This window comes from Denticeps clupeoides, chromosome 6, assembly GCF_900700375.1.
Source record: "Denticeps clupeoides chromosome 6, fDenClu1.1, whole genome shotgun sequence".
Lineage (NCBI taxonomy): Eukaryota > Metazoa > Chordata > Actinopteri > Clupeiformes > Denticipitidae > Denticeps > Denticeps clupeoides.
This window is the reverse complement of record NC_041712.1, coordinates 2,054,425-2,302,762: the sequence shown is the minus strand read 5'-3', so window position 1 is coordinate 2,302,762 and position 248,338 is coordinate 2,054,425. Positions and strand designations below refer to the sequence as shown.

The window sequence follows — 248,338 nt, the reverse complement described above, 5'->3', positions numbered from 1 at the left end:
AGACCAGAATCGCTAGAGTTCGGGGACGCACTCGCAGACATGTTTAGGGCAGGGGAACGAGTCATCGCACAGGGAGTGGGCACTGGAGTAGCTGCGGAGGATGACCGGAGGTGCGTGGCCTGTGGGGGGAATTGGAGGCGAGGGGATGAGGCTGGGGTGGACTGGGGCAGAAGAGAACAGGAAGCTGGCTTGAGGATGGTCCGGGAGTATGGGGGGGTACGAGAGAGCCTTGCAGAGGTGAAAGACGTGGAACTTTGGTGCTTATGCGTGGGATGGCCACCTGGGACTCCACAGGTTGATGCGTCTTCAGGCGCTTGGCTGTGCAGTTGAGGGCCCAATAGACTTGGGACAAGACTTTAGCGATCATGGTTGGGGTGGTAGTAGCCTAGTGGGTAACACACTCGCCTATGAACCAGAAGACCCAGGTTCAAATCCCACTTACTACCATTGTGTCCCTGAGCATGACACTTAACCCTAAATTTCTCCAGGGGGACTGTCCCCTGTAACTACTGATTGTAAGTTGCTCTGGATAAGGGCGTCTGATAAATGCCGTAAATGTAAATGGTTGTGGGAAACCAGATGGGTTTGAGGCCAGTGACCACCTTGAAGGGAGAATGCCCCGTGGCGAGGAACAGTGTTGGTTTCTGGGTGAGCTCTGCCAAGAGGAGGTGTTTGGACCAGGAGGTGGTTCAGGTCGAGCAGTAGCATCGGAGGTGAACAGCACAAAGTGCACACAGTGAAATTTGTCCTCTGCATTTAACCCATCACCCTGAGTGAGCAGTGTGCAGCCATGACAGGCACAGTGCTCCAATCTGTAAATACAATTGTGCCAACCCAGAAGCCAACTTAGAAAATTGAAGATGTGTTAGTAATCTAATTTTATTAAAAGAAAGGCTTAAGCTTGAATTTGAAGACTTGATTTAGTGAATCTATTGTTCAAATATCTAGTGGATGTTCATTCCACCATCTAGGAGCCAAGAGGGAGAACAGTTTAGATTAATGCTTTCCTAGAGATGGTGGTACCAGTCAAGCAGTGCTGGTGTATCAGAGAGATCAAGGTGCAGAGCAAGACGTGATGAGAGATCTAAGGTAGGAGGGTGCGGACCAGCATATATGAGGGGGCAGACAGAAATGTGAAGAGGGCACACAGTGGCAACAGAGGCAAGAAATGTGTGGGGTGGGGTGCTCTGGATAATTTGGCTGCACTTTGTCAGGCCTCTAACCTAAGACCTTACCGACTTTGTTGTCCCATCTGAAGGCTGAGCTTTTGCTCATTTTGCTCTTAGCACACAACCCCCAGACCATTATGAGGTGGCAATTCCTCAGTGGGAAAAGTAAAATAGAAAACACCAAAAAAATTAAAAACACGACATTTACCTTAATTGGATAACTAATCATATGTCCACAAAAATAAAGGGAACACTTGAACTGAAGGGAACTTAGGTCAATCACACTTTTGTGAAATCAAACTGTCCACTTAGGAAGCAACACTGACGATCAATTTCACATGCTGTTGTGCCAGTCGAATCGACAAGAGGTGGAAATTATAGGCAATTAGCAAATCATCCCCAGTAACTGAGTTTTTCTGCAGGTGGTGACCACAGACAACTTCTCAGTTCCTATGCTTTCTGGCTGATGTTTTAAGTGCTTTCACTCTCACATTTACATTTCACATTTACAGCATTTACCAGATGCCCTTATCCAGAGCAACTTACAATCAGAAGTTACAGGGACAGTCCCACGGAGCAACTTAGGGTTAAGTGTCTTGCTCAGGGACACAATGGTAGTAAGTGGGATTTGAACCTGGGTCTTCTGGTTCATAGGCGAGTGTGTTACCCACTAGGCTACTACCACCCGCTGTAGTGGAAGCATGAGACTGAGTCTTCAACCAACACAAGTGGCTCAGGATGGCACATCAATGCTTACAGCCCAACACTGTGCAGCAGTGACATGGAACACCAAGATTGGCAAATTCGCCACTGGTGCCCTGTGCTCTTCACAGATGAAAGCAGGTTAACACTGAGCACATGTGACAAATGTGACAGAGCCTGGAGACACTGTGGAGAATGTTCTGCTGCCTGCAACATCAGTAATGGTGTGGGGTGCCAGTTCTTTGGAGGGGGGTTGCACAGCCCTCCATGTGATCAACAGAGGTAGCCATTAGGTACCAAGATGAGATCCTAGGACCCCTAGTGAAACAATATGGAGGTGCAGTTGTCCTTGGATTTCTCATAATGCAAGACAATGCTAGACCTCATGTGACTGGAGTGTGTCAGCATTGATGCTATGGACTGGCCTGCCCATTCCCCAGACCTAAATGACTTGCTCCATCCACCAATGCCCACTCTCTTGTCAATCCTGAAGAGGCTTGGAATTCAGGGCTCAGCATGGCAGTGGTTTGCTTCCTACCTTGATTAGCGATCTTACCAAGTGACTTGGAAAGGATCCACCTCTACCTCACGTAGATTCTCCACTTGTGTCCCTCAAGGCTCGGTGCTAGGTCCTCTTTTTTTCTCTCTTTACATGAGATCACTTGGTGAGGTCATTTCCTCACATGGTTTATCCTACAACACACAACTCCTCTTCTCCTTTCCTCCCTCTGATCTACATGCTGCTTCCAAAATCTCTGCATGTCTAACCGACATCTCGTCTTGAATGGCAGGCCATCACCTCCAACTCAATCCCACCAAAACTGAACTAATATTAAATCCATTCTTCACCACATCAGGATCTTGCTATTTACATGGACAACTCACAGCTCTCTACTTCCACAACAGCCCGCAACCTTGGCGTAACAACAGACAACCAACTCTCCTTCTCGACTCACAACAGCAACCTTTCCCGCTCATGTAGATTCCTTCTCTACAATTATCTGTCAACCCACTTCACCTCGTATTCCCAGAGCCTCCAGTACTGCTCGCCTGGTCCCTCCATCACGAAAAAAAGGAAACATTCATCTAGACTCTTCTCCGTCTTGGCCCCTCGGTGGTGGAATGAACTTCCCCTCGAGGTCAGAACAGCTCAGTCACTGAGCACCTTCAAACAACAGCTCAAGACCTTCCTCTTTAAAGAATATTTAGATTCACTTGTAACTTTCTTATTGTCGAACTTGTGTACAGAATCTATAACAGAGTGAATAAAAAGATTGTATTCATAGTTGGTCCTAGTGAACCGGAATTGATCTCTTCATCGATGGTAACTTGAAAGCACGTTGTAAGTCGCTCTGGATAAGGGCGTCTGCCAAATGCTGTAAATGTAAACGCCACAATGTACCACAGACTGTCCAGGAGTTGGCACTTGCTTTAGTCCAGGTCTGGGAAGAGATTCCTCAGGAGACCCTCCGCTACCTCCTCAGCAGCATGCCCAGACGTTGTAGGGAGGCCAGTGGTGGAGTGGAGGCCGGGGCAGTGGTGGCCTAGCGGTTAAGGAAGCGGCCCCGTAATCAGAAGGTTGCCGGTTCGAATCCCGATCCGCCAAGGTGCCACTGAGCAAATCACCGTCCCCACACACTGCTCCCCGGGCGCCGGTCATGGCTGCCCACTGCTCACTCAGGGTGATGGGTTAAATGCAGAGGACAAATTTCACTGTGTGCACTGTGTGCTGTGCTGCTGTGTATCACATGTGACAATCACTTCACTTTAAAAATATACACTCTAAAAAATGCTGGGTTGTTTTTTCAACCCAAATGCTGGGTTGAGTCTGTTGTTGGGTTGATTTAACCCAATTTGGGTTGAAAATCGGTCTTGATCTGTAACCCAGCGGTGCTGGGTTGGGAACGCGGACCTGAAAGAGAGCATGCACGTCACGTCAACTACCTGGGACATCAGCGAGAGAAGCCGCCATTGTCTTTGCTCCGTCTTTAGTTTCTGAGAGGCGAAAAAATAAGTTTCTGAAGGGCAAAAAAATTATTTTATGAGAGAAAGCCGCGGGGTTAGGAGACGGGCGGGAAAAATATTTTTATGGGGCAAAAGCTGCGGGTAGAAGGACAGAGGAGAAATTTTGAAGTTTTCTGCAAGCTTCACTGCTTAATATCTTGCTAGCTAACACTTGCTATGCTAACAATGCTTAATATCTTGCGACTGCATTGGAGCCACCAATTTGTGTGTACTCACTCACATGGAGATCGGTAAGCTTTATTTTGCATATACACTGTGAAAGGGGGTTTTGGGGTTTAATGTTGTATTTTAGAAGTATACCTTTCTGTCTACATTTGTCTGTTTGTCTCAAGTTTGGACTTTTTTCAAAGGAGTTTTGCTTGCTGCAATGAGAACCATTTTGTGGATGAACAAGGTGAGTTGTTTTCTCTATTCAAATTAGAAACTGCTGGAACATTTGTAGTTTGAAACATGTATTTAATTATGAGGTCATCTTAAGGGAACAGTGAGCATTTGATACTTGCAGCAATGTGTAATTCAAATTATTTCAATGTAGGTTTGAAAAAGTAAACACCCACTTTCAACATATGCCAGTTTTTTTTTTTTGCACTACTAGTTTTGTTTAAAGCCACTTTAAAATGCTTTGGAAATGCAAGTACTATCTGCGAGAAAAGCACAGTTTTTTAAATATTACAGGCTAAAACATGGAACTTATGCAAGAAGGAACTAAGCCATTTCCTTGCTTGCATCAGGAATCACATTTGTTCTTAGACAAGAGGAGGTTGTAAAGGATGAGCCTGACATCAACCAGATGATCCAACGCTGGCCAGCGCTTTTCACTGAAAACCAGGTACACACGCATGTATACAAATATACTTAAGTAATATGTTTATTTGCACATTTTCCTATTGTGGGGTAGTAATGATGGGAACCATGTATGATTGTGGCAACATAACATGATTGGTGGGAGTGTCACTTAAAGGATCTATCTACCCGTCAGATTTTCCCTTTTTTCTGAATTCTTGGTCTTTGGGGAAAGGGAGGCTCAAGCCAGAATCATGGCATCAAGACCAGACATACATTGGACACGCAGGAAACCTGATTAGAAGATGACAAGTAGGATTCTCTGTTTCTGACCTGAATTCAAAATAACCGAGCTCAGAGTACAACTCTCTTACATCAAGTTTACAGAGCTTCGGGAGCAGGGCTTAAAATAGAACAGATAGCATAAAACAACACATGCACCACAGATGAGCAACAAGCAATGGAGAAATTGAGGGAGCTTATATAAGTAGGGTAATTGAAGAAAAAGCTATCCAGGACCGTGACAGTGGAAATATGCACAGTGATGTACCATAGTAAAATATTTAACCTTTTTATACTGAGATATGTAGAAAATTATTAAGATCAGCCATCTCAGATCATCTCTAAGATTTTCTGGAAATTCCAAGATACTGAAACATTAGGAAAAATAAAATGCTTTTATTTTCCCAATTTGAAGGCAAATGTTTTTGACTGCATCAGCATTCACAATACCTGTGCCATATGTAATGAAAGTGCACAAAATTCAAAATTTTGTTGCTTCCTAATTGCTCCATGTGACGCCACTTGACAAAATCTACTTGGAGAAGCAAATTCCAAAATCAGAGCTGGAAATGGAACACATTAGACAGCTAATGTAGAAAACCCAGATACAAATATTAAAACAGCAGTTAAAGGTGAGTAGTCACACAAGTTGATGGATTGTTAAATGTCTTTCAGCACAAAATACTGAAATTATGTATTGCCTAATCACTTAAAGGAAAGAACAAAGACTTGTTTTGATTTTATTTATTTGACACTAGTTATTAAACTAGAAATTATTAAAACATTGTGTTTGACAGCTTGTCCATCTGTTGCATTGACAGGATTCTCAGTGTTATCAGGGTATATAGGAAAATAATAGCAAATATCTACTAGAGCTGACCAATCAGTAGACAGCACATGCATCACAAAATGCTCAAAGAATGCTCTGCTGGTGCATCGTTCAGTACCAGTAAAAACAGGAGCTTTCACATGGAGACAAATGTTAATTTGTTTTGTCTTGTGTGCGGGGCCAATATATATGTAGCCAAAAACATACCATAACAAGTACAAGGATCTTGACACAGAAGCACCAGAAAGTAGAGTAGATGAAAAGAAGTTTGGTTTCACAACAGACTATGTTCACAAAGCCATATCACAAAGTGAGCCTGCGTTGTGCACACAACAAAATGTGTCCTCTGCTTTGGTGAGCAATGTGCAGCCATGAAAGGTGCACAGAAAGCAGTGTGTGGGGATTGTACTTTGATTTAGGTGCAATCTTAGTAGCCTGTGAAGCTCTTTTAATGCAACGCAATCTCCGTTTAAAGCATCCTTGTGCTCAACAACACTCTCACTTGTGTTAGTGAGAGGATCACTGAAATTATCTTAGCATGTCCTTTTGTGGCAGGGCTGAAATGTGGTAGAATTTATTAAACATTTTATCAATTTATTTGTTTGTTTGTTTGTTTGTTTATTTGAGGGGGGGGAGCATGGAGGGATTTTGCAGTTCATCTGATCAGCCTTCATAATATTCTGGAGTATATGCAACTTGCCATAAAAAAACAGAAACAGAAAACTTTGTGAAAACCAGTATTTGTGTCATTCTCAAAACCTTTGGCCATGACTGTAGTGACACTGAAGTTAAAGTAAAGTAAATACTCTTAGCTTAGGTGCTGCAGTTTCCACGTTACATCTCTGACACCGTACCCCAGCTCCGTACCCCAGATGGTCAAATAATGTTTATTGTTTGCCAGCACATATCTGTGTTAGCAACTATTTTCCTTGATATTACGTCCTGGTCTAGGACAGTAATGTTAACGAATAGGAATAGGAAAGAGGGAGGGAAATGGTATGAATGTCTTTAATCATTTTAATAAACAAAACAAAAATACATTTAAGCCATGACACGAAAAAAAAACAAAAGCAATCAGGCCATGAAGAACCGCAAGCTAGACAGCTGCTGATGTTAACAGGGCAGGGCGTCTGTCTTGCATTTCCCCCCCTTCTCGTTCCTTCCTCCTGAGCGAATCCATATCATCTATCACCCCGATCACTTGATTGGAACACAAATCGGCGTCCGGCAAAGGAGCCCGTTCCGGACCGTATCCTGACACAAAGCTTGCTGCTTCCATGTTTTATTATGGCAATTTGCATATTCACCAGAATATTATGAAAAGTGATCAGATGAATTGCAAAGTCCGTCTTTGCCATGATAAAAAAAGAATCCCAAAATAACCTAGAATTTGGGCTGTCTCGTAAAAATTGGAACCAATTTTTCATCCACTGTCATGATCCGGACCGGCAGGGGTGACTCCGGATCCGGACTCCAGACCGGAGTTTCATGTTCGTCCTGTGTAATGTTCCCTGATCGTGTTCACCTGCTGTCTATTTATATAATTGTATAAAACTATCCTGCTCGTGTCTGTTCGCCGTCGGGTCATTGCGTGTTAATGTTCCCTTGTCTCGTGTATTTTGTATTAAACCCCTGTCCTGTGAAATCGTGCGAATGCGTCCTCCTTCATCACCATGTCCAGCCCCCCGTGACATCCACGTAACTGCAGTTGGAATCTAAGCGTGTTAGTAAATTACAAACTGTTTATTCCTTTAACTTCTATTGTGCCATGCTTGTGTCTATGTGCCACATGCAGTTTGGTGCAGGAACACTATATTGTCAGGGATCAGTGCCCTCTAGATCCACTCTTCAGAGTGATTCTTGTACTCTAACAATTATGCTTATGCTTTGCCAAGTAATTGGAAAAAAAAAACATACTTTGTAACAGCCTCTTGATTACAGATGAGCTCATATCATATGGAATCGTGGATGCTCTCCAGCCCCAAAGTGCCCAGCCGTGCATCTGTCATATCTGAGTACCTTTCCTGATATAATTTTAACACTAGAAAACAGTCTTTGTTCGGTTGTTCCAAAAATGTATTGTTTCTTTTTGGTGAAATCTAAATAACCTCCATTATTCTAGAGCTAGTCCCAAGAAGCGGAGACACACTGTAATCAGTAGTATAGTGGTAAAAAATGGATAAACTAGGCTACATGGATAAACCTTTACACAGTCAAATGTGGATGTACTACCTAACATCTATGCAGCACTGCAAAACTAAATAATATTAATATTATTAGCAGTAATATTTGATTCATTAGACCAGCTTACCAGTCATGCTGATTTATTTTTCTGCATAGAGGGAACGGACCTGCAGCTTAATTTAATGAATTGTGTGGGATGTTGTTGTAGCTTGATTTTTCGTACAAAAACACCTTTTGAATTTTACAAATTGTGAGTAAATGTGCAAAAACCAGATAAGCACATACAACTTGATTAACTGTATATGAGTGCCAGATATTTCTGTGTTAGTTTGGTTTGCGCCAGTCCCTTGTCAAGCAAAAACATCCTAATAAAAATGCATCTATAAGTAGAAATAGCTGCTACAAATAGCGTCTTTTGTACAGCTTAAGACTGACCAGAAGACCACCTGGGTCTAGGTCAATCATAGCTGTTGGACATGTGAATGGAGGCATCAGGCAGCAAAGTATATATTGAAGTCAACCTGTCAAACTCGCAGAGATAGACACCTTTCTGCACTCCATGAATTTAATGCTTGCCGCCCCACAGAAGAATCTTAACAGAGTCATCCAGTTGAATGCTGTATCTTGACTGGCCAGGTCAACGCAGCAATGTGCTACTGAAGGTGGTGACGGTATATCTGGGACATGACCCACATTCCCTAACTACTTATGCTGTCTTAGATGATGGGTCTGAGAAGGTCATCTTAATTGCCCACACAAGATCACTTCTTTAGAACCCGTCAGATTAGGGCCACCAGAGGGTCAAGCTGTGGTATAGAGATGTCTGGGCTGGATGTTGCAAGGACCTACCAAACTGCTAAAACATTGTTTAAGCTCCCAGCAGTGCCGGTTTTCAGCCTTTAAATCACCTGTTGCAGAACTGTATGAGCATGTAGGAAAATTGTGGCAGGTGGACATACTCCCTTACCAGAATGAGAAGGAATTTGTTCACTTGCCAAGCGATCGTGAAGCGATGGCATTGTTGGAAAGTAAGACTGAGAGAGTGGACATTGGTGGTTTTCTCAGATATGCCACGCCCTCGCTAAAGAAAGATTCTGTTTTCTAACTGAAGGCACCAAGGTGAATTTATCAGTCTATGCTTATTATAAACAACAAAGCACAAGAAAAATGTGGCACTCATGATCACACATTTACATTTACATTTACATTTACAGCATTTATTAGACGCCCTTATCCACAGCGACTTACAATAAGTAGTGACAGGGACAGTCACCCTGGAGCAACTTAGGGTTAAGTGTCTTGCTCAGGGATACAATGGTAGTAAGTGGGATTTGAACCTGGGTCTTCTGGTTCATAGGCGAGTGTGTTACCAGCTAGGCTACTACCACTCATCACACGTAGTAGGGATTGAACAAATTTCACTTATGATCTCTGTCTTTAGGGAGTGGAAGGATCAGACATGCAGTCAACACACAATGGATACCTGGAAGCCCAACGCATCACCCCTCCTCTACCCTACAAAGACCTAGAGTGATTGGACTGGACAACCATCCAACACGCCGCTAGGCACCATAATTCTGTCCTGCAGTCTTCCACTCACCAACAAAGGTCATGCCTACTGACACCAGCCACACCATAGCACACAAATTAATGCACCATAAGTACAAACCTGATAAATATTAGGACACAAATTGTCAATAAAAAAGGAATGCAATGATGTGAAAAGTTCAAATTTCAATTTTTTTTTCAGATTACAACATAGATGGCATATCAAATGTTTAAACTAAGAACAATGATCATTTTAAGGGAAAATAAGTTGATTTCAAATTTCATGGCATCAACACATCTCTAGTTTAAGAATAACAGTCTGCAAACATCTGGGGACTGAGGAGACAGGTTACTCAAGTTTAGGAATCAGAATGTTGTCCCATTCTTGTCTATTACAGACTTCTAGTTGCTCAACTGTCTTAGGTCTTCTTTTTTGTATCTTCCTCTTTATAATGAGCCGAATATTTTCTATGTGTGAAAGATCTGGACTGCAGGTTTGCCATTTCAGTACCCGGATCCTCCTTCTACTCAGGTATGATGTGGTATGTTGTCTGGCATTGTCATGTTGGTGTCACAGTACCAGCGTGGGACCAGAACGTGAGCACGTGTTCTAAGAAACAATTTGACGCAAGGAGGCAAGTAAGTTTCCTAACAGATTTTGTCATTCGCATTTTAGGTTGAATTTGGGAAGGGACAGAATGAGAGGGAAGAGTGGAGAGGTGAGGAAATTATCAGGATAATTCTCACGGGTTTGAGCTGGAGTGTCAGGATTGGCGTCAGCTGGAAGACCTCACCTGTGGGATACGCAGGGACTATTGCTGTGGGGGACAGAACCACTTTAGCACCAGCTGTCCCAACCACAACCGTCGGAAAACGCCCCCCACTCACCCGAGGTTCGGAGCCCCCTGGTGAGCACCAAATCCTTCCCCTGCTCTACCACCTGCTGCTTGATTTCCATTACCATCTGCTGGAAGAAACCCAAACCCGGCCGACATCAGGGGCAAGCTCTGGTGAACTCTGGGGCGGCCGTGAATCTGATCGACATCAACCTGACCACTCGATTCCAGCTCCCGGTCACCCGATGTGATCCATCACATGTGGTCATGGGGCTGGATGGCAGCCCGTTTGGCTCGAATCAGATAATGTTTCAGACCAAGCCCCTACTCACCTGCCTCAAGCCCAACCATGTAAAAACTATAACATTCAACTTAACCACGACTCCCCATGACCCCATTGTGTTAGGTTAACCATGGCTGACCATCCAGGAGCCCCACATCTACTGGACCACAGGCACAGTCAAACAGTGGGGACGTCAATGTATCCCGACAGATCACACCCACGAGCCAGCTAGACCATGCCCACAAGGTAGACCATGCAGACGTATGCCCTCGCCCAATCCAGCCCCATGTCATCCATGTGCCCATGCATAACCATGACCAAGCCACACCCATCAAACAAAGTCACACCCCTGAAATACAACTGTGCCCTCATCTGCCACACCTCGTTCCCCAAACAGTGTCACCCCCTTCTTACCTGGGGGTCCCAGACTGTTACCATTACCTCACTTCGTTCTTCGATAAAGACAAGACAGCGGAGCTGCCCCCTCATAGACCCCACGATTTGTTGATTGACCTGCTCCCCAGCGCCTTACCACCACACCACTTCTGGGGACAACTGGGGGTGTCAGTCTGTCGTCTGGGTACCCCCCAATCCAATGGCCAGACTGAGAGGATCAACCAGGAGGTGGAGACGTACCTCCAATGCTACTGTTCTGCCCGACCCACCTTCTGGTCCCAACACCTGCTCTTGGTGCCTGGTTCCCAATGCTCAGCAGCCGACTCTGCCAACTCCACCAGGGCTGGTCCCAAGTCCACCGGGCCCTACACCGCATGGCTGTCCACATGAAGCAACAGGTGGACTGATGCCGCCGACCTGCCCTCATATACCACCCCGGAGACAGAGTTTGGGTTTCCACCCGAGGACTGCCCATATCGTCCAGCCCTCGAAAACTGGGACCCAAGATGGCCACCTGGCACGCCACTGGGTTGATGCGTCAGGTCACCCAAAAAGGTCCAATGAAGCATCAGTTAGACCCGGAGTAAAAACCTCATTTTAAGCGTGCAAGTTCAGTGAATGTAATCGCACAGAAACTGTGTCATCATAACACAATTCCTGGCTGCATAGGCCTGGCCAGTAAACAGTTCTTATAATTAAGCATTGTGCACCCAGCTTTCCTGTAATTTATTAGGCTTTGGCTGGGCCTTGCTAGTCTTATCTCATTTCTTCCCATACTTTCCAAGCCTTGGTTGGCCTTCGACCACATGGTCAGGTCATTCTGTCACGGGTGGGCTGGACATGGCGATGAAGGAGGACGCATTTGCACAATTTCACGCAACAGGGGTTTAATACAAACTACACGAGACAAGGGAACATTAACAAGCACAATGACCCGTCGGCGAACAGACACGAACAGGATAGTTTTATACAATATAAATATACACCAGGTGAACACAATCAGGGAACATTACACAGGACGAACATGAAACTCTGGTCTGAACTCCGGATCCGGAGTCACCCCTGCTGTTCCGGATCATGACAGATCTCGTTAAAAAGCCATATAAAGTTTAGACTGAACTCGAGTGGAGGGTCATGCTCTGTGCCTGCAATGGCCCACAACCATACACTGTGATTAAAAAATATACCATACAACCTTCTGATTACGGTTTCCTTACCCACTAGGCCATGTATTGTCTAATTGCTTCTGTAGTGTCTAAATGGTTAATATGCAAAATAATAACTCATATCACCTCTTGCTTATATGCATTATAAGGCTGGGGAGGGTGGTAGTGGCCTAGTGGGCCACTATACTCGCCTATGAACCAGAAGTCCCAGGTTCAAATCCCACTTACAAACATTGTGTTGCACCAGGGGGACTGTCCCTGTAACTACTGATTGTAAGTCGCTCTGGATAAGGGTATCTGATGAATGCTGTAAATGTAAATGCATTACATGGGGCAATTCCCTAATCCAGTGTGATTTACCTCATCTTCAACAAAGATTCATACTGTCTCCTGTATCTGTGTAATTCTTTTATGGTCCCATTGACCTTCACACACTCCCAGCAAGTTGATGATTTATAAAAAAAATGGTAATAATGTTGATCACTTGATTGATTTCTGGCCAATCCATTTAGTGGTTCTGTAGCCAGTCTTGGAAAACGGTGGTAACATGACACATCCCTGAGGAGCGCTGGTGCTTACAGTCCATGAGTGAAAACTTGAGCCAGCTGGTCAGCACAGGTCTTGAGGCAGGACTGGGAGACACTGTCTGGACCAGGTGCTTTCCTGGTCTCCTGTTTGTGGAAGAGCCATGCCTCACATCATCTTTGTGCATTCTGAGTAGAGTCAGAGATCCAGAGGCGTGAAGGACGTTGTTGTGGAGTTTTTTATTAAAAGATGAAACATTATTTCTGCTTTGCTCCGAACTACGTTTTGTGTTTGCTTTTAGCACAACTGATGAGAAAGGAGAGGCTGAAAAAAGGATAGGAGACAGAGAAACAGGACGATGGCAACAGCATCAAGAAATGTATGACTGCATTTTGCAAGAGAAGCAACAGGATGATGTCTTTTACAGAGTGTGGACAGCGCAATGGAGATTTGAAAAATGCCAATAAGGGGTTACTGTATCTTGAACTCGATGACACACTGCAGGAGGAAGTTCAAAAGGTCGACCACATGATATCGGAGCTTCTGCTTGAAGAATGCTCAGCAAATAACAGGTGCCTGGTCATCTGCTGTCATTTGATTTATTCTTTCAATTCTACTTCATAAATATAAAAAATAAAAAATACTAAAATATTATTGCACATAATCAACAAATCTATGAACCTGACAATCACAAGCTCACAGATTCAAACTCAGCTTACTATCGCTGTTTCCCTATGCAAGACACTTAACTCCAAGTGTCTCCAGGGTTACTGTCCCTGTATCTACTGATTGTAGGGTGCTCTACATAAGGACGTCTAAGAAATGCTGCAAATATGAAATCACATACAGTGACTTGTAACACAGCTGTACGAAATGAACTCATCCGTGTGCAGAAACAAATTACAGAAAATTCACAGATAAGTCACATGTCTGTGTTTCATGGGCTGTGAATCATTTCCTTGGGTATTGGACGTAGGTATATAAAAAACATTTTTTACATCTGGAATCTAAGGACACATAAAACAAAAGAACAAAATCAATCAACAGTTACTGTACCCTCTTATGAATGGACAATTATTCCAACATTGTTCCTCTCATTATGATATGTATTAACTGTAGTACCTCATGCATATCCCTATTGGAGTCACTGTGATGACTGTGGATACCTATAATGAAAGAAACATTTCAATAGATTAATTGATAAATAGATTAAGAATAAAAGATGAAATGTGCTTTTTAGATATTGGTGTTCTGTTCTTACTGGCATCCGTTATGAACCCAGGATTATCATTCCCTTTCCCAGGCACAGGACTCTTGTCACTCATCTCCCTGGCTCTCCTGGATACATGTCATTCAGCAGCAGTTGAGTTATGATTACAGTTTTACCAAATCACATATGAAAATGTTCCTACCTAATTTCCTCTTCATAGCTGGTCTCTGCAAAATGTGAAACCAATCAAATATCAAACCAAATATCAAACCAACAAATTCAGTGTGTGTTTGTCATGCCATACTTTTTTCTTTTCTTCTTCTACAACAAAAGATAATGAGGATGATGAGGAGTGCCAACAGAGCAGCTAAACTAAAAGAGACGGTGACTGCGATCAGCACAGTTTGGTCCCTACGCTGTGAACTTGCATCTGTAACAAAACAACATTTTGTTATTTTTCTCTGTAATAAAGGTCAGATGTGCCTTATTTTTAAGAAATCCGTAAAAAAGAAATTAGGAAATTCTCACCCACTGTTAAATAAGCCACGCTAATTTGCGGTGTGTAAAGGGCAGGAACTTTAACCAGGCACTCAACTGGACCGCTGTGGACTGCTGGTATTTTCAGAACACTGGTGGAGTTGAACACGTCTCCCACAGCCTCAACAGTGGTGTTTATGTTCTTGCTGTCTTCTGCTGCTCCATTAACTCTCCAGTGGAAGTCCGGCTCAGGAAACCACCCAGTGGCTGAACAGACAAATGTGGCCTCTTCACCTTGCCTCACTGTGACGTTGCCACCTGCAATGTCTACTGTCCCAACCTCTGGAAAAGAAGATCCAGTCTTATTGTATACCTGCATCAGTGTTTTGTCTGCCGAAGAATCATGATATTTCATATAGACTCACACTCTCCAGTATGCATGCAAGACCTGAACAGTATAGACTAGCCACACCAAATCTGAACACCTAGATGTGTCAAAGTAGACAGACTAATGGAGAGTTCCTCCTAGACGTGTACCAGAAGAAAAACGTACAAATGGCAGCAGGGTTCTCACAAGGACAGTAGATTATTGGCTCTGTTTTAGACCTGGTGCAAGGTGCAGCACTGCACGCTGAAGGCTTGTGCAACACAATTTTGAATCACAGCACATGTCGTATTCTAAATTGTTTTATGAGTTTGCGGGTGGGAGAGGGGGTGGACATGTAAATTAAGTTGTCTGAAATCAGTAATTCTGGTCTCATAACAATTTCAGGGAAGTTAAACCCAGAAATAAACCCAACCACTGGGGACATCCAGTGTAAAACTTTTGCCAGGTCAATGGTGCAGACAGCCAGAACAGCTGATGCGCTGTGGTGACCCCTAAAGGCAGCAGCCAAAAAGGAAGGTGGAAAGTGAAGCTAATACTCAACTCAGCTAAATTAAATATCCTTATTTGGCCATGACTGGAGTATGATATGATTAGTAGCAGATTTGTTTAGTAGTTGAAATGTATTCTTTCAAAAACTTTCAAGTTGGTGTCAAATGATTGTCATTGAAATTTACAGAATAGCACAGCACTCTGCATTTAGCCATCACCCTTGCTGAGCAGTGGGCAGCCATGAAGGGTGCCTGGGCAGCAGTGTGTGGGGACAGGACCTTGCTCAATGGGACCTCAGTGGGTCATTGGCAATTCGGAATTTGAACCCTCAACCTTCCAGTTATGAGTAACAAATAGTTAATACTAGTTATTAGGTAGATAAAAAATTGTAAATTGGTAATTACATGTCTTTTTGTTTTCTATTAGAAGACATTTGTTTCGCCATTTGCCTTGTGGAAATAGTCAATTGTCTTCTGGCAGAGAGAGTCCCATTTGAAAAGGAAGCTACACCCTTCTTAGTGAGGTACGGATTTCTGGGTCCAGACTTGATTTAAAAAAACCTTAAATGAACAGCAATATATTAATAAGTAATTTAGAATAGAGAGCAGATGATGAGCAGGCATTGCACTGCTTGAAGTGGTTTCAGACTTTTGTTTTTTTAGCCTTTTGCTTGATAATAGGGGACTGAAAAAGGTGTTTGCAGGATTATCCCAGCCTTAGACACCTTGAACTTCTTGAGCTGCCTAAATAATAAGAATCATTGTAAAATTGGCAGTGGCAGTGGCAATTTGTAACTGGAATGCTCAAATCCCAGTTAAGGTGCCACTGAAGTGTCCATGAGTGTCAGGTAGTGCCACGGTTCAATCATATAAAAATAATATAGGAGGAGAGACAGCACCCATGCTGGTGGACATTGGTTTAAGAGGTGGTTGTGGTGTTAATGTAAAAGGCAAGGATCCATTTGCACTTGACAGGCATAACTTAGCAGCTTCACTGTGATGAGGTTGTTAAATGCAGAACTAAAATGAATAAATTGAACTCTCCCCTCTAAATTAAGATGACAGAAGTTAAAGCCACTGGTCTATAATAGTTAATTACAGCGAGTAAATGAGAGAACAGATGGAGTGCAAGACATCTTTAATAGTAGAAAAAAACTATAAAGTGCATGAAAGGCAAAAATTACATTTAAAGAATGCATTTGTGTGGCATAATGATTTCCTTCAGCCAATCCAAATGCCAGGCCAGTACTAACTGTGATATGATACAGAACACTCCAGCAATATTATGATAAGAATAAGAGAAAAAAGTGACCTCCCTGCTACATTTTCTGAACAATATCTGAGAATCTATGCAATTCCTTGTATTATCTGATACTCTTGGCCACAGAAATCACAGAAAGCACTGATTAGCAGTTAAATAAATATGCAGCCAGAGCCAATCTGAAGAGAGGCATCCGAGAGGCTAAGACAGTGTACAACAGGAGGATAGAGGACCACCTGAGGAGCAACAACACTGGGCAGGGTGTCCAGTCAAGTGTCCCAGACAATCACTTCACTTCACTTTAATTAGCATATTACCAGCTACAAATCCTCAACTCCTCAGCCACCATGGGCAACACTTCTCTGGCAGAGGAGCTGAATGCCCTCAGGCGACATCAACAACAGCCACACTATAAGGGTGGAGGAGAAAGGTTGGAGCTGAGGAAGGTGAACCCAAGGAAGACTGCATGACCCAACTGTGTGTCTGGACGAGTGCTGAAAGACTGTGCAGATCAACTGACTCGAATCTTCAGCAGAATTTGACTTTCACCAAGTCATTGTTCATTGTTCCACTGCCAAAACAATCCACCCCAAACAGTCTGAATGACTACTGCCCAGTGGCACTCACACGTGTCATCATGAAGTGCTTTGAGAAACTGGTGCGGAGTCATATGCCTGCAGGCAGACCTGAATCCATAAAGCAAAGAGATCAGCTGAGGATGCTGTGGCTACAGCCCTCCATGGCCCTTACCCACCTGGAGCAGCGGGGGAGCTACGCTAAGCATGGCATTCAATACCATCCTCCCACAACGACTGGTATCCAAATTGGCAGATCTGGGACTTCCATCACGCACCTGCAGATGGTTACTGGACTTTATCAGGTCACTTCCAGAGGGTCAGGCTGGATTCCCATACCTCCACTGCTCTCAGCCTCAGCACAGGGATACCGCAGGGGGGCATGCTCAGCCTGCTCCTCTATACTCTATACACGAATGACTGTGTCCCCTCACACCACAGCAACAAGATCATCAAATTCTTGGATGACATGACAGTGGTTGGTCTCAGGGCAAAGAAGGTGAGCTGGCACACAGGGAGGAGGTTGAACGGTTGTTGAACGGAGTGGTGCAGACTCAACAACCTGATCCTAAACACCACAAAAATGCAGGAGCTTGTTGTTGACTACAGAAAAAATAAAGTGACATCACTGTGTTCAGGTTCCTGGGCATTGAGCAGGAGGATAACTTGACCTGGAGCACCAACACCAAGGAGCTGCTGAAGAAGGTGCATACTTTCTGGGAAGTCTCAGAAAAAAACAGCTCCCTGAGAATCTGCTTCTCGCCTTTTACCACAGTGCACTTATGTACGGACTGTGTGTGTAGTACAGCAGCTGCACTTCCTCAGAAAGGAAGGTCATTAGGTCAGTGGAGAAAACAATTGACTGCCCCTTCTCCACCCTGGAACAATGCCACGATGCCACGAAAATGCAATAGATATTTCACAGGACTCATTACAGCTTTTCAATCCAAACTACTATCCATAAATGTGCTATATCTCAATAAAATGTGCAACACCACCTCACTATGCGCAGTAATGTGCAATATCACAACGTACAATCAACTGTAAAATCCAGTGCAATTTGTATTTTTGTATAGTATTTGTAGTTAAATTATTTTTACCAGGGTAATTTGGATATATTATGTTTTTTTATTACTACTATTTTATTGGTTTGTTATTTCTATATGCCTCACATTGAGTCGACTGCACCTTAAATTTCATTGTTCCTTGAGAAGTGACAATGGCAATAAAGGTTCGTTTCATCTTATCTGAAAGACCAGATGAACATTAGACGTAAACAAATTCACATTGATTTCACATGGACCCACCTTGTATAGAGAGAGTGGCTGTTAACCTCTGTACATTCTGGACATCACATGTGACCTCGCCACTGTCTGTTCTGCTTGTGTTCTTAATGGTTAACGCCCACTTGTAGCTTTCATCTGTGGTGTAATTTGCTGCTGAGAACCTATCAACGTTCTCGAAGACACCGTGTTTGATGGATATGGTGAGGACGACTTCGCCATTGAGCAGCCAGGCCATAATCAACCAGTTTTCTGTGACACTGCAGTTAAATTGAGCATTTGAACCAAGCAAAACAGGATTGTTCAGAGGATCTAAGTGCACATCAGCCAGTGCTGATATGAAGACAACTGGATGGGGGAGATCAGCAAAAATTAATTGAGGTCAATTGTAAAAACACAAAAATGTCAGGTTATTTTTCGTAGTTCAAATTAAAGAACACTCACCTCCCAATATCCATAATAATTGAGTTATGAAAGTGAAATTCATGTTGCACCATATCCAAATTCTGATCATAAATCGAAACGCTTCATTTCTGGAATAACACACACACACACACACACAAAAGTAATCTAAAATTTAAGAGAAATTTATTGTCAATACAACAGTGTGTGTGGTGTGTGTGTATAGACACACACACACACAAGTATTGTAACCACACACAGGAATTTTCAACAGGAATTTTAAACTAAAACTAAGACTTAAATACAGTACAGACTACAAAATAAAATTGTAAAGCTTTCTGTACAATTCAGTTCCTAATTTTAATTTCTAATAAGTCAGCTTCATAGCTTCAATGTACCACACAAATAATAATTATTATTATTTTTATGTTAAGACCATCTGAATGGACTAGATTTGTATGTTTCACAATGATAATTTAGTTCTCAGTAGTAAGTCTTTGCGAGGACAGAGATACTAAAATCAAGCAAAATTACCTGCCAATTTGGTTACATTTTTTCCCACTTTTTATTGTTTACAATAATTTTGCATCTACTCAATCTACTCAAGTCAATGAGATTTGAACATTTTCAGTTTCATTTTCACAGTGTACCTTGTTTTACATAATGCATTTTATGTATTCATACTGTCATTTAGACGTTTTTCCAGTACAACACTGTAAAACATACAGTTCTGATAAACATTCATCCTAATTTGTAATAAAAAGCATATGGTGTAACACTGTAATAAGCCCTGCTGTAGTCATGCGTAACAGTTAAGCTAATCGATCTCTTACCAGTATGGCGTTTTACATTGTTCCTCTATTGTTACTATTGTTCCATAACATCTCTTTGGTCCTGGTTGAAACTGAACAAGAGAAACACAAACTCCACCCTCTCACTGCACAGGCAGACCAAAGTCCACCACAATGGAGTTCATCTTATCTGCAAATCGTGTGTGAGACGCTCTGACCCCGCCTTTGTACATTGGCTGGTATGCTTCAGGGCTATTGCTGGAGGCTGTGTAGTGCTGTTACTTGTGTCAACTAAGGTGGACTGTCTAGCACCAAGATTACTTCATGGGGCCATGGCCTCAAGACCCATCTGTCTGTATTAACATTTCATGACATTCATGTAATGTATTTTTCCATAGTACACGTGTGTAGTGTGTTCAAATACCATTCATTTAAACCAAAGTCAAAAACATATATATCTATTTAATTTGAGGGAATATACTGGTGACAGTGTATTTCTTGGTGCCGGTCCCAAGCCCAAGTCAATGGGAATGGTTGGGTCAAGACAGGCATCTGACAGAAAACATTTCTGTGTATATATAACAGATTAATGATTTTTTTTAGTAATGAACATGTTGGATGAAAGATCCTTGTTTGCCTTGCCAGGTTGAGGGACAGCTTTTACCGTCAAGCTGTCTGGCTCCTCAATACCACGCTGCTCACCAAGATCATCCACATCACCTCAAACACATCTGAAACCTTAAATCATCCACAGAACTCCACTATTTTTTGCAAGTACAAGTAATTTTAATCTCTAACCACCTGACACTGTGTTTCTGTATTATTATTATTGTTGTTATAATTATTATTATCATCATACTATCATATCACTATCTCAACTATTATTATTATATTATATTATATTCTTTATATGCTATCCATACACAGATATATTATTGTCACAGTGCCCAAACATGTCGAGGAAGGAGGACGCATACGCACAATGTCACAAGATTTATAACCCACGACAGGGAAAACATCACAAAACAATGACTCGAATACGAACAGAAATGAACAGGGAAGCTTTATACAGGCAGACACAGGTTAAAAACAACCAGGAATCATAGTAACACAGGACAAACATGAAACTCTGACACAACATTCACTGAGCAGCCCTGATCAGCAGCGTCCATCTGATGTGTTAGCAGTCTGATGGAGACAGAGAGCGAAGTGAGAAGATGGACTTTATGATGCTCTGTGGGAGGCCCATGGGTGTCAAAAGGACTGGAGCAACTGTTTCAAAGCAGCTGTGTGTTGTTACTCAATCTGTGCTTTTCATTAAAGATAAGACTTACTAAAGCATCTCCTTTTTTTTTTTTCAACAATTTGTTGTAAAATCTCAAAATATTTCTGACTGGGAACTTAAACCTCAACATTTTCTTTAGAGGGAAAATAACTTCTGAATGTGTCTTCGGTATATTACTCACTGTTAAATCATGAATTTGATTCCCTCCTCATGAGGTAATAAATACTCTTTCTAAAATGGAGGTTTCTACTGTCTCCAACTGAGGGCGCTGTTGTTGAGTGTTCATGTTTCAAAGCATGTACTTCTTCCTGTTTGGCTAGCCATAGGCTTTAAATAATTCATAGACAACAATCATTGAGAACGTGATAAGACATGCAAGATGCGGAGATGTTAAATAAATACAAACCTCTCATATTTTGCTACAACATCGCAGTCTAGTTAAATCATAATGTCATCCTTTATGTCCTGTTGTAAGAGATGTTCTATGTCAACACGATTTAGTACTCCACTGACTCTTACAAGCAACTGTCACAACATATGAGACATTCTCCACTGCCTCCATTGTACTCACTTTTAATTATAAGCGAGACAGCGCTCTCATTAACAAAGAGATAGAGCCGAGCACTGATTCATGAAGTAATTTTGAGGCCCTCGCTGGGCTAATCAATTATGTGAAGTTACACTGCAGTGACACCTTTCTGACATTTTCAACTGCATTGATCTAATGTTTATTAGAATGGGACACGTTTCCATAATTTCAGGCTAAATCAGGTCCGTTTATATACTCAGATCTGGATCTTATTTTATTAATCTGAACTGACCTGCTAGCCTGCTCGAACCACAGTTACACATCCATCCCTATTAAGATGAATTAAAGATGTTTTCACATCTTTGTGCTATTGTCCTAAATTCTCATCTCAAAGTGTTAGCAAGGAATTATAGCAGCAGTCCTCTAGCGCCACCGTGTGGCAAATATCCTGTATAGTCAGTCTGTATACAAAGCAGTTTTCAGATTATTAATGCATTTGGAGCATCATCTTGTTCAAGAACACTGTAAACTTGTGATTAAAACTTTATTTTAAAAATAAATTATTCAGAAGTAAATAGGAAACAAATTTTACCATGTAATTTTATTAAATAATATTTACATCCACTGCAAACATGTAACATAAGACACAATATTTTTATTATTAATTAGACACTTAATTACAAAACCACCAAGAAATAAATTATATAAAAAAAAACTAACTAAGAACATGCAAGAAAATTGGTACAACTTTATTACAAACTACAAGCCAGCATGTGATTCCAACTCCACCTAAAAAAAAAAAAAGTTGCAAAAACAAAAGGTTAACAGAAAAATGAACACAAACAATCAAACACTGATCATGTGTCAGTCATGTCAGCACTTTTTAATGAATGGCACACTCACACCAAACCTATACCATAAAAAATATATAATGCCCAAAAATAAACAACCACAAGATTCACATTTCTCTGAATATTCAAAATGTTCCTTTAAAAAAATTATGGTATTTCTACATGTCAATATCCCTGTTTTTATAGCAAGAATTTACTAACTGCATTTTCATTGGTTTACACAATATTCATTTCCAAGGGTAGCTCTCATGTGACAAACACTACTATCCTACAGGCATTAGCCCTAAATGTGTGTAAAGATGGAAACACGTGTACGTAGTCCCAGTCAATGTTATCAGGGCTTACCGACGACTCCAGATGGGAAAGCCACCATCCGCTCCAGAGGAGAAATCCACTTACTGGGCAGAACTGTCACTGGGTCAGCATAATACTTCCAAATTAGAGAGATCATCAGCACAGCCTGCAACATAAAGGGCACCAGGGTGATTCCTCTTGCAGAAATGACTTATCAGAATACCATTTAACAAAGTCCATCTAAAAAAAAAATACCAGTCATGCACAATCAATTAACTAAAACAAAAAAAAAAATGGTTTTCAATATTGTACAGTCTGTAGGAGCACACAACCACACAAAGGATAAAACCGTTAAACAAGACATCAATTGTGAGCTTATTACATTATTAACATTTACTCTGTAAAGGTATTGGGTGGATTATTAAAATATATTTTCATAAAGGTTATATTCAAAAATGACTGGTAAGGATATAGCGAATGTAGTGTTATTTGGATGTACATGAAAAGCATGAACTTTCACATTCCGTCAGTTACACTACCAGTGTATGTACTGTGTTACAGTATATACAGTATACAACATCATGTCTCCCCAAACAAGAAAACTTCAACTGCTAGTCACTTATATCTGCAATGTTGTCTTGCAATGAAAAAAGTTTCACTTTCGGGTACAGTTGATGGGATTTCTTCTTTGCGTTTGTTGTACAATGGCTAGACACACAATATAGATAGATATATACTTTATTAATCCCAGAGGAAAATTCACACACACAGTTGCTTAATTATTATACATTATGCTTTTTTTGCCATTTGTTCATTTGCTTCTTTAATAATATCAGGTTCACCTGCTTCACCTTCAAATACAAATCAATTAAATAAAAAACAAAATTCAGTCTTACCTGCAAAACGTAGTAGGTGATATTTACCACCCACTTCACTTTGGCCTGCTGTGCTGTTCTGGTTTTGACTAGAAAAAAATGATAAAAAAAAAATAATAAGTTACTGCTTTATTTTTTATTCAGGTGGTTTTATCTTTATCTGCTCAGTGATGTACTATATATTGTTACAGAAAGTTTCCATTGGTAATATTTTTTGGCGCAAATCTTGTTCGTGTTGTGGTGTCCAAAAAACATTCATCAGACGCCTTTATATTCAGCAGTGACAGGGACAGTCTCCCTGGGGACACCCTGGGGTTAAGTAAATGGGGTTTGAACCTCCACTAGACTACTGCCGCCCTGTAGCACCTCGCAACTTCTCACCATACGTCTTCAGCCTGTCCGTGGTCTTGCTGATCTTCCGCTCCAGCCTGGCGTATCTGGCGAACTCGTCCATCATGCTGATGGCGGAGAGCTGCTTCCGCATGTCCTGAACGGCCGCTCGCATCTCGGCTTCACAGTCCGCGTCGTTCTGGAAAACCTTCGCGAGCTTTAAAAGACAAGTTGGCGGCAGATTACTTCACAGCCACTCTCAGCGCCCTGCACATGATTCGGATGATCGCCTTTTTTTCATTTATATTGTCATGTGGCGGCTGGAAGGCGCGCTTATTAACACAGCCACACACGCGAGGGTTCTAAAGATAGAGGGACGGCGCCGAATAAAAGCGACGTTGCGGGCCACTCACGTGTGACGAGATGCTCGGCAGCAGCGTCTTCACGAGGTTGCACAACACGACAAATCCCAACACCAGCAGCCACACGCAGCCGGTCGCCATTTTCCCCGCGCTAACGTTAGCCTAGCCGCGCCGTGCCATTGTTACACGCCGGGAAAGGCTAATCCTTTCTAATCAAAATACACGAGCCGCCATTAGAACACAAGGACGGGCTGTGTAATATTTGGTTTGAATTTTATTTTATTTCTACGTGTTTGTAGGATGCCTACGTGCTTATTACAGTGTTTCCTCCATTTCAATATTTACAACGAAGACCGAGACATATGTTAAAAAACAAAAGAGTGATGGGCGTGTAAAAGCACCCCAAACGGCTCTTGCTATGATTTAAAAATGTGTCGCCGGATCCGGTGGCCAATGGGCGGCGTCGGGAGGCGGGATGCAGGCGGGCGGGCGGCCAATGGGCGGCGGCGGGAGACGGGCGGGCGGCCAATGGGCGGAGGCGGGAGGCGGGCGGCAGGCCGCCCGTCAGCGCGCTGCCATGGCGATTTGAACGGGGAAGGAGGGGGAGAATCCAATCCGGTTTGAGCTAGTTTTTGTTTCGGTGGGACATTAACGTCTTCCTATCCTGACACAGCCTACTGGGTGAATTTCTTACTGAACATTACAGTACAGCGAACCTGTTTTCGAAGCTTTCGCTCTCGGTTGTTTTCTCTCTGTCCGCAAAGAACTGCACGCGAGAACCATGCCTAAAAGGAGCAAAGTAAGTGGATTAAACGCTAAACGGGCCTTTAGATAATTGATTTAAAATTGAAGGAAAAACAGCGTGCGCGGGACCTTTTTTTGATCGTGCATCGAAATGTGAATGGCCGTCGTGCAGGAAAGTGCAGTTCAGCGTCGTCGTGCGGACATGTGCAGGCAGGACTTTTTCAGCTGCCCGTCTGTTTTGATTTGGGAAGTGGCGGCTTCGTGACGATCGGCGAGCCACGGCGCGCCAAAATCCCGACATTTCGGGGAAATATCGGCGGGCTTTGGCGCTGCGGTTGTTTTTGGACGCGCTCCTCCGAGATCAACATTTACGCGTCCAAACAAAGGGGGTGTAACTGCGCGCTCGGGATTAGGAACTCTTTCTGCAAAATGCCCCGCGTTCGTGCAGTGGAATAAAAGAAATAATTGAGAATAAATTTTTAAAAATAATAATAATTGTGTACGTAATGGTTTTTTTCACGACGTGCACGTAAATCCACGGTGTGGATTTGCGTTAGGACATCTTGCGCTATGGCTGCTCTTTGCCGTCTTCCCGATGACGACTGCGTGACGAATATAAATAATTCCGCGAGCTTATCCCCCCGTGGCGGCTCGGTGTGGGTGAAATGTGTCGCGTTAACGCCATTATAAGCCCCCGAGCCGACGCGCGCCTGCACGGCGACACTGGCGCGTTGTGGAATGGCGATGCGACGACACCACAGCGCCGCTGGTGTTGCTGGGGCTTCTGGCATATTCTCCCGATCCGCTGGCCATTAAAAGCGCGCTGCGCCGACGCCGGAGGTTCGAATAAATGGCGGGAATGCGTGGAAGAGGAGCGGGCGGGGCGGGGCTGTTTGTTCACGTGACGCATAATGGGAAATTTAAATACGCGTTTCAATTCTAGATTTTGCACATTAAATGTATTTGTGCGTGCACTGTTTAAATATATATTCACAATTCTCCCACTCTAGGCAAACAACGATACTGAAGTAAATGCAGTGAGTTGATTACATTTTATCAATAATAATAATATTAATTACTGTGGATGGTATTTGAGTGCCGAATTCTGATTTTTTTTTGTGTGTGTGTGTCTTTTTGTGATCCCAGCCCAAGAGACGGTCAGATAGATTGGTAAATGTAAGTTTCAGATTTTTTAACTAATTCAGTACAATTAGTAATCACAGGCATAAAATTCTGACTTAAAATTTCTCATATATTTACAGAAACCTGCTCCTCCAAAAGCGGAGCCCAAGGCAAAGGTAAAAATGTTGGAAATTAACTGTTTTCAATTATACATATGTACATATATGTGGCAATAAAACGTAATTGTATAATTTGCTGAATTTGGATGGTTTGCTTATTTGCAGAAGGCGCCTGCTAAAGCCAAGAAGACTAAGGAGCCAGAAAAGGCCAAGGCAGAGGAGAAGAAGGAAGAGGTCCTTGCTGAGAATGGCGAAGCCAAAGCTGATGAGGTGGGGAACAATCCACAGTCTGAGTGGTTTCATTTCATTAAAAGATGTGTAATAATCTTCTTCACTTATTACTTATTTCCAGGCGCCTGCTGCAGAAGATACCGACAAAGATGAGGCCAAATAACATCGCTCTGCGTCTTTAAACAGTACTCCCTGTACCTCTTTTCTTGTACAATTCAGGGGAATATTTTTATCAACTATTTTCTAAATACAGGTTTTTAGTAGTTTGACTGTAGAATACATTTTTTATGGGGGAAATGTTTTAAAAGGGATTTCATCACATCCCACGTTTTTACATCCACGGTTGTCATGGTCATTTAAAATTTCTTTATTTCATCGAGGGGGGTGGAGAGGGACAGGTTGCAGCATAAGACCTTGCTAGTCTGTTGTTTACAGTGAAAATCTGGAGACGAACATTCCGGTGGTGAAATGAGGGACGTCGTATACATCGAGTAATGTGAGGAGGGCGGGAGGGGGGTGTGGCTCACGGTTTATTGTTTATAATAGGGGGGGGGGGAGGCGGGGCAGATGAACTAGAATGTTTGTTCGTAAACTGTGTTCCTTGTTATTCCTTTGTTAATTCTTGTACTCATGCAGTTTGCTTAAATACTCTGCATACTTAATCTGTCTGATAGTGCTGAAATTATTTCCATTTGGCCTGTGCATTGCGTATATTGTTTTCTCTTTTTTTTTTTTTTTCTTTTTTTTTTTTTTCCTTTTTTTTGGTTCTGTGATAGCATTGCAATATTTGTATAGCTGCTGTGAAGAGGAATCCCAACGTTCTGTATGCAGTGTGTGTAATGGTACATGGATGATAAAAAAAATTTAATATCTATGTTCTTAGCAAAGCTAATGATTGCGTAACCGTAAGAAACGTACCGTTTGTTTTGCTTTAACTTTAAAGGAGATTTTTGGTCTGTTTCAATTTGGCTATTTGGGGAACGAATGCCACTGGGCAGCAGTGGCTTTGGCCATAAAACAGCCTGAATGAAATAGGCTTTTAGAGACATTCTTGGCATTTAAAGCTTGTCAAATTCACTTGAGCTGTTAAGCACCAGCAGTAGCAATATTCATGTCAGTTATAGGTATCAAAGTACAAATGTACAGTTTTTGTTTCTTGGTTTAGTAGATATGTCTCTGTAATAATTGATAAAAAAAAATACACCAATAAAAATGGTTTTAATGCTCTGTTATAATTATGTTGTGCATATTAAGGGCAAAGTTGCAAAACTTTTAATACATGGATTTGTCAGCATCCAATTAATATAGAATAATGTGCACAAATATAACAAAACACAATGTGACAAAATAGAACTGGTTTTATTTGTACTGGTCCTCATTCCTGCTCCTGGAGGTCTGACGTTCAAACGGTTTCAGTTAATATTAAGTTTAATTAGGTTCTGGTGGTCTCTAATTGCCTAATCATTTACATGGAGGCACTGTAACAGTTCTCTCTACCTTTATTATTACCTGTCAGTGATGAGCATCAATCATGCAAATATATAACTAGAAATTATTCAGAGCACATAACATTTGTTGCAGCCTTATTCCAAAATTGATTAAATGCATTTTTACTCAGATTTCTACCAACACAACCCCATAATGAAAAAAACTTTTCTTGAGGTTTGGCAAATTTATTAAAAAGTTTTTAAAATCAGAGAAATGTGCACTGTAGATCATGAATATGTGCTTACAATATTGAAATAAGGTTCTAAATGTCACATGTACAGAATAAAATGTGTAAATATATACAGAGTATGTGCAGAGTGAGAGTTAAAGTGACGTTATTGTCAGTTGTGATACACAGCACATGGTGCACAGGGAAATTTGTCCTCTGCATTTAACCCATCACCCTGAGTGAGCAGTGGGCAGCCATGACAGGCGCCCGGGGAGCAGTGTGTGGGGACAGTGCTTTGCTCAGTGGCACCTCGGCGGGCGGGATATTCTAACCGGCAACCTTCTGATTACAGGACTGCTTTCTTAACCACTAGGCCACGACTACCCCAGTTGGGTGCAAAAGCATTATGGAGAGCTGCACAAATAAATAATAAGAAATAATAATAATACTAGCAGCGCAGTGACTAGAAGAAATACACTGCCTGTCAAAAAACTACTCTTCTAGGTTTCTGCAATGTCACAAAATTGATTTTCATCCAGAGTTGCATGTATTTTTAAAGAGCTTGTTGCGATGATGCACCATTGTGCAGCAAATCCCAAAGACGCTCAGTGGGTTTCAGGTCTGGATTATGTAGTGGCTGGTCCATGTGTGAATTATGCTCCCTGAACCACTATTTCACTATTTGAATTCCTGCATTGCCATCTTGGGGTATGCCCGTGCCATCAGGGAAAAAGAAATTCACTAGTGGAATGACCTGGACGTTCAGTAGCCTCAGCTGTAGTCATCTGACCCCATAACATCGTGAACCTCGACCTGACTAACTGCAGAAACTCCAGATCACAGCACTGCCCCACAGGCGTGTATTATAGGAACTGATGCTATTACCCTGATGCACCATCACTCGGGAAAAGAGTGAATCTGAATCACATTTACATGGGTCCAATGTCCAATCTTTGTGCTCCCCAGTAATTCTCACTGGCCAGTGGCTTTCTTAAAGCTGCACAGTGGTATATTTATGGCATTTATCAGACGCCCTGATCCAGAGTGCCTTTCAATCAGTAGTTACAGAAACAGTCCCCCTGGAGACACTCAGGGTTAAATGTCTTGCTCAGGGACACAATGGTAGTAACTGGGGTTTGAACCTGGGACTTTGAGCTACTACCACCATAAATAGACACAATCCCTTGATTTGCTTTCACATTGTGAGTCTCCACAGTAGATCATCTGGTCTGGCTGTCCACAGCATTGATCTGGAAAGAGCTTTACGCCGATGTCCTTCCTGATGCAATCCATCTTAGACCCATTTAAAATTTTGACAGTCCTCAGAATCAGAACCTCCCACCAAGACCAAGCTAAATACACCTTAATATATATACATATAATATTTAATATTTATTACCCCCAAATTTTGAACAATAACAGGGATAGCCCCAAATAACAAAAACTGACAATGTCAGTTGTGGGTGTTTCCACCATTTGCCGCAATGACAACTTGACAGCGACGTCTCATGATGTTGTTCTGAGGCAATGCGTTCCACTCTTTCACAAGTGCTACATGCAGTTCTGCCAGGTCACGTGGGGGTGGGGTATGATAATCCCGTCTCTGCTTCAACTGGTACTAGACTTGTTCTATGGGGTTCAGGTCAGGGGACATTGATAGCCACACCATGTGAGGCACTCCAACATCCTGAAGTCGAGCTGTGACAATTATGCCATGATGTGGTGGAACATTATCAGCCATGAACAGAAAGTTGGGGGTGTGCAGGCAAAATTGGGGGATGATGATGGGTTATATGGTGTCTCTTGAGGTAAGAACGTGCAGTGACTGAGCCATGTACGATAACCAAATCTGTTTTGCGCTGACTAGTGATGCCTGCCCAGACTGTTGCACCTCCTCCACCAAAGCAAACCCCAGGGGGCCATGTTGACCTCAACGTAATGCTCACCTCTCCTTCTCACTGAGGACCACCATTTCTGTGCAAGGTGATCTGACACCCAACGGTAGACCACTGCTGCATTGTCAAGGTCACACGGTCTCATGCCCACTGCAAACATTCACAGTGGTGTCTTGGTGTCAGTGGAGTCACCTGCAACGGCTGTGGAGTCGGTTGCGAATGGTTTGCTGGAAACCTTAGTACCCCTCGCATCTCGTAACCATGTCTGCAGTTGCATAACGTTGTCTGGGTGCAGAGGTCCTTAGGTACTGGTCATCATTGCGGTCTGTCACTCATGGGGCTCCACTCCTGGGTATGTCATAAACTCTACCAGTAGTTCTGGGTCTCGATGAAAGTCTGCTGAGGACACTTTGAGACACACCAAGTTCCCGAGCAACATCTGACTGCCTGCCACAGCTGCTCGCCCATCATGTGTTCATGGACTTACTGACAATACCATCTTTTTATACCCACAGAATGTTGAAATTGATGCCACATTGAGAAAGGTTGTCTCTTGGTATTGGCCCCAATATAAGGTACACCTGAACACAATGAGACTATTACATGGAAAACACAAAATGTGTATCACCCCAATACAGTTGCCTCCCTATCCCAAAAATGTCTGAAGCGAAACAAACACCATCTGTATGACATCCACACAACGTCTCACACAATATCCCTAACTTATTGTGAGTAATGTATATATATAAAAAAAAAAAACACCACCACATGAGCAGGATTTCAGAAGAATGAAGTTTATTCATATGAAATATCTTCGATCCGTAAAGACAAATTGAGAAACTGGAACAGCTATGCACGGAGTAGAATTCCCATACAGGGCCCATTACGAGTCCTTCTCTGGAGCAGCTTCATCACCACCTTTTGTGTTTCGTGTGTAGATCACCTGCGCTCTGTGCTTCGACACCAACTTTATCATCCCTACAGAAACATGATGAACAGTGATGAGCATTCATATGCTGTGCTGTTTTAAGGAGCACTTGTCCTCCGTGGCATTACCTTTACTCAGCAGCTCAAGCAGCGCGGCTCTGGCCAGGGACCCTCGGACCTTCAGCCTTTCGGATACAACAGCCGGTGTGATGAGCTTGTAGTTGGGCACTTCTTTGTAAAGCTTGTCATATGTGGCCTTGTCGAAGAGGACCAAGTTGTTGAGTTTGTCCCTCACCTTCCCTTTGGACCACTTCTACTCCAAACAAACAAATTCAAGCAGGTTATGGTGAAGATATTACTTTTGTAAGAACTTTTTTTTAAATTGTTGTGTGTATTGGTTCTTATTCCTGACGTTAGAATATTTTCAGTCAATATTCACCTTAATTAGGTTCTGGTGTCCTCTAATTGCCTAATAATGTGCATTGAAGCACTGTAACAGTTCCCTCTACATTTATTATTACCGGTCAGTGCTACTAAATAGAAATTAAGCACAAAAAATTCAGTCAATCCAAGTATTCACAGCACATCACTTTTTGCAATTTTGTTATGTTGCAACCTTATTCCAAAATTGATTAAATGCATTTTTCCTCAAAATTAATTAATGCCAATTAGAGGAGTATTTTTTTTTTTTGCTCTTGCAAATTTCTGACACTGATGCACGCTTTGATGGAATTGCTTTTGTACCTTCTTCTTAGCTTTGCCCCCTGACTTGTTGACTGGATCTTTGTCCTTCTTGGCTTTGCCTGAGTCTTTCTTTTGCTTGCTGTCTTTGGGAGGCTGTATGAAATGTGATCACACAATCGTCAAATCATCATTTCACACCAACAGGCATTTATTGGCAACATTGTAAGCATTGACAGGACGTTCGCTATTTGCATTAGGAAATTAAAAAATATCAATATTGTGACGGAAGGGATTCTGTAGCAAGGTGGGAGGAAAAAATCGAAATCCCCCCACCCTTGACTATGGCAGCAATGTGCATTTGATGCGTTTGTTTTCAGAAAAGAACATTAAAAGCACTAAACCAAAAAATCCAGAGCATTAGCGTGTTGGAGTTTATATATTTACATATTTGACCGGGTCTGTGAGGTTTTGGCAGTTGCCTCACCAACCAACATGCTCTGCAGGGGAATTTGCGCCACTAGCACGCCGCCATGCAGGCAGACCGAGTGGACGAACACATCTGCGTGGCAACACTGGGAATTCAAGTCAGCGTTAGTTCGTTTTACACGTTTTGGATAATAAAAACCCTCACCATGATGCAGGCTCAGCGAGTAGCTAACCCTAGCTGTGAAGAAAGGAAGTATTTTTTCTTCGCCTGTGGGTTAAATGTTCCTGAGTCCGCGCAGCCTGTACCGCCCCCTCGCGGTCTGGATATTTACTAGCAAATGAATTAATGAATTAATACTGTGTTTAGAAGTAATACCATTATACACTATTACACACATGTCAGATGGGTGGTCTGAGTTTTTCAGAAACGGACAATCTACTGGGATTTATCATCCCTACAGAAACATGATGGACAGTGATGAGCATTCATATGCTATGCTTTTTTAAGGAGCACTTGTTCACAGCACATCACTTTTTCCAATGTTGCATCCTTATTCCAAAATTGATTAAATGCATTCTTCCTCAGAATTCTACACACAAAACCCCATGATGATAAAAAAGGCACATTTATTTAAAAATGTGAGATCATGTGCACTATATATCCTGAATATGTGCACACAATATAGAAATACACAGGGTGTTAGTAGTCTAGTGGGTAACACACTCGCCTATGAACCAGAAGACCCGGGTTCGAATCCCACTTACTACCATTGTGTCCCTGAGCAAGACACTTAACCCTAAGTTGCTCCAGGGAGACTGTCCCTGTTTGTAAGTCGCTCTGGATAAGGGCATCTGATAAATGCTGTAAATGTAATGTAAATGTAAATAAGGTGCTAAATGTCACATGTGTAAATATATACACCATGTGAGAGTGAGAGTTGGGTGCAAAAGCCTTATGGGGAACTAGACAAATAAATAGCAGAGCAGTGACTTGAAGAAATACACCCACAGATGAGTGGTCTGAGTATTTCAGAAACGGACAATCTACTGGGATTTTCAAAGACAGCCATCTGTGGGGTCACAAAAAATGGTCCAAAAAATCATGTGAGCAGAAATTGGGTGGATGAAAATGCATTGATGACAGAGTTCCGAGGAGAATGAGCAGACTGGTTCAAAATGAACAGCATTGAACAGTAGCTCAAATAAACACTCTTTACAACCAATATATAAAGAATAACTGAATGCTCAGAACCTGGAAGTAGACGGGGTACATTATCTAAGAACAGAAAATTGAGGCTACAAAAATCGGCTCAAAAAATTGGACAATAAAAGACTGGAACAAACATGTTGTCTGATCAGATGAGTCTCGATAACCTAAGTGAAAATAACGTTAAGGCTCGTGGTGTAATGGAGTTTGGGATATTTTCATGGCACACCTTTGGCACATTAGTACCAAGTGAGCACGAATATCTCAGCATTGTTGCTGACGATGTCCATCCCTTCATGACCATAGTGTACACATCTTCTGAAAGTGTGCCCATCTACTTCCAGCAGGATAATCACAACGCTTAAATCATCTCAACTAGGTTCTTGAATTCACCAAAGTCCAGTAAAGACCTCTAAATGGTCTTGCTCCGCAATACCTGAGTGAACTTTAAGTTCTTTATGAACCGCCACGCGGTCACTACTGGTACCAAAAGTACAGAAGGTCACAGCTGGGAGCAGATCCTTCTCCTATAGAGCTCCGCAGTTGTGGAACGGCTTGCCTGTCAGTGTCCGGGACTCAGACACAGTCTCAGTGTTTAAATCCAATCTGAAAACCTATCCTAGACCCTCATTTCACTTCACTTTGACGCAGTGTCAATTATAAAGTCCAGTTTATCACAGAGTCCCCCTGTTAGACACAGACAGTGTTAAATTCACCCTAGTTAGGCTGTCCTAGTTAGGGTACCGGGCCACTGTAGCACCAATATACCACTATAACCACATATTTCAGTATCGGTCATACAGTGCAACCGTCTGCCGCTGCTTCTGTTTTTTTTCACCGAGACACGGAACCAAGCACCCAGACCACTGGCAGACCCCAGTGAAGAGACCAGCAAATAAATCCTGGTTCCTGACAACTGCTTAACAAGGACATACCATGAAACAAACCAGAGGGTCACCACAGCCACCACCACCGTTACAACTACAGCTTCAGGGATCTTCAAGTGGACCAGTAACATCATTATGGACACGTAAACTAGACCACTGGACTACATCCTGGACTTCTCCAACCCTAAAACTGTAGGAGTTATTATTATATCATCCCCAACCCTGCACTGACACCATTTGCAGGCTCACTCTACCCTGGAAGGGGGTCCCTCTCTTTATCACTCCTTCCCAACGTTTCTTCCTTTCTTTTTTTTTTCTCTCTCCTAGAGTTTTTTTTGTGGAGTTTTTCCTTGTGTGCAGAAGGGTCAAGTGTGGGGGTGTCAACTGTAGGGCCTGTCAAAGCCCATTGAGACATACTGTATGTGATTTTGGGCTATATAAAAAATAAATGTTGTTGTTGTTTTCAAGTGGCCTCCATAGTCACAAGATCTCAAATAAACCTCAAATAAATCTCAATCCAATAGGGAGTAGGGAGTGGAGTACAGAAGTGGACTCGAAGGGTTGCATGTTCAAATCCCAAACCACCAAGGTGCCTTTGATCTGATCCCCAGAAATTGAAAGTTAAGTGATTGTCATTGTGATACACAGCACAGCAAAGATGGACAACAAAATGTGTCCTCTGCTTTAGTGAGAAGTGGGCAGCCATGTTTGTGGGCAGTTAGTGGGGATGGTACTGTGCTCAGTGGCACTTCAGTAGCACCTTGGCGGATCAGGATTCAAACCGGCAATGTTCTGATTATGGGTCTGCTTCCTTAACCACTAGGCCACCACTGGTGAGCTGACTGTCCAGCTGACTTTCATGGCTGCCCACTGATCACTGAGGGTGATGGATTAAATGCAGAGCGTACAGTGTGCTGTGCTCGCTGTGTATCACAATGACAGAATCTTTCACTTCACTCTTAGAGGACATGGGAGTCCAGGCAGGTACTATTACCTAATAAAGAGGCTGGTGATTGCCTGCTCTCTCACTGTGCCCCATTATGTCACCTGTTAATAAATATGAAATTTTTATTTCTTTCAAAACAAATGCTTCTCATTATCATGCATGACTGTTTCTGTTTTATATTGTTATATATTTAGATATTGAGGTGTGGCCTGATGTGTAAAAAAATAAATAAATCATGCGTTGGGTGGTAAATTGGGTACAAACAGTTTATGTGGGTGGAAAATACAGGTGCATGCATGGTTGCCAAATTGAATATTGTGCACCTTTGTTGCATCATTAATAAGCTGAAATACATGTACAAACAAAGAAGCACAAAACCACAAGCAGCAAATGCTGGTTAAAACTAATGGACAAACCAGCACAAATCATCTCTTGCAACTTGGCAATTCTGCTGCTATTCTTGATTCTTCCACACCACAGAAAAACTATTGATGAAAATATGATTCCATTCATTCATTTGAAGAAATATTTCTATTGGGCACTGCTTTTTTATTAGTTCCTAATTGAATCAAGTGCTTAAGCTGCAAAGTAACATAACCTACAGCAATACCAGTTGCACACTCAATAGCATTAATATCTTGTTTAAAATGAATATGTAAAAATACAGTGCTCCAAGGTGGAACACATTCATACATTTACACTGACAGTTTTTTCATTTAAGAATAAACTGTAGAAACAATATATTGGCTGAGAATGCTGAAAATGGGAAAATATAGAACTATTTAGAATATACATTGGTGCTCTTCAATATGTGTGGAAACCTATATACAATGAGCAATATATTTATTATAACTTGTTATACTGTCATCAAAAATCTGTGTATTCACATCTATAACAGGTGAGGTTTTGGTGAATATACTGTTTACTTACAGTACACACAACCTACAGTGCAAAGTACAGTTATTTAAACATTCCCATTGGCAAAGTATTCCAACAAACGTCTCTCCTGCATTTGTGCCTCCACTGAAGGCATTCTGTGCAACAGGCAATGTAGGTCTCACATACTCATGTGCTGCTGGGATACTCTAGATCCATGTGCATTACCTATACAGTGATTTAGTTATTTTATAGAAGAGAAAATAAATAAGGAACATGTTACCTTACAAAAAGTCTGTCAGAGAAATGAATTGTAATTCCTAATAATTTTGCAGGTGTAAGGTGATTAATGAAATAATGATGACTGTGACTGAGATGATGTTCGTAAGTGTGACTTCAGCTGCTCCTAGAAAGAGTCTTGAGGATGCTGTCAATCAGCACAATACAGGCAATGCTCTCTACATGGGCATTGTGATTTAGAGGTTCAGTCCATTTTCTTGGCCATACGGCCCATCCGTGTACGCATGTTGCGTATGAGGAAGAAGCACACAGTGGTCACAGCGCAGGTCACCTCGGCAACCCAGAAGGCCGTGTCCCAGTTGTAACGTTTGGCAACGGTGCTGAATGGAAGTCCAGCCAGGAAAGCGCCAACTGCAACAACCACAGAAAAATGGCGGTCCGCAGGGTTAACGTACTCCTCCATAAAAAGATGTAGTCAGGGAATTTACATTTACAGCATTTTTCAGGCGCTTATCCCGAGCACCTTACAAACAATTGTTACAGGGATGGTTCCCCTGGACACAATGGTAGTGAGTGGGGTTTGAACCTGGGACTTTGTGGACTTCTGGTTCATAGGCGAGGTTGTTACTCACTAGGCTACAAACTGTTGTAAATTGCACAGGCAGCAAACAAATAGATTCCAAATCTCAGTAAAATGACATTCTTATCTGCACTGTGTCCAAAGTGTTGCTAGGCATGATGCTACGATACATGCTTGGTTGTTAGTGTAATGGTTAGGTGTCCTCACCATTACATCACTAAATAAGATGAGAAAGAATTGCTTGATTCTTTCTTTGAAGTGTACTTCAAAAATCATAATGGGAAGTGCCTGATGATTGACAGCTCTCGTGCTCCGCTTTAAATCACAAACCATAAAGCCATTAACTTACCATTGGCCATCAAGGCTACAACAGCATGGGATGTACCACAGAAATTTGATGGGGCACTTTCACTAGCAATCACCCCAAACAGTGCAATTGGTCCATAGGAAGAGAATCCAAAAGCAGCTCCTAGAGTTAGAATCCAGATCTAGATTTTCAAACAAAACACAAACAAAATTTCAACCAAATCCCTCTAAATTCACACTAGATAACAATAAAGGGTTATGTCAAATAACCCAAAAGAATCATTTCTAGTTTTCAAGTGGGAAAAAGAGACCTCTTTTTCTGACAGTCCTGTGAGCTCAGAGACAGGATGGAGAGCAATCACCCAGAGAGGATCTTCCTAAAGATAAAAGTCCAGATATTGATGCTTTTCCAGACTCTCCTGTATTTAGAAGTATCCAGCATGGCAAACTTACTTTGGGTGACTCTGCAGTGATCGTCACCCTGAACAGATACATGGACACGTACATCCCAGCCATCATTGAAAGCAGCAGACCATGCCTAGGGTTTCCATAGATACCCAGCCCTCGCTGTGTTGAAAATGGGGGGAAAGAAATTTCAGGATCAAAAAGTAAAAATCCAGGCATGATTTAGCTTTTAAAAATATCATTTGAATAATAATCATAGTAGTCAACTGATCCTCCATTTACACAGAGCAGTGTTGGGCTAAATTACTTTTGGAATAAAGGGAGTCATCTTCTGTTGCAATCATTTCTGGGTGGTTTGAAATCACTTTTCGGATTTCAGTATCAAATTGAATATGAAGATTTTGTGTTTCTACAGCCCTGGTAAATCCACAAGTCACCCACCTGTGCAACAGCCTTGTCAGAAAAGTATCCAGCAGCCAGACTGCCTAGAAGTCCACCCACCTCCAGAGCACTCATATAAGAGCTTCCTGTATTCAAATACGCAATATTAGTTCATTCATACAGAAAAGACGTTATTAAAGGTCCCATGTCATGAAGAAAATTTCACTTTGTGAGATAATTTAACATTAATACAAGGTCCCGGAGCCTGTCTGTGGCTAGAAATGACGATAGGTGTAAATAGTGCGTTAGCCGTTCTGCTTCGCCGTTCAGAGAGATCGGATCTGGAATTTCTCCCCTCATGTCATCATAAGCGGAAAGGTTACCCCCCCGTTGGTTGTAATTCTGCATCACTAAGACCTATATAAAAATGTTAATGTCAGGGGACCTTTAAAGACAAGGTGCTTGAAATATGGACACTTTGCTCCATGAGAAACATTTACAATGAACAAAGAACCTTCTGACCATTAAATAAAAAACAACTTCCAGCTTGAGGCCTCACTGCAGCCTTTAAGGTGGAGGAGTCAGGCTTACCCATGAGTACTGACTGGCCCTTTTCCTGGATAAGGAAGAGCTGGCCCCAGTCAGTGCAGGCTATCTTCACCCCAAACACCACCAAGTAGCCCAAGGACAAAACCCACAGGTATGGAGACAGGAGGAACTCTTTGAGAGTGCTCTCATTATTGCTTGCACCTAAAGTAGGACAGGAGTAATTTTTTTTATTATTTTATAATTAATACCTATACATATGGTGCCTATTTGGTGGATAATGCATTTACCTTCTTTGGCCCCTTTGTCTTTCTTTGCACCAGGTTCAATGTTAGGAAGACCAACCTCACTGGGTTCGTTCTTCACAAACATGACACACAGGACACCAATGGCCACACAAATAATGCCAGACATAGCAAAAATAGTCCGCCAGCCATAGTACTGAAGCAGTATGGTTGTGACCAGGGGACCCAGTCCTCCAGCCAAATTCATGCTGCTGGACAGGATGGCCCACCACGTTCCAAACTGAGACGGCTCAAACCACTGAGGGAGGACAGAAGACATGTGAGTAATTATAGCGCTCAGCATACCAATGTGCAGTTCACAGCCTCTAGAAATCTCCAGGGAAGGGGGTTATGAACACGGTGTCCAGAACCTGGTCCTGAAGGACCACCTTCTAAACTGTTGATCTAGCTTTGGTGTTCCCTAATAATAGGTGTGGCAGGTAGTGGGCTACATTTGAACCACATTTGATTTGCAACATGAGTGAGTAAAAACATGAACAGGAAAAATAAAATTATTAATCCATATCATATTACCACTGTTAATATGATCGTAAACGAGCAGACTTCCTCTCCCTGTAGACCCAGTGTGGAATCACACAGCTGTACATAGCAGGGAAGTCATTTCACATCGGATGTAAGATTTATCAGGCAGAATATGTGAGCTTGCAATACTGGGTCCTGGCAGAGAGCTGACTGTTAACCAAGAAGGCAGGGCTATATGTGGGCAAGGGTTCGAATTTCGGTCTACGTCACTTTCTACTACGACGTCTACTGACAGGTGCTGGCCTAATGGCAAAGGGTGAAACATGTTGTCCCCACCACTGCAGAGAATGTGGACAAGATCAATGCCACACTGACTAGTCAGCAGATCCACAGACCCATATGCATCAAGTGAATTGGCCACCTTTCCATCATGTCCAACACGAAGGGGATCAGCTCTTTGTGTGACAGTACTTCTACTGTGCCATGTCACATATAATCCTTATGTGATAGTGGCCCTGTTGCCTCCGGATTATCATTGTCACTTTCTTGGCCCACATTTGGTAGGAACTAACAACTGCATTACAGAAACACTAAAAAAAAAAAAACACTGTTTTGTGGGGTAAATTTAGCTTTAATGACAAAAATGACAAGCCCTTTTCGGGGCACTTACCTTTCGAAGTACTTTTCCACATGGTGGCCACCCAAATCCCTGACCTAGCCCATTTAAAAACCAAAGTATAGTAAATACAGCAACTGAAGAGGACCAAGAGAAGAGGACGTTGATGCTTCCAACAATGAAGAGGCCAATGGAAAAGAGCCATCGAGCACTGATCTTGTCGGAGAGCACGCCACTGATAAACTTGCTGATGGCGTAAGCCAGCGTCTGGCTGCTGGTGATCAGCCCTGGTGAAACAAACCAGCAATTCCAATTCCACCATTAGTCCTGCACACTTCAAGCACACTCTGAGGTCACTAATAAAAATATATCTACGTATTAATATGAATTCACTGCGGCAACTTGAGCGGGCCGGTATGTTGCAGAGGGATTTATTGTTCTTACCCAGGTCTTCTTTGTCCAGCTCAATCTCATTCATCATTGAAGGCATGACAAAGGAAAAGGTCTTTCTGTTGAAGTAGTACATGGCGTAGCCCACAAACATGGACAGAAAAATTGTGGTGCGGTAGTAGCCATATCCCGTAGCCCCCATGGCGAAACGGTTTCAGCAGTAACTTCTTATGGGTAAACCTCAGGTTCTTCAGCTGTTCTTCAGTGCAGGTCCAACGTCTCCTGGCTGTCTTATATGCCGTGCATGCCTACTTTCTCACTGGGGTTCCAAATCCAGACCCAGCCTGGAAAAGAAATAGTCTTCAGTCTAGAATGATGCATTCTCCGTTGCAAGAAGACATTGTTACTTTATTAATGATTTAACGTGATATACATTTGGAGTATTAGGGAGCATGCGCAACCCATCAAGAACACTTGAGGACATTTTAGTCACATTTGGACTGGAGTATTATTAACAGTACGTCATAAGGTATAAAGTCAACATTTAAAGGCTCCTGATGACATTCGCGACAACTGTCGTCCTGTGATCTGAGGTAATGGAACATGTAAGCGGGCAGCAGACCTGTCAGACCGTCTGGACCTCCTCGCAGGAGCTCGAAATGAAAATGGTCCCCGCGGCCGGGTTCGGACGCGCCGCACAGGTTAAAATGGTGTCGCCGGGCTCCGAGACCCGCTCTGCGGCGAGCTAATTGGCAGATACTCGGACACACCTTGCCGCTGCGGCTGCGCCGCGAAGTCCCGGCGCGGCGGACCAGGAATTCCCTCCTCGCGCTGATCTCACATTGGACGCCCGCGTGTCACTCAGCCTGTGACGCAGGGGTGGGCGGGATCGGAGGCGGGGCCTTCTGACCCGTCCGCTTCTTACTCTCAGGTCGAGGTCACGATTGTTTTTTACGACTTCTTTTCTTACAACTCTGGCAATGGTGCAGGCAATTTTAAAAGAGATGGCCTTACACCGATTCATGTCATTTTACTCGTGGAAGCGTAAACGCGTCAGGAAAAGTCTTCTCCTCTGATACGAAAAATGTCTTTCACTGAATGCGTTCATCCATGATGCTGCATCAAGCAGGTCAAGGTTATTTCGAGGTAACAAAATTGCACGTCCTCTACGGACCTCCGTATTACAAAAAAAAATATTTTTAATGGTAAATAAATGAATACACAATGATTCCATAATAAAATAGTTCCAAAAATGTACATAATCATACCTACAGTGAAAGATTTACCTTATATAGCCTAAAGACCAATAAATATTATGAACATACTGTAAATATATAAAATGTATAGATCCTAAAAGTCACAGTGTCTGCCGATGTGCAATGACATAATCCCCATCTGCCAAGGTGCCACTGAGGTGCCACTGAGCAAAGCACTGTCCCCACTTCTGTCATGGCTGCCCACTGCTCATTAAGGGTGATGGTTGTGTGCACCATGTGCAGTGCTGTAGTGTATCATAATGACAATAACTTCACTTTCACTGAAGAGGGTGATTATTTGTGAAAGAGGCCTGCGTATAATTTCTGACACCAAATAAAGTGTCTATTCAGCACTTTCACACACTTAAATGCACAAATAAGATCTCCTCAGATTGGCTGGTTTACAGCCAGGAGCAGATGGGAATTCAATGCTGGGCTTCTCATCCATTCTTTTCCCTGATATTCCTGAAAACCAACATGGGGTATAAGAGGGTGAATATTAGTGCCACAGCATAAGAAAGGAAAGATGTTACAGCAATGTGAAATTTGGATTTGGTTGAGGAGACAATGATTGAGCCATCAAATATGGCCCAATTCTGTGACATCTTCAGTGCCCCAAACATCATGGTCATATTTGAAAGACACAGTCAAAACATCATCAATGGCATATGATACATTAAAATAGTTTCAATTTGCAAAGTGGTGACATTTTTGTTTGAGTCTTTGTGCTCCTCCCTCATGCTGTTCCGTCATCTCTCATAAAATGAAGTCTTTGTCTTTTCGCATGAGAGGCAGCATTCTTCCAAAGAGATGACCTCTCTTCTTTCCACAATGTTTGGCACTAGGGGTTCAATCAGACCCGACTGTAGGAGCTCAGTGGTTCTAATGAAGACTTCACAGGAGAATAGTTAACAGGGACAGGGCTCTGTATCATTTGTAAGTATGATTTAAGAATTTATTCCCCAAGCCAGTCTGGGCAAAGATGTTGTACTGTTTCTAAATATTTCAATAGTTTGAATAATTATATACAAGATGTGAGACGTTCACATAAAATCTACATTGCTTGAACTCACAATAAATTGGGGTTTTACAGATAAACATGACTTTTCACTGTGAAACTTGTCTATTGATTGTGCCAGACCCACATTATATGTGTTTGGTCCATGTTGCAGTACAGAGGAATGTGTTTTGTATTTGATGTGCCCTAGATGTCATTTTTGTTCTTATGCCTAAAAGTCACATACCGAACCTGTATCTTAAAGCAATAAGAAGCCAGATACTGACATCTTGAGTGTATTATAGACACTGAGAAACTGAGAATGGGACAAAATAGTGGGTTTTTATGACACTGTGACCATATCACAGGATGGAATGCTTTTTAAAAAATACTGAAAAATTATGTGCAGGATGAAAAATGTGTGAAGACTCAATTACAGCATTATTCAGCTAATCTTTTCTAGCCATCCACTCAGTCAGGCTTTACTGCACAGATTTTGCTTCCAGCACATCAGTTCTTCTAAACCTAATAATGACCTGCACTGACACTATAAGGCCCTATTTTTAGACCCAAGAACTGTGATATGTTTCCTGCAGGTAATGAGGGGGTCCAGACCAGAAGAGTCTTTGAGCAGACAAGATGGTGAGGCGACGTGACATCCTTACTATTGTTTTAGTAATATTGCCGTGGATGTTGCTCATCAGTATCTGGCATCAAAGGACTGTGACCCATTTACTTCCAAATCAAAAAGGTAATTCATTGTAATGTAGTCCTTAATAAACAGTGGTGGAAATGTTGAAGGGTTACTGTAAAAAAAAAAACTTTGCAAAGTTCTCAAATAATTTTATTATGGTCTAGTGTGATAAGATGATCCATTCGGTCTAAACCCAGGATTATGGTGTGAAACAAGTATCTTGTGATGTCAACATTGTGGATTTAACTTGTGAAAGGTTAAATCTATAATGTCATCCTATGCCATTATTTCTAAACTAGGAAGAACCTGTTATGTCACTGCGATTTCAGGTTAGGATAGAATGAGGAACTGTCTCTGGTGCTGATCTGTAGTGTTTGAACAGCTACAGGTGTAGTCTTTCAGGTTGCACTTCATGCTCAATTCTACTAAATTGTTTAAAAGCAATTTTGTCACTAAGGGATTCATTCCTCCTAATTTATTCCTCCTAATATTTTATCTTTGTAAGATGACAGGAGACATATTCTCCAAGAGTCAGTTTGTGGCTTCAAGCACATGGAAACTTTTTCTACTCAATATGTGAGCAGCCGTCATCTGCCGAGATCTGATGTGCTGCCAGTGATTTACATCATTACACCTACCTACACTCGACCCGTCCAAAAAGCCGAACTTACACGCCAAGTCAGCACTTTCCTCCACGTCCCTAACCTGCACTGGATATTGGTGGAGGACTCGCCGAAGAGGACAGCGCTGGTTTCAGAGCTGCTACTTAAGTCAGGCCTGAACTGCACTCACCTCAGCACAGAGACGCCACACAGCTACAAACCCCGCGGCCCGTCTAGAGACTCTCACATCCCCCGTGGCACCATGCAGAGAAACCTAGCCCTCAAATGGCTTAGAGAGACATTTCAGCAAAATAGCCAGCAGCAGGGTGTGGTCTACTTTGCGGATGACGACAACACTTACAGCCTGGAGCTGTTTGAGGAGGTGAGATGAGCTTCACTATGCATTTATTGTCCATCATCATGTATGCATGCACGGTATGACTGAAAGCTGATGTAGTTTGTTGTGTTCTCCTAGAAAAAAGCAAATGGGGAAAAAGAGGCAAGCTCAATGTTACTGGACCTCATTTATCTAACATCTAACATACGGCAGAAAAATGGGTGTATGATCATTTCCATGCCCATTTCATGATTTATCAAATTTCAACCTGTCCACGGCTCCTGTACCCACTTCCAGATCCTGTACACACTTTCTGTAAGTGCGAGACAATGCGACAGCAGAGGAAATCAAGCTGTTACAGACTTTATCGATTTATCAAATTGTGAGATTATAGGTCACGTAGTTAATTGCATTATTACAGACATGTGTGTAATTGTGTACAGCAGTCAAAGAAAATGTACACATCCAGGATAAATGAAATAATTATAGGGTTTAGACTGAATGTAGGTTAAACAATGAAAGAGAGCAACTTAAGAGCAATGAAAGTTATCTGGTGAAATAAAATTAAAATTGATCAAGTTTACATTGGTCCCTGTTCAATGAAGAAACACATTAAAATATAGTTAAAACTTTGAAGTAATGATGTTGTAATGATGTCAATTTCCATGTCAGAAAAATTCCTCTTCTTTGCCACCTTCCACTCTTTCATGTCGCAATGTTCTGGGGCGTGGCCATGTAAATTAAGCTAAATTTCAGATGTCGGATGCTATGCAAGAATTGGCACAAGTGCACCTGTTTCATGAATCACACATGACACTGTAAAATACACTTCTTTTGATAAAAGAGACCCAGTGTGTAGTTATGGTTTGTACCAAATGACAATGTTTTTACTGTTGCTGTAGATTGCAGATATTGCTTATTTTAAAAAACATATCATTTCTCCATAGATCCGGGCTACCCACAAAGTGTCAGTGTGGCCTGTGGCCTTTGTGGGAGGTCTGCGGTACGAGTCTCCTAAGATCAATGTCTTTGGCAAGGTGTATGGATGGAAAACAGTGTTTGACCCCCACCGCCCCTTTGCTATTGACATGGCTGGATTTGCCATTAATCTGCAGCTCATCCTTTCCAAGCCTCAGGCCTACTTCAGGTTCAGGGGTGTAAAAGGGGGGTATCAGGAGAGCAGTCTACTACGTGAGCTTGTCACCCTCCAAGACTTGGAGCCCAAGGCAGCTAACTGCACTAAGGTGAGATAAAAAGATTTTAACAACAACAAATAACCATATAATATTAAATACTGTTAATATAAATGGAATTTAAACATAATTTATAAAAAATGTCATAGTCCTATTCTTCTATACATGCTTTGCATATATCTTTTTCCTGCTTAAGTTGCAATTTACAGAATGCAACATGAGACTGGATTTGATAAATGGTTTAAAAAAAAAGGAAAACTGCAAAATGTTAATAATGCAAGTAATGCAAGTACTTTACCACAGCTGTTACTTTAGTACATGGTTGACCTTTCAAAACATTTTATTTATTAGCTGAAAACTGTTTTTTTTAGGTTCTTGTATGGCACACTAGGACGGAAAAGCCTGTATTGGTCAATGAAGGGAAGAAAGGATTCACTGACCCCAACATTGAGATATAATGTTTCTGACACTGGCAATATATCTTTAAAAAAGTGTGTGTGTGTGTGTGTGTGTGTGTATGTGTGTGTACAAAAGGGATGAACCGATTTAAATTTTCTTGGCGGATTCTGATTTCCAATGTGAGTGTGAAATTTTGACCGAAAAAGATTTTCTGTCAGAGAACAGCAAATACAAATCAGAATTTTCTTTAATACAAAATGTTATGTTCATAACAAAATATTAATAAAGACAAATAACTGAATAAATAAATGCACAACTAAACCCTCAAATACAACTGATGAGTAATTAGTTATTTTTAAAAAATAATAATCGTGGAGGTAATGACAAAAACCTGAGTGAGATTCGCTAGTCCTTCCATAAAGATGAATCGCTATAAAACACGCAAAAGAAACCCAGTTACTGTGTGAGACCATAGGGGAATAGGGGAAGTCAGCTCAGGTCTGAGGAAGAGAACCCTTTTAAGCCATATTACTCACATTCTTCCGTTAGCATGTTTCAACACTGCTCAAGACACATTTAAGCAAAAGTGAAAAAAAAAAAGTTCATTTAAGCTGTTTTCAATTTGTGTTTTTAACCTTTTTAACCCTTTGTGAACATTTTTTTTCTCTCACCACAAATGGGTGTATATATGACGAAGGCAGCAATTTTGAATGTCACATTACAACCAGAATTCCTTAAATTTGAATAAACAGAAAACAAAAATCACATGAGCCAATATTAAATTAACAGCAGAACATAGATAACATGACAGACGTGCCAACTGGGAAGTTATTCAGCTTTTCCACTAAATTAACTGATTTGGCACAGGCTCAAGTAATGGCTGAAAAGTAAAGACGTTTGAAAGAGAACATCTGGGAGAACATCTAGCAACTTATTAAGTCACTTGATATCAGGTCTGTAACATAATAAACTGGATGTCTTAGAGAGGCAGAGTCTCTCAGAAGAAAAACTAGCCAGATTCTCTCCAGTCTGTGAAAGAATATGTAAAAAGAGACATTTAAATTTGATGTTCCCCAACATGGAATTGCAAAAGCATTGCAATTCTCACCTCATCATCTACAGGGTATAACATCATCCAAAGATTCAGCAAAACTGTCGGGCCCTCAGACAACACAGTCATTGGCACGATCGCTAAATGTTTTCAGCTTGAATACTTTGGAAGAAACTATGAATGATGAAAGGTATATAAAAATGTCAAAAACATGTCAAAGATGACCACAAACTGTTCAGCAACAGTAACAGGCAAGAATTGGACAAAATATCCAACATCAAAGCTCCCGAAACTCATAACCTCGATGCTCAGAAATCTCCAGACTGTTTTAAAAAGGAGAATAGATGCTACAACCTATATTTTGAGACCTGTAGCGTGTAGATGACCCAGTGGATGTTGATTTTAGGGAGAAGATAATTTATTATTTTAGATATGCTTCAATACCGATTGTTTTTTACTATTGCAATTGTCTGTAGTGTCGAGCTGAAATTCCAAATTGTGTTCACCTGATGTTGTCTGTTTTTAAGTTGTCCTTTTGTATGTAGTCCTTACTGGGTCATTGTATGCTCATTTGCAGTATGTTGTCCTGTATGCCAATTTTTTCAAATAAAACAACAAAGCCATGTGTATGTGTCCCATGTCTCCTGTCTGCCACGCCCAATGCCGTTCCCTGTGACAGCAATGTATTTTGTCATTTACATTTAAGGCATATGGCAGACACCCTTATCCAAAGCGATGTACAACGTGCTTTCATGTTACCATCAATGAAGTGATCAATTCTGGTTCACTAGGACCCCCAACTATGAATACAATCTTTTTATTCACTCTGTTGTATTTTCTATACAGAAGTCAGACAATAAGAAGGTTACAAGTTAATCTAAATATTCTCTAAAGAGGAAGGTCTCGAGCTGCTGTTTGAAAATACTCAGTGACTGAGCTGTTCTGACCTCGAGGGGAAGTTCATTCCACCACCACTGAGGGGCCAAGACGGAGAAGAGTCTAGATGAATGTCTTCCTTTTACCTTCAGAGATGGAGGGAAGGACGGAATCTACATGAGCGGGACAATCATGCCATTTTTAAATTCAATAAAGAATGCAAAAAATTTAAATGACTGATTCATTAAAATTGGATACTCATCAATTAATTCACTTTGTTCATTCCCTACCATCAGTCGTAGTAAATGCACATTTACTTCTACAAATTTTCTATCAGCAACAGCTCTACAACATGTACCAATGGCATTCAAAAGATCCAGGGTTCTTCACATCCTAAAGAATCCTACTTTAGGTGCCCCAGACTAGTATCATCTCTGTCTACGTCTATATATCACAGAACAACCTCCAAGATCCTAATCAGCCAGGCTTCTGAGCATCATATTATAGAGGGACTGCCTTTTTTGGCTGTTAGTGAGAAGATACATGCTACCAGGTCAGTCTGCATCTTTCATGACCTTTCAGCAGCATTGGCCAGTCTATCAATCCCACGTTCTTCACAAATCTGATGAGTCTTGACATTCATGACTTTGTATAGCAGTACTAGAAGAATGGCTGTGTCAGCTGATGTGCATGGCATCCATATTTGTTCCATGTGGACAGTCCACTCTTCTCTTCTCCTTTTACACTGTCTGATTCAAGCCAGAATGTAAATCAAGAGCACAGGACAGAGTCAGTGACTGTGGTCTTCCAGGGGAAGCCTGTACTTCTTCAGGTGTTTACACCCTCTGCTGGGAAGAGATGTTGCTCTCCATCTTCAAGTCTTCAGCTATTAACTAGTCCCCTTTTCATCTTTTATTTGTATTTATGGTTGTATGAAAAGTCAGCGTATATAATAAGTGTATAATCCAGTTCTGACCAAGATTTTATGCCAGAATTTTTGCAGGGACAGAACCAATACAGTGGCAGTAGCTAATACAGAAAGCCTGGATTTCTCTTACACCACAGACATCATTATGTAATTGTTACACTTTCAGGCTCATGAACGAATGGACACTTTGCTGAATGCTTTGTGTAATGAAATTAATATATTAAAATGTCCCTCGGTAAAAACATTTAATATCTAACAACATTAACGCTCATGACAGGTCAAGTTGTAACATTTCTTTTGTGTTTAAAAGACAGAAATAGGCAGAAATATGAACAATGGGCACATTCTGTATTCCTGCATTCAGAAGGGACATGGACTGAACAAAGGACAGAGTATGAGTTCTGTGCTGCTGTTTAGAGAAATCTAACCAGTTAATGAATAATAGCATCAATGAATAATAATGTTCACCAAGAACATCAGACAAGGATTTTATTGAATGTCTACAGTCATTCCCAGATCAGGAGAGTCTTCAAACAGAACTTTCAAATCGGCTTCATGTTCCTCAAATACAAGTACCTGTGATAAAAAAAAAAACACATATATGAAGGGCATATGTGAGGAGTTGTGAACACCTCACACTACTCTGGGTAAAGTGATATGAGCCGACATCATGCAGCTTCATTAGACTGGAAATTATTTGTATTATTTCAAATATCGACATATTTTTTATATATATATATATATAAAAGCATGAAATGGGTATTCAAAAAAAATACAGCAATACATTCTGATGACACAAACAAGAGAGCGAATACTTCATTGATTCCACCGTTGAGGAAAGGCCCTGGAAGATAGAGTGCCTGCTGTGGTCCAATGTGCCAGTAGCGTCCAAGATTCTGTCCATTAATGAAGACCACACCTTTACTCCAACCCTATGAATATTTACATTTCATTTAAAATTAATTCTGTTCATGTTTTTTTACAGTGCTCCTTTGGTCATAATTGCTTGCATTCACTCACTGGCAGCTTCACATATGTATCACTTGGGTAGCCATCCACAAAGAGTCTTCCAAGGGAAAATCCTGGAAAGCTTGGTGCAAGGGGCAGTGCCTTCCATGGAGCACGGTACAATCTAAAGTGGTGGAAGTGTTACGGTAGAAAGAATGACATCACATTTTGATTATAAGCTGATTATACTGGTGTCTCTAGCCACTTTCTGCAACAATTTACTAGAAACATGCATTCATATTTTTTTCATATTACAAAGAAAATACTAACCTATCTATGAAAGCAGGGTTTAAATCCAGACTATAAATTGTGAAATCTCTCAAAGGTTTATTATTCAAGAAAATGTCCCTTATTAGGCCTGAAAACAGAAACAGCCATGAATACATTTTTATGACACTATTTCACAACTGTTTCCGTACTTAAAATGTATTAATCTACACTAAAGAACGGCACAACTCACATGAACCCTACTTGAGTGTACACTACCTTTACGTTGCAAGTCCAATGTTTTTCCATAATGTACTCGCCCACAGTTCTCTACAAGTAAACTCAGTGTTCTTTCCCCCTGAACAAATCAGAAAGATGTGACAGTGCAGCACATTAAGGCGCCAATTCATATATTGTAGTGTTAAAAATGTTAACTTCTAAATTTATTTTGGCAATACGCTTGGCAATATTTTGAATAATTGACCCATTAGCTCGCCATACTCCTTTGCCTCGTAAGCACCCTGTTTCAAAAAATTACCTTCCCATCAGGCACTGCTAACTCCTCAGTTTTAAACTGGAACACACCAATGAAACTTTTGTCCACAAACACCTGAAAAGTACACAGGCTAACAATGACAAGTTCAATTCTACTTTATTGTGCAAATGGGAAATAGCACTATAAGCTATTGTCTTCTTCATATATAGGTAACTTTGTTTTAGTTTAATCTTGATTTTCCTATGAACCTAATGTACTTTTAGACCTTTGTAAATACAACTTGCTCTTTTAATGCTCTTTTAGTGACACATGAGCCAGTCTCTCTTTACCTGTGAGTATAGTGTGTATTATTCAAGATTTAAAATTAACCTTCAAAATAAATATCCACCCAAAAATAAATAGATAATTGATTTTTATTTAGCTTATTTCACATTGTGTCATCCATCACAAGTCTGTGCTGAGAATACAGAGCAAGATGTAAATACCAAGGTCCATTCTCAGAGTTTTATACCAAAGTGATATTCTGGGAACAGAGTTGGCCTGAAAGACACACCATGTTACAAGTCAATAATATTGTAACCTTTTAAGGTAAAAATCTTACATACTGATGTTTAATGAAACTGCTTTCTGTTAAGATGTGCAGAGCAGTACTGTATATTCTTCAGTAACAGTATAGAATCTGGGAAAATACTTACTATTGCTCTGTCTCTTATGCTGTTTCCTGATTTTAGTGAACCTCCACTGGAAATCATGGTTTCATAAAGTGTGTATCCATACAATTGTCCATTCCCATTGTTTACTGGAAGATTCTCCATATTAACAGGTGTTTGTGATTTAAAAGGCTATAGTCAAAAAATAATATTTGAATGTGACAGGAAATTGAATCAGCCCCAAAATAATTTAAAAATCATTAATAACAACATTACTTGCCTTTTCTAAAAATGGCAAAGAATCCCACAGAGACAGATGTTGGTACATAATAGCTGCTTCGTATCCCTCTTTCCAGCGGATGACAGGCATTTCGGGGAGCTTTTCACCTCACAAAAAATTCAGGTTAGCAAAGATTTTTTTACATGTTTTAAATTAATTTATCTTTACATGCTTAAATTTAAATGGATTTAAATTAATTAAGCTAAAAACAATAACCTACTGTGGTAGCGACTGAAAAGGTCTCTAAGAAGGTGGTATTTTGGTGTATAATCACCATCTTCAGTTAATGGTGCATCATAATCTGATGATAAACAATGTATAATTCTGAACTCTATAACAATTTTACACTTTTTATATAAAAAAAATCATATTTAAGGTAAATAAAAAATGCTAAAAGCTTAATTGCAAGAATATGGCAGGGCAATATGCCTGAATATTATCCATACACATTAGGAGCCTAGAGGGTAGTAGCCTAGTGTGTAAGACACTCACCTATGAACCAGAAGGTTCAAATCCCATATATTACCATTGTGTTCTTGAGCAAGACAACTAATGATTGTAAGTTGGATAAGGGCGTCTGGTAAATGTTATAAATGTAAATACAAATTGATAACAATATTAAGTTCTGTGCAGGAACAATAGACATTGATTGTGTTTTAAAAGTGCATGTGTATGAATGTTTAGAAACTGACCATAACTTGTGATTATTGGCTTATATGATGGGGATTCCACAGCTCCACTGGTGAAGCCAAAGTTAGTTCCTCCATGGAACATGTAAAGGTTGATAGACATACCTTGTCTCAAAATCTCCCGCACTACAGCAACCATGTCTGTCAGATAAAGGATAAGCACATGTGGGAAAACTTACTGATTAGGGGTGTGTATTGGAAAGGATCTAACGATCTGATACATATCACGATACATGGGTCACGATATGATTATATCAAAATATATTGTAACACTGTACATATTGCAATATTGTACATTTCACTTAAAATGTAAAAACAGAGCTCAGAGTGGATCATATCACATTAATAATTCAGCCAAAACAACATAACTCAGAACTGAATTGAAAATAAGATATTTATGTGGCCTGTCATTATGTGATTGTCATTTGTGATACACAGCAGCACAGCACACGGTGCACACAGCATGAGAAATGCTAAAGGTTTCCGGTTCGAATCCTGAGCCACCAAGGTGCCACTGAGGTGCCACTGAGCAAAGCACCGTCCCCACACACTGCTCCCCGGGCGCCTGTCATGGCTGCCCACTGCTCACTCAGGGTGATGGGTTAAATGCAGAGTACAATTTCACTGTGTGCACTGTGTGCTGTGCTGCTGTGTATCACTTGTGACAATCACTTCACTTCAATTCAATTAAACAGGGCCACATCCCAGTATGCCCGTACCTCTACCTAACAGAGATCATTGCCGGAAGATGCAACTGTCAGGCAACCAAGGCAAGGATGCCAAACAGAAGATAACAGGACACAGGATTATGTGGGTCATATAACAGCAACCAACACAACAGCAGAGAAATGACAAGGACTGGAAACAAGGCTGGAGTTTATAAAGGCAGTGAATTAAGGTAATTAGATACACATGAGGCTAATCAGGCAGAAAAGCTGTGGTGTTATAGAACAATGGTCAGGGAAGAAGAACTAAACTCAAGATCCCCCAAGCGGTGGCGGCAAACACTGAGCAGCCAGCTGCAAGAAAACTCAGAGGTCCTTTCCCAGCACATGCAGCATGGAGGGATGTCTGAGAAATCACAGACAGGGAGGATGACTTCCTACATAGAACCTGAGAAGTCCAACGGGGAGGATGGCTTCCCCGTTCCTCTGCCCTTCATGTCTAAGATCCCAGGGTGCTGGGTCTACCAAGGTAAGAGCCTTCTCCCTTCCTCCTTCAGACATTGAAGCACCATATAGCACCACCCAAAAAATAACTTGGGTTGAGCACCAAGACTGGACAAGGGGCTATTTTTTGGTGTTTTTAAAGGCAGGAGGAACATCTGCCAGGAAGTTCTTGTTCCAATCAACATGCCTTTGTGATCTGTCCCACTCATTATTAGGCCATTCCATGGAGAAAAGAGAAACAAACAAAAAGGAGAAGGAGAGAACCTGGGATCCCCACCCAGCTCAACCTGTATGAATAAATTGCATGAGAGAAAAAAGAAAAAGCTCATTTAGCAGACCCTCTTTCCAGAGTGGTTTACAATCAGTAGTTACAGAGACAGTCCCCCCTGGAGACACTCAGGGTTAAGTGTCTTGCTCAGGGACACAATTTTATTAAGTGGGGTTTGAACCTGGGTCTTCTGGTTCACATAATAAAACTAATATAACAAAGACATATACAAACAAAAAGACAAGTATAAAAACTGCATAAGTAACAACCTCACACTGGGTCGAAGGCCTGGGAATAAAAGTTTTTTTTGTCGAGATTTGAATTGTGAGTGATGAGTTGGTAATGTGATTGTTGTACAGATAAAAGCCCCTGGTCTGCAAACCTAAGGCAACGGGCCGATATGTAAGGGTGCAGGAGTTCTGGGGTAGAGCCATTCAAAAAAAATAAAAGGATTTTATAGGATTTTTAATGAAAGCCAGTGAACTGAAGCCAATGTGATATGCTCTTGTCTGCTTATACCAGTTAAAAATCAAGCTGTGACATTTTGCACCAATTGAGGTATGGCTGATCCCAAAAAAAAGGGAACTGCAGTTGTCAAGGTGAGTAGTTATTTTCATGTGAGAGGACTGGGAAGACAGTGAGAGGTGATCCTACTCTCCCCTTGTCAAACGTGTTCTTTGTTTTATTTAAAGTAATTTATTTATGAAAAAATAAGATAAATAAGAAATACATACGAAACGATTGACAACTAATAAATCACAAACAAAACGGGAAAACAGAAGAAAAAAAACTGAGACAAGCAGCCAGACCCAACAAGTTACGTCAGCCTCTCAGGGGAAGCTTAGGGAAAACCCGAGGTGATGCGAACAGGAAAAGCAGGCGGGGAGGATGTCATGGTAAGAACAGCCCCAAAACAGAAACCGAGGCCCCTTTTATACTGGCTGTCCACAGCAGGTACAGATGGGCAAAATTGGCATCCTGCAACACAACACAACACACAGAACACCCCAAAACACCAGGACGTAACAGCCAAACAGCTCAAACCCTGGCAAGCCAGGTTTGTTCTGTTCTTCGAAAACTATGACTTCCACCTCTCCTACCGACCTGGCAGCAACAATAGGCTGATGCCCTCTCCAGTCAACATTCCCCCAACCTTGGCCTCCCTGTCTCATCATTGGACCCTTCCTCTAGTCCCTCGTGTCACACGTCCGCACCACTCAGGCCAACAACCCCAGTCTGTCCAACACACCACCAAAATGACTCTATGCCACCCACTTCTCATAGAGATGTTCTCTTATCATCCCATTCAGGCCACTCACGGAGACGCCAGACGCTCCATGGCCGGTGGTTGTCCATCGACGCCTACGTCTGGACTTTTGTGGAGGCATGTGCGGTATGTGCCACTACTCCTTCCATTCCCCGACGTCCATGTATCAACATTGTGGTGGACTTTGGGACAGGGCTGCTTGAGGGGAACGGTCAGCACACAATCCTGACACTTGTCGACCGTTTTTCCAAAGGCCATTCACCTAGTCTCCCAGGGTTCCCTCAGGACATTGTGTCAGACCATGGGCCACACTCCACCTCCATGATTGGAAAGCCTTTTGCCACTGGCTACCCCCCCTTTTCATCCTCGACCCCTCCCTCATCGCAGACTTGAGGGATGGGTGAGGTGTCAGGTGAGAGTGTCAGGTGAGAGACACTGACCAGTCCTTGCTAAGTCATTGAGTTCAACTCCTCAGAAGTTCATGTAAGCCTGATCCTACTGTCCCCTTGTTGAACATGTCCTTTGTTTGTTTCTTCCCTGTTTGTCTGTGTAATGTCTCTATGGGTACTAATGTTTTGACTGATTTGTGTTCATAGATCAATGCATAGATCAATGCCATTCTTCAATTAGGAGTGAATCACTTGCATCGCATATATTGTTGCATCGGCAACGCCATGCTTCTTCACTTACAGTAGTGATGTTAAACAAAGCTGTTTGGTGTGCAGCCATTTAGTGTGTCTTGCTCCAGTCTTCACTCATCTTCTTTTTCCTTCTCCCACAGGTAGTCATAGATCAAAGATGGAGGTAGTAGCCTATTGGGTAACACACTCGCCTACGAACCAGAAGACCCTGGTTTACTTACTACCACTTACTACCATTGTGTCCCTGAGCAAGACACTTAACCCTAAGTGTCTCACAAGGGGACTGTCCCTGTAAGTACTGATTATAAGTCAATCTGGATAAGGGCACCTGCTAAATGCAATAAATATTTTTGTTAAGTATACTGAGTGAGAATCAGCACCATTTATAGCAAAAACTTCATACACAGTGTAAATTATTCAGGTACAGCTACAGCATCACAGATTTTGCACAATGGCCACTATTATCAAACTGCTAGTGTAAAGTCAAAGGTACTACCAAGAACGGCTTGTTAGTTATCTGCATCTTGAAGACAATATACCCTTTACATTTTTATAAAAGTTTAAAGTGGGAGGAGCCTAATAAGTGATATTTTACCCTCTGGAGGGAAAACGTGGTGAAGGTCGCCCCACCCATCATACCAGCCAGTCCAATATTCCATCACCATTACTGGCTTTTTAGGCTGCAGATTGAAAGCGAAAAAGGAGTGTTTATTTTCAGTTGGTAATTCAGATTCATGAAGCATGTCTCAGAAATGCTGTTTACCTGCAGAAAATGTAACAGCATCATGTCTTCATTTTTCAGCTTTTGTAGATTAATTGTTCTGAGAGCTAAAAATAAAAAAAGGACAAACATGATTATTGTGAATTTTTATAATATTGAAATATCCACATTTTATGCCAAAACTGCATTTCAATGTACCTCCATTAACCCCACCATCCTTTAAACCCTCATGATTGTCCGACGTAAGCAATAACTCACTTATGCCTCTGGACAGCAGTGCCTGTGCAAGAAGATAGCAAGCTCTCCCTGGAGTCATAACACATATAACTCACTTTCTACTAAGTCACATTATTACAGAGGAAACCACAGTAGTTTTAACCAGGTAGTCTACCTGTTTAACAAAATCCATATAATTATTATCCACGGCATATGATCCATATTCATTTTCCAGTTGTACAGCAATGATGGGGCCACCTTTTTTAAACTGGATAACAAAAAGATTAGTTTAAGAGTTATGGTCATCGCTATAACATGGTCAGTGTGGCATTGATATAGTTAGTCAATAAAAATCTTACATAGATACATTTTTATACAACTATCAAAAATTAACAAGAGAATCAAGTCTAATCTTTGTGGTTTGTCAAATGAACTTTTCCAAGTTAAAACAAAATTCTCTTTACCTGTAACGGGACCATTTTTGGAACAAGCTTGTCATAAAATGTATTAACTGCATCAGTAAAGCCAGGGTAAGTTGTTCTCAGCTTCATGTTTTCATCACGCAGAAGCCAACTAAAGTGAAACCATGGAAAAAAAAACTGTTATATCCACATCCTACTGCTATGACAAGTTCATATCATTTGCTGTTCACATTATATGTGTATATATGTATATGTATCTGTAAAATAACCTGTATAATGTTTTATAACATGTATTACTGCAAGTGAACCTTGTTTTAAATAAGATGTGATGGGGCAGTGGGGGCCTAGCAGTTAAGGAATCGGCCCCAGTTTGAATCCCGTTCCACCAAGGTGCCACTGAGCAAAGTATAGTCCCCACACACTGCTCCCCGGGCGCCTGTCATGGCTGCCCACTGCTCACTCAGGAGGACACATTTAGTTGTGTGCACTGTGTGCTGTGCTGTGTATCACAATGACAATCAATTCATTTTCACTTTCATAAGACCATGACCTTTAAATGGTGGTGGTTTTAAATGTAACCAGAGGTCTTTCCCCCATTTTTCTTGGTTGCCATGACAACCCATGTTAGTAAATTAGATGCCCTGTGTTCTCACACATTTAAGATATCATATTTCCTTTAAGTTAATTGCATTTACTGAGCAATTCTTGCTCCAGTGAGATCCAGTGGGAGGCTTCTGTGAATGCATACAAACCTTGGCAAGCCTCCGAGGTCCAGTTCTGAACATACATATGGTCCAGGACGAAGAATCACCCATAGTCCCACATCAGCAGCCAGGTTGAGATAAGCTCTAGGCACCAAAAGAAAGATAAAAAAAAAACATTTTGAATTATTTTATGCCTGCTCTCAGGAAAAGACAATGGTAACTGCATACCTTGAGCAAAAGCTATATAAATTATTCGAGTTACAAATCCTGTTGTGGAGATGCTGTTGTTGTCTACCAAGGACATCTGTGCTCTATTCCCAAGGAACCCCAGGTAATGATCATGGCTGGCGAGAGCTAAAATTCCCAACAGGACATGAGACTAAAAAAGCTCCCAGGGACACAACAACAGCAGCAGGCAGTCAGTGATGTGTGCCAAGTGACTGGAAGTATATGGCTGCTTGAAGGTGGGCACTTACTCTAAATCCAACTGTTTGTGGAAATGAAAAACCCCTCTCTCGGGCTGATGCAGGCTCCATGGCACGTATCTGAAAGACACTTTGCGTCATCGTTCTGCACGGTCGTCACTCTGGATGGACGCTTTGAACTGGTCGCTCACTTACGTGGTGAGAGTGTTAATACCACAGGCTTTCATTTTCAACATGCGATCCTTCCAGTAGGCTTTAGGCACCCTGAAATAGTGGAGGGAGCCACCGATGATCCGGAATGGCTCTCCACTCAGGGTGAACTGAGAAGAGTTAACACTCAGTCCCTCCTTCCTACTGAGATTCCTTCCAGAAGGCAGGCTAAGAAACAACTCATTTTAACTTCAGAAAAACACCAATTAACTGCCACATCAATGCCATTTGGTCTTAGTCCATTAATTTTATTTTAAAGTATCAACATCTGCAGATGCTTCAGAAAAAGTAAAAAAAAAAAATGCATAGATTGTAACATGGATTGTAGCGAATATACAAAACAATATATGATTTTGTATATATACAACAAATATATGTTGTTTTGTAGACTGTGATTAATTAGAGGATTAAAAAGACATAATAACTAGAAATCAAATATACAATTTTACCCGATGTATCGGCAGAGGATAAAGCCGGCGATGAAAAGAAAAAGAACCGCATATCTTCTTCTGTGTGAAGCCCTTATTCTGAAAACAACCATTTGTTGTTATTCGTGTCTACACGGGAGTGAAAATGAAGGTGAATAATAAGACGTACCGCTGTGGTGAAGTGTTTCGGGGCAGCTCAAAGGTGTGGCTCATAATAAATGGTCCTGCCTCCTGCTGCACGTTTTAATTCCCGTTCAACAGGAAATTAGTGACATGTTGTATTTAGCATGTTTTTTAATATCACACTTCTGATAATGTTATGTCACCGTCCCAATAAACATTGAGTTAATGTTTTTACACCAGTCAAATGTCACCTTATTTATTTTACTGTTATCTTATTTGTATGAACTATAAAATTATGCAGTGTGAACATTTCCGACTTAATCGTGGCTTGAAACACTTCAAAGCGCAGTGAAATTGAAGATTTTGGAATACATTTCCCACAATCCTCCAGAATCTCAAGTTTGCGCGTGCGCATCACAGCGAGGCCCCTTTCTGGCAGTTTTGTTAGGAATAGGTTGACTTAAGGGCTTCATAAAAGAAGAGGCGATACGACAAATCTTTAGACAGCAGGCGCATGAGGTAAGATATTAGGAAGACCATTTATGCATACTCCCCGCGGACTCTTTTATTATTTTGGCCAGCTCACGTTAATCAGTTTTGGAGCTGGAGCCTTATTTTTCAGGCTACTTCGATAGCAGTTGTGGCAGCAGTTTTGCTTTGGGCTGCGTTAGCACGGACAGCCAACACCGCTTGTTGACAGACGGTTTCTGTGGCTGCATGGCTAACTACCACCGAGATCAGGCCAGGCAGGATGTCAGTGAGAATTATTGCCGCCGCAAAAGGCTGAACTGATGCATTGTTTATTAGCGTTAGCTGCCATCTCTTCTGTCTAGCCACTGTGGTGGAAATTCTGTGCTGGTGAGATTAGTTCCCATGACAGTAATTTAATATTATACTGTCACTAAGCATTGAGTTGCTTAACCAAATGCTATTTTATTGTAGTGTATTGTGGTAATAGTATTGCTTTTCAAGCAGTGAGGAGTTTGAATAGTGCTCGCTTGTCTGGCAGTCATGTTAATGATGCGGTACAGAAAGGACTGTCCATTACTTTCTTCTAAAGATTGGTCCTTCATTTGTTTAATTAAATCATGAAATTTATATTACTGTATTGCTGTCCTGGCACTTCTATTTTTATGGTAGGCATTTTCTTTACTTTATTTGTTCAGTTTCAACACAAATCAACAACATGATAAGCTGCAGATTTTAGATCTTTAACTCAATCAGATCACATTAAACAACTGAAGGTTTGAGAACCACAACTGTGGACATGTATTTTATTATAATTTTACTGTGGAACACTTATTTTATTCAAATATGATCATTGATGCCATTTCTCCATATGTGTCTGTATATACACAGTATGTATCAATCTGTCTTATGTTTTATAAAATGATACTCTTCTTCTGTTTAGGTTGCTGAGGTTTTTCCTCCCTACGATGAGCCCTCATATTTGCAGCACCCATTCTTTCTGCAGTTGATGAATCTGCAGCTGGCGTGGCGATGACGGACAGTGTCAGGGCCTTCCTGTGCAATGTTGCAACAGTTAGTAAAGCATTCTGCTCTAATTTTACTGACTTTACTGGAAGAATAGACTATATAGAGGTAGTTCCTTTATTTAGTCGGTGCATATTACAGGCAAATCACAGACTGTGCAAATGGAACAATACAAGTCTTCAATTTCATTCCTCATTTGCTGATGCTAATGTTGATGCTGGCTGGGTTTGCGCAGGGGATTAAGGATTCCATTGTGGGGATTGGCACGATCTCCAAGCTGGATGCCCGAATTCAGCAGAAAAGAGAAGAGCAAAGGAGGCGAAGAGCAAGTGGAGCCCTGGCACAGCGGCGGGCACAGAGCGAAGAGCGTAAACCAGAGACGTACATTATAATATATATATATTTTTTTCTGTTTATGTCGGAAGATACCCATGAAGAGAAGGGCTTTGATTTTTGTAAATGTGCTACTGTGTTCCCCTTCTAGTGAACCAAAATTAGCAAGTAGGATCTTCCAGTGTTGTGCATGGAATGGGGGTGTTTTTTGGGTAAGTTTTTAAGCAGGCATGCATGAACTGCATAGATTTAGGTTGTGCACTTTACTGAAAAATTTAGTTTTTATTCATTTGCTCTCTTTCCTCCCCCCTCAGCTTAGTATGTTGCTGTTCTACCGTGTGTTTATTCCAGTCCTAAGGACTCTGACGGGAAAGATCATAGGTATGCATATCAAGGGTCGTCTCGTCAACGGTCACACATAATTCTTGAAGGAGTTGATTACTGATTGAAATGTTTTCCTGTTAGGAGACCCAACACTGCATGGAAATGTGTGGCCTCGGCTGGAATGTATCTTGTCTTCTGTGTTTAGTGCATTATGGGTGCTTCCCCTATTTGTTCTCAGCAAGGTTGTCAATGCCATTTGGTTTCAGGTGGGTCGTCACTGCTTTTCCTTACACTTCCAATCTGTTCACAAGCGACTTAAAATGTTTTAGCTATGGAGAATTTGATGCTAAATGTAACCTTCTAATGTTGTACCCCTCATCCTTAGGACATTGCTGATCTTGCATTTGAAGTATCTGGACGAAAGGCTCAACCCTTTCCTAGCGTCAGTAAAATCATAGCTGACATGCTTTTCAACCTCATCCTCCAGGCTCTCTTCCTTATTCAAGTAAATAAATGTAAAATATATTTTTTTTTTTGTTCATATCCTTACAGTGTCCAATGTTTTGCTCAAAGGTTTATGCTTGTCTTTTCTGCAGGGAATGATAGTCAGTCTTTTTCCCATTTATGCCATTGGTCAGCTAGTTAGTCTTCTCCACATGTCTCTTCTCTATTCACTTTACTGCTTTGAATATCGTTGGTTCAACAATGGTAAGTTTATAGTTCTCTGACTCATTTATAGTTCTCTGACACATTCATTATTCTCAGTTTTCACTGTTTTTACATCAAAGGTATTGAAATGCATCAGCGGCTATCAAACATTGAGAGGAACTGGCCCTATTACTTTGGCTTTGGTCTACCCATGGCACTGCTGACTGCGCTGCCATCTTCATATATTATAAGGTAAAATGCACAACCTCTCCCATTATGTTGCAAGATGATATGTTGAGAGAGAACGTTTGGATTTGGAGGAAATTGCTTTGAATAACCTGAAGACACAGGAAGAGCTTCTCCGATTGACGGGACAAGTTGAAAGCAGGATGGTCTAATCAATAAAGGAGGAACAGGGGAAGTGGATACAGAAAATAGTAAAAGAAGGAGATGTGCTGCACGACATATATTCAGAAAGGTTCTGCTAAGCAACCCAGCAGAACTTCGTTTTCATTTTTAGGCACGCACCAGTTCAGCTTTCACATTTCTGATACCAAAACCTGGCGTTTTGGCTATTGACCGAGCCCCAGGACCAATGTGATATTGTCTTACTGTGGGGAGGAAACTGAGATTGCACTGCTATATTTAGGGAATTACAACTTAAATACTTTACTTAAGTTAAAAAAATCTTTGTCTGAACTCTATGATTCTTGTAGGGGTGCTTTTAAGTTGCTCATTCTGTTATTTTAAAACATTGGTGCTGCAGATATATCAAGTCACTGTGGATCATGTTTGTCTAGCAAGCGCAAAATAACTTAATTATGGATAACATTTTATTGGTAGCTCCCTCCATGCTGTGTTAGCTATCGCTTAACAAAACATGCCCTTAAACTTGTGGACTGCGTATGCATTATGGTGGCCGCTAGCGCAGTATGTGTGAGTATATAAGAATATTGGAAAAACCTATCATTTAATGTAGTAGATCAGTTTCATTTATCGCACACTGTTAAGCCAGAAATGTACTTTCTGTGAGCTGCGTATCCGTACACAGTTGTGTTGTGAATAATTGTGGTGATATACTTGCGTGTACTCTTCATCGATGGTAACTTGAAAGCACGTTGTAAGTCGCTCTGGATAAGGGCATCTGCCAAATGCCGTAAATGTAAATGTACTCCTTACCATCAGGGGTCTGTGTCGAGGCTGCAAACCAAATGAATGAATACCAATATATTGATGGTTTGGTGCATTTCTCACAACACTGCCCCTTTACAATTACACAGGTGTTAACAGGTATATATTACAGATACAGCAAGTATATTTTTGCCTTTACCGATATCCAATTATTTAAGTCATTATTTGACATATGTGATACAGATATTGGATTGCTATTCATTTCTGACTGGAAAACATTCTGTGCGAACTTAGTGAGGCTTGATGTGAAACTTGAAAATACTTTCTAAAGGATGTTTTTTTTTTTTTTCCCCCCTTATCTTAGTGGCTGCCTGTTCTCCATCCTTTTTCCCCTTTTCATCATTAGCGCCAATGAAGCCAAGACCCCTGTGAGACTATAGTGAGTTTCCACTATTTTCTTTATCAGTTTAGAATATTTTTTTGCATTGTGCTTTCATAAAAACTCTTTGTATTTAAATGTAAATTTAAAAGTATGCCTTCATTTTCTCCACAGCCACTTTCAGCTGCGCCTCTTCTCCTTCGTTGTTCTCATAAGCAACAAGCTGTTCCACAAGACTGTTCACCTCCAGTCCACTCTCACGTCCTCTACCTCCACTGAGAAAATGCCCTCTCCTCATGCGTCACCAGCTCGCCAACGCCCGCTGCCTTCCCAGTGACTTCCACCAGGGGATGAGAGCACAGCCTGTGGTTCAGACCAGTTGAGAGTGGCACCAGTTCTGTGGATGATGTCTGAGAGCTGCCCGAGCCAAGAATCACCAGTGAAAAGGGTTTCTTTTGCTTTTACTTTGGACCATGTGTCATTTTCGGTCCTTTTAATGTTTTTATGGAAAGACCAGGCACATTTTTAAGTGAATGCTACATGGGATGGATAGTCTGTGCCTCAAACACTCTCACACACATTAAAGGAACATTCACAAACACAGTTATCAGTCCTGTTATACTTTTAGAAAGTTTTCTGATTTTGTACTTTATAATGTGCCATTTGAGTGAGTTTTAAAAGTACAGCACATGAGTGACCTCTGCACATAATAGAACCTGACCTAGGGAATTAACCTGATCCGCTTCCACTTTTAGTGTTCCATGGATAACAATAACTGTATCTCACACACTTTGTCTCACATAATAGGAACCCTGAAGTGTCTTTGACTGACTTCCTAACTTGATTTGTTCTTGTGTTTAAAGCGCATAAGGATGGATGAAACATCCTCTTTAAGACATGCATTACATGTGTTTTTTGTTTGCAGCTGAACTGACAGCACTGATCACTTTGGCAATGTTGTTTTTGCCAAAGAAGGAAATATACTGGTTTACCTATTAGCCCCAATTATCCTCACATTTAAAAACATGATGCCACTGAACACATATCATTTTTTTTCATGTAACTGTGAAGCCTTCCCCCATGTAAAGGAATACAGTCTGTCTGAGCCTAAAGACCATGGTGAAGCACCCCTCATAAAATTATGAAATGTGCTCTAGAACAACTGTATGAGCAGGTAACAGTGCCAGTCAGGCTGGGTAAATATTCTTTAGGTCTTAAAATGCACATTTTGAATTTACTACCACTGGTCTGAAAAGAGGGGCGTAGAAAACGGAGATGCTCAGCTATGAGGTCAGCAATTAGTTTGGCCTGCTGATGGAGGTCAGGATCTCTTGTTTACCACAGAGCTCAGCACATGGGATTTCACAGAACTTCTGAGCAGGAACACGTGATGCACAGTGTAGGATTTTTTAACTCCTAGAGAAATCCTGCTCTGTGAAACACTGTAGAGCACCATCACATAGTCATTATTTTCCGCTGAATGAAGTGTAATATTTTTTGGGTGGTCTGTAATTATTTGAAGAAGTGATGTTCTACATAAGCAGACTGATATTTGTGATTGAGGTTTTGTAAAAGTATTATGTATTATTTCAATAAAACTTGTCTGTACATATGTTATTTTTTTAATTTTCCATTTTTTTCTGTTCTGGTTTTTATATCCATAACAATCATATATAGATTTTTTTTATTAATCCCATTGGGAAATGCACAATGATATTATAATATATTATACAGTAATATAATACTATATACAAATAATTATAATGTGACATTGCATCTGTGAATCAGATATCTTTTTCGCTACGGCCACCTTCGATTCGCTGATCTCCAAGCCATCAGTGGTCGACGGTGGTGATTTAAAGATCTACAGCGTTTGCGTAGCTCTACGCACCCCTGGATTCGCTAAGGACACGTCACTGCTGGAGCGCCAGGAGGAAGTTGACCGACCGGTTCACGAATTGATTGATTGGGTTTTCTCCAATAGGAGCGAGTCTAAATGCATTCGAGCAACGACTCAGCCAATCACTATAGTTCTCGCAGGGAGTGGGCTGGCATTGACAGTTCAGATGGTTCGACGTGGAAAAGTGAGTGTGAGTAACTAGGACCAAGGCGGGTGTGTGGCGGATGAAAGAAAGAAACTGGTAAATTTGCAAGTCATGAATTGTATTTTGCTAGTTGAAGTGTAAGGAACCGAACCATGAGTAAAAACCGCGCTGTGTAGTTGTTAGCGAGGGCGAAACCTAACGCGTTGCAGGTAGATCCGGTTTAGTGCACTAGCTCGCTAGCCTGCTAGCTGTATGCCAGAGTACCTCCATCTGTTCCTGTGTTTTGCACAATTAATTGGTTTGGTGCTTCCAGTTTGTTCTGTGATGCTTCTGTCATGTCGTGTTATTCAGCTGGTGAATGAGTGCGTTCGGTTTGATTGGGACACTCCGCATAGAACCTCGTGTTGGCACCTGAGTGACTGTAACCATATTAACATTTTCACGCTGCGTTATAATTATGTAGCAGCGTGTTGATGTCGTGGAGATCCAGAATGGAAAAGTAATCCATCCGCCGTGCTGGGTTTTTGTGCATGATTTATTGTCAATATTTCTGAGCGAGCGTCATAGGAGAAGATGCGTGAACTTCACCTCTGCTTGTGCCCTTCTTCTCCCTCCCTGCAGGGTTTAGGGGTCTGAGTCCTGCACCCACGTGAGAAGATGACAAAGTTGGGCTTCCTCCGGCTGTCCTACGAGAAGCAGGACACGCTTCTCAAGCTGCTGATCCTGTCGATGGCAGCGGTTCTCTGTATGTCTTTATTCTCATAAGCAAGAAATGTCGTCTCAATAAAATCTTGAGGGCGTAGCAATACTCTCTAATATTTTTGGAATCTATTTGTTTGGTGGTTCCGGTGCTTGAGCTAGAGTTTGAATATCATGACAATCATCCTAACCCGTATTTTCATTCATAATAATGAACTCTGAACCATTTCAGCATTCAAGTTCAATTAGAGTTTTTCTTTTCATTTCTAGCCTTCTCTACAAGACTGTTCTCTGTCTTGAGGTTTGAGAGTGTCATCCATGAGTTTGATCCGTAAGTTTATAATTTTTTTATTTTTACAAATGTAGCTACAGCTATTACTCCTTAAATCCCTTAATTAATTTTCACTTCAGGTACTTCAACTACCGCACAACTCGCTTCTTGGCGGAGGAGGGCTTCTACAAATTTCACAACTGGTTCGATGACCGGGCCTGGTATCCTCTGGGAAGAATCATTGGAGGGACCATTTATCCAGGTATACGTCTTGCTTTTTTCTGTTGGGATGTGAATCAGATAAGAAATGAAATGTGAACAGTTCATGCATTTACACTGACCTTCCAAGTTCTCCTCCTGTGCTGACATGCCCATCAAGTACACAAACAAAATGAAGGGAATGGAAGCACTGCTAATAACTTGACGTCATAAATGACTTTTTCTCATGAGTTGGTGATGTGGGATACCAATACCAAATGACAGATGCCTTATGGATTTTGCTTTCATATGTCACATCATGGGAGACTGGATGCAATTTATTGGCTTTTTGCAGGCAGTTGAGTGTATTTTGGTGTCTTCTTTCAGGCAGATAAAATCTGCTTGTTTTCTAACCTGTAGGCCTGATGATCACGTCTGCCGCCCTTTATCACATCCTGCACTTCTTTCACATCACCATTGACATTCGCAACGTCTGTGTTTTTCTGGCCCCCCTCTTCTCCTCCTTCACGGCCATTGTTACCTACCACCTCACCAAGGAGCTCAAGGTTGGCAGTATCACAAGACGAAATCAGCTTCTTACAGTTTGAAACGCATGGATAAGTGACTTTTCTATTTGCATTTCTGTATCGTCTCTATGTTCTATACTTTTCAGGATGCAGGGGCTGGACTTCTTGCTGCCTCAATGATCGCAGTTGTGCCAGGATACATCTCCAGATCTGTTGCAGGCTCTTATGATAACGAAGGTAAAATAATAAACATTAAGTTGAATATTCACCTGAATGCCATGTTAAATTGTCTGTTCTTCCTCCACAGGTATTGCGATATTCTGCATGTTGCTGACGTATTACATGTGGATCAAAGCAGTGAAAACAGGGTCCATTTACTGGTCCTCCATGTGTGCACTTGCTTACTTTTACATGGTGAGTAGGATGGCAGCTGCAGGATTTGATTATTTGCACGCATCTTCATTTTCTTCTTTTCTAATGGTTTATATATAAGATATATTTTTAGATTTTTTTATTTAAACTAATTGTTCTTTTTGTAGTGAACACATCACCTTATAATTGTCTAACTGTGTATATGAAAAATAGAAAATGTTGTTTAGCAGTGATTTAAAGGTCCCCTATTATGAATTCTTTTTTGCTTTTGTATATGTCTTAAAATTTGTGTCAGTGTTTTTCCAGGAAAACAAAATTATCCCACTGGAGTCTCGTGTGATGGAACTAAAAATACATTTGTGCTAATTTTTACATCCAGTCAACGAGCAACTGCAGAGCGTTGCATGTTTGGAAGCCATGATAGTCAGTGGAGCCTCTTTTTAGGGGAGGGGGTCGGAAATTCTCTGGGCGGACAAAGCATGAGAAAAGGGAGGTATCCTGATGACATAAGGGGCCAAATTCCAGATCTGATTGCCTGAGCTGCCGCTTTCTGAATGGGGAAGCAGAATGGCTAAAGCACTCTTTACACCTATTGCCATTTCTAGCCACTGCAGGACAATAGACAGGGTGGGGGAACTCGTATTAATGTTAAATAATCTCACAAAGTGAAATTTTCATAATAGGGAACTTTAAGAATGATCTTAGCTTATACTCCCATCTAGTGGACAACATTTATTATATTCCACAAACACAACCATGGCATTAATCATATGCCCTTATCCAGAGCGCCTTACAATCAGTAAGTAAGTAAAGCTATATATATATATAAACATTAGATTTTACTGGTCGCGCAAAAATATGTCACACCATCATTATGATATAATCAATACATAATGTACTACATTGATGCAGATTTGTCCACTTCTGCATCGCAATGCATTGATTACAATTACAAACACATCATTGGCAGCCCTCCACTAGGTCAGCAGGACATTTAGGATATACAGTATACATATATACGTTGATTATATCATAATGATGGTGTGACATATTTTCGCGCGACCAATAAAATCTAAGGTCTACTGTTAATTCTGCCCCTTCGCAATACACCCATGAAGTGGAAATGGAGGAAAAGCTGGTCTTATCAGTATCTGAGTGTGCAGAGATCTACAACACGACATTATTGTATAACGGGAGTTTTGGAAATCACACCTATTATTTGTGTTGAGACCCGTGGCAAGCGTGGCACGTTCAGTTCAACTCGCTGTTTTTAAATGTAATCTTTTTAGGTTCATACTGAAAGCGACTTTAACTTTGATCCAATGAGCAGAAGAACTGTAGCGTTCTGTCCGCACTCAGCTGACGCCACGCTGTCTGAACCAGGCGTTTTTGTGGTGTCGGGAGTGCGGACAGAGCAGAAAAACTGTCGCCGTTCATTGTAGCAAACCAAAGCATCCACACGAGACCATAACTCTTGTATTTGGAAACATCATGTGAACCACCAAGTGCAGAATCATCATGGTGTCCATTGCGACGCATCGATAATCGTAACCGAAAGGTTCACACCTCTAGGGAACAATCAGTCTTGGCAACATTAAGAGATAGATTATTGTTTTTTTACATGCCAATGACCAGTTCGTTGTGGTATATCACAAAATCTTAATAAATTAAGGGACTCTTCAAATAACCTGTCCTTTTTGCATCTATTTTACCCATGGGTCAATATTATTGCTTGGACATGCTAACATGATCTCAAATTGTGTTGTAGGTCTCGTCTTGGGGTGGGTACGTCTTTCTGATTAACCTCATCCCCCTGCACGTGCTGGTACTGATGCTCACTGGACGATTCTCCCATCGCATCTATGTGGCGTACTGCACCGTGTACTGCCTGGGTACCATCCTGTCCATGCAGATTTCTTTTGTGGGGTTCCAGGTGTGTTTGCATTTTACTGCGCTAGCACCCTCTTTTTGGATAGGCCTGTATGCTAAGATGCGCTGTGCATCTCTCCACAACAGCCCGTGCAGTCCTCTGAGCACATGGCAGCCTTTGGTGTGTTTGGTCTGTGCCAGATCCACGCCTTTGTAGATTACCTGCGCAGCAAGCTCAATGCCCAGCAGTTTGAGATCCTCTTTAAGAGTGTCATCTCTCTGGTTGGCCTCATCCTGCTCTCTGTGGGGACTGTGCTCATGCTGACTGGTAAGATCCATTTTATTTGGAGCTTGGACTGTGTGTTTTTAATGACCTGCAGTTTGAACAAACATGGCAGTCAAGGTAAAATGGTGTAAATATGCAACTGGATATTTTAAGATGGAAAATTTATCACAGGCTTGTTACACTCACATCACAGGCTTGTATGGTTATCGCATAAAGTCTTTGCTTTAACTCCTATTGTGTTTTAATGTCTTTAAATATTACCTTCAGGCAAAATCTCTCCCTGGACTGGCCGTTTCTATTCTTTGCTGGACCCGTCCTATGCCAAGAACAACATCCCCATCATCGCCTCCGTCTCTGAGCATCAGCCGACCACCTGGTCCTCCTACTACTTTGACCTTCAGCTGCTGGTGTTCATGTTTCCAGGTTCAAATTTTGCCTTGTTTTTAAAATAGATGTTTTGTGCCTCAGTAGTATGATTTACACATGTAACATGACTGGAGCACACATCAGATTTTCCCAAGCTAGTTTCAGTTGTCGTCTTGCACTAATTCAAGATACAGTGTACTTGTAGCATTAATTCTTAGTAAATTTTTTTGTCTGTTTGTGTTTTGCTGTTTCAGTGGGTCTATATTACTGCTTTAACAACCTTTCGGACGCGAGGATTTTCATCATCATGTATGGGGTCACTAGCATGTACTTCTCAGCAGTCATGGTAAATGCTGTCTATAATACACTGTCCCCATAGACATGTTTTATTTTCCTGAAAACTGTAAAATTCATTCAAAATCGTTGTGAATTGCTCCCCTCCCCCCATTATAAATGTTTTGGCTGCTTTATGTCATTATATTATATGTGTTATTTATTTATTTTAAAGGTCCGACTCATGCTGGTTCTGGCTCCAGTCATGTGCATCCTGTCTGGTATCGGTGTGTCCCAGGTTCTCACCACCTACATGAAAAACCTGGATGTCACACGTCCTGATAAGAAGTCAAAGAAACAGCAAGATTCTACATATCCCATCAAGAACGAGGTGAGGCGATCATGCAAGAGAGGACATCACAGTGGGCTTAAGCAAATTAGCGTCATTGTTAAACCTTTTCAATAATGTACATTTACATTTACATTTACAGCATTTATCAGACGCCCTTATCCAGAGCGACTTACAATCAGTAGTAGTTACAGGGACAGTCCCCCTGGAGCAATTTAGGGTTAAATGTCTTGCTCAGGGACACAATGGTAGTAAGTGGGATTCGAACCCGGGTCTTCTGGTTCATAGGCGAGTGTCTAACCCACTAGGCCACTAACCACCAATGTACTATCTCAAACATTTATATTGTTCTTTTGAAGTGGTCGTAGCTTATGATAATTCAATAGTAGTAACCTTGCCTATGAACCGGAAGACCCAGGTTCAAGACACTTAAGACGCTTAAACTTAAGTTGCTCCAGGGGAACTGTCCCAATGATATACGTATACATTTTTCAGATTGAAATATTTTACAATAATGAAGATATCTGTAGATAACCTGGGGTTGGTGTTGTAGTGGTATTGGAATGTAAAGGTGTCTGTGTGTGTTTGTAGGTTGCTAGTGGAATGATTCTGGTAATGGCGTTTTTCCTGATCACATACACGTTCCACTCCACTTGGGTTACCAGTGAGGCCTACTCCTCCCCCTCCATCGTCCTCTCAGCTCGTGGAGGAGATGGCAGTCGCATCATCTTCGATGATTTTAGGGAGGCATACTACTGGCTCCGTCACAATACCCCTGAGGTGCGCAAATTTTTGTTAGTGCTTTTCATTTCAGAACAAGGATGGAGTTAACACACATACCTCCCTGCTTTGTTCAGGATGCCAAAGTTATGTCCTGGTGGGATTATGGCTATCAGATCACTGCCATGGCGAACCGCACCATTCTGGTTGATAACAACACTTGGAACAATACGCACATATCCAGAGTAGGGCAGGTAAGAAGAGCCGTTTAGCCATTTATCATTTACTGAGGTGTGACTCAGATTTTTCTGTTCTTCTGAGTATTTATTCCCCTGCCACAGGCCATGGCTTCCAGTGAGGAGAAAGCATATGAAATAATGCGGGAGCTGGATGTCAGCTATGTCCTGGTGATCTTTGGTGGATTAACTGGCTACTCCTCAGATGGTACAACTCTTGTTTTGTCATTTTCTCTCTTATGAATATATTATTACAACTGCTAGTGTCACGCTTATAATGAACTTTTTTCTCACAGATATTAACAAATTTCTGTGGATGGTGCGCATTGGCGGCAGCACGGACACAGGAAAACACATTAAAGAGCATGACTACTACACCCCAACTGGTGAATTCCGTGTGGATCAGGAAGGTTCCCCTGTCCTGCTCAACTGCCTAATGTACAAGATGTGCTACTACCGTTTTGGCCAGGTCTACACAGAGGCCAGTGAGTAGACTCGTTTAACCATGGACTGTTTGGAGCCAGTATACAGGATCAGTGGATCCTTAAAAAGTCTTAAAGGCCTTACATATAATTTAAAATGACTAGTAATCATTAAATGGTGGTGGCCTAGCGGTTAAGGAAGTGACCCAGTAATCAGAAGGTTGCTGGTTTGAATCCCGATTCGCCAAGGTGCCACTGAGCAAAGCACTGTCCATACACACTGCTCCCTGGGCACCTGTCATGGCTGCCCACTGCTCACTAATGGTGATGGGTTAAAAGCAGAGGACACATTTCACCCCGTGCACCGTGTGCTGCTGTGTATCACAATGACAATCACTTCACTAAATCCAGAGTTAAATACTGCACACAAAATACATTTATTTACTTGCAACTTGGCAAATTTTTAATGTATGAGATGGGAATTTGCAGAACTGTCTATGGAGCTAGACTGTTAAATTCTGCACTCGGTGGTGGACGTGTTCTCCTTATATTAAAAAATTATCTGATATAACTGAATCAGGAATAGTCTGGTGAGGAGGGAAAGGTATGTTCCTAGATAATTCAAATGAGACAAGTATTTAACCTGTCAGTAATCCACCTGTCACGGCACGTTGCACACTTCAGGTTCACAAGTGCAGTGCAGTTCAACACAATCACAATGTCAGATCGTGCGATTACATAAACGCAAAATGATGCGATTTATATGAAGCTACAACATATTATGTCATTCTCTCAAAGTTTACCATCTGACTAAACTGAGATTGGCTGCTCAGTCTCACTTCAGCCATTCCTGCCATGTTCCGGACTGGAGTCGAAGGGAGCTTGGTAGCCTGGTAGAGCTGGCGATTAAGTTTATGGGATCTTTTTTTTTTTTTTTTTTATAGGCAAGCAAGTGCCATTTATCATATCACAATATTGATCTCAGTAATTGCAATATCACTTTTTTACATTTACATTTTTACATCCGAATCGTGCAGCCCTGAAATAAGAAACCAAAAATATCGCAGTCGCCCCCTAGTGGCTATAGTGAAGTGATTGTCACATGTGATACACAGCAGCACAGCATAGGCTTCACTTCACAACAATTTCTAAAGATCATTGAATAAAAACATTCTGAGATATCAGTATAGGGCACATTAAGTGTTAATTAGAGAAGTGTGACTATTTAGATGAGAAAATGAGCTGTTTATTCATTAGTACACATTGAGGAGGGCAGAGAGAATTAGAATGGCAAGAAGCCAGCAGCTAGATGGTCAATGCTCTGGTCTGGTTTGTGGAAGTTTTCTAAATTTTGGCTGATTTTCTTCACCCAGAGCGTCCACCTGGTTATGACAGAGTCCGCAATGCTGAGATCGGCAATAAGGACTTTGAGCTGGATGTGCTTGAAGAAGCTTACACAACAGAGCACTGGCTGGTCAGGATATACAAGGTAAAATATACCTGCATTTACCTGGACAGAGCTTCTTATAACAACTTTCATGAAGGTTTCTTGTAACATTTGTTTACATGTGAAAGTGACACGTTCCACTACCTAACAGGTCAAAGATTTGGACAACCGTGGCCTCTCTCGGACGTAAAGCCAAATGCACCAAATGTCCACCCGCCTTTTAGCACACAGCACTGAAAGCCTGGGATCTGAGAATGAGTGTGAATCCTTTTATACTTTGTTGTAATTGCAGTAAGAGATTTGTTTCCCCTGTTTTTCTATTTCATTTAAAATTGTGGTGTCTGGAAACGAAGTGTCAAACATCCCCTATAATGTAATTTGGTTTTTTTTTTTCAAGTGGCCAACCATACAGTTTGTCTATGGGCTTTGAAATGTAATATGGTGGTGAAATAAATGGAGAAATTTGGATAAAAAAATGTTGTTAAATTTTTTTTTGTAAAGAACCAATTGCTTAAAAATAGGAAACCTGAGGCTTTAATGATCAATGTGCATAATTACCAATAAGTCTTTATTTGTCTTTGTGTCCTGTAGTATTGTAGTTCTTGAGAACGATCTTGGTCTTGACACCAATTTTTCATGCTCTTGTCTTGGTCTCTGTCGTAGCGGTCTTGATGGGATTTGGGGAAAAAAGGAGAAGACAGCACATGCTCACAGAACAGTATCATTGTTTATTACGTGCCTACATTCAGAAGCAACCAGTCAGATACCTCTATTTAAAAAAAAAAAAAAACATTGTATACATTTTCTCAACAGACACTGCCAGCACTTCATAGTACACTCACATCATAGACATTGCATCATAGCGAAGTTGGCAGTAATTTACTTTAGCTTTACAGAGCACTAACAGTATATTTTCATCAGGCATCTGGAGAAGAAGCACCATGAAAGTAAGATAACCAACTATAAGATCACTGACAATTATTAATGAGTGTATCAACGGCTTCTCGTGGAAAAAGTTGTGAAAAGGTTTTAAGTTGTCATATGAATCAATGCGCCAAATATAGTTTGGTCCCTTTGAGAAGTACTGTCTCCTGTGAAATTTCTGTTTATACCTTTATGCAGACCCCTCAGAATCCAACTCCGCTAATATGATTCTAACTTTTTTTGCTTTAAGGCCATTTTCTCTGCACATTGTGAACATCCGTCTATAACCATGCATTTTCCTCAGGATGAAGTCATTAAGTTATTAAGTCTGTGTAGGCCTTCCGTCTGCTGAGTCTGTTATCTTTCAATATGTGCAGAAAATGAGTCTGACTGATTAGAATCCTGTGTCTATGTGCAAGAGCAGCAATAATTTCGCTGGATAACATTCCAAAATGAAACTAAAACTTGATTAGCTGAGTCCTCTCTATCACTCTATAAGTTTTTAAAGATGTAAATGAATTTAGAGTAAATTATTTTAAATAAGTTTGTGGTACTTAAGGGTCCTCCTTTAGGAGCTTTTCTTTGTTGAGTCAGAAACTGGAGATCAGTGAACCAGCACTGTCTTACTAAGGTTAATTTGATGAATTTGCTAGAAGCAAAAGTATTTAAGAGTGTCAGTGATCACTCTTAAATAAAAGGCAAGGGATCATTACATAGCCATATTCATAGCTTACCCTATGTAGATAAGATAGCATTACACAATTACATTATGATTTAATGAGTAATGACACTTTACAGCAAGGGCTTTTTTCTGTATTGCTGATCTGAGTAAAGTGCTGTCGATTCCTAGTCCCTTTTTGGTCTCTGTACCCTACGATCTTGGCAAAGTCTTGGTCTCAGTTTAGGTGGCCTTGACTACAACACTAGTGTCTGGTCACAAAACATTCAGACATGACAGCAGAGTACGCTTTCAATAATGAAAGATGGTGTTCACGTGGAATTGCCTACTTAACCGTGCTTTTTGTTTTGTTCTGTTTTACTTCCTTTAGCCATTATCTGTATGAAGAATGTATGCTTGTCCACAGATTAGTTTTATGGAATGGCTAAATTTATGATTCATTTAATTTTTGCTATTTAAATCATTGTTCATATGTTCCAATACAACAATCTCACAAATGGGCTAGTCACTTAACGTCAAGAAGAAGCTTCTCACAGTATTGTAGATATGTTCGTTTTAAATATGACTATAGGTAATTACGATAATCTTTCCTGTTTTGTACCAACAGTAAAACCTGATGTGTGGCAGAGTGTTATTTGGAGGCGCCACTGGGGGCGCCATGTAGCTGAGCACTGCACAGAACTGCAGCGTGCGCTTGTGCTGATGTTGCCAGTTCCTTGCGTTTTACGCTCAATTTCCACCTGTCTTCGTTTTCCTAAACTTGTGGCTATAAATAAATTGCTGTCACAATACACGGTTTTGCTATGTTTTTAAATTACCTTTCTCTGCATTCCACAAAGAATGCACGCATAACGGGCAGCTTTAATTTTGATTGTGTCTTCACAGTCCCGACCGCGTGTTTATTGTCCCCAGATCTGGCAGCCGTGACAGCTTGACGATCTCCAACAAGGGTCAAAGCCAAGCATGCCTGTCCTCGCTTACTTCTGCCACGGCATGGCACACTCCGAATGGAAAACAGGAACTTGTGAGACTTTGGCTGGCTAGAATGATCCTCCCTTTCTCTTATCCGTAAAGTCCAGCCGATGTCGACGTTGGCGTTTCTAGCCCACTAGCCGAGAAACAGCACCCCGAGCCGCACGCCTCAACTCGGCAATGTCAGCCTGTCGGAGGATCGCGGCTGGACTCCGGTCCCTGAGCAAGAGTCACATTTCTCCGCAAACAAGACGCTTCAGCGCAGGTGTGCCGCGGTGCAAAGACTTTTTCAAAGGTATGTTCCCTAAACCTAGAGCAGCTCGCAGACCCCTTATTTAGCGACTTTCATCCATAGTCTGGGAACGTCTCACCATATTTTACACGCTACCCAGCCAGCCCCGTTTTGTATGGTTTTCAGTTCATTCTAGACTGATGATGAGGTTTATACAACCCCTGCTTCCTCATCCTGTCAGTGCCTACACGCATTAGAGATGCATTAAACCATGCCCACTGTCAGGATTTTCGAGCAAGCATTCTTCCTGTTTTCAGAGCTGGACTCCCACCTGCGAGCTTTTCGGGAGAAAGCAGCTGCTGCCATGCCAGGCAGTGACTGGACCCCCTTCCATCTGACGCCAGGCCTGCCCCCAGAGAGGGCAGATATAGTGATTGTTGGAGGAGGCGTCATGGGCTGGTCGGTCGCATATTGGCTGAAGAGGAAGGAGCAGGTTCGGAACGCTGTCCGAGTGGTGGTCGTGGAGAAGGACCCGACTGTAAGCAGATGCTTTCCGGGAATTTTACATGGTGCTGATCAGCAGTGTTAATTGGTCAATTTTAGAAACAAAGTTTCAAACAAAGGCTGAGATAAAAATTCCATAAAGCACGTTAATGCAGTTTATCCTCTAATAGTGTTACATGAACGGATACCCAGTATGTTAGTATGGCCTTTGCGATAGATGAGGTTGGAATAGGCAGATTAATAGGTGGCGTAGCAGTTAAGGAAGTGGACCCATAATCATAAGTTCGTGGGTTCAAATCCCGAACTTCCAAGGTGCCACTGAGAATGGTACCGTCTCCACAGTAATTCCATAAAGCACTATAATGCAGTTTATCCTCTAATAGTGTTACATGAATGGATACCCCACACACTGCTCCCCGGGCGCCTTCAAGGCTGCCTACTGCTCACCAAGGGTGATGGGTTAAAAGCAGAGGATGCATTTCATTATGTGCACCATGTGCTGTGTTGCAGTCTTTCACAATGACTGACAGCAAGCAATCCACCCAACCTGAACTCAAACCTGGCATTCCACCCTTTTTGAATTTTGGAATTTGTGCATACGCTGGAAGTACCCAATCTTTGAAAGTGAAGTGATTGTCATTGTGATACAAGGCAAGCACAGCACATGGTGACACCACGAAATGTGCAGCCTTGAAATGCTGGCAACTTTGCTGAAGGGGAACTCAGTGGTACCATAGCGGCTCAGGATTCGAACCGGAAACCTTCCGATTACAGGTCTGCTTCCTTACCCTCTTGGCCACCATGCAGTGAACTATGAGTTGACTATGAGAACCACCACATGAGGAGCTACAAGGGAAATAAGTGTATGTTGATGTTGCGGAATGCCACACTTAAATGAGTTAAATGGCGCTGCATTTTTTACCAAATACCGTCCATCCCCGGATTTCAGGGAAGCAGATTTACATTTACGGCATTTACCAGACGCCCTTATCCAGAGTGACTTACAATCAGTATTTACAGGGACAGTCCCTTAGGGTTAAGTGTCCTGCTCAGGGACACAATGGTAGTAAGCAGGATTTGAACCTGGGTCTCCTGGTTCAAAGGCGAGTGTGTTACCCACTAGGCTACTACCACCCTAGCAGATCATTTGCAGGATTAATCCTGATGGACTCATTTTAATAGTCTGACATGGTTCTTTCCCAGTATTCCCAGGCCTCCACGGTGCTGTCAGCTGGGGGCATACGGCAGCAGTTCTCACTGCCCGAAAACATCCAGCTGTCGTTGGCCTCTGCTGACTTCCTGAAGAACATAAATGTAATGGCAATTTTCAAGCGCAGCGTTAGACGATGAACTTTTAAGATGATGCAGTGTGAATATAATCCCGGGACCTGCATTCTTTCAGGAGCACCTTAACGTGGTGAACGAGGATCCTGTGGATCTGCAGTTTAATCACTCAGGGTACCTTTTCACTGCAAGTGAAAACGCGGCGCACATTATGGAGGCGAATCATAAGACGCAGATGTAAGTAGAAGACATCTTCTTTTGTTTCCTTCAGTGAACTGACATTTGCTATTTTTAACATATGCTCTTGTGTTATTAGGTGTGTGGGGGCCAAAGTCATCCTCCTGTCCCCGGCGCAGATTAAAGAAAGGTTCCCGTGGATGAATACTGATGGAGTTGTGCTGGCCTCCTATGGTAGACACCTGTTCTTCTGTACTGCTGTATAATTATTAGTATACACCGTTTTTTCTACTGTAAAAAGCTCTTTATTTAAATGTTAGCATATGATTCACACAGCACCTTACTAAATTACTGTTTATATGTGTTTTGCATATAAAACCAGGGTTCCCATTGGTCACTTCAAGGACAGGGAATTTTGGAAATAGCATATAGTGTAGTAGCCAAGATCTGATGTGTATTTGTGCATCTGTGTTCCCAGTGAAGGTTTTTGTTTCTCCTGCTTTGAAAATCTAGAGCATGAAATAGACATATGGCCTTACACTTACTAACTTACCAAACATGCCAGACAAGTGTAAATTCCAAAATATTTGGCTAGAAAATTAAGAATTTAAGGACTGAATCACCCAAAGTGATGAAAAAAATATGCATGTAGAGGATGTCAGAGATGGACTTGCGGTTTTGGTTTGTTCCATTCAACATTGTCCATTTGTCCTTTACTCAACAATAATGATGTAAAAATGCAGTTTTAAAATCTATAGCCCTATTAAATGCCCTGTTATATTAGACATTTCTTTATACACAAGGTCATGGAAATTCAGAGGTTTTAAGTCCGATATAGAATGGGAACCCTGTAAACAGGTTAGCGCACGAATATTTTACTGAAGAGAGACTTTGAACGGCATTTTTCGGTGTATTGCTTTGTTTTAAGGGCTGGAGAACGAGGGCTGGTTTGACCCTTGGACACTTCTGAATGCATTAAGACGCAAGGCTATTTCAATGGGAGTTCACCAGTGCTTTGGAGAAGTCACAGGTGAGCACTCGCTTATGCTGCACATGTAGATGGCATAATGCACCTACTTTATTATTATTTGTTAATGACGAGCTATTGGCAGCGGTGGCCTAGCGGTTAAGGAAGCGGCCCCATAATCAGAAGGTTGCCAGTTCGAATCCCGATCTGCCGAGGTGCCACTGAGCAAAGCACCATCCCCACACACTGCTCCCCGGGCCCCTGTCATGGCTGACCACTGTTCACTCAGGGTGATGGGTTAAATGCAGAGGACAAATTTCAGTGTGTGCACCGTGTGCTGTGCTGCTGTGTATCACATGTACATTTACAGCATTTATCAGACGCCCTTATCCAGAGCGACTTACAATCAGTATTACAGGGACAGTCTCCCTGGAGCAATTTAGGGTTAAGTGTCTTGCTCAGGGACACAATGGTAGTAAGTGGAATTCGAACCCGGGTCTTCTGGTTCATAGGCGAGTGTATTACCCACTAGGCTACTACCACCCACATGTGACAATCTTTTCACTTAATTTAATTATTGCTTGACACAGTTAATAATCATATCATTTCACTGGTATTATTTAAGTGTTTAGCGGCTTTGAGCTTTACTTATCTGGCAGGGGAGACACAGTGATCAAGAGTTCAGCCATAGCACTGTGGCTGTGCTGACCCCTGCCAATTCTTGGTGTGGTGTGCCACTGGTGTGCCACTGGTGTGCCACTGGTGTGCCACTGGTGTGCCACTGGTGTGCCACTGGTGTGCCACTGGTGTGCCACTGAGCAAAGCACCGTCCCAACACACACAAGATCCCCCACCCTCAATATAATCAGAAGGAAGAAAACATTTGTCATTTAAGATCAAATATGCACCATCAGTGCAATAAATGGTAGGTCAAGCAATAAGCAAGAACTGTGTGTTTACATTTGCTGTGTTCTGTCCATCAGGTTTTAAATCCTCTTCTCATAAAGTGGAAACTGGAGACGGTGACCTGCTGAGGCTGAAAAGGATCACACATGTAAATGTAAGTGTATATATAATGTTTTATAAACAGATGGATATTAATTTGATATAAACATTTCATATTCTCTTTCATATACTAGGATGGTTCATCTTTTTAAGATCTGCATTCTGTAACTATTTCTTGTCTGTTATGTAACTAGGTGCAAATGCCCAACAGTCTGGAAAAGCAGCCTGTAGAGTGTGCCATAGTGGTCAACACCGCAGGAGCCAACTCTGGCAGAGTAGCTGAGATGATTGGCATTGGACATGGACCAAAAGACTCCATGCCTGGGATTCCTGTACCTGTAGAGCCCAGAAAAAGGTAATCGGTACCCTAACATAGTGACAGTTATACATCATGGGAGCAAATGTATGACATACACTCTGGAGAAAATAACGAATTTAACATTTTCTCATGTGAGGAATAAATTCCAATGCAAGTCTGTTCAGTCAGTCGTCTTGCGCTCGATCTCTGAGGTCATATGTAAAGCAAGAATAAATATTTAATAACTATAATTTGTTAATATTGCTTTTGTCACAGTATGTGCAGATGGTTTCCTTGGTACGTAGTTTTTTTTTCTTTTTCTGTAGGTACATTTACGTGGTACACTGCCCAGACGGGCCAGGGCTAGACTCCCCTTTCCTGATTGATTATTCAGGAGTTTACTTCCGGCGAGAGGGTCTCGGAGGGAACTACATCACAGGGATGTCTCCTGAGGAGGTGCAACTTCAGCGGGGTGATTGCTTTGGCAATTTGGCTTGTGTGCAGAAAATCTAATCCTGCTTTTGTTTGCAGAGTGAGGAGCCTGACATCAGCACCCTTGATGTCGATCATGACTTTTTCCACAATAATGTCTGGCCACGTTTGGCTCATAGAGTTCCTGCATTTGAAAGTTTAAAGGTCAGCCAATAAATCTAAGAAGATTTAATTTTTTTTTTTTCAATGACCAGGTGCAAAAAAACAAAAAGAATATATTGTACTGTTTTATTCACACGTACATCACTCTTTACCAAGTATGCTGTGCACAATGAGCGTGAGGTACATGTGTCTGTGTGAGATTGACCTTGAGTGGTGATGGCAGGGGTAGACTGATGAGTTCAGACTCTGATGCAGGGTGCAATAAAATCTTTAACATGTGTGAAACAATACATCGTTTATCAGGAATAATATACTCTGATGCAGCTCATTCCTAAGTTACTGCCTGAATTATGTTGCTTAGCAACACCACCACCATCTGGATCATAGATCAAGGAGATAAGTTTAGTCTTTATTATTACTTTCAGCCATAAATAAATATAAGCAGATCATGGTATAGTGCTCCCTGTTCCTTTTACTTTACCACAGTTAGGAATATGATTCAACCAATCAGATCTTAGAACAGTTTTATACGCCTAAAAACAACATGCCAGAAAGTGAGCCCACTGTATTGCCTTTTTTGTGTGGCAGGTTTCAAGTGCTTGGGCCGGCTACTATGACTACAATACATTTGACCAGAACGGCATCCTGGGAGCTCATCCCTTGGTCAACAACATGTACTTTGCTACAGGCTTCAGCGGCCACGGGCTGCAGCAGTCCCCAGCTGTGGGCCGTGCTGTGGCCGAGCTCATTCTAGATGGACGCTACACGACTCTGGACCTCAGTGCTTTGGACCTCAAACGCATCCTCTACCAGGAGCCCATGCTGGAGAGGAACATTGTGTAAGGACAGTTGGACAAGGGACAATAAAGACACTGAAGAGTGCAAAAAAAAAAAAATCACAGCAGTTTTTAATCTGTAAATACTGGGGGGGGGCATGATTCATCTAATCACAATATCTTAAGTCTGCCGCCATCACTGTTCCTGGAAAGGTGCAGGTGTAATAATGAATGAGCATAACTGAGGAATCATGCAAAAGAACTTTTATTTTTATGTAATTAAATAATTTTTGAAGCAGTACTTGATTAATTGCTTGTACTTTCATTCATTTCTTTGTTTTCTTGGTCAGCATATCCTTGATTGACACAGCTTTGTGTTTTTTGGCTGAAACAGTAAAAAAAATAAATAAAATGCTTACATCATTGCTTACATAATTTTCAGTGAAATCAATTTACTTGTCAACTGGACTAGAGCATAAAGTAATCTCTACATTACTAAAACTGCTCACTACATAAACTGCTTCACAGTGCTTTTCTAACTTCAGATCATGGTTTCCAATTATACAACTCAGGGTCAAGTCTCCATCTAGCAGAATTCTGTCTCCTGTCCCCCAACATAGTAACAGCATTTGAATAAAAACATGAATGTTGCAAACAATGAGGGTATCACAGGGCTAGCGCCTCAGCTGGCTGGTTGCAGTACTGCATTTAGCTCATTCAATGCCTTTCCATCTACACTCCATCTACACTTCCTTAACCGCTAGGCAGTGGTGGCCTAGCGGTTAAGGAAGCGGCCCCGTAATCAGAAGGTTGCCGGTTCGAATCCCAATCCGCCAAGGTGCCACTGAGCAAAAGCACCATCCCCCCACACTGCTCCCCAGGCGCCTGTCATGGCTGCCCACTGCTCACTCAGGGTTAAATGCAGAGGACAAATTTCACTGTGTGCACCGTGTGCTGTGCTGCTGTGTATCACATGTGACAATCACTTCACTTTAATTCAAACTGTTACTTTGCCCGATACCGGTGTCTCCAGAGATGGAGTTTTTTTTTATAGGTGAGAAGTGGTTATTATTATTTTTACACATTTTACCTTTTGAAGAGGGACCTCCTGTGTCAGGGGAGTGCATAGCATATGCTGCCTTCATCCTCAGAATGTTCTTCTTGCTGACTGCCTCATGCTCCACAATTGGACGTGGGTAATCCTTTCCCACAATGCACCCCGCTCTTTCCTGCACACTCCGTGGTGCTTTCCATGGTTCGTAGATATATTCTGCAGGAAATTTCTTAAGAATTGGCAAGTACTTCCTGAAATTGCAATTAAAAAAAGAAAATACTTATTTTGACAAGCAAGAAGTCCTGAATGTGTGTGAATGAATTTTTACTTTATGTAGTCTCCATTTTTGTCCGTCTTCTTGCCAAAGGCAACTGGTGAATATACCCTGAAGTACTGGTGAAAGAAGGCGCTTGCTGAGAGCCACTGCCAGTTCCCAGCATTCAGAGCCCAGTCAGCATCCAGCAGGAGTTCCTCAAACACCTGCATGCAAATTGTGGGCAATGCGCAGAACACAACAAATATGCATTTAGTGTCAAACAAAGGCAAAATCTGCATACATGCATCAATACAATTTTTTCTGTCTTCATTTTGGAATTCAGTAGTTCTACTGCAAAATGTCCTGGAAACATCGCTGTTTCTCAAATTGGAATTGTTGTAGTTACTGCACCGCCTCTGTAGATGAAGTGAATTTAAAGTGAATTTAAACCACTCTGGCATAAACGGTGACATTCGACCTCACCAACGCATGCATATGACAAACGCAAGTTCTCGCGGCTTCCACCGTAGGACATTTTAGCCCTAATTTTACTATTACAGAGAAACGTAAAAGTACAGATAACAGGAAGGACAAAACCTTTTGCCCCTCTTCCCAGCTGATCCACAAGTCCCCCCTGGTCAGAAAGCAGGCAACAGCATGTCTGGCCAAGTGGTGGATCCACCCCTCCTGTCTGAGTTGGGTCATGATTGCATCAATGAAGGGGAATCCTGTACGAGCCTGTATGCAGGATATCACACTTTTTATGTGATAAAAAGAGTATAAAATAAAAAGACATCCCATGTTGCACTCACCTCTCTCCATGCAGACAAGTATTCCAGGTTGCTGTCCCAGTCCACCCGCACACACACAGGATTACCCTCCATTCTGTCAAAGTTAGAGATTCCCCTGCCAGCAGTATAGAAGAACTCTCTCCACAGCAGCTGTCCATGTAGGGAGACAGGCGGCTGGCTGTGCTTCTTCTTCAGGGGAACAAAGTGGAAAACTATTTAATTTAAAGAAAAGAATCAAACTAATTGATAAGCAATATGCTTATTGATTTTTTTTACTTTTATAAAAAAAGAATTAAACTGAAGTCTAAGTTTGACAATCTCACAACTCATTTACTTTAAAAAAATTAATTGTTCTGTTTATATGGAGACAAATCTAACAAAATGTTAGTTAATTTACTTGCAAATCAAAATATTCCTAAAATTTGAATGGTTCAATACAAATCAATTTAAAGAAAAAGAAAGGGACACACCCCTTGATATATGCCGACCAGCCTCCACCAAAAGGTGCGGACAGACAGACAGCCGAACTTGAGATATGGACTGAGGACAGTGGTGCTGGGACTCAAGGCATTTGGTGACGTATTCGGTTTCTCGAAGCTGCAAACCCACCCCTACAGGAGAACAACAACAAAGGGGTCTGCATATTAGTTTTCTGTACAATGTGACAAAATGCCAGTTGTCACTTTTGAAAGCAGGAATACCATGGTGATACCGTTCTCTCCATGTATTTATCCAGCCGTCGCAGAGCCTCCTGCTCCCCTCCAGGATAGATCTCTGGACCGGCAAGCTGAGGGTCCTTCCCAAGTTCTTCAAGCGTGGGGATCCCATACTTCTCATTGTGCGTCTCTGTGCATTTTCCTAATTGAAGATAAAAAATAAATAAATTTAAAAAAAAAAGATGACCTGGACCATGTTCAGGTAAAGAACTTTCGTTCTTAGATCATGTTAAAATGATCTGATGCACTAAAGGATCAATGCACTAATTTTCCATAGTTATATGACTATTAATATTTAATGTATTCATTTAATAATTATATATATCCAAGGAGAACCTAATTTTGACCAGTCATATGAATCTTCAACCTCTCAACCAGAGTGAATTCTGATGCTATCACTGGTTCTGTTTAATGTCTCATTCATCTTAATTCGTACCATTCATTTCCTGTAGAGTTGGTGAAGGTAATGGTCTTTGGGGCGGCCCGATGGTTTTAACTACTGTCTGGAAGCGAACGTAGGTGAGTGGAGCCTTACCATTGTTCTCCTCTATAATCCTACAGAAATGAAAGAGCACAGACATGCAATCACGTCCCATTACAGTACTGAAGCATACATACGATTTTACATTTACAGCATTTACCAGAAGCCCTTATCCAGAACGACTTACAATCAGTAGTTACAGGGACAGTTCCCCTGGAGACCTTCAGGGTTAAGTGTCTTGCTCAGGCACACAATGATAGTAAGTGGGGTTTGAACCTGGGACTTCTGGTTTATAGATGAGTGTGTTACCCACTAGGCTGCTAACATTCAAACCATGAACAACTTCCAAAATCTAAAATGGCTGTATGCAAGCTTTTTCATATACTACTTCTCTTTTTTTTTTTGGTACTATTTTGCTGGTACTATTCATCCTGACCCATGGGATTCTTTTTCTCTTGTCTTAAACCAGATACAGGAACATTCCTTTGTCTTCCTTTAATACTTTTGATTTATGAGCAAATGCCATCGTTCCTTCTATACTGTGCATGTTTAATAAGAATTATTTTGTTCCTTATCAATCACTTACCTCTCAATATTATAGAGAGTGTGTGAAATCTTCTGGATTACTTCCACCCCATGTTCCTCTGCCAGCCTCAGTACCTCCTTGTCTCGCTGCTGACTGTAGGGCTCAGTGTCCGTCTCAAAAGTCAACCTTGTGACACTCCACTCTCGGAAAAGTTCAGGAAAAACATCGCTGGGCTTTCCCCTGACGACAAAAAGCCTGGATGGGGGAAGAGTCAGGTAACTCCATCATCCAGCAACCAAGCGGAAGTGTGCCGCCCACCCACGCCCCTCACCTGGAGTCCAGTTCCCTCAGACTGCGATCCAAGTCTTTCAACGCTCCGACCAGGAATCGCCAACGGTTGATGCCGACGTTGGCGGCGGCAGCAAACCACGGGTCGAGTATGAAGATGGGGTACAGGCGGCGACAGTCCCGCAGTGCCGCCAGCAGCGCCGGGTTGTCATGCAGCCTCAGGCCTTTCCGGAACCAGTGAATGCAGCTGTGGCTCATGTCCACAGTGTTGCCGGCACCTCACAATGGGGGAAACTAAATTATTTTGTTGACCTTTGACATTTTGTCCATGTCGGTCCTGTCCCTTGTAATTAAGGTTTTACATTTTAATGTACAGCACTTTGGTCAGCTCCTTTGTTGGTTTAATGAATATGGTATGGTATAACGTGCACAAGACTATAATTCCCCACCAATGCCCCATCTCCCTGATAGTTATTATATGGAAAATATATATTTTAATTTGGGTTAAAATACTGAAAATTCATGACTTTTTGATCATTTTGGGCTAAAGTTGATTAAGTGATTTATGAAAAAAAATCTGAAATCTGATGTATGAGTATTTTTTTTGTTCGTCTACATGTTTGGCAACGAAGGTCTCGAAAAGTGCCGGGAAAGGCATCATCACACTATAGATGTCGTATAAGAATAAAGAACTCCTGCCACAAGCTGTAACAGGGACAAAATGAACAAAACCTCCCGAGGAGGGCATAACGGTTAATAAGCCCATCACATTCTGTTTAACGAATACAACTAATACAACTACCTTGCAACCAATTTGCGCTGCCGTAACGCGCCGCTGTTTGTGACGCCCGACGCACTCGAACTACATAAACAGCGCGGGCGGGTGAAACTTAAGTAGTTGAGTGTAGTAATGTAGATATATAACTTACGAAGAGCGCAAAGCAGACTCGAAGCAACATTCGCGGTGACAACAACTGCACGTTTTGTAACGACATGGCGTTACGACACATGAAGGCGCTGCTCGCTACCCATCTATCCCTACGAGGCTCAAGAACTTTACTTGAGTTAAGAGAGACGACCCGTTCCACTTTCGCCTTTAGTCACATGGTAAGTACTAGCGCTCCTGATTGGCTAAAACGATTTAAAAGGAACACGTTATCAGCTCGGGACAACCTTCGGGAATAAACTTGATATAATAAAATAATAAAACATAATTCATTTTGGATTAATTTATCAAATAAAGTTAATCCAACATGAATATATGTTTAATTTTATATATCTTTGGAGATATTTTATAAATCTTTGTAGGGTGGTAGTAAAAATCTTTGTAGGGTGGTAGTAGCCTAGTGGTTAACACACTCGCCTATGAACCAGAAGACCCAGGTTCAAATCCCACTTACTACCATTGTGTCCCTGAGCAAGAAACTTAACCCTAAGTTGCTCCAGGTGGGGACTGTCCCTGTAACTACTGATTGTAAGTCGCTCTGGATAAGGGCGTCTGATAAATGCTGTAAATGTAAATGTAATTGTAAATGAGAAACGACAGCGTAAAATAATAAAATTAAAATTATTCATTTTGGATTAACTTTATTTTTATAAGTTATATATATTTATAATATGTGTTATAAATATAAATAAATGTTTTCAATATTTACGACCTAATATAGTCTGGATTTTTCAATACGTGAGTGAACACAGAGTCGTCTGGCTGCTGAGGTAAATCTTTGATGAAAATGGCGGACACAGGCAAGCGGGAAGTTTGCGAAGACGCGGACGAAACTTGCAAACCCACCGCTGCAAAGCTGCCGAAATGCGGTGCAGACAACCAGCCCGACTGCGATGGTGGAGGCGAGTGTGCAAACGTGCTCTCAGGGTTCGAAGTCAAGTCAGTGCTTAGAGATTCGGCGCGGGATAAAACCATCTTCATTCACGGAACGGTGAGAAATGTATCTCACCTCCTTCCTTGTTCGTTAAACCGATTCTATGTGTTTGGTTTGTATTTTACGACGATTCTTTATTTCAAATACACTGAAATACGTCTGCCAAATGCCGTAAATGTAAATGTAAATGAAACAGACGGTCACGTGACTGCATCTTCTCCGGTTTGGTGGACATCTGTTTCATCCCGCGTCACTGCCGATTTGGCATATAAATAAGTTTTCTTCTCGGCACAGTTATTTTATAAAATGTCTCCATGAAGAAGCCAGTCTCTTCTATCCAGTGCTGGGCAATTGACACTGTCCTGCTTTATCATCCACCAGGTGGAGGACCAGGAGGCTGTGGTCATTTTGGAGAAGACTCCCATGAGACAGGACAACCTGGCTGAGATATTCCAAGAGTCCAGGCTGAAGCTGCAGATGAAGAATGACATCTACAGCACTTACCAACTTCAGCCCCCAGCCCATTTAAATGGTGCGTAATGCAAAAATGGATTTATTTCGTCATTGAGAAACACAGCACAGCTGTGCCCTCTTTTAACCCATCAAAAAGGCACCATCCACACACACTGCTCCCTGGGCGTGGCACTTTCACACGGTGACTCCTTCTGCTTCTGGTGTCACCGTGTGAAAGTGAAGCGATTGTCATTGTGATACACAGCACACAGTGTACACAGTGAAATTTGTCCTCTGCATTTAACCCATCACCCTGAGTGAGCAGTGGGCAGCCATGACAGGCACCCAGGGAGCAGTGTGTGGGGACGGTGCTTTGCTCAGTGGCACCTCAGTAGCACCTTGGCAGATCGGGATTCGAACTGGCAACCTTCTGATTACGGGGCCGCTTCCTTAACTGCTAGGCCACCACTGCCCTACACTGTGTTGTGACAGTGTATCACACGTTGCTGCATGTGCTCATGATGGTTCTTTTTTTTTTTTTTTTTTTTTGGGGGGGGGGACTATCAGTCCCCAACCCTATTTCATATGAACAAAATCAGTGTGTAAAATCAGGATTTTACTGTTTTTATTTATATGCTTAAATGAGAACCGTTCAATTCTAGAAATCAAGACCACAGTGATCTGCCCTGCCACACAGAAGCATGTCAAGAAGTATTTGTCTCAGGAGATGCTCCTGGTGGAGGAAACAGGGGAGGACTACCTCTCCACCACCCTCCCCTATATTGAGAGCCAGAGCTTCAGTGTGCAGGTGTGAGTCTTGCGCAGCAGCCAGCTTTTAGATCGAGTCTCTAATTAAGTCGTTTTGTACCATCTAACCCCCCTTATAAAATACATTCAACAATGCTCTGCATTTCAGACATTACTGATATTGCTACCTTAACCATGGAGAATCTAAAGTGCCTAAACTCTGCTATGAACTTCAATCAAAAGTCTTTTTATTTGATTTCTATCTTTTCCACAGTGGGTTTACAACATATTAGAAAAGAAAGCCGAGGCCGACCGAATCGTCTTTGAGGATCCAGATCCAGATACTGGATTTGTTTTGCTACCTGATTTTAAATGGGACCAAAAGCAGGTAAGAGGCATCACGTGAATGGTGTTAGAATCCCATTGATGTTTTAACAGCAGGGAAAAACAGTTCATGTCATTTGACTTTTATAGCTGTATGACTTGTACCTGATTGCGATTGTTCACCGAAGAAACATCAAAAGCCTAAGAGATCTCACATCAGACCATCTTCCACTACTGAGAAATATTTCCAAGAAAGGAAAAGTGAGGATTTTTTTCTGATGAGAACATTTGTTGAATTGTGCGTGCAATTGAGATTTTTACTCCAGGATTTTGTGTTCTAACAGGAGAGCATCCAGAAGCAGTATGGCATGTCTGCATGCAAGCTCCGGGTGTACCTGCACTACCAGCCTTCCTACTACCACCTCCATGTCCATTTCACCTCTCTGAACTACGATGCCCCGGGCTGCGGTGTGGAGCGGGCCCATCTGCTCACTGATGTCATCATGAATCTGGAGGCGGACCCCCAGTATTACCAGAACCGCACCATCACCTACACCCTGCGTGCAGATGACAATCTCTTACTCCGATTCAGGGAGGCCGGGAGATGCTGAAGATTTTTTTTTTACTACTTAATCCATTATCTGTTCATGTTTGTGGACTGTTTTTAATAGTTACATTATGTGTAAGTTGTAGTTGTTGCCGTGTTTAATAAATTTTAACTGAAAGATAATGATTTGTTTTTTGAACTGATATTAATCACCGAGAGTTCTAGTCATATTGAGGAAGTAGCATCTAATGTTACGTCCCTGGACGTATGCTCTCACGTGTTCTGTGTGGCTGGCTGTGTTTTTGTGTCCTGTCTCTTTTAGGTTGACTTTGTGGGAGGAGTTGAAGCCTACCAGCTCCATCTACCATTGGTCACCTCCACCTAAATGAAGAGACTTCAGATGGTGTTTGGGGAGGTCCCCAGGTTCTGCTAGGCATTTACTCTTTTGGGAGGTCCCCAGGGTCCATGGAGATCTGCAAGGAGCTCCATTGGGGATCTCATTTGTGTGTGTTGTTGCTTTGTGTGATAGACCCCTTTGTTGTTAGCCTGTGCTAGCCTGTTAGCTTTATGTGCCCTTTTTGTTAACTTTTGTGCGTGTTTGAGTGATCCCGGCTGGAAAATCCCTTCCTTTAGGCTGTACTGATGTTGGTTAGCTTCTCACTGTAACTATAAGCACTGTTTGTATGCTTTGTTTGGTTGTGTGTGTAACGGCGGACATCCTCCTCTCCATACCCTTGTCGCGTTTCTTAGACCCCTAGATTTAGGAACGTGACACTATTTTCTGGCCAGCAGTGTAATATTTTAATGTTTTCTTGACTATATGAACTATATAGACAATAGTATTGGAACACAATTACTTAATTGTTGAATTTGGGCTTTTAAAACCAGCCAGCCACGCAGTCCACATTTAAAAATGGGAATCCGGTTGTGTCGTTCTGAAGAGATGCCTAGTAGAGCATGGGTTTCTAATCCTTCCAATAAGACGGTTCATGTGATATTTTTTTTTATTTTTTTTTTTCCCTGTTGGATCTTCCTCTGTACGTGGGTTGTGATTTCAAGTCACGGCTCGGATCTTGTGTATGTGGAGGTTGCCCGCTGTGCAGTCAGTGTGAGTTTCCTTCAGCTGTCCAAAGACATGGACACTAGATGAATTGGTAACTGAATCGTCCGTATGTGTGATTGTGTGAGTGAATAGTGTGTCTGTTATTGGTTGGCTGATGCCCCGTCCTGGGTGTGTCCCTGATGAGTGTCCCAATTATACTCAACTCTCAACCCTGAAAGTACCAAAACGGAATGTGTTTCAGTGGCCCTTGATTTTGGTGAAAAGCACACACCACTGGTTATGGACATTTACGACATAAGTTCAATACATCACAGCACTACCAGAGTTTAAACACCATTATAACTTATACACGTTTGGTAGAGGTACAGTAGATTGATTAGAAATATATTTATGAAGTTGCTTTTTTGACTTGGTTACAGTCCAAGTGGTTTCCCCCAAAAAACAGGGTTTAGCCTCTTGTCATTCCTTCACTTTATTCTAATGCAAATTGTAGGCCTGGTGTTTTGGGGGAAGGGAAAGGAGAGGTGGGAGGGTGAAAGAAGGAGAAGAAAGGGGAAGTGTGATTGAAGGCTTTCTTTGTGCAGGACAATACGCAGCCCCAGTTTTTATGAGGCTAAAACAAAATGGCAGGGGGCTTCATTGGTAACGTTATTCTCTTTGACTGATGGTCTTTAGCCAAGAGTGCGGCTGTGTGCTGAACTGACCACCAGACCCAAAGCGGTCCCCGTCTGAAAGTAGACGCACCCATTATGCTGGTGTGACTGGCTCTCCGCAGTGATGGGAATGCATTTACGTGAAGTGCGGTCTGGGTTCCACCAGTCTGACGAGTAGAAATGCTCTGGTTTTGTAACCACTGTTTAACGGTTTCTGTCTTTGTGTAGGCAGTGTAAACTGGGGCATGTGCCTAGGATTAGCATTTTTTTTTACTCCGGATTAAATCGTTTTGGGACTTTAATGGCAATTTATTCAGTGGACAACTGTGAGATTTGAACCAATCCTTTCTGCAGTTTGGGAGGACGGGAGAAGGTTGCAGGTATGTGAAGTGGATTTTGAGCTCTGGTGGTTGGGAGTCATCTATTCTTCCTGTTTTACGGGCCCTATCGTTAACCTCTTCTTTATGGGTGAATGTGTACCCATGTGTGAAATACTCTTTAAAAAAAAGCTAATTTCTAGCAAGATTTATTGATTTTACGGGAGTAGTGACCCAAGTTAAACTATTGTGTAGATGTTGCCAAATTTTTGAAATGAAAGTAAAACATGGTGCAATTTACATACTTAGCACAATAAAAAATCTAGTAATATGATTAAACTCTTTACAAACAGATTTTAACCTAGAATAATGACGATATTCTCTCTTTAAAACCTGATATTCAAAGGATTTGAAAAATAGGTCCTCAATAAATTTTAGACATCTTTCTACTATTGTATTGAGCAGGTAAAAGAGGGCTGAACAACAACAACAAAAAATAATATTACACACATGAAGTAGAATGAAATATCATTTGGGAGGAAAAGCACTGTGTGAACAGGTTGGATTTTGAAGTCTGTTTGAAGAGAGAAAATGCGCTGGTCTTGGAGGAGCATGGAGTGAGATCACTATGGAGTGAGATCATGCAAGGCCTCATATGTAAGCATGAGGACTGTTATTCGTTGCGTGATGTCATAGCAGGACGTTCAACAAGCTATGATGGTCAAGAAACAGGAAATTAGTGCATGTACTCATGTTTCTGCAACTTGGCCACTGACCATGCCACTGGTTGTATGGTGCATTTTACAGGACAGAACTGAATCAAACATACCACCAAGGTTACAAACTCTTTTATCAGTGGTTCTTTTATAAGATTTAGCATGGCATAGCTGATAGAGTAGATTAATAATACCTCAGTATTGTTGACAAGATTGGCAGACGTTGTACAGGCTGTGTATTTTATTTGAAATATTTTTTTTTACTTTTCTAGCCGAAGGATGTTCCAGTTCATCCAGAAGCACAGCCACAGTCACTTAGCAGAGCACAGAAGCAAAAGAACCCGACTGGTGACAAAGGATGGTCACTGCAATATTAAGTTTGGCAACATCAGTTACTACAATCATGCTTTCCTTATGGACTTTTGGACAACCTTTGTGGAGATCCGCTGGCGTTTTGTTTTAAGCTACTTTGCAATTGCCTTCATTGGAAGCTGGTTCATCTTTGGCCTTCTGTGGTATTCCATAGCAAAGAGCAATGGAGACCTGTTGGGACAGAGTCAGAAAGATGGACACATCAAGTGCATCGAAAACGTTCATGGGCTTACAACTGCCTTTCTCTACTCTCTCGAGACACAGACTACGATTGGATATGGTGGGCGTGCCCTCACGGGGCACTGTGCAAGTACATTGGTGCTGATTATCATTCAGTCCCTCATAGGGGCCATTATAAACTGCTTCATGTGTGGCCTCATACTGGCCAAAATATCGCTGCCCAAGAAGAGGGCCAAAACCGTGATGTTCAGTGACACCGCAGCCATCTGCCTGAAGAAAGGCACACTCTGTTTGCTTATACGGGTGGCCAATCTGAGAAAAACTCTGCTCATTGGCACCCAAATCTATGGCAAGCTGCTGAGGACCACTGTAACCCAAGAAGGAGAGACCATTATTTTGGACCAGGTCAACATTGATTTTGCTGTGGACGCTGGAAAGGACAATCTCTTCTTTGTTTGCCCACTGATGCTGTACCACACCACGCTAGGGCAGTGGTGGCCTAGCGGTTAAGGAAGCGGCCCCGTAATCAGAAGGTTGCCGGTTCGAATCCCGATCCGCCAAGCTACCACTGAGGTGCCACTGAGCAAAGCACCGTCCCCACACACTGCTCCCCGGGCGCCGGTCATGGCTGCCCACTGCTCACTCAGGGTGATGGGTTAAATGCAGAGGACAAATTTCACTGTGTGCACCGTGTGCTGTGCTGCTGTGTATCACATGTGACAATCACTTCACTTTATTATTATTATTATTATTATTACATTATTGACAAGTCCAGTCCCTTTTTTGAAATGGCGGCAGACACGCTTCTTCAGCAGGACTTCGAGTTGGTGGTCTTCCTGGATGGTACGGCAGAGTCCACAAGCTCCACCTTTCAGGTGAGAACCTCCTACACCCCTCAGGAGATCCAATGGGGCTACAGCTTCCTGCCTGTCATCTCACGCACCAAGGAGGGCAGGTACCATGTTGACTTTTCCAAATTTTCCAAGACAGTGCAAGTGTCTGCGCCGCACTGTGCCCATTGCTTCCACAGCGATAGCGGGCACAAGCACAGCCAGGAGATACAGGAGAAACAAGGCATTGATAACCCCGGATTCGAAGTGATTGACATTGATGACGTCACAGCAATGTGAGCAAGAAAGTGTCTGGACGATGCAGTGGTCTGCAGTCTGCATTGTTTTCCATAAAGATATGTTTCACTCCTGGATGCACTGTAGCACAAAATGCTAAGCCAGTTACATAACCAAATGGGTGGCTGATGGGTAAAGCAATCACACTTTTTCTTTAAAAAGCAAAGCATGCTTTTTCTCTTCGAGAAAGAAAAACTAAAAGTTTCACTGCACTAACAATGCAAGGATACCAGGCCTTGTCCTTTCAATGCCACGGAGAGAAATGAACAGAAGAGGCTGTTTCGTGATGCTGTAATAGGCAGTTATTTTTCTTTTTAAAACTGCATTGGCGCCTTTGAAGGACCTTTAGCATTTCAGAAAGGTGAAAAAACACACAGTTGGCAACCGAGAGAGGATTATGTTTTAAGACTGTCTTAATGAAATATTTAGGGACTTTAAATTCCTTAAATTCTTTAAACCTTATTTAATCTGATTTTGTGTTTTAAACCTGGAACACAAAAGTAAAACTGGTATTGTTTAGATAATATATATTTATATTATATCATATATAATTATTTATTTTTTACACTGGAAGCCTTACACCTAAAAACTAAATATTTTTCTTCAAAATGACAGACTTTTTTTTTTTTTTATAGTAGAAATTTTAGTAGATATTAGTAGAGATAAATAATTGATTTATTTATAATAAGAGAGCAGAGTTCGAGATGCTTTCCTGCTCAAGCACAACTCCCTGGAGAACAGCTCAGGGGAAATTACATAATGAGTTGAATCCTATATTTGAAATGGGAAGAGACAGAACTCTGCAGCTCTCTGGGTTTGGAAATACCAGAATTATTTAGACTCGTCATCAATATGTACAGTATTTAGATATGTTTCTGAATGTATATTTATTTTTTGTATGTGAATACTGGATAAAAACTGGGAACTATATTACAGATGCATAACAGTTTAAAATAAAGTTACATTTTGGGGTCGAGTTTGGTTAGACGTTTAAGGGTATTTTAAGAATTTTAAACTTATTAAAGGAAGGCAATAATGTCTGGAGCACGTTGCCTATTACCCTTGATATGATCAATTAATTATCAATTAATGCATGCATTTCTCCTTGAGTTCTGGATATTATATTAAAGACTCGTAAAAGCAGTTTATAAAAGATTTTGTAACTATGCTCGATGGACAGATTGATTTATAACATAAATAAATCTTTTTTTTATGTGAACAAAAGAAACTATGTTGTTTAATGGCTTTAAGATGTAAAAAGCCATATGAAATTAAATTAAGTGGATTTAGGGCTGGCTTTAGGGCTGGTCACTTCCTGCTTTACATCATGAGTATTTGAAATCATTTATCACAGAAATATTTTCCAAAAAAATCTTTTCCAAAATTGTTTTTGTGAGCCCTCAAAAATGTTCATGTTAAGAAGGACTAATTTAGTTGTTCTAAATAGTCATAGTCGCATTGTCTTCCTACAAAACCTTGTGCACTATGAGTATGTTGCACATAGGTCACTGAAGGCTTAATGCAGGTAAGCTCCCCACGTGGGGATCTGTTTCAGTGATTATTTGTAGACTGTAGCACTCTAGCTGACTAAGTGTGGCTGTACTAAGATTTGGAGCTGAAGTTGTGTTGTAAACAACAATCTCAGATCTTTCAAATATATGGCATGATTTGTAGAACATTTCCGTTCAGCCACGGATGACAGGGTCCAATAATTATTATTACAGCAGCTTTTGTATTTTAGTCAAGGTACTAGTTTGGACTGGACTGGAATGAACTGTGTGATTAGGAATAGATTGCATGTGAGCTGTATGTAATGGGTTGTTGGATGATTGAGATCCATTACACTTCCATCTTTCTTTCTTTGTGTGTGTTATATGTTGAGTAGGTGTTCTGAATGCCTAGCCTGCCTAGTCTCACATGCAATCCACAAAACCTACTCAACATATACACACACACAAAGAAAGAAAGAAAGAAAGAAAGAAATTTATATATTTCAGGTGAAATCATACAAATCATATCTACAGGTATTTATAAAATAAAGTTAATCCAACATGAATATATGTATAATTTTATATATCTTTGGAGAAACGACAGCGTAAAATAATAAAATTAAAATAATTCATTTTGGATTAACTTTATTTTTATAAGTTATATATATTTATTATATGTGTTATAAATATAAATAAATGTTTTCAATATTTACGACCTAATATAGTCTGGATTTTTCAATACGTGAGTGAACACAGAGTCGTCTGGCTGCTGAGGTAAATCTTTGATGAAAATGGCGGACACGACAGCGTAAAATAATAAAATTAAAATAATTCATTTTGGATTAACTTTATTTTTATAAGTTATATATATTTATTATATGTGTTCTAAATATAAATAAATGTTTTCAATATTTACGACCTAATATAGTCTGGATTTTTCAATACGTGAGTGAACACAGAGTCGTCTGGCTGCTGAGGTAAATCTTTGATGAAAATGGCGGACACAGGCAAGCGGGAAGTTTGCGAAGACGCGGACGAAACTTGCAAACCCACCGCTGCAAAGCGGCCGAAATGCGGTGCAGAGAACCAGCCCGACTGCGATGGTGGAGGCGAGTGTGCAAACGTGCTCTCAGGGTTCAAAGTCAAGTCAGTGCTTAGAGATTCGGCGCGGGATAAAACCATCTTCATTCACGGAACGGTGAGAAATGTATCTCACCTCCTTCCTTGTTCGTTAAACCGATTCTATGTGTTTGGTTTGTATTTTACGACGATTCTTTATTTCAAATACACTGAAACAGACGGTCACGTGACTGCATCTTCTCCGGTTTGGTGGACATCTGTTTCATCCCGCGTCACTGCCGATTTGGCATATAAATAAGTTTTCTTCTCGGCACAATTATTTTATAAAATGTCTCCATGAAGAAGCCAGTCTCTTCTATCCAGTGCTGGGCAATTGACACTGTCCTGCTTTATCATCCACCAGGTGGAGGACCAGGAGGCTGTGGTCATTTTGGAGAAGACTCCCATGAGACAGGACAACCTGGCTGAGATATTCCAAAAGTCCAGGCTGAAGCGGACGACGAAGAACGACATCTACAGCATTTACCAACTTCAGCCCCCAGCCCATTTAAATGGTGCGTAATGCAAAAATGGATTTATTTCCGAGAATGAAAGTGAAGTGATTGTCATTGAGAAACACAGCACAGCTGTGCCCTCTTTTAACCCATCAAAAAGGCACCATCCACACACACTGCTCCCTGGCCGTGGCATTTACATTTACATTTACGGCATTTGGCAGATGCCCTTATCCAGAGCGACTTTCACACAGTGACTCCTTCTGCTTCTGGTGTCACCGTGTGAAAGTGAAGCGATTGTCATTGTGATACACAGCACACAGTGTACACAGTGAAATTTGTCCTCTGCATTTAACCCATCACCCTGAGTGAGCAGTGGGCAGCCATGACAGGCACCCAGGGAGCAGTGTGTGGGGACGGTGCTTTGCTCAGTGGCACCTCAGTAGCACCTTGGCAGATCGGGATTCGAACTGGCAACCTTCTGATTACGGGGCCGCTTCCTTAACTGCTAGGCCACCACTGCCCTACACTGTGTTGTGACAGTGTATCACACGTTGCTGCATGTGCTCATGGTGGTTCTTTTTTTTTTTTCTTTTTTGGGGGGGGGGCTATCAGTCCCCAACCCTATTTCATATGAACAAAATCAGTGTGTAAAATCAGGATTTTACTGTTTTTATTTATATGCTTAAATGAGAACCGTTCAATTCTAGAAATCAAGACCACAGTGATCTGCCCTGCCACACAGAAGCATGTCAAGAAGTATTTGTCTCAGGAGATGTTCCTGGTGGAGGAAACAGGGGAGGACTACCTCTCCACCACCCTCCCCTATATTGAGAGCCAGAGCTTCAGTGTGCAGGTGTGAGCCAGCTTTTAGATCGAGTCTCTAATTAAGTCGTTTTGTACCATCTAACCCCCCTTATAAAATACATTCAACAATGCTCTGCATTTCAGACATTACTGATATTGCTACCTTAACCATGGAGAATCTAAAGTGCCTAAACTCTGCTATGAACTTCAATCAAAAGTCTTTTTATTTGATTTCTATCTTTTCCACAGTGGGTTTACAACATATTAGAAAAGAAAGCCGAGGCCGACCGAATCGTCTTTGAGGATCCAGATCCAGATACTGGATTTGTTTTGCTACCTGATTTTAAATGGGACCAAAAGCAGGTAAGAGGCATCACGTGAATGGTGTTAGAATCCCATTGATGTTTTAACAGCAGGGAAAAACAGTTCATGTCATTTGACTTTTATAGCTGGATGACTTGTACCTGACTGCGTTTGTTCACCAAAGAAACATCAAAAGCCTAAGAGATCTCACATCAGACCATCTTCCACTACTGAGAAATATTTCCAAGAAAGGAAAAGTGAGGATTTTTTTCTGATGAGAACATTTGTTGAATTGTGCGTGCAATTGAGATTTTTACTCCAGGATTTTGTGTTCTAACAGGAGAGTATCCAGAAGCAGTATTGCATGCCTGCATGCAAGGTCCGGGTGTACCTGCACTACCAGCCTTCCTACTACCACCTCCATGTCCATTTCACCTCTCTGAACTACGGTTTGGAGCGGGCCCATCTGCTCACTGATGTCATCATGAATCTGGAGGCGGACCCCCAGTATTACCAGAACCGCACCATCACCTACACCCTGCGTGCAGATGACAATCTCTTACTCCGATTCAGGGAGGCCGGGAGATGCTGAAGATTTTTTTTTTACTACTTAATCCATTATTTGTTCATGTTTGTGGACTGTGTTTTGCCGTGTTTATTAAATTTTAACTGAAAGATAATGATTTGTTTTTTGAACTGTGAAAGTGAAGTGATTGTCACACGTGATACACAGCAGCACAGCACACAGTGCACACAGTGAAATTTGTCCTCTGCATTTAACCCATCACCCTGAGTGAGCAGTGGGCAGCCATGACCAGCGCCCGGGGAGCAGTGTGTGGGGACGGTGCTTTGCTCAGTGGCACCTCAGTGGCACCTTGGCGGATCGGGATTCGAACCGGCAACCTTCTGATTACAGGGCCGCTTCCTTAACCGCTAGGCCACCACTGCCCGAGAGTTCACCGAGAGTTCACCGAGAGTTCTAGTCATATTGAGGAAGTAGCATCTAATGTTACGTCCCTGGACGTATGCTCTCACGTGTTCTGTGTGGCTGGCTGTGTTTTTGTGTCCTGTCTCTTTTAGGTTGACTTTGTGGGAGGAGTTGAAGCCTACCAGCTCCATCTACCATTGGTCACCTCCACCTAAATAAAGAGACTTCAGATGGTGTTTGGGGAGGTCCCCAGGTTCTGCTAGGCATTTACTCTTTTGGGAGGTCCCCAGGGTCCATGGAGATCTGCAAGGAGCTCCATTGGGGATCTCATTTGTGTGTGTTGTTGCTTTGTGTGATAGACCCCTTTGTTGTTAGCCTGTGTTAGCCTGTTAGCTTTATGTGCCCTTTTTGTTAACTTTTGTGCGTGTTTGAGTTATCCCGGCTGGAAAATCCCTTCCTTTAGGCTGTACTGATGTTGGTTAGCTTCTCACTGTAACTATAAGCACTGTTTGTATGCTTTGTTTGGTTGTGTGTGTAACGGCGGACATCCTCCTCTCCACACCCTTGTCGCGTTTCTTAGACCCCTAGATTTAGGAACGTGACACTATTTTCTGGCCAGCAGTGTAATATTTTAATGTTTTCTTGACTATATGAACTATATAGACAATAGTATTGGAACACAATTACTTAATTGTTGAATTTGGGCTTTTAAAACCAGCCAGCCACGCAGTCCACATTTAAAAATGGGAATCCGGTTGTGTCGTTCTGAAGAGATGCCTAGTAGAGCATGGGTTTCTAATCCTTCCAATAAGACGGTTCATGTGATATTTTTTTTTATTTTTTTTTTTTCCCTGTTGGATCTTCCTCTGTACGTGGGTTGTGATTTCAAGTCACGGCTCGGATCTTGTGTATGTGGAGGTTGCCCGCTGTGCAGTCAGTGTGAGTTTCCTTCAGCTGTCCAAAGACATGGACACTAGATGAATTGGTAACTGAATCGTCCGTATGTGTGATTGTGTGAGTGAATAGTGTGTCTGTTATTGGTTGGCTGATGCCCCGTCCTGGGTGTGTCCCTGATGAGTGTCCCAATTATACTCAACTCTCAACCCTGAAAGTACCAAAACGGAATGTGTTTCAGTGGCCCTTGATTTTGGTGAAAAGCACACACCACTGGTTATGGACATTTACGACATAAGTTCAATACATCACAGCACTACCAGAGTTTAAAAAACGAGAAACACCATTATAACTTATACACGTTTGGTAGAGGTACAGTAGATTGATTAGAAATATATTTATGAAGTTGCTTTTTTGACTTGGTTACAGTCCAAGTGGTTTCCCCCAAAAAACAGGGTTTAGCCTCTTGTCATTCCTTCACTTTATTCTAATGCAAATTGTAGGCCTGGTGTTTTGGGGGAAGGGAAAGGAGAGGTGGGAGGGTGAAAGAAGGAGAAGAAAGGGGAAGTGTGATTGAAGGCTTTCTTTGTGCAGGACAATACGCAGCCCCAGTTTTTATGAGGCTAAAACAAAATGGCAGGGGGCTTCATTGGTAACGTTATTCTCCTTGACTGATGGTCTTTAGCCAAGAGTGCGGCTGTGTGCTGAACTGACCACCAGACCCAAAGCGGTCCCCGTCTGAAAGTAGACGCACCCATTATGCTGGTGTGACTGGCTCTCCGCAGTGATGGGAATGCATTTACGTGAAGTGCGGTCTGGGTTCCACCAGTCTGACGAGTAGAAATGCTCTGGTTTTGTAACCACTGTTTAACGGTTTCTGTCTTTGTGTAGGCAGTGTAAACTGGGGCATGTGCCTAGGATTAGCATTTTTTTTACTCCGGATTAAATCGTTTTGGGACTTTAATGGCAATTTATTCAGTGGACAACTGTGAGATTTGAACCAATCCTTTCTGCAGTTTGGGAGGACGGGAGAAGGTTGCAGGTATGTGAAGTGGATTTTGAGCTCTGGTGGTTGGGAGTCATCTATTCTTCCTGTTTTACGGGCCCTATCGTTAACCTCTTCTTTATGGGTGAAGGTGTACCCATGTGTGAAATACTCTTAAAAAAAGCTAATTTCTAGCAAGATTTATTGATTTTACGGGAGTAGTGACCCAAGTTAAACTATTGTGTAGATGTTGCCAAATTTTTTAAATGAAAGTAAAACATGGTGCAATTTACATACTTAGCACAATAAAAAATCTAGTAATATGATTAAACTCTTTACAAACAGATTTTAACCTAGAATAATGACGATATTCTCTCTTTAAAACCTGATATTCAAAGGATTTGAAAAATAGGTCCTCAATAAATTTTAGACATCTTTCTACTATTGTATTGAGCAGGTAAAAGAGGGCTGAACAACAACAACAACAAAAAAATAATATTACACACATGAAGTAGAATGAAATATCATTTGGGAGGAAAAGCACTGTGTGAACAGGTTGGATTTTGAAGTCTGTTTGAAGAGAGAAAATGCGCTGGTCTTGGAGGAGCATGGAGTGAGATCACTATGGAGTGAGATCATGCAAGGCCTCATATGTAAGCATGAGGACTGTTATTCGTTGCGTGATGTCATAGCAGGACGTTCAGCAAGCTATGATGGTCAAGAAACAGGAAATTAGTGCATGTACTCATGTTTCTGCAACTTGGCCACTGACCATGCCACTGGTTGTATGGTGCATTTTACAGGACAGAACTGAATCAAACATACCACCAAGGTTACAAACTCTTATCAGTGGTTCTTTTATAAGATTTAGCATGGCATAGCTGATAGAGTAGATTAATAATACCTCAGTATTGTTGACAAGATTGGCAGACGTTGTACAGGCTGTGTATTTTATTTGAAATATTTTTTTTTACTTTTCTAGCCGAAGGATGTTCCAGTTCATCCAGAAGCACATCCACAGTCACTTAGCAGAGCACAGAAGCAAAAGAACCCGACTGGTGACAAAGGATGGTCACTGCAATATTAAGTTTGGCAACATCAGTTACTACAATCATGCTTTCCTTATGGACTTTTGGACAACCTTTGTGGAGATCCGCTGGCGTTTTGTTTTAAGCTACTTTGCAATTGCCTTCATTGGAAGCTGGTTCATCTTTGGCAGTAGTTATAATAATATACTTTATGTCAAAAATGATTGATGACATATCTGTATGAGGAAAAAGCGCGTGATTTATGACCATCTATCCTTCTACATTCTCCCCTTCTCCCCTTCTCCCCTGGACACTGGACACTGTGCGCGTAATTTACGACCTCCTTCCCTTCTGCCCTTCTGCCTTCTCCACCGGACCCCAGCGCGTAATTTATGACCTCCTTCTTTCCTTCCCCCTCCGGACATCTGTTATGTAAGACAAAGTATGCTCCCGCGATGTCCATTCTTACATAAACACTTAGACAGGTTTTAAAAACAGATGTCTTACCACTTGTTTACAAACTATGGCTGTTGTGGGGATGTTATAAGTCAGCATACCATTACCTCTTTCTCTCAAACACTGAATCAATGTGTGGTCTTACAAATCTCACACACACACACACACACACACACACACACACACGCACACAGACCAAAACAGAAACTTATTTAAATGATGTATGTTTTAAAACTGTTTCTAGTTAAAGAAAAACTATTTTGCCTTCAAACAAAGTTAATTTCATACCCCTACTGCTAAAATAAATGAAAACCGTTTTATGATTTCCCTGACCCACACACACACACACACATAGACCCTAGCACATCCTCTAACAATCTTTAACACATAACCGTACCATTTGTTTTACAACGAGAGTCATCTGGTTCCACCATTCTCGCAAACACTGAATCAACGTGTGACCTTACAAATCTCACACACCCTTAGAACTTTCTTTTAAAACAGAAACCTTATTTTTAAGTGTATGGTTTTACTCAACTACTGTTTCAGTGTTTAACACGTTTAAACACAATACTTACACAACTTATTTTAAAAATACAAACGCATACTCTATTCATATACTGGCTGAATATGGTAGAATCCCATTTTGTATGTAGGAAGCATCACAGCACCTTCTGGCCCCACTCTATCGCTCTCTCCCATGTGTCGCATTACAGATGTCATATACACTTAGACTAACTTTTAAAACAGATTTCTTATCACTTGTTTACAACTATGGCCATTGCTGATGGCTTATGTCCGCATTTCTCCCAACGACATCCCTTTCCCCACGCACTTCCCTTCCCGGTTTCATCTCACATTCTTCCCCGACACCTTGCAGAGTCTCATATTGACACACACACACACACACACACAGACCAAAACAGAAACCTTATTTAAATGATATATGTTTTAAAACTGTTTCTAGTTAAAGAAAAACTATTTTGCCTTCAAACAATGTTAATTTCATACCCCTACTGCTAAAATAAATGAAACCGTTTTATGATTTCCCTGACCCACACACACACACACACACACACATAGACCCTGCACATCCTCTAACAATCTTTAACACCTAACCGTACCATTTGTTTTACAACGAGAGTCATCTGGTTCCACCATTCTCGCAAACACTGAATCAACGTGTGACCTTACAAATCTCACACACACGCACACACACACACACACGCACACACACACACACACACACACACACACACACACACACACACACACACACACAGAGGTCTATATAACAAGAGAGACCCTCGAGGTCTTCATTCAACTGATCGACATCACAAGGACCATCACCGGCGATGAACTCTCAGTAAGTTTTTCATAACACATAAACTATATGTCTTGTTACAACGTATGTGTGTGTTTTATTTATTTATTTGTTAATAGGTGTAACTTTTCTGTAGAATCACTCGAAGGACCATCAAACCTGGCGTGTTTTGAAACACCGGGGTTCGAAAGTCTATGGACCGAGGGTTTTGGTGCGGGTGATTCTGAACCACAAATTTCATACCAAGGTAATTGTAAAAACCACAGATCCTACTAATAATAATATCACTACATAGTTGTGAGTGTGTGTTTTTGACCGTGTATGCATTCTAATAGCAGAACATTATCCAAATTCCAACGTTGTAACCGCGGATGTTGGATGCTCTGCCGACAGTTTAGGTAATATATTTATGACTATCTAATACGGTTTATGAATTTTTCATCATATGGTTGTGATTGTAATATCTCTCGTTCTGTACAGCAACCATCAGACAACTAGTGGCCACCATTCCTGAGCCAGGCGTTGATAATACAGGGGTCGACAAGCCGTCAGGTCGGAAAGCTACACGCAAACGAAAACATCTGGCTCCCTTGGTAGATCTGTGCGTGGAAAAGTCACAAAAGCGTATGGTGAAAAAGCCGCAAGGTGTGTATTACATATGTTTTAACACAATTTATTATTATTTTAATAAAATATTGACAATCAGGTTTGATAAAACTATCAGGAAAGAAGACGAAAACAGATTTCAAGCTCCCGGAAAAGCCAGAAGGTGTGTATTTACATGGTTTTAACGCGATCGTTATTTTAATAAAATATTAATTTTAACATTGTGTGATTTGTTACAGGTAGAAACCCCGTAAACGTTGATCTCGACTTTGTCACCGATTGGACCAACACGGATTACAAAGCGTGGGATGCGGTAGATTTTGCCAGATCAGACATCGCCACGCAAACAGAACCAAACCACATCGACCCACAGAGGTACCGGCGGTTTTCTAATCATTCTGAATGCTGTGTGTGCCTTAAACAGGTATTAGATAACATTGTTAAGGTGTATGACTTGCAAGAAAAGTTGATTAGGACTGTAGGGGTTATAGCCAAAGCTGTAGAACATACATCAGATCTGAAGCGTGTCGATTGGTCATCGTTATCAGCGGTTTTGTTGCGTTTAAGTGGCATTTCACATGTGTAAGGGTGTTTTAAAACTTGTTGTCATCCATAATGGAGCCGTCTAAACGTCAATGTATTGGTGGTGATGCTGTGGAAGATTTTAATAAAACACTACACGAAATGTTAAACATCGAGACATGGGGGGAAATTGAGATGTTTAATAATGTTTTACATCAAATTCAAAATGGTTGTGGTGCTGAATCTGATCCAGTATCCTTAGAAGAATTGTCTATAAGGGGTGGTGTGATAGACGGTTACCATGTTACACCTAAACCACGGTTCAATGGGGTGGTACTGCATCGTGATATTAATTTCAGATCCGTTTCGAGCAGCGACATAACATCATATATTTCACACATCCACGATGTATTCAAAGATATCGTAAAATTCTCACACACACTGGCCGGACAGAGCGGTGTTTTCGATGTCACACTGAGTGGCGATACCCTGGTTTCAGATGTTAATGCGATCCTTTCACCCGCGAATAACCATTCGTATGAAATTCTGATGGACGCCATCGAAAAAATAATCCAAAGCAATAAAAAAATTATGTGCGATGAGACACTACACCTGACTGTTTCAATCGCTAGAGGTCGTGATGGGGGCGCGCGACGTAAATTGCGTGATTTGGCTCATGATCAGATAATAAGCAAGAACAGGATGAATCTATTCTGCCCCGTTAATGTTACAAACCAATTGTGCTTCGCGATATGCCTGGCAAATTTTGTAAACCCTGAGAAACCAACAGCTTATTTAGAAAAATTGGCTGCCACATTTCAGACACGGTGCGGGCTACCTATTCACCATAAAGTCGGCTTTAATGATGTTCCAAAATTTGAGAGCTTATTGGACATCAAGATTGTGATCTTTTACAGATCAGACGTAGGGGTGTTGCAGAAATTTCAAACTAGCACTGTACCACATGCAAAAACAGCCTTTTTATACATACACGACAGCCATTACTACGGAATATTAAACCTCAAGGCATTCATGGGGGTGCCGTATGTCTGTGAATTCTGCTATGCTGGTTACACTTCGTTCCGAGACCATGGTTGCAAATACAGGTGTGATGTTTGTAACGACCCCGGCTGCCCTTCAAGGGTCACAGGTTCGAGATATTGCTCGTCTTGTGGGAGGTTTTGCAAGTCTGATTTTTGTTTTGACAAACATAAACAGCCCCGTCCTATGAAGAGCGATCCTAGCGTGGTAGCGTCAAATTGTGATCTTACAAAATTTTGTAAGAATTGTAACAGGCGTTACCACGTTAGTGTTAAAAAACCCAAACCACACACGTGTCCGACACCACACTGTGTTCATTGTCGTGAAGAACTGATTCCAGACGCTAAGCATGAATGCTTCATACAACCCATTAGATTGAAGGAGACAAATAACCGCTACATTTTTTTTTATTTTGAAACACGTTTCGAGAACGGCAAACATCATGCAAATTTTGTTTGCGCAATTACATTTACAGGTGTGGAGTTCACGGCTGAGGGTGACGGGTGTGTGCGTGAATTTGTGAATTGGCTCCGTCGACCAAGGTTCAACGGTTTCACATTTTTAGCACACAACGCTGCAGGGTTTGACAATTTCATACTTTTGGAATATTACTCCAAAAACGGGATCAAACTAGATGTGACAATGACTGGATGCCGTCTGATATTCATGTTTGATGCATGTTTTAAACAGCGTTTTATCGACAGCTATTCTTTTCTACCGATGAGTCTGGCAAAAACAACAGCTGCGTTAAATCTCACCACCACAGAAAAGGGTTATTTCCCACACAAGTTTAACACACGCTCAAACAACCATTACATAGGCCCATACCCGGATAAGACCTTTTATGGATATGACAACATGTCCAATGCTGGCAGACGTGAATTTGATGACTGGTACAATGAATCAGCGTGCGGTGTTTTTGATTTTCAGAAGGAACTCCGTTTCTACGGTCGAAACGACGTCGTGCTGTTAAGAGAGGCGTGTCTGAAATACCGTGATGAGTTCATAGAATGCACGGGTCTAGACCCTTTTGGTCAAACCACGTTGGCATCGTGCTGCATGGCTGTATACAAAACACACTACCTACCGCGTGATACACTCGCTCTTACACATAACAACGCGTACACAAGCCAAAACAAGGCATTTTCAGACATTAGCATCGAATGGCTGGAATATGTCAAAACAACCAGGCATGTGAACATCCAACACGCTCTGACAGAGGGTGAGGTTGTGGTTGGGAAATACTGTCTTGACGGCTATTATGAAAAAAATGGTCGTAAATACGGTTTAGAATTTAATGGGTGTATGCATCACGGACATGATTGTAAATACACACCCACCCAGACTCATCCTTTGTCAAGGCTCCCGTACAGTGTTTTAAGAAGGCGTTTTGATGATAAGATTGAAACCCTCACCAAGGTGTACGGCTTAAAAGTCGAAGTTATGTGGGAGTGCCAGTGGCGTCGTTTAAAACAGGTCGATCCATCAGTCATAGAGTTCATGTCAACATATACACACCCCAGTCGTCTAAAGCCGAGAGACAGCCTCTTTGGCGGTCGAACGAATGCGTACAAACTCTATCACAAAACAACGGACGGTGAAAAAATTCGTTACTTTGATTTCACCAGTCTCTACCCGTTTTGTCAATCATCAAAGGAATATCCGATCGGCCACCCACAGATCATTTTGAAAGACTTTGATAGTCTCGAAAATTACTATGGGTTGGTTAAAGCAACGGTGTACCCGCCACGTGGTCTCTTGCACCCTGAGTTGCCTTACCGATGCGGCGGCAAACTAATGTTCCCGCTTTGTAGAACATGTTGTCATCTTGAGAATCAAGCGTCACCATGTACTCATACTGACGGCGAGAGATCTCTTTCGGGTTGTTGGGTTAGCATTGAATTGTTGAAAGCTGTACAGATGGGTTATGTTTTGGCTGAGATTCATGAAGTGTGGCATTTTGAACAAAGATCAGAAACGTTGTTTGCAGATTATCTGAAAACGTTTCTACAATACAAGCAGGAAGCCAGTGGGTACCCGCCGGGGGTTGTGACGGATGCTGAAAAGCATGCCTACATCGACGATTATTTTCAAAAACAGGGTATCCGTCTGAATCCTGAAAAAATCTGTTCAAACCCTGCAAGGAGAAATATTAACAAACTCCTATTGAATTCACTTTGGGGCTGATTTTCAATGCGGGAAAACCTTCCATTCACAGAATTGTTGAAAGAGCCTGATGACTTTGCTCGATACATTTTTGGGGGCGGTCATGAAATCACACATTTTGCATTTGTCTCGGACGAAGTGGCATTGGTTCAGTGGCGTTATGCAGACGGTTATGGCGCTCAAATGCGTGACATTAATGTGTTTCTTGGAGCGTTTACAACTGCTCATGCACGCCTAGAATTATATTCTGTGATGGAGAAATTGGGTGATCGGCTGCTGTACAGCGACACAGACAGTCTAATCTTTGTCTCAAAAGATGGTGACTGGGAGCCACCCCTAGGTCCATATCTGGGCGATCTTACTGACGAGGTAGGCCCCAGGGATTACATTACAGAATTTTGTTCAGGCGGTCCGAAAACATATGGTTACATCACCGCTAACGGTAAGACATCCATGAAGGCCAAGGGTATCACTCTCAATGCTGAAAATTCAAAAGCTGTAAATCTACGCTCTCTGGTTGATTTGGTTAACAGCTATGTAATAGATAGAGACCGGTCGCAACATGTTTTAACACGCACAGACACAATTACCAGGAATAAAAGACACCTCACATTACATAACAAATCAGATGTCAAAAGGTTCAAAGTTGTGTACAACAAACGAGTCCTGCTCCCAGACTTTACGACGCTCCCCTATGGGTATTGACACAAGATGACTTTGAGAGATGTCACAGGTAAATATGTAAATAAAACATTTTTCTTTTTTTTTATCATTATGTCTGTAACATATGTATATATGTACAGTTTTCTATTATTTGTATCTGTGTGATTTTCAACATGTTTGTAATATATTGTATATATGGATGTTTGTATTATTTGCATATGTGTGATTTTTTCAATATGTCTGTGACATTTGTATATTTATATTTGTATTTTTATGCTATTATATGCATGTGTGTTATTTTCTACAATAAAATGTATGTGTATCATCTCAGGATTCGATCTCAGATTGCAACATCCGTTCTCGTGTATAGTAAGCGGACCGTCAAACTCAGGAAAAACGTTTTTTGTGAAAGCGTTAATAGCCGATGCCGACCGCTTAATATCTACAACGATTGAAAACATTGTCTACATTTACGACTGCTGGCAACCTCTTTATGACGAGTTGTTAAAAATTAGGAATATTAATTTTATACAAGGTATTCCTGACACACTATCGGACGACCAACTCTTGCCGCCGACCAAACCATCGCTATTAATTATCGATGACTTAATGGATGTTGCGAGTGGCAATAAGCAGGTTGAAAAAGTGTTTACACAATACGTGCATCATAGAAACCTCAGCGCTATCTACATGGTTCAGAATTTGTTTTTTCAGGGGAAATCCAGCAGAACAATCAGTTTAAACACAAATTACCTAATACTTTTCAAAAACCCAAGAGACAATACACAGATTGCTGTATTAGCAAGACAGATGTATCCTGGTAATACCAAATTCTTCCTTGAATGTTTTAAAAACGCTACTGAAAAACCCTTTGGCTACCTCATGATTGATTATAAATCTAGAACACCTGACACATTTCGTCTCAGAACGGATCTGCTTTCAGAGTATCCGGTGGTCTATGTTCAGAAAAAAAGAGTTTAGACGCTGACATGTCTAACCGTCTTTATAGAAATCTGCCGCTTCTAAAACTCTTACTTAAGGCTAAGCCGATACAGAGACGTCTCATTTTACAAGAATCTTCGAATGAGTTGATTCTAACCTTATGCGAAGTGGCTTTGAATGTGCTCAGCGGTACAATACCATTGACAAAGTCACAATATAAAAAGTTGGAAAAAAAGAAAAAAGCTATAAAATTCATAGCCGATAAAAAAATTGGTGTGTTAAGAAAGAAATATGTGATCAATCAAGAGGGCGGGTTCCTTTTACCTCTGTTAAGCGTCGCAGTTCCCTTTATAAGTAGTCTAATCGCATCAAGACAGGGGGGCTAATGGAACACGCTGAAAGGATGTATTTGGTACCCCAGCGACAGCTGGACAGGTTAAAAAACGATGGTGCACCTATACCTCTGAGACAGCGCGCGGAAAATGATTTGGATGCATCGATAAAAACTGTTTTGGACAGAACTGATTTGGGGGATTATGAAAAAGCCAAATTATACTCGACACTCTTGCAGTGGTATATATCGGTGGTTAAGCAGGGTGATCATGAGACTAAGTCGATAACGCTTAACCTACCACAGGCATCTGAAAATGTACAGACATCACCCACAGAAGCAGCGACCGTTGATGACGACGCTACGGTTAAAGAGGTTTTACAAAATGTACCGCAGAGAAGTAAAAGGAATGTCCGGTATATATTAGAAAAAATGATGAAATCACAGGGGGTTGCTGCATGGGGTAGAGAGGGCGAATTTGTTTTCAACGGTACGATCATTCCAGGATCTCACATTTTCGATTTGGTTAAGAACGTTACCACGCCTCAAACTATGAATCCTCATAGGAGACCCAAGGGGTGGCGTGAATTCCTGAGTGCTATAGCAATGTTGAACATACCTCTTTCTACGGTTCCAAACAGACGTGTTAAAGATGAGGTCAATTCATTTAAAAACATTAACAAGACTTTTACCACCCGTGATGATGATGGTGATTCAGAACCACCTGCGTTTTCATCGCCACGTTTAGATACAAGCGCATGGTTACATTTTTAAAAAGTGTATACAGTCTTGTTTTAAAAACATGTTTGAACATGTGATGACAATAAACAAACATGATGATACATATATTTGTTTTTCGACTCATTTATTTAGAATAAGATTTTTTCATAAACACCTCACCAGATTGTATACATTGAGAGTTTTTAAACATATCACAATTATAGACATGCGGGTGTAGTTTTTTCACAAATAGCGAGACCTTTTTATCATTTTTAGTCAAGTCGTTGGAATATTTAGATAAAACATCTTCATAGCTCAAACCCTTTGACATGTGGTAGAGAAAGAATACACAGTGTTTGCCGCACGTAACCGATGATAAATCCTGAACCTGTTTATTTGAAAATTGTACATTGTAACATGTAGTTTTTAGAAATTTATAAACGGCTGACGGAAACATCTTGCTGTCTGGCCTGTTTCCAAAACTGTCAAAAAAACAACCGACACGGTCTTCAGTTATGTACACAGCTAACCAGTGTTCACCCGGTTGGTCCGAACTGTGTGTGTTAATTATCACAGATGCTGGTAATGTTGTCACAGGTCTTTTGGGTAATTGGTCGGCCGGCAGTACGCCTAAAAAACACGTGTTTGTGGAGGTTTTGTCCATAATATTTAATAGTTGTACGGTGTTCATTAATTCAGTAGTGGTCCACAAGAATCTGCCTGCGATTGGACACTTCAATTATGCTATCAAATATAGCGTAGACTATTAAATTGATAGTGTTTCGAAGCGGTTGTCTAAAACGCATTTCCAATCTGATGTTCCCTGATCTAATTAATGACATGTGTTGGCTGCATTCTTCGTCCGGCGTGAGGTTAAAAGCGTAGAGTGTGTAACCGTTCAAGAAATCCTCTCTGTCGATAGACAATGCCCGATTTTTTAGATGTCTGCCGGTTGATAACGCCAACTGATAAAACTCTCTTATAGCAGAACCTTCTATGTACTGTGGTTGAAACGGCTTGGCAGGGAATTGCTGTCCGTCCACATACACTGCTAGGAATTCTAAATCATAATGTTTGAATGCAAAAGGGTTTTTAGCATAAGATCCTGAAAATGCGTCATTATCAACCATCCCAATCACAATGGCTTTTGGTAGTGTCCCCAAAAACAGGTTTTCCTGATTAGCGATGCGTGTTCCGGTGGGCACGGAGAAATTTTTTAAGTATACCCTGTCGATAGGGTATTTAGCTGTTGCTGTGAGTAATGCCTGTGCGTGTCCCAACCTGACAGCTGGTGACACTGAAACCTTTTTAACAAACATGGACGCTGCCAGTATGTTTATTTTATAACCCAAATTGTCACTGCGCATTAAGCAAAATTCATCTTTAGCACGTGTTAATCGAATTTTTATATCAACGCCGTTCAACATGAGTTTTTCTTGAAAAAAGATATCGCTGTGTATGGGAGATAATAATTCAACAACGCTACTAGCATTAGTGAATGCGGCCCTCTTGTTCAACCCCCGGTTTGCTCCAGACGGATCCGCAGTATCCATATGACCCGCAGTATCCTTGTAAAATAGGCCCGCTGAGAAAAGCGTTTCGAGCGCATGACGGTCATAATTTATCAAACACTCAAGAAGACTTCTGTACGGGTATGTATTTGAACTCTGTGAGATCAGCCGATCCCCCAGGGATACGTCGACCTGTGAAAATATTGTAGCTCCGGGGTAATTAACCAAGCCGACTGGTGCGCCCTCATCTATATCGGTGCCATCCGGTTTAGTGATCTTGAGTCTTGTGTATAAAAGTGTATTGTTTAAATCAATATAGTCTTCACCGTTTCCAGCTATGAAAAACTCCAGGGGTGCCGAGTCAGTCAGTGCCGAGATAGGCGGCACTTCGATGTATGTACTTTTTTCTATAGACAACTGCGTCATGGGGACTGTAAACAAATCCAACTCTGACTTTACGCATTCATCGGACATCCCGTGTATTAACGCCATGACTAAAAGATGTTTTTTAAATTTCTTTTAGTCCGATACTCATGCATGTGTTGTTTACCCCTCGAGTTTCTTTTAGACACTGAGTTTTGTTTCTTCTTTACTTTGCTTTTCTTTCCATGTGTGATTCGTTTTACACCCGGTGGTTTGTGTTCATATCGCCTGTTCATTACCATCATACCTGAACCACCTTGTCCAACATCATTTTGTCTAGGTCTCATGACATTCGTTACTACATCGGTAACAATGTTCTTTGCCGCCGATTTTAGATGGGGTTTTGCTATAGCGAAACCTTTTTTCAATAGCGGTAGTGCCATTCGGAAAAGACCTCAGAAAATACCGCCAAGCCCTGCACCGTACATGGAAGGGGCGCCATAAAAACCTGGAATCCCTCCCCCAGCTTGGTTTTGATAATACGTCACATAACGATGAGGGTCTATCGTGTACGGATTAAAAGCCTTCATAGTTTCTCAAATTCTTTGAGATTGTTTCGTGGGTCTGAAGTGTAGTTTTGTAACCACCTTGCCGTACTTAAATGGTATGACACAATTCTGATCTGATTTCACTTCTACAGCTATATCGCTGATGTGTGATTTCGAAACACGTACGTAGTGCGCTCTGTCATACTTGACTGTGACAAACTCTTTGTTTTTCCCGGTTATATGTACACATCGTAGAAGGGGTACAAAATAGTCACCCACCGCCTGATATTCTATAAAGTCTGTATAGACAAAAAGGCTATATTCGCCACCATACAGGTCGGCCGGATATGATGCATATGCTCGACTCAACGGATCCACAGTAATGCTTGCGTCAAAAAATTCGTTATTCTTAAATCCTAAAATAATCCTAAGCTTGCCTGATATCGCTATGGTGACAGGTTTGTTCGAATAGACATAAACCTTATTAATAAGGTCATCATAACCAAATGTAACGCCGTGTACCCTGGTATAGCCGCTTATCTCTTTGACTATGTCTGTAATGCTTGTGTAATAACCTACGCGTATTGTAACATCCAATCTCTCCCCTGTTATATTATTGGTCAAAAAGATGCTTTTGTCATCCTCTCCAAAAGTCGGCCATGATCGCGGGTACTGGAATTCAATCAGCGCTACTTCCCAATCGCCCTTTAAAATAATAGGTTTCGCGAGTTTGGTCCTATACTTTGATATGGTATTATCAGGATATACGCTCTGTGAGGCATTACACGGCAGGGTTACATAAAAGCCTTCGTCCCCCATGACGTTGTTTTATCGTGAATGAAAGACTGATTCTGGAACAAACTATTTAAACATCTACTACGTCTTTTTCATCAACCCAAGAGTTAAATTTTTCATGCCACCCCAACCACTTCACAAAGGCCATACGTCTTTTCCCCATGTTCTTCCTTTCCAAAATTTTCTCAACTTTAAACGGTTTATTACTGATTAGTTTGATCTTTTGCAATTCTTCTTCATAAAAGGTCCCGTCTATTATATCGCCGTCATAATCTACCAATTTGTAGACCGGTGGATTACGCGGGATACATGCTGATATAGTAAAGAATTCATCTGTGAAGTTTTGTTCATATCCTTTTGTGAATGCACCTCTTGCTTTAGAAATTCTTACAATGTCGCCTGTTTTGTAATTGAACGTAACATTTTTCTGCTTCGCATCGTTCACACCGTACAATGACTGAAACACTCGTGCTTCATTTGTAGAGCAGACCTGTGCAGGTTTCATTTTAATGCTACGATGGTAGCTGGCATTGTATGATTTTATTAAATCAGGAAGTACGTCTATATACCTTTTAGAATTGACCGATGTCAGATATCGCCACATTCTACCCTTAATAGTCCTGTTAAAACGTTCGATAACGCTTGCCTTTAATTCGCTACCTGTGGCAAAATGGGTGATGCTGTGTTTTCTCATTAGATTTTGAAATCCTTTGTTGAAAAACTCCTTTTCATTTATTTTAGCAGTAGGGGTATGAAATTAACATTGTTTGAAGGCAAAATAGTTTTTCTTTAACTAGAAACAGTTTTAAAACATATATCATTTAAATAAGGTTTCTGTTTTGGTCTGTGTGTGTGTGTGTGTGTGTGTGTGTCAATATGAGACTCTGCAAGGTGTCGGGGAAGAATGTGAGATGAACCCTGGGAAGGGAAGTGCGTGGGGAAAGGGATGTCGTTGGGAGAAATGCGGACATAAGCCATCAGCAATGGCCATAGTTGTAAACAAGTGATAAGAAATCTGTTTTAAAAGTTAGTCTAAGTGTATATGACATCTGTAATGCGACACATGGGAGAGAGCGATAGAGTGGGGCCAGAAGGTGCTGTGATGCTTCCTACATACAAAATGGGATTCTACCATATTCAGCCAGTATATGAATAGAGTATGCGTTTGTATTTTTAAAATAAGTTGTGTAAGTATTGTGTTTAAACGTGTTAAACACTGAAACAGTAGTTGAGTAAAACCATACACTTAAAAATAAGGTTTCTGTTTTAAAAGAAAGTTCTAAGGGTGTGTGAGATTTGTAAGGTCACACGTTGATTCAGTGTTTGCGAGAATGGTGGAACCAGATGACTCTCGTTGTAAAACAAATGGTACGGTTATGTGTTAAAGATTGTTAGAGGATGTGCTAGGGTCTATGTGTGTCTGTGTGTGTGTGGGTCAGGGAAATCATAAAACTGTTTCATTTATTTTAGCAGTAGGGGTATGAAATTAACTTTTGTTTGAAGGCAAAATAGTTTTTCTTTAACTAGAAACAGTTTTAAAACATATATCATTTAAATAAGGTTTCTGTTTTAAAAGAAAGTTCTAAGGGTGTGTGAGATTTGTAAGGTCACACGTTGATTCAGTGTTTGCGAGAATGGTGGAACCAGATGACTCTCGTTGTAAAAAAAAAAATGGTACGGTTAGGCGTTAAAGATTGTTAGAGGATGTGCTAGGGTCTATGTGTGTGTGTGTGTGTGTGTGGGTCAGGGCAATCATAAAACGGTTTCATTTATTTTAGCAGTAGGGGTATGAAATTAACTTTGTTTGAAGGCAAAATAGTTTTTTCTTTAACTAGAAACAGTTTTAAAACATACATCATTTAAATAAGGTTTCTGTTTTGGTCTGTGTGTGAGGGCCAAAACCGTGATGTTCAGTGACACCGCAGCCATCTGCCTGAAGAAAGGCACACTCTGTTTCCTTATACGGGTGGCCAATCTGAGAAAAACCCTGCTCATTGGCACCCAAATCTATGGCAAGCTGCTGAGGACCACTGTAACCCAAGAAGGAGAGACCATTATTTTGGACCAGGTCAACATTGATTTTGCTGTGGACGCTGGAAAGGACAATCTCTTCTTTGTTTGCCCACTGATGCTGTACCACACCACGCTAGGGCAGTGGTGGCCTAGCGGTTAAGGAAGCGGCCCCGTAATCAGAAGGTTGCCGGTTCGAATCCCGATCCGCCAAGCTACCACTGAGGTGCCACTGAGCAAAGCACCGTCCCCACACACTGCTCCCCGGGCGCCAGTCATGGCTGCCCACTGCTCACTCAGGGTGATGGGTTAAATGCAGAGGACAAATTTCACTGTGTGCACCGTGTGCTGTGCTGCTGTGTATCACATGTGACAATCACTTCACTTTATTATTATTATTATTATTATTACATTATTGACAAGTCCAGTCCCTTTTTTGAAATGGCGGCAGACACGCTTCTTCAGCAGGACTTCGAGTTGGTGGTCTTCCTGGATGGTACAGCAGAGTCCACAAGCTCCACCTTTCAGGTGAGAACCTCCTACACTCCTCAGGAGATCCAATGGGGCTACAGCTTCCTGCCTGTCATCTCACGCACCAAGGAGGGCAGGTACCATGTTGACTTTTCCAAATTTTCCAAGACAGTGCAAGTGTCTGCGCCGCACTGTGCCCATTGCTTCCACAGCGATAGCGGGCACAAGCACAGCCAGGAGATACAGGAGAAACAAGGCATTGATAACCCCGGATTCGAAGTGATTGACATTGATGACGTCACAGCAATGTGAGCAAGAAAGTGTCTGGACGATGCAGTGGTCTGCAGTCTGCATTGTTTTCCATAAAGATATGTTTCACTCCTGGATGCACTGTAGCACAAAATGCTAAGCCAGTTACATAACCAAATGGGTGGCTGATGGGTAAAGCAATCACACTTTTTCTTTAAAAGCAAAGCATGCTTTTTCTCTTCGAGAAAGAAAAACTAAAAGTTTCACTGCACTAACAATGCAAGGATACCAGGCCTTGTCCTTTCAATGCCACGGAGAGAAATGAACAGAAGAGGCTGTTTCGTGATGCTGTAATAGGCAGTTATTTTTCTTTTTAAAACTGCATTGGCGCCTTTGAAGGACCTTTAGCATTTCAGAAAGGTGAAAAAACACACAGTTGGCAACCGAGAGAGGATTATGTTTTAAGACTGTCTTAATGAAATATTTAGGGACTTTAAATTCCTTAAATTCTTTAAACCTTATGTAATCTGATTTTGTGTTTTAAACCTGGAACACAAAAGTAAAACTGGTATTGTTTAGATAATATATATTTATATTATATCATATATAATTATTTATTTTTTACACTGGAAGCCTTACACCTAAAAACTAAATATTTTTCTTCAAAATGACAGACTTTTTTTTATAGTAGAAATTTTAGTAGATATTAGTAGAGATAAATAATTGATTTATTTATAATAAGAGAGCAGAGTTCGAGATGCTTTCCTGCTCAAGCACAACTCCCTGGAGAACAGCTCAGGGGAAATTACATAATGAGTTGAATCCTATACTTGAAATGGGAAGAGACAGAACTCTGCAGCTCTCTGGGTTTGGAAATACCAGAATTATTTAGACTCGTCATCAATATGTACAGTATTTAGATATGTTTCTGAATGTATATTTATTTTTTGTATGTGAATACTGGATAAAAACTGGGAACTATATTACAGATGCATAACAGTTTAAAATAAAGTTACATTTTGGGGTCGAGTTTGGTTAGACGTTTAAGGGTATTTTAAGAATTTTAAACTTATCAAAGGAAGGCAATAATGTCTGGAGCACGTTGCCTATTACCCTTGATATGATCAATTAATTATCAATTAATGCATGCATTTCTCCTTGAGTTCTGGATATTATATTAAAGACTCGTAAAAGCAGTTTATAAAAGATTTTGTAACTATGCTCGATGGACAGATTGATTTATAACATAAATAAATCTTTTTTTTATGTGAACAAAAGAAACTATGTTGTTTAATGGCTTTAAGATGTAAAAAGCCATATGAAATTAAATTAAGTGGATTTAGGGCTGGCTTTAGGGCTGGTCACTTCCTGCTTTACATCATGAGTATTTGAAATCATTTATCACAGAAATATTTTCCAAAAAAATCTTTTCCAAAATTGTTTTTGTGAGCCCTCAAAAATCTTCATGTTAAGAAGGACTAATTTAGTTGTTCTAAATAGTCATAGTCGCATTGTCTTCCTACAAAACCTTGTGCACTATGAGTATGTTGCACATAGGTCACTGAAGGCTTAATGCAGGTAAGCTCCCCACGTGGGGATCTGTTTCACTGATTATTTGTAGACTGTAGCACTCTAGCTGACTAAGTGTGGCTGTACTAAGATTTGGAGCTGAAGTTGTGTTGTAAACAACAATCTCAGATCTTTCAAATATATGGCATGATTTGTAGAACATTTCCGTTCAGCCACGGATGACAGGGTCCAATAATTATTATTACAGCAGCTTTTGTATTTTAGTCAAGGTACTAGTTTGGACTGGACTGGAATGAACTGTGTGATTAGGAATAGATTGCACACTGTAAAAAATGTCCGTAGATCTTACAGTAAAAAACTGTAAAACCATGACAGTAAAAGTCTGTAAATTGTTAAACAGTTTATTATGTTTTTTTTAACGTGATGTCACTGTAATTAAAATAATCAAGGAAAACCGTAATATTTACATTTTTTTCTCAGAAAAAAATACATTGCCATACTGTAAAGCACGCTTGCATTGTTTTTTTAACGGGAAATTTCCATCACGTTAATAACAGTCAAACACTGCGATTTTTACATTTATGTCTTGAAAAGAATACGGTTGTTAACTGCTGAATGGTTAAACAATTTTTGCATTTATTTCACATACAACTCAAATGACTCAAAAAATCTCAAATGTACATACATTTGTGCTGAACATGAAGACAATATCAAACATTTAAGTACTTTAATTTTTACATGTATTTCATGTAAAGAATACAGTTTGTCATAAAATGTAAAACAGCCTACTTTTGTGTCGATAGCGGACATATACTGTAATAGTGTTCACCAAAATGTACTATTCACGTTGTTTTGGTGTATAAGAGGCATTCACACAGACAGCTGGAAGATGTCCACTCTACCAGCTAAGCCATAACCACTCTACGGCAGTTGGACTTGTAATTACGTTGTTTCAGGCCCTAAACTTCTATTTTGTATCAGTGTCAATAAATGGCAGCTTTATCAGCTTCAATCGTGTTAGGTTCAATACTTATCAAAGCAGCTTCAACCTAACAAGAAAGAAGTCCAATTGCCATGACCCAACTTCCAGATAAATCCGCTTGGATGAGAATATTCACCGATATGTGTGAAGAGTTTGTGCTGTTTGTGCCACACAGTTGGGCAAATTGCGGTACACAGAACTTGACGCTAAAAAGTAAACAAGGGAGAATCAGTAGCGGTTGTCTTTCCTGTTTGTATGTCTTTGATTACCATAAGGATATAAATTCAGTTTTTAGATGGACAAACAGAACACAATTATTTCAAAAACGAGTTTTTTCCCCTGCAGTCTGGCAACGCGCCTAAATTCAAACAGGCCAATCAGGGCACTGCATCTGGCTCCGCTAACGTCTGAAACGCTCCACACAAACTTTGCTTTGGACTACAGAAGCACGCCAGCAGTTTTCGGTTTCAAGGAGTGGGATTGGACTCAACCACAGCCCGTCTTCATTTACCGTGGTAAAAAAATAAAAGTTTAACTGGGTTTATTCTGTTTATCAAGAGTGTTGTGTTACGCACAGTGAAGGTCACAAACGACAATGCTGCCTTTGCTTTAGCTAATAGCATTAAGATTATCCACATTAAACTTGGAAAACAGCCTGGTAATGTAAATAATGCATGGTTAGACATGATTTGGAGACGGGTTTTATTAATGGTAATCTTTTAGTTAGTGTAGCTGCCTTTTAATGCTTCGGATAAAGGCTGTATGGATTTCCTCGTTTGACCTCAGGCTCAAACTTTAAGCTAGCTAACCTTGCAGCTTGTGTTGACAATTGCCATAATTTTGGTGTTTAAATTTTGAAGATGTATATTTGTAATATATGTGGATTGTCTGTTCAATCTGTTAAAGCATATGTTTTGCATTGCAAACTGCATCGTAATGAACCCCGTTGTATTTTTAAATGTGTTGAACCAAGTTGTAAGCAGGTGTTTTCTGGATATCCAGCTTTAAAGTCTCATTTCTATCGCCACCACAGTGGTACCACAACTGTTTCTCAGGATATGACCTTAATGGCATTAAAATGCACCGTTTCTCTTTGTGAACGCCAGTGTGACGGAACTAAAGCTTTGGTTGCTCACTTAAAGGAACACATAGAAGAGGGACGAACTGTGGTTTGCCCAGTGTGAGGATGCAAAAGTGTGTTCTCTGTAAAATCTTCATTTACCTCCCATATGTCTAGAAAACACAGACATTGTTTGGAAAGTGTGATTTGTGCATCAGTCAAAGATACTGAGTCAGATCCCACTACAAGTGGCATCATACAGACGGCTGACAGTGTCTCAGATGCTGAGGACTCTGTTGTGGATGGGTCTAATTTCACTGACCTGTATCTCAGAAATGTATGTATGTTTTACATTAAACTACAGGGACAGCATCTTCTTCCAGGATCTACCATTCAAACCATTGTTGAAGAAGTGCAGAATATACATGAATTGGGACAAACATATACTTTGAATAGACTAGGCTCACTTTTAAAAGATATGTCCGTTTCAGATGAAGACATTGTAAAAATCTCTGACACTGTAAAACAATCAGACTTGTTCTCAGCTTGTCACACAGGGCCGATGAGAACAGCTTACTCAAGAACCCAGTGTTTTAAAGATGTGTTCAAATATGTTGAGCCCAAAAAGGTGTTTTTGGGCAGCGACGAGAACAGGACAGAGAGATTTGTCTATTATGTTCCTGTGCTAAATACTTTGAAAAGTATGCTGGAATCTTGTTTTTGGCAAGGTCTCATGTCAGTAAATCCTAACCATATTTCCAAAACAGATGTTCTCAATGACTGTTGTGATGGTAAGGTGTTTATTTCAAACACATTTTTTCAGAAAAATCCAAGTTGTCTTAAGTTGGTTCTATACCAGGATGCATTTGAAGTCGTGAACCCACTTGGTTCTGCTAAAAAGAAGCACAAGGTTTTGGCTGTGTACTTCTCTCTACTCAACATCCCCCCACATGCCCGATCAAATCCTGATCATATGCAACTGGTTTTCCTGTGTAGAGAGAAGGATTTCAAGGAATTTGGCCATAACAAAGTTTTTTCAGAACTCCTGGCTGATTTGAGGGTACTAGAGGAGAAGGGGATAACAATAGTAGACAAATCTGTTGTAAAGGGAGCTCTCTACTGCATTGCCGGAGACAACCTGGGCTCTCATTGTATTGGTGGTTTTACAGAAAATTTCAGTTCATCTGAGTACTTATGCAGATACTGTCTGTTAACTCGAACTGAATTTCAGGGTGCTGATCCAGCCATCTGTGGACCTCAGCGGACCCCAGAAACGTACAGATCTGCCACTGAACAGCTTGAGACAGAAAACGTGTCAGAAGTACAAGGGATAAAGTTCAGGTCTGTATTTAATTCTTTACGAAACTTTGATGTTTGCATGCCCGGCATGCCCCCATGTCTTGGTCATGACATCTTCGAAGGTGTCCTCTCCCACGATGTTGCTCTTTACCTCAAGTACTTTATCAAGACTAATAAATGGTTCACCTACACAAATTTAAACAGGCGCATCAAGCAGTTTAAATACAAAGGAACAGATGCTTCCTCTAAGCCTTGTGAGGTCAGTCCAAAAACATTGAAACTTAGTGGTCAAGCTGTTCAAAATTGGAACTTCTTGAGACTTTTACCTCTCATAATTGGAGACAAAGTGCAGAACCCCCAAGATAATGTGTGGCAGTTAACTTTGCAGCTTAAGGACATTGTAGACCTAATTTGTGCTCAGCAAATTTCCAAGGCTCAGGTTACTTATCTGGATGCTCTAATCCAAGAATATTTAGAAACCAGAAAGGCACTGTTTCCAGATACCAACTTAAGACCTAAACACCATTTCTTACGGCATTATCCCGGGCTTATCCTGAAATTTGGCCCACTCATCAGGCTGTGGACTATGCGTTTTGAGAGCAAACATAGTTACTTCAAAAGATGCTCAAGGCATCTAAAAAATTTCAAAAATCTGTGTTTGACTCTTTCAGAGAGACATCAGATGTTTCAGGCCTTCCTTTCTGCTGGGGCAGTGAGTCCTCCAGCATTGCAAATAAAAGATTGCTCACCATTTTACCCACAACTTTACAGTGAGCAAGTTAAAGAAACAATCCTACATTTGGGCTTTACTGAAAGAAATACAACAATTCCTTTTGATGTGCAGTACAATGGGCTAACTTACAGGAAGGGTCAGTTTCTTGTTACGAAGAATGATGAGTCAGTAGAGTTTGGTGAACTCCTCCTCATTTTTGTTAAAGATGATTCTGCGCTTTATTTTCTGATGAGAGTTTATGATGTAGAATTTCTTTCATACTATCACATGTACTCTGTAAAAAATGACACTGGAAGATTAGAATGCAGACTCATCAGTGAACTGATTGACATGTGGCCATTATTATCTTACATGAAAAATGGATACCAGATTGTTCCACTGAAGCACAGCATCTTGTCCGAATAAATGCCTTGATGTTAGTGGGCCAGAGGCCAAACCATTTGTTTGTGTGTCTCTACAGATATGACTGAATCCCAGGTGCTAAAAAAGATAAGTGATGCAATAGCCAGAGTCCTTCCGGACCTTTCTGATCAAGTTGTCAAGTCGGTTGAAGATACTTTGAAGGCACTTGGGGCCACAACCACCGATGATTTAAAGTATATTACGGAAGGAGACTTGCTGCCAGTGTTAAAGCCCATACAAGCCAGAAGACTAGTGTAAAACATTACCACCACACTATGCCAGGGTACACTTGTCTAATAAGGCTGCACGATAATTGGAAATAGTTAAAATCTTAGTTTTGCTGAGTACAAGTGCCGCATCATCATTAATTTAGCATGCTCGCTGTGTAAATGAAAGTTATGTTTAAGGGAGAAATTTCAGTAATTTTGAGTGAATTGTGAAACCCAATCTGTAAGAATGATTGCCATATTAACTTTTGACCATACTGTGTAGCCTTAATATCTATAAATTTATTATTAACGTAGTAGCAAAACGTCGCTTAAGGTTTTATGCTTTCATATCTCCTTTGTTGTACTTTTACAGACTCAAGCACTTCAACACCAAACTTGGTGTGTTCCTCTCCAGTGGTTGCCCATTCCTCTCCATCTCCAGCCTCAGCTTCATCCTCACCACAGTCATCCACCACTACTTCATCACCTTCCGGAAGCTGTACCCCATTTATGCCAAACTGGGCTGACAGTTTTGAGATACCATGGCAGAAGCTCCCTGAGGAGTTAGTACAGAACTTGGAAAGACAGAAGAGGCCAAGTGCACGACAACGACGAGAAATGGTAAGGATTGTGGTGTCGGAAATGATGAAGATTTGTAAAAATCCAACCAAACACAACACTACAGAGATAGCAAAAAGGATGGTGGCCAAGTATCCAAAGTCTCTTCAAGATGTGATTGATAGTGATGTTATTGGGCTTGGATATCATTCCTTGGTAAAACAACTTAAGTCAAGAGTTGAAAATGTGAAACGACCTGACACACCAAGGATAAGAAAACGCAAGGCAGCATCAGATGACAACGATACAGATGAAATACCTGCTGAACAAAAAGCAAGTGTTCAAGACACATATGGCTGTGTTAGCTGGGAGCCAAAACATTTGCCACTTTCAGAGACTGTGGAGAGTCAGGTTGAAAAAAAAGAAGAAATGAGGAAGTTGTTCAAAGAGATTAACTACAATATAGATGTTGTGAAAGAACTAGTCAAGTGCACCTATTTCACACAGCGTAAAGACATCATCAAAGGTGCAAGCATCCAGAAACTATGCCAGGAATGGCCCTTTTTGTTCACAGAAGTTGGTATGACAGCCCACTTCCAGGAACTGACGGGTGTGAATCCTATGGAGACCTTCCTTACCAATGTAGACAAAAAGGGGGCACGTCTGTTAAACTTCCTCAAATGTGTTGATGCACAAAAACACAAACAAGTCCTGAATGCTCTTCTCAAGCTTCAGACTGAAAGAGGCCGGTCCAGCGGTTGCTCAGAAGAACTTGTCGAGATGGTGCTTCTTTTACTGGCTCACTTTGGTGAGAAGGAGGAGCGTCTGTTCCATTGCATCGAGATGACAAGCCTTCCAGGGGAAGTTCAGATGGAGAATGTGCCACCAACACCCTGCATTATTGTTTGTGGTAAGTAAACAGAGCTAAACCCTCATGCTTTTTTTCTCTTCTTGTTTAACGGCCACCCTCTTGTATTCTTGGCTTGTTTAGTTTGATGTCCCACACTTACCTTAGAAGTTCAACCAATAGGGTGACTAATCCTACGATGTATGTAGGATCCTACGATGCATGTATTTGTATATATGGTTGATATTGAAGTACTTGGTATGAAAATGTAATTATTATTTGTTGTTTATTCTCAGGGTCCTCCTGCTTCGCTGCTAAGACATTCATGTTAAGCATTGACCAAAAGGTTGTCAACGGCTGCATCACAACCTTCACCTCTGCAATTTGTCTTATGTTTGGCAGTTACTACTGCTTCAACATACACTACCCAGTGGAACTGCGATCAACACTGGAGTTCCTCCAAAGGTAAATTTATCATATTTACAAAACATAGCCTTTTATATGCTGCCTCAGTTTGTTATATTCTTCTCTTCTCTTTTTTTCATCAAGATGTTTCTTTTCCATAAATCCTGAGAGAGGCACAAAGGTTGAGTGCAAGAAGAAAAAACTGTGGTCAGTCAACCCCAGAGTTCTCACTCTCATCTCAGACATTGCAGACCATGAGTGGACCTAGACATACCCACAATGTTTGGCTATGATGTGAAAAGGTATGCTGTGTTTTACATACACTGCAGATGTTTTGTTGTTAAAACTCAGAGTTAAATTTCTGTAAGTCAGTGTAACAGTGACAAGTTTTATCACCTGATAACAGCACCAAAAATGTTAAGTTGGCTGAATATTTTATGTATATTTAAAAATGTTTTAATGTCTGGAATTATGTTCATAATACATATTAATTGAACAGTAAAAGGCCATCATATTTCATGGTGTAAACCCTTTTTTCCATTTTAATTTGATATTATAATTGGGTAAAACAGTGTCTCTGTAAACAATAAAAAAAAACTTTTATTGTAACAGTAAAGTATTAAATTTAACAACTTTTAACTGTAAAATCAGCAATACTAACATCATTTTACTGTTACCAGTAGAAAATGTTTTACCTTATTATTTACAGGGAGGTTTTGCCATATTTAATTTAGCTATTAAAAGTTAAAACTGCAAAACATTTATTTTTGCAGTAACTTCTGGGAAATTTAACAGAATAAACATGTATTTTAGAATTTAGACCGTCAATTGTGCAGTAATAAAATGTCATGTTTTGTGGCATCAACTTTCTTTTATACAGGATTTTCATGTTCATGTTATGGCAAAGTAATGCTTTTTTTTAAAGTTACAACTTTTATTTTTACAGTATAATATTGATTAAAACACTATTTTAAACAGTAAAATTAACAGTAACGATACTTTTCTACCGTAAAAGAAGAAAATGTTTCACTGTCATTTTTACGGTGAAATTCTGGCAACCACAGCTGCCAGTTTTTTACCGTAAAACAACATTTTTTTTTTACAGTGCATGTGAGCTGTATGTAATGGGTTGTTGGATGATTGAGATCCATTACACTTCCATCTTTCTTTCTTTGTGTGTGTTATATGTTGAGTAGGTGTTCTGAATGCCTAGCCTGCCTAGTCTCACATGCAATCCACAAAACCTACTCAACATATACACACACACAAAGAAAGAAAGAAATAAAGAAATTTATATATTTCAGGTGAAATCATACAAATCATATCTACAGGTATTTATAAAATAAAGTTAATCCAACATGAATATATGTATAATTTTATATATCTTTGGAGAAACGACAGCGTAAAATAATAAAATTAAAATAATTCATTTTGGATTAACTTTATTTTTATAAGTTATATATATTTATTATATGTGTTATAAATATAAATAAATGTTTTCAATATTTACGACCTAATATAGTCTGGATTTTTCAATACGTGAGTGAACACAGAGTCGTCTGGCTGCTGAGGTAAATCTTTGATGAAAATGGCGGACACAGGCAAGAGGGAAGTTTGCGAAGACGTGGACGAAACTTGCAAACCCACCGCTGCAAAGCTGCCGAAATGCGGTGCAGAGAACCAGCCCGACTGCGATGGTGGAGGCGAGTGTGCAAACGTGCTCTCAGGGTTCAAAGTCAAGTCAGTGCTTAGAGATTCGGCGCGGGATAAAACCATCTTCATTCACGGAACGGTGAGAAATGTATCTCACCTCCTTCCTTGTTCGTTAAACCGATTCTATGTGTTTGGTTTGTATTTTACGACGATTCTTTATTTCAAATACACTGAAACAGACGGTCACGTGACTGCATCTTCTCCGGTTTGGTGGACATCTGTTTCATCCCGCGTCACTGCCGATTTGGCATATAAATAAGTTTTCTTCTCGGCACAGTTATTTTATAAAATGTCTCCATGAAGAAGCCAGTCTCTTCTATCCAGTGCTGGGCAATTGACACTGTCCTGCTTTATCATCCACCAGGTGGAGGACCAGGAGGCTGTGGTCATTTTGGAGAAGACTCCCATGAGACAGGACAACCTGGCTGAGATATTCCAAAAGTCCAGGCTGAAGCTGCAGATGAAGAACGACATCTACAGCACTTACCAACTTCAGCCCCCAGCCCATTTAAATGGTGCGTAATGCAAAAATGGATTTATTTCCGAGAATGAAAGTGAAGTGATTGTCATTGAGAAACACAGCACAGCTGTGCCCTCTTTTAACCCATCAAAAAGGCACCATCCACACACACTGCTCCCTGGCCGTGGCATTTACATTTACGGCATTTGGCAGATGCCCTTATCCAGAGCGACTTTCACACAGTGACTCCTTCTGCTTCTGGTGTCACCGTGTGAAAGTGAAGCGATTGTCATTGTGATACACAGCACACAGTGTACACAGTGAAATTTGTCCTCTGCATTTAACCCATCACCCTGAGTGAGCAGTGGGCAGCCATGACAGGCACCCAGGGAGCAGTGTGTGGGGACGGTGCTTTGCTCAGTGGCACCTCAGTAGCACCTTGGCAGATCGGGATTCGAACTGGCAACCTTCTGATTACGGGGCCGCTTCCTTAACTGCTAGGCCACCACTGCCCTACACTGTGTTGTGACAGTGTATCACACGTTGCTGCATGTGCTCATGGTGGTTCTTTTTTTTTTTTCTTTTTTTGGGGGGGGGGGGACTATCAGTCCCCAACCCTATTTCATATGAACAAAATCAGTGTGTAAAATCAGGATTTTACTGTTTTTATTTATATGCTTAAATGAGAACCGTTCAATTCTAGAAATCAAGACCACAGTGATCTGCCCTGCCACACAGAAGCATGTCAAGAAGTATTTGTCTCAGGAGATGTTCCTGGTGGAGGAAACAAGGGAAGGACTACCTCTCCACCACCCTCCCCTATATTGAGAGCCAGAGCTTCAGTGTGCAGGTGTGAGTCTTGCGCAGCAGCCAGCTTTTAGATCGAGTCTCTAATTAAGTCGTTTTGTACCATCTAACCCCCCTTATAAAATACATTCAACAATGCTCTGCATTTCAGACATTACTGATATTGCTACCTTAACCATGGAGAATCTAAAGTGCCTAAACTCTGCTATGAACTTCAATCAAAAGTCTTTTTATTTGATTTCTATCTTTTCCACAGTGGGTTTATAACATATTAGAAAAGAAAGCCGAGGCCGACCGAATCGTCTTTGAGGATCCAGATCCAGATACTGGATTTGTTTTGCTACCTGATTTTAAATGGGACCAAAAGCAGGTAAGAGGCATCATGTGAATGGTGTTAGAATCCCATTGATGTTTTAACAGCAGGGAAAAACAGTTCATGTCATTTGACTTTTATAGCTGTATGACTTGTACCTGATTGCGATTGTTCACCAAAGAAACATCAAAAGCCTAAGAGATCTCACATCAGACCATCTTCCACTACTGAGAAATATTTCCAAGAAAGGAAAAGTGAGGATTTTTTTCTGATGAGAACATTTGTTGAATTGTGCGTGCAATTGAGATTTTTCCTCCAGGATTTTGTGTTCTAACAGGAGAGCATCCAGAAGCAGTATGGCATGCCTGCATGCAAGCTCCGGGTGTACCTGCACTACCAGCCTTCCTACTACCACCTCCATGTCCATTTCACCTCTCTGAACTACGATGCCCCGGGCTGCGGTGTGGAGCGGGCCCATCTGCTCACTGATGTAATCATGAATCTGGAGGCGGACCCCCAGTATTACCAGAACCGCACCATCAACTACACCCTGCGTGCAGATGACAATCTCTTACTCTGATTCAGGGAGGCCGGGAGATGCTAAAGATTTTTTTTTACTACTTAATCCATTATCTGTTCATGTTTGTGGACTGTGTTTTTAATAGTTACATTATGTGTAAGTTGTAGTTGTTGCCGTGTTTATTAAATTTTAACTGAAAGATAATGATTTGTTTTTTGAACTGATATTAATCACCGAGAGTTCTAGTCATATTGAGGAAGTAGCATCTAATGTTACGTCCCTGGACGTATGCTCTCACGTGTTCTGTGTGGGTGGCTGTGTTTTTGTGTCCTGTCTCTTTTAGGTTGACTTTGTGGGAGGAGTTGAAGCCTACCAGCTCCATCTACCATTGGTCACCTCCACCTAAATAAAGAGACTTCAGATGGTGTTTGGGGAGGTCCCCAGGTTCTGCTAGGCCTTTACTCTTTTGGGAGGTCCCCAGGGTCCATGGAGATCTGCAAGGAGCTCCATTGGGGATCTCATTTGTGTGTGTTGTTGCTTTGTGTGATAGACCCCTTTGTTGTTAGCCTGTGTTAGCCTGTTAGCTTTATGTGCCCTTTTTGTTAACTTTTGTGCGTGTTTGAGTTATCCCGGCTGGAAAATCCCTTCCTTTAGGCTGTACTGATGTTGGTTAGCTTCTCACTGTAACTATAAGCACTGTTTGTATGCTTTGTTTGGTTGTGTGTGTAACAGCGGACATCCTCCTCTCCACACCCTTGTCTCGTTTCTTAGACCCCTAGATTTAGGAACGTGACACTATTTTCTGGCCAGCAGTGTAATATTTGAATGTTTTCTTGACTATATGAACTATATAGACAATAGTATTGGAACACAATTACTTAATTGTTGAATTTGGGCTTTTAAAACCAGCCAGCCACGCAGTCCACATTTAAAAATGGGAATCCGGTTGTGTCGTTCTGAAGAGATGCCTAGTAGAGCATGGGTTTCTAATCCTTCCAATAAGACGGTTCATGTGATATTTTTTTCCCCCCCTGTTGGATGTTCCACTGTACGTGGGTTGTGATTTCAAGTCATGGCTCGGATCTTGTGTATGTGGAGGTTGCCCGCTGTGCAGTCAGTGTGAGTTTCCTTCAGCTGTCCAAAGACATGGACACTATATGAATTGGTAACTGAATCGTCCGTATGTGTGATTGTGTGAGTGAATAGAGTGTCTGTTATTGGTTGGCTGATGCCCCGTCCTGGGTGTGTCCCTGATGAGTGTCCCAATTATACTCAACTCTCAACCCTGAAAGTACCAAAACGGAATGTGTTTCAGTGGCCCTTGATTTTGGTGAAAAGCACACACCACTGGTTGTGGACATTTACGACATAAGTTCAATGCATCACAGCACTACCAGAGTTTAAAAAACGAGAAACACCATTATAACTTATACACTTATTTTGACAAGCAAGAAGTCCTGAATGTGTGTGAATGAATTTTTACTTTATGTAGTCTCCATTTTTGTCCGTCTTCTTGCCAAAGGCAACTGGTGAATATACCCTGAAGTACTGGTGAAAGAAGGCGCTTGCTGAGAGCCACTGCCAGTTCCCAGCATTCAGAGCCCAGTCAGCATCCAGCAGGAGTTCCTCAAACACCTGCATGCAAATTGTGGGCAATGCGCAGAACACAACAAATATGCATTTAGTGTCAAACAAAGGCAAAATCTGCATACATGCATCAATACAATTTTTTCTGTCTTCATTTTGGAATTCAGTAGTTCTACTGCAAAATGTCCTGGAAACATCGCTGTTTCTCAAATTGGAATTGTTGTAGTTACTGCACCGCCTCTGTAGATGAAGTGAATTTAAAGTGAATTTAAACCACTCTGGCATAAACCGGTGACATTCGACCTCACCAACGCATGCATATGACAAACGCAAGTTCTCGCGGCTTCCACCGTAGGACATTTTAGCCCTAATTTTACTATTACAGAGAAACGTAAAAGTACAGATAACAGGAAGGACAAAACCTTTTGCCCCTCTTCCCAGCTGATCCACAAGTCCCCCCTGGTCAGAAAGCAGGCAACAGCATGTCTGGCCAAGTGGTGGATCCACCCCTCCTGTCTGAGTTGGGTCATGATTGCATCAATGAAGGGGAATCCTGTACGAGCCTGTACGCAGGATATCACACTTTTTATGTGATAAAAAGAGTATAAAATAAAAAGACATCCCATGTTGCACTCACCTCTCTCCATGCAGACAAGTATTCCAGGTTGCTGTCCCAGTCCACCCGCACACACACAGGATTACCCTCCATTCTGTCAAAGTTAGAGATTCCCCTGCCTGCAGTATAGAAGAACTCTCTCCACAGCAGCTGTCCATGTAGGGAGACAGGCGGCTGGCTGTGCTTCTTCTTCAGGGGAACAAAGTGGAAAACTATTTAATTTAAAGAAAAGAATCAAACTAATTGATAAGCAATATGCTTATTGATTTTTTTTACCTTTATAAAAAAAGAATTAAACTGAAGTCTAAGTTTGACAATCTCACAACTCATTTACTTTTAAAAAATAAATTGTTCTGTTTATATGGAGACAAATCTAACAAAATGTTAGTTAATTTACTTGCAAATCAAAATATTCCTAAAATTTGAATGGTTCAATACAAATCAATTTAAAGAAAAAGAAAGGGACACACCCCTTGATATATGCCGACCAGCCTCCACCAAAAGGTGCGGACAGACAGACAGCCGAACTTGAGATATGGACTGAGGACAGTGGTGCTGGGACTCAAGGCATTTGGTGACGTATTCGGTTTCTCGAAGCTGCAAACCCACCCCTACAGGAGAACAACAACAAAGGGGTCTGCATATTAGTTTTCTGTACAATGTGACAAAATGCCAGTTGTCACTTTTGAAAGCAGGAATACCATGGTGATACCGTTCTCTCCATGTATTTATCCAGCCGTCGCAGAGCCTCCTGCTCCCCTCCAGGATAGATCTCTGGACCGGTAAGCTGAGGGTCCTTCCCAAGTTCTTCAAGCGTGGGGATCCCATACTTCTCATCGTGCGTCTCTGTGCATTTTCCTAATTGAAGATAAAAAATAAATAAATTTAAAAAAAAGATGACCTGGACCATGTTCAGGTAAAGAACTTTCGTTCTCAGATCATGTTAAAATGTGTTGGAGGATCAATGCACTAATTTTCCATAGTTATATGACTATTAATATTTAATGTATTCATTTAATAATAATATATATCCAAGGAGAACCTAATTTTGACCAGTCATATGAATCTTCAACCTCTCAACCAGAGTGAATTCTGATGCTATCACTGGTTCTGTTTAATGTCTCATTCATCTTAATTCGTACCATTCATTTCCTGTAGAGTTGGTGAAGGTAATGGTCTTTGGGGCGGCCCGATGGTTTTAACTACTGTCTGGAAGCGAACGCAGGTGAGTGGAGCCTTACCATTGTTCTCCTCTATAATCCTACAGAAATGAAAGAGCACAGACATGCAATCACGTCCCATTACAGTACTGAAGCATACATACGATTTTACATTTACAGCATTTACCAGAAGCCCTTATCCAGAACGACTTACAATCAGTAGTTACAGGGACAGTTCCCCTGGAGACCTTCAGGGTTAAGTGTCTTGCTCAGGCACACAATGATAGTAAGTGGGGTTTGAACCTGGGACTTCTGGTTTATAGATGAGTGTGTTACCCACTAGGCTGCTAACATTCAAACCATGAACAACTTCCAAAATCTAAAATGGCTGTATGTAAGCTTTTTCATATACTACTTCTCTTTTTTTTTTGGTACTATTTTGCTGGTACTATTCATCCTGACCCATGGGATTCTTTTTCTCTTGTCTTAAACCAGATACAGGAACATTCCTTTGTCTTCCTTTAATACTTTTGATTTATGAGCAAATGCCATCGTTCCTTCTATACTGTGCATGTTTAATAAGAATTATTTTGTTCCTTATCAATCACTTACCTCTCAATATTATAGAGAGTGTGTGAAATCTTCTGGATTACTTCCACCCCATGTTCCTCTGCCAGCCTCAGTACCTCCTTGTCTCGCTGCTGACTGTAGGGCTCAGTGTCCGTCTCAAAAGTCAACCTTGTGACACTCCACTCTCGGAAAAGTTCAGGAAAAACATCGCCGGGCTTTCCCCTGACGACAAAAAGCCTGGATGGGGGAAGAGTCAGGTAACTCCATCATCCAGCAACCAAGCGGAAGTGTGCCGCCCACCCACGCCCCTCACCTGGAGTCCAGTTCCCTCAGACTGCGATCCAAGTCTTTCAACGCTCCGACCAGGAATCGCCAACGGTTGATGCCGACGTTGGCGGCGGCAGCAAACCACGGGTCGAGTATGAAGATGGGGTACAGGCGGCGACAGTCCCGCAGTGCCGCCAGCAGCGCCGGGTTGTCATGCAGCCTCAGGCCTTTCCGGAACCAGTGAATGCAGCTGTGGCTCATGTCCACAGTGTTGCCGGCACCTCACAATGGGGGAAACAAAATTATTTTGTTGACCTTTGACATTTTGTCCATGTCGGTCCTGCCCCTTGTAATTAAGGTTTTACATTTTAATGTACAGCACTTTGGTCAGCTCCTTTGTTGGTTTAATGAATATGGTATGGTATAACGTGCACAAGACTATAATTCCCCACCAATGCCCCATCTCCCTGATAGTTATTATATGGAAAATATATATAATTTGGGTTAAAATACTGAAAATTCATGACTTTTTGATCATTTTGGGCTAAAGTTGATTAAGTGATTTATGAAAAAAAATCTGAAATCTGATGTATGAGTATTTTTTTTGTTCGTCTACATGTTTGGCAACGAAGGTCTCGAAAAGTGCCGGGAAAGGCATCATCACACTATAGATGTCGTATAAGAATAAAGAACTCCTGCCACAAGCTGTAACAGGGACAAAATGAACAAAACCTCCCGAGGAGGGCATAACGGTTAATAAGCCCATCACATTCTGTTTAACGAATACAACTAATACAACTACCTTGCAACCAATTTGCGCTGCCGTAACGCGCCGCTGTTTGTGACGCCCGACGCACTCGAACTACATAAACAGCGCGGGCGGGTGAAACTTAAGTATTTGAGTGTAGGAATGTAGATATATATAACTTACGAAGAGCGCAAAGCAGACTCGAAGCAACATTCGCGGTGACAACAACTGCACGTTTTGTAACGACATGGCGTTACTACACATGAAGGCGCTGCTCGCTACCCATCTATCCCTACGAGGCTCAAGAACTTTACGTGAGTTAAGAGAGACGACCCGTTCCACTTTCGCCTTTAGTCACATGGTAAGTACTAGCGCTCCTGATTGGCTAAAACGATTTAAAAGGAACACGTTATCAGCTCGGGACAACCTTCAGGAATAAACTTGATATAATAAAATAATAAAACATAATTCATTTTGGATTAATTTATAAAATAAAGTTAATCCAACATGAATATATGTATAATTTTATATATCTTTGGAGAAACGATAGCGTAAAATAATAAAATTTAAATAATTAATTTTGGATTAACTTTATTTTTATAAGTTATATATATTTATAATATGTGTTATAAATATAAATAAATGTTTTCAATATTTACGACCTAATATAGTCTGGATTTTTCAATACGTGAGTGAACACAGAGTCGTCTGGCTGCTGAGGTAAATCTTTGATGAAAATGGCGGACACAGGCAAGCGGGAAGTTTGCGAAGACGCGGACGAAACTTGCAAACCCACCGCTGCAAAGCTGCCGAAATGCGGTGCAGAGAATCAGCCAGACTGCGATGGTGGAGGCGAGTGTGCAAACGTGCTCTCAGGGTTCGAAGTCAAGTCAGTGCTTAGAGATTCGGCGCGGGATAAAACCATCTTCATTCACGGAACGGTGAGAAATGTATCTCACCTCCTTCCTTGTTCGTTAAACCGATTCTATGTGTTTGGTTTGTATTTTACGACGATTCTTTATTTCAAATACACTGAAACAGACGGTCACGTGACTGCATCTTCTCCGGTTTGGTGGACATCTGTTTCATCCCGCGTCACTGCCGATTTGGCATATAAATACGTTTTCTTCTCGGCACAGTTATTTTATAAAATGTCTCCATGAAGAAGCCAGTCTCTTCTATCCAGTGCTGGGCAATGGACACTGTCCTGCTTTATCATCCACCAGGTGGAGGACCAGGAGGCTGTGGTCATTTTGGAGAAGACTCCAATGAGACAGGACGACCTGGCTGAGATATTCCAAGAGTGTAGGTTGAAGCTGCAGATGAAGAATGACATCTACAGCACTTACCAACTTCAGCCCCCAGCCCATTTAAATGGTGTGTAATGCAAAAATGGATTTATTTTTTGAGAAACACAGCACAGCTGTGCCCTCTTTTAAGGCACCATCCACACACACTGCTCCCTGGGCGTGGCACTTTCACACGGTGACATGGCAAATTGTGCCCTTCTGCTTCTGGTGTCACCGTGTGAAAGTGAAGCGATTGTCATTGTGATACACAGCACACAGTGTACACAGTGAAATTTGTCCTCTGCATTTAACACATCACCCTGAGTGAGCAGTGGGCAGCCATGACAGGCACCCAGAGAGCAGTGTGTGGGGACAGTGCTTTGCTCAGTGGCACCTCAGATCGGGATTCGAACCGGCAACCTTCTGATTACAGGGCTGCTTCCTTAACTGCTAGGCCACCACTGCCCTAAACTGTGTTGTGACAGTGTATCACACGTTGCTGCATGTGCTCATGATGGTTCTTTTTTTTTTTTTTCGGGGACTATCAGTCCCCAACCCTATTTCATATGAACAAAATCAGTGTGTAAAATCAAGATTTTACTGTTTTTATTTATATGCTTAAATGAGAGCCGTTCAATTCTAGAAATCAAGACCACAGTGATCTGCCCTGCCACACAGAAGCATGTCAAGAAGTATTTGTCTCAGGAGATGTTCCTGGTGGAGGAAACAGGGGAGGACTACCTCTCCACCACCCTCCCCTATATTGAGAGCCAGAGCTTCAGTGTGCAGGTGTGAGTCTTGCGCAGCAGCCAGCTTTTAGATCGAGTCTCTAATTAAGTCGTTTTGTACCATCTAACCCCCCTTATAAAATACATTCAACAATGCTCTGCATTTCAGACATTACTGATATTGCTACCTTAACCATGGAGAATCTAAAGTGCCTAAACTCTGCTATGAACTTCAATCAAAAGTCTTTTTATTTGATTTCTATCTTTTCCACAGTGGGTTTACAACATATTAGAAAAGAAAGCCGAGGCCGACCGAATCGTCTTTGAGGATCCAGATCCAGATACTGGATTTGTTTTGCTACCTGATTTTAAATGGGACCAAAAGCAGGTAAGAGGCATCATGTGAATGGTGTTAGAATCCCATTGATGTTTTAACAGCAGGGAAAAACAGTTCATGTCATTTGACTTTTATAGCTGTATGACTTGTACCTGATTGCGATTGTTCACCGAAGAAACATCAAAAGCCTAAGAGATCTCACATCAGACCATCTTCCACTACTGAGAAATATTTCCAAGAAAGGAAAAGTGAGGATTTTTTTTCTGATTAGAACATTTGTTGAATTGTGCGTGCAATTGAGATTTTTACTCCAGGATTTTGTGTTCTAACAGGAGAGCATCCAGAAGCAGTATGGCATGTCTGCATGCAAGCTCCGGGTGTACCTGCACTACCAGCCTTCCTACTACCACCTCCATGTCCATTTCACCTCTCTGAACTACGATGCCCCGGGCTGCGGTGTGGAGCGGGCCCATCTGCTCACTGATGTAATCATGAATCTGGAGGCGGACCCCCAGTATTACCAGAACCGCACCATCAACTACACCCTGCGTGCAGATGACAATCTCTTACTCCGATTCAGGGAGGCCGGGAGATGCTAAAGATTTTTTTTTACTACTTAATCCATTATCTGTTCATGTTTGTGGACTGTGTTTTTAATAGTTACATTATGTGTAAGTTGTAGTTGTTGCCGTGTTTATTAAATTTTAACTGAAAGATAATGATTTGTTTTTTGAACTGATATTAATCACCGAGAGTTCTAGTCATATTGAGGAAGTAGCATCTAATGTTACGTCCCTGGACGTATGCTCTCACGTGTTCTGTGTGGCTGGCTGTGTTTTTGTGTCCTGTCTCTTTTAGGTTGACTTTGTGGGAGGAGTTGAAGCCTACCAGCTCCATCTACCATTGGTCACCTCCACCTAAATAAAGAGACTTCAGATGGTGTTTGGGGAGGTCCCCAGGTTCTGCTAGGCCTTTACTCTTTTGGGAGGTCCCCAGGGTCCATGGAGATCTGCAAGGAGCTCCATTGGGGATCTCATTTGTGTGTGTTGTTGCTTTGTGTGATAGACCCCTTTGTTGTTAGCCTGTGTTAGCCTGTTAGCTTTATGTGCCCTTTTTGTTAACTTTTGTGCGTGTTTGAGTTATCCCGGCTGGAAAATCCCTTCCTTTAGGCTGTACTGATGTTGGTTAGCTTCTCACTGTAACTATAAGCACTGTTTGTATGCTTTGTTTGGTTGTGTGTGTAACAGCGGACATCCTCCTCTCCACACCCTTGTCTCGTTTCTTAGACCCCTAGATTTAGGAACGTGACACTATTTTCTGGCCAGCAGTGTAATATTTTAATGTTTTCTTGACTATATGAACTATATAGACAATAGTATTGGAACACAATTACTTAATTGTTGAATTTGGGCTTTTAAAACCAGCCAGCCACGCAGTCCACATTTAAAAATGGGAATCCGGTTGTGTCGTTCTGAAGAGATGCCTAGTAGAGCATGGGTTTCTAATCCTTCCAATAAGACGGTTCATGTGATATTTTTTTTTCCCCCCTGTTGGATGTTCCACTGTACGTGGGTTGTGATTTCAAGTCATGGCTCGGATCTTGTGTATGTGGAGGTTGCCCGCTGTGCAGTCAGTGTGAGTTTCCTTCAGCTGTCCAAAGACATGGACACTATATGAATTGGTAACTGAATCGTCCGTATGTGTGATTGTGTGAGTGAATAGTGTGTCTGTTATTGGTTGGCTGATGCCCCGTCCTGGGTGTGTCCCTGATGAGTGTCCCAATTATACTCTAACTCTCAACCCTGAAAGTACCAAAACGGAATGTGTTTCAGTGGCCCTTGATTTTGGTGAAAAGCACACACCACTGGTTGTGGACATTTACGACATAAGTTCAATACATCACAGCACTACCAGAGTTTAAAAAACGAGAAACACCATTATAACTTATACACGTTTGGTAGAGGTACAGTAGATTGATTAGAAATATATTTATGAAGTTGCTTTTTTGACTTGGTTACAGTCCAAGTGGTTTCCCCCAAAAAACAGGGTTTAGCCTCTTGTCATTCCTTCACTTTATTCTAATGCAAATTGTAGGCCTGGTGTTTTGGGGGAAGGGAAATGAGAGGTGGGAGGGTGAAAGAAGGAGAAGAAAGGGGAAGTGTGATTGAAGGCTTTCTTTGTGCAGGACAATACGCAGCCCCAGTTTTTATGAGGCTAAAACAAAATGGCAGGGGGCTTCATTGGTAACGTTATTCTCCTTGACTGATGGTCTTTAGCCAAGAGTGCGGCTGTGTGCTGAACTGACCACCAGACCCAAAGCGGTCCCCGTCTGAAAGTAGACGCACCCATTATGCTGGTGTGACTGGCTCTCCGCAGTGATGGGAATGCATTTACGTGAAGTGCAGTCTGGGTTCCACCAGTCTGACGAGTAGAAATGCTCTGGTTTTGTAACCACTGTTTAACGGTTTCTGTCTTTGTGTAGGCAGTGTAAACTGGGGCATGTGCCTAGGATTAGCATTTTTTTTACTGCGGATTAAATCGTTTTGGGACTTTAATGGCAATTTATTCAGTGGACAACTGTGAGATTTGAACCAATCCTTTCTGCAGTTTGGGAGGACGGGAGAAGGTTGCAGGTATGTGAAGTGGATTTTGAGCTCGGGTGGTTGGGAGTCATCTATTCTTCCTGTTTTACGGGCCCTATCGTTAACCTCTTCTTTATGGGTGAATGTGTACCCATGTGTGAAATACTCTTTAAAAAAAAGCTAATTTCTAGCAAGATTTATTGATTTTACGGGAGTAGTGACCCAAGTTAAACTATTGTGTAGATGTTGCCAAATGTTTGAAATGAAAGTAAAACATGGTGCAATTTACATACTTGGCACAATAAAAAATCTAGTAATATGATTAAACTCTTTACAAACAGATTTGAACCTAGAATAATGACGATATTCTCTCTTTAAAACCTGATATTCAAAGGGTTTGAAAAATAGGTCCTCAATAAATTTTAGACATCTTTCTACTATTGTATTGAGCAGGTAAAAGAGGGCTGAACAACAACAACAACAAAAAAATAATATTACACACATGAAGTAGAATGAAATATCATTTGGAAGGAAAAGCACTGTGTGAACAGGTTGGATTTTGAAGTCTGTTTGAAGAGAGAAAATGCGCTGGTCTTGGAGGAGCATGGAGTGAGATCACTATGGAGTGAGATCATGCAAGGCCTCATATGTAAGCATGAGGACTGTTATTCGTTGCGTGATGTCATAGCAGGACGTTCAGCAAGCTATGATGGTCAAGAAACAGGAAATTAGTGCATGTACTCATGTTTCTGCAACTTTGCCACTGACCATGCCACTGGTTGTATGGTGCATTTTACAGGACAGAACTGAATCAAACATACCACCAAGGTTACAAACTCTTTTATCAGTGGTTCTTTTATAAGATTTAGCATGGCATAGCTGATAGAGTAGATTAATAATACCTCAGTATTGTAGACAAGATTGGCAGACGTTGTACAGGCTGTGTATTTTATTTGAAATATTTTTTTTTACTTTTCTAGCCGAAGGATGTTCCAGTTCATCCAGAAGCACATCCACAGTCACTTAGCAGAGCACAGAAGCAAAAGAACCCGACTGGTGACAAAGGATGGTCACTGCAATATTAAGTTTGGCAACATCAGTTACTACAATCATGCTTTCCTTATGGACTTTTGGACAACCTTTGTGGAGATCCGCTGGCGTTTTGTTTTAAGCTACTTTGCAATTGCCTTCATTGGAAGCTGGTTCATCTTTGGCCTTCTGTGGTATTCCATAGCAAAGAGCAATGGAGACCTGTTGGGACAGAGTCAGAAAGATGGACACATCAAGTGCATCGAAAACGTTCATGGGCTTACAACTGCCTTTCTCTACTCTCTCGAGACACAGACTACGATTGGATATGGTGGGCGTGCCCTCACGGGGCACTGTGCAAGTACAGTGGTGCTGATTATCATTCAGTCCCTCATAGGTGCCATTATAAACTGCTTCATGTGTGGCCTCATACTGGCCAAAATATCGCTGCCCAAGAAGAGGGCCAAAACCGTGATGTTCAGTGACACCGCAGCCATCTGCCTGAAGAAAGGCACACTCTGTTTGCTTATACGGGTGGCCAATCTGAGAAAAACCCTGCTCATTGGCACCCAAATCTATGGCAAGCTGCTGAGGACCACAGTAACCCAAGAAGGAGAGACCATTATTTTGGACCAGGTCAACATTGATTTTGCTGTGGACGCTGGAAAGGACAATCTCTTCTTTGTTTGCCCACTGATGCTGTACCACATTATTGACAAGTCCAGTCCCTTTTTTGAAATGGCGGCAGACACGCTTCTTCAGCAGGACTTCGAGTTGGTGGTCTTCCTGGATGGTACGGCAGAGTCCACAAGCTCCACCTTTCAGGTGAGAACCTCCTACACCCCGCAGGAGATCCAATGGGGCTACAGCTTCCTGCCTGTCATCTCACGCACCAAGGAGGGCAGGTACCATGTTGACTTTTCCAAATTTTCCAAGACAGTGCAAGTGTCTGCGCCGCACTGTGCCCATTGCTTCCACAGCGGGCACAAGCACAGCCAGGAGATACAGGAGAAACAAGGCATTGATAACCCCGGATTCGAAGTGATTGACATTGATGACGTCACAGCAATGTGAGCAAGAAAGTGTCTGGACGATGCAGTGGTCTGCAGTCTGCATTGTTTTCCATAAAGATATGTTTCACTCCTGGATGCACTGTAGCACAAAATGCTAAGCCAGTTACATAACCAAATGGGTGGCTGATGGGTAAAGCAATCACACTTTTTCTTTAAAAAGCAAAGCATGCTTTTTCTCTTTGAGAAAGAAAAACTAAAAGTTTCACTGCACTAACAATGCAAGGATACCAGGCCTTGTCCTTTCAATGCCACGGAGAGAAATGAACAGAAGAGGCTGTTTCGTGATGCTGTAATAGGCAGTTATTTTTCTTTTTAAAACTGCATTGGCGCCTTTGAAGGACCTTTAGCATTTCAGAAAGGTGAAAAAACACACAGTTGGCAACCGAGAGAGGATTATGTTTTAAGACTGTCTTAATGAAATATTTAGGGACTTTAAATTCCTTAAATTCTTTAAACCTTATGTAATCTGATTTTGTGTTTTAAACCTGGAACACAAAAGTAAAACTGGTATTGTTTAGATAATATATATTTATATTATATCATATATAATTATTTATTTTTTACACTGGAAGCCTTACACCTAAAAACTAAATATTTTTCCTCAAAATGACAGACTTTTTTTTTATAGTAGAAATTTTAGTAGATATTAGTAGAGATAAATAATTGATTTATTTACAATAAGAGAGCAGAGTTCGAGATGCTTTCCTGCTCAAGCACAACTCCCTGGAGAACAGCTCAGGGGAAATTACATAATGAGTTGAATCCTATATTTGAAATGGGAAGAGACAGAACTCTGCAGCTCTCTGGGTTTGGAAATACCAGAATTATTTAGACTCGTCATCAATATGTACAGTATTTAGATATGTTTCTGAATGTATATTTATTTTTTGTATGTGAATACTGGATAAAAACTGGGAACTATATTACAGATGCATAACAGTTTAAAATAAAGTTACATTTTGGGGTCGAGTTTGGTTAGACGTTTAAGGGTATTTTAAGAATTTTAAACTTATTAAAGGAAGGCAATAATGTCTGGAGCACGTTGCCTATTACCCTTGATATGATCAATTAATTATCAATTAATACATGCATTTCTCCTTGAGTTCTGGATATTATATTAAAGACTCGTAAAAGCAGTTTATAAAAGATTTTGTAACTATGCTCGATGGACAGATTGATTTATAACATAAATAAATCTTTTTTTTTATGTGAACAAAAGAAACTATGTTGTTTAATGGCTTTAAGATGTAAAAAGCCATATGAGATTAAATTAAGTGGATTTAGGGCTGGCTTTAGGGCTGGTCACTTCCTGCTTTACATCATGAGTATTTGAAATCATTTATCACAGAAATATTTTCCAAAAAAATCTTTTCCAAAATTGTTTTTGTGAGCCCTCAAAAATCTTCATGTTAAGAATGACTAATTTAGTCGTTCTAAATAGTCATAGTCGCATTGTCTTCCTACAAAACCTTGTGCACTATGAGTACGTTGCACATAGGTCACTGAAGGCTTAATGCAGGTAAGCTCCCCACGTGGGGATCTGTTTCAGTGATTATTTGTAGACTGTAGCACTCTAGCTGACTAAGTGTGTCTGTACTAAGATTTGGAGCTGAAGTTGTGTTGTAAACAACAATGTCAGATCTTTCAAATATACGGCATGATTTGTAGAACATTTCCGTTCAGCCACGGATGACAGGGTCCAATAATTATTATTACAGCAGCTTTTGTATTTTAGTCAAGGTACTAGTTTGGACTGGACTGGAATGAACTGTGTGATTAGGAATAGGAATGGGTTGTTGGATGATTGAGATCCATTACACTTCCATCTTTCTTTCTTTGTGTGTGTTATATGTTGAGTAGGTGTTCTGAATGCCTAGCCTGCCTAGTCTCACATGCAATCCACAAAACCTACTCAACATATACACACACACAAAGAAAGAAAGAAAGAAATTTATATATTTCAGGTGAAATCATACAAATCATATCTACAGGTAATCCATCCACCTGTCTTTAAAACAGCCAGGGTTATTCCAATCCTAAAGAAACCCACTGCGGATCCAGACATCATCAACTACAGAGCAGTGTCTCTTCTCTCAGAACTAATATTCATTCTAGCAGATTCTTCACCACATCAGGATCTTGCTATCTACCTGAACAACTCTCAGATCTCTCCTTCTACAACTGGCCAACAAAGCCAAACATGGGGTAGCACCATTTTCAGAACCCTCATTATACCTCACAATGCACCTCGCACTCCATGACCCTTGCCTGGTCCTTCATCTAGACTCTTCTCTGTGTTGGACCCTGGGTGGTTGAATGAACTTTTTCCTCGAGGTCAGAACAGCACAGTCGCTGAATATTTTTCACATATATATTTGGCAGCTTAACACGTTCCTATTTAGAGAATACTTAGACTAACTTGTAACTTTCTTATAGTCTGACTAAGCATAAGTGAATAACAGAGTGAACAAAATTATTATATTCATTGTTTGAGTCCTAGTGAATCAGAACTGATTATTTCATTGATGGATACATGAAAGCACACTGTAAGTTGCTCTGGATAAAGGGTTCTACTAAATGTCGTAAATGTAATGAGTGGACTTCACAAGATCTCTGAAGGTATGCTCTGGTATCTGGCACCAAGCTGTCTGTAGATGATGCTGGAGTCCTTGAGGCAAGGTGTTGCTTCCATGGACCAGACTTGTTTTTCTAGAACATCCCACAGATACTTGACTGGATAAGATCTGGAGAATTTTAAGTAAACACATTAAATGTGTTGTTGTGTTCCCAATTATTTAACCATTTTTGAGGTGTGACAGTATGCATTGTCTTGCTGAAAGGAAATACCATTTAAATAAAGGGGTGTAGTTAGTAAACATTGCCTGAACATTGCCCAAAGCATCACACTGCCTCTTAATGGCTAGCCTTTTTGCCATAGTGCAGTAGTCGTGTCCTGTAGTCAAGTGTTCCCAAAGTAAGCAATGTTAGCAATGTACATAGACCCGTCCACACATACGACCACACAATGTTAAAAGAAAATGTTCTTCATCAGAACAGTGTACCTTCGTCCATAATTCTTCCATTCCCCGATAACGGGTCAGCTTTCTTACCTGCTAGGCCCACCACCATATCACAGATACCACAGATTTAAAATTCCTGTCCAATATATTTAATTCAGCCTCTAAAGTTCCTCAGTATCTGTATTGTTGCACCCCTATTCTATATCCTGCCTTGATGGATCTTACAGAGATTTGCTGTACATCACCTTTAGATGTAGGCATGGGTGGAGTTTTGGAGTTGCAGTGTCCCCAATTGTTCTGCGGCGCATGCATGGACTTGGGGATGAATGTCTCTTCCTGGAAAAAATTAAAATACATCAGTTCTTTGAAAACCTTTGACATATGCCTGCTGAATGTAGTTATAGTCACTTAGCCACATACAAATCTTAGAACTATACCCACTTTGTAAAAATAGTTCCTCAGTTCACCATGTTGTTTTTCATTAGTCCCCACGTCTGTTGATGTACATTCTACCATTCTGGAGGTATCGTGGATATCGTCATACTGGACATGGTGGTAGTAGCCTAGTGGGTAACACACTCATGGTTGCCCACTGCTCACTAAGGGTGATGGGTTAAATGCAGAGGACACTTGTGCTGCTGTGTATCACAAGTGACAATCACTTCACTTTGTCATGTCTGTGTATATTCAGTTGTGTATTCAATCTTTGAGCAGTCTTAAATACACTTTATGGACCTTGCTTTGTGCACTGGGGAGTGCTGGCCTTGCCCAAACTCTAAAAAACAGTGCCACAGCCTTAATCCTCTTTTGTTGGTATAATTCTGACAGGCAGGCGACTTTTTTTTTCCCCAGACTCAACCAAACCCAGGCTTGCAAAGCAGTGAACCATGATTCTTCAGTCCATAGGGCATGTTTCCACTGCTACACAGTCCAGGCACACTCCATCTAATGCTTGCCACTGGGTTAGGTGATGTGAGGCTGGTGTGCCATGGAAATCCATTCCATTAAAAGGCCCTTTACATTTGAGCTTGAGAAGTTTGGAACTCTCCAGGTATGGAATTAGTGGAATGCTGGCCACTTTTCTGCACCTTGAAACTCAACAGTCATTGACCACGCTCTGTGACTTTATGTGGTCTTCACACTACAGTGCTTGAAGCGAATGAGATCTTTAAAATAAACCATTTTGTTTCACAAGTGTTTGTAACAGGAGATTGCATATAAACCTGTGAATTGTCAAACACTGAAACTAAAACTATTGTACATACAGCATATCAGTTAATATTTTTGAATATTCTTTCATACAATATTGATATTTTATAATTCTTTATATGCTACGTAAACATCTGTATGAATTAAATAATTACAAAAGCTGTAGCAGGCTGCCTGTAGGCTGCTGCCACATTCCACTTTCCTGTGTTTATGAAATAGAAGAGACTATTTTGGGGTGTGCTGAATGAAGTGCAGTGCTTGACAAGCTAACCTCCATGTTCCTTGTAAAAGAGAATGATGTGTCTCCTGTTAGATCTACTCGGATGGCCGAGACAAAACCGGGGCGAGACTTCAATACTCTGAAGGTGTCGCTTAAGCAGTTAAGCTGTATGAAGAATCCACGCTTGCCTGAAGCTGTTGGAACGATGTACAGATGAAAGGGCTGCAGTGTGATCCGGGCAAATCAAAACTCCTCAGCGAAGTTCAGGATCAGCATAATTTAGCCCACATCCTCCATCGATCACCAGGCCTGTTTCACCCCTCCTCCTCTGTGCAAGTCTCTGGCAGCATTGCTCAACCCCCACATTTTCTGTTTTACCTCAGGCAGTGTGATACCCTGTGTTAAACGTCCTTCAGTTTCACTCACCCAGATAACTTGTGGGAGTAGTCATGCATTTTTAACATTTTTTTGGCAAATAACCGACAAGCAGGAAGTCCATGTTGACACCTTTTTTTCATCAAGACATCAAGACTGCATTAAAATGGAATGCTCGATCACATTATACTGCAATTCCACATGTAATTATTAAGCAACAACACAGATTAGCCACAATATTAAAACTACTGGTCTAATAAAAACAGAAGGGAAATAATCCACATCCACATCCTTCTCAACAACAACAAAAAAAAACTGTTTTGTGGTGGATTTCAGTCGTTATATATTTAATTTATATATTCTCAAATGCCTATCCAAACTCTCCAGCTATAGTAGTGTGGGAGGTAGTAGTCGAGTGGGAAACACACTTGCCTATGAACAAAATCACAGGTTCAAACACCCAATTACTACACATAACCCTGAGTGTCTCCAGGGGAGGACTGTCCCTGTAACTACTGATTATAAGTCGCTCTGGATAAGGGCTTCTGATAAATGCCAGGAAACTACAATAGAACTTAGACAATGGCTGATCTAATAAATGTAACTTTAATAATTCTGAGCATATGCAGGGCATAACATTGAAATCAGAGTTTGAACAAACATTTAGGGGTGGACACTGAAGCAGTAAATTCACATTTAGATTCTTCATTTGTTTGTGGCGCAGAAGCGTATTGAAAGGGGCAGGTTTTCACAATTTATGTTGAAGGTGTTTCAGGACGCGGTGTCCTTCATGTTTTCATTCACTCCCTGTAAAGCTTCAAGAAGCATTTTCCCCCCACAAAAGGTTGGGAGTGGGTTGTGCTCTGTCTGTGTTCTTGGTTTCCTTGTGCTGCCAAAACAGCTATTACCTGTGGAGCTATGGACTTCTTAATACCTCTTTGGTATCTGGCACCATGCAGCAGATCTCTTGTGAATTGAGGTCTGCATGAATCAGATGCCTGCGTATCCAACAGATGCTCAGTCAGACTGAGATCTGTGGAATTTGGAGGCCAGTGTGCAGTGTGGATGAGTGCACTCTGTCCAGAGAACCACACCAATAGTATAACCCTTAATCAGGCAATATTGGGCATTGTAAAAATGATTTTACAATGCTCATGATGTCCAAATTATGACCGACATATGTTATTTAAGACTCATAAGGTATCTTCTCTTTTTACATAGCTTGCCGCAATTATATGATACAAATCAGTAGAACCCCTGAGCTCCTGACATTCTTGAGGTTTGTTGTATTAAAAAAAAAAAATCTCTCCTGACAGTGTTACTGTCAGTGTTCCTTGTGTTACTATGGACAACATTTTGTGTGGCAATATCGCACACTAGTCCACTCTAATGAACAAAATCAGTAATGCATGAAGGTAACTAGCCACTGAAGCCCTATTGCTGCCCACTGATTCATTTACATATTTATTGTGTAGCATCTATTTCAATCCATTCCCTTTAACTGAGCTCCATAGCACTTACCACCGGGGCTGATGATTGCAAGTGATCTGTTTCTGTGCTCAAAGATTAAATGGAGGAAAATTGGAGTGAAACGCAATATTTATTTTACTGCTCAGACAGGCATCCATGACCAAGAACAAATTTATTTCCAAGAGCTTAGAAGGTCAGCTAGGATGACAGTGTGCAAATGTTAATTTGTTTATGAGTTTTGCTGGAGAGACCTCAGCCGAGAAACTGCTGCTAAAAAAGGGAACAGCTGAGGTTATCTGTTTGGCGGCACTTGAGAAGCTTGAGAAAGGTCTCGATCTTGTGGGCGTCTTTTTTGAAGCAGGTGAGCAAGCTGTAGTCCCTCAACACATACTCCGTTTCATCAGAGGGCACCATGAAGCTAGTCAGGCTCACGCTGTTGCCTGGATCCAGTGTTCCTTCATCCAGCATCTGACAGGTGGAGATTTATATTTACAGCCATGAGAACAGCAGCATATTTAAGTCAACATGTGTATTAATAGACCAGATGTCAAAGCTGTCCATTTCATAGTACTTCACAGTGCAGTGTGTCATGATGTGCTAACAAACCTTTTTAATGAGGACCAAAACACCTTCTTTCAGATTCATCAATTTAGTTGAAATCCACTTAGTCTTGTTGAGAAGGGCACTTGGAGCATTATCATAGCGATCTAGAGATGACTGGAGCTCCTTCAGAGGATCCATCCAAAATCGAATGAGAATTAGGACCGACTGGAGGAGCCATTTGTCCTGCAATAAAACCAAGACTGTATAGGCTGACCAAAGGCCCAAACATTAAGAACATTGTTCTATATTACGGGTGCAATGGTATTCTGTAAAATACCAAAGCGATCAGTATAATATGCCTTTATGGGCTGTGGGATTTCAGTCTTGCAATTAATTAAGTCAAACCATGAAGAGAAACATTCACACAGATGGTGGGATTTCCATCTTTATGAACAGGATGATTGCTCCACCCACCCCACAACAAGGTTGTCTTCAAATCTGTTTCAAACCAACAAAACTAGAATTGTCCACAAACCACCAACAACAAAACAATAAAATGAAAACTATCAAAAATACTTTTGAACAGACCTAACATGGCACTTCAAATAAACACAAGAAAATAACCCGTGCATTGTCCTCTTTACACACAAAGCATGTACCGAAAAGAAACCGAAACCGTGGCCCAACAACCGTGGACCGTACAGTGGAATATCTGTATTGTTGCACCCCTATTCTATATCCTGCCATGATGGATCTTACAGAGATTTGCTGTACATCACTTTTAGATGTAGGCATGGGTGGAGTTTTGGAGTTGCAGTGTCCCCAATTGTTCTGCGGCGCATGCATGGACTTGGGGATGAATGTCTCTTCCTGGAAAAAATTAAAATACATCAGTTCTTTGAAAACCTTTGACATATGCCTGCTGAATGTAATTATAGTCACTCAGCCACATACAAATCTTAGAACTATACCCACTTTGTAAAAATAGTAACAAGTGGGCATATAACTGGAGTCCCCAAAAGACAATATATTACTGTTAATTGCAAAATTTGATGGAAATATACAAAATTTAACTGATATCAAATTGTGTGTAAAATAACATTTTCCAGGATGCAGTGCTTCACTTACAAACAGAGCTGTGGACTCTTCGGAAATGATGTAGATAAGCTCAGAGTGATGAATGGCCCGGTCCAACAGCTTGTCTACTGATATGGAACAATGCACGTTTCCTGCACCCCCATTCTTACAGTCCATCGCAGATCCCAGCATTCCATGCAGACACCATAGGAACAGTCCTGTCCAGCCTTGTAGAGATCAACCCATTAATTGGTTATTAACACACCGGACACATTATTCATTATGGTTTCACATGGCTGTTAAATTATAAACACATCTTTCCAAATCTGAAAAATGATAATATACTATTACAAAAAATACAACAATAAAATGTGTTCTTTATTTTAATTGTTTAGCTGAAAAGTGATGATTACCGGTCCTTTTGCTCATTATGTTGGAATGGAGAAATGGCTCACCCACCTTTCTGTTTCTTCACACCAAGGACTTATATACAAAATATATCCAATGAATAATGTAGGTTTAATGCAGAAGATGGTAAGTTGAGAGTTGGAGACACAGGTTTGATGTTCTTTTTATACATCAGCTTGACTTAGATAGAAAGAAAAAAATTAATATCCAACAGTGGAAAGGAGGTGTCATGAAGACCTTGTCATTTCTATTTCTTGGTGCTTTATCAGAAATGTTTACACTCTTCAATGCATTTTGAAAAGGTCTCAGTATCCCTAACCACATTTTTTTTTAAATAATTGGATAGCCATAACGGTGCATAATGCTCTTTTACTTAAATTAAAACCTAAACCAAACTCTAAACCATTTCAAAAACAAAATAAGATTTTACATGTCACGGCAGGAAGTGGACAGTACAAGATAAGAGCTAAGATAAGAGCAGCAAAAAAACAATTGCACAGACAATATGTTGACTGTATAATATAAGAAATATATCAAATAAGGCCAATAAACCTTGATTTGTTGGTCCTTTCTACTGGGATTTTACCATTTACATTTTCATTTGATATCAAATGCAGAACATATACAGAAAATGTTCACATTTTCAAAGCAAAGAACAAATGCTCCCTTGTAATAATTACAGAATGTTCAAAACTGGTTAATAGGATTCACTCACGACCTCAGTCCAGTGCTGTATATTTACATTTTGCCAACAAGGCTATAAGAGATTGGTTGTCTCTCCAAGGGTCACAGAACAGACTCGTCAAATCAGATTAACCATGAGCCACAACACCTCCCACTCAGTGATCTTCACTGAAAGAACAGTCACACAAATCTAAAAGTCACAAGCAGCTCGTCAAAATGTCATGAGTTCAAAAAGTAAAAAAATTCATGCTCTGGTAAGGAATTATACAGTACAAAGTGATTTCATTTGGGCATTTGGGCAGTGGTGGCCTAGTGGGTAAGGAAGCAGACCCATAATAGGATGGTTTCCAGATCAAATCAGGATGTACTTTGGTTTGAGGAGTCTTGGTCTTTGAACAGGAGTTGATGTGGGGGATGTGTGATTTAGAGTTGATGCTATGTTGGATGTCCTTGTGCATTTTCGGTCATCAGTAAGACCTCCACAGGAGTTCATGGGTCTGCACAATCCCCATGGGACCTGCTGTTGGTGATGAATGACTCCAGCTAATGAGTTTACTGGTGGAGATGGGAGAGGAAATCTATTCAAACCCCAACACTGATCATTCTGGAGATGTTGACCGGTGAATGTATTCCTTTCTGAAACTGTGAAGGGGTAGATGTGCTCTCTAGGGGGCATCATTCCCATAAGGAGGTCCAGTGGTTGATGCGGAGATAGACCAGAGGCTTACTTACCGAGGTGGTACTGAGGAGTTGGAAAGAGTTGGAAGAAATTTATTTTCAAGCCAGTCAACCAGAGCTAAAATGACAATAAGTGAGGATTTTTGGTTTTTAATTTTAAAAGTAGAATTTTTTTTTGAAAGCAGGCTGGACTTACCTCCTTCTCTGATGGCATGTTCTCTGTACCACTGTTTCCCAGAGAATAACAGGATATTCTTTTGGTCATCTTGTCCTTGTCTTTTGGTCATCTTTTGGTCATCTTGTCCTCGTCTGTGAGGGTTATCTTTGGAGGGATGTTAATGGACTGTGGAATGCACTAACATCTTGGTTCCGCTACAATCATGCATCCAACAATTGTCTTTTTATCTAAGTGTATTGGTATAAAATGGATTTTATACACTAAATAAGCCATGTTTGGTATTGTTTAGTCTGATACTAAATAATGAGAATGTTTTTGAGTATGTGAATTGTCTTTGAGCTGACTACTGACTACTCAATAAGCCTGGATAGCCTTTCTATCTCACCGAGTATTGAAGTGAAGGATCTAGGTGTCATCATTGATGCAGGTCTCTGATTCAATTTGCACGTAGATAATGTCACTAGGATAGCATTCTTTCACCTTAGAAATATTGAGAAAATAAGAAATATCATTTCAACGCGTGATGCAGAAAAGTTGGTCCATGCATTTATTACATCAAGGTTAGATTACTGCAATGCATTACAGTCTGGATGCTCTAGTAGGTGCACGAGTAGCTAGTACAGAACTCCAGCTAGTACAGAATGCTGCAGCCAGAGTTCTAACTAGAACCAGGAAATTTGACCACATCACCCCAGTCTTACAATCACTGCATTGGTTACCCATCAAATTTAGGATTGACTACAAAATCCTACTCTTGACCTATAAAGCTCTAAATGGTCTCGCCCCACAGTACCTGAGTGAACTTTTGGTTCTTTACGAACCGACACGCCCCCTTCGATCAATGGGTGCTGGGTCACTACTGGTACCAAAGGTGCAGAAGGTCACAGCTGGGAGCAGATCCTTCTCCTATAGAGCTCTGCAGTTGTGGAACAGCTTGCCTGTCACTGTCCGGGACACAGACCGGGACTCAGACACAGTCTCAGTGTTTAAATCCAATCTCAAAACCTATCTGTTATCTCTGGGTTTTTGTTAAAATCCTAGACCCTCATTTCACTTCACTTTGATGCAGTGTCAATTATAAAGTCCAGTTTATCACAGAGTCCCCTGTTAGACACAGACAAAGTTAAATTCACCCTAGTTAGGCTGTCCTAGTTAGGGTACCACTATAACCACATATTTCAGTATCGGTCGTACAGTGCAACCGTCTGCCGCTGCTTCTGTTTGTTTTTCTCCGAGACACGGAATCAAGCACCCAGACTACTGGCAGACCCCAGTGAAGAGACCAGCAAATAAATCCTGGTTCCTGACAACTGCTTAACAAGGACATACCATGAAACAAACCAGAGGGTCACCAAAGCCACCACCACCGTCACAACTACAGCTATAGGGATCTTCAAATGGACCAGTAACATCTTTATGGACACGTAATCTAGACCATGACACTGACTACATCTGACACCATTTGCAAGTCTTTCGTCTTCCAAGATTTCTTCAAGATTTAAGCCACTTCTGATGCTGGTTCAGTGCTCAACCTGCTGCTGCTTTATTCAGAACCTGAACCATTTCCTTACCCGCTAGGCCACCACTTCCCCAGTCGTGTTTGTATGGCGTTTATTTGTTTGTACAATAAATCCCTTTATAAGATTACCTGGATTTAAATAAGGTCTCTACACTGGATACTTTGGGAGGTCTCTGTGAACCACAGCTTTTTCTGCAGTAGGTAACTGAGTAAATAGAGAAAAAGATAGTTCGCAGAGGACAGCTGAAATTCATTTGAACTTTTTCAAGCAGGTTATAGGTCACATTAAACATGTCACATAACGTGCCGCACCTGCGTTCTGTGATGGGAAGGGGAAGACAGTGACAGGTGATTCCTGGTCTGTTTTAAAATTCCCAACCTGGAATAGAGGAAAGAGTCACACGCCTCTGGTTTTGTTTTAGTTTATTTCTGTTTTCTTTCTGGCCCTTGTGCCTTGTTAATATCTGTTTAAATAAAGTCTTTTGAATAAAGATGTCCAGCTTTTGCGCTTCCTTCCCCATCGCACCCCGAGACGTGACTCACGTTCATACTTTATTAAATAGTTAATCTGAGGTTACTTGGCATGAAAGAGGCATGGCACAATAGAGTGTACAAGAATGAACAGTTTCTAGTTTCTAAAGGAAGTGAGAAAAAATCCAGGAACCAAGCTGATGAGAGACAACTTGGCCTTCGAGAAACAAAGAGCAAAAGTAAGACTCAGAAGCTTCCCAATGAAGCAGGAAGTGAAGAGAGCCTCAGCCCACAAGAGAAAACTTTTTTATACTTTAGACTCCCTAAAAGTTCCCACAGACCAATAAGGATTTGTATTGACACTTCAAGCCATTTGCTGGCTTTTGACTCCTCTTGTTTCGGAATGTCGCACAAAGATACAGGTGGGGGACCTTCACGAAAGACAAAAGCACAAAATGCCATGAACCTGGAATTTCCAATCTTACAGCATTAACAGGCCTTTGTCTTGAATCCATTGGATATTAAATCACTGAACATAATTGCTTATTTTATGGTTCATCCCATTGCACAATTCATATCAGTGAAAGTGATTGTCAAATTATTATGTGTAATGTCAATCACATTGCTTAAATATTAAACATTCTGGGATGTTTTTGTGAAAGCTAAAGATTTTGGTTAAAAAAACAGGATAAGGCAGATCAGAATGAAAAGACATATATGAATGCCAGTTTTAATAATAATTGTAGAAACCTCTTCTTTGTCCTCCAAGTCCTCTCATTAGGGGACCCCACAGCAGATCAGCCAGTTTGGTTGTCCACACAAATGATTTGGCAAAGGTTTTACGTCAGGATTCCCTTCCTGACGCAACCCTTCCCATGGAACCTGCACCAAGAAATACACTGTCACATGAGTTCGCAGTGGCTGGGTTAATAATTATTATAGCAAAAATATGTTTTAATTAAATGTTTATTTATGGACCTGTCTTTGAGTTCAACTTCAAAACTAAATAAAAAACCCACCCAGTAGTGAGCTTTCTGAACGAACAAGAACTGGGGCAATTAACTTGATATACTGGTACAGTAGCTGACTTGCTTTTGCACAGTCGAGGAAGTGCTGTCCTTGCAAGATTTTAACTTTTGGTTACAGGGACAGACGGGGCAATTTGGAGTTGGGACAATTCAACATGGACTTGAATGATGGATCTTTTTATACCTGAAAAAGACCATTAGAAGATCCAGAGATGATCAAAGATGTCAACTTTCTTCTTGATTATTCTGTGTCTTTGTTTATGAAGATTTTTTTTCTGCTCTCTATCTCTCTTTCTTTCTTCACACACACACACACACACACACACACACACACACACACACACACACACACACACACACACACACACACACACACACGTACACACCCAGAGAGGCTTTTTTTCTCAGTCAGCAGAACAGGAGCTTTACAAAGTTGGGGATTCTGCAAAAGCAAGATTTCCCAAAGGAGATATTACAGGTGCTGAGTATTTCATTACAATAGGATACAAACAGAAGAATCAGCACAGCTCAATGTACTAAACCATTTTGTTTAAATTGCTAAAGTCGAAACCCAACCTTAAATCAGAGCAGTAAAATATCTTTGATGTATATTTTATCTTTTCTGGGCCTTAATTTTTTCCCTGTTCTTTCAAAGTATAACATTCTGACTTGAATTTTTAAAACAAAAAAAAATATTGTTAAGCTCAGAACATAAACTAGAAATCATTCAATTTCATGACTACATTTTACATACAGAGGAAGAGGAAACCCGTGTATTATGTATTACTTTATTATTAATACTTACTTATTAGGACTCATTTATTATTTAAGACAAAGTTCACTCTCAGAACAACAACATGATCAAAAGAGCAATGAAATAATATTATTTGTAAGACCTCAACTTTGAGTGTGTCATTCTTAAGAGATGGCACAAGACACAAAGCAATAACGGAATTTAGGTCCACCACACTTTCCTCGGTGAACTGCCCCTTCCTGAGCCCATATAGCAAACCCAAAAAAAACCCCAAAAAGCACCAGGAAGACCCATCGGACCAGCCGTTCATCTCTTCAGGGCAGCCAACTGTTGTAATGTGGACAGGGGAGCTTGGACAGGTATATCATGCACAGTGACTAAAATACATGTAATACATGTGCAAAGATTTTAACTTTTTTGCTTTATGCATAACTCCCAATCACCCACAGCTACTTACTTTAGAAGCAGGGGAGTGCCCACACACCCCTGTCATGCATTGTGTATTACTTAATGTCCCCTGTTATGCTGCTAATCTTTTTTATTTCTTATTTTGTGTATTTTGGGCTATAGTTTTCTTTTGTTCATTAAAGACACCTTATTCACGATGTTGTGCATCTGTGCTTCCATCACCTGAAAGAGGAATCATTGAATAATACCCAAATTTTATATATGATACAATTTGTCAGGTACAAAAAATCTTAGCAGGATTAAATTACTTTTAATGCAAAATTACTTTTAATACTATCAAAATAAAAAAAGATAATTGTAATTTAAGTTAAGTGATCATTTATAATTTAAGTCAAAGTTGGATTGAGCTCGCATGATAAATGATTGGTCATCAAACATGAACTTTTGATCTATACTACCTATGCCAGGGGTACCCTTAAATCTAAAAGTGAAGTGGTTGTCACTTGTGATACACAGCAGCACAGCACATGGTGCACACAGTGAAATTTGTCCTCTGCATTTAACCCATCACCCTGAGTGAGCAGTGGGCAGCCATGACAGGTGCCCGGGGAGCAGTGTGTGGGGACCTTCTGATTAACCGCTAGGCCACCACTGCCAAATCTGTTCATGTTTCACCACTCTAAATGAAGGTAAATTTTAAGAAAATGTTAATTTGATTGTGCAAGTCTCCGTCGTCAGGTGATGTGTTTTAATTATTGAGAGAGAGATGCAAAAATCTAAACGGAGGGGGTACAACGGAGGCTTGGCCCTGCAAAGGATTCACATAATGTTCCTGTCCTACTAGGATACATTCATTACATCTATAAGACATCATGTACATGATGAAATAAATGAAGATGGGAGAATAGGCATCTGTACTTCCTAGAACAAAAAAAAAGATCCTCTATTAACAGTGTTTTTCATCAGGCCTCAGGTACCTGACATTTACGACACATACAGCATGCAGACATTTAGTACTGAAATCATTATATTTCAGAACAGTTCATTTCCACAAAAAAATAATTCCACCAAGTAATTTTCAAATAAAAACAAATATTTATTACATAGCAATTTTTTGCATCAGTGGAAGCCAGAATTGTTGTTGTTGGTAATTCTTCTCTTGCATGCATTGATGAACAGTTGGCGTAGACATGAAGAAACCAGCACATTCCTCCTGCTCTCTGTGTATTATAATGGAACGCTAGATGGCAGTCAAACCCTTGAGTGCCTGCTGAGCAGAGGGGATCCTCCAAGTTTGGAGGATTAATACATTTTCTCTCTGTTATTTTAGAGAATATAGAATGTGCAAGACAAATAAGTGGCAGGAAAAAAACGTGTATACAAATACAGCCAGCTCTTCTGCTTCTGAAAACCATTCACCTCACTGGGTCTTAGATTTTTTTGCAGATTAGATGCAGTTGCAGATGAACCAGACATAATGTTTTGCATTCGCTGTTTATTATAATCCAGCAGATGATGAACCAGATCAGAAATTCTTCACAGGTAGGTGTTTGTGTTTCCAGGACTGACGGAAAAGTCAGCGCATTTGATGTCGACGCGAATGCGGAGTGTCATGCGCTGCTGTACGCCGGCCCAGGTTGAACTGGGCTGCTTTTTATGCCATGTTTTGATGCTTTGATTTGTCTAGCATTACTGTGGGGATGATAAGGGGAACTTACCTCCTCTGATGTGCAAATGGGTTGAGACTGACTTTGGGGTGGGAGGGGGGTGTTGGGTGGGGGGTGTTTCAGCCACTCCAACCATTTCAATCCCATTTAGCAGCACAAGTTAATTTCCCCAGTGATCAAATGTATGTGTTATTCAAACCACTTACAGGGGGAATGCAGGTGCATTCAGCGCCGTGGATGATTACAATTGTGCATTGCTCTCTGGCATTTTTCCGCAAGAGCATTCAAAAGTCAAACATTTTTACAGATTTCCTTCCAGCCAGATGCAACACAACTGAGCACAAATACACATAATAGACTGTATACCCACATAATCCCTGTGCACTGTGGGGTATTTCAGGTTCCTGTTTTCCCAGCCAATTTGTAAGTGGTAAACCTCCTAATACAAGATGTCCTGTTGCTATCTTCTGGTAGTAAAGAATGATTGTTAAATGGGCTTTATTTTGACTAAATCTTCCATCTGCCTGATTTCCTAGATAAATACAATGAAGCACCACTCAAAGAATTTCTTACTCCCTCCTTCCAAATCAATGCTGCGTGTATATTGAACCAAAGTTAAACCATGGGAATGTCAGCTGGGAGACTCTGACCTCTGACTTTGAATTCTACTCTGCATAAATAACATACATCCTCCATATGAGATAAACTCACTGTCTGGAGATCTGGAGTCTTGCACAGCTTTATTCTTAGTTCCACAATACCCGATTTCTCTGAAGAACTGGGTAGTAAAAGGTAGAGATGCTACATGAGAGGAAACCCAAAACTGTGCAGAGATTACAGTTTCTTGTAACATTGGTACCATTTTACATATAATATTTACAAGTACCTGTGATATAAAAGTTTGAAACTATTGTGTCATGCCTCTGTATGTAGGTAACATCAGATGAATTGAAATACATTGATATAATCAATGGAGTGAGATTAAGAAGGTGAAAAATGCAATCTTTGATGTCCCTGCTCTGATGTCGCTGCTGAGTTGGATTCTGTTCTGCAAACTTTTTTGTACTGCAGGGTTGAAGGGGTGGTAGTAGCCTAGTATGTAACACACTCGCATATGAACCAGAAGACCCAGGTTCAAATCCCTACCATTGTAAGTCCCTGTAACTACTGATTGTAAGTGGCTCTGGATAAGGGCTTCTGATAAATGCTGTAAATGTAAATGTAAATTAAGGGCTGAAATGGTAGATCACAGGGAACAGGGTGGGGCAACTTCGCATAAGGCTACCCTTCCAATCTTTATATCCTTCTACCCCATCTTGGGTATTTCAAAATATATCCATAATGATGGATAGTGTGTAGTGGTGTGTTGGTTGCTCTGAAAGTTATACCTTTGGTTGGCAAAGGTGTCATGCCGACATTAGAGGAAAAAACATTGCTTCCACTACAGTGCAGATATGGCACTGTGCATTGCATTAGTTTCTCCACATAACAAACGCATCACAATATGCCATGAAGAGGAGCACAGTGGAGAGAGACATCACTGTGTGTGCATTAACCATGGGCAGAGCTGCCATGGAGCGAACTCCCTGTTGAGACAGAGCCACTGTCAGATTCTGACAGCCAGCGCTTCCAGCAGGACTTAATTCCCGTTCAAATCAGTGAGGATCTAACATACACAATTCCCCGCCGGTGCACAGCCAATTGGCTAATAGTCATTTTCTTCATTGAAATGTGTGACTCATAATTAAATCATAGGAGAAGAAAAAAGAATGTCATGTGCACATGGAGCCACTTACGCAAAGAAATACGACACAAAGAGGCTGTAAACACACACACACACACACACACACACACACACACACACACACACATACACACATCATAATGGCATTGCATGAGTTTATTTGAGGGATAATGTCTGAGGGAATGGCAGAATGATCAGTTATATATTCACTACACACCTGGCGGTGCCACAGTCACATGAAGCGGCACTCTTTAATTACCACAATTCATCAAGTTAATTGGCTGTGTTTTAATAATTCGATGGAAGTAAAACAGCAGTAACACTCATCATTAGGCAGCTTAATACTCCCCTGCACAAAAGGAAAGTCAAAGCAGCGTAGCCTTCATTAGGCACATATCAACCTTTGAGGACAGACTCGCATACAAAAATATGATGAGATGTGGGTTCGCCACTGACCGTGAAGTAATGGTGTTAATGGGATGAAGGCGAGAAAGAGGAAATGTGCGGCAGCATGCTGTTCTAAAAGCACAAATTCATTGGGCTGTGTGCAGCAATGACTTTTTGACAGCACTTTTTTTGATGCATTGTGTTGGGGAATATTTCCATGAATCAGGCTGTCCACTGGTGACATTTAAAAGAAAGGGGAGCAATAAATAAATAAATAAATAACAAGAAAACACGTCTAAAGTGTGCTTTGTTCTTTTCAGACGAAATGCGCAATGATAATTGCTGGTGATTCTGAAAGCTTTGTAAGGACACATTTACAATGATGAAAAACAAGATTAAAATGTGCAGTGCAGCAGCACATCATTTCTGCCTCTCTGATTGTGAGAGTGCTGTATACCCTGTATAACAACAATGTAAGGTTTTTTTTTCTTACCTTGTTATTAGCATGCAAACAATTACTGCTGCACTGTGAAAATCAACACCAGTCTTTACAGACACAGAACTCAGATGCAGATCCTGATAAAACATTCAATTCTGTTGGGGGAACATCTTTACAATACTGACTGGATTGACTTGTTGGATGTTCTACATAGACACTGTAGTAGATAAGGGGTAGAGTCCTGTTTCTAAATTACACCCATCTTAACTACAACACAACAGAATGGCCGACACATCACTCAACATGACATTACATTTAATTCATGAAACCTTGGCTAATTCAAACATACGACCCAAATCAAGCAGCCACGTTTTATACAAAAATATTTTCACATTTCACAGTTTATGGTGCGTTCTATGTTTTTACATGTATTGTTTTTGAGTAATCTTAGATTTTGTTAGCTTTTGTTACAATAACTGTGCCTCCAAAACCAAGGCTGTTTCACAGCAGTATGAAAAATATCAAAGCAATAGGTCCTTCTATGAGCTGCTGGCATCCAATACCAGTTTCTATGCACAGATACAACAGAAAGTCATAAATGTCTCTGTGCAAAGCCATTTTTATCAGTGTTTGTAAGCTGTCTTCTTTTGTAGTCTTGTACTGAAGTATTTAACAGTCACTGTTGGCATGATTAAAAGCATCAATTGCACAATCGCAGAATTGCACTGCGCTGTAGATGGTAAACAGAGTTGTGCATCTATGCTGTCGTCTTCTCATCCTTTCCAGCCAACATGAGCTTCGTTTTTCTCCCTTACCCCCCCTTTTCAAAACCCCCTCACATATTCCCCCAAACCACAGCAAAAGCAGCGCCAGCCTCATTAGAAATTGTCCTGAAGCAACTGACACATACTGAGTCAGTGTCCGAAGCTATCCAGTGCTTCTTCTGTTTGCAGGGCCATGGGGCTTCGGCTGACTCACTGGCCACAAAACCGTCTGTCTGACAGACAAACCTACAGATGGACAAACATTTAAGAAAGAGTCTTTCCAGTACCTGATTTAGAAGTCTGACTGCAATGACCTGTTTTTTCGGCAGAGCTCTCTCTCTCTCTGGCCAGGATGTGGCATGCTGAAGATGGGGGAATACATTTTCATGGAAAAATAAGAAAAAAATAACTACACCTCACCTTTCTGTTCTCTCCTTTACCATTCAGAGATGCCACATGGGTATATATATATTGAATCTCTTGAATAGAGTCTTCAGCGAGTGACAGAAGAACACACATTTTTACTCACACTTGAGTACAAATGGCCAAGGGATAAAATACTTGACCACCATTCAGCTCAAGTGAGTACAGTACACATTGTAGCATTGTGCTATGAAATTTAATCTATAATGACTTTCATGGCCTAATTAAATAATGTGGAATACAAACTCAGTGTAAATAAAAACCTATAAAAATGCTAATTGCCTACTGTGTTACAGTCTTTTCAGCAGAAACACAAAAGGAAGTTACCTGAAGAGTTGGGAAATCAAAAAATTTTGATAGGTATCTTGATGTATATTGACCAATGTATACAGGTCATTTTGATCCATTAACAGCAGTAACACTGATAATCAGGCAGCTTAATACTCCCCTTCACAAAGGGAAAGTCAAAGCAGCATAACCTTCATTAGGCACATATCAACCTTTGAGGACAGACTCGCATACAAAAATATGATGAGATGTGGGTTCGCATGCTATAATGACAACAGATTGCTCATAAATCCTGCCCAGACACTGTAAATGTTGTAAATGACTGGTAGCTGGACATGGCTGTTAATGAATGGATTATTGAAAGGAATGGATGGCCTAGCGGTTAAAAATGCGGCCCCGTAATCAGAAGGTTGCCGTTTTAAAACCTGAGTCGCCAAGGTGCCACTGAGGTGCCATTGAGCAAAGCACCGTCCTCACACACTGCTCCCTGGGCACCTGTCATGGCTGCCCAATGCTAACTAAGGGTGATGGTTAAATACAGAGGACACATTTCGCTGTGTGCACCGTGTGCTGTAATGCAGTGTTTCACAATGACAATCACTTCACTTCACTATATTTAATAGAAATGTAGCAACAATTAGAATTCCAAAGAGTTTAGTTTAGAGTTTCAATATTCAATTACAGTTCCAAAGCTGTGTTCACTAATGCAAGTCTGTCACTTTCTAACATGGTAACTATTTCTTATTTATTCTGTAATATTTTGAGTCAAACTCGTTTAATGTATTTTTTTTCAATGGGAAACAAGGAAATTTCTTAATGACACAAATCTCTTGACCCGTGTATTATATATTTTAAACAGAAAAGGATTAAGGTCTCAAAACATGGACCTTCTACAAACCGTGCAAAATGTTGCTCTCATTGCTCTTGAAATGGTGGCTTTTAAATGTCACATTGCTTATCGGCAACTGAAAAGCAGACACTGTCACAAATGGACCAGCTGCAGAATAGACCAAATGTCCACAGGTACCGTTATTTTTTCCTCATTTTTTCCCAGCTCGAATGGAAGCTGGTCTGTAATGGACACCCGATTCAGCTTACTGCCCCAGCTGAAATCACACCTGAGCCTTTTGAAAGAGCCGGCAGAATCGACAGCCTCTTCAGCCCTTTTCTCATCTCAACTTTCAAGCCTCTCATCTAATTCCTCTGCTAAGCCTCACCTACCCTGAGGAGAAACCCGACATGCTACTTTTGCACCAGCAGTGAAGAGATTCAATTTCCATGGAGCTGAAGTAGAGGAGACCATGAGCCTTAGAATGAATACAATAACAAATTCCATGAAATTAATAATTAATGATAGACGCCGCATCTGGGGACCACAGAGAGTCAATACAATGGATAAAATGGGATTTTCTCTGCTGATATTTTAATTACACACCCCACCCTACCAGAGCAACATAAAATGTGTGGAAGTTTTTGAGAAATAAAATGTCTTCATTTAGAAAATGTTTTTCACTTCTACTGATGACATATTGATGGCATGCGGTTTGTTTTCGGTGCTTTCATTTTCCTCTTTTCTCACTGTGCCATAATGAGATAATAAAGTTCCACTCATTGGTTTAATTGGATTGTAAGTTGTGGTCTTTCGTTAGCAGCACTCAACAACTATGTAATTGGCAGGAAGCGGGCGGCCGTCTTCCTGCGGCTTCAGTCGCAATTCCCCTTTTTTTTTCTACATAATGTAATTGACAAGGAGAAAAGAACCCTTTATTTGGCGTCCGTTAACAGGTGAAAGCCAGGATTGGAGGACTTTGCTAGAGGGCTGCACACCTCAATTTGAATCTGAAGGCAGAGGAACAATCCAGTGACAATAGCAGCAACAAAGGCGCGTTGTCTAGATGGCTCTGTTTGGGGGCCTAGCTGCAATAGCTGGAACACGCACTGGACAAAACAGGCTTGGCGCCACTGAAACAAAGGTGGCATTGTGTGTGTGTGTCTCACACATGGTTGCAAATGCAAACAGATAAAATCGTGAATGGCGAGAGGCAGAGGGAAATAGTGGGAGAGGTGTGAGATGCCGGTAAGGCACCTGGGAGAGGTGAAAGAAAAGGACTGGGGGTGTCAGCTCAGTTAAAGTGAACAATGCAACAATGTGGAGGTAGACTATGCCGACCGTCTGGGGCTTCGACCTGTCACTGAGCCCAAAAGGAACATCACAGTCGTATTGTTCAGGTAACGCACATGCATTTGCACATGCATACAGGAATGGGAAATTATTTACCTCCACAACAGCTATTGTACACAGAGGGGGGCATTGCTACATTGATACATTTTTTTGTATGAATTTAGCAGATTCCAAGAATAACATGGTTTTATTGTCAGGGATTGCAGGGCAGGAAATGGGAATGGGGCTTGCAATGTCCTTTGGCGTGCTGTATGACCGAACATGGACATGACACAGAAGGATACAGTTACACACCTGAAGACAGATGGAAACAATCAGGTATCCAGGGTGACGTTAGACCAACACAAAACTCTGGAACACTGACCCGGTGCACCCCACAAGTCAAGTTTATGATATTATTATTATTTATCATGTTTTTTTGCATAAATACATTTATAGAAAACCATGAAATTATTATTCTCGAAGTGACTGACATGATGTTGAAAAGAAATCTGGACCCAGATACCTCTTCTGCCTTGTATGGTTAGTACATTTTTTCTTTCGATAGATTCGTTTTATTCAATCACACTGACATTTGGGGAATGAGGAGTGGAGGACAACTTAACATTTGGAACTCATCGTATTCTTAAAATCATCGTTCACTTAGAATGAGTGAAACAGTATCATATTATACAGTATATTAGGAATAAAAAAAAAAGATTTTTACAAAAAGACTAGAATATAGAAAGTGAGAAAGAGGAAGCATCAGAGTGGGTAGCAAAGGGGCTATGTTTGGCTGGCTGAACTAAAAAGTTTTAATAGCATTTAAATTTTACAACAGTGAAAAACATGAATGAGGCCATCATTACATAAAATGTAATGCAGCTCAGAGATGTCATGCTACCCACTAAAAGCAGCTCAGAGATGTCATGCTGCTCCACAGGAGGCCAAACTGCAGCGTTAACTCTCATAGCTGCAGTAAGAAAAGTAAGAAAGGGCAGAAATATTAAAAATATTACATTTAAATTAAAATTTAAATGTAAATAAAAAAATACAAATGAAAAGGAACAGCTAATAATAATAAAAAAAAAAAACACAAAAAACACTTTTTGCAAGTCAGTTCACAATCGCTAAAAGAGAAACTTAAAGTTTTAGATGTGTGTAGTGTACTTTGAGTGTGGATTTAGTGTTAATGTACTTTGTTTTGAGGGCATGTAGCCCAGAATTAGGTAGGGCATGGTCATAAGTTACAGTTCTTATGAAAATATAAAGCTGACCTACTACTTCAGCAGGATTTCCGGGGGGAAACAGATAATAAATAACTTAAAACCGAAACAAAAACAGAATTATGTGTGTGAAGGAGAATGGATGTGCGCCGCTTGCCAGACTGAACTTCAGCGGTCTTTCATCGTGTCCTCTTTAAAGCATGTTGATTTATTCATGTATGTTTTTGCACTGGGCCGTAGGCTGCGGGCGGGGAAGCAGGGCAGGGCCAGCCCACTTTCTCTCCTCAAGCTCGGAGACGTTCAGCCGGGCTGTGATTTCCATCGGTGGCAACGTGGATAGGTGGCCTCAGTACAGAAGACCGTGTGTGACAAAATGACGGCGACGACAGCGCTCTTTCTCCCTATTCTCAGCTGTCACCTGTGCTGTCCCTCCGAATCAACGCCTCTCGCCCTGATTGCGAGTGTTTGTGAAAATGACAGGATTACATGCTGCTTGCACCTGGCTGTCACAATAAGAGCTCCGAGAACGAGGGTGTCATTGGAATTGGGACGGCACTTCGGTGCTTCACACGCAGATTAACCCAGCTTCGGCTCGGCTGCCACTCCAGGACATACTTGACGTCCCGCGCCTCCTGCACTTTTCCAGCTGCCCCCCCCTCCTTAAGATCATCCGAGGGAGCATCATCGCAGGCTAATGAAGAGAACATTTCTGTCCCAGATGAAAGGAATGAGAACAAAACATGAAAAGTAAATCAGCCTGTTTTTCTGCTGGTCTATTTTCCTAAACTGGATAAAAAGCACACTCCCCACCACCCCACTGCACATTTCTATATACGTCCGTGTATTTTTGAAACATTTCATTTGAAACCAAGAAATGCAATCGGCTCAAATAAATGCAAGATGCATCAATATTAAACACAGCTAGCGAGTCACGTAAATTATGCAAATTATGTTTTGAAAAGAGGGAAACACTTTTCTCAAATCAAGCCATGGTTCCTCCCGGAGCCGCACCTGAGTGCGTTTCGATGTAAACAAGGCAAGGTAAAACATCTGCAGATTGGCATGAGAGATTTCCATTACTAACATTCACACTTGGATGCCGATGAGAAGTTTTCTCAGCATTGGCTCAAGTTTTCACATGACGCATCCATCATTGTGAAATGCTGCATCAGCCTGAGACTGTCACATTCAGGGATGCGCACAACATTGTGCTTATCTTAGTGCTGAATTTCTTTTGTAATGCAGCACATTTAATTATCAAACTCAGCCTTAGCTTTTTAGTATTGGTCTAGTGGGTAAGGAAGCGGACTCATAATCGGAATGTTGCGGTTATGACTAAGGTGATTGGTTAAATGCAGAGGTTGAGACCAGATAACCTGACTGGACCAGCATACTTTGCACGCGCTACAAGCGCTCATCTAAGTGGGAAAGGAAATCTGTGAGAGAAATGAGATTGATAATATTGTAAATATTTGAATGTTCCATGTTGAGATGTGTGTGTGTGGCTATGAACCATCTCTGTTATATGGTGCCAGAGAATAAGGGCAGCTGTGTCCTCACTAGTTTGTAAGCCAGAGCGGGTGTGTTCTTCTGCTGTCTACCAGGCTCTACAGCTGTGGCCAAAAGTTTTGAGAATGACACAAATACTGGTTTTCACAAAGTTTGCTGTTTTTATCATGGCAATTTTCATATACTCCAGAATGTTATAAAGAGTAATCAGATGAAGTCCCTTTTTGAAAATTCATGTAATTCCCCAAAAAACATTTCTACTGCATTTCAGCTCTGCCACAAAAGGACCTGCTGAGATCATTTCAGTGATCCTCTTGTTAACACAAGTGAGAGTGTTGTTGAGCACAAGGCTGGAGATCATTCTGTCATGCTGACTGAGTTAGAATAGCAGACTGGATGCTTTAAAAGGAGGGTGATGCTTGAAATCATTGATCTTCCTCTGTTAATCATGGTTACCTGCAAGGAGACACGTGCAGTCAACACTGCTTTGCTTAAAAATGGCTTTATGGGCAAGGATATTGCTTCTACTAAGATTGCACCTAAATCAATAATTTATCGAATCATCAAAAACCTTACGTAAAAGTGAAGTGGTTGTCATTGTGAAACACTGCAGCACAGCACATGGTGTATAGAACGAAATGTGTCCTCTGCTTTTAACCCAACACCCTTAGTGAGCAGTGGGCAGCCATGACAGGTGCCTGGGGAGCAGTGTGTGGGGGCATTGCTTTGCTCAGTGGCCCCTCATTGGCCTGGTGCCAAGAAGGGTAGCAAAGAGGCCACTTCTCTTCAATAAAACCATCAAGGACAGACTGATATTCTGCAAAAAATACAGGGATTAGACTGCTGAGGACTGGGGCAAAGTCATTTTCTCTGATGAAGCATTTACATTTACAGTATTTATCAGACGCCCTTATCCAGAGCGACTTACAATCAGTAGTTATAGGGAGAGTCTGGAGAAGAAATAGTGAGCACTACCATCAGTCCTGTCTCATGCCAACAGTAAAACATCCTAAGACCATTCATTTTTGAGAATACTTTTCATCCAAGGGAGTGGGCTCACTCATAATTTTGCCTAAGAACGCTCCTGACCGCAAGCCACAGAATGGGCGCTGCCCATCTCTTTACCACAGCTGCTGCTGCCCTCACCTACCAGACATTCGTAACTAAACTTAAAGCCACCTTTAGCCATCCAGGTGCCGTGGAGAAGGTCTCCTCCCAGCTCTACCACCTGCGTACTGTGAATCCCCCAATCACCACTGGGTGCTCTGCCCAATTTGGAAACTCCCCCCGCTGATCTATACCTCGTTTCAACACCTCATTGTGATCATATCTACTGTCTCTCCAAATCAGAACATCAGGCCAAGGAGCAGTTTGTGGCGGACGCACTAAAGAACGATACCATCAGACTGTGCACCTAACCAGGTTCTTTTTTTCTATCGGAGAAGGATGGGTGTTCCCCTTATGAATACCGCCTTTGATGCCCTCTCAGGTGCAGCCTATTTCACCAAGCTGGATTTCCGCTCTGCATACAATCTAATCTGCATCTGAGAGGGCGATGAGCAGTAGAAAGCGTTCATCACCCCCACGAGAGCCCCCTTGGGAGTATGCAACGCACCCGCTGTCTTCCAGCAGTTCGTCAGTGAGGTCCCCCATGACATGATGGGATGGTGGGTGTACGCTTACCTCAATGACATCCTCATTTATTCACCATCCCTCGAGGCGCATGTTAGGGAGGTCCACAAGAGATTGCTCGCCCACCAACTGTACTGTAATTGGAAAAATATGCTTTCTACCAGTGCTCCACCACATTCCTGGGTTTCTCCATCTTGCCCCAGGGTTTGAATCCTGGGGCATCGAGCAGCTAAAGTGATAAGTAGGTGGCTCAGGGAACAAAATATTGACATTTTGGATCCATGGCCATGAAACTACCCAGACTTACTCCAATTGAGAACAAACAAAACCCCCAAATTCTGACAAACACTGATTATGAAGGAATGGGTTACAATCAGTCAGGATTTGGCCAAGAAGATGACTGACAGCATGCCAGGATGAATGGCAGGACTTAAAAAAATAGGGCCAACACTGCAAATATTGACTCTTTGCATAATGTGACACCCCCAGGCTATGGGGCTGTCACAGCAGGTTTTATGGAGTCCCATAAAACCAGAGTGCAGTGCAGGCACCAGGGGAGCAGTGTGTGGGAATGGTACATTGCTCAGTGGCACCTTGGCGGTTCAGGATTCGAACCAGCAACCTTCTGATTACAGATCTGTTTCCTTGTCTGTGCCTGTTCACCTGATTATGATTGCAACTGATCATTTGGCCACATCTCTTTTTCTGTAGTTTTTCTGACCATTGCATCGTCTTTTCTTTTCACTTATTAAAAAGCACGCTTACTGCAAATGTCAAGCATTTGTGCCTCATTCTTCCAAAAACTTTATTACAAACACTTAAATCTCAATACAAAATCAAATTATTTTGCTGCCTCAACAGATACATATATACACAGGATCTTTGCACATTAGTAGGATTCAGCATTCACAGTACTGGTGATGCTCACCTGCACAACGTTGCTGGGAAAATAAGGAACCTGAGACCTAAGCCTGTAGCATTTAAATCTGTATCTAAAACACACTGTAACAGTTTTAATGTAAAAACAAGTGCCACAGACATCACCCACCAAGGCTTATTCATGTATGAAATGAATCTTCTTCTTCTCTGTTTTGACTAGTTAGACTGAGAGATGATCCCAATAGTATAATAAGTAGGATATTATAACAAATTCCCATGGGATATACTCAATGGTGCAGAAAACCCCAAGAAGTACCACATCTCTATGCTTAAAATACCAATTACTGAACTTATGTGTGCAGACCACGAGATAATTTGCAGGCCTATTAAACATGACACTAGCCTTCCAGGTCAAAAGCTGGCATAATTAACCAAAAAAGAAACCATCCTGTCTGCAGGAGTTTTGACCCTACTTCCAAAGTAACTTACTTTGTTCATATATTCAGCAATGACCACTGCGACTTTTGTCTTTTGTCCAGATAATTAGACTAATGTTAGTGTTCAGAACAGTTAGTAGGTCAGGTTTTCTATCAAAATGAAACATTTCCATCTGACCACTTTAAAGGTTTAAAAGATTTTAAGGTACAATTTGAAAATACAGTCATCCACCATGCAGATATCATTAAATTGGTTTGCACTTATTGATTCACTCATGGACTATTGTAACGCTCTCCTGGCTAGAGCCTCTGCAGTCACCATAAAACCCCTCCAGATGGTCCAAAATGTGGCAGCCCGTCTCATCTTCAATCAGCCAAAATACACCCATGTCACGCCTCTTCTCACCTCTCTCCCCTGGCTCCCGGTAGCTGCTCACATTGAATTCAAATCTTTGATGCTTGCCTACAGAGCTGTAAATGGAAGTGCACCCTCTTATATCAATACACTACTTGCTAGTTACACTCCTGCACCCCCTCTCAGATCTGCAAATTAAATGAGACTGAAAATTCCCTCTTCGCTGGGTCTCCGATCCCAATCAACTCTATTCTCCTTTGTTGTGCCTGGTTGGTGGAACAACTTGCCCTGCTCCATTCAACTAACCGAGACTACTACCACCTTTAAGAAGCAGTTGAAAGCACTTATTCAAAAAGTATTTCAGACAAATATAAAACTTGCACATGCACACACACTGCACAAAATAAATAAAAAAAAAAGAATTTTTTTTGACTAGCACTTATCAATTTCCGAGCATGTTCTTTTCCTGACAAGTTAGGCCTTATTAGGGCTCTTGGTTTTGTAAACTCAAAATCTACAGAAATCGAATGAGAATTGCTGGTGTCTTCCTCTTGTAAGTTACTTTGGATAAAAGCATCTGCTAAGTAAAGTAAAGTAAAGTAAAGTAAAGTAAAGTAAAGTAAAGTAAAGTAAAGTAAAGTAAATGTGCGTCCTACTGTTGCAAGGTGCGCTGACATATAGTCTGCAGAAGTTTTACTCAACATGCATCGCAATCTGAATGGATCTGGATTGCGATTGAGAAAGTTTGAAAAACCCGGATGTTGTGAGTTTTCTGTCACAAGCACTTCACAGCCACAACATTAAGCACAGTGACAGGTGCAGTGGTACCAGCCAGTGGGTGGCATGAGTTGCATTTGTTTTTTCAGATCTTGTAGAGATGATGGGACATTCGGACCATCAAATTCTTCTCCATTAGAGGTTCTCAATGAGGCTAAGGTCTAGACCCTGTGGTGAAAATGAACCACTCTTTCACAATTTGAGACTGATGAATCCTAGCATTGTTATCTGGGAATATGCCTGTCCCATTAGGGAACAAGATATTCACTAATTGAATAATCATCTACTCACCACATCAGTTTGGGTAAAATAAGTTATATATACCTGCCTCAAGGTAACCCCGCCTCTGCTGCATCAATCATTTACTCATTCTACCTCTGCACTGATGTTCCCCCGCAGGCTGACAGCCACATGTACCTGCTCACCGCTCACAACTACCACCACCATTACTCGCCTGCCACCGTCAGCAGTGCAGCATCCTGCCCTCTGTCGGTTGCTGCGGTCATGACAATAATAATTTGTAATACAAATGAAACAGACAAAGACAACATGTTCACTTAGTCAGACCCATTTAATAATTAAAACAAGATTATCTTATTATTATATTATTGTTACCTTTGTTACGTCCCTGGACGTATGCTCTCACGTGTTCTGTGTGGCTGGCTGTGTTTTAACTTCAGATGGTTTTTGGGGGGGTCCCCAGGTTCTGCTAGACCATTACACTTTTGGGAGGTCCACCGATATCTGCACCGAGCTACATTGGGGATCTTATTTGTGTGTGTTGTTGCTTTGTGTGATCGACCCCTTTGTTGTTAGCCTGTTAGCTTTATGTGCCATTTTTTGAGTCATCCCTGCTGTACCATCCCTTCCTTTAGGCTGTACTGATGTTGGTTAGCTGTGCTGAGTCCGCTGTTTTATTGTACCTGTTAGCTCACTGTAAATATAAGCACTGTTTGTATGCTTTGTTTGGTTGTGTGTGTAACAGTGGACACCTCTCCACACCCTTGTCGCGTTTCTTAGACCCCTAGAGTTAGGAACGTGACACCTTCCGTGTTTTATGACCATGCATTCTGTTTTCTTTTCCACTTTATTGTAAAAAAGTGCATCCAAAGATTGCTTTCTCTTAATATCAACCAGTATAGAAATTGTTTGATTGACTGTATTAACCTTAATGCAGCCTCTGTCGTAACATCAGGTCAATCTCTCTCCTTTGATCAATTCCATTACATAGTGGATGTGGTTCTTGGTTTTGTCCTGCCTTGGTCACTGTCGTTGACGTTATTGGGTATGTGGGCTTGGGGTACTGGGGCAGCGGTCCTGGCTGGGATGGGACTCTGGAGGCTCTTGGAGGGGGGAATTGTACCGGCGGTTGCATGCAGCACTGCTGGGGGAGCCTGTGCCGGTGGACATGGGCTACTGGTCTGGCAGCATTGTGTTCCTCAAGGGCTGATCCGAGGTGGGCTTGTGAAGGTGTGTACAATGTTTATTTTTTGTGTGTCTTTATGTTTGGTGAATGTGTGAATATTTGCATGTGTAGATGAGAATGGGAACATATGCTTGTGTATATGGGTGCATTGTTGTGGTAGGTTAGGTCCTGGACTTTTGTGCTGAAGCCCCCTCACTACACAAGGGCACAAACACTTACTCACAGACACACACTGTCTGGACTGGCCGTAACTTGTCTTTTATTATTAATATTGTGTGCTGATAAATAATATTTAATATGCATTATACATATGTTGGTTGTTTTTTATGGTGTTTCTATTGTGGTTGTTTAAGCTGGTACCAAAGCATATCATCAGTGTTCATTCTCAATCATTCTCCACAGCACAGATACACATACACACTTTCAGGTGTAAACAAAAACCATGATTAAATAATAGGAAATAACATCTCATCTTGTTTTAATAACGTCTCATCTTTTTTAGATGTTTTAGTATATTTTTCTATCTTGTTAACAATATTTATTCTTGTTTTGGTCAACAATATTACATGATATATTTAGTTGCAGTTATTGTCACGACCAGCATTTATATCTAGTCTTGTCTCATCATGTCAAAAAGGTTTGTTGATGAAGATATTTTTTCATAATTTTCGTTGATAAAAAGAACACTACTTCCTAGAATCCTTATCTCTCAAAAACAAGCAATACCAAATTAGCATCATAAACAAACAAATAATTAATTTATTGCTCATTAGCCTCACACCTCAAAGATTGTGAGTTTGAATCGTGGCTAGGACCTTGTGTAGGTTGAGTTTGCATGCTTTCCCTGTGTTGGTGTGGTTAAGGATAGTGATTTGAGTGAGAAGTCTTTGTTGTTATTGCATAAAAAGCTTAATCTCAAGCTCAGATGGGGAGTGACAGGGTTCAGATTTGTATAGAGATTGTCTATGTCTTGTTTCCATATCATAGGGTGGAGCCAAACAGAATGTAAACTAAATGCAGCTGCATTAACTGTGTAATTGCATAACTGAGCATGAAATATTTATAAATGTATTGCAATAACTTTGACAGACCTAGTTAATATTACTTATGTTAATAATAGTAATCTGCTATTAATCTGCAATATAGTTTTAGTAAAAAATACATTATGAATGCACATTTTGACATCCAAACCTGCCACTGGATGGAAAATGATTAATTAAATGTATTTAGGAATTTCTCCCAAAAGACTGCAGTGAATTCATCAGTTGCATAATGATGGTTTTATCCCAGCAAACTATGCTAATTGTGGCTGCTGGGCCAATAATAATAAAAAAAAATCAATAAAATTGATTGGCCAATGCAAAACAAAACAAAAAAAAAAAACCCATAAAAAATATGATCGGCTGCTAAAAACTGACTTTGAAAAACAAAGAAATAAGTGCAGACTTTTTGAATGGGTGAAGAAGCCAAAATAATTTGATCTCCTGAGTTTCAAGTTCAATAAAACAATAACATTTATTTTATTTATGTGGCTCGTAGCTATTGAATGCAGGCTGTTGCCAGACGTGGCCATTTAACGGGTATAAATTGGCTGCTTTTTGGAAACACAAGCGCTCAACACCACTGTTGTTTTTCTGTGGATAATACAAAATAGGTCAAAGGCTTAAACAAAGTCATTTGGGATGGCATGAGGCAGTTTATTCTCTTGCATTAGCCTTTAACCTGCTGGTATTTGGACGAGCTGGCTGTTGCAGAGAGCAAAGCCTTCGATTACTTAGCCCGTTGTTCCACTTTCTGTTTGCATTTTGTTAATCTATTTCTAGATGACACTTTCTCAAGAAGATGATTTCCCCCCATCTCTTTTAGTGTTTTCACTTTTTGAAAAGAAAACACATCTCAACAACCCACTCCTTAGGTCCCATTAACCTGTCATTGCTCTGTTCATTGATCAAGACGTCTTCCTCTGTAGTCTTAAATATGCAATTAACCTCACATTTAAGCACTGGCCTTTCATGCTGCTTGGTGTACGATGTTGTGGGATGGAATATGTCTTTGAAAAATAAAACAAAAAACCTTCACAGCATTATGTGAAATGATCTTATTAAAGGAAACAAGATGAGACAAGTCCTGAGGCGTGCGGAGAAAGACAGGGCGAAAGTGAAAAAAAATCTCACTAATGAGACTGAAGCAAACAGTCGTCGACACACTTTGTAAAGACATGATAGAAAAAAAAAGTGAAATCCTACGCAACAAATCTACACAAATGTTAAGAGAGCGCACAGCCCGGAGATCATTAGCATTTCTGCAGCTCATTACTGCGCCTGACATGTGATCCCGCTGTACAGCGAGTAATATGGAGACCTTTAAAGGAGCGGCCGAGGCGCCCACCCTGCCTCTCCGCTGACTCTACATCTTTCAGTAATTAGCCCACGACGAGTATTCTGCATCGGCTTCTCACCTCGTCCACGCTCCGCTGTCTGTCCTGACCGTATTGAAATGCAACAGAACAAAACACATTCACCGGGCCCACTACAATCAAAAGCTTTAAGATAACAAATCATGTCCAGTAGTTTTAATTGTCTGGTGGCCCAGCAAGTGTCAAGGTTAGTTGAAAGGAAGCGGCCATCTTGACATGTTCCGTGTCGCTGTGACTTTTTTGTTTTTTTTCTTAAAAGTCAGACTTAATTGGTGTGAGGAACACTGAGAGAGGAAAATATCTTCTGCTCATCTTCAGTGCAGATCTTTCTGATAAAACAGGCCCATTGTTCATCAGTTCTGCTGTGATGTTATCTCTGTGTGGAGCTCTTGGTTTGAGGATTACTTGGAAGATGACTACACGAAGACCTTAAAGGCATAACAAATCAGGTCACACGCTGGAAAAGGAAAGAGCAAAAGGGAAGATGAACTGATTTGGAGGAGGACTGGTGACACACTTCCTGTTTTGTAGAACTTCCCAGAATCTAGTTTATAAAGAAAAGCAGGCAAGTCTTTGCCTTGTAGCTGCCAATTTTATCCATGAATAAAACCATGACATGTTTAATATTTATCAGCCCATGCATTATTAAGAAACAGCATGTATTTGCAGAGCACATGGTGGGTATCAGTGGTTTCGGTACAGTGTACAGTACAGGCCAAATATTTATACATAGGTTTCACATCTAAAAATCTACAATTTAGACAATTTGGAACATTTTTGTTTTTTGGTGTTTTTTGTTTCGGAAAATAATTTCTGGTTTGAATGAATTCTTTAAAAATGTTAACTTGTGTGAAAAATATCTGTGATTCACTTTATTTGCACATACAGTGCACCATCATTTGGCCTCTTTATCTTTTTTTACACATGACTAGGTCAAAAATCTTTAGCTTTTTTCTTTTTATTTATTTACAAAAAATTTGACTCAATTTGTAAAACAGTTGGAAAACTATGTGGGAAACTGTTCCAGTTTTGTGTTATGCCTCTTTTCAAAAGCCATGGTCTACAACCTCAGTTTTATCTCACCACAATGTGTTTTATGGCAATTTCTTACAGATTTGGTTTTTATTCACTAAAACGGCATTCTTTATTAAGAATCCTTTGAGTGCAGGCATTTATATATGGTTCTACATAATATCACAGGTTTCTAAATAGAAAAGATGCTTGGATGTTCCAGGATCACATAATCTTGCGTTTTCTGTTGCTTAGCGTGCACGTCTTTTGTGGCACTCAAAGTGCATCTGACTTTTTACTGGAACGATGCGGTAAATTGACCAATGTTTATATATTTCCTTTCCACCTTGCTACCTATAAAAATGCAGACAATCTGTTACAGTAATGATGTACCGGCCAAACTTGGTCTGCTTAAAATACAGATATTATATGTGTAGTGTACATGTTCACCAAAGGCAGAACGACTGTCCTAAAGCACTCCTCTTTAGGACAGTTCCTGTTCATGACACCAAGTAAAAAAATCGAGACTTTGAGGCAATTCTGGTACCAAGGGACTGTTTATTGAACAGTCGCTGTCACAGGGATCGTTCAAACGATTCACTGTTAAAGAGTGTCATTTCCGCTAACTGTTTTAGACTATACGTGCTGCACAGAACAGACGCCGATGCAGAAAATAATTTAGACCATTTGTCTCACTGGATAATTATCTGACAACTCAAACAAAAGTGGAACACTGTGCTACAAAGTAATAATTGGTTCTTTTTCTCATAAGATGATGAAGTCCATGGCGAGGTGGATCCAGGAATTATGTGGAATTGGAAGAGGGAGCAAGGGACCAACAGCTGGAGCGTTGGTAGTCTAGGCCCAGGCACCAACATCACAGGTTTCCACGTAGTCCTGCATGTCCTTTCTTAACGACGGCCACCAGAACGCCCGATGAATGAACGAGATGGCCTGTTGGCACCCTGGAAGGCTGGAGAGGACAGAGGAGTGACCCCAGTGGAGGACATCAGACCAGCATGTTTGGGGACATTCAGGTTGTGTGGGAAGAAACAAGAAACGGCGGTGTAATTGGATGCAAAGAGTGAGTTAAAATGCGAAGGAGAGCCGGCATGAGCAGCAACACCCCACGGATGTTGACGTTCTAGGTTGAATTGAGGAATAGACAGGACAAGAGATAAGAGATGAAAGGTGAAAAGACAAACACGATTAGTCTTACTTTGGTTTGCGTACTGTTGCCAAGTCGGCTGCCAACAAAAGCAATCAATGACTGAGCAGCTGGCAATGGGCATCTTGCCAATTTATGGGAGTCACGTTACCTCATCTCTGTGTTGCTCCCGGTCACGTGGATGAAATCATGTGACATTTTTACCTTAACATTTAAATTTGACATTCAAAAAGACCTTTTTACATTGGTTATGCATATACAAAACATATAGAAATTTTAGAATTAAGATGCAAATTAAGAATTCTCAAATATTTTATTTACACTTTTGTGTACATTTCGAAATCATCATATATCATCAGATCATCAGATATATGTATAGCTTTTTATGTATTAGCCTATATGAAATTTCATCTAGAAATGTGCTTTTTTTTTTGCTGTTCACTCAGTAAAGGCTTTATTAGGTCTTGTCACATCTCATCATGTCTCAATTTTCCAGATACCATCAGAATGTACTGTCAGAAGTGTGACATGATGGCCTTAAACACATCTGTCAATCTCTGGAGATACACACGGATCACGGCTCATGGTTTCTCTCTCTTCCTGTCTTCTTTCCTTCTGCCCTCCACCATTTTCATGACTTGTGAACATGGCCCTATTACGTCGCTTTCAATTAGCAAAATGTCTGTCACAAAACAAAGCTTTGGCAGAACAGTAAAGGACATCTTTAGTAAGTGTCATTGCCTGCATATGGTTTTCAGCAGTGACACACAATGTTTTCTCTCGTTAAGTTATCAAGGTAAAATGAAAAGAAAAATATATTCATACATAAAATTCATAACAAAGTAAACTAATGATTGTGTAAAATATGTATGTCATATACATACAGTTTAAAATGAAGATGATACATATATGCACCATAAAGGATGTTCCTTTACACCTTGAGGAATGATATTGTCAGAATGAATGAGTGTTTGTATGAATAATAGTTGGTTAGGGGACAGTTGCAAGACCTATCATACATGGGAGAGATGATTTGCTAAAACACAAAAGTGGCACAAGCGCATTAACCATTTCATATACAAGTCACGTGCTAGTAATTATTTCTGTACCATGAACAAAGGGCTGCAGATCTAAAGTTAACAAAAATCTATAAGGGTTTTGAATACTAATGCCTTCTAAAATGAATATCCAGATCTGAAATATTTAGGGTCTAGATCCCTGCTGTGATGGGATATAAAGTAAACTATATAAGAATAAAGCCATTTTAAAAACATGATTTTTATTATTATTATTATGTTTATAATTCTTCCACAAAACATTTTACATAATCATGCAGTAGATTGTACAGTGTAGCAGTATCTCTAGATGGCAGTGGTGGCCTTGCGGGTAAGAAAAGTGAAAGTGATTAGTTGTCACACAGCACCCAGTGCACACAGTAAAATGTGGTCTCTGCATTTAGCTCATCCCCTGAGGGAGCAGTGGACAGCCATGACAGGCTCCCGGGGAGCAGTGTGTGGGGGACAATGCTTTGCTCAGTGGCACCTCAGTGGCAACTTGCCGTTTTGGGATTTCATCCTGGATGGCCGGAGCCATCCGGCAACCTTCCAATTACATGTCTGCTTTCTGGGACTGCTGTCATGGATTGTGGGGCCAGACCTACATTTTACTGATGCATTCAAGCTGTGGGCTGAACCGGCTAAATGGTTTGCTTTGTGTATTTGTTATTGAGTCTCGGAGCATATAAGCCTGTTCTTCTGCCATTACTACCATCATTTCACCATTTAAATGGATACAAAATAGACAACCATTTAGAACCGTACAAAAGAACAATGTTGTATTAAAAAGTAAGTACCTCTACATTGTACCTTGAGCCAATCGGTGGTGTAGTGGACATGGGAAGAAGGGTCTGGCTGCAGATCCACTGAGAGATGTACCATAGACTGGTAGTTGCCTAGTGGGTAACACACTTGCCTATGAACCAGAAGACCCAGGTTTAAATCCCACTTACTACCATTGTGTCCCTGAGTAAGACACTTAAGTTGCTCCAGGGGGACTGTCCCTGTAACTACTGATTGTAAGTCCCTGTAACTACTGATTGGTAAATGCTGTAAATGTAAATGAGAGATACACCATCTGAGACAGAATTTATAGAAGATACCAGAAGTCTATGTAAAAAAAAACTTTTAATGTGAAAGACTGTGAAATAAATGAAATCAATACATGTACCACAGGCTTCAAGACTTTTATTGCCAAACTAAAACATCGTATGAAAGCTGTAGAATCATTTTTGCTGGGAGTCAGGTTTCAGAGATGATCAAAGGAAGGTGTTTTTGGTGAAAAGTGAAAGTGGAGAAAGAGGTATTGAGTCATTTAAAGAAGTTGTTTTTTTTTAACTTGTTTCTTGTTTGTATCTGTTAATTAATTATGCAAATCCAGAAAACGCTTTCCAATGTGCCAAGTTTTCTTCATCACTGCCATATAAATAGCACCGTCAGCAACATTTAAATGAGCCTAGAATGTCTACTGTAAGGTAATTAATAGGCAGTAAGTACGCACAGTATACAGTATGAAGCAGGAGTTCTGATGCTGTAGGGTGAAGATCCGTCATGTCAAACATGGGTCTGAAATATTGTTGCACAGGTTTAATGTGGGCAAAGGTCTAAAATTAATATATAAAAGCCCAAAAGAGCAGCTGCCAGAACCTGTGCCACATAGCAGAAAATCGCACTGCTCCTCGGAAAGTGTGGCATCAGAACACTCGCTGGAGCACCATCTGCCTGAAAGGCTGGAGTTGAAGCAACAGCTGCTAAATGAGCACCGTTTGCATTAATAGTCTTGCAGCACTCATTCAGCTCCATTCTGACAGTCACACAAAGGGACGCCTCTAATCGCAAAGGTGCCTGGGTACGGTGAGTTCAAGATAAGATGGGGTTCTGCCCAGAGACAAGATTAGAAGGCAGCAGCAACTATAACACACTGTCCTGACAACATTATCACCTGTAATATAAAAACTAATCACAAGAGGAAGCTGGCTAATCCATCTTCACATGCATGTCTCTCTTGGCTGAGAGAAAGAAGAAGGTGCCCAGGCTCGGCCAAAAAAGAAAAAAGACCCAGACAACAAAGCTATTCTTGTGCAGGCACAGCCCCGGTAAAGAGTGGATTACCATTCATCAGTGAGATGTAGCACCACATCAGCACTTCAAAAGTTCACAAATTTAACAAAGCGTTTTTTTTTCTGTGCTTCTGTTAGAAAAAACTTCAGTTGCATGTTCTCTGTAATGATGTGGGAGGCTTTTCAGACTGCATGGGTGAACACAGAATTGAACCAAAATGAATACATGTGATTTCAGATGCAAAAAATGAAAAATAACTACAGTTATATGTGCGAATATAATGTAATGTATAGAAATAAATGAACAAATAAATGAATAGTAGGAATAAAAAAGTCACCCGCTGCATTATTTACCATGTGCAGATAACAAAACATACCTCTTGAACACGTTTTGTATTTATTGTATCAGTCACAGTCACACTAATGCAATTCTGTGCAGCACATGTATTTAGAGAGCAGCCTCATTAATTTAAACAATCTGACAGCTCACATTTACGGAATGCACTGGAGATTATGGCCCAGTTTCACCAAAGCATTCGAGAAACAAGATGCATGCAACTGCAGGGCACGGTCGAACCCAACAAATTCCACTCTAAACTCAAACATGCACTGACTATGCAGTCTGACCCAGGAACCTCAGGACTTCCTTCTGTCTATCCTCCAGCTGTGCATTATTAATATTTATTTAGCATCAAAATATTGTGCAATATTTGTATATTGTACAACATCATGGTTCTCACTGTCTAACATCCACACTACACATTCATCATTTCTGTGAATACCTTTAAAACCAATGTGCAATAATGTGCAACCAAACACACACTTTATATAAAACCTTAATCAGTTATTCATTCTTGCCATATGTATATAGTGCTGTTTACATTTACATTTACAGCATTTATCAGACGCCCTTATCCAGAGCGACTTACAATCAGTAGTTACAGGGACAGTCTCCCTGGAGCAACTTAAGGTTAAGTGTCTTGCTCAGGGACACAATGTTAGTTAGTGGGATTTGAACCTGGGTTTCCTGGTTCACAGGCAAGTGTGTTACCCACTAGGCTACTACCACCCAAACAATTTATCAACTTATCAATTTATCAATTTATCAACTTATCGTATTTTGTATTTTTGTAGATTTTATATTCTCTTTATTTTCTACATACATGTCGGCACTAAAGGGGTTGTTTTTAATTTCATTGTACATGCATGCATATGGTGAAAATAAAAGGCATTCTATTCCATTCTCATCAAAAACACTGAACTTTAGTGCTACAGTGACTTTGGGAAATGGGACATGAAATTCATTTAAAACTCTGCACTTTTGCATATTTGTTATACACCAAATGATGATTATTATTTGTTTTAATATGGCTTCACCAATGATGAAAACATGTGGGAATGCAATGGATCAACCACAAATAATGATCAATAAATCATAAATATACTTGAATCAGCCATGTTTTTAAAACCAACTTCTCCAGACGTCTCAAGACATCTGAAGGTATGGGTGTAGGGTACTTTCTCTGCTAAATGAGGGCACTGCCATCAAGGAACACTTTTTCCATGAAGAGGTGTACTCGGTCAGTAGCAATGTTTGGGTGGGTGTTACACAGTTCCCAGCAGAACACTGCAGAGCATCTAACTGCTTCCCTGTGACACCATCTTCCACTTTCAGTTCAGTACAGTTCGGATGGGAACGAGTCCATTTTAGTTGCTTTTTATAGTGTATAGGGGTCTGAATGATCACCCTGACTGTCCTGCAGTCACACAATCCAAGGACACAAAGTGCAGAATAGCTTGATATCACAACCAGCATATGGTTTAAAGCAGTTTATTCTTCTCAACAATGTAGAACAATTTGTGGACAGTACTTGTCACACTGCCAGCCTCATTCCATTAAGCCCAGTCACCTTCCTACAATACCTTGCATGTAGCCAGGCTGTATTTTTCGGTCCATCATACTGGTGGATACAGGGGGTAGGTGCCTGGGGCACGTTGCTTGTTTACCGCATGTCCCTCATTCAGTCCTCACATTTGTTTACACTGAGACAGCGATAGCAGTCGATCAATTATTAGGCAAGCATTTTGCACTATAAGCTTCCGAGGATCTGTGTGTGCATGTGTGTGTATGATGATAACTGGACGGTTCATTTCATGCTCAGTCTTTGGTGGCTGGATACACCTTCGGTGTTTGCCCACATCCTCCTCCTGTAATGAAGAGGAGAACAGGGGATCAGTTATATGTTCACTTGATTGCATATTTACACTACCTACATGCAGCCATCTGAATGTGTTACCCTTAACTTTTATTAATTGAACAACCTGGCAAACACGCCTGACATTTTCAGCAACAACATGTTTATTTTCTTGAAATGAATTGAACACCGCAAAGCAGCAAAACACTCAATATATTAATCTATTTTCTTTTCTTTCTTCATCACTGGGGCTTAGGAACCCACACAAAAATAATTAAAATCACATCAAGAGCAAATATTATACAGAAAGAAGGCACACACAGGCATATTCCTGTGTACCTTAGTCACCAAATACTCTGAATGCCTTTAACCTGAGGTCTAAACAGAGTCATGCTCAAGGCAATTACTCATCCTACCATCCTTTAGTTACGCCTGTGTGCTGATATAAGGAAGATAGAACCCAGCAGGGGCTATTGAAGGCCGTGAAAACATATCTGTGTGTGTGTGCCCTTGTGCATATCATACTCTGTATGTGTGTCATACCCAGATATGGGAGAAAACAAACACACACATACACACACACACACAAAAAAAAAATTGTTAGAACAACATACAAAAACCGGCACACACAAAATAACAGTGGCTCAATGCATCAAAATATATTACCAAAATACTATTGAGGTGGGAAATTTCCCATCTGGGGAGCTGCAATAAAGGAAAATCAATTGAATTGATTATCCAAGTTTATTTACCATGGCCATGGGGGGGACTCGCAAGAGAACCCCCCCCCGTTAGTAAGTTCACAAGCATATTTATACCACTGTGGGTAATGAAGGGTAGGAAAACAGGATCACGCAAGCTTCGTCATAGGTGCCTGGACAAGGACACCAGAATCTGTCTTGTGTACAGCATAACACGCTTGTTGGGACGACATCTTAGCCTTGTACATCACCAAGGTTTAAAGTGAGATACAGTTGTTTTCTAGATGTTCCATGACCAAAGGTTGTGGTCAAATAACACGTGAGAAGTTCAGGTCATATATTTTTCCTCCCCACTATCTGTACTCTTTATCACCAAACAGCTGTTCACCTACACTGTAGTCTTCCAATAAACATCTTACTCCATTTTTCTTGTACAAATCAAGTCAACAGTCCTGTCCAGTTAGAGGCGGAGAAGACATTGTTGCATATACTATTCCCTTCACAGCTGTGGTACATTCAGCATGACTGAAAAGTGGTGAGAATAATTTCTCAGTATTATTGTATGGGTGCTACAGTAACCATCTCAGCTAGAGGCGTACAGTACAAATGTCTCAGCAAGAAACCGGGTTACTATGCCTACTAGCTCTCTTTCACCCATGCCAGTTTGCATGCAGTACATTCACACATATCAGAAATAAGGAAGGTATGTGAAATTGATATTTACCGATATCCTCTTTGTTTTTAACAGAGTGACCAACATACTAGTCACTAAACTCATAGAATTATAACCCACATCCTTCCAGGTCAATCTCAGATCAATCTCCTCGAAACTCCATTTCCATCATTTTTCCAACCTCAGATGTGTGTTCCACAGCCCCTTCTGCACATAGCATACTTCTATTATTATGCTGCCATCCATAATAATAGCACAGCTGTTGTCACGACTACGGACTTACGGGGGAAGGAAGCGCAGAAGTCTGACATGCTGGGAAGGGGGTTTTATTATAACAAACAATAACGAAATACAAATAAACAATGGCGCGGTGGCCGAAAACAATTTAACTTAAATTACGAACATAAACTAACCCGTAGGCGTGTGGCGATTGCCAGAACTCAAAACACTCAAAACAAAACCAGGTCAAGTTCGTGCAGAGTCCACGAAAATGCCAGCGACCCCGAACGGGCGGAAACTTCCGGCATTTATGGGGCGTCAGGATTAAAGTCAGGTGTGGAGCCCAGCTGCAGGCAATCCTGACAGCTGTATTTGGGTTTACCTCAGGAGGATACGTTACAGCCGGTAGAGATGAAGTCCAATGTCTGGCAACAGGTTTCCAGAATCTTTAGATTTCTGGGCACATACATTGTACACATGGACTACCATCGCCACCACAAAAGTAAAGATGGCACAGCATTGACAGCAATTTTTGAAGATCCTCTTTTTACTGCTTTTCCACAGAGATTTTGTCTCTATGTGTCAGTAGCGGACCAGAGAGGTCTTCAGAATGTCATCAACACCAACAAGAAAGCCATCAGCTTTGCACTGTCCTCTCCGGAGGAACTTTTCAGCAGAGCATGCAGCATCTTGAAAGACTCTTAGAGAGGCTACCCTCCGGCAGATGATTCAGATCATGGTCAAACAGAGATCAACTTTTACCCCAGAGCTATAAGATAACTGAATGATGCCACTCACTGATGTTTGCCACTTCAGACTGAAAAAGAACAAGTTCTCTCTTAGTTTGAATACCACGTGTGCTTCTGAACGGCAGGAGGAAGCCCATGCTAGGATGGAGAGCGCTGAAACCCTGAATCACATGGAATCAAACACCTGACCTTGCATGTGTTTCCCACAGCACACCATACAGCTCAGTTTCATTCTGTTCAGTATAATAAAAAAAACAACCCAACCATAGTCATTTTAAAAGATTTTTTATAAAAGAAGTGAAAAAGTAAGTCAAGTAACTTTTCAAGTACAGTAATTCAAGTAAAATCAGAACCCCTTTCCCCATTAATACTTCATCATGTCAAGTGTTCTCCACTCTTACTTCTCCTGAACCTTGAATCACTGTAAAAATCCCCACTAGCGCAAGTCCTCTGTAATTGTGTTAAGGTAGAGGTTAATAAATAAATGAACACAACTGATGAATGCATTTCATCAGCCGAGTTCTTCATTTTGCCTATCAGTGCGCAGCTCAAGGACCCCAGCGGCGAAGCTGAACCACTTGACATGGTGAAGTACACATTCCTTCAAATGGACTCCTTTTATCCACCACTGAAAGGAGAGTTTCTCTCCTGCTTTCTGCAACAGTGAAATGGAGAGAGGACAGGCGATTCAAACTTCAGTTAATAAGAACTAATAAGGTATGAGAGAGAACATTTTAGGTGGATTTTCAGACATTATGGTCATTGTTTTTCTATTCAAATTGCTCAATTTCCTTCACTGGCAGTTTTGCTGAACTTGGTTGCTTTTTGAATAACTGTCTTACTGAACTCATAAAATCAAGAATTATACAATAGTTGAGGGTAGTGGGCCCATTAGCCAATCTGCACATCAAATGTTAGCTAGGCTAGGAACCCCTGTCTTACGGCTAATGACAAAAAAAGTAAAAAGAGAGGTGACATGCTAAATATATTGTTTGCTTTTGACATAAAATACAGAATTAGTTTACATAAATAATATAAATGCTATTCAAAAACTGACAATACTTTTAATCGATTCAGAATGTAATATATGTTAATTAAGAAATTTGCTAATGTTAATGGTATGTTAATGAAATGCAAGTTAGCAGTTTAAAAAATACTTTTAACGTTACTTCAGCCAAAGTCAACATCTTTCAGACATCAACAGTAAGGGGACATATCATGAAGACAGAACATGCAACAAAGCCATTCTCCAGCATACACAATTATATGCCATGTTATAGAATATCTGTCCATTTCATTTCTAAATCTGAAACTTCACTTGGGGTTAAATGCTTGAGATCTATAACTTTTCTCTGAGGTGAGAGGTCAGATTCGGTCATCTAATTTCTGGGTCAGAGGAGGCACATTGCTACTGTATATGACTGCAGAACTTGTGCATCTCTCTATTTATAATTTTAACAAAAAAAATAAATACATTCAATGAGGCACTGGGGTTTTTTCAGTCTTAAAACCCATTTAATTAAATTCTCAATCGATTCCCATTAATGAACTTTTCTTGTTTTGCTCTGTTCGTCTGGCCTGACTAAAATATTAGTGAAAAGTGGCGTGATTGTCATTGTGAAAAACTGCAGCACAGCACACAACAAATTTTAACCCACATGTCATGATCCGGACAGGCAGGGGTTATCCGGAGTCCGGACCGGAGTTTCATGTTTGTCCTGTGCAATGTTCCCTGATCGTGTTCACCTGCTGTCTATTTATATAATTGTATAAAACTATCCTGTTCGTGTCTGTTCGCCGTCGGGTCATTGTGCATGTTAATGTTCCCTTGTCTCGTGAAGTTTGTATTAAACCCCTCTCCTGTGATCGTGCGAATGCATCCTCCTTCATGCCATGTCCAGCCCACCCGTGACACCACAACCCTTTCAACCCATCCCCCTTGGTGCAACCATGACATGTTAATAATTCTTATTTTAATGCTTGTTAATAAAAATGACAACTCAAACCTGACAAATATTTCTGCAATTAAGAAAATAGTTATTATTTACAGTAACAATCCTGCCATTCATGGAATCTGTTAGTTTCTTGATCTGAATACATTCAATGTTTTGTGCTACTGTTTACATCCTCCCTGACACAGTTCAGAGAGGTGTACTGCTTTCCATCATTTTAAATCTCCCAATTAAGAAGAGCCCAAATGTTGTCAAAGGGTTCCAGTCAGGTGAGGAAGGGGGTCATGTCATAATTTTTTCATCACGATGAACTTACCTGGCCAGCCATGAAGAATACTTTGATGTATGCAATAGAGTATTGTTCTGCATAAAAATCATGGTCTACTTGAACAATGTACCACTGCATAAAGAAAGTGTCTTAAAACTGACAGCAGGTTCTGGTGTTGATTTTTGAGTCCATCTTGAACCTGAAAAGGTCAAACTAGCTCATCTTTAATAATCCCAGTCCATGGCTCCTTGCTGGCATCTGAGTCGAAGTGCAGCTATTACTGATCCAGCCGTTGGGCCATCCGTCTTTTTCGACAAGAGTCACACGCATTTCATCAGTCCAGAAAACTTTTTTTAAAATCTGTCTTGAAATGTTTCTTGGCCTGTCTTGACATTTCAGTCTATGTGTCTTGTTCAGTGGGGATTGGGTTTCAGCCTTCCTTACATTGCCCATGTCCCTAGGCACTGAAAACCTTGTACTTCTGTGCACTACAGGTAGGTCACAGTTCTGGAAGATAGTGGAACTGGAGAATAATGGGTTCTTTATGCCGGTAACTTTATGCTTTCTTGTCAAATTCTTGTTAACCTGCATATTTTTTTCTTGTGACCCTGTTAACTATTTGCAAGAATAATTCTTTGACCATGGTGCAATATCTTACTGTTTTTTTGTCTTTTAAAATATAATTTCCTGTGGGCAAATAAATAATAATTATTACCTTGATCTAGGGTATTGATCTCTTTAGGCCATACAACTTGAAGTTGGAATATATGCATATAAATGATGTTATGGTCAAAATAATTGCTTTATAATTGTGCACACAGTATATTCACAGTATATTTTTAATTTCTGTTTATACAGTTATCCATAATGATAATGGTTTTTCCTATTTGACATATTGGATTAAAAAACAAACACCTCAAAAACAAAACATTTCAAGCATTATTACACATGGTAGCATGGTGCGCAACAGACTTGCATAAAAAAAAAATAACAATAACAAAAATAGTTACAACCTTGTTTTAAGTAACAAAGCCATTAGAATTAAACTGCAGAAGCAACAGATTTGCATGATTTTCAGATCAGGCAAAAACACTGTGTGAATCAGTGTGCGTACTAAAGACTAGGAGAAAACATTGTCTGGTCAGAGCAGAGGTAAGTTGTGAAGTGTTCTGGGGTGCAGGAACACAACACCACACATAAAACGTTGGCACTAGAGCTCTTGGTTGCAAATTGTCTAGACAGAGGTCAATATGCATATGCACTGGCACACAAACAAAAAAAATGTCCTTCAATTTTTAATGACAGCCAACATGGTAAAGTGGAGCCAGCATATTATGTTCTATTTTAATGACATTTGGACAGGTTATGAATGTATTTGTATATTTATGTATATATCTTACAAGCCTTGTGTACTGGCACACTTTTCCACACTTAAATGTCTGGAGAAATGTTTGTATTCTAAACATCAGCCTGTGCAGGTTAAAAAATAGCAGCCGAATGGTGTCGGCTCTTGTCTGGTAATTTCTGTCGTAGTGTGACTGAATCAATAATGCAGTCAGGTTGCCCCCCTGAATAACTGGCAGGAGTGGAAGACACTTCACAAATGAGAGCATTTGGGGTTTGGGGGACTTATGCTAAACCACTGGCCTAAGGGATAGCAAACCCTTCTCAACACCACAGCTGCCATTACTGTATGCAGTAAAATCTCACAGGAGATATTATCTCATAACTTAACATGTAGGAAGGGAGGAACTGAGGCTACATAGATTCCTGAGACTCCCAAGTTTGAGCCTCAAGCCTCAGATTGCATTATTCAAAATACTTCTATCCTCCTGGTAATGTTTAAGATTATTTCTGAGAGGATCAGAAGTAATAACATATCAGGAATACCTTGTACAGTTGGCCTAAACCTGCAGCAACATATTAATTGATGTGTGTGATTTGTGATAGAAAAACAAGTCATACATAAATTCCAATGAGGAGATATTGTGTTTGTATGATGTTTATGGTAAGGATTAGGATGTTATTTGCTTATTACATTCTGGCCTATGAGTCATGTAGATCAAGCTAATGAACATAACAGTTCATTTTATACAGATTAATATGCGTACGAATTGCATAATTCATAAACATATTTCACAAGCTATATACTGCTGTTTAACAAAAGACCTTGTGTGTGCAGAGTTTGAATGCTCTCTCCGTGTTGGCATGAGTTTCCTCCAGGTTCTCCAGTTTTATCCAGCCACCTAAAGGCAATGAATGCAACATTTATGTGAGTGAGTGAGTGTGATTAATGTTTGCAATAAAAATCAGACAATAACTACATTTGCATGGATAGCAACATTCTGAATAAATACGGCAATATTTTGATTATAGGTTTACATGAGTTTATAATTTTTTCCCATTCCATTCAGACTCCTGTTTACATGCTCAAGAATTGTATCGGTCTGGTGTCTTCAACATTTATACACCCAACCCCAAAAACATAATTCTGCTATAAACCATTTCATATAAGTCGTTTGTGCTCCAGCTAAATGTTAGTCATTTACATTTACAGCATTTATCAGACGCCCTTATCCAGAGCGACTTACAATCAGTAATTACAGGGACAGTCCCCCCCTGGAGCAACTTAGGGTTAAGTGTCTTGCTCAGGGACACAATGGTGGTAAGTGGGATTTGAACCTGGGTCTTCTGGTTCATAGGTGAGTGTGTTACCCACTATGCTACTACCACCCTACTACCACCCAATTTGTTAGTCGTTTTTTTTAGTGGCTCTACATTCAAAGGGGCACAACTTCTAAAACAAGCTGCTGCACTGCTAGTCCAGCTATCTCTAATGCAGCAAACTCTGAGATGTTGGATGCAAGTGCACAGTAAGGACCGGTGGGAGAGAGTCGTTTTAAATCAATTCACTGATGTGGAAGGACAGCTTCTGCACACCCTGTAGATCATCTCTCAAGCCGCTTCTCGTTGAAAATGTGGATGGCAAATTGCTACCAATTCCTTCTAGGATGTTCCATTTTGTATGCAATGTGATTATCATTAAACATTGCCTTGATTGACAGGGCTGAAAAGTGGAAAAGTAGTAGTTCTCATGAAAATTTCCTTGCGGTAGGGAGAGTCTAAAAGCAAGAATCCATTTGCTGGCATTCATTTTTGTGTGTTTGTGAAAGCATAGAGGGCTACTGTTGAGGTACATACAGGATTAAATCAATGTCTGCTGAAAGACTTTGTCAGGTCATGAGTCAAGTGTTTTTTTGGTGCCAGTTGTCAGTGTTGCTTATTTCTCAGCTGCTCAGATGGTCTTCACTGTGCTTGTGAGAGAAGACTGATGCCACAAAATTGCCTTATTCATGCATAATTCATAACACAACCATTTCTGCTGTTAAACATGCTTTATGACATGTTGTGTGTTAACCCATGTACGGTCATGTATTATTTCAGAGTATTAGTAGCACCAGCCAGATGAAGTTGTTTGTGGCTCATGAGGTTGGTTTGTTGAGCTTAAGACCAACTGACCTTATACAATGAAAGAAATGTAAGTCACAGGTACATGACATAAATGTTTCCCAATCTCCAGTGAACATAAACAGCACAAAATTGTTCTAATTTAAAACCCTGCAAATAGTACAGACATGACTTTGGTACCCAGATAATGTATACCTGCTGTTGCTTCATATTTTAGGGAAATAATCAGGTTGTCAAGGCTGTCAAATATTTAAGATCATCATGATTGTCAAATGTTCTCTATTGGTGGACTCCAGGCCAGTTCTGTATCCAGAGTCTTCTCCAATGAAGCCATGCAGTCGTAAGTGCTCCAGTATGAAACAAGCAGGGCCAAGGACAGGACCACAAGATGTGAGTTTTGAGCATGAATCAAAGATGGCAATGTCAATCCAGAATCCAGAGCACAATGGTCTTCACAGCTGCTGATGACCACAAGTGGACCAGATATTTCTACACTTCAGATATTGCACCCTTACTTTGAAAACCAATGTTAAAAGGCAGCAGGCATCACCTACGTCTTGAAGTCTGAACAAAAGCACGAAGCCATGACAGAACATTTTGTTCTTTACACTGATGTGTTAGAAATGGTGTAAGGATCTGAACAACTTTGACGAGATCCAATTTCTGATGGTCAATGATGAGGTCAAAACAGCACTTACTTTGCACCTTAGTGTTTTGAAGGGGGTGGTAGTAGCCTAGTGGGCACCACAGCTATCTATGAACCAGAAGACCACAAAGTTATAGGTTAAAACCCCACTTACTACCAATAATTCCCTGAGCGTCTCCAGGTGGATTGTCCCTGTAACTTCATTTGAAAAATCCCAGAAATGTTAATGTAGAGGGTAACTGGAAACTTCTTAGTGATAATGTGTCAACTTTGTCTAAGGAGCTACCAATGAAACAATTCTACAACCATTAATTAATGTGCAAATCACACGTTTCTTCTTTATTCTTCTTCTTTCTTTCTTTTTTATTTAATAGAAATTGTAACACTACACATTTAGCCTTCTTTTTAAATAGAAAACTAACTCATTGCAATAAATGTTCAATGCAATGAACTAAGGTAAATGGTTCTAAAATAGACTCCATTTATTAAAATTAAAAGCAGTGTCTCCCGGTCTCTCTCCTGAATGTTTTAGCTTCTCACAAGCCCAGCACACATGATCCCACTCACCAGATCATTTTCCGCTGGATCAGGTGTGCTGGGTAATGGGAAAGCCAATGTTAAAAGGCACCAGGCATCACCTACGTCTTGAAGTCTGAGCAAAAGCATGAAGCCATGACAGGACATTTTGTTCTTTACACTGATGTGTTAGAAACGGGAAAATCGGCAAGTGTAAGGATCTGACGAGATCTTTGACGAGATCTGATTTGTGATGGTCAACAATGAGGTCAAAACAGCAGCTGCAGTACCAGTTCCCATTACATAGTGGTAGATGTCCAAGGAAGGAGAAAATTGTTTACTGTGACAGGCTCACTAGAGTGCCTGTGTAGTACACATTGTTTGGTTATCTGGATCCCTACTGTAGCACAAATTGCTGAAAAAATCCACGCACCACAACTTACAGGACTCACGCCTTGACAACAGACACATTCATAGGTCTGGTGGAGTCCTCACTTGACAGTTGGACAGGAATGTACACAGTACGTACAAAGTACAGTATGTTGTGGCTGATTTGTGTATATGTGATGTGATTTTCTTTTTAAATCTCTCCCTTCTATTCCACTGTTATACATTTAAAATTGTCAAGCGTTCTTCTAAGTTGAAGTAAAAAGGTTATTTTTTGTTCTTACTAAATTATGCCTCTGAGGACTAATAATCTGTGAAGCTGAAATTAAGCTGTAAAGATCACTTCATTTTCAAGATTCAATTCAGTCCTGAAGGTATAAGGAATTGTCTATCATGTGGCAGTAGTGCAACACTCATTTCATTAATTAATGTGGACACTACATTCTGCACACAAGCCAACAGCATCCAACCCACATCTGTTCTGGTCCCAGTTACCCACATATTACCCACATACACTTACTGACCCAGTTCTGGCATTTGGATCTGGATCAAATTACAAAATTAATACTCATACAGAGATCTTTGTCAACAGAAAGTAAAACCTGAACTGTGAAAAACTAGGTCAGGATCAGTCCAGCCATGGATCAGAGCCACCCATTTTACAACAAAACAATTTCATCTGGAGGCTTACATCCTCAACCTTATCTAAAATGCAATAGCAAATTCACATCGTTCATCTGCAGAAGCTTCCCACTGCCGAATTGTGGTTGTCCTTGCTCTGAAATGTCACAGAACTCCCACTCAAAAATCAAACATTATGGCAATCTACGGCCTAGAACGGTCTAAAAGATGACCCAGGCATATCATGTATGTTAAATTATATAAGGATATATGTATATTTTTGGAAACTGGAGTTTTGCCGTGTTTAGCCTATTTTGCCACTGGCCTTGTGGGACCAATTAGTGGTCATTGTAGGCATCTGCACCCTGGCATACTCTCACATGTTGTAGTGATCTGAGCCATGTTACAGCAATTATGGTTTGGCAAATTTGGTTAGGTGGTTCAGTGACTGGTGACTTTTATGTAATCTTCTGAATAACTGCAAATACAAAATTATGAAAAAATTACAAGTATGAAAAATTACAACACATTTCTGTAGAGGTTCTAAAACAGAACAGTCGATATACTATGAACCAAATATTGTCTCATTTGTAATATTCAGAATGTTGATGTCTATGCAAATGTAGTCACTGTTGTTAGAAACGTAGCCTCGTGCCTCCAAGGTTGTAAGTTTGAATCACAGTTTGACCTTCCGATCACATCTGTGTTGGACTTTGTTGGTCCAAAGACATGTACACTATGTGGATTGGGGACGAATTGCGAATGTGTGTGTGTGTGCAGCCTGCGGTGGGCTGGTGCCCCTCCTTGGGTAGGTTACCACCTTGCACCCAGTGTCCAGGGATGGGCTCCGGGAACCCCAACTTGGAGTAACAAGACTAAGTGAATAAGGATGATGGGTGTGAGAGAGAGAGAGAGAGAGAGAGAGAGAGATGAATCAGAGAATGAACTGTTTAGCACAGTTTACCACAAGTGAACTGTGGTAAAGTGCTCTAGAGAGCAGGATTTAGGTTAAATAGCAATATAGTATAATTCAGGAAGCTCAGCAGAAATGCTACTGAAGAACATAAAATAGGTGATTCTAAAGGCCTCCATCAGTCCACAGATGATTTGAAGATGAAAGACCTTTTGCCTGCTGTGGCTCTCCCCAGGACTTGGTGTCTTATATAGATCAATGCCAGTAGACACCTTGGAATCCATAGAACAATCCACTGTAAATCCTGGGAAGAAGTGTAAGGATCTCATAGACTGAGATAGCGCATGTTCCTGAGGTGACCATAAGAGAAGCACGAAAACTAGAGTGATGTTCATGGGTGGTTACTGCTGAGGAAATCTCTTCTGCTGTCAGAACATCTTGGCTTTTTCACAGTGACTCATCAATGCTCTGTGGACCACTGAAACAAACTTCTGTATTTTTTTTGGCTCAGTGGTGTTATGCCTGGAGAAAACGAAAAAGAAGTGCATGCCAACACCAGAAAGGCCATCCCAGCTGTGAAGTCGGGTAGAGGGAGTATGACCGCGTTGTGCTGCTTTTCTGCCTTGGGGCCGTTGAGGTGCCAGTGAATACCTGATTGTCTCAGAAAATGCTAGAACACGGGGCTCTACCTGTCTTCTAAGCGTCCCAACTCTGAAAGGTTTGTATAATGCAGCATGACAATGAATCAAACACAAGCACAAGGCAGCTCAAAACAAAAACAAAGGACAAAAACTACTGTCAAAATTTTGAATGAGTTAAGTGGCAGCACTCTGACCTATAATATTATGGACTTGGCTGATCAGTATCTGGACTGATGTTAAAACCAGTAAAGCAGGTTTTACTCTATAATAGACATAGCACTGGGATTTGTTCACTAGTACATCCTCGGGATTTAGATTTATAAGAAGAAATAATTGCTGGTTATCTGTATCTTGAAGAGAAATTAACCCTCATGATGATGATTGATAGCTCTCATCTTTCCTACGTACTCACTGTGGACAAATTAAACCCCCTCCTGTATTGAAGTATTGAAAGCAATGTTGCCAGATGTCCCAGCCACTTTTTAAATAAAAATGTGCCAAAACACATACGGAAATGGCACAACTATCTGATAGTATTTCATTTTGTGCCTAGTTAACACATTAAGAAATTGACATTTCACTACCTGTCCTTCACAAGCAATTTTTCTCAAAATACCAAACACATAACTACCCAATCTGGCAACCCTGAGTGGTGATGCTCCTCCATCCTCTTCTGACTACCTGGTTTTTGTCTTCATAACAAATCTTCACAGAGCCATCAGTGGACATCAAAGACATGATTTTTTTTACAGTCATCTCAGGTTCACTACAAAATGTAGCTAATTTATCAGTAATTTAATTAAAGAATTCTTAGCTGACATTCCCCAACACATTAGCTATGTCTTAAATAATGCCTTGAAGATGCCACCAAATCATTTGAAAAATAATTATAATTATTTGAATTATAATTATAATGATCATATCACATTTCATGTATAACAATTCAGATATTTCCCAGGGCTTAAAAATAGAATGCAAGAGAATCATTAAAAAATGAACAAAGCATTGATGGCGAGCTGGCAATTTGAGGGCAGAAAACAAAAAGCTGGCAGAGGGAAGCATAACGTTATTGTCACTCATCATCTGGCAGAGTCATCTGGCACCAAAGTACAGGCTTCAGCTGAGAGATGAGGTCTTCTAAGAAATTGCATGTTCTGGCCAAGAAACCATTGTTGTCAAAAGGCAGCAAGATGCAGAGATGAAAGCACAATTAAAGCCCAATGTGCAGACAGAGTTGGATTGGCTATCCCGATCCCTGACCTCAGTAGAGCTGATACTGGGTGTGAAGAACAAAAAAGTTTGGGGAAAAAAACATGTTTACATGAGTTTACCACAGCAAATTATTTGTGAAAAATATACATGACTATGCACTCATTTTATTGTGAAATTTCTACTAATGAATCAATTATACACTCACGGTTATGCTATATATTTTGAGATTTTTGCACTTCACTCTGTTGTCTCATTAAAGTGTGACTTCAATTAAATTATGTTGAATACCCCATCTTACCATAATAAAGTAAATTCATATTGAAAAAGCTGTTTATTCAGCACTCTGAGCCACTTCTTTCATGCGGTTTAATTTAAACAGTATGTGGTCTCTTCTTAAAGACCCCATGGCCGTTACATCAGAACATTGCAATACCTTAGTTTAAGAACATATATGTTCATGAGAATAAAAAATAGTATATAATAGTATGAATGCTATTATCCCTGACTAGAACTGAAGGTCAACTGAATAAATATGACATTACTAGTACACGAGAAGCCTCAAAAACATATCAGACAAAATATCTCTCAGCATGAGTAGATATATAGCAGACATATATTAGACAATAAATTTGATTTTCGGGGCAGTGGTGGCCTAGCAGTTAAGGAAGGGGCCCTTTAATCAGAAGGTTGCCGGTTCGAATCCCAAGCTGCCAAGGTTCCACTGAGGTGCCACTGAGCAAAGCACCGTCCCCACACACTGCTCCCTGGGCGCCTGTCATGGCTGCCCACTGCTCACCAAGGGTGATGGGTTATAAGCAGAGGACACATTTTGTTGTGTGCACTGTGTGCTGTGCTGCAGTGTTTCACTTTACTTTCACTTTCATTTGAAAAGTCAGCAGTATATTTAATTGAGTAAGTTGACTCAGTCCCAATAGCAACAGCTTCTTTTTAACATTTAGTTTACCTACACAGTATATATTCACACACGCACACACACTCACAGGATATACTGTATATGGCAAGCCAAACAGGAAATAAATAATATATATATATTGACAGGGAAATGAATATATGGAATGAAAGTCTGAATATATGGAATGAAGTCTGAATATATGGAATGAAACTCGAATATATGGAATGAAAGTCTGAATATATGGAATGAAACCTGAATATATGGAATTAAATTCTGAATATATAGAATGAAATCTGACGTCATGCAGTAACACCGCTAATAATTTTACCAACATTCAGCATAGGACTACTGATGAAGAGATTTTTCAATATTTCCATATCAGGCGAGCTTCCCACCGTCATTCCTACATAAACCTCCGTCTTTTAATACAGAAACGGAGGTAAGTAAACAGGGAGAAATTTCAGGGCTAACTAACTTCAGCATTTTAAATCCGATCCTAGCGCTGCCCGATCCCAGCGCGCCTTGCAACTTTTAGATTCAGGCTGCACACACAAAGTTTATTCAATCATTAAATATAGGTGTACACAATATGTGATTCAGGTTTCATTATTTTATTGAAGACTAGAGAGAATAGTACAGACGCAGTGGAATTATTGAAATCCTGCAATGTGGAATTTACTGATCAAATCAAATCACAACATAAGATTTAATTATAAGATAAAAAAAAAATAAAATGACAGAAGACAATGCTGTATACTGTAAACGGAAGTGTTCTTCACTGCACTATGGATCTATGTTTCCATCAACCCGGTCTTGTGGATTTGGCCACAGGTTCTCATCTACATCACAATGGATGTTTTTATTCGCCGAACATCTGGGAAAGAATCTTCTGGCATGGCGAATCCAGGTCTGACACTGATCTGCTGTGATGTCATTGCAAGCATCATCCATGGCCTGGAGAAGAGTGACTTGTTCGTGAGGGTGCCTATCATAGACCTTCCACCTCCATGTGGAGAAAAACTCCTCAATTGGGTTAAGGAAAGGGGAGTATGGAGGTAAATGCAGAGCGAGAAACTGTGGATGGGCCTGAAACCATGCTTGGACCATTCGAGAATGATGAAACTGAACATTATCCCAAACTATAACATAGATCACACCATCAGTGAAGTGAAGTGATGTGATACACAGCAGCACAGCACACGGTGCACACAGTGAAATTTGTCCTCTGCATTTAACCCATCACCCTGAGTGAGCAGTGGGCAGCCATGACAGGCGCCCCGGGGAGCAGTGTGTGGGGACGGTGCTTTGCTCAGTTGCACCTCAGTGGTACCTTGACGGATATACTGTATATACTGTGTGTGTGTGTGTGTGTGTGTGTGTGTGTGTTTGTGTGTGTGTGTATATATATATATATATATATATATATATATATATACTGTTATTAAATTAAATTAAATTAAATTAAAGTGAAGTGATTGTCACATGTGATACACACACACACACACACCTAAAAAAGCTTTCTCAGAACACTAGTGAGATGACCGGAATTATACAATATGTAAAGGGTTCATAACAAAGTTGAAATTTATCATCCATTATAACATCTTGTTTTCTGATTTCTGACTTGGCAAATATGTAGTTAAATGAAAGTGGATAAGATGTGTGTCAGTGAGTGACTCTGCTTTTGCTTTTGGCATAGTCTTTGGGTTATATATATATTTTTTGACACCTCCAAAGATGGGAGATCAAGTTCAGCATTGCTTTAAATGCAATTCCTTCCATCCCATTTTTTTCCAGCTAGTATCTCACATATCTTTTATCACATTGTGTCAAAAACACAAGAAAAGTGAAATTAATTTCACATCCTTTCATTTTAAAATTTGTAGAGTTTAGAAACACCATCTGTTTCAACAAAGTAAAAAAAATACTGAAGAACATAAATGTAAAAAAAATAGATGACTTAAATTTCCATACAAGAGCAGACAGAATTTCTGACTGAGGAGCAGAGGCTCTGTGGAGCAGGAGGTCTGCAGGAGGAATTCAAATAAGTGGGAAAGTTGTGAGGGTGGGTTATCAGAGCTCTGAAACAAGGGTTGTTAGCATGCATTGCTGGAGAGGAGGCATTCATCTCCCACATAATGACACACAGTAAGAAGACTCCTGCTCTGAGAAATCTCCCTCTAGTCCGACATCACAACATCTATCTATCTATCTGTCTGTCTGTCTGTCTGTCTGTCTATCTATCTATCTATCTATCTATCTATCTATCTATCTATCTATCTATCTATCTATCTATGCTAACACAGTATATGTAAATGGATTGATATTTTACTGATATTTTCCTATTGTTTCATTTGACCTTCAGTTGAATCATGTCTGGGGTAATAGGATATGAAGACCACAGGGGTCTGAATGCTTTTAGGTGCATTAAATATTTAATATTTGAAATAAAGACAGTGAAGGAGATTTAAGGACGATACACCATGTGTCAGATGACACTTCTTTTGCGTTTTGCTCCACCCGGCCACCAGAGGGTGGCAGTTGTCCCAAGGGATGGCGACGATTTGGAAGAGGAAGAGGCCAGGGACAACCAACATAAATAACCCCTGCGGCCATGGTTACAATGCTTGCTCATTGTTTGCTCTATCCACTGTGCTGCTATCTTTCCTTAACATCTTATCTTGCCCTTGTCTACCCTTGTTGACTGCCTCATGACTCTTCTTACCAGATTATCCACACCTATCCATGCCGCCCACGACCACAAGAACGTGTTGCCATCCAAAACAAGATTCCCCATGGTCCCCATTCAGAATTGTTGTGTCTGAAGCCACAGCCACTACAGCAACAGCAAAGACATGTGGCACCAGCAGCAAGACTCACTCCAGCAGCTGGGCACCTGGCCACCCAAGTGCAGTTGTTCCAGCAGCTACTCGTCAACCAACCCAATCACAGGTGCAACATCCACACCAACCTGCGCCATGTCACCCTCCCACTCCATGAATCTACCGGGTCCAAGCAGTGCCTCGTCAAGCAGTTCCATCTCTGTGCTGTTCTGCGCATTTGCACTGCGAACTTCCATGATGATGAAGCATCCGTGGTTTACGGCATCACCTGGTTGACCGGACAAGCCCTGGAATGGACCAACCCCAAGGTTGAGCAGCACAGAAAAGCCATGCACCTCCTTCAACGCTTCCTGCGGAATTTTTTGCCAATTCTCAGAAATGGCCATGGACCATCAAAGTCTCGGCTGTGACAGTCTGGCCTCCACCTATCACCATCATCCAGCTCCAACAGTTCCTCAGCTTTGCCAAATTCTACCGCTGTATCATCCGCAACTTCATTCATGTTGCCAATCCTATGACTTCAAAGGCAAGCCCTCACCCCTCATCAGGACCTCCGACGCCCTCCGGCTTTCACAAAACTTTAGCACCTCTGGCTTGTCCTAACACACCCTGATCCCCAATTGACCTTCACGGTGGAGGTTAACATCTGCAGTCTCAGGATCGGGCAGTTCTCAGTCAACTCTTCCTCATACTGACCGACCAAGAACTTGGCCTACTTGCAGTAGGCAAGCCTCGCCAGGCATGCAGGGTGTTGTTTTTTACCCGCATCCACTTTACCCTGTCCTACATCCCAGGTACCAGTCAGTCTTGTCTTCACTGATGTCTTTGGGGTCTGCGTTCTCCCAGTCCACTTGGGAGTTGGAAAGGATGCTGAAGATGTCCACGCTGGTCCCTTGTGCCGGACACTCACTTCCGGGTGTCCGGGATCATTGCAGGGTCCATCACGTGCCGCAGTGTGACCCCCCACCCACAAATGTAATCTGAAGGTGCTCTTCACTATCGTCTTCCTCCTCGGCTTAATTCTGCTTCTGTGCTTCTTGGATGGGCTGCTGCATTCTGTCATGACCACACGCTGATGGGGGCAGAGATGGGACATACTGAACAAAAGGGATTTTTTAATAACAAACAAAAATGGCAATAAAGAATATCAAAAGGAAACAAACAAAAACAGACCTGCATGCGTGAGGCACAAGGCCAGGAACAAAAAATAACTAAGTCTATTGGGTCCACATTACTGCACACAATATCAAACAGTTCCTTTTAACAGGGCCCTAACCTGAATACACAGAATTAATCATGTTATCATTTAAAAAATGTGTGATTACTTGTTTCAAAATACATTGACAGGCCCAATATTAATATGAGCATATATGACCTTTAATTGAGATTTCCAACATTATAATGAAAATGTGTAACTTCTTATGAAAGACATGACTGAATATGGCTTTAAGTGAAAGTGAAGACAAAGTAAAGTGCCTGTCATTGTGAAACACAGTACAGCACATAGTGCAGGCAAAAAAATGTGTGCTCTGCTTTTAACCCATCACCTTAATGAGCAGTGGGCAGCCATGAAAGGTGCCCAGGGAGCAGTGTGTGAATATAGTACCTTTCTCACAAGGCAACTGGCATCCTTCTATTTATGGGTCCATTTCCTTACATGCTAGGTCACCACTTCCCCTTCATAATAACAATTGCCATAACTCAATAACAACTGGTCCTAATTGTACTAAATGACAGACCAATTATACCATGCCAAAAAGTACCTTTACACTTTTGAAAAAACAACTAAAATTGACATCTCCCTTTGAGTTTCCCAGTCAGTACCCTGATGTGACACTCGGCGTTATTTATTTATATGGATCAAAATGCCAATAGTTATGTAACAATTGGGCATTCTTCTGAAAATATTTTTTTTTGCATCTAGTGGACACTTTATTGTCCTTGGCTTCCTTATATGAAGCATATGAACATGTTTAACCTTCCTATTTCGCTGAAGGGCAAGCTGATCCCTTTTGACTTTGTGTTACTTAAAATGCGGGTTGCCCTCACTTTACTGCTTGAAATAGCTTAAGTATTTCTCATTTAAGGCTATGAACCTGTGCTGCTATGGAACTGCTTCTGACCCTCATAAAAGGGTTTAGTTGCTCAAAGTAAAACCTTTATTTTTAAGGCCACTAATGAAGCCACAACCTCTCAAAAAAAAAAAAAAAAAAAAAAAAGACTTGAAATAGAATTTTCTCACTGGACCACACCAGGTCCTGCATCAGACAGATCATCAAGCCTTTCAGAATCAGAATCAGAAAACTTTATTAATCCCGTAGGAAATTGCTTTCATGAACTAGATTTGGTGTAATTACAAATGTTGTATTTCATTATAGTGTCGATATGTATTTTGGATTGAAATCAGTTAGCAATGGAATTATGGTCTGTTATAGCTCCCATAATAATTATTGGATATTTTTGCTGTGCGGAATCACAATGTTGGATTCACACATGTACCAGGATATGACAATGATTGAACAAGGACTAGATACATTCAGGTATTTATATTTCTTACATGCAGGTGAGTGCAATCATGGTAATCAGGGTACACAAGACATGTAACAAGGAAAACTTGGCACAGAGTGACAGGGACAGTTCAGCTTTTGTCCTGCGGAGATCTGTAAGATGGACATTCTGCAGGGCCACAAAGCTTCTGCAGTCTTGCGGAGAGGCCCATCACCTCTTTGTTGTCCATATAAAGATATGGAATGCTGTAATGCAGTTTGACAAAGGTCAAACGGCATTACAGCATTTAGCAGCCTTCCCCTGAGCAAAAGGTGCGAAGCGCCAGCCCTGCTCTTTGTCTGCCCCAGACGGGAGACACTGTGGGCATGACAGGAAAGAAACAACAAATTCTGATTGGCCTGTGACAACTTCCTGGGAGTCAAATGTATAAAGGAATGTTCACTTGTGGTCTCTGGACTTCCATTTTCTTTTCCATTGGGAACTGAGGGGAATCTTCCCTGAGTCTTTTCTATTTATCTATTTTTCTATTTATCTATTTTTCTTCTCCTTCCTTTTATTTTTGGTTTTCTTCTGGGGAAGCCATTCTTTTGTTGATTTGAATGTAAGATTGGGGTCATTGTCATGTTTAAAGAAACATTATAGAAACATGAATTCAATGCAAGAAATATATTTTGTATTTTTTTTGTAGCAAGAGAAAAGCCAAGTATGATTATTTTTTCAGTTGCCAAACACTTCTTGCTTTGGAGAACCTCAATTCTTTAACATTTTGCCTTGTTTGAAAATGTTCTTTCTTTATTACATAACCTCATGTGAGTTGTTTTATTCCTTTGTCTTGAATTTAGTTCTATAGTGTAAAAAAATACAAAACATATAAATGAGGAGGTGTGTCCAAACATTTGCTTGTAATTTCAAAAAGGATATTTTTGCATAAAAGTGAAGTGATTGTGTGAAGTGATTGTGAAATACTGCAGCACAGCACACAGCGCACACAACGAAATGTGTCCACTGATTTTAACCCATCACCCTTGGGGAGCAGTGGGTAGCCATGACAGGCACCCGGGGAGCAGTGTGTAGGGACGGTGCTTTCAGTGGCACCTCAGTGACACCTTGACCGCTAGGTCAGGGGGCAGTGGTGGCCTAGCGGTTAAGGAAGCGGCCCCGTAATCAGAAGGTTGCCGGTTCGAATCCCGATCCGCCAAGGTACCACTGAGGTGCCACTGAGCAAAGCACCATCCCCACACACTGCTCCCCGGGCGCCGGTCATGGCTGCCCACTGCTCACTCAGGGTGATGGGTTAAATGCAGAGGACAAATTTCACTGTGTGCACCGTGTGCTGTGCTGCTGTGTATCACATGTGACAATCACTTCACTTTACTTTATTTAAGGTCACCACTGCCACTAATGTTTGAAGTAATCAAATATTTGAGTGGTAACATACCTCCCAATGATAACAGATTTTTTTTCAAAAACACAATGCACTGTTCCAAATTATTATGAACAACAGAGCTGAAAATGGTAATTTGTTGAATTTACAGCATTAGAAGGTCCTATTTACTAAAATCAAAAGCAATTTTAATAAAAAAACCTAAGACCATGTTGTCATCTGCATCAATTTAACTTGTTTGGAGTTTTTGGAGAGTCTCTTTGCTGAATGTCAGAATCTCCTCCCAGAGCTGCTATTTGGATGTGAACTGCCTCCCACCCTCCAAAGTTGAGGATCCTGCAAAGTTTTCTGGGCCCACTGCAGTCATTTTTGCACTCGAGGATTGGTTAGTGAAGGCCGAATATAAGGTTTATGCATAACTGAAAGCCTCTTGAGGATCTGTGAAATATACACATATAGTTGATGTTCAGGTTGCCAGTGCAGGGAAGCCATTTATGTTTTGCTCCCAATGACCTCAGCACACCCCAGGTGTTCTCAAGTCTGTCTGGAGACAGAACTTCCACACGTCTAAAGATTTTTGGGGTTTTGACCTGTACATTTTTCATGTCTATGCGGTCTATGCCAGCTGCAGATCTGGAACATCTTGGACATCTCTGAACCTGTCCACCTGTGCCTCAGTGCTGAGTGTAATTACCATGAAGCTACGCAACTCTGCTGGACTAATTATGGTTTTAATTATGTTCATTAAACAATTGTTCATTATTGTTTATATGTGTTTTCTTATGTTTTTCTATTATATTTCTATTTTGGATGTGTTTTTAACATTACAACTTTACATCCCAATAACAGTATATGGTTTAAATAAAAAGAAAATACCCAGAAATTAATAGTTGTAAAAGTTTTTTTTTTATTTACTTAAAGATATGAATTGGAAAACTGCATTTATTTAAAGTTTTATTTAAAATGTAACAACAAAATTTCCTCATGGAAATTTGAACTCACTTAGATGTGTATGCAGCCTTTAGTACTCTATCATCATGTAAAACAAACAATTTTTTCATGTCTGTGGTGGGTCATATTTAAAAGTGAAGAATATGTATAAGGCCATCGTTCTTCTGTTTTTTTCCCCTATGTTATTCATGAAACATGGGATATTTTAACACAATGACACATTAAAATGGACCGCTTGTGGTCTGTTGTCTACTCTGGTAAAATGTGCTCAGTAGACTTTCCTTGGTGGAAACGACAGTCGGGGTAGATGCATAAGAAAGGGCTAATCACTCATGGACAGGAGTGAGGCGATGAAGGTTAAATCATTTCTCAGCAGCAAACATCTCACTGTTTATAGACACCCATAGTTTTCAGCTCAGTCTGGGGCATTGCTGAACTTGCCTCCTCTCTTGAGGTGAGTCAGACTGATGTCTTCTGACAAGTCTCATTCCACTAGAGAGAAAGGGAGAGAGAGAAGGCCTGTCATAAGGACACCATTGCCCAAATACTTGCCTCAGGGTGTCCTCCCCACTGGCTCACATTATACAAACAAGAAGCTAAAAATAACAAGATGGAGAGGTAGAGAGAGCTCTGCTGCTGAAATATGCATAATTTGAAAGAAAAAAACACAAATAACTTTATAGAACTTTTTATATACTTCAGTACCTTCAGTAAAACTGACCCTGGTTATATCTTTGACCTTTGAATTAACAAAGTCAGGTTTTTTTAAAACATTGGCACCAATAAAATATTTGTGAGGCCAGATGATGTCAGGAAAGATTCAAACTCTTACCGGATGTAATTTGCTGTAAGCATTAATTTTTTATTGACTCTTTATCTCTTCGTGACATTCACTCTAGGGATTAATGCTGTAATGTGATTATGGCATTTCTTTTATATTTCTAGATAAATAATTGCAATGACTGTGGTGATTTAAAGAGTTTTTTTATAAAGACAGATTGGAGACTGTTGTATACAATACTGCGTTTTTTCATTTTCACAATTACAGTGAAATTAGTTCTCCAGGCCTTGTTTTTAATTACAAATGTGTTATTCCACACACTCAGCCTCTTTTGGTGTTGGAGCAAGGCATAATGAAATAAAACGCAAACATTAGATGCTGCCAAAATGATATTTTTACCGTTAATTACAGTCATAATATCCCCATAAATGTTTGACTCATTTTGACAACATTCACAATTAGAATGTAGGGTCTCCCATGACAAATTGGTCAAGACAAAGAATGGTTCTGAAGACCTTTCATAAAAGGAACAACAAAGAGCCAGTGTACCCAGAGGGTTACCGGGGTCCCACCGTAGAGCCAGACCTGCGGGTGGGGCCTGTGAGTGAGCGATTGGTAGCCAGGATTTTCGCTCATGGGGCCCGGTCGGGCCCAGCCCGAACTGGATACATGGGCTCATCCAACTGTGGACCAACCACCTGCAGGAGGAACATGAAGGGTCAGGTGCAATGTAGACCGTGTGGCAGACCGAGGCGGGAGCTTTGGCAGTCCAATCCCCAAAAAAAGGAAACTGGCTATTGGGACATGGAACGTTACCTCTCTGGTGGGGAAGGAGCTGGAGCTTGTGCGGTACTGGCTAGATATAGTTAGACTCACCTTGACAAATAGCATTGGCTCTGGAACCCATGTCCTTGAGAGAGGTTGGACACTCTCCTTTGCTGGAGTTGCTCTGTGTGAGAGGCAAAGGGCTGGGGTTGGCTTTTTGTTAGCCCCAAGACTCTCAGGCTGTTTGTTGGGGTTTACCCCGGGGGACGAGAGGGTAGCTTCCCTGTGCCTTCAGGTCGGCAATGGGTCTTGACTGTTGTTTGCGCTTATGAGCCAAACAACATTACCCACCCTTTTTGGAGTCCCAGGGACGAGTGCTAGATAGTGCTCTGGCTGGGGACTCCATTGTCCTGCTGGGGGACTTCTACGCTCACATGGGCAATGACAGCATGACCTGGAGGGGTGTGATTGGGAAGAAATGGCTCGCCAGATCTGAACTCGAGTGGTGTTTCGTTATTGGACTTCTGTGCAAGCCGCAGTTTGGCCAAAACGAACACCATGTTCAAACATAAGGATGCCCATAGGTACATTTGTTACCAGGGCAGCCTAGGTCGCAGGTCAACGATTGATTTGCAGTCATATATTTTTTGGACACTCGAGTGAAGAGAGGAGCGGAGCTGTCAACTGATCACCACCTGTTGGTGAGTTGGATCAGGTGGCAGGGGAAGATGCCACGTAGACCCAAATGTATAGTGAGGGTCTGCTGGGAACGGCTAGCAGACGAACATGTCAATTTGGTGTTCAATTCCCACCCCTGGCAGAGCTTGGACCGCGTCCCGAGATCAGTGGCGGACATTGAGTCCGAATGGACCTTATTGAAGTGGCTGTTGCTAGCTGTGGTCGCAAGGTGGCCGGTGCCAGTTGTGGCAGTAACCCCCGTACCCCTGGTGAACACCAGAGGTTAGGGGAGCCGTCAGGCTGAAGAAGGTGGCCTACAGGGCATGGCTGTTCTGTGGGTCTCCAGAAGCAGCAGACAGGTACCGGACGGCCAAGTGGGGTGCAGCAGTGGCAGTTGCCGAGGCAAAATCTCGGGCGTGGGAGGAGTTCAGTGAGGCCATGGAGAAAGACTACCCATCGGCTACAAAAAGGTTCTGACAAACCATCCAAAGCCTCAGGAGAGGAAGGCAGCAACTTGCTCACACTCTTTACAGTGGGGATGGGGAGCTGCTGATGCCGACTGAGGCTATTGTTGGGTGGTGGAAGGAACAACAACAACAACAACATTTATTTCTTATATAGCCCAAAATCACATACAGTATGTCTCAATGGGCTTTGACAGGCCCTACAGTTGACACCCCCCACACTTGACCCTTCTGCACACAAGGAAAAACTCCACACAAAAAAACTCTAGGAGAGAGAAAAAAGGAAAGGAAGAAACCTTGGGAAGGAGTGATACAGAGAGGGACCCCCTTCCAGGGTAGAGTGAGCCTGCAAATGGTGTCAGTGCAGGGTTGGATATGATATAATGAGTCCTACAGCTGTAGGGTTGGAGAAGTCCAGGATGTATTCAGTGTCATGGTCTAGATTACGTGTCCGTAATGATGTTACTGGTCCATTTGAAGATCCCTGAAGCTGTAGTTGTAGTGGTGGTGGTGGCTGTGGTGACCCTCTGGTTTATTTTATGTTTTGTCCTTGTAAAGCAGTTGTCAGGAACCAGGATGTATCTGCTTGTCTCTTCACTGGGGTCTGCCAGTGGTCTGGGTGCTTGATTCCGTGTCTCGGAGAAAAACAAACAGAAGCAGCGGCAGACGGTTGCACTGTACGACTGATACTGAAATCTGTGGTTATAATGGTATATTGGTGCTACAGTGGCCCGGTACCCTAACTAGGACAGCCTAACTGGTGAATTTAACTTTGTCTGTGTCTAACAGGGGGACTCTGTGATAAACTGGACTTTATAATTGACACTGCGTCAAAATCAAGTGAAATGAGGGTCTAGGACTTTAGAGAAAACAGATAGGTTTTGAGATTGGATTTAAACACTGAGACTGTGTCTGAATCCCGGACACTGACAGGCAAGCCGTTCCACAACTGCGGAGCTCTATAGGAGAAGGATCTGCTCCCAGCTGTGACCTTCTGTACTTTTGGTACCAGTAGTGACCCCGCACCCATTGATCGAAGGGGGCGTGGCGGTTCGTAAGGAACCAAAAGTTCACTCATGTATTGCGGGGCAAGACCATTTAGAGCTTTATAGGTTAAAAGTAGGATTTTGTAGTCAATCCTAAATTTGATGGGTAACCAGTGCAGTGATTGTAAGACTGGGGTGATGTGGTCAAATTTCCTGGTTCTGGTTAGAACTCTGGCTGCAGCATTCTGTACTAGCTGGAGTTTACTCATGCACCTACTAGAGCATCCAGACAATAATGCATTGCAGTAATCTAACCTTGATGTAATAAATGCATGGACCAACTTTTCTGCATCATGCATTGAAATGATATTTCTTATTTTCGCAATATTTCTAAGGTGAAAGAATGCTATTCTAGTGACATTATCTACGTGCGAACTGAATGAGAGACCTGCATCAATGATGACACCTAGATCCTTCACTTCAATACTCGGTGAGATACAAAGGCTATCCAGGGTTATTGTGTAGTCAGCCAGTTTATGCCTGGCTGCTTGAGGCCCGATTACGAGCGCTTCTGTCTTGTCAGGGTTTAGCAGGAGAAAGTTGGTGAGCATCCACTGTCTAATGTCCTTCAGACAATTCTCTATTTTGTTCAGCTGCTGCCTCTGATCTGGCATTGCTGACAGATACAGCTGTGTGTCGTTGAGCTATTTGTTGTGCTTTTAATCTTCTCTCTATTTGCGACAATTTTCGTATTAAAGAAATTCATAAAATCATCGCTACTATGATTATATTGAGTGGTCGCATCCATTTCTGTCTTATTCCTGGTTAGTTTGGCTATAGTTTTAAACAGGAATCCGGGATTATTTTTGTTTTTGTCTATTAACGAGGACAGATACGTTGATCGAGCCGCGCTAAGTGCCTTCTTATAGTTAAGTAGGCTCTCCTTCCAAGCTATTCGGAATATGTTTAATTTACTTTGACGCCATTTGCGTTCTAGTTTCCGGGCGGTCTTCTTAAGCGAGCGCGTGTGATCATTATACCAAGGAATTAAGTTTTTCTCTCTTACTATCTTCCTTTTGAAGGGAGCGACTATATCTAACGTACTACGCAGTGTTAATTCTAGACATTTGGTCGCTTGGTCAAGTTCAGCGGGGTCTGACGGTGAGTTTATCAGCGTTGATAAATCTGGTAAGGTATTAATAAACCTCTGTGCCGTACTTGATGTAATTGTCCGTTTGTCTCTATAACGAGGGGGATTGAGTTTGTTGTGTTTGATACATATTTTAAAAGCGATGAGGACATGATCCGAGACCATTTCAGATTGCGGAAGAGTGACTATATCTTCTATATTTAAACCAAAGGTCAACACAAGATCGAGCGTGTGACCACCTTCGTGAGTAGGTCCTGTTACATGTTGGTTAACTCCAACTGAGTCTAATAAAGACAGGAATGCGATTCTTAGTGAGTCTTCTAATTTATCACAGTGGATGTTAAAGTCGCCGACAATTAGGGCTTTTTCCACAGATACAACTAAGTTGGAGACAAAATCTGTAAATTCACTAAGAAACTCAGAATAAGGTCCAGGGGGTCTATAAATAATAATCAATGGAATGAATTTAGGATTTTTATTTTGTGAGACTACATGAGTTATATTGGTATATAGAATCTCAAAAGAGTTAAATCCTTGTCCGGGTTTATGAGTAATACCGAGGTTATCCTTATAAATTACTGCGACGCCACCTCCTCTTCCAGTTAAGCGAGGTTGGTGTACATAGCTGTATCCAGGAGGACTAGACTCGTTTAATGCTACAAATTCATTTTGTTTTAAACCAAGTTTCAGTCAGGCATAGTACATCAAACCCCTGATCTGTAATCATTTCATTGACAATGAGCGTTTTAGGTGTAAGGGATCTAACATTTAATAATCCTATTCTTATGCCGGGGGTGCTGGTGGTACATTCAGAAGGAGTAATAGTAACGGGTAGTAAGTTGCTGAAACAGACACCCCGCCCAGTCCGTGGAACAGACACAGTGTCAGCATATTTATGAGTTTTATTATTAACGTTTCTTGTAGAATCTCTTGTTTTAATAGAGCGAGGTACAGACACAGTGTCAATATTGTACACGCTGGGTGGCGGCTCTATGCAAATGGCAGACGCTCGGTTTAGCCGGTCTGTCTGCTGCCTGGTCTCGGCTCTGGCGAGTCAGTTTTGTTTTTTCGGTTCTAAGACTATGAGCCAATTTTTTAGACACACTCACCGGCTGACTGGGCTGGTGCGCGTCCGGGACTAGAAAAGAGTCAATTAAGACTTCTGTTTCCCTAATTAAATATACATTTCGGATGCGCTCCTCTAGCTCGGCTATTCTCTCCGTCATTTCCACTAGTCTCCTACACTTCCCACAGGTGAAATCCTCACTACTGACGGAGTTCGTCAAGCTGTACATCTCACACACTGCACATGGAATTAGCGAAGGAGCCATAACTTACGTTTTTTGGCGATTAATTCTGAGGTGGTTCAGGAAGTCCTTGGACGTAATACAGGCTCGCGCCAAACACACCAAACAGTGCAGCACCGGAAACAGGAAGCAGGAATACTTTGAGGAGCTCCTCAATCCCACCAATGTGCATTCCAAGGAGAAACCAGAGCTGGAATACCTGGGTATGGACTGTCCAATCTCAGGGGCAGAAGTTGCTGAGGTAGTCAAACTGCTACACAGCGGATGAGATCCGACCTGGGTATCTCATGGCTATGGATGTTGTAGGGCTGTCATGGTTGACACATCTATACAACATTGCGTGGACATCGGGGGCAGTTCCGTTGGAGTGGCAGACTGCGGTGGTGGTCGCCATTTTTAAGAATCTGGAGAGGAGCGTCCATAGTTGAATCTCAGATTGAGGAGGAGCAATGTGGTTTTCGTCTTGACTGTAGAACTGTGGACCAGCTCTTTACCCTTGCTGGGGTGATGGAGGGGGCATGGGAGTTTGCCCGACTAATCTACATGTGTTTTGTGGATTTGGAGAAGGCTTATGACTGTGTCCCCAGGGGAACCCTATGGGGGGCGCTCCAGGAGTATGGTGTGGATGACCTTTTGTTAAGGGCCATTCAGTCCCTGTACCAAAGGAGCGTGAGTTTGGTCCGCATAGCCGGCAGTAAGTCGGACCTGTTCCCGGTGAGGGTTGGACTACACCAGGACTGCCCTTTGTCAACGGTTCTGTTCATAACCTATATGGACAGAATTTGTAGGTGCAGCCATGGTGTGGAGGGTGTTGAATTTGGTGGCAGGAGAATCTCGTCTCTGCTTTTTGCAGATGATGTGGTCCTCCTAGCTTCATCAGGCTCTGACCTTCAGCTCTTGCTGTGTAGGTTTGCAGCCGAGTGTGAAGTGGCTGGGATGAGGATCAGCACCTCCAAATCTGAGACCATGGTTCTCGACCGGATAAGGGTGGCTTGCCAAGTGTAGGAGTTTAAGTATCTCGGGGTCTTGTTCACGAGTGAGGGAAGAAGGGAGCAGGAGATCGACAGGCAGATTGGGGCAGCGTCTGCAGTGATGTGGACGCTGAATTGATCTGTCATGGTGAAGAGGGAGCTGAGCCAGAAAGCAAGGCTCTCGATTTACCGGTCGATTAAAATAGCTAAACAAAGAATATGGTCCTCAGTAAGGAAGAATATGTTCCTCAAGGCACAGTTTAACTTCTAGCAATTAATATGTTTTTTCCTGATTTTAGTATAGTATATTGAAGACCACTGTAACTGCACGCTGGAGTTAATCTTTGCTAAGTGGCACTTAATTTGATCTATTAACATTTTGTGCACCGCAGTGCCTAGTGCTTTCAATGTGTGTGTTGTGCACCAAAAAGATCCCTGAGAAGTGTTTTGCCATCCCCAGCTACTTTCAGATACATAATTAGAGTCTCCTTTTGTCATGATCCGGTCCGAAATGGGGGTTACTCCGGTCCAGGATCCGGACCGGAGTTTCATTGTTGTCCTGTAAAATGTTCCCTAATCGTTTTCACCTGTGTCAAATGTATAAAGCTGCCCTGTTCGTTTCTGTCTGCTGTCAGGTCTTTGAAGTTATGTTCCGTGTTCACCAGTGTCTACGTCTTGGATGTCTCCCCTGTCCTGTGATTCACCACGGGGCAGTGGTGGCCTAGCGGTTAAGGAAGCGGCCCCATAATCAGAAGGTTGCCGGTTCGAATCCCGATCCGCCAAGGTGCCACTGAGGTGCCACTGAGCAAAGCACCGTCCCCACACACTGCTCCCCGGGCGCCTGTCATGGCTGCCCACTGCTCACTCAGGGTGATGGGTTAAATGCAGAGGACAAATTTCACTGTGTGCACCGTGTGCTGTGCTGCTGTGTATCACATGTGACAAATCACTTCACTTTACTTTACTTTAAAACCCCTGTTCCGTGATGTCAGGTGAAAGCGTCCTTCATTCCTCATCACTCCTCGTCATCCTCTCCGTTCACCCGCCGCGTCATGCCCGCATGGACGTGACAGAAAGACCTGACCCGCATTTGGACGCCACCTGACGCAGCCCCGCTGAGATCGGAGGAGCCGTGACTCGCCGGGAGGACGCCGCCAGCTTCCTTGTCCCTGGCCTTCCATGGCTTCATGTTCAGCAGGGTCCCGACCCCTGCCTCTCAGTCCCGTGTCTGGCGGTGTTGAAGGTGAGGAGCGGCCATTCAGCGGGGCGAGCCGGAGACTGACAGGGAGCGGCGGACGCATGCGGACGGCGGACGAGGTGCCGGTACCAAACTGGCCCGAATCCGTCTGCGCTGGACATCCACCGCTCGTCCATCTGGAATACCGGACCATTCATTCATTCATTCGGTCATTTATCATTCCTCCCTGTTCATCATCTTTTCTCTCCTCGAGTCGATTCCGTTCGATTCCTCCTGTCCACACGACCCATTCAGACTCTGTGTTTGGATTTTCCTCCCTCCTTCATGGACTTCTTTCTTCTGGCCCGCCAGGTGTCGTGCCATAGGAGGGGGGATTCTGTCACGATCCGGTCCGAAATGGGGGTTACTCCGGTCCAGGATCCGGACCGGAGATTCATTGTTGTCCTGTGAAATGTTCCCTAATCGTTTTCACCTGTGTCAAATGTATAAAGCTGCCCTGTTCGTTTCTGTCCGCTGTCAGGTCTTTGAAGTTATGTTCCGTGTTCACCAGTGTCTACGTCTTGGATGTCTCCCCTGTCCTGTGATTCACCATTAAAACCCCTGTTCCGTGATGTCAGGTGAAAGCGTCCTTCATTCCTCGTCATCCTCTCCGTTCACCCGCCGCGTCATGCCCGCATGGACGTGACACCTTTCCTATAATGACAGATTATTCTACACGAGAAAAAAAAAAAAAACGATGGATTCATGTAGCCTCCAGCCAATTATTAACTGCTAATTAACTAATGGCCCTAATCATTTTTTTTCCATTATCAGCACATTGTAACAAATGTAAGAGACTGCAATTTTAAGGTTTAAGGCCTGTAGAGAAGGATACTACTTTGAGAAGTATTTCATTTAAAACATCATTCAAGATGATGTATGGCACTGAGCTTGTTCATTCATTTATATCAAATTTCATTTTCAGACAATTCAGACATATCATATTTTATTCAACAAATAAGATAATCTACCAAGTAAGCAGTTGGGATTTTCTCTAATTTTGATGACACAATAATGTTGGCATCTCATAAACAAACTTTTCACTGCATATTGCAAATGATAATAAGCTCTTTAAAGTAACTTATAATTATTTTAAATGAATTGCCTATGATTTTGATTCAGCATGGGATGATGTAAGGTTCATTTAACATGAATATCTATTTAATGAACTGTGGTAATTTGTTTCCTTGAAACTCCAGACAAATCTTTTTTATTTCTCCAAACATATTTTCTTTATTTAGTTTTCAGCTGCCAAGTGATCATATATTTTAAAAGGCCACAGGAGAGATTGAATGATGTGGTTTAAAGGTGGTTTACATAATGCCCTCATGACCTCAGTGCATCTTCACCCGATCAGGCATTTGTATAAATAAAAATAGTCTCTAAACTTCTCCATTCTCCAAAGGATTATATTGGGCAAAGTGACTCATAAATTAATTCACTAATGGAAACTATTTTCCATTGACAGTATTTGAGGAAATAAGCAGATGGCTACTTTTGACGTAATTCATTTGATATAATAATTAATACGAATTTTGGACAGATAAACACATTGTAAATCTGAATAGATGACCAGGCTGTGCACCATGCAATTTTGTGGTCTAGCATGTTAAAACCAGAGGGAAGCCTTTACATCACAATACAGCTGTTAGGATTAGCAAATATAATTAGTTTGTTTTAAAATAAAATTAAAAAAAACATTTCCAGGATAATCACTTTATGGATGCACATAATGCGATGAGTTGAGGCTGAGTTGAATTTTGACCACCAAAAAAACATAACCTAACACACTAAGGTGGAGGTTGTCAGATGTGCCTCATGTCAGATTCACTTGAGTGATGTGCATATCAGCTGCCATGTCACCCTGATGTGCAGAGCAGATGACAATATAAGCACCGCATTAGCGAGGCTCTCTGGCACTTGGTAATGAGCCCCATGACTGTATTTGCTGGGTGCTCTGTTGCTGTCTGGCCACTAATGAGAACCTGAATGTTTCGTTCTCCGACTGTTGGCCTGTGTCACACAGTGCCAAAACAAAAGCCTGAGAGGGTCTCACACCTCGCTGCGTTTCTCATGCTGAGGGCTGAAGCCGCAGTCGGGAGCAGTTTTTCATGTTTCGCTTGGAAAGGATAAGAGTGAAATTCATGCAGGCAGCACCATTATGCAAGGGAACACATGCCGTATGTTGAGGGGGGAAATTACATTTACTGCTTCTGCACCTTTGTACCACATTTGTCAGCATTCTATGCTACTCCTCTTGAAAGCAATATGGGATAAAGACTCACAGGAATAAGATGTCGTCTCTGGAAAGCTGTGTGGCTTTTAATTCTGATCTAGTGATCAGTATAGATGTAATATAAAATAAATAAAAAGGAATGACAGATTTGGCATAAATTAGTGTTTAAAAAGTAAGGTATTTGACTTTGAAAGTAAAAAGTCTCCTTTTGAACTGAAATTCCATGCATTTTTAGGAATGCAGTTTCAATTTTCTTGGAATTCAGATGCAATTTAATACATTAAGATTCAGTACGTACAATTCAACTGTCATTTTTGTGCAATTCAGATTAAAATATATTTCATTTTCTACTGGCACAAATCTCTGCCCATAGTTTTACATTTAGTGAATCATTATTTTTAGTCAATAGCATAGGGTGTACATGGTCACATGTTTTTCAGTTAAGGTCTCGTACACCTGTGTGGACACTTTGATTTGCTACAATGAGCAGAAAAATATTTGTATTGTTCTCATCCAGATGGTATGCCTGCTTAAAAAAATAATTTTGACATTATTTTTCTACTGTAATACAAATGAACAGTGAAATGAGTAAATGTTAATTTTTGGGTGTTTATCAACTCAGCATAGAAATTAGACATTTTCTTTTAAAAAAAGGTTACAGGCAATCACTTTAAATAATACAAAGATTCTGTTCAAGGCCTCTATTGTGAAGATTAAATTAAATAACAATATTGGAATGAAACAATTCTATTAGATGGGCTGCAGGAACAGGATTAGGAACTCCTGATGAAAGTGATCATCACTACAGATATCAGGGTTACTTTTGGGGTTACTTTTTGTCCAATACTATGCAGCCGAAAAAGTCCATAAGAGCTTGACAGTCAATGTCCTGAATCATGATGGTTGTTAGTGTGCAACAAGAAGGCCTTTCGCTCAGGATAACAGTGAATAATATGACTACACTTTTTTTTTTTTTTTTAATCTGTGCATAGAGGAATTCTTTTTATGTACTGTATAACATAAGAGCATTTCACTGTGTCTATGTATGCTCAATTAAGCTGCGTGTGTAGAAGTAATTTGTCACTGTCACAGCTGGAATAAAACATTTATTTGTGTTACTTTAACCAAACAGTCTTAGAGTTTTAACAAGCTTACTTTTGTTCTTCGGTGACACATTATGAATGTTTTATGTTATGCACCAGCTTAAGTGATGTACTGACAAGAACAATTCGTCATGTTTGTTTAATTCTTAACGCCACTGTTGTTGGAAAACCAAGTCATCCCCCTGCTCCTGAGATAGTATTCGCCACTGTCATGCCTGAGTATGAATGTCTAAAGAAGACGATGGATGGCGAAGGTGCAAGGAACAAAAAACACTGGGGATGTCCCAAACACAGAAATACAAGCCACCACGCCTTACGCTGAAAACAGGGTAGGGGCTCCGTTTGGTCCTGGGGCTGGTGTCAAGACCGTCTGGGCACATGCTCCTGCTGAGTACACACATCCACAGGCTCACGGCAACTCCACCAGACTCTTTCAGACTAGACACAGACACATGGGGAAGACCTCAGGTTTCGTGTTGGAGAATTGCTCTGAAGGCTCTGGATCACGGGGGTCTTTTATGGGGCAGCTGATTAGACACGACGAGCTTGAGCTTGTTACTGTGAGGATCACTATCCATGCCAGGGGACCCTGGAGAGGAAACGTGTTGAGGAACCGACAACCTGGAAATGTGACAGCAGACAAAGTGAAGGAGGTTTAGGGTTTTGTGCACTCTCTATAACTCCCATAATGTGGAAAGACAATTCCACATTATCTCCCATATACTCCCATAATGTGAAAGACAATTCAGGGTGGTAGTAGCCTAGTGGGTAACACACTCGCCTATGAACCAGAAGACCCGGGTTCAAACCCCACTTACTACCATTGTGTCCCTGAGCAAGACACTCAACCCTAAGTTGCTCCAGGGGAACTGTCCCTGTACCTACTGATTGTAAGTCGCTCTGGATAAGGGCGTCTGATAAATGCTGTAAATGTAGAGGTGTGAAGGGCCTGCCATTTGTTTTGGGATCCCCTGCTCTGTCTTTGTCAGCCCCAGACAGGAGACACCAATGGTGTGACAGGGCAGAAATAACAAATTCTGATGGATCTGTGGCAACTTCCTGGGAGTCAAATGTATAAAATAATTTTCTCACTGCGACACAGGGGCTTCCATTTCCTTTCCATCGGGAACTGAAGAAACTGTTCATCCTTTTAACCTCTATTGTGCCATGCCTCTTTCTGCATTTATCTTTTCAGGTGTAAGTGGTTTACATTGCTTTGAGTGTAGGAAGAGTTTTGATTATTTGTTGCATTGGCTGGCCACATACTTCATACCTCATCTTTGCAAATGTTTTGCACTGGCCCAGGGCCACAAAGAAAGAATAAATCTATATTTAGAAAATATCACCTGATGATCTCCCACTCACTTTAGACTGTGTTTCTTCCCCACACTTGTCGCCAGGACTCTCAAGTCTCACACGTGAACCAGGTTACACATCCCTTGTGTTTCTCACACTGAGCAGTAAGGGTTAAATTACACCAAGATCCAAAATTAGCATCAAACTCTCACCAAATGTTTAGTAAAATAACTCACTATTGGCAGATACATTTAGCAAATGCTTGCCCCTTAGTTCTTACTTTACTCTTCAATTTTCTTTGAATCAAGACCTAAGGTTGTTACACTAGCAAAGCGTTAATTCCACTAGAGCACATTTCCTCTCCCTGATATCTCCCTGAGTCATGTTAAAATACTGAGTTGTATGTCAGTGTGACATTGTTATACTTTATCTAAGAAATCAGTGACTCTTCTACCATCCCTTTCAGCATGTCCCCATTTAATATGGTCCCCAGTTGATGCCCAACACAGGTCAGTGGAAAAGGGCCTTAATTGACACAGGTCTGTGTAACGAATTCGCTCAAAGGGAAATATTTATAATTAATTATAACTGGTTATAATTAACAATAAACATTTAGATTAGATTTTAGGATAAACTGTAGCAGAATTAATGTTACAATTACTTGATCTGTCCGTCCACCGAGCAGATAATATAATTATTTATCAATTCTAGAAAAGGTTATTCCCTGGCCAAGGAAAATAACTTTTCCCACTCTGCAGTGCTAGCAGTAATTTAGCATGTAGCTTAAACTGTCAACGTTCAGTGACTCCAGATTGCAAGCAGCACACAAAAACAAACGATCGTGAATTTAAAGAATTTAATAAACTAGGCTAACATACAACAATTAAACAAACATATACACACAGGATAAAGGAAAGTAAGGAAAAGAGAATGGCAGAATTACACATCAATTAACCACAGCCTACTGAGAATCGTCAGAGAGTCAAGGTTCACCTTAAAAAGGGGTTCAAGCTTAAACACGCACCTAAATAGTTATAGACGTTACTTGCATTGGTCCTTGTTTCATGCAAAAGAGTCCTGATGCGGTAGGGTCACGATCCTCGACCTTTAGGTGTGAGCTGGAGGTCTTCCTTGAAGTTACTTGAAGGTAAACTTGCCAAAGAGTAAGCCCAAGAGATGAGCTTAACAAAGTGTTGAAAAGACGTGTCTCAGGAGGAAGAAAGATTTTCTGAGCCCCCGCGTGGCCTGTGTGAAGTGCTTTTTGATGCTTTCTGGCACGCCCATCATGTGGCCTGAATGGCCAATCACAAGTGTGAATTTTTAGTGGGAGAAGTTTCCTTTGTCTTGGTTTACGACTGATTGACATTTTTATGGCTGGCCCAGTTACAGTTACAATTTCTACCTTATAGAAATTGTATGATGCATTTTGTGATCACATAGTATGCATCACTGTTTCAGTAATAAAGAGAAGTTCCTTCTGACACCAAGAAAGGGACCTTTAGGAAGTAGGAAAGTAGAGATACACTTATACACTTACATAGGTAATTAGAGTTTACCTAATTCAAAATAGAAAGTTGTAACTAGTATAGTTAATACAAGGGAACGTACACACAATGCATGCAAATACGGGATCCACTTATAATCGCATATTCCTAGCACAAGATACAGAAAATGTGTTTAAGTGTGTGCGTGATTGTGTATTGCAAGGGTGGGGCCTGGCAGGAGGTCTTTTGGAATGCTTTGAAGTTTGGAGCCCCACCCTGGGGGAAGACTGTGGTCAATCAAGCATCAATATAAGTGTAGGCTGAGGTGTCCTGGTTTGTAATTTATATGTAGATGTCAAAGGCTAAAAGATCGACCATCTGTGATCCTACGCAGACGCTACATCTGTGATGCAAAAAAGGTTTCAGACAGCTGTGTAAGTAGTGATTGTCCTGAGAGTTTTTGTTCATTGATTTTGATGTGGCATTCATATTTTGGAAGGTCCAGTGGAAGGCGTGCTGTGATTGAAGTAAAGTGATTGTCATTGTGCTACACAGCAGCACAGCAACATGGTGCACACAGTGAAATGTGTCCTCTGCATTTAACCCATCACCCTTAGTGAGCAGTGGGCAGCCATGACAGGGGAGCAGTGTGTGGGGATGGTGCTTGGCTCAGTGGCACCTCAGTGGCACCTTGGCGGATCAGGATTCGAACCGGCAACCTTCTGATTACAGGGCCACTTCCTTAACAGCTAGGCCACCACTGCCCCAGTGGAAGTGAGATAATTTAAAAAAAATTATGCCATATTTCTTTACAGAAAATGAAGAAAGTCAAAGAATCTTATAATGAATATAATTATAATGATTTGCATCAGGCCCAAACCCCACACAAGGGTTTATATGAATAGTTGTTACAGGTAGGGTGGTAGTAGTTGTTACAGGTAGTTGTTACAGGTAGGGTGGTAGTAGCCTAGTGGGTAACACACTCGCCTATGAACCAGAAGACCCAGGTTCGAATCCCACTTACTACCATTGTGTCCCTGAGCAAGACACTTAACCCTAAATTGCTCCAGGGAGACTGTCCCTGTAACTACTGATTGTAAGTCGCTCTGGATAAGGGCGTCTGATAAATGCTGTAAATGTAAATGTAAATGTTACAGTTCACCAACTGCACTTTGTGTCTGAGACCTGTGCCCTATAAACCCTGGTGTGGTTGTTCTCATGAAAATCCAACTAATATTGTATATTGCAACAACGTAAACTGGACCAGGACTGGATCCTCCTGAAGATTTCCATGTTGGTCATCACACACAGTATCATCCTCAATCACAGTTCTAACTATCATATTAGCCAGAGCTTTGGCAACTGTGCTTCCATGTTTGGTTATTTATTTCAGATAAAAAAAAAAAATGTCCACTTTGCTCAAAAAATTACCTATGAGTTTAACACTCTATGAAAAAGTTAGGCCGATCAAATGTAAATGATTGTGAATGGCCATGTCACTGTGAATAAACAAGGCTTAAGGTTCATTTTAACCCCAGGGTGAAGAAAAAGTGGGTGAAGCGAAGACAGGGAGAAGATTAGATATCAGTAGATGATAACGGCCTCGGTACACAAGTTCTATATGTGTGAGCTTTAGATCAAAGTGATGTGTATATCAAGATTTTAGTAGTTCCAGCGCCAGTTGTTTGGAAACGGGAGATTTGGACAATTTGCAAATAAAAACCTCGAAATTAAATCCCCTCCTCAGACGTACACCCACATACCTATCCATAAAACCCCAGGATGCAATCGGATGTGTCTGTTTTCAAGAGATAAAGACCCGTTCACCGCATTCCATGAGCTGGGAAGTTGGCGCAACACAATCTGGCATTTTGTTCATGTAACAGGCAGTGCAACTGAGCTGTGTGTATGTGTGTGTGTGTGTGTTTAAGTGAGAGGAATAGAGCAAGTACTGGGAAACGGCTCAGCATGTAGGGTTTGCTTCTCTTCTGTTGTTTTGGCAAATGCCTTATAATAAGAACTACAGCGGGTACGTTTTGAGCGAGGGGGCTTTGAATTAATAGCACCACTCTGCCAGCAGAGTTTGAGTGAACTGGAGCATGGCAGAAAGTTATTTATTGGCGAAGGGGTGAAAACATTTCTCAGTTTTTTCCAACTCCCACTCTTCACCTAGAGAGGAAACATTTTCAACAGTCCAAAGATGGGAAAAGCAAAGAAGTGGTCCAAAAGATAAGAAACACCACCAACAACATATTTTATTGAAAAGATACCAGATCAAGGAGGGAGGATGAAAGTTCAGGGAAAATAAATAAATAAACAAACAAATAAAAATGCTGCTCCTTGCTCTCTGGGTGTTTTTTTCCTTTAAATCTTGTGTCAACAAAAAAACATCAAATGTTTTTTTTTCTTTTCCTTTTTTTTTTTTTTTTTTTTTAGAAAAAATGGCTGATTTAGCAAAACCATAAAACCACCTGCACAGCTTCACGTTTGATTTGAAAACAGTTTTTGGTTCATAGTAAACGGTGCTTCTCTGAAAGCGAGAGTTATGAATTGACTTCCTGATGCGTTTGGTTAAGTCAGCTGCCACCACAGGCTAGGATACCTGTTTTATGTGCAGTTGATGTGCAATCAACTTTATACAAAACTCTCACAGGCTAAAGCAATTAACTCTCTTTAATTTTATTTAAACGTTCTGTGTTTTAGTATGATAGTTTTTCCAGGAGTTTGTGATTAAAAAGGCTAAAACTGACATCCAGTCAAGAGTATTGTTGTGACGACCAGGGGTTTGTATTTGTTTATGACACATGCCTTCAAGTCCATTTAATTTGACTGTTTATTTTGTATTTAGAATGAATACCCTTTTTCTGAGCATGTCCCGCTTCTGTGTCTCCTTCCCAATCCGACCCGAGACGTGACAATTGTGTTGGTCTGCTACTGTGCCATTAAATACTTAATGCAATAGATTTATTCACTAGCAAATAAAATGTATAAATATTTACTTCCTGTGTAATTCTGATCAATTTAATCTGATCAAATATATGTATGGTTGTAAAATTGATCCTATCCAGAGACAATCACATGAAGGTAGACAGTGTAGGATTTTTGGGTGGGAGCAATGGAGGCAGGCCCAAAGGTGTGGGACTGAGCGTGTAGAAAGCTGGAAGAAAGCTGGAAGTAGTTTGGACAGGTTGGGTCAGGATGGGATAGGGTGGTAGTAGCCTAGTGGGTAACACACTCGCCTATGAACCAGAAGACCCGGGTTCAAATCCCACTTACTACCATTGTGTCCCTGAGCAATACACTTAACCCTAAGTTGCTCCAGGGAGACTGTCCCTGTAACTACTGATTGTAAGTCGCTCTGGATAAGGGCGTCTGATAAATGCTGTAAATGTAAATGAAATGTAAATGGGATGCAGTGATGGTGTCAGAGGCGGAGATGAAATTTTGGTCAAGGATGGTGGGTGTACCTATAGTGGGTGGACTGTCCAAGGTGGGCACTAGCTGCAACTCTTAGTTTGTTCTTTAAGAACAACTGCTAGCAGTTCTGCTAGCAGAATGGTGACAGAAAATAAAATAAAAATTCTACATCCTGGCAGGATTATAACTTGTTAAATACAGTAATGGTATCTTTTTCATGGTGATGCAGTTTGAGTAGGTGCTATGTAATTGGCCTTAACAGCCCTTTTCCAGGCCACAGCGAATTGAACCTTTAAGCACCAGGAAAACATTACTGACCAATCACATTACCACATTACTCTTGGGTTTAGGAGAAATATTGTTCCATGTTGCTGATTTTTTGAGGAGGGAGTATGCATGAACCACTGCCAATGAAACTGGAAACTGGAGTTAAGCTGTGTATTTTGATGTCATGACACAGACAGACAATGGAAACTAGAGACGGATGTGGGAAAAATGATTTTATAAAATAAAATAAAAAACAAGGGAGCAGGAACAGACACCGGGATAAAATAAAAAGTGAGGGCATACAACATAAAGGGTAAGTACTTTGGATCAGGGAGGTGGGGAGTAGGGGAAGTAAACGCACACATTGAACAAAGGGAGCATGGGGTATTAGAAACCAAAGGACAGGGAGAACAAGAACAGCCAAATGAGGAAACAAGGGCATGGGCATAAAACACAAACCTGACCAGAATATAAACAACAACAGACACAAGACTACAGTCAAAACTCAGACTAGTATTAGGACCATGGATGGGGTGAGGATGGGTGCAGGTTCCAGATATGGCTTTATGGTTTTATATTCTGGAGACTGGGCACCAGCCTTCATGTTTCAGGAACCAGGACGGTATTTATGATGGGAAATTCCAGATTAAAAGCATTTTATGATTTCTTTTAATGAAGACACCCTGCTTTTATCTTTATCAGGATGCCAAAACCCCAGCAAATGGCTTGAGCTGCCACAACGGAAAAATCTTGTTGGGGTTGATAACCACTTTCTTCCTGTATTTGTTTGGACAAGGCAGAAACATTGAAAGGACAATTTGATTGGTCTGTGGCTACCTTTTGGGGAGTCAAATCCAGAGTAAAAAAAGAGTTTTTCTTGAAGTCTGCACTCTCATTGAATGTTTGTCCATGTCCACAGTCCTGTCTTATGTTCTTTTCTCATGAGTAAATCCCCCATTTTGTGAAAGTCGAGTGCATGCATCCAGCTGTACAACCCTCTGTTCCTGACAGAATGAACATGCCATGTTCTCGTTTATCTCTAGCATGACAGAACCTTGATGGCCCCCAAAAGCTATTGTGGGGTTGAGGAGACCTGTCACATGGTCCTGGTGCTCCTGGCGATACCCAAGATGAGAAAATCAGCGGACTTCCCCAGGGGTGAGTTTGAGGCACATTGGAAGATGTTTGTCCATGTGATTCCACAGTCCTGTCTCATGTGCTTTTGTTATGAGTAAAAGCCCTGTATTGTCAAGTGTATGCATCTTATTCCAAGCTGCACCGACCCTCTGTTCCTGAGACATCATAAAGAAACTGAAAATCCCATCTATCCAGTTTGAATTTGTGTTTAGGAACAAATGCCCTTACCATATCTTCTCTCCAAGAACCTTCTAAGAACATTCCAGAACTTCTATGCAATGGCTGATAGAGCTAGACTTGGAAAGGACCCATGTCTGCGTCATGTAGACTCTACACTGGTGACCCTCAGTGAAAGTGAAAGTGACTGTCATTGTGAAACACAGCACAGCAGCTGTGGTGCAAACAACAGAATATATCCTCTGTTTTTAACCCACCAGCCTTGGTGAGCAGTGGGCAGCCATGATAGGTGCCTGGGGAGCAGTGTGTTTTGCTCAGTGGCACCTTGGTGGTTCAGGATTCAAAACTTCTGATTACGGGTCCATTTCCTTACCTGCTAGGCCATCACTGCCCCTAATATATATTTACCAGTTCAGAATAAGTGCTATATATTCTGAATCCTGAACCACCAAGGTGGCACACACACACACACACACACACACATACATGTGCTCATATATATATACTCATACTCATATATAATATAGTACATATTCTGGACTGGCAAATATATAAGTGACTAGTCAAATGAAATACATTAAGCATGTGTAACATTTACAAATCAATGACCATGGCACTACAGCACTTACATCTCATTTTATTCTAAGGAGAAATGTGGGAAATGAATCACTTTGATGTCAACATGTCATGTACATTCTGGAATATGCTGAATGTTGATTATTAATTGTAGGAATCAATGCAAATGAGCACATTTGAGCTAAATTCCACTTGTCAGCTTGGCCAAAATGTGAGGTCAGTGATGTTATGCATGTTAATGCATTTTAATTTATAACTCAGCCCAATGGTGACTGCACGACTCCTCACCCACACAATGGAGAAATAAATATCTTGATCTGCATTGTCAACAGTTGACAGATTCACTGCAGTGTTCAAAAGAGAGTAATCAGACCATCAAAAGATAAGATGTGCTGGGCCACATCAAGTCCACAAAACAACAGGTTACAGGTGCTTTTTTTCATGCTTGGCAGATTTAACATTGTCACGTCCATGCGGGCATGACGCGGCAGTGAACGGAGAGGAGGACGAAGAGTGACGAGGAATAAAGGACGCTTTCACCTGACATCACGAAACAGGGGTTTTAATGGTGAATCACAGGACAGGGGAGACATCCGAGACGTAGACACGGAACATAACGTTAAAGACCTGACAGCGGACAGAAACGAACAGGGCAGCTTTATACAATTAACACAGGTGAAAACGATTAGGGAACATTACACATGACAACAATGAAACAACAGTGCTTTTAGATCTTTTTTTTTGTCAGTTGTTTCTGTCAGTTGTTTCCAGATCTTTTTAGATCTAAAAGCACTGGATCAGCAAACTTTGGGTCAGCTCCGGCTGCCATGTTGTTTTTCACTCACTCATAATTAGTGGTTTGTCCAGTTTTGCTCACCTCTCTTTTCTCTCTTGTCTGGACTGCCTTTTGACCAATTTTTGACCATGATGGTACAAACCAAACGCCAGCCCCCTGAAACCACTTCTGCCTTTTCCTATTGTTTGCTGGATCCTGCTGGTACCAACCCATTTCTGAAGACACAGAGTTCAAATGCCCCCACGCAGTGCCTCACTGTAAAGACTGCTTTTGTTTCACCACTGTGTGCTGAAGCCCCCCTTGCAGCATGACTGCAGGAGGCAGCCTCTTCTTCCACGATTCTCCACTACTGCTCCAATTCATCTCCTCTCTGTGCACGCCAACCCAAACACCCCTGTTACACCTGCTCCAGCCCTCCCAATTTTCCAAGCAATTTTTCCTCTACAATATTTGCATATGCGCCTTCCAAGCCCTCATGTGACATATCACTTTGATCACAAAAACTAGCGCTTGAGTACTTAAACAATGTTAAACACATATTGTACACAATTGTTCTGTTCAGTTCTGGCAATCAGTACATGCCTGCAGGTTTGTTCATGTTCTTCCCTTTTGTTTTCCCTGTTTTTGGCCCTCGCGGCGCTTTGGTTTTTGTGTTCAATAAATCATTGTTTGCAGTATGTCCCACGTCTGCACTTCATTCTCCTGTCAGCTCTCGTACGTGACACCATCACTCTTAGTAAGCAGTGTGCAGCCATGACAGGCACCCGGGAGCAGTGTGTGGGGACGGTACTTTGCTCAGTGGCAACTTTTGAACCGCCAACCTTCTGATTAAGGGGCTGCTTCCTTATCTGCTAGGCCCCTTGTGATCCCTTATGATCATCCAGGACTGTGACTGGACAACATATTTTATGTTATCCCTATTCCTGTGTAAATCTGAAAAGCAATTTGCCACTAATACTTAGAAGTTAGTGCAGTGCTTGTACATATTTTTGTGAGAATGAAATATGGGCTTTTGCTTTGATTTTCAAAAGGGCACAAAACCCACATTTTGTAAAGAGAATGCACCGTTGCCACCGTTGACCTGTCAAATGGCCACCAACCAAAAGGGAGGAGCCTCAAATGGGGAGAGGCCAGTCACTGAGGTGCAATGCTGGTTGAGAGCCAGCTTCACATGGAGGAGGTGCTTGGACCAGAAGGTTGGTTGGGTCAAACTGTTGCAACGGAGATACTTCTTCAATTTCCTGGTTGATCTGGACGGTCTGACCATTTGATTCTGGGTGGTACCTGACATCAGGCTGACATATACCCCCAGTTGCTTCCAGAAGCAGTGCCAGAAGCAGGCGATGAACTGGGACCCTTGGTTTGAGAAGAGACCTGTGGGGGGTATAATGTAGCACATTTTCCCTGAGGACGACATCAGCTGTGGGGAGCCCAGGGACAGCTATGAATTGATTTGCTTTTGAGAAATGATTCACTAGGATGAGGATGACTGTGTTGCGTTCAGACCATGGCAGCCTGTGACAATAAGACATGGGATCAGGGCTGGGTCAGCCTTGTGGGCAGTGTGTCAGCCTTGTTGGAAGGGCACACAGGGCAGGCTGTCCCAACACAGGCTGGCCCTAGCCATCAGAAGTCCCACTGAATGATCTCATGTGTGCGTTGGTGACCACTTGTGAAGCACTAGGGGAAGAGTCGTGCAGTCTGTGGGGTGTCAGGCAGAGGTGTTTCTTGGGCGTGGCTGGCTACTATTTCCTGTATGATGGACTAACGCATGGGAGCTAACAGGCAGGGAGTTGGGAGAATCGTGTGGGGGGTGAGGGCATCATCGTCCCAGATGTACTGACGGGACAAGGCATCTGCCTTGATGTTCTGTGTGCCAGGGATGTAGGGCAGGGGTGAAGTTGAAGCAAGTGAACAATAGCGACCACCTGGCTTGACAGGGGTAGAGGAATCTGACTTCCTGGATGTAGGCCAGATTCTGGTGGTTGGTGAGAACTATGAACGGATGTGCCGCCTCCTCCAGCCACTCTTCCAGGGCTAGCTTTACTGCCAGGAGCTCCCGGGTAACAACGTCATAATTTTGAGATTTAGTGGGAGGAGGCACAGCGGTGAAATTTGTTGTCAGTAGGGTTCCGCTTTAACAAGACGGCCCAGACGCCCAGGTTGGATGGGTCGACCTCAACGGTGAAGGGTAGTTGTGGGTCCGGCTTTGTCAGGATGGGTGTTGTGGTCAAAGGTGTTCAGCACGGGGGTTCCAATGGAGACTTGAGGGTTTATCTTGGAGGAGATGCTGGAGTACTGTTCTGACATGGATGGGGGGTCTGGTAAAAAACTGTATATTGTCAAGATAGATAAAAACATAGAGGTTCAACAGGTCATGCAGCACACCATTAACGAGTGCATGAAAGACAGCTGGGCTGTTGGACAACCCAAAGGGCATCACCAGGCAATCATAATGTCCTAAGGGGGTGATGAAGCCGGTTTTCCACTTATCCCCCTCCCGTATGCATATGAGGTGATATGTGGTATCGCCAGCTGTAAATCATGTACACACAAATCATGTACTTTAGATAGGCAGAGTTATTCAAGGACTTACCTTTAAATTTGCAATTCTAATGTACTCAGGAATTAAAAGAAAAATTTATCCTGATTTATTATGTCTATTTATTTTTTTGTAATAGAAATCTTGTTTTAGGTGAAACAACTGTAATATCTCTCTAGAAAGATGAGATAATGATATATGTCCCAAACATAGAAGGCAATAAAGAAAAATCATTTTAGAAAGGCAAAGTTTCAGATTAAAATTAATGTGTAACTTCATTAAACATTTAAAATCCGTATTTTGTGCATAAACTTAAACACTGATCTGTTTAGTTTTGTGTCACAGGCCTTTCACAACTGCATATGTGCACATATTGTTGGATTTTAGAAATTTAGTACAGTGAAAGAATTATACATTTGGCTAAATTTCAATACTTTCTTATATATGAAAAAGCTATTAATGTACAGTAGTACATTACATTTACTTTGTCATTTTCAACCACTGTTTGCATCAAAATGAGGTTTGCCTTACCAAAATTTCTCAGACTTTGTCTGTCTGCTTAATCCCTCAGTTGTTGAATAATAAATAAGTGATGATAAACTTTTTTGGCCCTACACCTTTTGTATAATTCATATAAAGAAACAAAACAAACATTTGTTACACAATGGAAAATGTGTCATGAGGGCACAATTGCATGACATTTGTTTATTTTATTACATTTTACAAACAGATGGCACAGGAGCCAAAACTAGAAGAAGTAGAGTAGAACACTAATGTGGTCAATGTTGTAAAAAAAACAGGATAAGACAAAGTTGACGACATACAAGGGTATGAGGAAAGTCAAGGTATATATAACAGGGAAGTGCAGGAGCTGTTGGGGTTGACAGGTAAGATCTGTAATATAATGTAAATTTTATGTTTTTTATAATGCATCAGTTAATCTAATGACTAATTTTTCCAAATCAGTTTTATTCAATTTGGTTTCCAAATTAATTGACTATTATAACAATGTATACTTTCTAATTTACATATCTGAATGAAAAAATACATTCCCATAATATTCCAATACATGTTTATTGCTTTTAAACTCAATATTTTGTAATAATTGTTAATAATAATTAAAGGTTGCACTCAATTTTGCACTCAGTCCCTTGAGGAAAAGCATAAGTAGGGCAGTGGAGTCCAGTGAAACTTCTGATGGAGGACGTGCCCTGGTGTAGACTTCACTGTCTAAATGACATAATTCAGTTTTGAGTTCTTTCACAAATTTTTCATAGGTGAGACGTGGAGCAGCCCATTTGGCTATCTGCCCGGTGAGCAGTAATAGTAATATCACGATCTGTGTATGAGGCATGGGGTATCTGTATGGCTGTAGCTCTATTAAAAAAAGATAGAGATGTTCTGGACTTCACAGCCACAATCTACCCCATTTCATTGCTTAGGGAGTGCCGATTGTGGCTCGGGAGCTGTCACAAGAGGGAGAGCAGGAGCTCTCTCTATGAGGTTCTTTCTCTCATCTCCTCCACACCGCACTCACCCACCTGGACACTCAGAAGGGAAATAATGTTAAAATGCTTTTCATTGACAACAGTTCAGCATTTAACACGATAATCCCTTCCACACTCACCACCAAGCTGGTGCAGCTGGGACTCAGCTCATCTCTCAGTCAGTGGATCTCCAACTTCCTAACTGGGAGACCACATGCAGTAAGGATGGGTGGACATGTCTCAGCCACTCTCAGCACTGGAGCCCCCCAGGGCTGTCTTTTGAGCCCCTTGCTATACTCTCTGTACACCCATGACTGTGCAAGCAACTACATCGTTAAGTTTGCTGACAACACTGTCGTGGTGGGCCTGATCTCTGACAATAAGGAGACAGCCTACCTGGAGGAGGTCGGAAATCTGGAGAATTGGTGCCAGAGGGACAGAGGGATCTTCATCTGAACTTCAGCAAGACAAAAGTGCTGATAGTGGACTTTAGTACTAAGCAGGAGCGGAACTACCCTGTCATCAACAGGAGCCCAGTGGAGAGAGTGGACCTTGGTCCGGCAGCATCTCTACCACTTCAGACACCTGAGAGACTTTAGACTGCCCTCCAAGGTGCTAAGAACCTTCTATTCCTGCACCATAGAGAGCATCCTGATGGGACACATCGCAACCTGGTTTCGGAACAGCACCATGCAGGACAGATGAGCCCTGCAGCGGGTGGTTCGATCAGCTGAACACATCATCTGTACCAAGCTCCCTGACCTTTAATCGATCTACAGCAAGCAGTGCTGGACCAGGGCCAGGAAGATACCCCAACACCCAAACAATGGACTGTTCTCTCTGCTGCGATCAGGGAAGCGCTTCTGCTCCCTGAGGTCCAACACAGAGAGAATCTCTGAGGAGGAGCTTCTTCCCGCAGGCTATACGAGCTCTCAACCACAACACTACATAGGACAGAACACGAATACACTCCTGCACTTTTCAAACAACTTCTGGACTCAGAGATGGAACATCTTCCCGCCACTACAAATATTTCTGTATAAGCATTGAATCCATTTGCACAGCTTCACTTTACACATTTGCACATCTTCACTATACAACAAATATTTTACCAAAAATATTTCCCTGCTCGTTATGTTTAAAAAAATAATTAGTAATATTTGTTTATATTTGCATATTTGTAATATTGAGGTCAACAGCAGTCGCACAAGCATTTCACTGCATATCATACTGTGTATGACTGTGTACGTGACAAAATTTGAATGTCAGAGAAAATGAGGTTGAGGAAAAAAACAAGGATCAGGCTTACTAAGATGAAGTTGATGTGGATCATGAGAGGAACTCAATGACTGAGCAGAGAACACAGTTCAAATTAAGAATGTTGGGAATTAACTGTCACTGTTTTCACGTCCTGTTATGTGCTGGTCCATACAGTCATGGGACAATTAGTACTGTGTGCTGTTAAATAACATTTAATAATTATTCAAAGGATTTTGTTATTTCTGCTGTTTCCTTTTTCTTTAACCAGACATAATTTTGTAGCTTTTGGTATCCACCTCAATTAACAAATGGCAGATGAGAAAATCAACAGAGATAAGTTATGGATGCAGCATAAAAGAACTTTACAACACTTACAGTTTTAAATAATATGGCAGTGGCACTCTAAAAAGAACACAAAGTACCATTAGCATACAGTCTCGTCATGTAACACCAAAAATTAGTTGCATCCCCGTTCACTCAACCCTCCTGGAAGAGCTTCCATCCAGAAAACAATGCATGCTTCTGCCACAACTAGCACAAACAGGTTCAACTTTGTGTTCACGCTCACAATTTGTCTGCAATTTTTTTGCGCATACTCGCAGAAATTTCACTGATATTAATCACCTGGTTACATAAAGACAGCTGGTTTAGCTTTGGGTCTACTAGTACAAGGAGCACCACAAATGGTATGCAAGGACCCTCAAAGAAGCATCCATAAATTTCAATAACCTGGTTGACTCCAAAGCACTCTTTTCTACAAATCCTTATCTTCTCCAGCCACGAACTCATTCACTGACTGCTCAATAATAAACTAAAAAAAAGAAAAAAAAGATCCAAATAATCCAATCATCACTTGCTACTCTCCCTATTGCCCCTACTATACTTACCACTCCACATTTGAAGGCTCCACAGGATGTGACCTGCTTTAAGAAAAGCCTGAAAACATTTTTATTTAGCAAATATTTGTATAATTTTTTTGTCAGGTTTTTCAATGCTGTATCTTAGCCAAATGATTTTTATTAGTTAAATGTAAAGTGTATTATAAAAAAACATTATTATTTTTAAATTTTGGGAAAATACAGTAGTTAACTGTTGAATACCCAAGATGATGGCACATTAGGTTGCAGTGGCCACAACGGGTCCTGGCCATAGTACACTTTACGTATATTATTTTTGTTTTGGTGTTGTATAAAAGATGATTATGACCATCAGAACCACAGACAAAAACCTTGACAATAGTCAACAACTTCTCAACACTGAAAACCATCTAATCAATCCTGATGAAGATGAGTTAGTGAGACTCCAAAATTGCAACATTACTTTTTGTACCCACTGTAAACAGATTCAGACTCCCTTAGATTTCACTCTTCGTTATATTCGTCTTTGCTAAAATCATTTAAGTTTGTTATTTTCCTCATTAAATGTACACACATCACCCCATGTTGGTTGTAAGTATTCAAACCCTTTGCTCAGTATGTAGTAGTAAACACTTTTTTGATCTAATACAGCCATGAGTCTTTTGGGGAAAGATGCAACACGTTTTTCACACCTTTGGGGATCCTCTGCCATTCCTCCTTGCAGATCCTCTCCAGTTCTGGCAGGTTGGATGGTAAATGTTGGTTGACAGCCAGTTTTAGGTCTCTCCAAAGATGCTCAATTCGGTTGTTGTGAAGCCACTTCTTCATTATTTTAGAACTTTTTGGCCTTAATTCTATCTTGGTCTCAGACCAGAGAATCTTATTTCTCACCTTTTTGGAGTCTTTGAGGTGTTTTTTAGCAAACTCCATTCGAGGAGAGGCTACTGTCGGGCCACTGCCATAAAGCCCTGACTGGCGGAAGGCTGCAGTGATGGTTGACGTTCTACAAGTTTCTCCCATCTCCCTCCAAGACTCTTTGTCTTCCATTTAAGGATTATGGAAATCACTGTGCACTTCGGAACCTTAAGTGCAGCAGAATTTTTTTTTCTAACCTTGGCCAGATCTGTGCCTTGCCATAATACTGTCTCTGAGCTCTTCAGGCAGTTCCTTTGACCTCATGATTCTCATTTGCTCTGACATGCATTATGAGCTGTAAGCTGTGTGGCTTACCTAAGCAAGTCCAATCAGTATAATCAAACAGAGCTGGACTCAAATGAAGGTGTAGAACCATCTCAAAGATGATGGGAAGAAATGGACAGCACCTGAGTTAAATATATGAGTTTCATAGCAAAGGGTCTGAATACCATTAGAAATTTCAGATTTTTTGTTAATAAATCCGCAAAAATGTCAACAATTCTGTATTTTTCTGTCAATATGGGGTTCTGTGTGTACATTAATGAGGGGAAAAATTAACTTAAATGATTTTAGCACATGGCTGCAATATAACAAAGAGTTACAAATTTAAGGGGGTCTGATACTTTCCGTACCCACTGTAAATGACCACTGACTGTGGTGATATTGTCCAAGCGCCAAGCAGGCAGATCGCTGCTCCACCAAGACCTCATGGCCTTGCAGAAGTTCATCAAAAGTGGTACGCGAGGAGGCAGAAGCATGGTAAGCAAGCCAGTATCCAGCAACCTAAAGACAGTCCACCCAGACGGCTTCTTCATCGTTAAGGGAGACTTCAATGATGCAAAACTCAATTCAGTACTACTTGACTTCACATGAGGGTACAACATGCTAAAACTTTTTACACAAACATCTAGCGTGCGTACAACAGTACACCCCTCCCCCACCTCGGACAATCGGACCACATGGGTTAAATACAGAGGACACATTGCACATTGTTGTGTGCACTGTCAGCACACAAACACAATCACTTCATTTTCACTTGTGGCAGGGCTGAAATGAAGTGGAAATGTTCTTTTAGGAGTAAGTTCATTTTAATGATAAACAGGGACTTCAATTCATCTGATCACTCTTCATAACATTCTGGAGTTTATGCAAATTGCCATAAACAATGGAAGCAGCAAACTTTGTGAAAACCAGTTAATGTGTTATTCTCAAAAATTTTGGCCACAACTGTGCTACCAGGCAGATGGCCCGGGGGCAGCCAGGCACTCCCTGCAGGCATGGCGGTTGTGCGGAAACCATGACATGTCAACATCACACTTGTCTGTAGATGTCTTCCTTTGGGCACCATTAGTGTCATGTATGTGACATGCATGATTAAATTCAGCATGCAACATTGACCTTAATGTTGACCAATTAAAATCATGTAATTAAAATACTGGTTTGGGGGGTTTTTTAGTTTTTAGAATGAAAAATTGTGCTTATTCTTACAAATCATGACAAAATGAATGCGCAAAATGGACCTGCTTCTGGCAATAAAAATGCAAGAAATGTGGAACCAATCAAACCTATTGCAAAAAAAAAAAGCTGAACGCTCTGCCTTGGCCAAGTGGGAGTCCTGATCTCCGCTCCCATCCACAAACTTGCAACAGGCTGACAAATGAATTTGTTTTGAGCTGCGGTGTTTTGACATGAAACATCACAGAAAATAAAAATCTGTCCTCCATTTCTGGAAAGCTGTGGGATTGTTACATCTCTTGCCAGTTGCTATGTCGGATATAAAGAAGTGAAAAATACAGTGATGATAAATGAGAAATATAGGATTCACCTTAAAATGTGTATGTGTGTGTGATGTTTAAAGGAACAATGGTAATCTCATACTTGCCGTATTAGAGACTAATCCATCACTTCAGAAAGCAAAATGCTCTTGGCCTGGCTAGAATGAAGTAGGACAAGTCAACAGGGAGCTCATACCTATCAATAATGTATTGATTGGTTTACTCAATAACTGTGGTTTTCCTGTGTTGCTGACTGTTCACACATGCGGTGCCATCGATGTGTGAACCACTAGGCCTTCTGCTCCCTTGACATCTGCTCAGAGATGACAGTTAAGAAGAGTATCCTGCTGTTGGGTGAGGACGGAAAGTTTCTCTTGTAATGTATCTACAATGTTTTTGTACGATCCTTCTATTGAATCAGCAGTGGCTCAGTAGGTCTCTCCATCAGGCAGAGGACAAAGAAACAAGTTTTGTCTGATCTGAATAATATCAAAAGAGAGTTCTGGTTCTGGGTTGCATTCTAAGAGCAATTGTACCTCACCAATTTTTTAAATGCTTGTAAGATTCTAAAACACCTTATTCACAATTACCTCAATATGGCACCTGTTCCTCATATGAGCCCCAGGTTGAGCCTCTGCAACTGATTGTGTAAGTTGTCCCACTTAAAAAGATGAGAAAAGTCTGTAATTATCATTATAGGTGCTCTTCAACTATGAATGTGAAGTGACTGTCATTGTGAAACACTGCAGCACAGCACACGGTGCACACAACGAAATGTGTCTTCTGCTTTTAACCCATCACCCTTGGTGAGCAGTGGGCAGCCTTTTAAGGCACCCGTGGAGCAGTGTGTGGGGATGGTAATTTGCTCAGTGGCACCTCAGTGGCACCTTGATGGACCAGGATTCGAACCGTCAACTTTCTGATTGGGGGTCCGCTTTCTTAACTGCTAGGCCACCACTGCCCCTGTGAGAAACAAAATGTTTAAAAATCCTAGGAAATCACTTTGTATGGTTTTTAAATAATTTATTTGTATAATGTTGCGGATATAAGTATTTAGCACCTACAAGCAAGCAAGAATTCTGGCCCTCACAGACCTGTTACTTCTTCTTTCAGAAGCTCTTCATGAAAGGCACAGTGTGTGGGGACTTTGCTTTCCTCAGTTGGACCTCAATGCCGCCTTGGTGGTGTGGAATTTGAAGTGGCAACCTTCGGGCAAACACGCCATTTTTGTGTCTGTAGCTTTAAATGCTAATGAGGTGGAGAGAGGTGGCGCGAACACCATTCACCAACCACAATATTTATCACAGACAGGAAGTCATGTCAGAGTTTTTCCAGAAAAAAATTAATTCGCACATATTCAAGACATGACAGTTGGTGGAGTTCCTTTTTCAGGGGAGGGGTGGGAAATTTTCTGGGTGGACAAAGAACAAGAAAGGGGAGGTAACCATTCCCCTTATGATGACATAAGGGGACAAATTCCAGATCCAACCGTCTGAGCTGTCACTCTCTGACTCTTTATACCTATCGCCATTTCTAGGCACTGAAGGACAATAGACAGGCTAGAGGTACTCATATCAATGTTATATAATCTCTCAAAGTGATGTTTTCATAATAGAGAACCTTTAATCAATTTAAGAGACTCTTATTAACCTCAAATAAAGTTCAACTGTGCTGGTATTTTCATGACATTTACTCCTGCTATATCAAAAGCCATGGTTCACAGAGAGCTTAATGGATCAAAAGGATCTAATTGTTGAAAGGTGTCAGTCAGGGGAAAAGTACAAATTATTTCCACAGTTTTGGATTATACCATGGACGACTGTAGACAGTCATCAAAAAGTGGAGAAATTAAGGAACAACTGTGTCATTGCTGGATTTTTTTTGGAAAACTGATGAAAGTATATCCGGACTATAGGGTAGGGTTGCAAGATGGAATAATATTCTTATCAAGAAAAACATTCTGACCCAGTTACAATTAACAAAACCAAAAAAAACCAAACATTATCAACTCTCACAAAAGCATGTAGAAATGTGTTATGGTCTGATGAGACAATTTCAGAAGATACATTTGATGTAAAAACAACCTAAAGTCGTAGTTGGTGGCTTTTCTGGTAATGGGGCTTTAAAAACCATCAGACAGCTTTTAGAAAGCTGAAAATGAAGATAAATGTCACATTTCAACATAATAATCACAAATCCATATCAATAAAAGAATTGATATCTGTCAATGTATTGGTATATAAAGTGCTGAAAACAATTGATGAAATTAATTAATGAATAAAATCCAAAATCAACAGTAATAGAGCAACGTGACCTAAACTAGCAAATTCACAAAATGTATTTAATATGTACAGGACAAATAAAGAACATTAAACCTTTATTCAGACCTTGACCTCCCATGTCAAGCCCTTTCAGCAGATGAAATCAGAATCGCCATGGTAACCAATGGGGTGAAAATGCTACTGTTGAAGGTTATTTTAAATAGTTATTTTCAAAGGAGAAAATGACTATTTAATCACAGAGGTTAAAATATTCCCATGCCCTCTATGCATATTCCCATGCCCTCTATGCATACAATGCTTTGAGACGTTTGGTTGTTTCCAACTCATCTTAATTTTCATATATCATCATGTTTTGAAATAATGCATACCTGCACGTGACTTACAAAAGAAACTCTGTTTACATAAACTGTCATTTATGTCACAAGTTCAAGACTACAAGTTGTTCATATTTAGCCAATCTGCCAACACGAGGAACATTGATTTTGTTTATTTTTTGGCTTCTTTAACACTTTGACCTGAAAAGAAAAGACTTTGAACTTGTTTGTATGCAGTCCTCTGAAGACGCAGTTCTGTTGTTCATCGATTGCATGGATTTACAGAAATATGAAGATGACTCTGGAGACTTTAGCTGGAGAAATACGTTTGATTGCGTTCCACGCATTCACTGGGGCAGCACAAAATACATATTCATAGAGAGGGAAAGATAAAGCATAAGCTACTGTCACTGACATTATACGGTTACCCAGGATATTCGCGTTTTGATATTCATGCTTGGTTCTCCCCAGGGACACCAGCGTTCGAAATATAGCTAAATTCCGAATGTACATTTTAAAAGTTTATTGTTTGCTGAGTGGTAACAACTTTGCCTCTGAAACAATGCCTCTGAAATTTCTCCTGGCATGCTATACTGCTGCCAAAAGCAGTTATTCATCTCACAGACAGATGAAGAACAGAAATCATTGAGGTGTCCATGGGGCAGATAAAGCTTTTCCAGAGGCAGCGGGAAAGAAACGGACCATAATCAAAAGGTTGCCAGTTCGAATCCCGAACCGCCAAGGTGCCACTGAGCAAAGCCTTCATTGCCTAAAACCATAGTTTTCAAGGCATTCTCATTGTGTCTATAACCCATGTTGGCAGAATGGTTGTGTGCGCCAAACTTAATTTTATTCAGAGGGGTCTGTTTTTAACATTTTTAACTGTACGTTTTCTCACTGGTACAAATTCTTTTATTTGTTTTTAAATCAATGAATGGCTCAGCTCCAGCCTATTTGTCAGACCTTCTTTGTTCTTACATTCCATCCATTCAGGCCAGAGACTATTGTCTGTTCCTAGGTCAAATTACAAGCCTTTGCAGTGGCCACCCCATGTCTATGGAATGACCTACCAATCAGTGTCAGACAGGTTCCGTCAATCACTGTGTTTAAATCTCGTTTAAAAACTCACTTTTACACCCTGGCTTTTAACACAATGTGACTGGGTTCTTATACGGTGTTCTTATGCAGTGTTTCATGTGGTTTCTTAGTCCTTTCTTTCTTCTTTTAATATGTTGTCTTAAATATTTTCTGTTTTATTCAACCCCTTGCTTAATTCAAATTGCATCATTATTTTATTTTGTTTTCTTTTTATTCTTAATTTTTAATGAACTTTTTGTCCATATCTGTCCTGTTCTGGTTAATTTTCATTTTAATGTGTTAAAGTGTTAAAGTGCCTTATAAATAAATATGGTATGGTATGAGTGTTATCATTATTGAATATTTTACTCACTCACACGTCCAACAAAAATTTAAGGCACAGCCAAACTGGCTTTAGGGTGCCACAATAGCTTTATAGTTAGTAAATGGACAATATTGACAATCAGTTTTTTTTAAAGACCACATAATGAAGAAACAAGAAATGAACAAATTAGTAACCCTCTCCCCTGTTGAAAAATTCAACATTTTGTGGCATGTATTAGCTGGTTTGACCAGCACAACCCCACAAAAACCTTCCTTGGACAGCTGAAGACTTACTGACAGACATTTACATACAGAAGTGCTCTACCTTAACAGAGTGCAATTTGCATGTTAATTGAAGCAAATTTATACTGTACAAATATTTCATATAATCTGAAATGTATTGATGTTATTTCGTAGTGTAATAACAATAATATTGGTCTACTAATAATATTATTGGTCATATTGCTACTAACAATAGAACAAAACAACATTCATAATGTATTGTTTTATTATTGGAATGTATAATATTATTATTGTGCTCCTTATTCTAATTATGTTTTGTTATGTAGTGCTTTTTTCAACAGTTACAGTTGTGTATTTACGTTGTTACTTGATTGAACGTTGCGCTGGGAGGGACGGGTGGAGGGGGCGGAGTCACGCCGCCGCCGCCGCCGCCGCCGCTGATGCTGGGAGCGCACTAGTGGAGACCAGTGAGGAGAGGAGAGGAGACGTGCAAGCGCACCAACTGTGTGTATGCGTCTCTCACTCTCTCTCTCACACACACACAAACACACACAAACATTAATATATCTGGACGGAGCTGCGCTGGACTTTCATTGCGTTTGGACAGAAAACAGTGCGCGCGCGCGGGGAGATTACCAGAAACGGTGAAGAAGAAGAAGAAGAAGAAGAAGAAGAAGAAGGAGGAGGAAAAAAGGAGAAAAGATAATATAGTGTCTCCTCTGACACTGTTAATAAGACTGAGCTCCACTGAAGGGACTTTCCCGTCCTTTTCCCGGTGACCATGATCACCAGGGTCTTCCCGTTCCTGTGGCTCCTTGGATTCGGTGAGTGCAGTTCCAGCCCGTCTTCCTTCTTATTTCCCTTTAGAAGCGGACGTTAAGGCGCGTTAAGAAAGAGCGCGGTCGTGTTTATGTCACTGCGAAGTGTAAATCTGCTGTGGGCTGCCGAAGCCGCTTGGGACGCGCCCCGGGTCGCGCGCGCGGTGTCAGCGTGGGTTCATGCACGCGCATGTCAACATGTGGTGGTCGTATACCACCCCAAAAATACACAACATGTCCAATAATACTTGTTTGGTTAATATGTGTCTTATAAACTGTGCGTGTGTCCATTTGTAATATTTCACTAAATGCATCCACAAATGCGCTCCACTCTTATTTACAAGGTCCGGCTCTGAGCCTGGCAAACAGCACAGCACACACTGCACACACACCCCTGCTCTGGGCCCAGTTTTCTATCCACATCACCCTCCAGCCAGATCTGTGTACCCAGTCTCCAGACTCTGTTTCCACTCTCCTCTGTTAAATATGGTGCGTCCCTGAGTCGTCCTCGTACCACTGGCCAGTGGAAATGGGGAGTTTCTCTGGGTTTTTACAGTTTCCAGACACCAGTGGACTGGCCCTCGCCAGAAGAAAAGTTACAAATATCTGCACATGGTGTCAGCAGAATCAGAGGGTTGGCACAGAGATGTTAATACAATTTTGTGTTTTTTTTTTTTTTTCAGGAGAGTGTTGTTACAATTAAAGAAGGCCTTTTCAATCCCTACCCCCTTTACAAAAAATAAAAAATGTCCCCCGCTTACAAACTACACACTTAAGTGGGTTGCTGTGTTTTACAGGACAGTAAACAGCATGATTTAAGCAGAAACAAATCACGCAGTCTTTCTTCCCTCCTCCCTGCTGCTGGCGCCGCAGTTTGAAAGCAATTATGGTGCAATGCTTAGCGCCATGTGAGCCTGTAGCTTTGTCAGAGCCGCTCTCCCATCACAGGCGCTGCTGCTGCTGCTCTGCATTCATCAGCCCACACTCCGACTTCCAAGCAGCGTGCGGCTTTGTGACTCTCCTCTGGCAGTCAAGAGTGCAACAAAAACCAATGCAATACAAATCATTTTAAAAGAGGAGGAAGAAACTTACATTTGACTTTACAAGCATGTGAAGAGCTCGGTTCTGCCGCTGAGTCCGCAGGATCCGTGTGTTCTGGAGCCCTGAGTTAACTCGATATATAACACTGAGATACAAATGGGCTTCTTGGCAGCAGATGATTCCATTTTATGTGTGCAAATGTCTTAGGTCTGTATAGGACGCAATGGTTTAGCAACATGGCACATCCTTTTTATCCTGTGATTATGTAGAAATACACAAAAGACAAAAACTATTCCGCATCATGGACAGAACTAATTCCTCTCTGTTGTCTTGCAACAGTGTGTATATTAACAGACGAACATAATAAAACCGCGGAATGGAAATTTTGCCGGACACATTGTACACAGAGCTGATAAAGCAGCAGCAGAATATTTTGTGAAGACTCATTTACCAAAAATGGTTGTGTCTGGGAACTGGTTGGATATTGTGCCAAGTGAAATCCTGCAGTCTACATACATTATAGTTGTGGGTTGAGCAAAGGATTCCAGCAGGGGGCAGGAGTCCAGAAAACTCCAGAGGAGAAGTTGAGAGCACAGTTTATCTATCAGTCTCTATAATATGGACTAACACACTATAATGTTGCATAATTTCGAATGTGAAGGTGAAAGTGCTGCAGCACAGCACAGCACAGGGTGACACAAAGAAATGTGAACAGTGGTGAACAGTGGGCAGCCTTGAAAGGCACCCGGGGAGCAGTGTGCGGGGACGGTGTCTTGCTCAAGGGGACCTCAGTGGAACCGTGCCGTTTTGGGATTCAAACCTTTCCAATTACGGCTCAGTTTCCTTACCTGCTAGGCCACCACTGCCCCTTTATAAGTTAAGGTACACTAGCATTTGTCATTTTGAAATTTCATTGGTTTCCTTAAAAAAAGAAGTTATTTGCAAAGTTAGAAATAATGACATAGAGGAATAATCTTAATACTCAACTGGATTTGGCCAGTTCACTGTAGAGGGTTTTGATTAAGTTGATGCATTTCTAAATGTGCCTTTGGAATGGTAGTGTATGTTTTGATAAAAGCATAATTATGATCTATATTGCTATACTTTTACAATGTATGTATTGGTCCCAAACTAAACTATTCACATTTGATGCTCAAATGGCCTTGCAATGTTGCCAGATTGGACAGGTTGCTGCTCAGTTGGAGCGCACAAACTGAATCAATAATCAGGTTAAATAGATTTAATCTGCTGACAATATCAACCCTTTAGAATTCGCTGCACTAACCTTAGCTGAAGATAATGTAACTACAGCTAGCATGCAATAAAGAGCATTAATAAGATTATTATATTCAGAATGTGTTTACTGAAGGAGGCATGTCTCCAAACCTCTTAATTTCTTCTTTATGGACATTCTTTTCATAATGAATGAAATGCAATTCTGTTTCTGATTATGAGTGTGTGTGTAGTATGAGATACAGTAACCTAGGTCAGTGAAAATATAAATGTTGTTATCTATTTTGTTTTCAAGCAGCCAGAAGCAAGCTGTTCGACTACATCATAACTCTGGATAGCCTTTCTATCTCACCAAATACTGAAAAAAGGATCTAGATGTCCTCATTGATGCAGGTCTCTCATTCGATTTGCATGTAGATAATATCACTAGGATTCTTTCATTTTAGAAATATTGCAAAAATAAAAAATAGCATCTCAATGCACGAAAAGTTGGTCCATGCATTTATTACTGCAACGCAATACTGTCTGGATGCTTTAGTACGTGCATGAGTAAACTTCAGCTAGTACAGAATGCTGCAGCCAGAGTTCTAACTAGAACTAGGAAATTTGACCACATCACCCCAGTCTTACAATCACTGCACTGGTTACCCATCAAATTTAGGATTGAGTATAAAATCCTACCTTTGATCTATAAAGCTCTAAATGATCTCATCCTGCAGTACCTGAGTGAACTTTTAGTTATTTATGACTCGCCATGCCCAATCAACGGGTGCAGGGTCACTACTGGTACCCAAAGTACAGAAGGTCACAGCTGGGAGCAGATCCTTCTCATATAGAGCTTTGCAGTTGTGGAACGTCTTGCCAGTCAGTGTTCGGGACTCAGACACAGTCTCAGTGTTTAAATCTAAACTGAAAACACATCTGTTTTCTCTGGCGTTCTGTTAAAGTCCCAGACACAGTGTCAATTAACAAGTCCACTTTATCACACTGTCACCCTTTTAAGCACAGACAGTGTTAAATTCACCTTAGTTAGGCTCTCCTAGTTAGGGTACCAGGCCACTGTTGCACTATAACCACATATTTCAGTATCGTACAATGCCACTGTCTGCTGCTGATTCTGTTTGTTCTCTCCAAGAACTGGCAGACTCCAGTGAAGAGACCAGGAGATAAATCCTGGTTTCTGGCAACTGCTAAATGAGGACTTAGCATGAAATGAACCAGAGGGTAACCACAGTCTCCACCTCCATAACATCTTAAGCTTCAGGGATCTTCAAATGGACCAGTAGCATCATAATGGACACGTAATGTATACGATGACACTGGACTACATTTTGGACTTCTCCACCTCTACAACTATAGGCCTTTTTTTCTTATTGGACAATCACAAACCCTGCACTGACACCACTTGCATGCTCACTCTACCCTGGAAGGGGGTCCCTCTCTGTATCACTCCTTCTCAAGGTTTCTTCCTTTCTTCCTTGTGCGCAGAAGGGTCAAATGTGGGGGGTGTCAACTGTAGGGCCTGTCAAAACCCATTGAAACATACAGTATGTGATTTTGGGCTATATAAGAAATAAATGTTGTTGTTTTCTTGTGGTGTCTTTCTCTATCATGGAATGTTGTTGTTGCCAGACATTTTTTCCTGTCGTCGGAATGCTTGTTACAGTCTGCCTTTTGGCAGGTGTTGAAGTATGTGAGCAAACATCCAAGTAAACGCATTGACAAGCCTGTTAAATCCTGCATGGAGCAGAGCACGGGAGATGTATTTTGCGTGGTGGGATGGGAGGCACTTTGACGAATTGAGCTCCTGATCCTGTAACTACTTCAGCACCTGCCGGAATCTTCCAGCCCGGTATCACACCTGAACATTTTCACCCATCTTTCTCCCTGTCCGGTACAGGCAGTGAGAGCTGTTCATGATAGAGTCTGTGTGTGTGTGTGTGTGTGTGTGTGTGTGGAGAGAGGGTGGTGGTGTGTTGCATGACAGAAATTACAGTCATGAGCTCGGCTCGCAATATAAATGTAAATCAGCCTTTTAGCTCATACTTTGGGAATCTGGGAGAGGGAAAGCATTTTCTGCCCTCACCCCCAACAGACACACACACACACAGACACACACACATTCACCTTCAAACAATTATGTTTACTTGTGTATCATCATGATGCACCTCTCACAGAGAGAGCTGAGAAGGTCTTGATGTCATCTACTTCCTTTCTGGGCTGGTAATGGCCAGCTGGGCTGACCATCTCAAACAAACAGCAAACTCTCAGCGGACCGCCAGTCTTAAAAATAAGCAACTGTTCATTATATGATGCCATTTGTGTGTTGTGTGTGTGTGTGAGGTACAAAACGCTTCCCAGTACATATGGCTAATTTTGTCTCATTATTTTCTGATCGTAAACTGTTGGGTTTGATGCCATCGTTTGACATAGACAAGCTGTTACCGTGGGAGTGTGTTTCTTTTTTTATAAAAGTTTCAGTATTTACTGTCTGTCCTTAAGATATAAAATATATATTTTTTCCTGAGCAATACAATAAGCAATAGCTAAACTGCTGTTATTGGTCATATTGAAGATAATTACATTGACCACTCAAACATAAATTATTATCAATAGCTACAAATTAAAAATTGCATCAGTTCCAAATGAAAAATGGAAACTATTAACATGTTTCTGTAATCCAGTGTGTGCACAATTTCTGTAATTTGCACATCAAAAGTAGGGCATTGGTATTAAAAGCTGACTACAATGTGCAATGTAATGTACTATCCTGTTTGGAACTATGTCTGCCATTGGGAGGTGTGGTTCTCGTTTTTGGCTTTACCTTTAGGGTGGCGGCCGTCAACGTGATGCAAATGGTGATCTGCTGAACAATAGGAAGAAATCTGTGTTTAAAGTAACGGTAAAGGACGGTGCTTTGTTCAGTGTCACCTTGGCGGTTCGGGATTCGAACCGGCAACCTTCTGATTACAGGGCCACTTCCTTAACCAAATTTTGACTTATAGTTAGTTTTATTTAACCAAGAAGTTACTTTCTGACTGGAAATGATACAGGATCTCCCAAATGTATAAGGAATATCATTGTGAAAAAGTATTGCCTTGTTTTATTTACATTTGGACAAAAAATGTCATACACAAGTATTCATACCCTTTTCAATAATCAGTGGAAAAGGTTTCTGTGGTAAGGTTTCTGACTGGACCACTGCAAAACGTTAATATTTTTGTCAGCTAACCACTTCTTCACCACTTTTGCTGTGTGTTTTGGGTCATTGTGCTTTCCAAGGCCAAGTCTCCCTGAAAATTGCCTGATGTTGAGAATCGTGATGTAGTCATCGTGATGTAGTTTTTTCATGGTGCCATTTACTTTGATTTGGTTTCCTGACCCCTTGACTGAAAAACAACTCCAAAGCATTATGTTTCCACCACCACGCCTGACTGTTCATGGGGTTCAATGCTTCTCTTTTTTTTTTACACCAAATAAAGCCTATATTGTGGTCAAAGAATTCATTTTTTTATCATCTGACTACAAAATAGAAGACCAGAAGGCATCAGGTGACATTTTTCCCTTTTTCGTGGTCTGCATCCTTGGAATCCAGCAGTATGCCTTGCCTTGAGATGTTGGCACTAGCATGGCCCTCATTGTTCATGTTGGCCTTGTTTTGGATCCTTGGATTCATCTTCACCTCTTGCACATGCCAGAGCAGGTGTCACTTTTGATTTCCTAATACGTCTTCTAAGATTTTCCATAGTGTGGAATTACTTTTTAATTGGGAACAGGTCTTCACTGAGCTCTTTTTTTACATTTACGGCACTAACCAGACACTCTTACACTCTTACTTAGAGCACCTTACAATCAGTAGTTACAGGGACAGTTCAGGACACTCAGCGTTATGTGTCTTGCTCAGCAACACAAATGTAGTAAGTGGGGTTTCAACCTGTGACTTTGTAGTCTTCTGGTTTATAGATGAGTGTAAAACCCACTTGACTAACTTTTTTTTACCATGAGTTGATTGAAATGGCTGTTCCCAATTAATCAAGGTTATTAGGATTGTTTAGAAGAACATGGACAATTTGAAATGGTATCAAAACTTGAATTTTTTCAAAGACCGTGAGAATTGTCAGTTGGTATGAAGAATTTTTGCAATTTTACAATTTTAAGTCAAGCATGGAAATTGTCTCTTTATTCACTGAAATTTGCGGCACATTATAGACCCAGTTTCTGTGTGAGGAAGGTTAAATCATAGTTTGGCATGCGGGAGGTGTTGAGTAAGTGAGCATAAGGTTGAATACTTTAAAGTGTTAAAGACACTGAGAGATTGTAACATTGACAGCTGTTGTGAAGCATGGAAGTAGGCTCAGGTCTAAGATGATAGCCAAATTCTTGCACCTAAGAAACGACTCAGCTGCTGTCTACTGCATTAGTAAGCCTGATGCTTTTTACCTGTTGGGAGATGCCTTTCACGGGGGGACCACCATCACTGTCCCAGCACACTAAACCCCTCGACCTGGGGGGGGTTGGGGACTCACCTGCCTCCGTGGCATCATCCTTCTCTGGGGTTTTTGTCTTTACCGACACGCACTGTCTCTTCTCTGTCTTGTTCGTGCATGACAACTGTGTGGCTGATAACCCTTCACTTCAAAGTTTATTGTAGGCCAGTGGTGCGCAGTGCTGGGGAATAAGAGCAGCCACATTCTTGTTAAAAGCAAAAAGTGGGTGTGTTGTATTGTTGACTCTGCCTACCAGCTTTTACAAATAAAAAGCTCTTGTTTCCAGCCAGAATGAGTGCCGAGCATTTCTTATTCCTGGTTCAGCGAAAACACGCCAGTTATTCAATATGCGCATGCACTTAGCACTTTTGCTTTATGTCAAGAATGGGTTGTTTATATGTTTAAAATTAAGTGAAATGATTGTCACCTGTGATACACAGCAGCACAGCACACACAGTGAAATGTGTCCTCTGCACTTAACCCATCACCCAGAGTGAACAGTGGGCAGCCATGAAAGGCGCCCAGGGAGCAGTGTGTGGGGACAGTGCTTTGCTCAGTGGCACCTCAGTGGCAACTTGGCAGATCGGGAACCTTCTGATTACGGGGCCGCTTCCTTAACTGCTAGGCCACCACTGCCCCAAATAACTTCATGGTCAAAGTTTTCCCAAATCCCAGACATCGCTTTCATTGCTTCTGCAAACAAAACACAATCGCCAGAGGCTAGAATCTGTTTCAACCATTTTGCAACCATTCTCATGCTAATTGAAAAAGCATCACCTGACCACTCATTTACCACGCAAGCCCATGTAAAAACGTCAGCAAGCCCGGAAATATGTCAGACTGACCAGTCAATCAATCTGTCTGATTAAAGACAGTCCGATTTAGGTCCCTTGCCAATTGTTCAGTGTATATAGGGTGTGTATACACACACACACACACACACACACACACACACCCTAGCATATACATAAATAGGAGTAAGAATCTTTCTATGATATGGACGAAGGGACAATTTTCATTCTCTAACACAGCAGTCCAGCAGGGAATAAATGAACACACCCAAGCTAGGAAGAGTACAACTCTTCATGACCACAAGCTAGAACATTTGCTGTACAAACATATATTCTTCCAAATTTCAGCAGCATATTGCCTTGTCTGCTGTCACTGCTGTTGCATTTTTCTGGAAGAAGAGACATTAATTTAAGATCTGGTCAAAATGTGCTGTGATGGTAGGAGGAGATACAGCTTGAACTGGAAAGGAGTTGATAAACAGCAAACCTTTCGAGCGGAGTGCAGTTTATTGTAGCCTTATCTGCAGTGATAATGGTACCACAGAGGGCCGTGTAATGAGGGATGAGTGGGAAGTAACCTCATAAAAGGCCTAATGTCAGATCAGATAGCAGGAAGCGAGGACTGGAGTGTACATTCAATATTTTTTCAGTGCTAGCCAGGGAGGAAACATTGAAAGCGATTGCCGAGGGAGGAACGAGGTTAGACTTTTAAACGACACTGTGAGGCTGACGCATCTGTCAGATGTGCTGCTTGAACTTCAACGGTCCAGATTTGACTATTGAGATCACTATTAAAATAATGACTATAATTTATGGAACTTCTGGAAAAAAACAGTATTTCATAATGTCCATACTTAATACACTTAATATGCACAAACCAAACATGAAGGGTTCATTTAGCTGAAACCTTAATTTCCTCTTCAGCTGCCAACTTAATGTAGTTTGACTGATAGTTTGAACTAAATTATATTCATGTTTGCACAAAAAAGAAAATATGACCTTTATTTAGAGACATGAGGTTTTTATTTTAGCTTGAAGGCTCTTCATGTTGGCTGTCCTCGTTCTTGGTCCTTTTTACTTTTGATTTACACTACTTTACCCCCCTGTGCCCAGGATCTATTTCCTGCTGTGCAAGATGAATGTTGCCCCTAAATATCTACTCTTTGAAACCATTTGCAGGCCTGTTGTGCAGAACCAAAGCTGAGCCCCATGTTCCGCAAGGCATGGGGCTGGGCACGAATGTCGAAAACCTGCAGGGTTCTACATCCTGGTCTTAATGGTAATGTTCCAACGTCCATTAAGATTTGGACGATTCTGTCTCTTCTCTGAGGAGTATGTTGCATCAGTTAGGGATATGGGTTTAAGAAATTAAATTGCCAGACTGCAGCACACAAGCTTAGGAGTGGAATAAGATAGCACTTCATCCCATGTTCATCCCACACTACAATGACCACATTGATCAACTCATAGCTTACATATATGTAATTTTGTGGTTTGGACAACTTGATTCCCATCCATACAATTTATCTGTTCCAGTTTAGAGTCCCAGGGAGCAACAACCCACGTCTTGACCCATCGATGGTTCACATTCATGCGCATGCATGTGAGGGAGCAATGCAAACCACTCGGTGTATTATTATTACTAGAATAGAAATAAATATAATCTTTCTTTAAATATGCCAGCCACCAGAGACCAATCACCTGACATGCAAGCACATTTTTCCAACAGCAGGGTTCCTCTGTGTCTGCCGTGTTGTGGTCCAGTGCAGCTGCCTGGACCCCTGAAGGCTTTGGTAATTAGCTCACCAGCTGAACCAGGTGTTTAAAGGTACCAAACTGGGCCTTCCGAGTCCCACTGGGATTCAGTTATATAAAATGATTACCATAAAAACACTCATGACTACACATACACAAATCAGAAGAATTACCAACCCAGCATGAAAATGGAAGCATAGAAGAAAGGTAGTAAGACACAGGTTATGTGATGCCCAACTGCACCCTGCTGCGGGGGTCCAATCTTCAATATTGAGATTTTGACCTTGCATGTTATGTTTTGCATGTGTTGTTTTGGTTTTTGAGAATAAAAACTTTTGTTGCCTTCACACCTTTCCCTCTGCATGACAGGTTATGCTCTTCATTTCAGATCTATATGCTTTTTCACACTGTAGTGAACTTGAGGTTGCTATAGGTTAATTATCAACTAAATCAATTGAAAAAACACATTGATTTACACATTCCCTATAGGACTATTAATGTTTTTATAATTTGCACAGAACATACAGTTAATTACCACATTAACATTATTCAGTGTAAGGGTGTTTTCACACATCAAGGCATAATTTTAGTAGTGTTAGACTTGTTGCATGTTTATAGATGTACATACTGGATATTGACTGAAACATTTTCCTTGTTCTGCTGGGGGTAAGAATTATCATGTGACCTCCATAGTTGAGTGTGCTTGTTTGTATCTTGATTGCCTGTTGTGTTGAGGATTTGCATCATGTGACTACTGCTACAGATTTCAAGACCCTATATGGTATGATTCGCCTTCGCAATTAAACCCAAATGAGGACCATTTCAGAATATAAAAAGGCACACAGAAAATTATCATCATACTTTTTTTGCCTAGTTTCTTACCTGTGATTTATTTATGACTTGTCTTCTAACTTCTTGAAAACTGAATTTAAAACTGCTTTTGTCCTACACCTACAGATTCAGCTTCTATGATGCAGCAACCTGTGATGTTGCCACTGTAAACAGTGTAATAAGGCACCACAGAGCCATTATTGTGAGAAGTATTGCTATGCTGCAATTCAGAATTGTACAGTTGATGATGCAAAGAGCAAAAACCTTATGAGCTTCATATAACGAAGTGGCAGCTGTTAAAGAATGAAACAGACTCGGCTAAGTTTCCTCATAGCCAATGTAAATGGCAGGTTGAAACTAAGTGAGGAATATAATGCAAGACCTCCATGATTGAAACTTGGATAAGATTTGTAAGGACTTGGTGGGTGTTTGACGGTGCGTTTCTTCTGTAAAATTGTGCCTGCATTTGCTTTGCTCTTTCAAGCTCTACCCATCCTCACTCTCTTTCTCTGTTTGTGCTCACGTTCTTTTCATACACAAATAGCAAAGTCTTTGATTTAAGAGGCAATGGGTTTTGAAGTAAATCAGCCTCAATGTGTGGGTTTGATTTTCAGAAACAACAACTCTGTTATTGAGTGGTTCCTTTTGCTCTGATTTAAGAAGCAAAAAACATGTAAACATGATTTCAGATAGAAGGAGTTGGTTTCCTTTCCTTGCATTTCCATTATATTATTTCTTACAGAACTACAATTTATTCAGTAACTTCTGTTAATTCACTGTGGGAAAAACAGAAAATGTAGTTTATCCAACCAAAAGGCCCATACTAATTTGTCCTGTGAGAAACATTACAATTCTTAAATTGACCACTAATATCAAGTCAAAATGGGTTTTAAACCAGTGTTATCCTTTTTACCAACATTCGGAAATTATCAGGATAAGAAGTCGTGTATCAATATTTTGGGAAATAGAATCCAGGATATTATTTTTGGTCCAAAATAAGGAGTCCGCTGAAATCCAAGTGAATAGAATATAAAACAGGAGCGACTTCCAAGCAAACTGTCGACTTTTGGTCTGTTGACAAATGATGAGCAGGAGCTAGCCCAACACAAAGGAATTATTGGACAAAGAAATTTAGGGCAGGTGAGCCCTCTGTGATGGGACAAATTTTGGTGAAATATGAAAAATACAATAGGCCAGGACCAGAATTAACCTTCCTCTTCAAAAAGGTGTATTCACAATCCCACAGTACAACAGGAGATATGATGGTTATCAGCCTGAGAATAAAACCTTCTTTTCCCATTTAAAAGCGATCCTGTGATGCCCAGCGGCTGGGCTCATGCAGCTCTGTATAAAGTCCCTCTGGTTAAGGGCGTCTGATAAATGCTGTAAATCAGCTGCCGCTCATACAGCTGATCAACAGGTCCTAACAGGTCCCACCTGAGACTGCTGGATTTTTGAGCATTTTTATTAATTTATGTGCTTTACTTTACTTTACTTTACTTTACTTTATTTAGCAGACGCTTTTATCCAAAGCGACTTACAAGAGGAAGACACCAGCAATTCTCGTTCGATTTCTATAGAATATTGAGTTTACAAACTAAGAGCCCTGATAAGGCTCAACTTGTCAGCGAGGAGCATGCTCAGAGATTGTTAGGTGCTAGACGAAGAAAC

At 41.1% G+C, this 248,338-nt stretch overlaps 21 protein-coding genes, 1 long non-coding RNA gene and 1 pseudogene across 34 annotated transcripts in view; 14 read left to right on the top strand and 9 right to left on the bottom strand.

Annotated features, from left to right (window-relative positions):
• Nucleotides 1-12,711: 12,711 nt before the first annotated feature.
• Nucleotides 12,712-18,897, bottom strand: LOC114792113 (immunoglobulin superfamily member 5-like). Its single transcript, XM_028982994.1, has 7 exons — nucleotides 18,855-18,897; nucleotides 18,435-18,758; nucleotides 14,467-14,757; nucleotides 14,243-14,368; nucleotides 14,141-14,165; nucleotides 13,990-14,066; nucleotides 12,712-13,052 (listed from the first exon to the last, which is right to left on the bottom strand). Exons 1-7 carry the CDS (start codon nucleotides 18,895-18,897, stop codon nucleotides 12,712-12,714), a joined length of 1,227 nt encoding a protein of 408 aa, XP_028838827.1.
• A 3,102-nt stretch (nucleotides 18,898-21,999) lies between these two features.
• Nucleotides 22,000-24,439, bottom strand: LOC114791824 (tail-anchored protein insertion receptor WRB-like). The gene is made up of 5 exons (XM_028982284.1): nucleotides 24,181-24,439; nucleotides 23,819-23,984; nucleotides 23,459-23,526; nucleotides 22,614-22,728; nucleotides 22,000-22,206 (listed from the first exon to the last, which is right to left on the bottom strand). Exons 1-5 carry the CDS (start codon nucleotides 24,268-24,270, stop codon nucleotides 22,133-22,135), a joined length of 513 nt encoding a protein of 170 aa, XP_028838117.1. The 5' UTR covers nucleotides 24,271-24,439; the 3' UTR covers nucleotides 22,000-22,132.
• Nucleotides 24,440-24,728: 289 nt separating this feature from the next.
• Nucleotides 24,729-26,841, top strand: LOC114791826 (non-histone chromosomal protein HMG-14A-like). The gene is made up of 6 exons (XM_028982287.1): nucleotides 24,729-24,928; nucleotides 25,884-25,910; nucleotides 26,020-26,049; nucleotides 26,136-26,171; nucleotides 26,280-26,384; nucleotides 26,467-26,841. The coding sequence occupies exons 1-6, from the start codon at nucleotides 24,911-24,913 to the stop codon at nucleotides 26,506-26,508; spliced, it is 258 nt and encodes an 85-aa protein (XP_028838120.1). The 5' UTR covers nucleotides 24,729-24,910; the 3' UTR covers nucleotides 26,509-26,841.
• Nucleotides 26,842-30,671: 3,830 nt separating this feature from the next.
• On the bottom strand, nucleotides 30,672-32,207 carry LOC114791825 (40S ribosomal protein S25). Its single transcript, XM_028982285.1, has 4 exons — nucleotides 32,140-32,207; nucleotides 31,569-31,661; nucleotides 30,954-31,137; nucleotides 30,672-30,875 (listed from the first exon to the last, which is right to left on the bottom strand). The coding sequence occupies exons 1-4, from the start codon at nucleotides 32,140-32,142 to the stop codon at nucleotides 30,781-30,783; spliced, it is 375 nt and encodes a 124-aa protein (XP_028838118.1). The 5' UTR covers nucleotides 32,143-32,207; the 3' UTR covers nucleotides 30,672-30,780.
• Nucleotides 32,208-35,226: 3,019 nt separating this feature from the next.
• LOC114791820 (glucose-6-phosphate exchanger SLC37A4-like) lies at nucleotides 35,227-40,898 on the bottom strand. Its single transcript, XM_028982281.1, has 10 exons — nucleotides 40,704-40,898; nucleotides 40,136-40,425; nucleotides 39,746-39,978; nucleotides 38,599-38,851; nucleotides 38,354-38,512; nucleotides 37,823-37,908; nucleotides 37,430-37,543; nucleotides 37,288-37,353; nucleotides 37,020-37,158; nucleotides 35,227-36,501 (listed from the first exon to the last, which is right to left on the bottom strand). The coding sequence occupies exons 2-10, from the start codon at nucleotides 40,281-40,283 to the stop codon at nucleotides 36,335-36,337; spliced, it is 1,365 nt and encodes a 454-aa protein (XP_028838114.1). The 5' UTR covers nucleotides 40,284-40,425; nucleotides 40,704-40,898; the 3' UTR covers nucleotides 35,227-36,334.
• A 1,278-nt stretch (nucleotides 40,899-42,176) lies between these two features.
• On the top strand, nucleotides 42,177-47,084 carry LOC114791823 (galactosylgalactosylxylosylprotein 3-beta-glucuronosyltransferase 1-like). The gene is made up of 5 exons (XM_028982283.1): nucleotides 42,177-42,273; nucleotides 42,931-43,085; nucleotides 43,534-44,012; nucleotides 44,915-45,211; nucleotides 45,532-47,084. The coding sequence occupies exons 2-5, from the start codon at nucleotides 42,974-42,976 to the stop codon at nucleotides 45,616-45,618; spliced, it is 975 nt and encodes a 324-aa protein (XP_028838116.1). The 5' UTR covers nucleotides 42,177-42,273; nucleotides 42,931-42,973; the 3' UTR covers nucleotides 45,619-47,084.
• A 1,802-nt stretch (nucleotides 47,085-48,886) lies between these two features.
• LOC114791816 (beta-galactosidase-1-like protein 2) lies at nucleotides 48,887-58,434 on the bottom strand. 6 transcript variants are annotated; one of them, XM_028982270.1, is made up of 19 exons: nucleotides 58,237-58,374; nucleotides 57,773-57,955; nucleotides 57,629-57,697; nucleotides 57,201-57,296; nucleotides 56,491-56,599; nucleotides 56,202-56,294; nucleotides 56,009-56,090; nucleotides 55,853-55,917; nucleotides 55,685-55,769; nucleotides 51,748-51,885; nucleotides 51,276-51,356; nucleotides 51,056-51,162; nucleotides 50,821-50,967; nucleotides 50,168-50,239; nucleotides 49,909-49,987; nucleotides 49,693-49,780; nucleotides 49,435-49,546; nucleotides 49,230-49,346; nucleotides 48,887-48,990 (listed from the first exon to the last, which is right to left on the bottom strand). In XM_028982270.1, the coding sequence occupies exons 1-19, from the start codon at nucleotides 58,326-58,328 to the stop codon at nucleotides 48,904-48,906; spliced, it is 1,902 nt and encodes a 633-aa protein (XP_028838103.1). In that variant the 5' UTR covers nucleotides 58,329-58,374; the 3' UTR covers nucleotides 48,887-48,903. The 6 variants fall into 6 exon arrangements, 5 of the variants coding, with proteins under 5 accessions (XP_028838103.1, XP_028838106.1, XP_028838104.1 ...); XM_028982273.1 differs by lacking the exons at nucleotides 57,773-57,955; nucleotides 58,237-58,374 and adding an exon at nucleotides 58,385-58,434; XM_028982271.1 differs by lacking the exon at nucleotides 50,168-50,239.
• Nucleotides 58,435-58,727: 293 nt separating this feature from the next.
• LOC114791821 (etoposide-induced protein 2.4 homolog) lies at nucleotides 58,728-63,250 on the top strand. The gene is made up of 11 exons (XM_028982282.1): nucleotides 58,728-58,857; nucleotides 59,750-59,880; nucleotides 60,068-60,213; nucleotides 60,317-60,377; nucleotides 60,480-60,546; nucleotides 60,631-60,755; nucleotides 60,875-60,994; nucleotides 61,086-61,197; nucleotides 61,278-61,389; nucleotides 62,633-62,707; nucleotides 62,822-63,250. The coding sequence occupies exons 2-11, from the start codon at nucleotides 59,839-59,841 to the stop codon at nucleotides 62,982-62,984; spliced, it is 1,023 nt and encodes a 340-aa protein (XP_028838115.1). The 5' UTR covers nucleotides 58,728-58,857; nucleotides 59,750-59,838; the 3' UTR covers nucleotides 62,985-63,250.
• A 1,457-nt stretch (nucleotides 63,251-64,707) lies between these two features.
• Nucleotides 64,708-73,145, top strand: LOC114791815 (dolichyl-diphosphooligosaccharide--protein glycosyltransferase subunit STT3A). Its single transcript, XM_028982269.1, has 18 exons — nucleotides 64,708-64,788; nucleotides 65,314-65,437; nucleotides 65,662-65,722; nucleotides 65,803-65,924; nucleotides 66,281-66,426; nucleotides 66,534-66,624; nucleotides 66,695-66,801; nucleotides 68,528-68,692; nucleotides 68,776-68,956; nucleotides 69,182-69,337; nucleotides 69,535-69,626; nucleotides 69,789-69,944; nucleotides 70,494-70,682; nucleotides 70,760-70,876; nucleotides 70,964-71,066; nucleotides 71,155-71,343; nucleotides 72,654-72,769; nucleotides 72,879-73,145. The coding sequence occupies exons 2-18, from the start codon at nucleotides 65,350-65,352 to the stop codon at nucleotides 72,915-72,917; spliced, it is 2,118 nt and encodes a 705-aa protein (XP_028838102.1). The 5' UTR covers nucleotides 64,708-64,788; nucleotides 65,314-65,349; the 3' UTR covers nucleotides 72,918-73,145.
• A 2,114-nt stretch (nucleotides 73,146-75,259) lies between these two features.
• Nucleotides 75,260-81,292, top strand: foxred1 (FAD-dependent oxidoreductase domain containing 1). Its single transcript, XM_028982279.1, has 11 exons — nucleotides 75,260-75,597; nucleotides 75,852-76,072; nucleotides 77,242-77,352; nucleotides 77,441-77,559; nucleotides 77,639-77,733; nucleotides 78,428-78,529; nucleotides 79,450-79,526; nucleotides 79,666-79,826; nucleotides 80,096-80,225; nucleotides 80,301-80,405; nucleotides 80,952-81,292. The coding sequence occupies exons 1-11, from the start codon at nucleotides 75,483-75,485 to the stop codon at nucleotides 81,204-81,206; spliced, it is 1,491 nt and encodes a 496-aa protein (XP_028838112.1). The 5' UTR covers nucleotides 75,260-75,482; the 3' UTR covers nucleotides 81,207-81,292.
• LOC114791817 (cryptochrome-2-like) lies at nucleotides 78,955-86,306 on the bottom strand. Of its 3 annotated transcripts, none has more exons than XM_028982278.1 (11): nucleotides 86,181-86,306; nucleotides 85,295-85,529; nucleotides 85,024-85,218; nucleotides 84,393-84,511; nucleotides 83,953-84,098; nucleotides 83,711-83,851; nucleotides 83,262-83,429; nucleotides 83,047-83,187; nucleotides 82,522-82,673; nucleotides 82,230-82,444; nucleotides 78,955-79,502 (listed from the first exon to the last, which is right to left on the bottom strand). In XM_028982278.1, the coding sequence occupies exons 2-11, from the start codon at nucleotides 85,507-85,509 to the stop codon at nucleotides 79,453-79,455; spliced, it is 1,542 nt and encodes a 513-aa protein (XP_028838111.1). In that variant the 5' UTR covers nucleotides 85,510-85,529; nucleotides 86,181-86,306; the 3' UTR covers nucleotides 78,955-79,452. The 3 variants fall into 3 exon arrangements, with proteins under 3 accessions (XP_028838111.1, XP_028838110.1, XP_028838109.1); XM_028982277.1 differs by lacking the exon at nucleotides 78,955-79,502 and adding an exon at nucleotides 81,255-81,524; XM_028982276.1 differs by lacking the exon at nucleotides 78,955-79,502 and having other exon boundaries at nucleotides 82,013-82,444.
• A 576-nt stretch (nucleotides 86,307-86,882) lies between these two features.
• On the top strand, nucleotides 86,883-89,385 carry LOC114793152 (m7GpppX diphosphatase-like). The gene is made up of 6 exons (XM_028984889.1): nucleotides 86,883-87,188; nucleotides 87,513-87,663; nucleotides 88,247-88,392; nucleotides 88,606-88,719; nucleotides 88,806-88,916; nucleotides 89,000-89,385. Exons 1-6 carry the CDS (start codon nucleotides 86,979-86,981, stop codon nucleotides 89,264-89,266), a joined length of 999 nt encoding a protein of 332 aa, XP_028840722.1. The 5' UTR covers nucleotides 86,883-86,978; the 3' UTR covers nucleotides 89,267-89,385.
• Nucleotides 86,899-98,415, top strand: LOC114793153 (m7GpppX diphosphatase-like). 4 transcript variants are annotated; one of them, XM_028984892.1, is made up of 7 exons: nucleotides 86,899-86,967; nucleotides 95,895-96,318; nucleotides 96,604-96,754; nucleotides 97,405-97,550; nucleotides 97,751-97,864; nucleotides 97,951-98,061; nucleotides 98,145-98,415. In XM_028984892.1, the coding sequence occupies exons 2-7, from the start codon at nucleotides 96,109-96,111 to the stop codon at nucleotides 98,394-98,396; spliced, it is 984 nt and encodes a 327-aa protein (XP_028840725.1). In that variant the 5' UTR covers nucleotides 86,899-86,967; nucleotides 95,895-96,108; the 3' UTR covers nucleotides 98,397-98,415. The 4 variants fall into 4 exon arrangements, with proteins under 4 accessions (XP_028840725.1, XP_028840724.1, XP_028840726.1 ...); XM_028984891.1 differs by lacking the exon at nucleotides 86,899-86,967 and adding an exon at nucleotides 94,277-95,376 and having other exon boundaries at nucleotides 95,877-96,318; XM_028984893.1 differs by lacking the exon at nucleotides 86,899-86,967 and having other exon boundaries at nucleotides 95,724-96,318; nucleotides 97,989-98,061.
• On the top strand, nucleotides 92,204-94,238 carry LOC114793155 (ATP-sensitive inward rectifier potassium channel 1-like). Its single transcript, XM_028984894.1, has 2 exons — nucleotides 92,204-92,978; nucleotides 93,260-94,238. The coding sequence occupies exons 1-2, from the start codon at nucleotides 92,231-92,233 to the stop codon at nucleotides 93,631-93,633; spliced, it is 1,122 nt and encodes a 373-aa protein (XP_028840727.1). The 5' UTR covers nucleotides 92,204-92,230; the 3' UTR covers nucleotides 93,634-94,238.
• A 1,302-nt stretch (nucleotides 98,416-99,717) lies between the features above and the next one.
• On the top strand, nucleotides 99,718-117,066 carry LOC114792112 (ATP-sensitive inward rectifier potassium channel 1-like). The gene is made up of 6 exons (XM_028982993.1): nucleotides 99,718-100,668; nucleotides 101,594-101,862; nucleotides 103,900-104,064; nucleotides 104,265-104,328; nucleotides 115,521-115,765; nucleotides 116,047-117,066. Exons 2-6 carry the CDS (start codon nucleotides 101,601-101,603, stop codon nucleotides 116,418-116,420), a joined length of 1,110 nt encoding a protein of 369 aa, XP_028838826.1. The 5' UTR covers nucleotides 99,718-100,668; nucleotides 101,594-101,600; the 3' UTR covers nucleotides 116,421-117,066.
• On the top strand, nucleotides 103,622-105,329 carry LOC114793156 (uncharacterized). The gene is made up of 5 exons (XR_003750205.1): nucleotides 103,622-103,666; nucleotides 103,758-103,817; nucleotides 103,900-104,064; nucleotides 104,144-104,188; nucleotides 104,265-105,329. It is a non-coding gene; the product is annotated as an uncharacterized LOC114793156 (long non-coding RNA).
• Nucleotides 117,067-119,513: 2,447 nt separating the features above from the next.
• LOC114793151 (uncharacterized) lies at nucleotides 119,514-125,926 on the top strand. Of its 3 annotated transcripts, XM_028984887.1 has the most exons (6): nucleotides 119,514-121,270; nucleotides 122,422-122,646; nucleotides 122,946-124,040; nucleotides 124,274-124,442; nucleotides 124,491-124,684; nucleotides 125,905-125,926. In XM_028984887.1, the coding sequence occupies exons 3-5, from the start codon at nucleotides 123,083-123,085 to the stop codon at nucleotides 124,648-124,650; spliced, it is 1,287 nt and encodes a 428-aa protein (XP_028840720.1). In that variant the 5' UTR covers nucleotides 119,514-121,270; nucleotides 122,422-122,646; nucleotides 122,946-123,082; the 3' UTR covers nucleotides 124,651-124,684; nucleotides 125,905-125,926. The 3 variants fall into 3 exon arrangements, 1 of the variants encoding a protein (XP_028840720.1); XR_003750204.1 differs by lacking the exons at nucleotides 122,422-122,646; nucleotides 124,491-124,684; nucleotides 125,905-125,926 and having other exon boundaries at nucleotides 122,946-123,193; nucleotides 124,380-124,442; XR_003750203.1 differs by lacking the exons at nucleotides 122,422-122,646; nucleotides 124,274-124,442; nucleotides 124,491-124,684; nucleotides 125,905-125,926 and having other exon boundaries at nucleotides 122,946-123,193; nucleotides 123,860-123,936.
• Nucleotides 125,783-128,399, top strand: LOC114793154 (m7GpppX diphosphatase-like; annotated as a pseudogene).
• A 1,039-nt stretch (nucleotides 128,400-129,438) lies between these two features.
• On the bottom strand, nucleotides 129,439-133,444 carry LOC114792513 (cryptochrome-1-like). The gene is made up of 9 exons (XM_028983737.1): nucleotides 133,327-133,444; nucleotides 132,442-132,676; nucleotides 132,171-132,365; nucleotides 131,541-131,659; nucleotides 131,111-131,256; nucleotides 130,869-131,009; nucleotides 130,420-130,587; nucleotides 130,205-130,345; nucleotides 129,439-129,830 (listed from the first exon to the last, which is right to left on the bottom strand). The coding sequence occupies exons 2-9, from the start codon at nucleotides 132,654-132,656 to the stop codon at nucleotides 129,675-129,677; spliced, it is 1,281 nt and encodes a 426-aa protein (XP_028839570.1). The 5' UTR covers nucleotides 132,657-132,676; nucleotides 133,327-133,444; the 3' UTR covers nucleotides 129,439-129,674.
• Nucleotides 133,445-133,778: 334 nt separating this feature from the next.
• LOC114791869 (m7GpppX diphosphatase-like) lies at nucleotides 133,779-136,216 on the top strand. The gene is made up of 6 exons (XM_028982381.1): nucleotides 133,779-134,084; nucleotides 134,370-134,520; nucleotides 135,076-135,221; nucleotides 135,435-135,548; nucleotides 135,635-135,745; nucleotides 135,830-136,216. The coding sequence occupies exons 1-6, from the start codon at nucleotides 133,875-133,877 to the stop codon at nucleotides 136,094-136,096; spliced, it is 999 nt and encodes a 332-aa protein (XP_028838214.1). The 5' UTR covers nucleotides 133,779-133,874; the 3' UTR covers nucleotides 136,097-136,216.
• Nucleotides 136,217-136,672: 456 nt separating this feature from the next.
• On the top strand, nucleotides 136,673-141,343 carry LOC114791868 (ATP-sensitive inward rectifier potassium channel 1-like). Its single transcript, XM_028982379.1, has 2 exons — nucleotides 136,673-138,130; nucleotides 139,060-141,343. Exon 2 carries the CDS (start codon nucleotides 139,067-139,069, stop codon nucleotides 140,180-140,182), a length of 1,116 nt encoding a protein of 371 aa, XP_028838212.1. The 5' UTR covers nucleotides 136,673-138,130; nucleotides 139,060-139,066; the 3' UTR covers nucleotides 140,183-141,343.
• Nucleotides 141,344-146,745: 5,402 nt separating this feature from the next.
• LOC114792111 (somatolactin-like) lies at nucleotides 146,746-161,176 on the bottom strand. Its single transcript, XM_028982992.1, has 8 exons — nucleotides 161,157-161,176; nucleotides 159,371-159,470; nucleotides 156,602-156,691; nucleotides 153,941-153,978; nucleotides 148,147-148,315; nucleotides 147,778-147,888; nucleotides 147,082-147,261; nucleotides 146,746-146,943 (listed from the first exon to the last, which is right to left on the bottom strand). The coding sequence occupies exons 1-8, from the start codon at nucleotides 161,174-161,176 to the stop codon at nucleotides 146,746-146,748; spliced, it is 906 nt and encodes a 301-aa protein (XP_028838825.1).
• A 62,574-nt stretch (nucleotides 161,177-223,750) lies between these two features.
• Nucleotides 223,751-248,338, bottom strand: part of LOC114792110 (cryptochrome-2-like) — a 48,498-nt gene continuing 23,910 nt past the window's right edge. Inside the window, exon 4 of the mRNA XM_028982991.1 lies at nucleotides 223,751-224,009. Within this exon, the coding sequence (XP_028838824.1) occupies nucleotides 223,751-224,009 (259 nt within the window). The remainder of the gene's footprint in view (nucleotides 224,010-248,338) is intronic.

What these genes read in the sequence shown, in the direction of transcription:
- LOC114791816 (XM_028982270.1), bottom strand. Translation starts at nt 58,328, where the DNA reads ATGGTTGTTTTCAGAATAAGGGCTTCACACAGAAGAAGATATGCGGTT. An exon ending in GACCTCGGAGGCTTGCCAAG is followed by an intron (nt 56,600 to 57,200) that starts GTTTGTATGCAT and finishes GTTTCACTTTAG; the next exon opens with TTGGCTTCTGCGTGATGAAA. An exon ending in AACCCTGCTTTCATAGATAG is followed by an intron (nt 49,547 to 49,692) that starts GTTAGTATTTTC and finishes CCACCACTTTAG; the next exon opens with ATTGTACCGTGCTCCATGGA.
- LOC114791821 (XM_028982282.1), top strand. Translation starts at nt 59,839, where the DNA reads ATGACGGACAGTGTCAGGGCCTTCCTGTGCAATGTTGCAACA. An exon ending in TCTGACGGGAAAGATCATAG is followed by an intron (nt 60,547 to 60,630) that starts GTATGCATATCA and finishes TTTTCCTGTTAG; the next exon opens with GAGACCCAACACTGCATGGA. An exon ending in ATATCGTTGGTTCAACAATG is followed by an intron (nt 61,198 to 61,277) that starts GTAAGTTTATAG and finishes TTTACATCAAAG; the next exon opens with GTATTGAAATGCATCAGCGG.
- LOC114792513 (XM_028983737.1), bottom strand. Translation starts at nt 132,656, where the DNA reads ATGAGCCACAGCTGCATTCACTGGTTCCGGAAAGGCCTGAGGCTGCAT. An exon ending in ACTCTCTATAATATTGAGAG is followed by an intron (nt 131,660 to 132,170) that starts GTAAGTGATTGA and finishes TCATTTCTGTAG; the next exon opens with GATTATAGAGGAGAACAATG. An exon ending in TGGTCGGCATATATCAAGGG is followed by an intron (nt 130,588 to 130,868) that starts GTGTGTCCCTTT and finishes GTTCCCCTGAAG; the next exon opens with AAGAAGCACAGCCAGCCGCC.
- LOC114791817 (XM_028982276.1), bottom strand. Translation starts at nt 85,509, where the DNA reads ATGAGCCACAGCTGCATTCACTGGTTCCGGAAAGGCCTGAGGCTGCAT. An exon ending in ACTCTCTATAATATTGAGAG is followed by an intron (nt 84,512 to 85,023) that starts GTAAGTGATTGA and finishes TCATTTCTGTAG; the next exon opens with GATTATAGAGGAGAACAATG. An exon ending in AACTCTACAGGAAATGAATG is followed by an intron (nt 84,099 to 84,392) that starts GTACGAATTAAG and finishes ATCTTCAATTAG; the next exon opens with GAAAATGCACAGAGACGCAC.
- LOC114793155 (XM_028984894.1), top strand. Translation starts at nt 92,231, where the DNA reads ATGTTCCAGTTCATCCAGAAGCACAGCCACAGTCACTTAGCAGAGCAC. An exon ending in TTGCCCACTGATGCTGTACC is followed by an intron (nt 92,979 to 93,259) that starts ACACCACGCTAG and finishes ATTATTATTATT; the next exon opens with ACATTATTGACAAGTCCAGT.
- LOC114791823 (XM_028982283.1), top strand. Translation starts at nt 42,974, where the DNA reads ATGGTGAGGCGACGTGACATCCTTACTATTGTTTTAGTAATATTGCCG. An exon ending in GCCTGGAGCTGTTTGAGGAG is followed by an intron (nt 44,013 to 44,914) that starts GTGAGATGAGCT and finishes ATTTCTCCATAG; the next exon opens with ATCCGGGCTACCCACAAAGT. An exon ending in AGGCAGCTAACTGCACTAAG is followed by an intron (nt 45,212 to 45,531) that starts GTGAGATAAAAA and finishes TGTTTTTTTTAG; the next exon opens with GTTCTTGTATGGCACACTAG.
- LOC114792111 (XM_028982992.1), bottom strand. Translation starts at nt 161,176, where the DNA reads ATGTCGGGTTTCTCCTCAGG. An exon ending in AGACTCCAGATCTCCAGACA is followed by an intron (nt 153,979 to 156,601) that starts GTGAGTTTATCT and finishes CCATCTCTTAAG; the next exon opens with AATGACACACTCAAAGTTGA. An exon ending in GTGATGTACAGCAAATCTCT is followed by an intron (nt 147,262 to 147,777) that starts GTAAGATCCATC and finishes GTTTTATTGCAG; the next exon opens with GACAAATGGCTCCTCCAGTC.
- LOC114791825 (XM_028982285.1), bottom strand. An exon ending in GGGGCAAAGCTAAGAAGAAG is followed by an intron (nt 31,138 to 31,568) that starts GTACAAAAGCAA and finishes TGTTTGGAGTAG; the next exon opens with AAGTGGTCCAAAGGGAAGGT. An exon ending in GCTTGAGCTGCTGAGTAAAG is followed by an intron (nt 30,876 to 30,953) that starts GTAATGCCACGG and finishes ATGTTTCTGTAG; the next exon opens with GGATGATAAAGTTGGTGTCG.
- LOC114791824 (XM_028982284.1), bottom strand. Translation starts at nt 24,270, where the DNA reads ATGGCGACCGGCTGCGTGTGGCTGCTGGTGTTGGGATTTGTCGTGTTG. An exon ending in TGCCGAGCATCTCGTCACAC is followed by an intron (nt 23,985 to 24,180) that starts GTGAGTGGCCCG and finishes TGTCTTTTAAAG; the next exon opens with CTCGCGAAGGTTTTCCAGAA. An exon ending in TCACCTACTACGTTTTGCAG is followed by an intron (nt 22,729 to 23,458) that starts GTAAGACTGAAT and finishes TTTATGTTGCAG; the next exon opens with GCTGTGCTGATGATCTCTCT.
- foxred1 (XM_028982279.1), top strand. Translation starts at nt 75,483, where the DNA reads ATGTCAGCCTGTCGGAGGATCGCGGCTGGACTCCGGTCCCTGAGCAAG. An exon ending in TCGTGGAGAAGGACCCGACT is followed by an intron (nt 76,073 to 77,241) that starts GTAAGCAGATGC and finishes GTTCTTTCCCAG; the next exon opens with TATTCCCAGGCCTCCACGGT. An exon ending in ACTTCCTGAAGAACATAAAT is followed by an intron (nt 77,353 to 77,440) that starts GTAATGGCAATT and finishes GCATTCTTTCAG; the next exon opens with GAGCACCTTAACGTGGTGAA.
- LOC114791815 (XM_028982269.1), top strand. Translation starts at nt 65,350, where the DNA reads ATGACAAAGTTGGGCTTCCTCCGGCTGTCCTACGAGAAGCAGGACACG. An exon ending in TTTCTTTTGTGGGGTTCCAG is followed by an intron (nt 68,693 to 68,775) that starts GTGTGTTTGCAT and finishes TCTCCACAACAG; the next exon opens with CCCGTGCAGTCCTCTGAGCA. An exon ending in ACATATCCAGAGTAGGGCAG is followed by an intron (nt 70,877 to 70,963) that starts GTAAGAAGAGCC and finishes CCCCTGCCACAG; the next exon opens with GCCATGGCTTCCAGTGAGGA.
- LOC114791868 (XM_028982379.1), top strand. Translation starts at nt 139,067, where the DNA reads ATGTTCCAGTTCATCCAGAAGCACATCCACAGTCACTTAGCAGAGCAC.
- LOC114793151 (XM_028984887.1), top strand. Translation starts at nt 123,083, where the DNA reads ATGCCAAACTGGGCTGACAGTTTTGAGATACCATGGCAGAAGCTCCCT. An exon ending in ACCCTGCATTATTGTTTGTG is followed by an intron (nt 124,041 to 124,273) that starts GTAAGTAAACAG and finishes GTTTATTCTCAG; the next exon opens with GGTCCTCCTGCTTCGCTGCT. An exon ending in ACACTGGAGTTCCTCCAAAG is followed by an intron (nt 124,443 to 124,490) that starts GTAAATTTATCA and finishes ATGCTGCCTCAG; the next exon opens with TTTGTTATATTCTTCTCTTC.
- LOC114792112 (XM_028982993.1), top strand. Translation starts at nt 101,601, where the DNA reads ATGTTCCAGTTCATCCAGAAGCACATCCACAGTCACTTAGCAGAGCAC. An exon ending in TATACTTTATGTCAAAAATG is followed by an intron (nt 101,863 to 103,899) that starts ATTGATGACATA and finishes CGTTCTGTACAG; the next exon opens with CAACCATCAGACAACTAGTG. An exon ending in ACCAACACGGATTACAAAGC is followed by an intron (nt 104,329 to 115,520) that starts GTGGGATGCGGT and finishes TCTGTGTGTGAG; the next exon opens with GGCCAAAACCGTGATGTTCA.
- LOC114792113 (XM_028982994.1), bottom strand. Translation starts at nt 18,897, where the DNA reads ATGAATTTCACTTTCATAACTCAATTATTATGGATATTGGGAG. An exon ending in CGTGGCTTATTTAACAGTGG is followed by an intron (nt 14,369 to 14,466) that starts GTGAGAATTTCC and finishes GTTTTGTTACAG; the next exon opens with ATGCAAGTTCACAGCGTAGG. An exon ending in TAGAAGAAGAAAAGAAAAAA is followed by an intron (nt 14,166 to 14,242) that starts GTATGGCATGAC and finishes CACATTTTGCAG; the next exon opens with AGACCAGCTATGAAGAGGAA.
- LOC114791826 (XM_028982287.1), top strand. An exon ending in GGTCAGATAGATTGGTAAAT is followed by an intron (nt 26,050 to 26,135) that starts GTAAGTTTCAGA and finishes ATATATTTACAG; the next exon opens with AAACCTGCTCCTCCAAAAGC. An exon ending in GCGAAGCCAAAGCTGATGAG is followed by an intron (nt 26,385 to 26,466) that starts GTGGGGAACAAT and finishes ACTTATTTCCAG; the next exon opens with GCGCCTGCTGCAGAAGATAC.
- LOC114793153 (XM_028984892.1), top strand. Translation starts at nt 96,109, where the DNA reads ATGAAAATGGCGGACACAGGCAAGCGGGAAGTTTGCGAAGACGCGGAC. An exon ending in CCATCTTCATTCACGGAACG is followed by an intron (nt 96,319 to 96,603) that starts GTGAGAAATGTA and finishes ATCATCCACCAG; the next exon opens with GTGGAGGACCAGGAGGCTGT. An exon ending in GCCCCCAGCCCATTTAAATG is followed by an intron (nt 96,755 to 97,404) that starts GTGCGTAATGCA and finishes GTTCAATTCTAG; the next exon opens with AAATCAAGACCACAGTGATC.
- LOC114791820 (XM_028982281.1), bottom strand. Translation starts at nt 40,283, where the DNA reads ATGGGGGCTACGGGATATGGCTACTACCGCACCACAATTTTTCTGTCC. An exon ending in GTGGAAAAGTACTTCGAAAG is followed by an intron (nt 38,852 to 39,745) that starts GTAAGTGCCCCG and finishes GTCCTCCCTCAG; the next exon opens with TGGTTTGAGCCGTCTCAGTT. An exon ending in TCACTGCAGAGTCACCCAAA is followed by an intron (nt 37,354 to 37,429) that starts GTAAGTTTGCCA and finishes TTTTATCTTTAG; the next exon opens with GAAGATCCTCTCTGGGTGAT.
- LOC114793152 (XM_028984889.1), top strand. Translation starts at nt 86,979, where the DNA reads ATGAAAATGGCGGACACAGGCAAGCGGGAAGTTTGCGAAGACGCGGAC. An exon ending in GCCAGAGCTTCAGTGTGCAG is followed by an intron (nt 88,393 to 88,605) that starts GTGTGAGTCTTG and finishes TCTTTTCCACAG; the next exon opens with TGGGTTTACAACATATTAGA. An exon ending in TTAAATGGGACCAAAAGCAG is followed by an intron (nt 88,720 to 88,805) that starts GTAAGAGGCATC and finishes TGACTTTTATAG; the next exon opens with CTGTATGACTTGTACCTGAT.
- LOC114791869 (XM_028982381.1), top strand. Translation starts at nt 133,875, where the DNA reads ATGAAAATGGCGGACACAGGCAAGCGGGAAGTTTGCGAAGACGCGGAC. An exon ending in CCATCTTCATTCACGGAACG is followed by an intron (nt 134,085 to 134,369) that starts GTGAGAAATGTA and finishes ATCATCCACCAG; the next exon opens with GTGGAGGACCAGGAGGCTGT. An exon ending in TTAAATGGGACCAAAAGCAG is followed by an intron (nt 135,549 to 135,634) that starts GTAAGAGGCATC and finishes TGACTTTTATAG; the next exon opens with CTGTATGACTTGTACCTGAT.